At 48.9% G+C, this 250,981-nt stretch overlaps 1 protein-coding gene across 10 annotated transcripts; it reads left to right on the forward strand.

Moving 5' to 3' along the window:
* Nucleotides 1–3,147: 3,147 nt before the first annotated feature.
* On the forward strand, nt 3,148–236,290 carry GRB10 (growth factor receptor bound protein 10). 10 transcript variants are annotated; one of them, XM_055420352.2, is made up of 18 exons: nt 3,148–3,358; nt 38,307–38,462; nt 76,130–76,224; nt 114,902–114,992; nt 155,033–155,234; nt 160,598–160,739; nt 193,959–194,115; nt 200,627–200,742; nt 201,749–201,817; nt 203,937–204,074; nt 205,382–205,492; nt 207,021–207,119; nt 218,634–218,711; nt 220,382–220,498; nt 221,277–221,343; nt 221,550–221,637; nt 232,701–232,794; nt 233,437–236,290. In XM_055420352.2, the coding sequence occupies exons 3-18, from the start codon at nt 76,144–76,146 to the stop codon at nt 233,581–233,583; spliced, it is 1,797 nt and encodes a 598-aa protein (XP_055276327.2). In that variant the 5' UTR covers nt 3,148–3,358; nt 38,307–38,462; nt 76,130–76,143; the 3' UTR covers nt 233,584–236,290. The 10 variants fall into 10 exon arrangements, with proteins under 10 accessions (XP_055276327.2, XP_055276331.2, XP_055276329.2 ...); XM_055420353.2 differs by lacking the exon at nt 3,148–3,358 and adding an exon at nt 4,028–4,237; XM_055420356.2 differs by lacking the exon at nt 76,130–76,224.
* The last annotated feature ends 14,691 nt before the right edge of the window (nt 236,291–250,981 follow it).

Genomic DNA, 250,981 nt, shown 5'->3' on the forward strand with positions numbered 1-250,981 from the left:
CTCGAACGGCCCTAGTGAGCAGCATGTGCTTACTCCTTTGCACGCCCACAGCCAACAGGGGAGACAAGTATTAATCAGTTTATTTCTGATTGTAATTAGAGTCTATCAGTTTCTCTACTTGCAACTAAAGGAGCCTTCTAGCACATCCTGGGATAACTGAATACTTCCCCATCACAAAATCCCATTTTCTGTGCTGACACATAGTTGTAGCCATAGCATTTCCCTTGATGAGGCTCTTGAGCCCAAAGCCACCCTGCCTTGTGCCCAGTAGGCTGGTTCTCTATGGTAATTTACACCCTCGTGGCTGTACTGCATGATGGTGGCATCCATCCTCTTGAACAAATGCCAGTGGGCCTTTGGAATCTGCAGCTGGGGAAGGCACTAAGGTGCAGTCTGCCCACAGGATCGGCTGGTCCGGATCATCACACAGGGGACAGCTGCAGCTTCTGTAGCCACAAGAGTGACAAGTTCATGAACTTGGATCATGCAGTGGTAAGGAGCAGGCCCTGCCCAGAAGGGAGAGGCAGGCAAGGTCTACACAGAGCTGAAACATGTGGGGAATGAGGGCTTGTCCGAGGAATTCTGGGGATCGATGTCACCATGAAAACACTTGAGGACGTTTATTTTCATCCCTTCTCAGTGAAGAGTAGTGTTTGAAAACCCACACATTTTCAGACAGCTAAATATGATACTTGAGTCTTGAGTGGATCTTTTGAGGGAGAGGAAAGAAATACCATAAGGAACATTGTCAGGGCAACTAGCAAAATTGGAATCTGGACCAAGAATAGATGCACATAGTTTATCATTATTAAGCTACAATTTGGTAACTATACTGTGATTATGATAGATAATATCCCTACTCATAGGAAGGACATATCACAATATGCCTGTGCTTGTTCACTAAGTCATGTCTGATTCCTTGTGACACCATGGACTGTACCCCACCAGGCTCCTCTGTCCATGGGATTTCCTATACAAGAATACTGGAGTGGGTAGCCATTCCCTTCTCCAGAGGATCTTCCCAAACAAGGGATCAAATCCCCATCTCCTGCACTGGAAGGATTCTTTACCACTGACAAGCCCATATATAGGGGTAAGGGGTTTTAGTGTATTGAATTTACTTAGAAATGATCCAGGAAAATATGTCTACATATAAGGTGCTTTTCAAACACCTATAAAATCCCTCTGTCTATCAGGCTTTCTGGCTGGTTCACGGTCTCCATGCTGACTGGAACCTTTGGCAAAACTCTTAAGAGTCAAACTTTTATGGCTCTCCACAAGTGGCCCAAGTCTTTTTCCTCTTTAATTTGCTCTGGATCCTTTGTCTATTACAGGAATCTTTGTGTTCAGTTAAGTTCTTCCAGGAACTAAGTTCCTTTGCATTATTCTCTCTAGATGTTTCATCTTAGGGTTTTCTGAACTTGGACCAATGGGGAGATATTTTCAGGATGCTTATTTCAGTTACAAGAAAGGATGAACTTTCATGGATAAATCAGGCCAAAGGTGGGAAACACAAAAGTTATAAAAAGTGCCCTGAAGGGTTTTGGCAGAATCCTTATTCTGCACTTAGGAGCTACTTCAGTTCAGTTCAATTGCTCAGTCGTGTCTGACTCTTTGCGACCCCATGGACTGCAGCATGCTAGGCTTCCCTGTCCATCACCAACTCCCAGAGCTTGCTCAAACCCACGTCCATTGAGTCGGTGATGCCATCCAACCATCTCATCCTCTGTCGTCCCCTTCTCCTCCTGCCTTCAATCTTTCCCAGCATCAGGGTCTTTTCCAATGAGTCAGTTCTTTGCATCAGGTGGCCAAAGTATTGGAGTTTCAGCTTCAGCACTAGTCCTTCCAATGAATATTCAGGACTGATTTCCTTTAGGATGGACTGATTGGATCTCCCTGCAGTCCAAGGAACTCTCAAGAGTTCTCCAACACCACAGTTCAAGCATCAATTCTTCAGTGTTCAGCTTTCTTTATAGTCCAACTCTCACATCCATACATGACTACTGGAAAAAACAAAGCTTTGACTAGACGGACCTGTGTTGGCAAAATAATGTCTCTGACCTTCGGCAAATTATCTAACCTCTGGGAGACTGGGTTTCCTAGTCTGTGCAGTGGGCATCTCCTAGGAACAAGCTCAGAGGGTGAAATCAGAGGATTAATGAAATGTTTGGCACAAAACGCACGCTCAATGAAGGTAAGTTATTACTGCAGCTGCTTTTATAATATCAAATCCCAGAAAAAGACATAATTATTGTTATTATCTTATTTGTATTATAATTTTGATTCGATAGAGACATTAATAATCGTGTTAATGACAATGGTGTCCATGAACACACGGGTTCCTTCTTACCTTTCGCTTTATGTTACAAGTCAACATCTCATTTAACCCTCAGGACATTACTCCTAGACGGGCTTATTAGCCTATAGCAAAGATAAGGACCTTGAGGCCTGTTGGTATAAAGAAAATAAACAGGGCCTCCCACTCCAGGCGCGCTCCACGCGGGTATGCAGATAGGGAAACTGTGGCTACGAGGGTCAAGGCTCCAGATCCCGCCAGCGGCGGGCGGACGCTGAAGCCCAGGTTCCCCGGTCCCAGGCGGGACCGCAGCCCAAGGCACAGCCAGTGCAGCAGCCGCTCCTCAGGCTCCTCCGTCCAGTCTTCCTGCTGCGTCCGGGACGGGGAACGGGGCCGCACAGTTTCAACTTGAGTTTCAAAGAATTCGCTTGCAAATTGCCTTCCAGGAGGGGTCTGATGAGTGTTTCGAGGGCGCTCCAGGCTGGGTGGTCGCGGTTCCACGTCCGGGAGACCAGGGAGCGGGACGAGGGGTCCGGGCGCCCACGCCCAGCTGCCGGCTCCCAGTCCCCTGTGCCAGCCCCCGGCAGCAGCGACCTCCGGGACCGGCCCTGGCCCCGCACCCCGCCAGCGCCCCGAGCTCCCTCTGCGACCCGCCCTGTGCCCAGGCCACCGCCCTGCCCGCGCCGGCGGCCGGGAGCGGTCCGGGCTGCGGTGGCAGCGGCGGCGGCGGCGGGAGGAGGAGCAGGAAAAGCGACCGGGGGAGGAGGCGGAGGCGGCGGCTGCGGCGGCGGGCGGGGCCGGGCGGGTTTAAAGCCCATCGAGGGGGTGGGGAGGCCGGGAGGAGGCAGGAAGGGACGCGAGCGGCGCGCCGTGGCGGGCTGGGCGCTCGGGAGCCGCGGAGCCCCGCGCCGAGCCAAAGTTTGCGCGCTGTCCCCGGCGGCGGCACGCGGGGGCCGGGACCGCCCTGCGCGCCGCCCTCGCCCCGCGGGACCCGCGCCGCCCCGGCCGCGCCGAGGGTCGCGGGCGGCCCGGCGGAGGCGGCCGGGAACGGCGCCGTGGCAGGTACGGAGTCGGGCGGCGAGCGAGGCGCCAAGTTACTTTGTGGCCGGCGGGCGGGCGCGCTGCAGCCCCGGCGTCATTGTCTGCGCGCGGGCCGCCCGGGCCGGGGACGCCGGGCGCCGCGGGGGCGCGGCGGGCGGAAGGGCGTCGCCGCGGGCCGGGGGCTGCGGCGCGCGAGGGCGGGGGCCGGGCGCTGCGCTCGGCGTCGGCGACCCCGGGGAGCCGGGGAGCCCGGGCGGCGCCCTCTGGAGCCCTCCCGTCCGACGCCGGCGGCTCACGGGCCGGGCCGGGGTGGGGGCTGCGCCGCCGGGCGGTCAGGGCCGAGGCCGCGCTCCCGGATCGCCTGGAGGGTGGGCGCCGCGCGCCCCTGCAGCCCCCGGTGCGCCCCCCTTCTGGCGGTGGGGCCGGACCCTCCGGAGCCGGAGCGAGCCCGATCCTGGGATCTTTCCCTTTGGTTCTGCTGGCGACCCGTCTCCCCGCCCCCGGGGCCTAACCCCAAGTCGAGGGTTCGCGGGTTAGCGGCCCGCCAGCCGGGGAAATGTGATAAGAGCCGTGCGGTTCTCCGAAGGCGATTCTGATGCAACTCTCGGCCTCCGGATCGCCTCTCCCCGCGCCTGCCTGAGGACGGCCCTGGAGCATGTGCGTTATGGAAATGAGACAGTCTCTACTTTTTATTGTGTTTTTCTTGTCTTGGGGTTGGAAGAAACGCCAACTTTCTGTCATTTGCCTCGGCGAGGCGGTGGGTCACTTAGGGGAGCCACAGGTGACTTTGCCCGGGCCCGGATCTTTCTGATGCATTTGTTGGAGAGAAAGCTTTCTTGCAAACGTTGTCCCCAGCTTCATTCAAGAGATGCGGAGAAAAGACCCAAACAAGTAGCGCTCGTGAGTAAACACGCGTTATTGCACAACTTGCTCTTTGCTGCTGTTTACAAGGCCTAACCCAGAAGACTTTGTTTCTGAAAATGCTGATTCAGCGGTTCGGAGCCCCCGAGTTTCCGAAGTGGTGCTTTCTCTAATGTTTCGCTCAGTTTTACTAAGAACACATGTTAACACAGCAACAGGCGTTGCCTAGGGTTTACAGCACCAAGTCGGACGGTTTTCATAGGAGTTGACCGGCTGATTCCTTCGTTCTTTCCAGGAGGAAAAATAGATAGGTTCTAGGTTTCTGTAGCAAAAGAAGTTCCGACTTCTGGCGATGGTGGTGTCTTTTAGGTTAGTGTTTTGTTAGGAAAAGAGCTCTGAAACCAGTGTTTCCAGGAATGATTCTAGATGACTAAGTTTTCCAGTTAAGAATCAGAACTCTAGGATTATTGCATATAACATTTGAGTTTTATTGGAAACATTTCAGAGAGAAGGCCACACGGGCCAATCCCCGGATCCCGGGGAGGGAATTTGAGGACAGTCACACAGCCAGCAACTGAGCAGTAAGTGAGAAGTGCAGCAGGGGTACTTGTGTGGCGTTTCACGGTCTATGGGACACGTTCAAAGCCTGATTATGTTTAATCCTCAGCAGCCTCCTGCTCCCCATTTTACAGGTTTGGAAATTGAGGCTTGGGTTTCCAGGTGGCGCTAGTGGTAAAGAACCCACCACCTAATGCAGGAGATGGATGTAAGAGGCTCAGGTTTGGCCCCTGGGTCAGGAAGATCCCCTGGAGTAGGAAATGGCAGCCCAGTCCAGTATTCTTGCCTTGAGAATCCCATGAACCAAGGAGGTGGGCGATAGTCCATGGGGTGGCAGAGAATCAGACACTCACAAACCCAGGCTCAGGAGGTTAATTGGCACTTCCAGTCACATGGCTGGCAAAGGCCAGAGCTATCACCAGATCCTAAGCTTTGGGTTCTTTTTTTTTTTTTTTTTCCAGTCCTCTGTGGTTCCTGCTTCTGTGCATCTAAAAGAGAAATGGCCCTAGGAGCGTCCCTGGGCTGGTCACACACCCAAAGACCCAGCAGGCTCTGTTCCCATTACCGTGGCTCCTGGATACCTGCCCTATCACTAGGCTATTATCAATGTTTTCTTTGGTCCGCTCACTTTTTGTGCTTAGATACACATTTGTTTTGGAAGGAAATTTTGATACCACGAAGTCTTGAGTCTGATATGGTGGTTATGTTTACTGTAATGAGAACTGTGTTTTAATAAAAGCTGTGCCCCGCTAAAGTCATCTACTGGGTATTGCCTGTGGTGTGTACAGCTTTTGGACTGGGCAAAATGCCTTTCATTGTGGACTAGGAACCTGGACCTGGGCAGGTTCATGCCAGGGCTTGTAGCGTGGTAGCCGCCAGGATTGGGACCTGGACAGCCCCGGCCCAGTTACAGTGACCATCTCTGTGGCCACTAACCCTCCAGCGGGAGAGGGGAACAAAGCCAGACTCTCGAACTTTTGATTTGGATGATGAGGCTGTTCTAAGACTTGACAATGTATAGAAACCAAGCTCCTGCATGAACAAAGACATCCACTGTGCCTTTACCTTCCTCTTAACAGCTTTAGAAATTCTAGGTTGGTATAGCTGATAAAACTTTCAAGATGACGTAGTTTAAGGAACTTATTGCCTTGGAATTCTGTCCAACTCTTAACCGCTGGTCAGAAGAGCCATGCATGGTGGTTGGCTGGTCTGCCTGTCAGAACTCTGACACTGACTGTAGGGAGTTCTGTCCTCCTTCGTGGGAGGAAGTGTGTGTGTTTACAGCTTGGGGTGTGATGCCTTTGTCAGTTTCTCATGCTGTCAAACCAACGTGGAATCGTGTGGGTCTATAAAGAGAAAACATTTGTTTTGCTTTTCATGTATGTAGTCAGTCATATGTTCATAATTTCACTAAAAGTGTTTCCGCGTGTTGAGACTTTATTTCACCTGTCTTTATCTTTTGCTTAACTGGGCATTTGGGAGATTAAGGAAGATGTTAGAACAGACAAGTGACTTGGTGGGCGAATAGGTGCTTTGGGGACCTGGGAACCGTCCACAAGGTCTTTGTTCCAACGGGTGTATCACCGATTGCGTCCGCTGGGGCGCTGCCTGGCATTTCCGTGCGTTCCTGCTTCCTGCGCGTTCCTGGGCAGCTGTCTGTTACCCCGCCTTCTCTGTTCGGCGTCCGTGCTCCTGATGATCATGTCCTGTTGACTGTAAGGAGATGAGAGCAGATAATGCGTAAAATCACCGGTCTGCTGTCGTTTCTGTGATAACGAAAGGAAAGATGGGACGACTGTTTTTGAGACCAAAAAAAAGCAATCAAAAATCACCCCAGAGTTAGAAATGAGGGCTCCTGACTTTCTGCTTTGGGGATAAAACAACTGCGAGGAGATACCCATTTTTGCTCCTCTAGCGGGAGAGGTGGGCTTGAGAGTAAGCGGAGCCTGGCCTGCTTGGGTGCTCTTTTGTTCATCTGGGAAAGGGGTGGGTGTTGCGGTAGAAGTAACTCAAGTCGTCGTCTTGCGTTAGAACCCCCACCTAGACGCATAGGACGAAGTTAGTGGGTCAGGACTGGGTCTGCTGGGAAAACTTGAATACTGTTCCTGTTTTTCCACCACTGACTTTACATCTGGCTTGGGGCGCGATTTCCTTGATTGTTCAGACCCCCGATTTGAGGGGTTTCTCATCTAGGCTTCCTCTGCCAGGTTGGACTGTGTGTTTCAGCATCTCCTGTGCCGCCGTGTTGCTCTTTTCTGCTTTTGCCCAGGTGGGTGGACGATACGGATGACTGCACCGGGCACTCTGCCTCAGCTGGACTCCTGCTCTTCTTTAAGCAGCTGGGTGAGCTCATGGAGCTAGCTGTTACTAGCTCACTGGTAAAATGAGAGTCACAGGGGTGCCGACCTACAGGGAGGGTGGGGTGCCTCTGGGGCCGTGTGCACCTTGGCACGTGGTGACAGCTCAGAGATGCTGCGTCTGTGACCCTAAGCCTGCCTGAGAACAGCTTGCACACTGGGTTATGCTGCTTTCTGTTAATTTACCAGGTCTCTCTCTGTTAGAAAGAAGACTACTTTTTTTGTATTTTTGTCTCTGGACCCATTAGCTGTACAAAACCTTGTGTCACTGGCTGAAATCTGCCTTCAGCACCAGTCAGTGTGAGCGAGAAGCCTCTCCTGGCCTCAGAGCAGCCCATGGGTAGGATGCTATGAGCAGAGGTGGACGGTGGCGTGGAGACCTCGCCTGGCCACAGACCACTTGAACCAGACCATGGGGAGGAACAGACGTCAAAAATTGGTTCTTTGTGACCAGGAACAAGACATTTGCAGCTGCTGAGATACACAGGCTCAGACACACTGTGATGCTGGATGCCTGCATGGAGACCGCTGGGCGCAGGTACACGGGCCTGGTGGCCTCTGTCTTTAGGACCCCAGGGTGCTTGGTGTCTGGAGTCTGCAGAGACACCTAGCCCAGCTTTGACTGAAATGCATGTGAACCGCACATCGTGATGGGCTGCCTGTGCCCCTGAGTGGCTCCGGCACTGTGTCTGGGGCCGTGCTCTTGGCGGCCTTGCGTCCCCCAGAAGTCCGACTGGGTCTTGGAGCCAGGTCAGCGGGCCTGGGTACCAACAGCCGCAATCTCGCCTGGTAGCACAAGCTCCAAAAGCACGTGGCCCGGAAAGAGTTGGCTGTGTTTTTGCCCTCTTCACCGTCACTGCAACTGAAATTATGTTGGGTGGCTGGGATCTTCAGCTGTCTTCGCACTGCCCTGGCACTGCCCGGCAGCCTGCCTGTCTGGCCCTGGCTGTGAGCTCACCGTTGTCTCACTCTGCAGGAGAGAACCCAGAAGGTACCTGGAGACCCCCTGTCACGTGGTTGCCAACGGCAAATTTGAGATGCTTGTTGGAGGGGAGAGACCCTGTGAATACTCACTTTTCCCACCTGCTGGGCTTTTGGTTTATTTTTTTGCAAAACTTTCATCCCTGGGAGTGTTTCCTTACAGTCTTTTATGAGTTGGGAACACACTTTAATGTGAAGACTTTAATTATATCCTGTATCAGTAATGATCTTAGGATTTTCTGCTCCAAGAAACTCATCTTGACCAAAAAGCTGCTACAAACTGAGGAGCGTTTACATTCAGGAGTTTGTATGGTAGCATCACGCACACAGGCTTCCTGAGGGGCTCAGTGGTAAAGAACCTGTCTGCCGATGCAGGAGGCACAGGAGACACGTTCCATCCCTGGGTCGGGAAGATCCCTTGGAGGAGGAAATGGCAACCCTCTCCAGTATTTTTGCCTGGAGAATCCCATGGGCGGAGGAGCCTGGCAGGCTACAGTCCATGAGGTCGCAAAGAGTCAGACACGACTGAAGCAACTGAACACATCATGTGCATAGGAGGTCTCTTCAGGCCTGAGGGTGACGCCTGCATGAAATCTGGGACCCTGCTTGGGGAATCTTCCCGTTGGCTGGGAGGTTGAACTGGGTGATGTCCTATATGGACAGCACAGATTGTGGGTATGTTACCTCAAAGCCTCCAGGCTTCTTGTTCCAAAATGCTGTTGGGTTCCTCTGAAGAGTTGTGTAGATCTCATGGAACCCTGCCAGGATGTCTCTGTAGATAAAGGAGTACATGAGACCTCCCAGCATCTCCCCAGTGGAGGAGGGGTAAGTCAGGGTGGCTTCCCGCTCCCTGGTTTGGTCATTACCTAACTGCAGACCTGGCCTGGCCCTTCCCCACCCCGGGGCCTGCAGGGCCGCGGTGGACACCCCTGGCCTGTGTCGTGTCCTTTTCTTCCCAGCTGGGGCCCTGTCTTCCACTCTCCTGGCCTGGCTTTCTCACACAAGTTTTGTCCATTTAAAGGGTCAGCAGCTTTCTAATCCCTCAATACCTTGGGCAGACTTTTGAAGTTTAGTTTTTTTTTTTAATCAGAGCAATAAATGTACATAGTTTGAAGAGTCAGTTCCCCAGAAGTAACCAGGTTTATCTACATTTTCTGTATTCGCCTCCGTATTTCTAAGCAGATATTTATTAATGTATTGCAGTTCCTTACCACCTGTCTTCCTCCCCCACCCACTCAAAGCTCAGCTTCGTGCAGACTCCTTTTACTTCCCTTCTTAGAAGGTGAGGAGTGGACCTTGGTCTCATTCACATCCTGACCTGTCCTTCCTGTCTCCCGTCGTCTCTGGTGAGAGTGGCTGGACCAGCACAGTCTGCGGCTGCTGTGGTGACAGCCCGAAAGGCTGCCCGTGGTCCAGCCATGTGTGCTGGGATCGCCTTCTCTGTCTTCCAGGACGTCTTGTTTTCTTCTGGAGTTGTATTTGCCTTTGCTTGGTAGTTTATGTACTTACCGCTCCCTACCCCAGCCCCCACTCCAAGCCGACACAGGTGTGCAAATATTCTCTTGGACACCTTTAGGTATCCAGCCAGTTGTGTCTCTGGGAAACAGTCTCTCATGTGCCTTTTGTCCCCAGGGGCCGGGCTGCCCTCCAACCTCCCCGTTCAGCTTTGTCCCCGTCTCCCCCTCCGTGGTCCTGGCGGTCCCTTTGCTCTTCTCTTGGCTCTCATGATCCCTGTTTCGTGGTCTCTTCCCACAGTCTGATGGAGAGCATTTCATAATAGCGTCCAAAGAAGAGATGCGTGCAAATTTTTTGAGACCTTGCTTGTCCAAAAATGTCCTTATTGTACCCTTCACTTTTCAGTTTTACCTTTTATTCATTTATTTTTTCCATGTCTGGAAACTTGTAGGATTTTCTCTTTGTGTCTTTATTCAGAAATTCCTTGTACCTATGCCCTGTTGGGCATCTACATCTATCGGGCAGAGCACATCAAGGCTCCTTCAATCTGGTGACTCAGATCCTTGGGGACCATTTTTTACATTAGTTCTTTAATTTCTTTCCCCTCCCCCAATCTTCTCTTCTTTCTTCCTGGAATCACTTTTATTTCATGGTTAGCTGCTGGACTGGTTCTCAAATTATCTTTTATTTCGTTGAGTTCTTCTAAGTTGTAGAGTATATCAACTTGGCTTTTAACTGGATTTAAAATTTTTGTTTTCATTGTTAATTTCTAGGGACCTCTTTATTTCTATTTTGATTATTATTATTTTTAATTTAGACTTTACTTTTTGAACCAGTGTTACAGTTACTGCAAAATTGAGTGAAAATATGGAGATTTACTGTTTACACTCCTGTCTCCACTGCCCCCAAGGCTCCCCACTGTCAACATCCCCCACCAGTGAGTGAGAGTGCTCCATTGTTTCTGACTCTTTGCAACCCCATGGACTGTAGTTCGCCAGGTCCTCTCTCCATGGGGATTCTCCAGGCCAGAATACTGGAGTGGGTAGCCTTTCCCTCCTCCAGGGGATCTTCCCACCCAGGGACGGAACCCGGGCCTCCTGCACTGCAGGCGGACTCTTTCCCAACTGCGTCTCCGGGGAGGTGCGTTACAGTCAGCGGGCCTGCCGTGGAGCGTCACTGCCCTGAATCTCGCCCTGCTTTAATGGCGCAGCACTCCTGTCTCATATACGCACCACTTTTTTACACCTCTTTTGGATATTCCGTTCCGTTCCGTCGCTCAGTCGTGTCCGACTCTATGCGACCCCGTGGACTGTAGCCTACCAGGCTTCTCCGTCCATGGGATTCTCCAGGCAAGAATACTGGAGTGGGTTACCGTTTCCTTCTCCAGGAGATCTTCCCGACCCAGGGATCGAACCCGGGTCTCCCGCATTAGAGGCAGACGCTTTAACCTCTGAGCCACCTTTTTTTTGGGGGGGGGGGCGATTTCTTCCATAGTTTCTCTTCTCTTCAATTTTTACATTATTTTTCTGCACGTTTGGCTTACCCAGAAAGCAGAGTTTATGAGAAGCAAGAACTTATCTGTGGCTCAGAGGGTAAAGAATCTGCAGTGCAGGAGACCCAGGTTTCATTCCCAGGTCAGAAAGATCCCCTGGAGAAGGAAATGGCAACCCACTCCAGTACTCTTGCCTGGAGAATCCCATGGACCAAGGAGCCTGGTGGGCTACAGTCCATAGGGTCTCAAAGAGACGGACACGACTGAGCAACTGCACTTTCTTTCCTTACTGAGGGAGGCTCTGTGAGGGGAGGGAGGATGGGCCCTGAGGCTGGCCACCTGGCCACTGAGAGAAGCTGAGGGTCCACTGTTGTGATCTCCAGACGGTCCTGGGGGCGGTGGGGGAGAGGAAGCGCTGTCGATTGTTACCTGTTCCCTCCGTGGAGCTGTGGGTGCTTGGTGCAGGCCTCATGGCAGTGGTCCTTGGCCTCGGGGGTTGTCTTGCCCGCACCCGCAGTGTTCTCTCCAGCAGTGGCCACTCAGGGGCCCAGGCAGGTGAGGCTGAAGGGTGCTGTCTGACCCACTCTGCGTGACCTTCGTCTTTAGGGCTCAAGGCTTTGCTTCGATGTCTGGGCCCTGCTGTGCCACCTGCATTCAACGATGTCGCTGGGAGGCGGATGGTGGGCCTCGGGGTATGGCCCTTTGGTTGCCCCCATTGTGTGGGGAGACCCTGGGGCCCCTGTATGGGGTCTCTTCTCCTTGGCAGTCAGACTGTCTGAAGAAGCCTCTTCTCCACCGTGACTAGGAGGGCAGTGGGAGTCTGTGGCTGTCAGCTGTTCGGCATCAGCAGCTGTGCTCAGACTGGTACCAGGAGCCCTGTTACTGGTTCAGGAGAGGACCCACCCACCCATAGTGAGAGCGGGGCCTCGAGGGATCAGACTGAGCCCCGCACTTCCCGTGGGCCCCCTCTTGCTTCCTCGTTCCTGATGCTTGGGGTTTGCGGCATGTGGGTCTCCATCTCCTCTCCTGGCTGGGTGTTCTGCTCTTACATTTGTGAGTGAGCCCCCTCCCCCACTCCCAGCTCTATGCCTTTTAAAAAAGATCACCTCTGGAGGCCCTGTGTTTCTGCTCCCGAGGCTGCAGAGCGCCTGTGATCAGGTCCAGGAGCTCGCGTCCAGGGTGAGAGCGGTGGGGCAGGTGGGCCAGCACGCCTAAGCTGCCACCTTGAGGCGCAGCAGACCAGCCTCAGGTCCGGATCCCGAGGAAAGCTGGGTCTCTCCTCCAGGGACTGGCTCTGGCACCGTGGCCAGTTCATCTCTGTGCATGTTGATTTCGTCTGGATTCTTAGGGTGGGATCCTGTGCCTTGGTTCCCTCCGCAGCGTCTCTGCCTCCGAGCTGTGGTGATCGGCCCAGACTGGGAGGAGGGCTCGTGGTCCTGCACTTGAGGTTGGACGCCCTGCTGGTTCTGCTCTCAGAACCAGCCTCCCCAGCTTTCATTGGGTTGACTTTAAGATACTGAAAGAACATCCTCCTGGGGTGAGTTTCTACTTTCTTCACCCCTCCTTTCACTGCTTGTCCCGGGAGCTGCATGCTGGCGACTCCTCTGCATCTGAATATGGCATCCCTGCTCCCCATACCTGTGGATGTGGCACTGCATCCGAGTTTAGTTCTAAGGGCCATGGACAGCTCCCAGCCCTTCTTCCTACCACATGCTCTGCTAGGGAGCACTGTGGCATCCTTACTTGCTTGGACACCTCATGCAAGTCGCTTACTCTGCCTTCGTCACCCTTTGTTCCAGGGCTGTGTCTGCATTTGTGTGTGTATGGTTGCATGTGTGGAATGTATATAAAGTGATTAGCACAGGACCTGCTCACATGTAGTGTGTTATTTTCTTTGTATCTTTTTTTTTTTTTCGCGGTCCTTTGTTTGGCTGTGCCGGGTCTTTCCTAACGGCTCGTGGCATTTTCATTTGTTGTGGCGCTCAGGACCTTCAGTTGCAGCTTGCTAACTTTTAGCTGTAGTATGTGGGAGTTAGTTCCCTGACCAGGGATTGAACCTGGGCCCCTTGCATTGGGGACTTGAAATCTGAGCCACTGGACCACCAGGGAAGTCCCTCCATCATTTTAAAATAGAGCCCTGCTTTTTCCATGACATCCAATAGCTTTACGCTTGTGACTTCAAGAAATAGCCTTTCCCGTCCCTGCTATTCTTGCTCTGACATTTTGAGGGCGGGTATGACCCTGGACTGGAGAAGGTGATGGCATCCCACTACAGTACTCTTGCCTGGAAAATCCCATGGACGGAGGAGCCTGGTAGGCTGCAGTCCATGGGTTCTCCAAGAGTCGTACATGACTGAGGGACTTCACTTTCACTTTTCACTTTCATGCATTGGAGAAGGAAATGGCAACCCACTCCAGTGTCCTTGCCTGGAGAATCCCAGGGATAGGGGAGCCTGGTGGGCTGCTGTCCATGGGGTCGCACAGAGTCGGACACAACTGAAGCGACTTAGCAGCAACAGTGTGACCCTGGAAAACTAGAACTGGCTGGCCTTGGTGGTCACATGGGCCCCAGAGGTGTGAGGAGTGTCGAGGTGCCCAGTCGTGCGTCTGACTCATGGTGCGTCTTGGACTTCCCCACGCGTGGGGCTCTGCAGGGCTTTGACAGTGGGTGAGGAGGACTTTGGCATCTGACAGTGGCCAGTGTGTCCTTGTCCATCAGGGTGGAGGTGGCCTAGAGGGAAGCAGATGGGATAACGGAGGGAGGAAGGGGTTGTTAGGAATAGCCTTGAGAACCAGGGATCCAGGGGATGCAAGGTCTTGAACCATTGCATTGTCATGTGGAGTTTGGTCCTGGATTCTCATGATGCACCTTGACCGGCTGTGCTCTGTAGTTTCCTTAGAAGTGCCCTCCCCCTGAAGCAGAGGAGTGTGCCCAGGACAGCAGCCCAGGGTTCTTCTGTAGGGCCCTGGGCGCACATGTGGAGTGATGGAGTGAGTCCTCTGCAGGGCCCTGGGCGCACATGTGGAGTGATGGAGTGAGTCCTCTGCAGGGCCCTGGGCGCACATGTGGAGTGATGGAGTGAGTCCTCTGCAGGGCCCTGGGCGCACATGTGGAGTGATGGAGTGAGTCCTCTGCAGGGCCCTGGGCGCACATGTGGAGTGATGGAGTGAGTCCTCTCCAGCGCGTTTATGAGGCCGGGTGGTGCCCACTCTCTGGGATGCCTTCCATGCTTCTCCGAGTTGAGCAGATTGGCTGGATCTTGGGGTATCTAGGGGTAAAGAATGCCTGCAATGGGGAAGACCTGGGTTCTATCCCTTGGTTGGGAAGATCCTCTGGCGATAGGCATGGCAACCCCCCCAGTATTCTTGCCTGAAGAATCCCTGTGAACAGAGGAGCCTGGCTGATTACAGTCCGTGGGGGTCTCAAAGAGTTGGACATGACTGAGTGACAAAGCACAGCACAGGGGTGCCAAGGACCCCAGAATCCGGTTTTCTGTTCAGAAGACTCCTGACTCGGTGCGGGTTGCACGCGCCCTGCGTGGACCCTGCGCTGCGCCCTGCCCCGTGGTGCCTGAACCCTGCCTGCCAGCATGCAGTGACCATGCGGTGGCTGTAGCACAGCCTGTAGTGGGCTGACACCAGGATGCGCTGGGGTCCAGCCCACGGTGGTCTCTGCTCTGTTCCATGCCCCAGCTGGGAGGGGCCAGCCCAGGGTCACCTGCCCAGGCCCTGGTGGCCAGCAGCGCACCCTCCTAGCCGTGGCTTTTGGCAGCAGAGGGGCTCCAGGGGTGCGAGTTCTTGGAACCCGGGATCCTGGACTGGTCTCTGGCCATCCTGTCCCCAGAGTCAGGATCCCACGGCCTCTGTGGACGTTAGCTGTGGGGCGGTGGCATTATGTAACCATTTCTAATCTTTGTTGTTTAATGTGTAACAAGTAGTAACTGCGCCCAGATAAGCCCAACCTCTATCTCCGAGCCAAGTGGCAGGCGGTGGGTGTGGGAGCCAGCTGGGGAGGTGAACAGATAGGGGCTTCTGGGGAAATGGGACAGTTTTCTTTGCTGAAAACGGCCTGGCTGGACATCCGTTTAATCTCGGTGGCGTGTAGTCTGGTGTCAGAGCCTCAGGTAAACACATCTGGTCACACTGTGTCTTTGTTCGGGAGCCTCTGCCCTCATTGACAGGACCTCTGGGACCATGAATGATGTAGACGTTGGGGAGATCTCGCGTTCTTGATGGGGTCCAAGTGATGGCTCCAAACACAGATGGGGCCTCCTGCCCGCCGTCTGCAGAGGCTCAGCCAGATCACCTGTTAACACGTGGACTGTCCCTTTGATCAGTTGCCCTTTGTTGGTTGACGGCAGGAGTCCCTGCCAGGGTGTGGGTGGACGTTTCCTTGGAGGCATCGCACACAGGTAGCCATCGTCCTGCCTCTTGTACTGCCAACCGTCTCCCTCCCATCCAAGCAAGCGGGAAGTGGGCGCCTCCCCTCTTTGTTCTCTGTGAGGATGAAAGGCCAGCAGATCGGGGGTTTTGATCACGCCGCAGTGCTGAGCTTCAGGTCCAGTTAGGAGTGGCCCTGGGGACTGTACACCACCTTGACTCAGGTGCATGTCTCTGCTCCTGGACCTTTGGTGGCATTTGTGGGGCTGACCCTCTGCAGTGGGAGCAGGTCACAACCCTTATACTAAGTATACGTGGAGTATAATCTATAAAAATTTTGAACTACTGTGTTTTACATCTGAAAATAATATAGTGTTGTAAATCTAGTATACCTCAGACCTGGAGCTGACTGTGGCTTGGAACACAAGCTCTTTATTGCAAAATTCAGGCTTAAATGGAAGAAAGTAGGGAAAACCACTAGGCCAGGTATGACCTAAATCAAATCCTTTTATGGTTGTACAGTGGAGGTGATGAATAGATTCAAGGGATAGTTCTGGTAGACAGAGTGCCTGAAAAACTGTGGACAGAGGTTTGTAATATTGTACAGGAGGTAGTGACCAAAACTATCCCAAGGAAAAAGAAATGCAGGAAGGCAAATTAGTTTTCTGAGGAGGCTTTACAAATACTGGGGAAAGAAGAAAATCAAAAGGCAAGGGAGAAAGGGAACGATATATCCAACTGAATGCAGAGTTCCAGAGAATAGCAGGGAGAGATAAAAGGCCTTCTTAAATGAACAGTGCAAAGAAATAGGGGAAAACAGTCAAATGGGAAAGACTAGAGATTTTTTCAAGAAAATTGGAGATATCAAGGGAGCATTTCATGCAAAGATCGGCATGATAAGGGACAGAAACAGTAAGGACCTAAGAGAAGCAGAAGAGATTAAGAAGAGGTGGCAAGAATACACAGAACTATACAAAAAAGGTCTTAATGTCCTGGATAGCCATTATGGTGTGATCACTCACCTAGAGCCAGACATCTTGGAGTGTGAGTCAAGTAGGCCTTAGGAAGCATAACTGTGAACAAAACATTCTGGAGATGCCAGAATTCCAGCTGACCTGCTTAAAAATCCTAAAAGATGGTGATGATGCTGTTAAAGTGCTTCACTCAGTATGTCAACAATTTGGAAAATTCAGCATTGGCTACAGGAGTGGAAAAGGTCAGTTTTTATTCCAGTCCCAAAGAAGAGCGATGCAAGAGAATGTTTAAACTACTGGGCAGTTGTGCTCACTTCACATGCTAGCAAGGTAATGTTCAAAATCTTTCAAGCTAGGCTTTAACAGTACATGAACCAAGAACTTCTAGGTGAATAAGCTAGGTTTTTGGAGAGGAACCAGAAAACAAATTGCCAACATTTGTTCAATCATGGAGAAAGCAAGTGAGCTCCAGAAAAACATCTACTCTGCTTCATTGACTATGCTAAAGCTTTTGACTGTGTGGATCACAAGAAACTGTGGAAAATTCTTCAAGAGATGGGAATACCAGACCACTATACCTGCCTCCTAAAAAACCAGGATGCAGGTCAAGAAGCAATAGTTAGAGCCAAACTTGGAATAACAGACTGGTTCAAAATTGGACAAGGAGTACACCAAGGCTGTATATTCTCACCCTGCTTATTTAACTTATGTGCAAAGTATATTATGTGAAATGCCAGGCTGGATGAATCACAAGCCGGAATCAAGATTTCTAGTAGAAATGTCAACAACCTTAGATAACACATTTTGGTTCGGTTCAGTCACTCAGTCGTGTCCAACTCTTTGCGACCCTGTGGACTGCGGCTTGCCAGGCCTCCCTGTCCATCACCAACTCCAGAGCTTGCTCAACTCGTGTCCATCGAGTTGGTGATGCCATCCAACCATCACATCCTCTGTTGTCCCCTTCTCCTCCTGCCTTCAATCTTTTCCAGCATCAGGGTCTTTTCTGATGAGTCCTTTCAGACAGTCAAAGTATTGGAGCTTCAGCTTCAGCATTAGTCCTTTCAGTGAATAGTCAGGACTGATTTCCTTTAGGATTAACTGGTTTGATCTCCTTGCTGTCTAAGGGACGCTCAAGAGTCTTCTCCATCACCACAGTTCAACAGCATCAGTTCTTCATATTCAGATATGCAGATGATACCACTCTAGTGGCAGAAAGCAATCAGTAACTAAGGAGCCTCTTGATAAGGGTGAAAGCAGATAGTGAAAAACCTGGCTTAAAACTCAACATTCAAAAAATTAAGATCGTGGCATACAGTCCCGTTCAGTTCAGTTCAGTTCAGTTGCTCAGTTGTGTCTGACTCTTTGCAACCCCATGAACTGCAGCACGCCAGGCCTCCCTGTCCATCACCAACTCCCATGAATCAAGGCAAATTGAAAGTGGTCAAACAGGAGATGAAAAGAGTGAACGTCAACATTCTAGGAATCAGTGAACTAGAATGGACTAGAATGGATGAATTTAACTCAGATGACCATTATATCTACTACTGTGGGCAAGAATCGCTTAGAAGAAATGGAGTAGCCATCACAGGCAACAAATGCAGTGCTTGGATGCAATCTCAAAAACAACAGAATGATCTCTGTTCGTTTCCAATGCAAACCATTCAATATCACAGTAATCCAAGCCTATGTGCTGACCACTAATGCTGAAGAACATGCAGTTGAATGGTTCTATGAAGACCTACAAGACCTTTTAGAACTAACACCCAAAAAAGATGTCCTTTCCATTATAGGGGACTGAATTGCAAAAGGAGGAAGACAAGAAACACCTGGAGTAACAGACAAATTTGGCCTTGGAGCAGGAAATGAAGCAGGGCAGAGACTCATAGAGTTTTCCCAAGAGAACGTACTGGTCATAGCAAACACCCTCTTCCAACAACACAAGAGAAGACTCTACATATGGACATCACCAGATGGTCAACACCGAAATCAGACTGATTATATTCTTTGCAGCCAGAGATGGAAAAGCTCTATTCAGTCAGCAAAAACAAGACTGGGAGCTGACTGTGACTCAGATCATGAACTCCTTATTGCCAAATGAAGACTTAAATTGAAGAAAGTAGGGAAAACCACTAGACCATTCAGATATGACCTAAATCAAATCCCTTATGATTATACAGTGGAAGTGAGAAATAGATTGAAGTGATTAAATCTGATAGACAGAGTGCCTGATGAACTATGGACGGAGGTTCCTGACATTGTACAGGAGACAGGAACCAAGATCATCCCCAAGGAAAAGAAATGCAAAAAAGCATCAGATATATGATTTGTAACTATTTGTCCGTTTCTATAGGCTGTCTTTTCTTTCTCTTGTCTCACTAATACACAGAAGTTTGTAATTCTGATGAAGTTCAGTTTATGTATTTTATTTTGTTTCCTTTGCTTTTGGTACCACATCCATGAAGTCATCTCTAAATCCAGTGTTACGAAGATATTCCCCGATGTATTCTAAGAGTTCTAGTTTTAGCTCTTGTGTTTAGGTCTTTGATCCATTTTGAGCTAGTTTTTGTTTATGCGGTAAGGTAAAGGGTCACTTCATTTTCCTGCATATGGATATCCAGTTTCCCCAGAATCAGTCATTGAAAGCACTGTCCTTTCCCCACTAATAGTCTCGGCATGGTGTTGAAAATTTACCCACCATATATGTAAGGGTTTCTGGGCCTTCTGTTCTATTACATTAGCCTGTGCCTAGTCCCATGCCAATATTACACTGTCTTGATTACTTTGTAGTAAGTTTTGAAATCAGGAAATGTGAATTTTCCAACTTTGTTATTTTTCAACATTATTTTGGCTATTCGGAGTCCCTTGAGAATTCATACGAATTTGGGGATGGCTATTTTTCTTTCTGTAAAAATGCTAATGGGATTTTGATGGGGATTGCATTGAATCTGTAGATTGTTTTGACATTTGATACTACGTTTTCCAGTCTATGAACTCAAGATGTCTCTTTTTATTTGTGTGTTCTTTATACTCATGTAGAAATGCTTTGTAGTTTTCAGTATACAGGTCTTTTGTCTCTTGGTTTAAATTTACTCTTAATTATTTTATTCTTGATGCTATTGTAAATAAAATTGTTTTCTTAATTTCCTTTTCAGATTGTTCATTGTTAGTGTAGAGAAACACAGCTGGTTTTTGCATGTTGATTTTATATCCTGTAACTTTGATACATTTATTAATTCTTACAGTTTCTTGCATGTGTCTGATTTTTAAGGTATTCTGCATATAAGATTCATGTGCAAACAGAGATTATTTTAGTTCTTCCCAGTTTGTTGTTGTTTAGTCCCTAAGTTGTATCTGACCTTTTTGCGAGCCCACGGACTATAGGCTGCCAGACTCCTCTGTCCGTGGAATTTCCCAGGCAAGAATACCGAGGTGGGTTGCTATTTCCTTCTCCTGAGGATCTTCCCGACCCTGGGATCCAACCTGCGTCTTTTGCTTTGCAGGCGGATTCTCTACCTGAGCTGTTGGGGAAGCCTCCTTTCCCATTGGGGTGCCTTTCGTTTCTTTTTCTTGCCGGATAGCCCTGGTAATGCTGTGTGAAATCGAAGTGTGGAGTGTGGGCATCCTGTCTTTTTCCTGATCTTCAAGGAAAACTTTCAGTCTTTCACCATTGAGTAAGATGGTGGCTGTGGGTTTTCATATTTGGGAAAGCTTTCTCCCTGGCTGAACGTGTGGTCTGTCCTTGAGGATGTTCCGTGTACACTTAAGGAAAACGCGCATTGTCCTGTGGCTGAGGGGGGTGTTCTGTGTGTCTGTGCTGTGTGCTTGGTTTATGGTGGTGTCTGGGTCTTCTGTTTCCTTGCTGGTCTGCTGTCTGCTTGCTCCTCGCGTTCCTGAAACTGGGCTGCCAGCGTCTCCAGCCAGGAGTGCTGCACGTCTGCTTTCTTCAGCCGTGTCAGTGTTTGCTTCATATATTTTGAGGCTCTTTTCTCAACATACAATGCCCTTCTTTGTCTTCTGTAACAGTTCTGACTTACAGTGTATTTTGGCTAATGTTGGTATAGTGGTTCCAGGTCTCTTTTTATTAATATTAGCATGAAAAGTCTTTCCCATCATTTTATTTTCAACCTCATACTGTGTCTTTGGGTTAAAACTGAGTCTTAGCACATTGTTGAATCATGTGTTTTTTTCTTTCCCTCCATTCTGCCAATCATCTGCCTTTTGATTGGAGGGTTTAATCTCTTTACATTTAATTACTGATAAGGCAGAAGTTTACCAATCTGCAGTTTTTGAGGGTGTGTATCTCTTCCAGCTTTTTGTCCTTTATCTCCCTAGAAGCCTTTCTTCTTAGAAAGGCTTCAGACAGACTACTAAGATGCGAACAGTCACAGAGTAAGTGGGTTTTAGGAGAACACCGTATAAAACACGGAACGTTGAGGGGGTTCTTACGAGGCCCTTGATGTCCTAGTCCTGTCCTTGCTGGGTGGGGTGATGGAGCCGTGTCTGTGGGACCCTAGAACTCCTGGGCCGGGATCCTGTGCTGCTCTTTGGAAAGGACTGGGTGAGGGGTGATTCCTTCCTCTGTGAAGCTGAGTTTATAGGAATGCGTGTCATGTGACCCTCAGGACAGCCCTGCTAGTTGGGGAGAGAGGATCTTCCCTCGGTACCTGGGGAAACGGGAGCCCTCAGAGACAGATGCCTTGTTCAGGGTTAAGTGTGTGTTGGTGGAAGGGTTAGAATTGCCCTCTCAGGACCCCAGCTTCATCATCGTTGTGCCCCTGGGTGCCACCAGGGAGGAGGAAGGGGAAACGGGGAGGGGATGTGTCTCTGCACACTCAGACCCTGCCAGGATGTGGATTCTTTGCTCCCAGGTTTTGTGAACCTTAAAGGAAAATGCAGGTCAGTTCCTTGCAAGGTGCCCGACACACAGTAGGTCTTCATTCATTTCCCTTTTCCTGGGGGAATTTTGCAGGAAAGATGATGTGTTTCTGCGAGTCCTGGGACTCTTGGGTTCAGGGTGGTCTCGGGGCTGTGAAGTCCACTGGCAGAGCTGTGTTTCTCCCTGTTTCCCGGCTGGGTGGCCACATTGGAGCTTGGAGTGTCACAGCCAAGGCCTAGGGTTTGAGGCCTTTTGGAGGCAGGACCTGCTCTTGCCCCCATCATGCTCTCAGTTCTCTCCTTTCTCTATTTCTTGAGACCCTGGAGGTCCCTGGGGGTGGTTCCTGCATCGATCTTGTCCTTGTGACAGTCTCACCTAGGCTCTGGTATGTCAGTGCTGGGTTTGGGGGCGATCGGGTGCCATTTGAGTCCACAGGACCTTTTTTAAGCCTGGCAGGGTCACCTGGGGCTTCCCCGAGGTGAGGACGTGCGCGCAGGCACTGGTCCCTCTCGGCTCCCTGGGGAGTAGGAACCTGAGGATAGAGGTGACGGGTATTACGGAGGCCCTTGCCCTATTTAGCAGAGTCAATCTCACGTTCTCGGGTCAGAAATAGATCTTCTTTCCCCTCCTTAAGCACGGGTGCTGCCCCGGAGGTGGTAATCCTATTGAGGAAACCCAAGGAGGCGGGAGACACCAGGGGCCTGCGGCTCCCAGGTCCCAGGAACGCAGCGCGGTCAGGATCGGCACTGATGGGGACACGGCTGCGTTGTCACTGTCTGCCCTCTGTGCCTGGCTCCCCGGGGAGGGGGAGCCCCCACCTCCCAACTGTGTGGCCATTCTGGAAATACTGGACATGTGACATCTTCCCTCTGCTGTGGGCCCCCTTTGGTAGCTTACTTGTTGGGAGCAAAGGAGAAAAGGGGAAGGTGCTGAGTGACTCAGAGCCCTGCGTTTTACCAGGATCAGGGCGGGGACCAGCCAAGGTCTGAGGGGTTGACCTGGGTCCCCTCCTCTGCACCTGGAGTGGCGCCCACGTGGGCTCTGACACGGGACGCTGTTTGCAGGGCCACATCTTGTATGAAGACTGCTGAAGTTCAGCATCATTCCTGAGAAAATCTTCCCTAAGGAAGGAGTCATTGAGGCCAAGTAAGGGGAAGTCGGGGGCTTCCGTCTCTTGGCATTCTCAGACTCCTTGGGTTTAGAATATGGGGGCAGAGTGGAAATGATGATGGCAGGAGCCACATGCCGCAGGGCCGCTGAGGCCACCTGTATTCTAGGCTGGGTCAGAGAGAGTCAGGTCGGGGGCTTGCAGCAGCCTCCGTGGGTGGGGGGAAGCTCTGCAGGATGGTCCAGGCTGCCGTGGGAGGGCGGTTCTGACATCTAGTCTGGCTGCATTGGCTGAGCGCATCCTGTCTGCACGCGGCCTAGTATGGGCTGCCCTGTCCTACGTCATGTTTAAGGTGGGGGGTCTGAAGGGTCTCAGGTGCCTCTAAGAGCACTTTGGAGCTAAGGAGAGTGAATCAGTAGAGAACCAGAAGGCAGAGGAGGTGCTCTGTTTATTGGATGTGGAAAAGCTGAGCTGTGATTGGGGAGCAGAGGGACCTGCCTTCTCTTCCTTCTGCCCCTCTCTCTGCTGATGGATCTGAAGGGCCAGGAAGCATGCAGCCTCCCGAGGGCGCGAAGGGCCCCACTGAGACCACAGAGCCCACAGGGTAGGGGTAGGGGCCTTGACCGGGGCCTGAGCTCTGCGGGAGGACAGACCAGCAGTGGGCAGGATGGTCTTAGCCTCAGGACCTGTTTTTCTCTGTCAGGTTGAGCTGTTTTCACTCACAACACTTCTGGCACCAAATGTAAGGTGTTTCCTCCCAACATCAATTCTCCAGCTCTTCAGGCACCAGCTGAGAGTCCTACTGCTCAGCTCAGCTCTGACACCATCTGCCCGGAGTTAGAACCAGACCCCACAGGTCCTAACACGACCCCTGGGACACAGCTCAGGAGCAGCCAGATCAGAGTGATGCATAAGGTAAGGTGTAGGGGGGTGCCCCTCTCAGCACCACAGAGTGTTCACCAACCAGGAAGCTCCCCAAACCCTGTCCTTCAGGGTATGTGGAGGCTCCATTCCGTATGTATGATTGATTAACTCATTGGCCATTGGGGATTAATTCAGTCTCTAGCCCCTCTCCCCCAACTAGAGGTCATTGGATGAGGCTACAGGTTCCAGCCCTCAAACTGTGCCTCGGCCTTTTGGTGAGCCCCAATTCTGAGGCTGTTTAGGGAACCCCAGTCCCCCAGCCGCCTGTCACCTCATCAACATACAAAAGACACTACGAGTTTCAGGGGCATTGTACCAGGAACTGGCACAAGACCAGATTTTATCTGTTTCCCATCCAGGTAACACAGGCAAGCCTCAAAGCACATCCTTGGGGTCTCGAGAACCACTGAGCTTGGAAAGCGTGAGGACAGGGCAGGGGCTGGGAGGAGTATGTGATGTGTATTTGTGAAGAGGGCTATCTAGTAGCTGAAGCAGGTAGTTTTGGTTACAATGGAAGATTCCTTCTTGGGTCTTGATACTGTCTTTCTTTCTGTGAAGCCCCAGTGTGGAGTGGTGGCTCTTATCTTTCCTGAGCATTTGTCATCATGATCCACAATAACAGAAAACTAACCAATCTGATCACACGAACCACAGCCTTGTCTTACTCCATGAAACTATGAGCCATGCCATGTAGGGCCACCCAAGACGGATGGTCATGGTGGAGAGTTCTGAGAAAATGGGGTCCACTGGAGAAGGGAACGGCAAACCATTTCACTATTCTTGCCTTAAGAACCCCATGAACAGCATGAAAAGGCAAAAGATAGGACACTGAAAGATGAACTACCCAGGTCAGTAGGTGCCCAGTAAGCTCCTGGAGATCAGTGGGGAAATGACTCCAGAAAAATGAAGGGATGGAGCCAAAGCAAAAACAACACCCAGTTGTAAATGGGACTGGTGATAGAAGCAGGGTTCGATCCTGAAAAGAGGAATATTGCATAGGAACCTGGGATGTTAGGTGCATTAATCACGGCAAATTGGAAGTGGTCAAACAGGGGATGGCAAGAGTGAACATCGACATTCTAGGAATCAGTGAACTAAAATGGACTGGAATGGGTGAATTTAACTCAGATGACCATTATATCTACTACTGTGGGCAGAATCCCTTAGAAGAAATGGAGTAGCCATCATGGTCAACAAAAGAGTCCGAAATGCAGTACTTGAATGCAATCTCAAAAACGATAGAATGATCTCTGTTCGTTTCCAAGGCAAACCATTCAGGATCACAGTAATCCAACCTATGTGCCAACCTCGAATGCTGAATAACCTGAAGTTGAATGGTTGTATGAAGACCTACAAGACCTTTTAGAACTAACACCCAAAAAAGATGTCCTTTTCATTATAGGGTATTGGAATGCAAAAGTAGGAAGTCAAGAGATACCTGGAGTAATAGACAAATTTGGCCTTGGAGCACGGAATGAAGCAGGGCAAAGGCTAATAGAATTTTGCCAAGAGAACGCACTGGTCATAGCAAACACCCTCTTCCAACAACACAAGAGAAGACTCTACACATGGACATCACCAGATGGTCAACACCGAAATCAGACTGATTGTATTCTTTGCAGCCAAAGATGGAGAAGCTGTATACAGTTAGCAAAAACAAGACCAGGAGCTGACTGTGGCTCAGATCATGAACTCCTTATGGCCAAATTCAGACTGAAATTGAAGAAAGTGGAGAAAACCACTAGACCATTCAGTTCAGTTCAGTTCAGTTCAGTCGCTCAGTCATGTCCGACTCTTTGTGACCCCATGAATCACAGCACGCCAGGCCTCCCTGTCCATCACCAACTCCCGGAGTTCACTCAAACTCACCTCCATCGAGTTGGTGATGCCATCCAGCCATGTCATTCTCTGTCGTCCCCTTCTCCTCCTGCCCCCAAACCCTCCCAGCATCAGAGTCTTTTCCAGTGAGTCAACTCTTTACATGAGGTGGACAAAGTATTGGAGCTTCAGCTTTAGCATCAGTCCTTCTAATGAACACCCAGGATTGATCTCCTTTAGAATGGACTGGTTGGATCTCCTTGCAGTACAAGGGACTCTCAAGAATCTTCTCCAGCACCACAGTTCAAAAGCATCAATTCTTCGGCTATCAGCTTTCTTTATAGTCCAACTCTCACCTCCATACATGACCACTGTAAAAACCATAGCCTTGACTAGACGGACCTTGGTTGGCAGAGTAGTGTCTCTGCTTTTTAATATACTATCTAGGTTGGTCATAACTTTCCTTCCAAGGAGTAAGTGTGTTTTCATTTCCTGGCTGAGGTCAGCATCCACAGTGATTTTGGAGCCCCCCAAAATAAAGTCTGACACTGTTTCCCCATCTATTTCCCATGAAGTGTTGGGACCAGATGCCATGATCTTTGTTTTCTGAATGTTGAGCTTCAAGCCAACTTTTTCACTCTCCTCTTTCACTTTCATCAAGAAGCTTTTGAGTTCCTCTTCACTTTCTGCCATAAGGGTAGTGTCATCTGCATATCTGAGGTTATTGATATTTCTCCCAGCAATCTTGATTCCAGCTTGTGCTTCTTCCAGCCCAGCGTTCCTCATGATGTACTCTGCATATAAGTTAAAAAAACAGGGTGACAATATACACCCTTGACGTACTCCTTTTCCTATTTGGAACCAGTCTGTTGTTCTAACTGTTGCTTCCTGATCTTTGTACAGATTTCTCAAGAGGCAGGTCAGGTGGTCTGGTATTCCCATCTCCCATTCAGGTATGACCTAAATCAAATCCCTTACGATTATACAGTGGAAGTGAGAAAGATTTATGGGACTAGATCTGATTGAGTGCCTGATGAACTATGGACGGAGGTTTGTGACACTGTACAGGAGACAGGGACCAAGACCATCCCCATGGAAAAGAAATGCAAAAAAGCAAAATGGCTGTCTGAGGAGGCCTTACAGATAGCTGTGAAAAGAAGAGAAGCAAAAAGCAAAGGAGAAAAGGAAAGATATAAGCATCTGAATGCAGAGTTTCAAGGAATAGCAAGGAGAGATAAGAAAGCCTTCTTCAGCGATCAGTGCAAAGAAATAGAGGAAAACAACAGAATAGGAAAGACAAGAGATTTCTTCAAGAAAATTAGAGATACCAAGGGAACATTTCATGCAAAAATGGGCTCGATAAAGGACAGAAATGGTATGGACCTAACAGAAACAGAAGATATCAAGAAGAGGTGGCAAGAATACACAGAACTGTACAAAAAAGATCTTCACGACCCAGATAATCACGATGGTGTGATCACTCACCTAGAGCCGGACATCCTGGAATGTGAAGTCAAGTGGGGCTTAGAAAGCATCACTATGAACAAAGCTGGTGGAGGTGATGGGATTCCAGTTGAGCTATTTCAAGTCCTAAGAGATGATGCTGTGAAAGTGCTGCACTCAATATGCCAGCAAAATTTGGAAAACTCAGCAGTGGCCACAGGACTGGAAAAGGTCAGCTTTCATTCTAATGCCTAAGAAAGGCAATGCCAAATAATGCTCAAACTACTGCACAATTGCACTCATCTCACACACTAGTAAAGTAATGATCAAAATTCTCCAAGCCAGGCTTCAACAATACGTGAACCGTGAACTTCCAGATGTTCAAGCTGGTTTTAGAAAAGGCAGAGGAACCAGAGATCAAATTGCCTACATCTGCTGGATCATCGAAAAAGCGAAAACACCTATTTCTGCTTTATTGACTTTGCCAACACCTTTGACTGTGTGGATCACAACAAACTGTAGGAAATCCTAAAAGAGATGGTACTACCAGACCACCTGACCTGCCTCTTGAGACATCTGTATAAAGGTCAGGAAGCAACAGTTAGATCTGGACATGGAACAACAGACTGGTTCCAAATAGGAAATGGAGTATGTCAAGGTTGTATATTGTCACCCTGCTTATTTAACTTCTATGCAAAGTACATCATGAGAAACCCTGGGCTGGATGAAGCACAAGCTGGAATCAAGATTTCCGGGAGAAATATCAGTAACCTCAGATATGCAGGTGACACCACCCTTATGGCACAAAGTGAAGAGGAACTCAAAAGCCTCTTGATGAAAGTGAAAGAGGAGAGTGAAAAGGTTGGCTTAAAGCTCAATATTCAGAGATCATGGCATCTGGTCCCATCACTTCATGGGAAATAGATGGGGAAACAGTGGAAACAGTGGCTGACTTTATATTTTGGGGCTCCAAACTTACTGTAGATGATGAGTGCAGTCGTAAAATTAAAAGACATTTACTCCTTGGCAGGAAAGTTATGGCCAACCTAGACAGCATATCAAGAAGCAGAGAGATTATTTTACCAACAAAGGTCCATCTTGTCAAAGCTTTGAAGTATTTAAAAGCTGATTACCTTAGAATTGATGCTTTTGAACTGTAGTGTTGGAGAAGATTCTTGAGAGTCCCTTGGACTGCAAGGAGATCCAACCAATCCATCCTAAAGGAGATCAGTCCTGAATATTCATTGGAAGGACTGACGCCGAAGCTGAAATTCCAATACTTTGGCCTCTTGATGTGAAGAGCTGACTCATTTGAAAAGACCCTGATGCTGGGAAAGATTGAGGGCGGGAGCAGAAGGGGACGACAGAGGATGAGATGGTTGGTTGGCATCACCGACTCAATGGACATGAGTTTGAGTGAACTCTGGGAGTTGGTGATGGACAGGGAGGCCTGGCGTGCTGCAGTCCATGTGGTCGCATAGAGTCGGACACGACTGAGCGACTGAACTGAACTGTAATCTTGATGATGGCAGAGAATGAATTCTAGGAAGATGAAAGTGAACTTTAGGCATCTGTATAGGTGACCATTTGAAGTTGGTCTGTTGTGACTGGTTCCATAGCTCAAATCATGGGCAGATTGAGAATGAGATGTTAAGTTTGAATTTTGATGCTGAACTGAAGTGTGAATTAGCTTTGCAGTAAGAGACTCAACCCCGCTGGACACCCTCCACATGAGGGACAGTGAGTCTTCTGAGGGGCACTCACCTAACTCAGGTGGGCTTGAGAGTAATATGCTTGGGACACCAGTCCCCTAAGTGGCCGTCTGACTGGTGAGTGGTCTCCCTGCTTTTCCTTTCCTCTGGTCTAAGGAGTAAACGTCTCCAGACTCGGGAGGACCTGATTTTCTGTCCGTGATGTGTCAGTGACTTGGGTTCCTAGAGAAGTTAGCAGTTATCTAGGGCTGTTACCCGTGGGGATTATCAACAGCTGAGAGTCCCCTGCTGGATTCCTGAGAACAAGTTCATGCAGAAGGTGTTTTAAGCATGTGCAAGCCATCTGTGCAGAATCAACAAAATCAATGATTGGGCACGCGTGCTGCAAGCTGTTTCTCTTCCCGTGTAATCGTTGCAGGGTCTTGACCAAGATTTGGCCAGACACCTGTGTCTTTCATTGAAAACAGGTGTAGGGACCATATTCTGGTGGTTCTGTGATTCCCCGTGGTGGGTTGAGAACAGAGTGAGCGCTCCACGCATATTGGTGGAGTGGATTCAGGAGAAGAATCATGGATTTCAGGGCTCAGATGAGCATGCCAAGAGGTGCTTAAGGAAGGCAGTACCAGCCGTTCAGTGATTGGCTGGGAACTCCTGGGTGGTCGAGAGCCTTAGTGTGACATGCTGCCTTCAGCAGCAGGAACCTTTCAGCTGGTATCTAAAGAACATGCTCTTCTTTCAGGGGAATTGATTCTGGATGACACTTACTTGGGAATCGAGGCAGCAATGTGAGTTCTCCCATTTTCTACACAAAGTGCTAGATCCCCGTAGAAACAGAATTAACTGCCTGAGCCAGTGTTTCCTGCCCCCACATTGGCTTTCCAGACCGTGTGTGGTACCGCGGACTGTTAACCTTAGGAGAAGGGCCCAGTCCACCCTCCACATCTACACTGTCCTACGCAGCAGAGTCGAGTCGAGTCCCTGGGAGCAAATGCTGGGCGAGGATGCGAGCCAGGGGTGTGAGCGATGCCATGGCTGTGTCTGCATTTCTGAAGCCCAGCACTGTTCTATGCAAACCCTTACTCTGCACCCTAATAGAAGATGCCCTCCTTGCACAGAGAAGTAGCCTGAGATCCGGAGTATCCTGGGAATTCTGCTCGCAGACCCACCTCCCGAGGCCCAGCACCCAGAATGGGATCACTGGGACATGGCAAGTGTGCAGACGGGGGATGGGGAGGATGGGAAGATGCGGCGAGTGGTGGAGGGAGCTCTGTCTGGTCACCCGTTGGTCAGAGCTTTAGCCCTGCCCCAGGCACAGCGTGAACAGATTGAATACTTGATGACCTGACGGTGGGCGCAGGGTGACCAGGCCCTGTGTGCTGGGCTCACTGCGGGGTGGGCGTCTGGGGGATGACTTGATATAGAGCCACGTATGAACTGTTCCTGGGCCCCAGTGGATACACTAGAGCCTGAGCCATGCCTGCAGTGTGCCCGAGGGCTGCAGGGTCAGTGGGAGGGGCCCCTTGTCTTGGCTGCCACGCTGTGACATCTGTAGGACTAGGAGACATGGATCCAGAGGACCAGAGCCTGGGGCGCCTGCCAGACCAGAACATTTTGCTTGCTGGAGTGTGGCCCCAGAGCCTGCAGGTCTGAGTGAAGGGCCGTGTGCAGAGGAGAGCCCATCCTCTGAGGGCTGGTGACTCATGGTGCCGGGGCTGGGCTGCGAGTCCTTCATGCTCTGAGCTTAGGGAGCAGCAGAGTCTTCCTGTCTCTCCTGAGCAGCTGTGCTGGGGGCGGCCTCCAGGTGCTCACCCCACCTAGTCTGCGGGGACTGCTGTCACACAATACACGTGCACCTCCCACAGCTCTGGAGGCTGGACAGCCAAGGTCACGGTGCCGGCGGATTCTGTGTCTGATGAGGGCATCTTCCTAATTTGCAGACGTCAGCTTCTCCTTGTCCTCCGGAGGTGGACGCGCAGTACACACTAGCTTTCTGGTCTCTTCTCTTTTGCTTCGTCCCAGTTTTTTTGAGATGTAATTGACGCACCGCACTGAATAGCTGTAAGGTATATAGCATGTTGATCTGATATACCCATCATGAAATGATGGCCACAGTATGTTCGGTGAACACGCATCATCTCATATAGATACAAAGTAAAAGGGAAAAAATTTTCTGTTACAGTGGGAGCTCTCAGGATTCACTCTCTTAACTCTCACATGTAACGTGAGCAGTGGGGATTCTATTCACCGTGCTGTACGTTGCATCCGAGCTCTTCTCCCCAGGGTCCTAACCCCATTATGGAAGCCCCGCCCTCACGACCTCGTCTCACCTACTCACCTCCCACAGGTGCCACCACCTTGGGGGTCTGGGCTTCGACATGTGGATTTGGGGGCACACAGAACTGCAAGCAGTAGCAGCCTTTCAGGGGCCTGCACCGCCCCTTCAGGGGTCAGCTGTGGCTTGTGGATGGCGCGCTGGGAGCAGCTGGGCGGGCTGGTGATGTCTGGCTACTCGAGGGCTGACCGGCCCAGCCAGCAGGGACGTGGCGAGCCACTGATAGGACTGAGCGGGGCAAAGAGGACTGTCACGTGGAGACGAACGTCACGGCAGGTTCATGCTGTTAGATCTCACGAGAGGAGCAGCAGTAGAGGACATGGTTGAGTACTGGGAGTTTCGAGGATGCCTCCGTGCTGGGTCTGTGCTCAGCCCTGCTAGACCCGCCCTCCATGTGTACTGGCGTGTCGCAGAGCTGTGGGCCATCGTGTTCCAAGGGCCTCTGCCTCGGGTAATCCTCCGTGTCTGTCACTCTTCCTCAAATGTTGATTTCTGTCTGAGCTGAGGACAGCCGGTCATACTTTAGAAACCTAGAACCCACAGTCGTGACTCCTGAACGGTCCCGAGGAAGAAAAGATGTGTTTCTCTTTGAAAAATAAAGTGTAAAGCTCCGGGGGTGGTGGCCTTTCGGGTGTGCCCTGTGCACTAGCACATGTTGGTAATGGGCTGTTTGCAGAGTGGCAGTAAAGCACGCGAACACGATCGGCTCCGTTTCCTGTCAGTTTACCTGGCCAGGAGGGGAGAAGCCCTAGGCAGCTGTTGGCCGACCTTCCTTCTGCAGAACGGTTGCTGCCTGAAGAGTAAATTGTGTGCTTTCTCCACCAGGCACAGCGCCTTCACTTACTTCTCCTCACTCTGGTTTGTTTTAACCTCCAAAGAGAAGAAAGTGCAAAAGAAAATAGAGGCAAATCCTTGGCATTTCTAGAAACAGCCTGCACAAAGGAGCCCTGAGATCATTTTCATGTGACCTCCCGGAAGCATTTAATGGCCTCATTGTTGGCGGGAGGGGGCAGCGAATTCTCTGGAATTCCGAGAATGGTCAGAGGCTGCTTGGGCAGAGGGAAGAGATGCCTGGGAGTCACCAGGATGCAGAGTGAGGGGTGGGGAGGGAGGAGGAGGGAGCAGGCAGGACCACTGTTCGGAACCTTGATGACAGTTCTTCCTAGAAAGATAAATGATGTTATTACATAATTGGCTTACTGTGAAAATTCCAGCCCTGAAGTCTGCGGAGTCGAGTCCGCCTTGCTCTGTGCTCCTCCCCGCGGCCTTGGACGGAGCGGGCTGCTCGCTGGGGCTATTAACCCCACTCATTGGGGTTCTCCCCACCGGATCCACCTGCCAGCCTGGAGAGTCTCTGCACTGGAAAACCTGCCCAGGCTCCCATCAGGAAGTGTTTCCACCCTCTCAGCAAAGCCTTGCACCCTCGGCCCGTGCTGAGAGCTGAGGGAGTTGCAGTGTCTGGTAAAGGCCTGGGCCCTGGCTGTGGAGTGGCTCCTTGGTGGGGAAGCAGACACGGCATCAGCAGCAGGAAGGCAGCCGCAGCCCCCCTGGATGGGTCTGCAGGGCCAGTCCTAGAGCGGCAAGTAGGGCCAGAACAGGACAGAGAGGGTGCATGCAGGGTGTCACCAAGCCACACTCGGCTTCTCTCACTGGGGCACGGCAAAACCCATCAGCTGACACAGGTTGTGGTGAAGGAAAGTGCAGTGTTCATTGCAGGTGCTAGACAAGGAGAAGGGGCGCTCATGCTCAAAAGACCCGAAATCCACGACAGCTTTCAGCAGACGGTTGTTAAAGGCAACATTTGGGGTGAGGGGTGCAGTTCCTGGACCTTCCGTTGGCGGTGAGGTGGCAAGGAATCTGAGGCATCAGCCTTCTGGTTCCAGCCAGTCTGGGGTCTCCACGCTTGTAGTCACCACCCTCCACCTGGGGAGCTGGGGTGGCTTAGTTCTGCAGAACAGCTTGAAGATGCGCATCATGTTGTCACACTGATCCCTTAGGGAGGAGCGGGGACCCTGCTTTATTCTCGAGCTATTGCCATTAATTTCCTTGCTGGACAGTACTTTCCTTCCTTCCTCTGTTTCTGCGTTCCCTCTCTGCCCTAGTTAGTAACTGTTTGCGTCTGCTCTTTGGAACTCAGGGAAAGCGTCGGAAACTAAAGCCTTTTTCTACAAAGAAGAAACAGGGATAAGGAGGGGCTTTGGTCCCCAGCGGGCGCCACAGGGTCCGCTTGGTTTCCATCCTCCCTTTCTTTGTCAGTCCTCAATCCTAGGGGACCAGGTGTGGGCCAAGAAAGGGAATAATGTTTCGGATGGAGAGGTTACTCATAAAGCTGGTTTCAAGGAGAGGAGGAGGAAAGAGGGGAGCATCCTGGGCAGAGGACGCAGAGGTCACGGGGTTGGGGGGGGCGGCAGGACTTCGGGGAGGCCAGCAGCCTGGAGGGTGAATCTTGGGCCGGCTGTTTCCCAGGAGCTTGAAGGCAGGCAGGGCTGTTGGTGGGCGTTCTGTGTATCCCAAGGTGTATCCCAAGCCCCCAGCTGGCTTGAGCGGGTGAAGGCGCAGCGTGTGGAGGGAGCTGGGTCCAGGTCAGATGAGAATGATGGCTGATGTTGGCAGCTGATTTCAGTTGCTTCTTCAGCCAAAATTAAGTGGCCTTGTGGGTTGCACGGGCAGGAGGTCAGGGAGGCCACAGGCCGCCCCTGGGTTTCTGTCACGCGTACCTGCTGGGAGCCACTGCTGGGAGCTGAAGGGCGAGGTGGTGTTGAGCAGGAGTATCTGGGTCGCTCCAGCTTTCTTGTGTTCCCGGGAATGGCAGTAAGCGCTCTTTTTGTGTGTGTCTGCACGCTCAGGTGACAATAAGTTACAAGAAGTGAGATTCCCACTCCTAACACTGACGTTTGGGAGATGCTTGGCCGCCCAGAACCTGTCCAGGAGCCCCGCCTATGGCTTAGGAGAACCCCCTTGCTCCAAGGCCATCCCCCACTCTCAGGGGTCATCTCAGTTTTTAAAATGTTCAGCAGTCAGATGTGTCAAAATTTATAGCTCATTCGTTGCCTCTGTAATTTGTGTTTCCATGGTTACTTGGGAAGTTGAGTGTGTTTCATGTGTGTGTTTGACGAATTGTTTGCTTCTGTCCTCTCCCTGTTGTTATACTGGGCTGCTCATCCCGTGTTCTTTTAATAAATGGGAGATTAACTAAGTGCAGATTGCTGCCTGTGTTCATTGTAGCTTCTCTTGAGGCTTTTTGCTTCCCTTTGGACTTAGCACAGATAGTCTTTGGCTGTAGATGAGTTGATTTCTCCTTCCTTGCCTCCTGGTGAAGAACTTGAGTCTGGTATGTATTTTTTTTTAATTTTTATTTTATATTGGATTATAGTTGATTAACAATGTTGTTAGTTTCAGGTATATAGCCAAGTGATTCATTTAACCGTATACATGTATCCATTCTTTTTCAGATTCTTCTCTTCATTTAGTTTGTTACAGAGTATTGAGCAGAAATCCCTGTGCTATACGTAGGTCCTTGTTGACTCTTTCGTGTACAGCAGGGTGTATATGTCAGTCCCAGACTCCTAATTTAGCCCTCCTCCCATGCTTTCCTCCTGGCAACCGTGTTTGTGAGTCTGTGTCTGTTTTGTAAATAAGTGCATTTGTATCATTTTCTTAGGTCGCACATTTAAGTGACAGCGTGTGTCTGCTTCTGTCCTCACTTAGCACGGCCGTCTCTGTCTGGGCTCCTCCGTGTTGCTGCAGGTGGCATTGTTTCACTTTTTGTGGCTGAGTAGCACTGAGTAGCACTGAGTAGCACTGAGTAGCACTCCGTTGTGTGCGTGTACTACGTCTTCTGTACCCATGCCCCTGTCAGTGGACACTTAGGTGGCTTCCATGGCTTGGCTGTTGTGAATCGTGCTGCTGTGGACATCGGGGCGCACTATCCTTAGTGACCACGGTTTTCTCCAGATGGTCTGTATATCTTTTGGTGCCTCTTTTCTTGTGTCGGCCACCTGCCTGCAGGAGGTGTCTGGTAGGTGCCTGTTATAAGGTTAAGAAGGCTCCTTATTTTGTGCCTATCACTGAAATCTTAATTCCTGCAAGCAGGAGGTCCCCCCTCCCCCATCCTCTATTCTTTGAATTTCAGGCTCTTCTTCATGGCTGTTTTCTATTTCTATTTAATTTTAATTTTTAAGTTCATTATTTGAAGACAGTTGAAACCTTTGTGATGGTTAATCTTCCCATTTAGGAACTTAGGTTCCCGGACACCTAGGCTGTTGTCTCTCTCATAGAACGGCGGTGATACTCTGTTTTGCTGGGCTGGTCGTCGTTCTGAACTAGCACAGGCGTGTATGCCTGTCAGCTCTGGAGAGAGGCTCTTTTCTGCCTGTCTTCTAGTCACTTAGCATGTGTGTGTCTGTGTGTGTCCTGCCCCGCCCTGCCCTGAGGACTCTGGATTCGTTTTGGGGAGGAGTCCTGCCTCTTCCAGGGAGGCAGTCCCCTCACCCCGCTGCATTTTCGTCCTGTTTGGCCTTGGACAGGCTTCCTTTGGACAGCCCATCTTCAGACTTGCTTGGTGTCCCCCAGAAGCCCCATGATGAGGATTGGTAGTATCCTTGGTTCCACTTGACCCTGAACTTGAGAACCAGATGGGGTCTGGACCCATTCATAGGTTTTGGGTAAGTTTCCATGATGGTGTCAGTTGGGAACCTCTTTCTGGGATACGAGTGCCCTGTCCTGGGCCATGCTCTCCATCCTGTGGAGCTCGGGGTGTCTGCTGGTGGACGGGCCACCACGGGAAGGCCCTTCCTAGACTGGGCCAGTGTCACTGCTGAGTTGTTACCAGACCTTTCCTCGTGTGTGTGGTTTGAAAGCCTGATGTTGGCCTTTGGACGGGAACGGTCCTGGGTTTGAACTTCCTTGTGTTGCCAGCATCCTTATCCTCACGTTCGAGCATCTCTACCCCGGAAGTAGCTGTAGCATCACTGGAATGCAGGTCCCTCTGGGAGCGCCTGATGGCAGTGAGGGACAGTGAGGATCCTCAGCTTTAACTGTGTTCCCTTTTCAGCCGTCCAGAGGCTCTGGCGATCGCATCCTGAGATTTTTGTGATCACTTGGAAAACGTTGCCTTTTCTTCAATTCCATTTCATTCATGTATTTCTCACTTTGTCTTCTAAGCGCCGCCTAATGCCATGAAAACAGAGTGGCCTCTGAGGTCAGTACGATCCTGAGTTTAATTTTTTTGATGAAAGGTATTTTGTCCCCTCTCGAGAAGCCCCAGCCTTCACTCCAAACTGGCCGGACAGCTTCACCGTGAAGCTGGGGATTTGTTGAGTGTCTAAATAGTCACTGTTATGACTCTAAATATTTAGTGTGAGAAAGCTAGATAGAAGGAAAGCTTGGTATTAACTCAGGAGTTTCTGGAAGGGATCAGAGGCACTCAGCAGAAATCAAGAGGTCCTTTGTTTCTGAAACATTTTGGAAGTAAGTGAAGACATTTCTTTTTCACCCGAGTTTGTGTATTCTTCAAGTTTTTGTCATGTCTGCCTGTGGAGCCACCTGATTGGTGATCAGCACCCACAGAGTTCCGTCTCTTCTGTGGGTCTGGGTGCAGCTGGTCTGGTTCCTGCAGGAAGCCCGTGGGGCTGTGCTTGGTGGGGGTCTGGGTGATGGGGCCCTGGAAATAGCGCCCATATGTTTGTTCCTGAGGAGGGTGCTGTATCTTAGTGCCTCTTTTCAGCTCATCAGGTTCAAAAATCATGTCTTTGTTTTATCTGCTGTAGTTACATATCCACTTTCTTAAAACTAGATGAAAATGCTTAAAGTGATGAACAGCTTGACTGGCACTTTATGTCATTTTTAAAAACTTTTAGTATAAAAAGTAAATTTCCCAAATGTATATTGTCAGCTGAAGGTCACAGGCATGAAAGATGCATTTGGAATTGGTCCTGGGGCTTTTGGATGACGTCTAAGGAAAGATTTTTCCTCTGGAAATGAGGGGAGACCTCTCAGGATGTGAGGGTTAGAGGTGATGATGGACATGTGATATTCTGTTGTCATCTGACCCAGCGCCTTTGCCAACATGCCAGCCAGTTGTTGTTCAAAGACCCTCATGCCTGTGTGACCATTCGCCTTTTTTTTCTTCTTAAGATTTTTAAACTTGCAGTCAACTTAGTTACTGGAATTTAGAGTTGTTCCACTTGAAATAAACATTATAACACTTTTCATGCTTACATACTCTTTGAGGGTGAAAGCAGGCACCTTTCATCAGATGCCTTTGCATGCATGGGTAATATTCAGCTTTGAGCAGTCAGAGAATCCTATATCAGAGGTCTCTCCCCTTTTGATCCTAAAAGTTCAGCATCCCCTCTAAACACCAGCAGCCTTTACAGCTTGCAGGTGGCCGCTGTGTTCAGCATCTGACAGCAGGGGACTTGCCTGCCGAGTCCTGGCTCATAACTAGCATTTGTCTAACATTTACTGTGTGTTGTTCCCTAAGTCTTTACACGCGTTTGCTCACTTCATGCTCATAAAAGCCCTGGAGAGAGATGTTACCTTCATGTTGATTTTGCGGTGGGGGACACTGAGGCTCAGGGAGTGGGGTGATCTGCCCACAAGTCATCCGCTGAGAGGGAGTGGGGTCAGAAGGTGGCGGATGTTGTCCGGCTCCCGCACCAGATTCTTAGCCTGAGCGCCCAGATGAACCTTATGCAGTGATTTTCTAGGTGCTTGACCCTGGCCTCTCCCATGTCAGGTCGTAGGCAGGGCAGGCTTTGTTTCCACCATTGAGTGGTCAGGGTAAGCTAGTTCAACATCCCTGGGTGACGTGTCCTCCTCCCATGTCACAGACACACAGGCACAGCGGTGCTCGGGAATTTTGTTCATGAAACCTTTGCTCTCTGCCAGTCTCCCTAAGTCATCGAGTGAGTGTGTTTCCTCTGGACTTGGGCAGATTCTGTGGCACCCGGTGTCAGGTGCCAGGGTCCTTTGGAGGCGGCTCTCTCTCTCCTCTCCGCCCTGCAGAGGAGTGGAGCACACAGAGCCGTCTTGGTGAGCAGATGCGCCCCTCTGGAAGGGGGAACCTTCGTCTTTGTCCCCCACACCCCCAACTCTGGAGCAGTGTCTTGGCCCTCACAATACAGGTGAGAGCATTGAATCAGAAGAAATAGCCAGGATTCCCAGTCCCCCCGCTCCATGGCACACGCGTGGGCCCTGCACAGGGCCTCTCGGGCACTGGGTACCGTGGGCCAGAAACTGGTCTCAGATGAGGATGGTCCCCAGGGGGTGGGGTGAGGGCTGTAGCCTGGGAGGACCTGGGAAGGATGTGAGCTGTGATCCAGGTGCCAAGGATGCCTTACAGGTATAGACTTGGCCTTGCAAGAGAGCAGAGGCCTGCCCAGTCCTTACCTGCCTGCTTTTTGGGGGGCTGGGGGAAGCACTCAGGCAGTGACCTGGGGCCAGCAGCTTCCCAAGGCTTTTCCAGTGTCTGTGGGCCTTTGTCCCTGTGGTCAGCACCATGGCGACTAGAAACACACTGCTTGTGGACTTCTTTCGAAGAGTCTATCTTTTAAACAGTCGCCTTGAAAAAAAAAGAAAAAAAACACTTCTGTTTGTTTAAAATTTGTTTTACAACTTGTATTCTTGGGTGCAGGGTGTAAAATTCACACTTGTGCAAATTCAGCATGTTCAGTGAAGGCCTCCTTGCCTTTTCAGCTTTGGAGTTGGGCACCATGCTGAGCCTGAAGAGGGGGCTGCAGGGTCAGTGGCCCCGTGACTATGGCCTGTGACCGTGACCAGCCGCTACTTCTCGGTGCCTCGTGCCAGCCGGGTGGCAGCCAGACGCCCAGAGCCCCGGCAAGCCCCTGACAGGTAAGCTCTGTTTGGTTACTTTGCAGGACATGGGTCTGTTCACTGTTGAAGGGGACGTTAGTAAATGCATCTTATTGCAAATCACTAAGTGTGAGCAGAGACGTCCCACTGGGCCCTTCCTTCGAGGGTTTCTGCAGGAAGCCCCCACCTGCTCGGTGGCCTCGCCCCCTCCCCATCTTTGAGCTGAGGTGGGTGGGACAGAGATCACAAGGAGCTTGGTCCAGGCCCTGCAGCCCACCCTTTGTGCTGCCTTCCCTGCTGCTCACCCGCTCCAGTCTCCTTAGTGAGTACTGATCTGCACGTGTGCTCAGCTGTGTCTGGATCTTTCCCCCCGTGGACTGTAAGCTGCCGGGTTCTCTGTCCATGGCAGTTTTCCAGGCAAGAGTACTGGAGAGGGTGGCCATTTCCTTCTCCAGGGGATCTCTCCAACCCAGGGATTGAACCTGTGTCTCCTGCATTGGCAGATAGATTCTTTTCCACTGAGCCACTTGGGAGGGCCTGAGTGCTGATGTGCTCCCAGGTTATTCTGAGATTCCCATGGTGAGCCCTCAAGAGTTGGCAGCTGTTCTTTTTAGAGCTGGGCCAGAACGGAGCCGAGGTGGAGGGCCCTGCCGAGACCCTGTTTCCTCCTCGTCTGGTGGGAGTCTGCCCACCTATAGCACTGCGCCTGGGGGCAGGGGCGCCGTGACGTGATGTGTGCCAGGACGGCCCAGGGCGGGTTCTGGCCCCTTCCACCTCACTGCCTCCTGAGGAGGCTGACGTGGCTGGGGACCTGCTCTCTCACCCGGCCGGCCTCGCTGTGGGTTCTTACCTTGCGGTTGGCGTCTGAGGGGTCTGGCAGAGCACTGAGGCTGGCTGGCCTTCCTGTGCGGGCGCCTGCTGGAGCCTCTGCCCAGGAAGAGCAGCGGGTAGTGGAGACTGTATCGGTCAGCTCAGCCGCTGGAATACAGCCCACAGCCCGGCTGGCGATCGTGGAGGCCAGAAGTGCAAGCTCAAGGTGCGGGCGGGCGGACCGCCGCTGAGGCCTGGCTCTGGGTGTGCAGAAGGCCGTCTTCTCCCTGCGTCCTCACACGCTGTGTTTCTGCGTCCTCTTCTTCGAAGGACACCAGTCGTATATGGGGTGAGGCCTCCAGGAAGTCCTCATGTTACCGTCGTTACGTCTTTAAAGCGCAGTCACGTTCTGCGATCCTGGAGGTTGGGGCTTGACCGTGGCTGTGTGTGAACTCATCCGCTAACAGGCCTAGTGGCTGAAGGGGGCCGGGGGCCCACGGTCCTCTGGGAAGGATGCACTGTCCGCCTTGTGTCCTCCCCCTCCCGCCTCGTCTCTCCACCTCTCCTTGCCGACCTTGCACTCCCCCCCCAGGTCCCCTCCGTGGTCCACGGCGCAAAACGAGGGTCTCCATCTTCGGGCTCACTCAGTAGATGCTTCCCGAGGGTCCTCCTTATCTTGGAGGCTGCCGTGGCACACATTCTGTTCCGAGTTCAGAAGCGCACGTGTGATGTTTTCGTGTTTCCCTCCAGTTAGTGGGCAGGGCGGTTGCTGTTTCCTGGAGAGTGGTGTTCAGTGAGGCTTCTGGAACTTTCCTGAACCTTCGTGGCCCTCGTGGTGGACAGACTGTGTGCCCTCAGACAGACTGCTTTCTGTGACGTGGGACCTTTATCCTCTCCACTCAGCAGAGGTGTGTGACGATCACAGAAGCGCCTTGTCTCCTGGGAGAATAAATTATAGTGAAAATACGCACTTTGTGACTGATGACAGCGCCCCCTCTTTGGTGTCCGAGGCTTCGGGGCACAGGTCCCAGGTGCGGGGGGCTTTGTCTTATCCCTGTGTAGACTGTGTGGGGTGCTGTGGGGCCTGGGCCACATGATGCGCTCAGGTGCGGGGGGCTTTGTCTTGTCCCTGTGTAGACTGTGTGGGGCGCTGTGGGGCCTGGGCCACATGATGCGCTCAGGTGCAGGGGGCTTTGTCTTGTCCCTGTGTAGACTGTGTGGGGTGCTGTGGGGCCAGGGCCACATGATGCGCTCAGGCTGGTCCCCTGCTGCCTCGTCCTGCCTTGCCTTCACTGTGAGCCCTTCCGAGTTGTCCTGAGATGCCTGGAGGATGGGGACTGTGTGTGTTCCTGCTGAGCCTTCATAATGCAGAAGAGACATCTCTGAAAAAGGCAAGAAAATGCCCTCGAGCATCCCTAGCCCCCACTCTTCAGCACACCTGACCAGCCTGCACCTCCCGTCCTCCTTCTGGTCAAACTGTAAGACACAAAAGACTTAAGCCTGTGGGTTCCGACAGCCTGGCCGGGCACCTCTTGGCACAGACACAACATTGAAATGAAGCCTCGTTTCACAGTTCATCCTCCTGTTTGGGCTCGAAATCTCATTATCAATGCAGCTTAGGCAGTGGGTCCACTGGTGTGGAAGGCACAGCATGGGATCCATCCCACTGACCTCCCGAGGGTGGGGAGCTGTGTCTGTGGCCACCTTGCCCTGGTCCCCAGAGGGATCAGCAGGTGCAGTGACTAAAGGGTGGCCCCAGAGAGTGCCCTGTGGGGACTTTCCAAACCTTTTCAGCCCCAGAACACTACCTTGACGGGACTCTTGCTCAGATGCCCTGTCCTGCACCACTGTGGAACACACGGCTGAGACGGGGCCTGGAGCTCCCACTGACCCGGAGGGGCAGGGCTGTGGGAGCCTCTTTTTCTTCCCTGTGTCCCTGTGACTGTTCTCATGATGAGCTTCAGCAGGGATGAGTCAGGGTAGAAAGCCTTTGGTTTTCTAAAGCCGGTATGTGGTATTCTATGGCTGCATACTGCACCCTTAGCCCTGGCCAGACAGTTTCTGAAATGCATGCTGGTGGGATGTGCAGGGAGTGGGGGGGGGGGTGCACAGGTCCATGGACTCCACGCTCAGATCATTCCAGCAGGCTGTGTGAACTGCGCCTGCCCTCCAGGGTGCAGGGTGGGGGTCCTTGGCATCCTTGACGAGCCTCTGAAGTACAGGGAACACCTTTGACCCAAGTTAGCTGACGTGAGCACATTAAACAGCATGCTTGATTGAAACCATCAGTAGATCCGTTCTTACTTTCCTGACTTTGATCTCCTTATTCTGTAAGTTTCTCGTGAGCAGCCTTGTGACACCAGGTCTGTGCTGGGTGCTGGGGGTACCTTGTCTGCAGGCATGAAATGCTTGAGTAGCATGGTTCTGTTAAGCACTCTTGTTCTATTGGACCTGTGAGTTGGGTGGAACCCAACCCCCTGGAGTTCCAGAAAGATGTTGTATCACGAAATAAAAGGGTCCGAGGGGGCCCAGTGGGAGGGCAGTTAGGGAAATGGTTATTGTCACCTCAGGTTTCTTTATATAGTGGCTCCTGCCAGGGCACCCAACCTAGACCTAGGTGAACCCAGTGTGGGAATCACGGATTCATGGGTGGTAAAGTGGAGTGGGATGGATTGGATGGCAGCAGAGTTTCTCGATCTCAGGAGACCTGTTTGATTTGGGGTCATGGTGATGAGAGAGATAACAGTGCAAATGATTTTTATCATCTGATTTCTGTCTTCCCACTGTAGGTCCCAAAGAGGCCTCTGAGTGCTTCCCTCCGCCTCGCCATCCTCAGTCCCCATGTTTTGGCTGGTTGTTTTGTTGTCACTGGATAGCTTTTAACTCACTTGGGTCAGAGCATTGCGTCCCCGGGCTCAATGTCCCTGCAGTGGCCTCACTGATGGCCCAGCCTCTGGCGATCGCCCTCCCACCATGGCCCATAGAGACAGTCCTGCTCCTGCAGGGTGGCTGGTGGGAGGGCGCCTCTCTCGCTGGCTTGTTTGCCCTTGAGGTGCAGGCAGAGGAGAGCTCGTTATTGCTGTTGCAGTTATTTTAACTTACATAGCAAGACGGGGCTTGGCTAAGGGTAGAGACCACTTCTCTGAGCAGTTGCACGGATCAGTCATTCCTTCCCATTTACAGTATCATTGGAATCAAAGTGTCCTCAGAATCTCACTAAAGACGGAACGGCTTCTGCCTTCCTCTCTTTGAGGGCAGAAGATCACAGCATGCACCCAGCTGTTTGGTCCTTGCATCTGCTCGTTGTGGACAGGGCTTCCAAAGTATGCTTTGACGCATGCTTTCTTTCCTTCCTTTCTGGACACTCTGTTGTCTCTCGGTTTCTGGACCAACATGCTCCCCTGACTTTCCTGTGTCTGCTCGCTTTCCTCTCCCTCACTCCCCCTGTTCACTGTGTCTGCTGTCATCCCTGCACGGAGGGCGTCCTCAGATTGTTCCGGCTGACTGCACCCTCCTGCAGAGCTCCCATATGGTTTTATTTCTGCCTCGTTTTGGGTACTTTGCCCCTCCTGCCCTGAGCTGGTGATGTTGCCTGTGCCTGTCATTCAGTTCAGTCGCTCAGTCGTGTCCGACTCTTTGCGACCCCATGAATCACAGCACGCCAGGCCTCCCTGTCCATCACCAACTCCCAGAGTTCACCCAGACTCATGTCCATCCAGTCGGTGATGCCATCCAGCCATCTCATTCTCTGTCGTCCCCTTCTCCTCCTGCCCCCAATCCCTCCCAGCATCAGAGTCTTTTCCAGTGAGTCAACTCGTCGCATGAGGTGGCCAAAGTATTGGAGTTTCAGCTTCAGCATCAGCTCTTCCAGCGAATACTTAGGACTGGTCTCCTTTAGGATGGACTGGTTGGATCTCCTTGCAGTCCAAGGGACCCTCAAGAGTCTTCCAGCACCACAGTTCAAAAGCATCAATTCTTCAGCGATCAGCTTTCTTCACAGTCCAACTCTCACATCCATACATGACCACGGGAAAAACCATAGCCTTAACTAGACGGACCTTGGTTGGCAAAGTAATGTCTCTGCTTTTTAATATACTGTCTAGGCTAGTCATAACTTTCCTTCCGAGGAGTGAGCGTCTTTTCGTTTCACGGCTGCAGTCACAGCGCCTGTCACTATCTCTGGGTGAAACCCAGAAGCAAGGTGAGCAGCCCTGAGCAGCCCAGTGGCCTCATGCGTGGCAGGATCTCGGTAAATGTCTCATCAGCTCTGCTGGGCCCAGATATGTTGGCGCTGTATCTCAGCAAATTATTCTCCAGTGAAAGAACCTAAAAGTCACTAAGATTGAAGGAAGAGAAGTGCCTAGAGGCTGTCATGCAGAGTGAAGCAAGTCAGACAGAGAAAAACAGATAATGTATATTAGCACACGTATGTGGAATTTAGAAAAATGGTGCAGATGAAGCTGTTTGCAAAGCACAAGAAGAGACTCAGGTGTAAATGAACAAACATATGGACACCAAGGGGGACAACGGGCTGCACTGGCAGACTGGATTGACGTATATACACTATTGTATATGAAATAGGTAACTAATGAGACCCTATTGAACAGCATAGGGAACTCAACTCAGTGCTTTGTGGTGACCTAAATGGAAAGGAAATCCAAAAACGAGGAGATATATGTGTATGCCTGGCTGGTTCACTTTGCTGTACAGCTGAAACCAGCACAACATTATAGAGCAACTCTATTCCAATAAGAATTAAAAAAAAAAAAGGAAGAGAAATAATCAGTGTTTCCCTGCTTAGGAGTCACTGGGAGTTGTCGCTTTCCGGCTTGCATCTGTTTGAGAGGGTTTGCAGTTCTTGCGGAAGCGTGTTTATGGCTGCTGCTCTGCGGCCCTGGACACGGGTCTTCCAGGGCTGCCTCTGTCAGCTGTCCTTGCTCAGTCCAGTACATCATCCTGGTTCTTGGGACACAGGTAGGTTTCAGCGGCGTTTTGGACATCTTGCGTTTGTGTCGGGGGACTCTGGATCCTGATTTAATCTTCTTGGCAGGGAGTTTCACTGTTGAAGTGTAGACGTGGGCCTTGTGGGGTGGATGTCGGTGGCCTTGGGGTCTGTGATTCTGCTGGGTTCACCACGCCGCTCACTATGGTCGGCATGGATGAGTGTAGCTCCTCTCCAATCTCTCATGCCTTCCTGGAGCACTGCCTCCCCTGGGCCCCTGAGAGCAGGTACAGGAGCTCAGCTTTCTCCCTGCGGAGTGGGATGAATCTCCCACTGGACCCTGCTGGACTGGGATGTGGGGGAGGGGGCAAGATGCCAGTTCATCCCTCCTCTCATCTCCTGATCCCCTCCTGACGCCATCAGCCTGGAGGCCAAGCCGCCCTGCCCTTGCAGGTGGGAGGAAGAAGACCAGCTCTTCTTGGCGGCCAGCACAGTGTTAGCGCCTCTGAGCCTGAGCACCAGCTACCCACAGGCCAGGGCCCAAGGGGGTGGGAAGTTAGGTGAAACTTGACACCTGGGTGCGTGGGAACATTTCACCACTGGCCTTTGTTGGGATAGGGTGGGGGTCACTGGGCAGGCTCTGGCTCTTTTGGGTAGGGTGGGGGTCACTGGGCAGGCTCTGGCTCTTTTGGGTAGGGTGGGGGTCACTGGGAAGGCTCTGGCTCTGTTGGGGTACTGTGGGGGTCACTGGGAAGGCTCTGGCTCTTTTGGGTAGGGTAGGGGTCACTGGGAAGGCTCTGGCTCTGTTGGGGTAGGATGGGGGTCACTGGGAAGGCTCTGGCTCTTTTGGGTAGGGTGGGGGTCACTGGGCAGGCTGTGGCTCTGTTGGGTAGGGTGAGAATCACTGGAAAGGCTCTGGCTGTTTTCTTGGCTCTTTGCTAGTAGGAAGAGACACTCTTGGAGCTTTTCTTTTCTTTAATGTATATAAGCATATTATTTTTCATGTCCTTTTTCACTATAGTTTATTCCAGGAGATTGAATATAGTTCCCTATCTAGACAGTAGGACCCTATTATTGCTCCATCCTGTAGATAAGCAAGAGGGAATGGGGGTGACAGAGGATGAGATGGCTGGATGGCATCACTGACTCAACGGACACGAGTTTTAGCAAACTCTGGGAGATGGTGAAGGACAGGGAAGCCTGGTGTGCCAGTTCTTGGGGTCACAAAGAGTCGGACATGACTGAACAACAGCGATAGGTAAGTTTGCGTCTGTTAATCCCAAACTCCCAGTCCTTCCCCCCGCCCCCCGCACCTTGGCCACCGCAGGTCTGTTAGCGCTCTGTGTCCATGGATTTGTTTCTGCTTCATAAGTGCATTCGTTTGTGTCATAGTTTGGATTCCATGTATAAGTGATATCGTGAGATGCTCGTCTTCTGACTTCATTCTTTCAGCGTGAGGGTCTCCAGGTCCCTTCATGTGCCTGCACACGGCAGTAGTTCATTTTCTTTTAAGACTGAATAGGCGTTCTTTCTTTTTTTGTTCTTTCAAATTTTAACATTTTATTGATGTACAGTTGATGTACAATGTTATAGGTTGCAAGTATGCAACCTAGTGATTCAGTTTTTAAAGGTTACACTCTATTTATAGTTGTTAGAAAGTATTGACTGTGTTCCCCATACTGTACCATGTATCCTTGTAGCTTATTTGTTTTTTAAGTTTTATTGGAGTGTAGTTGCTTTACACTGTTCTGTCACTTTCTGCTGCACAACCAAGTGAGCCAGCTGTCCATACACCCCCTCTTGTTTTCTTCAGGCTCCGTGCTTGTAAGCAGTGACAGTCAATGTCAAAGTTAACTTTGGACAAAGTGCACTGCACACGTGCCGTTGGCATGTTACTTAAGTCATAGGATGTGAGCCCAGCATTCTCAGCTCAGATGCGTCCCCTCTGTGACGCCCCAGTGTCACGGGACGTGGGGAAGGGACGCCTGGCTCGGTCTGCACTGTCTAGGATTGGGGCCTGCAGGCAGTGGATGGCCGTGTGGAGCCCGTGCTCTGTGGAGGCAGGGGGTACAGAGACAAATAGCGGTGACACCCCGAACAGTGACTGTAGTAAGTGCGTTGTGTGCGTGTGCGCTGGGGCCTCTAGGAAGTGGTTCTGTGGATTAAATTATCGGATCTTCACAGCAGTCCTCTGAAGTGAATACAAACTCTCCCCATTTTACAGAGAGGGCACCAAGGCACCAGTAAGTTAGATACAGCTCATTCCCTTTATCCACTGATCCCGTATCACTAACGTTTATTTGTGGATCTTCAGCGATGGTCCAGTGGTTAATCCTCTGTGCTTCCAACGCCAGGGTGTAGGTTTGATTCCCAGCTGGGGAACTAAGATCGCACATGCCGCATGGTGCGGCAAAAACAAACAAATAAATAAATGAAAAGTTAATGTTGCCCTTGATGAAAACAAAGCAATAATTATAAAAAAGCTTATTTGTAACCACAAACCAATACAGTTGATGAGTTTGCATTTTCTAGAGCGTCAGATAGAGCTGCCTGATTTATTTTGTCTGGCCTCTTGCCCTTGGCATCATTATTTTGAGATGCGTCTGTGTTGTAGCAAGAACTTGTTCCTTTTTTATGCTGAGTAGCATTCCTTTGTGCGGATCCATTGCAGCAAGTTTATCCATCCACCTGTGGGTAGTCATTTGGGCTGTTTCCAGGTTTTTGTGATTTCGATACAGCTGGCATTCTTTACTGCCTGGGTTCCTCTTTCGAGGAGTGCCCTGCCCTTCTGCCACCGTCCTTTCTGGACCTCATCTTCTCCTGCCCAAATCTGCAGTTTCTGGTTTGGGGTGTGGCTGCGGGTCTGCCAGTCAGCTCATTTGTTCTGGTCTCGGAGAGAGCAAGGGTAGGGCTAGTCAGGAAGATGATTTTCAAGGCCAGCCAAGGCAGGGAACAAGGCCCCAAGATGAAGAGTTCTGGACACACGTGGACCCCACCTCGCTGATTCTCTCTGAGTCAGATCGTAGTGTCAGGGACCAGACCACTGTGGATGCTGTGGATCTGCCCTTACTTTGCTGCTTTTCCTTATGTTGGGAATGGTTAGAGATGATTCCTAGGGCCATAGCGAGCTCATTGTAGCTTTCTCCTCAGATAGCTCAGACTGTGTTCTGGGAGGTCCCATCCTGGTTAGCAGTGAGTTATCACCAGACCCAGAGGTCCGTGCGGGTTGAATCTGCATTCTCGGGAGGTCCATCATCTAAGGTGTTTGCTGTTTTTGTCCTCCTAGGATGCTGGTCAGCAAATTTAGACTGGGAACTTGTGGATCTTTGTGATATAAACACTTGCCCTTCTTGCCTTGCCAATGGGATGGACTTGGCTTCACATGTTGGGTAGTGGGCAGACCCTAAGCCTGAAAACTGCCTGTGTATTTCTTTTTTGTTAAAATATATATAATTTATTATTTATTTGGCTGCGTCATGCCTTAGTTGTGGTACACAGGATCTTGGCTGTGTCTGGTGGGATCTTCACTGCAGGGCATGCGCTCTATAGTTGAGTGGCAAGAGCCACAGAGTGTGGGCTCGGTCATTGCAGCACTCAGGCTTAGTTGCTACATCGTCTGTGGTATCTTCGTTCCCTGGCCGGGGCTTGAACCCACGTCCCCTGCATTGCCAGGTGGATTCTCATCCCCTGGACCACCGGGGAAGTCACTGTGTATGGACTTCTGCATGCGGTTGGTTGTTTGAAATTAAGGGTGGCTACCCTGACACGGCTCATGTGAGCATGGAAGCGTCCGTTGGACAGGGCTGCCCCACAGTGGAGACACAGGAAGCATGAGGATGGGAGCCTTTGTGCACCTGCTCAGGTAGAAACAGGAAGAGATGTGGTGCGGAAAGCCATTTTCCTTAGTCTTTGGTCTCTATCCAGTGCATTCAGCTTTCCAGACAGGCCTGATGAATGGTTAGAGCTGCATCTCCTGTTGTTGCTGTTCAGTCGCTGAGGCATGTCTGACTCTTTGCATCGCCGTGGACTGCAGCACGCCAGGCCTCCCTGTCCATCACCGTCTCCCCGAGTTTGCTCAAACGCATGTCCATTGAGTGGATGATGCCATCCAACCATCTCATCCTCTGTCGCCCCCTTCTCCTCCTGCCTTCAATCTTTCCCAGCATCAGGGTCTTTTTCAATGAGTCAGTTCTTTGCATCAGGTGGCCAAAGTACTGGAGCTTCAGCATCAGTCCTTCTACTGAATGTTTGGGGTTGGTTTCCTTTAGGATTGATTGGTTTGATCTCCTTGCTCTAAGGGCCTCTCAACAGTCTCTCCAGCACCACAGTTTGAAGCCATCAATTCTTTGGCATTTAGCCTTCTTTATGGTCCAACTCACGTATGGATCTGTACATGACTACTGGAGAAACCATAGCTTTGACTATACGGACCTCTGCCAGAAAATTGATGTCTCTGCTTTTTAATACACTGTGTAGGTTTGTCATAGCTTTCCTTCCAAGGAGCAAGTGTCTTTTGATTTCATGGCTATAGTCACCATCAGCAGTGATTTTGGAGCCCAAGAGAATAAAATCTGCCACTGTTTCCATTTTTTCCCTATTTGCCATGAAGTAATTAAAAGACGCTTTTGGGCTTCCCTGTTGGCTCAGAGGTTAAAGCGTCTGCCCGCATCTGCCTGCAATGCGGGAGACCTGGGTTCCATCCCTGGGTCGGGAAGATCCCCTGGAGAAGGAAAAGGCAACCCACTCCAGTACTCTTGCTTGGAGAATCCCAAGGAAGGTGGAGCCTGGTGGGCTACAGTCCACGGGGTCGCAAAGAGTCGGACACAACTGAGTGACTGAACAATACTCCTTGGAAGGAAAGTTATGACCAACCTAGATAGTATATTAAAAAGCAGAGACGTTACTTTGCCAACCAAGGTCTGTCTAGTCAAGGCTATGGTTTTTCCAGTGGTCATGTGTGGATGTGAGAGTTGGACTGTGAAGAAAGCTGATAGCTGAAGAATTGATGCTTTTGAACTGTGGTGTTGGAGAAGACTCTTGAGAGTCCCTTGGACAGCAAGGAGGTCCAACCAGTCCATTCTAAAGGAGATCAATCCTGGGTGCTCATTGGAAGGACTGATGCTAAAGCTGAAGCTCCAATACTTTGGCCACCTCATGCGACGAGTTGACTCACTGGAAAAGACTCTGATGCTGGGAGGGATTGCGGGCAGGAGGAGAAGGGGACGACAGAGAATGAGATGGCTGGATGGCATCACCGACTCTGTGGACATGAGTTTGAGTGTACTCCAGGAGTTGGTGATGGACAGGGAGGCCTGGCGTGCTGTGATTCATGGGGTCGCGAAGAGTCGGACACGACTGAGTGACTGAACTGAACTGAATGGGACCAGATGCCATGATCTTAGCTTTTTGTATGTTGAGTTTCAGGCCAACTTTTTCACTCTCCTCTTTCACCTTCATCAAGATGCTCTTTAGTTTCTTTTCGCTTTCTGCCATTAGTGTGCTGTCATCTGCATGTCTAAGGTCGATACTTCTCCCTGCAGTCTTGATTTCAGCTTGTGGTTCATCCAGCCTCTCACTTCGCGTAATCCATCTCCTGAGATGTTACCTATGGCCAACTTTGTAATTGCCCAATGGACTTCCTGCCTAGGTACCTCCCAGGGGATCTTGGCTCCTGGGATAGCAGAGGGGGCTCTTTCTAAGGTCTTCCTCATGGAGGGCTGCTACGGGCTTCCATGTGGTCTGCAGGCCAGACATTTCAACTGCCGTCAAGAAACAGATTTTCCTTTTCTCTTCCTGTGAGTGAGGACAACCAGCGGAGCGTCCCTGGATCCACAGGCCTTAACAGTCCAGTCTTGGTTGAAAGGAGGGTTTGCTTCTTTTTAAGTTAGAGTCCAAAGGAAGATGGAAGGATGTAATAGCATGCAATGAGATTTATGATAAGTACAGACTGATGAAAGAGCTCTATTTGAAAGTGTTGCATGCTTTCAGAAGTAACAGCACTTGGCCCCAACATGGCATGGAGGAGGGAAAAGGGTAACATTTCAAAGGTGCTGTTTCTTTGTACTGTCAAGGAGTATTTTGACAAATTACTCCCTAGACACGCGAGTTGGTGTGTGAGGTCCAGCAGGTGTGTGATGGATGTGGTTGACTTCATCAGGAGATTATTACTTTCTTAGTTATTGAAGTTCTTGGAACCATGGGGGAAAAAGCTGCCTTGAAAATGACAGATCCTGTGAGTTATGCAAACTCCAGAAGAAAAACTCCTTGTGGCTATTTTTAGTGACTCTGATAATGTGGAAGTGTTGTGACCAAGTAGATACAACATCTTTTTTAATTTTTTTGGAAATAAAGCAATTTAAAACTAATAGTTTAAAATTTCATAGTTATGAAAAAAAGAACTTTCTAATGCAAAGCCAAATTTCATGCATAACAGATGAATATGTTCATAAATACCTAGATATGTGGAGTTTAAGAATTTTCAGCATCATCTAGATTGTAAAACGTGGACCCATTCAACCTATTTTAAGTGAGAAGAGAAGATGTTTTAAAAATTTTAATTTTGTAGTCTTAAAGCAGAAATTGTGATTTTTTTCCCAGGATTTTTTTAATTACTTCAGTTCAGTTCAGTTCAGTCGCTCAGTCGTGTCCGACTCTCCGCGACCCCATGAATCACAGCACGCCAGGCCTCCCTGTCCATCACCAACTCCCGGAGTACACTCAAACTCATGTCCACAGAGTCGGTGATGCCATCCAGCCATCTCATTCTCCGTCGTCCCCTTCTCCTCCCGCCCCCAACCTTTCCCAGCATCAGAGTCTTTTCCAGTGAGTCAACTCGTCGCATGAGGTGGCCAAAGTATTGCAGTTTCAGCTTTAGCATCAGTCCCTCCAATGAACATCCAGGATTGATCTCCTTTAGAATGGACTGGTTGGATCTCCTTGCAGTATAAGGGACTCTCAAGAGTCTTCTCCAACACCACAGTTCAAAAGCATCGATTCTTCGGCGATCAGCCTTCTTCACAGTCCAACTCTCACAACCATACATGACCACGGGAAAAACCATTGCCTTGACTAGACGGACCTTGGTTGGCAAAGTAATGTCTCTGCTTTTTAATATACTATCAAGGTTGGTCATAACTTTCCTTCCAAGGAGCAAGCGTCTTTTAATTTCATGGCTGCAATCAGCATCTGCAGTGATTTTGGAGCCCAAAAAAACAAAGTCTGACACTGTTTCCACTGTTTTTCCATCTATTTCCCATGAAGTGATGGGACCAGATGCCATGATCTTTGTTTTCTGAATGTTGAGCTTCAAACCAACCTTTTCACTCTCCTCTTTCACTTTCATCAAGAGGCTTTTGAGTTCCTCTTCACTTTCTGCCATAAGGGTAGTGTCATCTGCATATCTGAGGTTATTGATATTTCTCCCAGCAATCTTGACTCCAGCTTGTGCTTCTTCCAGCCCAGCGTTCCTCATGATGTACTCTGCATATAAGTTAAATAAGCAAGGTGACAATATACAACCTTGACGTACACCTTTTCCTATTTGGAACCAGTCTGTTGTTCCATGTCCAGTTCTAACTGTTGCTTCCTGACCTGCATACAGGTTTCTCAAGAGGCAGGTCAGGTGGTCTGGTATCCCCATCTCTTTCAGAATGTTCCACAGTTTATTGTGATCCACACAGTCAAAGGCTTTGGCATAGTCAATGAAGCAGAAATAGATGTTTTTCTGAAACTCTCTTGCTTTCTCCATGATCCAGCGGATGTTGGCAATTTGATCTCTGGTGCCTCTGCCTTTTCTAAAACCTGCTTGAACATCTGGGAGTTCACGGTTTACATATTGCTGAAGCCTGGCTTGGAGAATTTTGAGCATGACTTTGCTAGCGTGTGAGATGAGGGCAATTGTCCGGTAGTTTGAGCATTCTTTGGCATTGCCTTTCTTTGGGATTGGAATGAAGACTGACCTCTTCCAGTCCTGTGGCCACTGCTGAGTTTTCCAAATCTGCTGGCATATTGAGTGCAGCACTTTCACAGCATCATCTTTCAAGACTTGTAATAGCTCAACTGGAATTCCATCACCTCCACTAGCTTTGTTAGTAGTGATGCTTTCTAAGGCCCACTTGACTTCACATTCCAAGATGTCTGGCTCTAGGTCAGTGATCACGTTATCGTGACTATCTTGGTCGGGAAGATCTTTTTTGTACAGTTCTTCTGTGTATTCTTGCCACCTCTTCTTAATATCTTCTGCTTCTGTTAGGTCCATACCATTTCTGTCCTTTATCGAGCCCATCTTTGCATGAAATGTTCCCTTGGAATCTCTAATTTTCTTGAAGAGGTCTCTTGTTTTTCCTGTTTTGTTGTTTTCCTCTATTTCTTTGCATTAATCACTGAGGAAGTCTTTCTTATAATTTATTTTAATTGGAGCTTGGTTACTTTACAATATTGTGGTAGTTTTTGCCATGTGTCAGCATGAGTCGGCCACAGGCACACTTGTCCAGGGTGTTTTTGAAAGAAATGCTGCCATAGCTTTCCCCCTTTCGCCTTGTTCATGAAAGCGGAGTTGTTTGATATTAGAATCTCTGGCCAGAATGAATGCCATTGTGTTTTCCCTGGACCAGCATCAGCCATGTGGGCTCCATCCGTACTCCCTCATCTCTGGAGTTGGTTCCCCTGCCCCTACCAGCTGGGCCCACCTCTGTCTCATTTCTTTCACTTTGCCGTGCTCAGCCTGCACTCCCGCCAGGCAGGCTAGCCTGCCCACCCAGCATGGCCCTTGTCCATGTCCACTGATACCGCGCAGCCCATTTGTGGGGTGATTGCAGGTCAGAGTGCACTGTCCAGTGTCACCCCACTCCTGGGGGTGCCTGGGGCTGAGGTGCCAGGAAGTGTGTGATGTCCAGACTGCGATGTCAGCTGTGTCCTCACCTCCCTGCGAGGCCAGGCTGTGCTCAGGTGTTCTACTGTGTGAGTGGTGGCAGGGGGCTAGGTGGGCATTCTGGACCCGTTGGGTACCCCTCCTGGATGTGTATCCCCCTCCCCACCAGACTCTGCTCCAGATAGCCCCTTCCTGCCCGCCCACACCGCACCTGCCAGGGGAGGCAGAGTGGATGGTCATTTCTGCCCAGGGCCTTGTTGATTAATCCAGATCCCTGGGGCCCTGAAGGTGGGAGGGCGGTGTGTTTAATGCAGGTCTGCTTTCCGCATCCCCGCCCCGCCCCGCCCCCCCCACCGCCCCCGACCCCAGGCAGGAGTTTATCGACATCTGCTCACCGAGGCCAGAGGACCTTCCCTGGGTCCTGGTTTCTGTAAGTTGTGTACATACTGGAAGGACTGATGCTGAAGCTTAGGCTCCAATACTTTGGCCACCTGATGCGAAGAGCCGACTCATTGGAAAAAAACCCTGATGCTGGAAAGATCGAAGGCAGAAGGAGAAGGGGACGACAGAGGATGAGATGGTTAGGTAACATTACCAACTCAATGGACGTGAGTTTGAGCAAATTCTGGGTGATAGTGAAGGACAGGAAAGCCTGATGTCCTGCAGTTTGTGGGTTTGCAGTCGGACAGGACTGAGCGACTGAACAACAACATCTCTTACAGATTAAACCTTTCAGATAACTTTTCCTGTGACATTTGGGGCTAGTTTATATCTAAACTGGGAGGACTTTAACTGGGGTAAATATAGGCTTTATTTTTAAACAGCTGGAAATGGTCTAAGGAGGCAGTGCGTGATCTGGTCTTTCAGGGGTTTGCAGCGCATGGCAGTGGTGGGCAGAGCCCCACCTTACAGCAGGCAGCCGTGTCCTTGAGCCAAGTGGTTACTCCCAAGGGTAGCCCCATGGAGAGTGGGACCCAGAGTCTCCTCCAGGTCATGGCGGCGGGCATAGTCTGCACTGGCCTTGCTCTGCTCAGTTTCCCTTCCTTTTAATGGGGTTGGAGGAGGGAGGAGGCAGGATCCTGGCTCCTCATTTTCCTTCACTGTGAAAAGACCTCACAGTGAAACCCATGCATTTTATGTGAAGCTGGGTGATTTTCTTTTCCTCCTGTGCCTCTCTGGGCCTTTGAGCAGAACGGCTTTCTTGAGCCGAAGGGGGATGGGGCTCTTTTCGGACCTGGCCTGACCTCCTCTGTGGTCCTCTGGTCAGCCTCTGCCCCTGCCCTGCCCCCTCCCCCGTGTCCCGTCCCCCCCGCCCCCCACCAACTTCCCCGTTAGAGGCTGGCGGGATGCAGAGCCTATTTTGTGATGTGGCTTTCACTCTGAGAGGGATGGGGGTCCCTGGAGGCATGTGAGGGGCCGAGCAGCACCGTGGGGCCTTGGGTTTGAGAGGGTGGGCTGGCTTCTCTGTTGGGGAAGCTGCAGTCTAGAAACCTGGCAGCAGAGTCCTGTGCTTGGACCAGGCCCAGTCGGCGAGACACAGTTGGTGCCTGGATCCCTTGTGGGCTGTGTCGGGGAGAGGGTGGAGTCAAGTGGCATTGTGGTCTTCTGACCGAGCCAGTGGACAGGGTGTTTCTGCTGAGACACAGAAGTGGTGACCTCCGGAGGACCAGGACTTTGGATGGCTGGGTTTGGGAGGCCAGGGGACAGCGGAGTGAAGCATGCAGGGCGGCTGTGTATGCATCCTTAGAATTCGCTGCGAGGTTCGAGGGCGCCCGTGGTTTCTGGTACGTTTAGACAGTGAGGGTGGGTGAGCCCGTGGGGAGAGAGGGAGATCTGAGAAGTGGGTGCTGGGACCCTCACTGTTCAGGGGACTTGAAGTCGGGGGCCACTGCTAAGGGGACTGGGGATGGGTGGGTGTGGGAGCAGGGCAGGAGGGGCACGGCCTCGGGGGCTCCCGGGAGGGGACAGGCGAGGTGGGGGGGACCTGGAGCTGACCTGTGCCCATGGCCTGAGGCGGGGGTTCAGGAGGGAGTTGGGGAGCAGAAGCCCAGCGGCAGACTGTGGATCAATAAGGAGATGTTTGCAGGGTAGAAAATACGACCGGCCTTGAGAGTTAGGTATCGTCCCACAGAGTAGAAACTTGCAAGCATCACCCTGTGGGTGGCGGCCACCCTGGTGTGACGACTCACAGCCCGGCGCCCCCGTGACGTGCACGTTGTGTGTGGGGTCTGTGTGTATACGCACACGCTAACCTGTATACAGGTCCCCAGGGCCAGGCATTTAGGTTATTTCCAGCCACACTGGAATTAAAAGGTACTTGTGTGCCCATTTAAGGCTCCTGGATTAAGGACACTCTGGTGAAGCGCGAGGGCAGGTGACGGGAGATCTCCGGGCTGCGGCAGTTTGCAGCTGAGTCTGCCGCCTCTCTGTGTGGCCTCCCCATGCAGCCACACCTGCACTGTTCTTTAGGTAAAGGCTCTGTGCCCAACTCCAACCTCAGTCGGATGGACTGCGATGTGGGGCTTGCAGTAGGGTTTGGAAACACCTCATGGCTCAGTGCTAAAGAATCTGCCCGCAATTCAGGAGACCCGGGTTCGATCCCTGGGTCGGGAGGATCCCCTAGAGAAGGAAATGGCAACCCACTCCAGTATTCTTGCCTGGAGAATGCCATGGACAGAGGAGCCTGGTGGGATACAGTCTGTGGAGTTGCAAAGAGTCGGACACAACTGAGTGACTAACATTTCATTTTTGTTTCCGGGGGTTCTAGTGTGAGACCAGAGCTAAGAACTGGGATTCTGTGGGGATGATTGTGGGGTACTGAGAAATGGCCAGCACAGGCAGAAGGAGGGAGGGAATGGGGCGGTCTGCTTAGTTGGGGGGGCAGGGCTGGGGAGGCACCTGCTGACTCATTAACCAGAGTGGGGACCGCAGGTGGAGCGGGTCTACGGGGCATCACTCAGCTTTTGAGGGCTGGAGAACTGTGTGGAGAACTGTGTGGGAGCTGCGAGCAGGTGCTCTGCCGAGGGCAGGGCTGGGAGATGATGTGTCCACAAGGAGCTATAAGCCAGGGTGGGTGGTGGGAGGGGCAGTGAGATCACTTGGAAATGCACCTCCAGTATGATGGTGTCAGAGAGCCTCTGTGACCTGCAGGAAGAACCACTGTGAGGTCAAACCCAGAGAGGAGAGTCATTTGGCAGGTTTTGGAGGGCTGTTGAGACAGTTTCGGTGGTGAGGCAGCGCGTTGGTTTGGGGGATCCAGGCTGTGGGTTTAGAAGCTACTGTATCAGCATTCGCGGATGGATGCAGGGAGACAGCAAAGCCGAGACTGCTGATTGAGGGAGTGCCCCTCCTTCCTTGCCTCCCGTCTCTCCCCTTCCTCCCTCCAGTCATGCTAATATGGGAGAGGAAGAGGCACATTCCTTGGCCTGGGGAGGGAGCAGTGTGGCAGCGGGTCGGAAGAGCTCTGAGACCTAGGGGCAGGAGGGCCTGGAGCTGGGAGTGAGCAGAGGGCTGGCCGTCCAGGCTGCCCTGCAGGGGTTAGACTCTCTGCAGGGGGCGGCAGCAGGGTGCCTGGAGGGAGGTTCACAGAGATGGAAACTGGTCAGTGTTGCTGCAGCAGAGAAAGTGACGGCCCAGGCTGAAAGACAAATCCCGATTCAGGGAGGCCCTCGAGTCCTGCCGTGTTGGCTGATGGTACCTTTTTGCTGCCTGGGAAAAGGCCTCTGAGCAGCACCCTGTGACGTGGTCTCAGTTCTCTTGACTCTTCCCTTCCTCCACTGGAATCTAGGTGCCCTGAATGTTTCACTGTAGCTTGTGGCTTCTTCCTCAGAGGGAGCGATCAAGTCACACCTGGAACAAAACGTTGTTATTCTTTATCAGCAAAGAGTTTAGTCTTTAATTAAAACTGATGTATTTAAAGTGAATCAGTCTGGATTATTTTGAAGCTGTGGACACTTCCTGTGGCTAAACTGGATCTAATCAGTCCAGTCTTATGCCCTGGGACCCTTAAGACAGGAACGCAACAGGGAAACCCATCGTGATGAAGCTTAAAATTCCAGGGCTGCTGTGTTGGAATCCAGCTTGGGGCAGCCAGACCCTAGGAATTACAGGGTCTCCTAGTCTCGTGACATTCAGTTAACCTAAACGGTGGTCCCCGTGCACTTGTTTGGTCTTGTAACCTGGTCACCGCTCACCTCGTGCCCCTGCCCAAGAATCACGTGAGGAGGTTTGCAGTCCTGGCTGTGTGTTCATCGTGAGCACTGTGGGCAGAAGTTGACCGGAAGCCTCAGCCCTGGACTCAGGGAAGGGACGCACAGGGAAGCAAATCCTCTGTGCTAGCCCCCCCTGCTTCATCGCTGTTAGATGGATGCCTGTCCATTCCTGCAGGAACAAGAGCATACACCTAACTCCACCCTGGAGAGAGACTTAGGAAGTGTGAATCCTGTGTTTGGTGGATCGCATGTAGGGGACTCGGGGTGGGGGAGTGATACAACTCAGAAGCAGAAGCTCCGTGTGAGGGTCCCTTAGGGTCTCCAGGCTAAGCTGTGACTGAGAACTCCCCCAGACATTTCTAGGCTGAGGTGACAAGCTTAGAAGGGCTTCACATGTCAGGGCTTTTTGCTAAGTGTGACTCCATGAAACACTGAATTAATAGATTTAAAAATAAGATTGTCTGTGTGCCCCCAGATAGTTAAGGTGGTGGACAAAGCAGTGCTTGGGAATAGGGTTAGACCTCAGAATCACACACTTTCTACTGCCTGATGCAGTGAAAGGGCCGTGAAGTTTAAGAGTAAGTTCAACGTCTACTGGTCAGAACTGACAGAAACAGGCAAACACAGGACACACTGTTGGAGGGCATCTTTACAGCTGGCCTGCCCAGGGCCACTCGAGGTGACTGAACGCCAGGCCCCTCTCGGAAACGCTCTTCAGATCCTGAGCTCTGCACCTCGCCGCTCTGTGGACTGAGCAGAAGCAAGACTTGCTGTTCTGACCCACAGTGGATATGAATCTGATACTAGGAGAGCCAAAAAGAATGATGTACCTTACCGAGTTCACCACAAACCATAGCAGAGTTTCAGGAGCTTGAGCTGCATCAGTTCTTTTCAGAATTTAAACACAGAGATTGTGTTCATTTATTTTGAGGGGTAGGTGGTTCAGATACTCACACAACGTTTTACAGGTCCAAAGGGTCTTCCATGGAAAGTTAAGCCTCCACCCCCCGACCCGAGTTTCCGGCCCCCAAGAACAGCCCCGCTGCGGCTCTCAGTACACTGCTGAGAGGTCTCCTCCCCCAGTGGCAGGACTGCTGCCACCTTTGTTTTCTCCGCTCCTCATCACCCTGGTACCTTAGAGCACCACCCTAGAGAAATGCTTTGTTGATTTGCTAATTCACTTAATATGCTTAAATCGACTCATCCGAAAAGACCCTGATGCTGGGAAAGATTGAAGGCAGGAGGAGAAGGGGATGACAGAGAATGATATGGTTGGATGGCATCACCGACTTGATGGACATGAGTTTGAGCAAGCTCTGGGAGTTGGTGATGGACAGGGAAGCCTGGCGTGCTCCAGTTCATGGGGTTGCAAAGAGTCGGACACGACTGAGCGGCTGAACTGAGTTGAGTATAGTTGATCAACAGTGTTGTATTAGTTTCTGGTATACAGCAGAATGATTTAGTTATCCATATTCTTTTTCATATTCTTTTTTATTCCAGCCTGTTTCAAGTTATGAATATAACTCCCTGTGCTGTATAGTAGGGAGGTCCTTGTTTTTTGTCCATTTTATATATATATATATATATATATGTATATATAGTAATGTGTATCAGTTAATCCCAAGCTCCTAATTTATCTCTCTCCCCTTTTCCCCATTGATAACCATAATTTTTCTATGGGGGTGAGTTTATTTCTATTTTATAAATAAGTTCATTTGTCCTTTTCGTTTATATTCCACATATAAGCAACATATAATGTCTTTCTCTATCTCAATATGACTGTCTCTAGATCTATCCATGTTACTGCGAATGGCATTATTTTGTTCTTTTTTTTGGCTGAGTAATATTTCATTGTATATACACCACATGTTCTTTATCCATTCCTCATTTGATGGGAGCTGAAGCGCCTCTTGATGAGGGTGAAAGAAGAGAGTGAAAAAGCTGGCTTGAAACTCAACCTTAAAGAAACTAAGATCATGGCACCCTGTCCCATCACTTCATGGCAAATAGATGGGGAAAAAATGGAAGCAGTGACAGATTTTATTTTCCTGGGGTCCAAAATCACTGCAGATGGTGACTGCAGACTTGAAATTAAAAGACACTTGCTGCTTGGAAGGAAGGCTATGACCTCGATAGCGTATTGAAAAGCAGAAACATCACTTTGTCAACAAAGGTCTCATAGAGTCAAAGCTATTTCCAGTAGTCATGTCCAGGTGTGAGAGTTGGATCGTAAAGTAGGCTGAGTACTGAAGAATTGATCCTTTTGAAGTGTGGCGCTGCAGACTACTGAGAGTCCCTTGGACAGCAAGGAGATCCAACCAGTCAGTCCTAAGGGAAATCAACCCTGGACAGTCCTTGAAAGGGCTGACGCTGAAGCTGGCGAGAGGGAACCTCAGGCCTTTACGAGAGTCATTGAAAGGAGGAAACTAAGAGGATCTCAGGCTATCACCTGCCGTATTGTGTATTTTTACCAGAAACCTGAGACCAGAATCTGGAAAATGTGATTTAGGTATGACTTCTTGGGGCTTTCTTTTCAAGTTTCTTTACAAGAAAAGAAGTCTCTTGTCAGTGATCTAAGTTTTATTATAGGGACAAGTGCTTTCCTCTTAGATGTTGATTGGAAGGATTTTGGCGTCTCTGTATTTTATAAAGTATTTAAATCAAGGGCTGTTTTGTAGCGTAGCCTTAGTTTTTCTGATGATTGTGCTGCTGGGGTGGCAGGGGGTGTGGCTCGTAATGTGGGTGGCGTCATGGTCATTTTCCCTTTTTGACTTCATTGGTTTAGTCTCTTAATTTCTGTGTCTTTTTTATAGTTTTAATGTGCAAAGAACTATCCCTTGGAAGGTACCAAGAGGCAGTTAGTTTATAGTGATTCATAAAACTCAAGGATCAGGATGATGCCAATAGTGAAAATAAAATTTTAATTTATATATATATATATATATATATATGAAAGTAAGTTACTGGTTCCAAATAGGAAAAGGAGTATGTCCAGGTTGTATATTGTCACCCTGCTTATTTAACTTAAATGCAAAGTACATCGTGAGGAACGCTGGGTTGGAAGAAGCACAAGCTGGAATCAAGTTTGCCAGGAGAAATATCAATAACTTCAGATATGCAGATGACACCACCCTTATGGCAGAAAGTGAAGAGGAACTCAAAAACCTCTTGATGAAAGTGAAAGAGGAGAGTGAAAAGGTTGGCTTGAAGCTCAACATTCAGAAAACAAAGATCATGGCATCTGGTCCCATCACTTTGTGGGAAATAGATGGGGAAACAGTGGAAACAGTGTCAGAGTTTATGTTTTTGGGCTCCAAAATCACTGTGGATGCTGATTGCAGCCATGAAATTAAAAGACACTTACTCCTTGGAAGGAAGGTTATGACCAACCTAGATAGTATATTAAAAAGCAGAGACATTACTTTGCTAACCAAGGTCCATCTAGTCAAGGCTATGGTTTTTCCTGTGGTCATGTATGAATGTGAGAGTTGGACTGTGAAGAAGGCTGATTGCCGAAGAATTGATGCTTTTTAACTGTGGTGCTGGAGAAGACTCTTGAAGATTCTTGAGAGTCTGCAAGGAGATCCAACCAGTCCATTCTAAAGGAGATCAATCCTGGGTGTTCATTGGAAGGACTTATGCTAAAGCTGAAACTCCAATACTTTGCCCACCTCATGCGACGAGTTGACTCACTGGAAAAGACTCTGATGCTGGGAGGGATTGGGGGCGGGAGGAGAAGGGGACAACAGAGAATGAGATGACTGGATGGCATCACCGACTTGATGGACATGAGCTTGAGTGAATTCTGGGAGTTGGTGATGGACAGGGAGGCCTGGCGTGCTGTGATTCATGGGGTCGCAAAGAGTCAGACACGACTGAGCGACTGAACTGAACTGAAGTTATTTTCAAAGGGCCCCAGTTTTAGATCTGTATGTAATTAATCCTCATTTTCAATTTCAAATTATAATGGCTTTCCTTCTCGCCCCATCCTGCCCTCTCCAGGGTCCCCCAGTCACCAATGGGCAGGGTGTCCTGATGTGGGGGAACCCTGTCCTTCTTTTGCTCTGACTCTGGAGGCCTGCGGAGGTTTCCTTCCATGAGCTCTCATGTCCCTCTGTGGCCCTGGGCAGGTCGCCTAGCATCTGAGAACTGGTGTCCCTGTCAGGGTCGTTAGGATGAACACGTTCGCAGGGCTTGTGTTGTATGGGGCTCACTGCCCTATGTGGGTGTTGCCTGTCCTCTGCGGACTTACCCAGGGCAGGTGGCTTTGTCCATGGACGTGGACGTGAGCAGGACATTATGTGGTGTTCATGTAGGTCCCTGTTGGTGTCCAGTGCTGCCCCCGGGCCCACGCTGGTGATGAGGTTGCAGGGCCCATGTCCTGTGCCCCTGGGCCCGTGCTGGTGATGAAGTTGCAGGGCCTGTGTCCTGTGCCCCTGGGCCCGCGCTGGTGATGAGGTTGCGGGGCCTCTGTCCAGTGCTCCCCCCGGGCCTGCGCTGGTGAAGAAGTTGCGGGGCCTCTGTCCAGTGCTGCCCTCGGGCCCATGCTGGTGAAGAAGTTGCGTGGCCTCTGTCCAGTGCTGCCCCCAGGCCCACGCTGGTGATGAAGTTGCAGGGCCCGTGTCCTGTGCCCCCGGGCCTGCGCTGGTGATGAGGTTGCATGCCCCTGGGCCCGCGCTGGTGATGAGGTTGCGGGGCCTCTGTCCAGTGCTGCCCCAGGAGCCGCACTGGTGATGAAATTGCAGGGCCTGTGTCCTGTGCCCCCGGGCCTGCGCTGGTGATGAGGTTGCATGCCCCTGGGCCTGCGCTGGTGATGAGGTTGCAGGGCCTCTGTCCATTGCTGCCCCCGGGCCCGCGCTGGTGAAGAGGCTGCGGGCCCGTGCCCTGTGCCCCCGGGTACCTGCTGGTGATGAGGCTGCGGGCCTTGCCCTGTGCCCACGGGGCCATGCTGGTGACGAGGCTGCGGGCCGTGCCCTGCGCCCCCTGCCTGCACTGGTAACGAGGCTGCGGCTGGGCCCTGTGCCCCCTGCCCGCGCTGGTGACGAGGCTGCGGCCGGGCCCTGCGCCCCCTGCCCGCGCTGGTGACGAGGCTGCGGGCGGGCCCTGCGCCCCCTGCCCGCGCTGGTGACGAGGCTGCGGGCGGGCCCTGCGCCCCCATCCAGCCCTATACTGTCTTCCTCCCTTCATCTCCTGACCGTCCAGTGATGCCACCTTGTCATTCAGGTCCTGCCTTCCTTACTGGATCATTGGGGAGTTGACACATGACCTCCAGGTCCACCTGCTCCCACTGTGGGGGAGGAATGGGGTGGAGGAGAGGGTCCCCAAGCCCAGTGCCAGGGTGAGGGCGGCACAAGGGTCGGGCGTCTCACGTTGGCCCCTCCAGGCCGCATGCCCGAGTCCCATTCCTGGGGAGTGTGCATCTCGGCCCTGATCCCTGGGTTTGGGCAGAGCCAGGCTGGTGAGGTGGCTGTGCAGTGACCAGCGCGGTGATCACTTTCCGTCTCCAGGTCCGTTGGGTTGGGACAGTAATAGTGTCCTGATAGGGATGTAGAAAGGATTCAGTGCTTCACACAGGTAAATGCAGACAGGGGAGTGGTCACATCAAGCTGGATGCAGTGGGGCTGCGTGTTCTTACCGTGTGTCACCCTCGTGGCTCACAGTCATGTGTTCATCTGGAAACCCCACTGACTGTCTGTCAGGATGCTGAGCAGCCCACCTAGGTGTGAAGTACTTGGGACTCAAATAGCCTGTTTTTCTTTGTTAATTGAAGGGCAGTGGCTGTGCAGTAGGATATATGTTACGGGTGTACAGTAGAGTGAGTCACGATTTTTAAAGGTTGTGCTCTGTTTAGGGTTCTAATGAAATATTTTCTGTATTCCTCTGTTGTACAGTGTATCCTTGTAGATTACTTTATATATAATAGCCCATACCTGTTAATCCCTTGCTCCTGTATTGGCCCTCCCCGACACGCCTTGGTAACCGTTAGTTTGTTCCGTGAATCTGAGTCTGCTTCTTTATTGTCATAGTAGATGGTTGTTGTCTTACTCAGTCGTCTCCGACTCTGCAGCACTTCCAGCTTCCCTGTCTTTCACTGCCTCCCGAAGCTTGCTCAAACTCGTGTCCACTGAGTTGACGTTGCTTTCAGCCGGCTCATCCTCTCGTCCCCTTGTCCTTCTGCCCTCAGTCTTTCCCAGCATCAGGGTCTTTTCCGATGAGTCAGCTTTTCACATCAGGCGGCCAACGTATTGGAGCTTCGCAGCTTCAGCATCAGTCCTTCCAATGAATATTTAGGGTTGATTTCCTTTAGGATTGACTGGCTTGATCTCCTTGCCGTCCAAGAGACTTTCAGGTTGCTGGTTTGTTGTAATTTTTAGATTCTTCATATAACTCATATCATACACTTCAAGTAGCATATTTCAGACAAGTCTCTTAAAGTACGGAAAATGTGAAGTCCTAGGACCTGGTCACACACATGGGGTCAGATTTAGACCTTTGTCTTTCAGGACACACAATTTTAAATGATGGAGTCATTCTCTGCTGCAGGTGGTTCTGACGGCTATTTAACTTGTGTCCTGCCCTGCTTCCACAGATGCCTGGTGGAAAAAGGCTAAAATTGGCATTCTAAGAGGAATTCTTTATGTTTGCATAGGATAAAATAATAGATGTTTAAAAGGCAAAAACGTCCAAGGCACAAGCTTCCAGTTGGGAATCTAGCCCTCAGAATTCAGGTATGGCATCTCCAAATCAGCATAGTGTATGTTTCACTTCAGAGCCGTCAGTTCCCCTTCCCCAGCCCCTACAGACGTGTAATTCTTCAAAGCTTTCTTGCAGTTTTCTTCCATTTTTTCCCCCTTGTAGACATTATTTAAAAAGGAATAATAATTGTAAAAGAAAGAGATGAGGGTGGTGGTTCTCAATATCAGGGATACTCTGGCAGCTTAAAGCAGTGCCCCTGCCCTGCTGAGAAGGCGTGCTTTCTCTGGTCGGGGGTGCAGCCCAGTCCTGGGGTTTTCGGGGCTCCCTGAATGGGCCTGCTGCACGGCCCAGTGGTGGGGCCAGGTCGGGCCGTGTGCAGCTCCTGCCAGTCCTGAAGCACGTGTGGTCCTGCAGGCCCCAGCCCCTCAGCCTCTGATTCAGCTGGTCCAGGTCTTGGCTAAACTTTGGTTTTTAACGAGTTCCCAAGTGGTGCCTCATAATCGAAAACCACGGGACTATCGGGTTCTCGTTAAGAAAGTAGGCTTCTGGACCAGACTGTCTTACTCCCTGCAGGTCTTCCCATCGCTTGGCTGGGACCCTGACCATCGTGCTGCATTTCCTCGGGTAGACAATGGTAGTCATACACACATACATTCATAGCCATGCTTAGCCCAGTGCCTGGTCTAAACACGTTCATGGCACTGTTTATATTGGAAAAACACATGTGGAAGGAGGGTGGGTTTTATGTAATTGTATCTATGATGTTTTCTATCTTCATTTCAGTTCAGCAGCTCAGTTGTGTCCAACTCTTTGCGACCCCATGAACCACAGCACACCAGGCCTCCCTGTCCATCACCAACTCCCAGAGTCCACCCAAACCCATGTCCATTGAGTCGGTGATGGCATCCAGCCATCTAATTAATCCTCTGTCGTCCCCTTCTCCTCCTGCCCTCAGTCTTTCCCAACATCAGGGTCTTTTCAGATGAGTCAGCTTTTGGCATCAGGTGGCCAAAGTATTGGAGTTTCAGCTTCAGCATCAGTCCTTCCAGTGAACACCCAGGACTGATCTTTAGGATTGACTGACTCGATCTCCTTGCAGTCCAAGGGACTCTCAAGAGTCTTCTCCAGCACCACAGTTCTAAAGCATCAATTCTTCTGTGCTCAGCTTTCTTCACAGTCCAACTCTCACATCCATACATGACCACGGGAAAAACCATAGCCTTGACTAGACGGACCTTCTGTCTTACGGTTTGTTTTTAGTTTACTCTGATTTGGTGTGTGCTTTACCCTGTGGTTTCATTGATGTTACCAGATTCCTTTCTTTGCGTGCATGGGTACATGCTCACTCGTGTCTGACTCTCTGCGACTCAGTGAATGGCAGCCCAGCAGGCTCCGCTGTTCATGGGATTCTCCAGGCAAGAACACTGGAGTGGGTTGCCATTTCCTTCTCCAGGAGACTTTCCCAACCCAGGGATCAAACCTGTGCCTTGTATCTCCTGCGCTGGCAGGTGGGTTCTTTCCCATTGTGCCACCAGATATCTTTACTAGTGTCCATAGAATTACTGTATGATTAAAAGAAATCGTCACAGTCCTTTTTTTTCCAATTAAAATTTTATTTTAATTTTGAATTTTAAAATTTTATTTTAATTTTTGCTGGGTTTTAAAGTTCTTCAAAGATTTGTCTTTTATTATCTTTCCTGGGTAAATAAATACTTGGATTTTCATAAATTTTATCATGTTTTTCTCTTTTTTTTTTGACCACGTTTCCTTCCTTCTGCTTCAAGACTGGACTCACATTTTTCGTTTAATTTCTTTTTCTTTTGTGGATGGTTGAGAGTGGTGGGCTTTCTCCTCCAGTTGTTTCTCCCGCTTCCTGTTACCTCTCTCCGTGATGGATGGGGTTCACTGACCTAATTGTCCAGAGACTGTTCTTATGTTAATTTCCTCCTCGACTAGCTCTCCAGGCCAGGGATTGTTTTTAACTTTCGAGTGGCTGAGTTGTTGCTTTTTCACGCGTACTTTTAAGTTTCTAGTTGTGTTGTGTTTGGCTCTAGCTCAGGGCGGGTTGGCATGGTGGTTGGCTTTCCCTGCATCCGCCCTGGGACAAGTAAAGTCTGTGCCTTTATGTGGCTGGGGGGAAGGAGTGCAGCACAGGTGTCCCTTAGCTCAGAGACCTTGACATGTTAGCAAAATGCACTGATATTTTTGTGGCAGTATTTTTAAAAATTCATGGGTATTTGTAAATATTTGCAGATGCCCACTTTTCATACATATTCATGAATTCTCTTTCATGATGCAGTGCTGTGTATTCTTTTTATCCCAGTTTGATTCCTTCTTTTGCCTGAAGGGATGAGCACAAGTGTCCAACCTCTAACACTTTTTCTCCATTTCTTCTTGTAGGTGTCAGAGTTTGGTTGGTTTGTTGGCTTTTAACGTAAACTTTTTACTGAAGCATAACATCCATTTTTATAATTTGAGGTTCATTTTTGTGTGGATTTGTTATTTAGAGCGTAGAGCCCCAACGCTGCTTTTGCTCATCGCTTACTGTGCTTTTACCTGTGGGGATGGGCGTCTCTTGCTCTGATTACGCTTCTCTGTCATCGCCGTCGCCGTTGTTCTGGAGTGTGTGTTTTGTTCTTGTATCTTTGCCTGCTCTGTCTCTCCCTTTTCTAGCTCTCTTTTTAAAGCTTTTCAATTTCCATTTGCCCTGGGTATTTCTTTCTTACGTCGGAATACTTTTGTTTGAAAAGGAGGGAATTGGACAGTTGACGTTTACCTCTCGGTGTCCTCCATCTTCTGAACCCGTTGTTTTTGGTTTGAATGCTTCTTCATCTGCCCATTTTCTATTTTCCCTTTGATGTTGCAAGTATTATTAGTTTTCTTTTATCCTCTTATTATGATGTAAAATGCAAATATTCCCCTTTCAGTTCTGCAAGTGATTATCTTAATATATCATGAACATTGCTCAGTTACATTGTTTTCCCAGTAAGGAGCAGGCTTTTATGTGAGCTACAGATTTCTTTTTAACAAAACCTGCAGTGATTTATTTTAGGATTTGAAGCTTCTCTTTTCAATTTTTTAAAAATAATGTATCTTTTCCAGTTCTATTGAGATATAATTGACATATAAAACCATCTAAGTTTCTTGTACTGTATAATTATTTGACTTGTTTATTATGAAATGATGGCTACAATTATACTATTTAGTTTTATGCTATTATATATATCATATCATGATGCTGTTTAACCTTCTAATAGCCAACTAATGGAGTTCCCTGGTAAAGAATCCACCTGCAGTGTGGGAGACCTGGGTTTCATCCCTGGGTTGGGAAGATCTCCTGGAGAAGGGAACAGCTACCCACTCCAGTATTCTGGCCTAGAGAATTCCATGGACTGTATAATCCATGGGGTCTCAAAGAGTTGGATATAACTGAGCAACTTTCACTTTCACTTTTTTTCACTTAGCCAACTAATAGTTGACAAATCCTTCTTGAAGCCCTACTATGTGCTATCTGGGTGTGGCAGAATTCAAGGTTGAATTCTTGAATGAGGAGGGGTTTAATAACGCCCCACAAGGACTTTTGGGTAAATGTCCAGTGCCGGCTGTCGCTGTGGCCAAAGATAACAGGGCAGTAAACTTGGACCGTGTGCCGCGGGGTCGGCAGAGGCAGGCACACTGACTCTGAGGGTCCTGCAAGAAGGATAGTGTTTGGAGAGAGAAGAGAATGTATGAATCAGGTGCTCTGGAGAGCATGAACATTTCCTGTGGACATGTAGCAGAGTTTCCCCACAGTGTTAAATGCACATCTTGAATGTGTGGTTGCCTAAACAGAGAAAGGGACCATTTACACAATTGGGATTCAGGGGTTCTGGGAGTAGCCGGTTGCCTTAAGTGAAGGCGTCCTGGTATTTTTCTAGGAGTGGGTCTGAGCGGGAAGTAGACATGGTGAACATTTCTGGAGCTGCTGCCTGGAAGGAGAGGCATTGGGGTGGGGGGATGGAGCGGTCAGAGGGCATCTGCCTCCAAGCTGCATGAGGACAGCCCATGGACGCTGGAGGTGGGCGTTGGCCACAGGCCCCGACCTGACCCGTTTTCACGTTCTGGGTTGCAACCCATTGTTGTGCCTGAAATCAAGTCAAGATGAAAAGCGTGTTTAATGAGGGAAATAGAGCAGAAGATGAAGAATCGGGGTGGACTGCATGGAGGCTCCACACTGACTGAGCTATGGTGTCTGGTGGCTGCAGGAACAATCCAGCATCTCCCACTTTCGACCTTCTCCTGTCAACGTCACCCTCACGGCAGGGGAGCACAGAACACCTTCCCTCTACCGTAAGCATCACATGTAGTTGGTTGTGTCCTGAAAAGCATGAATAATCACTTCATCCGCATCTGCTGGAGTCTCCAGAGTTTGTGGTGGGAATGCCCCATGTACTTTTCAGATAACGTATTATTGAGTGCAGCATTTTTCAAGTTTATGACAATTGTATCATTTTAATTTAGTACACATTGCCCTAAAGTGGAAAAAAAATAAACATGAAATGCAAAGAACAAAGCCATGTTCAAGTTCAGCTGCTGGGTCCATCCAGAAGTGTAAATATTTACAGTATTAAGAAAAATGTTGACTCTGGAATCAGCAAACTTTTGACTTTGCCTGAACTGTTTTTCTGAGCTACAGTCCAATAAAGAAAAAGTGCAAGTTTTATGAAGAAGAGTATTTGAATTTTTATCACAAGTTCAAAACTCAGTCAAAATGTGGCATACATTATTTACATTGGAATTCATGCAAAAGAGGACTTAACTTTAAGAATTAAAGGGTTGTATGGAACTGTGACAGTGAGCAAAACTTGCCAATGAACCCCTTGAATCGAAAGAATGAGACAATAGTTTCGTACAGTTTCTTAGTCATTTCTCACCTGTTAATGAGAATGCCTTTTATCATCATAGATACACAGTTGCAATATCAACCTGCTTCGGAAATTGTTCCTGCTTATCTGTATAAGCACACTGTTTTTGTTAAATCCACCGATGATTTAAAATTTTAATTCTTTAATGTAGCACAGTCTATCAGAACTTCTGTGCTGTTGTAGTACATTTAGAAAAAACGTTTTGTCAAACTCCCAGGCATAGAGAATAGACTTGTGGTTGGCAATGCGGAGGGATGGATTGGAAGTTTGGGGTTAGCAGAAGCAAACTATTATATACAGGATGGATAAACAACATCTTACTGTATAGCACAGGGAACTATGTTCAATATCCTGTGATAACCATAATGGAAAAGAATATGAAAAAGAATGTAAATAAATATGTATAATGGGATCACTTTTCTGTACAGCAGAAATCAACACAATATGCAAAATCAACAATACTTTAAAACAAAAAAAAAGATTGAGGTTGCCTGTCCAGAGATGGTACGAGTTTTCCAGTCTCCATGAGAATAGGATAATATTAGAACTTTTAGTCTTTGTCATGTGTGGGTGGTAAGATAAGTTTTATGCAGGATTTGCTGGATGGATTCCATTCACCTCCCAGACAGCTGAGTTACACAGACTCACAGAACTGAGAAAGTGTATTGTTGGTCGAGACACATGGAAATGTAAAAACTTGACTAAAGAAAGAAGTATTTGGAATCACTACTTTATACAGCCCCAAACTTTAGCATCCTAAGAAATTCTGCCAACTCTATTGATTATACTAAAAAAAAAAAAATTAGTGAAAGTTGTTAATTTTATTAAAGGAGGCTCACTGAATAATCAACTTTTCAGTAATTTTTTGCAACATGGGGATAAAACATAAAAGACAAAATTTGCCATTTCAGCTGTTTTTAAGTGTGCAACTCAATGGAATCAAGTACATTTGTAATCTTATGTAAACATGACTGCTATTTCCAGAACCATTTCATTATCCCAGATGGAAATTCTGTGCCTTTTAAACAAACCCTCCACCTACTATACCCTGATATTTTCTATTTTTTGTCTTTAAACTAGGTGTTAGCTTATATAAGTAAGATCATACAGTATCTGTGCTTTGTGATTGGCTTATTTCACTTACCATAATGTCTTTAGGTTTCATCCATGTGATAGCATGTATGAAAATATCTTTTTCAAGGCTGAATAATAGCTCATGATTTGTTTATAGTAATTTTGCTTAGCCATTCATCTGTCAGTGGACATTTGCTTTAGTCCCATCTTTTGACTATTGTAAATAGTGCTACTTTGAACATGGATATGCAGGTACTTCTGATTCTTTTGGGTGTATGCCTAGAGACAGAATTGCTAGAACTTATGCTAACTCTATGTTTAATTCTTTGAGGAATAGACATACCATTTATTATGGAGGCTGTACCATTCTACATTTTTACTAGCAATGCAGAAGGGTTCCAATTTTTCCACATCCTTGCCAAGTTTATTATTTTTATGGTGTCTAATTGTGGTTTGATTTGCCTTTGGAGAAGGGGACAACAGAGAATGATATAGCTGGATGGTATCACTGACTCGATGGACCTGAGTTTGAGTAAACTCCGGGAGTTGGTGATGGACAGGGAGGCCTGGCGTGCTGTGATTCATGGGGTCGCAAAGAGTTGGTCATGACTGAGCGACTGAACTGAACTGAACTGAACTGAATGACTAATGACGTTGAGCATCTTTTCATGCTTACTGATCATTTGTATCTTTGGAGAAGTGTCATGTCCTTGGCCCTTTTTGAATTGTGGTTGTATTATTTTGGATATTAAGCCCTTATCAAATATATCATTTGTAACTATGTTTTTGCCTTTCTGTGGGTCTTTTCACTCTCTTGAGAATGTCCTTGGCACAAAAGTTTTTGATTTTGATGAAGTCCAGTTTCTGTGATTTTCCTTTTTTTGCATACGCCTTTGGAGTCATGTCCTGGAAATCATTGTCAAATCCAATATCATAAAAAATGTTCCTTATGTTTCTTTCCAAGAGTTTTATAGTTTTAAGCCCTTGATCCATTTTTAGTTAATTTTTGCTTGTATGGTAAGGTAAGAGTCCAACTTTATTCTTTTGCGTGCGGATATCTAGTTTCCCAGAACCAGTTTTCGAAAAGACTGTCCTGTTCCCCATTAAACGGTCTTGGGACCTTTATTGAAAATCAGTCCAACATGTGTGTGAGTGTTTATTTCTGTTCTGTCTGTTCTGTTCCATTAGTCTGTGTCTGACCTTACACCAGTATTACACTGTCTTAATTACCACAGTTTTGTAGTGAATTCTGAAATTAGGAAATGTGAATCCTCCAACTATGTTCTTCTTTTTCAAGATGTTTTCAGTTACTTGGGGTCCCATGAGAATCCTTAGAAATTGTAGAAAGATATTGGTCTCTGCAAAACTGCCAGTGAGATTTTGGTAAGGATTACATTGAATCTGTACATTGCTTTGGATAGTTTTTTCATCTTAGCAATATTAAATGTTTCAACCCATGAATACATAATGTTTTCCTTACAGCATCTTTATATTCTTATAGCAACATTTGGTAACTGTTGATAATTGGTACAGAAGTCTTTTGCCTCCTAGGTTAAATTTATTCTTAATTATTACTGCTGCTATTTTGAATGGAGTTGTTTTCTTGATCTCCTTTTCATTGTTGCTGTTTAGAAACTCATGTGATTTTTGCATGTTGATTTTTGTATCCTATAACCTTGATGAATTTATTCATTAGCTCTAGAGAGGGGTGTGTGTGTTTGTAAGTGTAACTGTTAGGGTTTTCTGCAGATAAGATCATGTCCTCAGTGAACAGAGATAACTTTAGTTCTTCTTTTCCTGTTTTCCTTTTTTGCTCGATGGCTCTGGCTAGAATTTCCTATCCTTGGCTCAATAGAAGTGATGAAAGGATCATGCGTACCTCATTTGTGATGTTAGAGGGGAAAGCTTTCCATCTTTTCATCACTGAATTTGATGTTTGCTTTGGGTTTGATACATCTTATCGGAGGCCAGTTAATCCAAACCTTTTGCTGTGTCTAACTATGGTTTTCTTTTCCCTAAGAACCTACTCGACAGAGCTTATGGAATATATATTTTTCTGGCTGAGAAGCAATTCCATCTGGGAAAGTCTTTCAAAGGTGACATTTAGGTAATAAAACTGACATATTTAAAATTTTCAGCATTCTTAACACCCACTAAATTTGAAACTTAAGGGGAAAGTCATATGTTTCTGTTTGCTGAAAACATCCAGGAGTTCCTGAAGGCCTTCACAGCAGGGCAGGCAAGACATACCGAGTGAGCTGGGCAGAGAGTGCAGTGCCAGCACAAGAAGGCAGGGGCCACGGGACAGCCTGATGGCAGAGGGGTGCCGGGAGGGTCCAGGAGAACACTGACCCCTCCCCTAGGCCACCGGGAGTGGGTGAGGGGAGAGAAACGGAGCCCAGGAGAGTGAGCCTGCAGTCAGGGCGGAAGGCGGGAGCAGTGTTGGGGAAGGGCCGTGAGGTGGGCAGGCCATGCAGGCAGGCTGAATTGTGGCCGATGGAGCTGTCAGACCCATGTGGCCGTGTGTTTGTCGTGGGGAGTCCCGAAGAGGCATCATGGTACGGTCCTGGGATCCTGCTACAAGTGCTTGGGGTGAAGAGGTCACTGCTGTCCAGTGAAACTGACCATGTATGTGTGTCATGGTCACAAGGAGATTGAAGGAACTGGCTTCACTGATAGTTTGGCAAGTCTGAGATCCGTGGGGCAGGAGTTTGCTGCAGCCTTGAGGCCAGATTCTTTCTTCTCCAGGAAACCTGCAGTCTTTGCTCCTTTACAGTCTTTGCCCTCAAGGCCTCTGGCACAGGGGATGAGGGCCACCCCGCTGTTTTCGGGAATTCGGGCCAAGTGACTGCAGATGTTACCATGTCTCCAGAATGCCTTCAGAACAAACCCACCTTGGAGTCTGATCAAAGGGCTGTGTGGTAGAGCCTGGACAGAAGGCACATGAGACTGACTACCACGGGGCAGGTTGACCCACGGAGCTGGGGGAGGCTGGCGGCCTGGGGGCTGCGGGCTCCTGCGGGCAGGCCGCCGGCCTCACCCGTCTCGCTCTGGGGACGAGCTCCTCCCCCTGCCCCACCCCTGCCATCTTGTCATCACCAGGTCGCTCCAGCCCAGCGGCCTCTCATGGGTCATTCTTGGCGTTTCTGTGCTGATTTAAAGAATCCCAGAGACCTTGTGGAAAACATAAGTGACTGGTGGTGAATGTTACAGGTTTAGGCCGCTTCTGTTCCTCTTAGCTATGATGACAGTTTGGTGGTGTTTCAAGAATTTTGGGTCTGTAATCGTTTTCTAGAACCAGAGACGCGGTGCCTTAAACAGCAGGAGTTTGTTTCCTCATGGTTGGAAGTGGGGAGCCTGAGGTCACGGTGTGGGCAGGGCTGCTCCCCGAGGCCTCTCCCGCGTGTCCGGGGCCATCTTCTCCCGTCCTCACGGGGTCCTCCGTCCATGTGCATCTGTATCCTCATCTCCTTTCTTGGATTCGGGTCCACGGTAATGCCTCATTTTACCTTCGTTACCTTTTTAAAGACCTTTCCTCCAAATACAGCAACATTCTGAGGATCCTGGATGTTAAGGGCGTCAGCATATGAGTTTGGGGCAGGGGACACAGTTCGGCCCGTAACTGGATCTTACCTTGGTATTGCTATTTTGATTGGTGGCAGTAATATCCCTAGGCCTTCCCTGATGGCTCAGTGGTGAAGAATCCAACTGCAATGCAGGTGATGTGGGTTTGATCCCTGAGTCGAGGGGAAGGGATTGACTACCCATCTCAGTGGTCTTACCTGGAGAATCCCACGGACAGGGGAGCCTGGCGGGCCACAGTCCATGGGGTTGCAAAGAGTTGGATGTGACTGAGCAACTAAACAACAATAAATTAATATCCCTAATTTTACACCCTACCTAAGTTGTTCAGTTTTCCTCTGAGAACCTTCTGTGAGTCTTTCAAGTCTGAATTCTAGAAAATTGAGCCTGTGAGTTGAAGGAGAAACATGAAACGTGAAGAGCTCTGTCCTGGGTCTTTCTGGGGTCTCTGGTCTTTCCCAGTCTGTTCTCTGTGTCCTGCATCCTTCCTGTCACTTTGTGCCCCTGTGCTTGGCTCGCCCTCTCTGAGGGCTGTTCACGGTGCTTCTGGAATTTCTTTTCCATGAGTTTTGTTTGCTACGTGCCAGTTCTGATGTGAAGGCTCCAAGTATCTGTCTGTCTGTCTTGGGGAGATCTTTGAAGGCTCCCAGCATCTGTCTGTCTGTCTTGGGGAGATCTTTGCCTGCAGTATTTCTTCCAGTCCCCTTTTTTTCCTTATTTTCTAACTTTTCATTAAGATAAGTGAGCCGCTTTCTAAAGTTTTCTTATTTCTCTCAAAGTAAAGCCGCGTCTGAGAAATAAGTCCTTCCAGGCCCCAGAGGATTAGATCAGAAAATGGTTTCTCAGCTCTAGGTTCCTGGTTTGCTCATCACTGAGGCTCTGGCCGCCGTTCACTGAAACGCAGCCCGAGTTGAGCCATCTACTTGAAGGGGACGCTGGGCACCCGCCTGTGCCCTCAGGAAGCCTGTGGGGAGAAGGGTCCCTCCAGGTGGCCCAGGACAAGGTGGGTGGGTGCCGGAACGGTCTGGCTTTGCCTCATCCGATGGGGTGATGCTGATGACCCAAGAACCCCTTTGGGCATCCTGTCTGTGTAGATGTAGCTGCAGAAAGCCTGTCGGGGACTCAAGTCCTGCACAGCCAGACAGTGTCTCTTCGCTGGCACTTCCTGAGAGTTTGCACAGAGCAAGCCTGTGTCACTAGTAAGCACACGGTTATGGTTCCTTTGTGGGGCGTGAGACCAAGCAGGGGCATTTACAGCTCTGCGTGGCAGACGGAAAGAGGGCTGTGAGCCCAGCATAAGGCCCAGGAGCCCAGAGTGGACACTGACTGAACCACTGTGGGCGGTGGTGATTGGTGAGGGACAGTCCAAGGAGGGCTTCCTGGAGGAGGTGACCCCTGAGCTCAGTCCTATAGGGCCGTAACACTTATAGCAGCTGACAGAGCTCAGAACAACACTGTGGATGCAGAGGCCAGAGAGAGCCTCACGTGGTCAGGAGTTATGAATTGTTCGGGGTCCTTAGGCCGCAGGGGGAGCTGAGGAGGGTCTGAGTGGCTCTGAGGTGGGTTATAACAGAGAATGCTGATGGCTGTTGCCACTGTTCCTGAAAATATTCTCACTTCTGATGATTTCTGAGAAGAATGGTGTGAGGGATCTTTCTGACCCTGGCACTGGTTCCTCTCTCCTCCTACTGTGGTCCAGAGTGTGACTTGTAACAGTCTTCTGTCTTCATGGAAATGAAACTCTGATTTCTGCTCATCTGTGGAAGATAAGGTGTGTGCTGCAGAAGTCTGTGTGGTATATGGTCTCTGGTCTGTGAGTGTCGGGTGGTGGGTCCCCAGTGCAGAACAAGCTCTGTGCCGCCTGCCCCCACCCCCACCCCGCACAGTCCTCTGCATTGCTTGGGGGGTGGGTTTTGTCGGGGTCAGTTCTGGAACTCTCACAGATCATCCTGTATGGATCGAGCGTATGGCTTGTGCCACAGGAGATTAAAGAGAAAGATGGGATCTTACTTCCCTGCCTGTCTGGGGCTCCTTGTTGGAGCCAAGTGTGCACTTTCATGGAGCTGAAGTCGCTCTGGCATTCCTAGGAGGCGGCACATCTCACCTCCGTTCCAGAGGCTGCGGCTGTGAGTGTTGTTCTCCAAGGCGTTCCCTGCAGGGAGCATGTTGGATCTGTGTCTGGTGGTTTGATATCTGCTGAGAGGGCACCTCCCAGGGTTAAGGTTCGGGTTCTAGGCTGTGGCTGGTCAAGGCAGCATTTACGTGGGTGGTGCTCAGAGGGCCCCAGCAACACCCGCCCCACCTCCCCGCAGGCCAAGCCTGTGTTGCCCACAGTGTGAGCAGGTCTTCAGGCTGTTGCATGACTGTGAGCGGAAGAAGAGTCAGGTGACTCATGGGGCTTGCTGAGCGGCTGGCATTCAGTTCTCTGGTGGCTCACCCCTCTGAGCGTCTCTGCCCACAAGGCCCTGTGGCCACCGGTCAAGGTTCTGGAGTTGGTGCCAGTCCCCTGACTCGCCCAGAAGGCAGGTGGTGTCCGGGCCAGCCCCCGGCCCCTGAGCCCCTGGAGAGCAGTGGGCCCTCCCTCTGTCCAGGTTTCTCACAGTCTGTCTCTGTTCCAGGTCCCGTGCAGTCCATGTGGCTTGAAGACCGCAGGAAGGAACCCATGGCTTTAGCAGGAGGCCCAGATTCCTTCCTGCACCATCCGTACTGCCAGGTAGGGGAGGGGCGCGGACGGCGGACTCTGGCAGGGGCGCTGGCCGGGGGCCGGGGCGCAGGCAGAGCACATGACCTGCCTGCCATCACTCGCAGATGAGTGAGGAGGGGCTGGGTGGCGCTGTGGACACATCCTGCGCGTCTGCATGGCCTTGCTTCCTTGCTCTGGGAGAGTTCATCTCTGTGGCCACAGCAACCTTTTCAGCGGGGTTTTCATTGAGGTGCAAACTTGCCAGGAGTGATGCAGGCCCTGTGCTGTTCCCTGCTGGGCCCTTAAAACTCCAGATGGCGAGTGGGAATGGTGGCAGGCATTGGGCTGCTGAAGGAGAGACGGGAGCATACAGGGCGGGAAGTGGGACAGAGGAGCTTCTTGGCCTGGCGGTGACCTGCCTGTCACAGGTGGGGCCCTTCTCACCCTGACAGCGTCAGGCAGCCTGCGTAGGGGAGCGGGTGTCCCCCTAGCCCCTGCAGAGGGGCTGTCAGTTTCCTGTATGTATGTCATCTGTCAGTTTCCTGTATGTATGTCATCTGTCAGTTTCCTGTATGTATCTCCTGAGGCAGGTTTCTGCTGCTGGAACTTTGCTCTATGGTGTAGATGGGCACGTTGGATCCTTAGATCTTTGGACTGGATGAGGAAATTTGCATTTCTCCTGATGAGTCTTGCAGCACATAGAGCACTTGAATCACCTCTTGGTCTGCATGTCCCAGCAGGGTCTTAAGTTTGGAGGTCCCTTGGTCCGATGCTTGCACTTCTCTGAGCTGGTCTCTTTCCCTTTGTCTGTGGCATCCTGTTTAGCTGTGGTGACGATGATTTGCATACAGCAGCATGGCTGCAGAGAGGTGTCTTTTTGATCTTTGTGTGTGTGTGTCATAGAGAATCAGATCTTGGAAGAGAGACCGGAGACTAGGAATAGACTGGGAATAGGATCCACTCTAATCACTGAATTTGAGACAAAGCCACCATCAGTTTCAAGTGAGAAAAGAGGGCTCAAGCCTCAGTAGAGCCGTGAAGCTTGCTGGTGACCCTGGGCGTGTTCAGTGGGTGAGCTTTTCCAGGCCCTGTCCTCTGCCTCCTGTGGGACTGTTTTCTTGGTCTTAAAAAGGCCTGGTTGCCTCACCCTGTTGATTGACACTCCGAGCTGCCTCCACGGGTTATGGTTTCAACCCTCACGTGGCCACTTAGCTTTGGCCGGTTGTCACCCAGCCTTCTGCCTTACACTTGGCACCAGTGCTCCCAGGAAAACGGGATCTTCAGGGGCAGCCTTCCCCCGGGAAATAGGCCTGTAAGTTAGCTGAGTGCTCTCTCCACTAGTCACCGAGCAGACCATAATGGCTCAACAAGGCACAGGGAAGGAGCCGCCTGAGGCCCGCTTAGCTCATCGCCTTGGCATCTCAGACTTCCTTTGGTCCAGGCAGAGACGGCAGGATTGCCAGCTGCAGCCAGTGCCCAGCTTCTCAGACTTGTGAGGTGTTTGTAGTTGGCGTCCCAGTTGCCCGCGGCTCTCTGCAGGAGCCAGAAGGAGGCGGACGCACCGTGGGCCTGCCAGCAGACCCTGTCGCCCCGGGGAGAAGTGCTCGGTCATGCTGTTGAGTGGCTTCCGCAGGTGCTGTCGTGGTCCTGTGAGTCCAGCAGGCCGACTTGGCGGCTCTTATCCTGTGTTCCTGGAAAATCAGCTGACAGTTCCAGAATTTCTCAGAACATGGGATGATTTACAGTGCGTTCAGTCTTGAGTAATATGTCGTTACAGCAAAGAGATAAATCTCCAAGTTTTTATAGAGAGGAATTTCTTTGTACGATCTTCAGCAAAGAAATCATGTTCTCATTCTAGCTGCTCAGCCATCGCTGTGGCTTTTGGATTAGGTGTGGGTTCAGTCAGTGAGCCGCTGCTCAGTTTTCTCTGGACGCAGAAGCACCAGAAGGATTTTGTGTATTTAATCACCCTGCTTCCTGCTTCAAAGACATTGGCAGCAGGTTGGTGGGGGCTGGCGGGGGGACCTGGTGGAGGGGAGGTGAACGGCTTCTCTCTGCAAGGCTTTGGTTCTTCTTTGAACTGTGGTATTATAGTTCTGTGGCCTCGGGGGAGTGATGGGCTGCTTCAGGGGCCCTGCTGGTGAAAAAGGGTGAGTGACGTCAGGGTGCTGTGGGACTAGAGGGAGGGTGTGGGAAATACCCAGTAAGGGGCCAGCCCCGTCTTGGGTGCCCACCCAGGGTTGTTAGCAGAATTCCTCGGTGTTGACTGAGCACCAGCCGGGTGCCATGTCAGTGCTGGGTGCCAGCTCCCCTCCAGCAGGTTCATTCCTGAGGCTGCTGACTCCTGGTGAGGGGGACAGTCCTGGGGAAACTGGTGTATGAGATGCTTGTGAGGAATGATGGTGATTCTTAAGCAAGTAAAACAGGACAGTGGTGGAAAGATGCCAGGAGGTCAGGGAGGCCCCCTGCCAGGATGTGCCTGGAGCTGGGGGTGGTGCTCCGGCCTGGTAGTGGCAGAGCCCCTTTGGGACCAGAGACGCACACCTGGCCTGCAGAGCCAGGCACGGGTCTGGATATCTGTCACTTAGGAACAAGAAGTCTTTGGCGTTGGTGATTTAGTTGCTAAGTCGTGTCCGACTCTTTGTGACCCCATGGACTGCAGCCCACCAGGCTCCTCTGTCCATGGGATTTCCCAGGCAAGAATACTGGAGCGGCTTGCCATTTCCTTCTCCAGGGGACCTTCCCGACCCGGGGGTGGAACCCAAGTCTCCTGCAGGGCAGGCGGGTTCTTTACCGACTGAGCCACCAGGGAAGCCTGAGAGGTCTCTGAGGCTCTTTAAATAGAGGCCTACAGCCCACTGTCTGCAGCTCTAAAATCGCCAAACCTCTGAACCAAGGAGTTTCTTTGCCTCTCATGTCTCAGAGAATCCAGCCCGGTAAGTCAGGACTAGGTCCCTTAGGCACGTGAAGGGGCTTGGTAACAGGGCCACCCTGGACCCTGTGTCATCTTTCGCAAGTGCAGACCATTCTTAATTTCAGCTGTTTCCTCCTGGTTTTTGATATAGGGATTATGCACCTATTATGAGATGTATTTTATTTATTTTTTATGCATAAGACAACATTTGCTGTGCTTCAAAACAGACACACACACAACTGCTAGAAAACAGAATGAGTAGAATAGAATGTTGAGCTGTTATGTAGAAACAAGATTCTTAAATGCAAATTTGAGAGAAGTTGTTAAGGTTATTGGCACATCTCCAGATATTTAATCCAAATATTTATTTCTACTTTTATAACTTTTTTCCTGATTTTTGATTTGAAAACACATCCACCTGTATTAGAAGTAAAATGTTGTAGAAGCTGTCCTTGTGATCTTGCTCTCCAAAGACTGTTTGCTAGTTGATGTTTAATCGCTAAGTCATGTCTGACTCTTTGTGATCCTGTGGGTTGTAGCCCACAAGGCCCCTCTGTCCATGGGATTCTCCAGGCAAGAATACTGGAGAGGGTTGCCATTTCCTCCTCCAGGGGATCTTTCCGACCCAGGGATCAAAGCTCTGTCTCCTGTGTTAGCAGGCGGATTCTTTACCTCTGAGCCACCAGGGAAGCCCCTGTTTGTCAGCAGAGAGTAGAAAAGCAGCCTTCTGTGATGGCCTCTCTTCCCCCGCGTCTCTGTAGGGTAATTTCACAAATTCTGTCCCAGCCCCATGTCTCTGCGGATTGCTTCCTTGGCCCCATTCCAGTTGCACATTCCTGAGCCTTCTGACGAGGTGCCTGCCTCTGCAGGGCAGAGGTTGGCAGACCACAGCCTATGGGTCGTATCTAGCCCCTGCCTGCTTTTGTAAATAAAGTTTTATTGGAAAATGGCTACATTCACTTACTTCCATCTTGTCTTTGGCTGCTTTGGGGCCTCACCAGCAGAGCTGAGCAGAGCCTGGCCAACCCAAGCGGCTTCTGTTTTCAGACGTTGATTAGTGATATGAGTTCTGGGCAGACAGAGCCCATAGTGGGCCCCCTTATGCCTGCCTGTGGCCCCTTCACTGTGGGGGCAGCAGGAGCAACGCGCAGCCTGGCCATCAGCCCTCGCTCACCAGTCGCACAGCTTTGAGGCTTTGGTTGTGTTCACATCCGGTTCTTGCCTCTCTCTGGAGAAGCTGGCCGGTCTCGTCGCTTATGCTCTGGATTTGGGGTCGTTCTCTGAAATTAATTCTGTTCCCAGGGTTGCTCAGTGTCACTATTTTTTTTAGCCAGAGTCATCCTGTGGCTTCTTTGTGTTTTACCTTGCACGTATATTGGCAAAGAGATTGTTTCATTGGACTATATGTTCTTTAAGAAATTTGTGGACAATTCCTTCCACTTGCCGTGGTGGGAGAGATGGATGCAAGGATGACTTGAGACCTCACTTCTTTTTATTTTATGAGACTCTCCCAGTAGATAGGACCTTCATCTAAAGTGGTTTTTGTAAATCTTTGGAGATTATTTCTGGATTTAGTTACAACGACAGGGAGGCCTGGCGTGCTGCGGTTCATGGGGTGGCAGAGTCAGACACGACTGAGCGAGTGAACTGACTGAACTGAGCTGTTTAACAGAGATGTTTTTGTGAGGTGAAGCTGGCGACTGGTGAATGTGACGAGGATACACTCTGAGTGCCTGGACCTGTGGGGAGCCTGCATCGTCTCTTCAGGGAACCTGGCCCTCAGCATTCAGTGGAGGCGGGTAATGGGGAAAGGACTCAGGACTTCTGTTGACTTGTCTTGGGTTCTCTTCTTTTACCTTCCACCAACCACTGGAGACACAACCTTCATACCTTCAGGATACCCATTTTACAGATGAGAAAACCAACGCACTCACTGGGCAATGGTTGTCAAACCAAGGACTTGACTTGGATTTTTCGAAGTGGGAGTCTTGCCACAACTCTGTGAGGTGAGTCATTCATGTTCTGCCCTTTTCAGATGAGGACTGTGAGGCAGGGAAGGCCATTACCCACCCAGGTGGGTGATAGGTTTGTTTTCTCAACACTCCTATCGATGGGGGCTGTGAGTGTTCACGTTGTGGGGAGCACCCGTGTCCCAGTCTCTGCAGAGCCTTGCAGGGATGCGAGTGTTTTGTGTCCTGGGACTCTGCACCCACTGAGCTTCCGTGATCCTAAAGTGCCGGGAGATAAAGGCCCAATTTAAAACATTGTTTATTTACGTGGCTGTGCCAGGTCCCAGTTGTGGCGTGTGAGGTCTAGTTCCCTGACCGGGGGTTGAATCCAGGCCCCCTGCATCGGGAGCTTGGAGTCTTAGCCGCTGGACCGCCAGGGAAGTCCCTAAAGGGTCAGTTTTAATGACAACTTTTCATTCAAAGTAAAGATTATCACATATCGTCCTTAAATATGGATTGGTTGGAAAATGTTTGAATTTCGAAATCTTAAAATTGGAGGAGTGTCTTAGAATCAGTTAAATACTACAAATAAGTACATAATAAATAAAAATTAAGAAAACATTTTTTATTAGGGAGGGACAGACTCTCTCTGTTCTGAATGTTTTGTTTGCTTTACCTAAACCTTCTTTTCTGGAGGAGGGTTGGCTTCAGGTCTTTTGTTCCTTCTGAAGGGTTCACGGAGCTGTATTTGTTGAATACCTTCTCTGTTCCTTCTGTTCTCTGTCTGGCACTATGGCAAGCATGGCGCATGGGTTAGGTTTTGTTTAGCGGACCGGGGCTTAAGGATGCTGGTAGCTCCCAGCTCATGTAGCTGGTGCCTGGTAGGTTGGGGTGGCGTCTGTGGGTCAGGGTCTCCCTGCTCTGTTGCTTTGCTTCTCCTGGGCACCTGTGCTTGGCTGGACAGGTGTGTGATGCCTGCCTGTAGGCCGATCAATTGACTGAGGGACTGAAGTTAATTAATACTCTGTCAAATGAGATTTCATAGTCCAACAGAAAGGCTGCAGGGCCAGCACAATGATAAGGTGGCAGGGAGAGGGCAGGATTGCTTGGGGAATGATATGCTGGGGCCCTGGGCTCCTCGCGGGCTGCTCAGTGTTGGGGTGGCCTGGTTTCTGATGTCAGCCCCTCACCCGCCTGCTCCCCTGACACGTGGTTGCTGCTGTCACAGGACAGAGCCTGCCCTTTCTGGTATCAGCTGGATTGTGAGCATCATCTGCATCATTCTGTGGGGCCTGGGCGGTCCTGCTTGGTGTGGCCACCACCGCCCCACCTGGCTTGTCTGCTCCTGGCCTTGGTCACCTTCCTGCCACCTGCCACCCACTGGCTGTCAAGGCACCCCACTTCTTCACGTGTCCCCGTGGATGGACCTGGCCCCCGGCGAGCACGCCTTCTTCCTCACACATCCCTCTGGTCTCAGGTTAACGCGCCATCTCTGCAGGAAAGGGGACTAGACCTCCCCAGGGAGGTGGACAGGGGTCACAGTTTGTCCATCACAGACCTGAGCACCACACGCTGCTTTGCCTTGGTCCACACCATCGCATTCTGCCCCCGTGACCTCCACGTCCAGCCCTGCGTTGGTCTCACCTGTGCCCAGGTCCGTGTGGAGCCTCAGGCCTGTTTCGCCGGAGCAGGGTGGCTGGCTCCAGGCTTGCCCACGCAGTTGGTTTCCAGTTTGAAAGCAGGCTCCGGCCGCTGCAGGGAGACCGCGGTTCTTGTGTCCTCCCAGAGGCCTCCTCCCCGGGGCTGCAGGTCAGCAGCTCTGCTTGCCTCCTGCGGTTTGGTGAAAGGGGGCTTGTGGGGCACTGAGGCTGCAGGCAACTTCTGTGACTGACAAGCCTGAAGACAGGACCGTGGGTGGGGTCCTGACACTGTGTTGTAGTATCTGATTCCGGCCCATTGTACACACAGTGGTCCTGTTAACTGCTGGTTATTCTTAGGAGATGAAGCGGGATGCGTCTCTCTGTCCAGTCTCACAGGTGATGGGGTGACGTGGCACTTTCCCTGGCTGGGTTCTGGGTGCTGAAGAACTTCTGTTTGCTTGACTGTGAAGGGAGGAATAAGTTGGTTACTTTTACAGGTGCATCAGACCGGCAGCCAGAAAACATGGGTAGGTTGTGAGCACGCAGACTGTGCTTTGATGGATGGAAATTTTGAAAGTTGCAACTGTTTATTAAAAACGGTGCCTTTGGGGAGTAGGAGGAATCTTAACATTACTTTTATTAAAGCATATGGAGTAATTTTAACACAATTTCCTGTTTAAGTGTTTGGTCTTTAAAGTGGAGCCCTGCCAGCCTGCCCTGTCCATGGGATTTCCCAGGCAAGAATATTGGAGCAGATTGCCATTTCCTCCTCCAGGGGATCTTCCCAACCCAAGGACTGAACCCATATCTCGTGCCTCCTGCATTGGCAGGCAAGTTTTTTACCACTGTGCCACCTGGGAAGCCAGAGTGGTAGCTAGTTTAAATTATATTCTTATGCCCTGTGGGATATTCATCTTGTAACGAGCCTCATGGTGGCCTGCATGGGTGCTTGTCTTGTTCCTGGTTATTTCTTCCTCTTTGGAAAAGTGTCCTCCACTCCCTGGGCCTGCTCCCGTCGCCACCAGTCATTAACCCGGCAGCGATCCTCACAGACACTGAACATGCACTTTGTCAATTTCCCCAGCATATGCAAGATACTTTGCATGTTTTGAAGGAGACTCTAGGAACGTGGCAATTGGCCTCTTAAAAATTATTATTATTATTATCGTATTATTAACCAGGGAGAAACGAAAAGTGTTTGAGGCTACTCTAAGTAAGATTAGCATTATCAACACCTACAAGATTTTCCTGTGATTGATGTTTAAGGAAAGATCTTACTGAATTTTCCATCACTTTGCTTTAGTTTTTCTGGAAAGGCGATAGGGAATTTCATGTTTCTTTTTCTGGCTTTCAGCTTTTGGGGAGTTCTCGTGGGCTTGCTGACACAGAGGGAAGTTCTATGAAGGTTTTCGTGCCCCAGCCACTGGGGCCGGAAGGGAGCAGACTGTCTCCACCAGTTGCTTCCAGGGCACTGGGAGCCTGCTTAGGGGAAAGAGACTGGGCTTAAAAAATAAGTTAAAAGAAAAAAAAAACTGTAAAAGGAGCATAAGCTCATAGCAAAAAGACAGCATTATTCTTGGTAGAAACTTGTAAAATAGCATAAAATGTAAGAAGCTGCATCTGAAGTTTATCTCACAGGAAACCAGCCTTCCGTGCAGGTGTTAAGGTTGGTCACCATCAGGATGAAGATACTGAATGCACTTTGCCCAGGCTGCCGCCTGGCCCTGGTCCTTGGGCTTTGTCGCCCTCGAAACCTGTGCCTTCTGCCCTGCAGTCTTTGTTCAGGGCCCCTTTCTAGAAAGTGATGTTTTCCCTCCAGTTTTATTTAAATTGCAGCTTCCTCCCCTACTTAGGGACTTCCCTGGTGGCTCAGACGGTAAAGAATCTGCCTGCAGTGCAGGAGACCTGGGCTTGATCCCTGAGTCGGGAAGATCCCCTGGAGAAGGAAATCGCGAACCACTGCAGTATTTTTGCCTGGAGAATCCCATGGACAGAGGAGCCTGGTTGGCTACAGTCCTTTGGGTTGCGAAGAGTCGGACAACACAGCTGAGCGACTAACTCACACATACACACACTCCGCTACTTAAGCTGCTCTAGGTTTTTCTTTTATTATTCCATGGCACCACCCTCTTCAGTAGTGAATGCTTATTGCTTACTTTTCTCCTGTCCTCAGAGGACAGGATCTTTGCTTTAGGTGCTGACACGCTGGCCTTATAATAGAAGCTTAAGGAGTATTTGTGGATTGGTTGAGTCTCTTTGAAGATGGACTGTGTTTCTCTGACCCTCAGGTGACCAGGTGGTTAGACACCCTCATCTCTGAAGCACTGTGACTTCTGCCCTATCATCCCCATGAACTTAAAGACATCGGTCACTCATCACAGACTTCTTTTCTTTGGTTCATCAAGCTTTCTCGTACCTGTGAGCTGTGAAGGGCGGTTTCCAGGGCTGATCCTCAGAGTGGGTGTGGTATGTTTTGGGTTCCAGTGAACTGGGTGCTGATGTGTTTACAAAACCTGTTTCTCAAGGAGCAAGTTCTCAGACTGAACCGGGGCGCAGAGTGAGGATGGGGTCTCTGGATTCATCCTCTTTCTGCCTCCTGGTGTGTGACTCGTGCGCGGCGCTCACATCTCAGCTTCCCCTCCAGTCTCGGTTCCCGGCAGGACGTGGTGCGACCTGGCCTCGGGGTGCTGCGTGGCCACAGGGACAGCCTGGGTGGACGCTGAATGGGGGCTGGGTTGCCGGGCTCGGGGTCATTTCCAGCGTGGATTAGACAGTGTCTGAGACCCCCTCTCGTGTCTGGCTTAGGCCCCGAGCTGATGGACTGCCGAGTGGCCTTCACTGAATCGTGTCTGGGGCCAGCATTTCAAAATAAAGATGTTTCAAATCTGACTCATCTTCCTGTTAACCAAACTGGCCTCTGCTCCCTGTCCTGCGTCAGCCCATCCCCCGGCCCCGGCCCCCAGAAGGCCTGTGCCCCTCCTGTGTCCTCCCCTGCATCAATTCCTTTTCTTTGCGTGTGACCCTGGCTCTGGTTGGGGAAGCCCCGTGCTGCCTGGTGGCCTGGCACTGGGCCTGCCAGGCTCCCTGGAGATCCCAGACTCCCCTGGGGGGCTGGTGAGGGTGGGAGGGTGCCCTGGGTGCTCTGGGCTGGGTGGCTCTGCTCCCCACAGGGTCATCCTGGCCATCTGCAGTCAGCCTGTGTGGTGCGTGGTCATGGCCTGTGCCTGCTTCTTTTGAGTCCTGCCAGGAGCTGTCGCCGCAGCATCTATTAGCCCAGGACTTGGTTTTAGAGGAGGAGACCTCAGGCAGTGGTGTCGAAACACGGCTTTATCAGAAGCTGGGGTGAGGTTTGCTGACGCCAGAGGACCAGCCCTGCAGGCCTGCTAACAGGGAACGGGACTTGGGACTTGAGGAGGGGTTGGGGTGAGGAGCATTTTATAACCTTGTGTTGGGTAAGCAGGGCTCTTGCGGGGTCTGCAGCTTCTCTCTGCCCGGTGCATTTTAAATTTGTGATGCTGCGTTTCCACGTGTGGTGCCATTAATACACACACACACACACACGTCTGTCTTCTCTCATGGGTGCGACTCCCTCGGTGACAGGACTGGGAGTCACAGTCTGGCTGGCTGATGTCCTTGCAGTCAGTCAAGCAGTGCTCCTGGGGGCTCATCATGTACAGCTGCCTTTCCAGGGTGACTCTGGGCATGTGCGGCTCTGAGAGAGCGGGGGGCCCCTCCATGCATCCCACACCCATGCACATGAGGCTTTGTTTTGTGCCAGGGCTTTTTGTGCCTCATCTCACAGGGTCTCCCCAGCAAACCCTCTGAAATGAGTTTCACTGTCCCGATGACACCACAGCTCGGGGATGTCCGGGGACGTAACAGCTCAGACCCAGCAGCTGGAGCGTGCCGGGTGTGGGTCCACCCTCCGCTCTCCCTGTCCCGAAGCCGCGTCCTCCCCCTCCGCCCACCTTGGGCATATTGAGGGGAGGGGTGTGATCACAGCCTTCCTCTGTCTCCTCTGTGCTTGATTTTCGAGCGTTTCCATGTGCTTTGTCTGCATGGGGGCTCCACTACCCCAGATCACTCCAGCCCTCTGTGGGAGGGAGCTTCCCGGTGTGTCCTCGAAGGTCGCACATTGGGGTGGAGGGAGAGGGGGACGGGGTCCAGCGTCTTGTCTGCAGTTGACCCCATCAGTGCCTCTTTCACCTCCAGAGATCAGACTTGGTGTTTGTGTGCCTTTGATTTTCTTCCCTTACCAGGTCACGCTTTCCTTTCCCTTCCTGAGCACATGGACTGTATTTCCCCCCAGTTGTTTCCATACACCTGTCTTCTCATGCTGTTGTCTCTGACACTTCAAGGTCTGTTTCTCTTGGTTGATTCCTCTTATCATGGTAGATCTGATTTTCTTTTCATACCTGGGCCCTTTGGATTGGATGCCAGGCATTGTGAATTTTACATGCTTGAGGGCTGACTTTTTTTTTCTTTCTAGGGGGTATTCCTTTAAATGGGGCTTCCCAGGTGGCTCTAGACATAACACACACTATTTCAATCCCTGTGTCGGGAAGATCCCCTGGAGGAGGGCATGGCAACCCACTCCAGTATTCTTACCTGGAGAATCCCATGGACAGAAGAGCCTGGCAGGCTGCAGTCCTTGGGGTCTCAGAGTTGGACACGACTGAAGTGACTTAGCAGCAGCAGCATTCCTTTAAATATTTGGGGGATATTTTGCAGGAACAGTTAGGCTTCTTGAAAACAGTTTGATCCTTTTGAACCTTGCTTTTAAACCGTGTTAGCTGGCCCTAGAATTGCTTTAGGTCAAGGGTGTTCATTGGAAGGACTGATGCTAAAGCTGAAACTCCAATACTTTGGCCACCTCATGCAAAGAGTTGTCTCATGGAAAAGACTCTGATGCTGGGAGGGACTGGGGGCAGGAGGAGAAGGGGAAGACAGAGAATGAGATGGCTGGATGACATCACCGACTCGATGGACATGAGTTTGAGTGAACTCCGGGAGTTGGTGATGGACAGGGAGGCCTGGCGTGCTGTGATTCATGAGGTCGCAAAGAGTTGGACACGACTGAATGACTGAACTGAACTGAACTGACGCTTAATTTGCCCTCACTGTTAAGGCAAGACTCTTCCGAAGACATGATTTACTGTCTCATGTATAAGGAGATTTCCCACCTGACTGGCACGAATGCAGACTTTTCCCTGCCCTGTGTGAGCTCTGGGACTTGTTCTGTCCGCTTCTTTCTTTTTTTTAAATGGAGGATAATTGCTTTATTCTCTTGAACAAGGAGATCAAACCAGTCAATCCTAAAGACAATCAGTCCTGAATATTCATTGGAAGGACTGATGCTGAAGCTGAAGCTCCAGTACTTTGGCCACCTGATGCGAAGAGCTGACTCACTGGAAAAAACCCTGATGCTGGGAAAGATTGAAGGCAGGAGGAGAAGGTGGGGGCGACAGAGGACAAGGTGGTGGGATGGCATCATTGACTCAATGTATATGAGTTTGAGCAAACTCCTAGAGATGGTGGACGGCAGAAGAGCCTGGCCTGCTGCATCCGTGGGGTTGCAGAGTCAGACAGGACCAAGTGAAAGACAAGTGCGTTACAGGGTTGTGTGGGTTTCTGCCTTGCAGCGCGGCGGATCAGCCGTGATTACATGTGCGTCTCCTCCTTCCCCCGCGTCACACACAGTAATAGGTCGTTACTCAGTTCAGTTCAGTTCAGTCGCTCAGTCGTGTCCAACTCTCCGCGACCCCATGAACCACAGCACGCCAGGCCTCCCTGTCCATCACCAACTCCTGGAGTTCACTCAAACTCATGTCCATCCAGTCGGTGATGCCATCCAGCCATCTCATTCTCTGTCGTCCCCTTCTCCTCCCGCCCCCAACCTTTCCCAGCATCAGACTCTTTTCCAGTGAGTCAACTCTTTGCATGAGGTGGCCAAAGTATTGGAGTTTCAGCTTTAGCATCCGTCCTTCCAATGAACACCCAGGATTGATCTCCTCTAGAATGCACTGGTTGGATCTCTTTGCAGTCCAAGGGACTCTCAAGAGTCTTCTCCAGCACCAGGTTGTTAGTAGAGAAATGCAAATCAAAATTGCAATGAAGTATCAACTCATACCGGTCAGAATGAGGTGACCATCATCAAAAAAATGTACAAACAAATGTTGGAGAGGGTGTGGAGAAAAGGGAACCCTGTTGCTCTGTTGGTGGGAATATAAATTGATACAGCCACTATGGAAAACAGTTGGGAAGTTCCTTTATAAATTAGGAATAAAATTACCGTAAGACCCAGCAATCCCGCTGCTGGGCCTATACCCTGAGGAAACCACAATTTAGACACACGTATACCAGCGTTCATTGCCTGCTTCTTTCTGGTGGGTCTTTCCCAGGCGTGCTTGCTCTCAGACCCCCTCTGCATATCTCCAGGACCCTCCTCCGTGCTGTCCCGTCCTCTCTGCCCGCCTCCCTGAGCTCTGAATTCATTCTCCCTAGAGGAACCCCCAGGCGTGGTCTGCGACCCCTTCCTTGCACATGACTGGACACTGGAGCCCACCTGGGGAGTCCTAGGTGGGATCCCCGCGTCTGCTTCCCTCCCTGGAGCTGCTGTCCTGTGCTGCCTGTGTCCAGGGTAAGAAACAGGCAGCCTGTCTTTGGTTCCAGTTGTTGGTTATTTCAGAAGAGAGGGTGTACATAATCCTTGTTGTCCATCTTGGCTGGAAGCAGAGAAGTCTCCATAATCTATTCTAACCATAGTTCTAGGAACAGATCAGGCTCGGTACATTTGTATGTGATACACGGAATCGGCTTTGGAGCTGAAAAGGAGTAGAGGCACCACGTGGTCCAGAGGCGTCACGTGGTCAGTGCGGAACCGGGCTCAGTCCATGCAGTTACCTGTTCAGGACCAGAGAGTTGGTCAGAGCAGCGATTCACAAGCGTTTGGCTAGCACCACAATGAGACGTTTCCCTGTGCTTCTCCTGGCCGGTGCTGAGGCTGGGACCCCGTGACCCTGCCTGCTGCAGGGCGGGCCAGGTCCTGTCCCGCAGAGGCGGGGCGCCTTTGCACTGAGAAGCGAGTGTGCTGTGCCGGGGACCTTTGCTGCTCCTTCATTTCTGTCCTGGCCCCTTTCTTGGCACGGAGCTCCAAGGAAGCTGTGCTTCAGGAGAACATCACCTGACCTGTCAGCTGGACCCTTCTCCGTGCTTCCGGAAGCTTTGTTTTGCCCCCAAGCCCCCACCTGCCCTCTGGGGAGCTATCACACATGACCCAGGTGCAGCGTGGGAATGCAGGTTGGACGCCATGGGGACCCAGCTTCCCTCGTTCAGCCACCAGATCCTCAGCCAGGGGCTGCCCTTCACCCGCGGCATCCTGCCCTCCAGAGGGACATGGAGATGGAGAAGAACCATCTCGGGGATTGTATCATGTTCAGCCCTGGGGCCTTTTCCTGGTCTCCCAGGGCAGTGAGAATCCTTTCCAAGTTCTGAGACTGTTGTTGAGAAAGCTCAAGGAAGAGGTCTGTGCTCACCCTGCTGATCGGGGGTGGGAAGTGGGGGGCCAGTGCTCTGCTGAGCGGGGGTCCTGCCTGGCTGATCCTGGCAGTGCCCGGTGGTGAGGGGCAGGTGCTGGCACCGGACTTTGCGTGTGGATGTGGGGTGCCCGGGAGAATGCGCAGAGCTTTGCTCGAGTACCCGGGCCATCCTGATATGATGCCCTGTGCACCCCACCAGGGGGACCTCAGAACTGGGTCCCCACGTTAGACTTGGAAGCTGGGGCTCGCGGTGTAAGGGGTGCACCCGCATCTTCAACTAGTCTCCCGGACCTTAGAGCCGGGCTCTCATCACCCAGCTTCATTACCCAGCCCTTGCCATCTGAGGTCCTTGTGTGGGTGAGTGACCTGACTGCCTCTTCCTCCTGAAGGGATTCAGCCCGTGGGTGACACCTGGCTTGGTCCTTGATGCTCCCTGAAGCGCGGCGCTGGCAGACTCAGAACACAGGTCGCCTCCCTTTGAAACTGCTGTTTGTCACGTGGCTGGCTGAATTAGCAGGGCCATGTCCTCTTGTTGCTCAGACCAGCGGCTCTCGAGCCGCAGGCGGCCCCAGGTGCTGTTTGCTGACCCTCCTGACAGGTGTGTGTGGGGTTAGTCCTCATGGATGTTTGGGCATGACTCATCTCCCTTTTCTCCAGGGAGGAGGATCCCAGGGAGCAAACCGAGTGGGTGGCAGTGTGCAGGCCCTCTCGTCCTGCGTCTGCTGTCCACACGCTTGTCAAGGCCCCAGCATCCCCTCCCGCAGCAGTCTTGTAAATGGGACGTGATGGGACTTCGTGCCTCCCCAGGCCAGGCGGGGTCGGCGGCAGGAGGCCGGGGGCGGGGCCCTCTGTGCTCCACGGGCCAGGTCACGCCTGCAGCTGTGCTCCGTCTGGAGTGAACCCCTGCTCTGACGTTGCAAGGGCTGAGTGACCGGGTCATCAGGAGAGTGCGGCTGACTCTGACTCACTGGCCCCTCCCTGGAGGGGAAGGAGGAAGACCAGGTGCCCGGACGCCTGACCCAGGCCAACAGCCTGGTATGGCTGAGAACCAGCAACCCAGCCGGGGGTCCTCTTCCAGGAAAGCCAGGTGGCCTCCCACTCATCACCTTCATCGGGAGAGCTCTGTGGGCCCTAGTGGACAGCCAGGACACTCATGGCCGAGTTTATGACAGGAGTCCACCTCTTGCACTTACAATCAATAAGTTAGTGACTTGGAAAACCTCCCACCGCATTGGAAGGCAGGGACAGAAGTGAAGTGAACGGCGGGGAGCCCCGTGCTGTCCTTCGTTCGGGGGCCGTCTGTGACGTCACGTTTCTGGTTAGTTACTGTTGCACCGACCTGAGGTCTTTGGCTGTCTTCCTGAGCCACAGTGAGTGTTTTGGCAGGAATTCCTCACCTTTCCCTAGATCCCGAGACACAGAACCCTTGTAAGAGTGTACAGTTGGGAGGCTGTTGGTATTTGCCAACCGCCGACCTTCATGTCCATTTCCGAGGGACGACTGCCCCTTCTCTGCAGCAAAATCTGGTCTTTGCTGTTAGTCACCCAGCCCTGAGTTTTAGTTCCTATGTTACCTCTCCTGGTGTTATTTACATGTTAACGTCTATCTGTAATTAAGAGCTTGGATATAGTTAGGAGCCCTCAAACAGTGCAAGAGTTGATTTTTCCTTGGGGTGCCAGAGAGGAGATGGGCGCTGTCCTGGATCGTGGAATAGGTGACGTGAGGAAGGAGTTTGCTGGGGTGGCATCTTCCTATTTTGGAGAGTTTTTTTGTGCCTGTCTTGATCAGAGATGGTCTAGGAATTTGCCTGTCAGAGTCTGTACCTGTGTTCACAGTCTTTACTGAGTTTGTTACAGTGTTGCGTCTGTGTTACGTTTTGGCTTTTTGGCCACACAGCTCACAGATCTCAGTTCCCCAACCAGGGATCAAACCCACACTTCCTGCACTGGCAGGCAGAGTCTCAACCACTGGAGCACTGAGGAAGTCCCCTGCTTTCCCTTTTCTTGGTGAAATACAGTTTACGTTTTACGGCAAGACAAGGAAGCTTCAAGTTCTTCTTTGCTCATTTGGACCTCCTTCCCCTTCTTTAGTGTGGGTTACGCCTCTCCATGAACCAGACCTCCTTAGGAGCTAACTCCCTCTTGATCTCATCAAGGGTCACTACTCCCTAGGAGATAATCCTTCATAATCTTGTGAGGGGCCGTGATGACGCATGACTCACTTCGTACGTGGCGATCTGGCGTGTGTAAACTGTCAGTAGCTCTTCATTTGATGTATAAAGCTTTGTCTCACAAACTTGCACAACCTTGCTTTGACTTCTAACAGATGGAACAGTCTTTGGAGCTTTCTGAAGGACTGTCTGCCGGGTTCTAATCCTCAGGTTGGCTCGAATTAGATTTTTTGTGTCTTTCTTAGATAGGCTATTGACCAGCTTTTTGTGGACGCTCTCATCACAGGTTCTTGGACCTTCAGTTCAGTTCAGTTCAGTTCAGTCGCTCAATCATGTCCGACTCTTTGTGACCCCATGAATCACAGCACGCCAGGCCTCCCTGTCCATCACCAACTCCCAGAGTTCACTCAAACTCATATGCATCAAGTCGGTGATGCCATCCAGCCATCTCATTCTCTGTCGTCCCCTTCTCCTCCTGCCCCCAATCCCTCCCAGCATCAGAGTCTTTTCCAGTGAGCCAACTCGTCGCATGAGGTGGCCAAAGTATTAGAGTTTCAGCTTTAGCATCAGTCCTTCCAATGAACACCTAGGACTGATCCCCTTTAGGATGGACTGGTTGGATCTCCTTGCAGTCCAAGGGACTCTCAAGAGTCTTCTCCAACCTAGATATAGCCAAATGTGTGATTTGGTTTTAGGGTCAGTTTGATGTCCACCTCTTGTTCTCTGTGCTCTTGCATGGAATAAACAGTCAGACTGACCCTAGGTCATTGATTATGAGTGTATTTCCGTTAGTGTGCCTGTGTGTGCTCGGTCGCATCTGACTCTTTGCAACCCTTTGGCCTGTAGCCTGCCAGGCTCCTCTGTCCATGGAGGGTAGGGGCTAATGTGGAGTGCTACTCTTTAATCACATTCTCTGATATTTTAGGCCTTGGCATGGTTGCTTAGTGGAGTGGCAGCTTGTGTATACAGCTCAGTACTGGCAAGAATGAGTTCTTCTGTCAGACTCTGTGTGGCCCACAAGGTATTAGCTGTGTTACTGGGGCCTGTCCCCTTCCTCCTCATCTGTAAGAATGGGGACAAGACAGTACCTGTTAAAGAAAGGAGAGAGATGAGAATGCATGGCATCGTCTAGAAATTGATGATTTCTAGGAATGCACAAATCGTGCTAGAACCCTTCCATTTCTGAATTTCTCTTTTTTAACGCCTTTGTTGACCTCCTCCATCTATTTCTCCCAGCCCTCATCCCCTGTTTGTAGCAGTCACCAATCTGTCCTCTGTATCGGTATGGTTTTATTGATTTTGATTCCACCTATATGAGAGACTAAAAGATCATATAGTATTCATCTTTCTCTGTGTGATCTGTGTTACTGAGCATAATGCTCTTGAGGTCACCCTTGTTGTCACAAATGGCAGGATTTTGCCCCTTTTAGGTGTGGGTGATGCTCCATTACGTTTATATGGTTCATCTTCTTTATCCATTCTCCCTCAGTGGGCGTGTAGGCTGTTTCCATGGCTTGGCTGCTGTGAATGATGCTGCAGTGAACAGGGCGTTCAGGTATCATTCCAAATTAGTGTTTTGCTTTCTTCTGATGCTAGCAAATAGAATTGCTGGATTTGTCTTTTTTTCCGTCGGAGCACATTTTTCAAATGTTAAGCCATTGAAAACATTAGTGAATATTCCTACTGTTATTCTTGAGCCTTCATGATTACTGCATTTAAGTCTGTTTTTCATACTCTGAGGAGCCTCTAACCTGGTTTCCATAGTGGCCGCATGCACCATTTTATATTTTAGTCACTCCGCGATGCCAAAGGGTTTCTTCTCTCCTCATCCTCTCTAACTCTTGTTATTTCTTGTCTTTTTGATAAAAGTCACTCTGACGGGTATGAGGTGATATCTCATTGTTTTGATTTGCATTTCCCTGATAATTAGTGGTGTTAAGTATCTTTTCATGTATGTGTTGGCCATATGTATATCTACTTTGAGAAAATATCTATTCAGATTTTCTTCTCATTTTTAAAAAAAATTAAATTTTATCGAAGGATAATTGCTTTACAGAATTTTGTTTTCTGTCAAACCTCAACATGAATCAGCCACAGGTACACATATATCCCCTCCCTTTTGAACCTCCCTCCCATCTGCCTCCCCATCCCACGCCTCTAGGCTGATACAGAGTCCCTGTTGAGTTTGCTGAGCCACACAGCACATTCCCGATGGCTGTCTAGTTTACATGTGGTGATGTGAGCGTCCATGGTACTCTCGCCATACCTCGCACCCTCTCCTCCCCTCTCCACATGTCCGTAAGTCTGTTCTCTAATCTGTTTCTCCAGTGCTGCCCTGCAAATAGATTCTTCAGTACCATTTTTCCAGATTCCATATATATGTGTTAGAATACGATATTTATCTTTCTGACTCCCTTCACTCTGTACAATAGATTCTGGGTTCATCCTCCGCATCAGAACTGACTCTGCTCTGTACCTTGTTATGGCTGAGAAATCTTCCACTGCGTGTATGGACCACAGCTTCTTTATCCATTCATCTGTCGGTGGACATCGAGGTTGCTTCCTTGTTCTAGCTGTTGTAGATAGTGCTGCAGTGAACAGTGGGATGCATGTGTCTTTTCAATTTTGGTTTCCTCAGTGTGTATGCCTAGGAGTGGGATTGCTGGGTCATATGGTGGTTTTACTCCTAGTTTTTAAGAAATCTCCACATCGTCTTCCATAGTGGCTATATCAATGTACATTCCCACCAACAGTGCAATATCGTTCCCTTTTCTCCACATCCTCTCCAGCATTTATTGTTCGTAGACTTTTTGATGATGGCCATTCTGACCTGTGTGAGGTGATATCTCATTGTAGTTTTGATATGTATTTCTCTAATAATGAGTGATGTTGAGCATCTTTTCATGTGTTTGTTAGCCATCTATATGTCTTTGGAGAAATGTCTGTTTAGGTCTTTTCCCCACTTTTAGATTGGGTTGTTTGTTTTTCTGGCATTGAGTTCTAAGAGCTGCTTGTATATTTTGGAAGTTAATCCTTTGTCACTTGTTTCATTTGCTATTATTTTCTCCCATTCTGAGGGTTGTCTTTTTTCACCTTGCTTAGAGGTTCCTTTGCTGTGGAAAAGCTTCTAAGTTTAATCAGGTCCCACTTGTTTACTTTCGTTTTTGTTTCTGTTACTCTAGGAGGTGGGTCATAGAGGATCTTGCTTTGATCTGTGTCATCGAGTGTTCTTTCTGTTTTCCTCTATAAGTTTTATACTTTCTGATCTTACATTTAGGTATTTAATCCATTTTGAGTTTATCTTTTTGTATGGTGGTACGAAGTGTTCTCATTTCATTCTTTCACATGTAGCTGTCCAGTTTTCCCAGCACCATTTATTGAAGAGGCTGTCTTTGCCCCATTGCATAGTCTTGCCTCCTTTGTCAAAAATAAAATTCCCATAGGTGTGTGGGTTTACTTCTGGGCTTCCTATCTTGTTCCGTTGGTCTGTATTTCGGTTTTTATGCCAGTGGCGTACGGTCTTGATGACTGTAGCTTTGTAGTATAACCTGAAGTCAGGAAGGCTGATTCCTCCAGCTCCATTCTTCTTTCTGAAGACTACGTTTTTTATTTGGCGTCTTTTGTGTTTCCATATGAATTGTGAAATTTTCTTGTTCTAGTTCTGTGAAAAATGCCTTTGGTAATTTGATAGGGATCGCATTGAATCTGTAGATTATGTTTGGTAGAATAGTCATTTTCACAATATTAATTCTTCCTACCCAGGAAGGTTGAATATCTCTCCACTGGTTTAAGTCATCTTTGATTAATTTCATTAGTGTCTTATAATTTTTTGTGTACAGTTCTTTTGCCTCCTTAGGTAAGTTTATTCCTAGATATTTAATTCTTTTTGTTGCAATGGTGAATGGGGTTGATTCTATAATTTCTCTTTCTGATTTTTCATTGTTAGTATATATAAATGCAAGTGATTTCTGTGTATTGATTTTGTATCCTGCAACTTTGTTAAATTCACTGATTAGCTCTAGTAATTTTCAGATACTGTCTTTAGGGTTTTCTATGTACAGTATCATGTCATCTGCAAAGAGTGACAGCTTTACTGATCTGGATTCCTTTTATTTATTATCTTCTCTGATTGCTGTAGCTAGGACTTTTAGAATTACATAATAGCGGTGAAAGTGGACACCCTTGTCTTGTTCCTGCTCTTAAGGGGAATGCTTTCAGTTTTCACCACTGAGAATAATGTTTGCTGTATGCTTATCATATATGGCCTTTACTATGTTGAGGTAGGTCCCTTCTATGCCCATTTTTGAAGAGTTTTAATCATAAATGGGTGCTGAATTTTGTCAAAGGCTTTTTCTGCATCTATAGAGATGATCATATGCTTTTTATCTTTCAATTTGTTAATATGGAGTATCACATTGATTGATTTGCATATGTTGAAGAATCCTTGCATTCCTGGAATAAATCCATCTTGATCATGGTGTATGAGCTTTTTGCTGTGTTCTTGAATTCTGTTTGCTGAAATTTTGTTGAGGATGTTTGCATCTGTGTTGGCCTGTAGTTTTCTTTTTTGTGTGCTGTCTTTGTCTGGTTTTGGTGTCAGGGTGATTGTGGCCTCATAGAATGAATTCAGAAGTGCTCCTTCCTCTGCAGTTTTTTGAAAGAGTTTTAGAAGGATAGGCATTAGCGCCTCTCTAAATGTCTGATAGAATTCTCCTGTGGAGCCATCTGGTCCTGGGCTTTTGGTTTTTGGGAGATTTTTGATAACAGCTTCAATTTCAGTACTTGTAGTCGGGTTGTTCGTAATTTCTACTTCTTCCTGGTTCAGTCTTGGAAGTTGGAACTTTATTAAGAATCTCTCCATTCCTCCAGGTTATCCATTTTATTGCCATACAGCTATTTATAATAGTCTCTCATGCTGCTGCTGCTGCTAAGTCACTTCAGTCATGTCCGACTCTGTGCGACCCCATAGACGGCAGCCCACCAGGCTCCCCGTCGCTGGGATTCTCCAGGCAAGAACACTGGAGTGGGTTGCCATTTCCTTCTCCAATGCATGCAAGTGAAAAGTGAAAGTGAATTCACTCAGTCTCCTAGCAACTCCATGGACTGCAGCCTTCCAGGCTCTTCTGTCCATGGTATTTTCTAGGCAAGAGTACTGGAGTGGCTTGCCATTGCCTTCTCCGATAGTCTCTCATAATCCTTTGTATTTCTGCGTTATCTCTTGTAACCTCTCCTTTTCCATTTCTTTGTTGATTTGATTCTTCTTTCTTTTTTCCTTGACAAGTTTGGCTAAAGGTTTGTCGATTTTGTTTATCTTCTCAAAGAACCAGCTTTTAGTTTTATTAATCTTTACTATTGTTTCTTTCATTTCTTTTTCATTTATTTCTGCTTGGATCTTTATGATTTCTTTCCTTCTATTAATTTTGGGGTGTTCTTCTTTTTCCAGTTGTTTTAGGTGTAAATTTAGCCTGTCTATTTGATGTTTTTCTTGTTTTTTGAGGTAGGATCATTTTGCTATAAACTTCCCTCTTAGAACTGCTTTTGCTGCATCCCTTAGGTGTTGAGTTGTGTTTTCATTGTCATTTGTTTCTAGACATTTTTTGATTTCCCTTTTGATTTCTCCAGTAACCTGTTGGTTATTTAGAAACGTGTTGTTTAATCTCCTTGTGTTTGTGTTTTTTTACACTTTTTTCTTGTAATTGGTATCTAGGCTCATAGTGTTGTGGTTGGAGAAGAGGCTTGATACGATTTCAATTTTCTTAAATTTACTGAGGTTTGATTTGTGACCCAGGATGTGGCCTATCCTGGAGAATGTTCCGTGTGCACTTGAGAAGAGGGTGTATTCTTCTGCATCTGGATGGACTGTCCTGACGATATCAGTGAGGTCCATCTCATCCAGTGTATCATTTAAAACGTGTGTTTCCTTGTTAACTTTCTGTTGATGACCTGTCCCCTGGTGAGAGTGGGGTGTCATCTACTGTGATTGTGTCACTGTCACTTTCTCCTTGTATGTCTGTCAGTGTTTGTCTATGTATTGAGGTGCTCCTGTGTTGGGTGCATAGATATTCACAGTTGTTATGTCTTCCTCTTGGATTGATCCCTTGATCATTAGGTAGTGTCCTTCCTTATCTCTTATACTCTTCTTTAGTTTAAGGTCTGTTTTGTCTGATATGAGGATTGCTCCTCCAGCTTTCTTTTGCTTCCCATTTGCATGGAGTGTGTTTTTCCATCCTCTCACTTTCACTCTATATGTGTCTTGAGGTCTGAAGTGGGTTTCTTGTAGACAGCATGTATATGGGGCTTGTTTTTGTATCCACTCAGCCAGTCTGTGTCTTTTGGCTGGAGCATTTAATCCATTTACATTTAAAGCAGTTGTTGATATATATGATCCTATTGCCATTTTCTTAATTGTTTGGGGTTGATTTTGTAGCTCTTTTACTTCTCTTGTATTTCTTGACCATATAAGTCCCTTTAACATTTGTTGTAAAGCTAATTTGGTGGTACTGAATTCTCTTAACTTTTGCTTGTCTGAAAAGCTTTTTATTTCTCCATCAAGTTTGAATGAGATCCTTGCCAGGTACGGAATCTTGATTGTAGATTTTTCCCTTTCAGTACTTTAAATATATCCTGCCATTCCCTTCTGGCCTTCAGAGTTTCTACTGAAAGATAGCTGTTAAGTGTATGGGGTTTCCCTTGTATGTTACTTGTTGCTTTTCCCTTGCTGTTTTTAATATTCTTTCTTTGTGTTTAATCTTTGTTAGTTGATTACTATTGCCTAGAAAATCCCATGGATGGAGGAGCCTGGTGGGCTGCAGTCCGTGGAGTTGCTAAGGGTCGGACACGACTGAGCGACTTCAGTTTTCACTTTCACACATTGGAGAAGGAAATGGCAACCCACTCCAGTGTTCTTCCCTGGAGAATCCCAGGGACGGGGGAGCCTGGTGGGCTTCCGTCTGCGGGGTCACACAGAGTCGGACACAACTGAAGTGACTTAGCAGCAGCAGCAGCAGCAGCAGCAGTTTGATTAGTATGTGTCTTGGTGTGTTTCTCCTTGGGGTTATCCTGTATGGGACTCTTTGCACCTCTGGACTTGATTGACTATTTCCTTTTCCATGTTGGGGAAATTTTCAACTATAGTCTCTTCAAAAATTTTCTCATACCCTTTCTTTTTCTCTTCTTCTTCTGGGACTCCTATCATTCGAATGTTGGAGTGTTTGATATTGTCCCAGAGGTCTCTGAGACTGTCCTCAGTTTTTTTTACTCTTTTTACTTTATTCTGTTCTTCATTAATTATTTCCACCATTTTGTCTTCCATTTCACTGATTCTTTCTGCTGTTTCAGATATTCTGCTATTGTTTCCTTCTAGAGTATTTTTAATTTCAGTAATTGTGTTGTTTGTCTCTGTATGTTTATTCTTTAATTCTTCTAGATCTTTGTTAACTGATTCTTGCATTTTCTCCAGTTTGTTTTCAAGGTTTTTTATCATCTTTGCTATCATTATTCTGAATTCTTTTTCAGGTAGTTTGCCTATTTCCTCTTCATTTGTTTGGACTTCTGTGTTTCTAGTTTGTTCGTTCATTTGTGTAGTATTTCTCCGCCTTCTCATTATTTTTTTTTTTTTAACTTATTGTCTTTGCGGTCTTCTTTTCCCAGACTTCAAGGTTGCATTCTTTCTTTCTTTCGGTTTCTGCCCTCCTATGGTTGGTCCAGTGGTTTGTGTAAATTTCGTATAGGGTGAGATTTGTGCTGAGTTTTTTTCCCCCCGCTAATGGGCAAGACTGAGTGAGGTGGTAGTCCTGTCTGCTGACGATTGGTTTTATATTTTTGCTTTGTTTTTGTTCAGAGGAGGCATTCTGCACAGGGTGCTACTGGTGGTTAGGTGATGCCAGGTCTTGTATTCAAGTGGTTTCCTTTGTGTGAGTTCTCACTAGTTGATACTCCCTAAGGTTAGTCTAGTAGTCCAGGGTCTTGGAGTCAGTGCTCCTACTTCAAAGGCTCAGGGCGGATCTCTTTTTGAGATGGGTCAGTTCCTCCTTCAGCAGCTGCTGGTGACCTCCACTAGCAAGAGTTTCTTTCTCTTGAATTCCTGGATGTGTCGGACATAAACCGCCAGGAATTGTGAAATGTTTTTCACATATTCACAGCCTTAGTGTCCATCTAGAAGCAGGAAGTCACTGTTCATCACACCCTGCCTCTCAAGTCACACACCTGATGAGACACAGGGACAGGTTTCGAGGCTGTTACTGTGGAAACTTCTGGCCACCATTCTCCTCTCTTCTCATTTATTTTAATGGGTTTTTTTTTTCTTTTTGCTACTGAGCTGCATAAGTTCTTAAGATATTCGGAGTATTCACTTCAGTTGCTCAGTCGTGTCCGACTCTTTGCGACCCCATGAATAACAGCACGCCAGGCCTCCCTGTCCATCACCAACTCCCGGAGTTCACTCAAACTCATGTCCATCGAGTCGGTGATGCCATCCAGCCATCTCATTCTCTGCCGTCCCCGTCTCCTCCCACCCCCAATTCTTCCTAGCATCAGACTCTTTTCCAGTGAGTCAACTCAACGCATGAGGTGGCCAAAGTATTGGAGTTTCAGCTTCAGCATCAGTCCTTCCAATGAACACACAAGACTGATCTCCTTTAGAATGTATTAGCATATATCAAATAAACAATTTGGAAACGTTTTCTCCCACTCAGTAGAGTAACTTTTTATTTTGTTGGCAGTTTCCTTTGCTATGCAAAAGCTTTTTAGATGATATAGCGCTATTTATTTACTTTTACTTTTGGTGTCAGATTAAAAAAAAGTCATCACCAAAACATCCTTGATATAGGTCAAGGGGCTCACTGTGCTTAGTTGCTAAGTCATGTCCGACTCTTTGTGATTCTGTGGATTGTAACCTGCCAGGCTCCTCTGTTCATGGGGTTCTCCAGGCAAGAATACTGGAGTGGGTAGTCATTCCCTTCTCCAGGGGACCATCCTGACAGGGGGATAAAACCCATATCTCCTGCATTGCACGCAGGTTCTTTACCATCTGAGTCACTTGGGAAGCCCCCAAGTGGCTTGCTACCTATGTTTGTTCCTAGGAGTTTTATGATTTTAAGTCTTATGTTCAAGTCTTTAGTCCATTTAGAGTTAGTTTTTTGGTGTGGTTTAACATTGGGAAATAGATGGAGAAACAGTGGAAACAGGGTCAGACTTTATTTTGGGGGGGTCCCAAAATCACTGTGGATGCTGACTGCAGCCATGAAATTAAAAGACACTTACTCCTTGGAAGGAAAGTTATGACCAACTTAGATAGCATATTAAAAAGCAGAGACATTACTTTGCCAACAAAGGTCCGTCTAGTCAAGGCTATGGTTTTTCTAATAGTCATGTATGGATGTGAGAGTTGGACTGTGAAGAAAGTTTATCACTGAAGAATTGATGCTTTTGGACTGTGGTGTTGAAGAAGACTCTTGAGAGTCCCTTGGACTGCAAGGAGATCCAAACAGTCCATTCTAAAGGAGATCAGTTCTGGGTGTTCATTGGAAGGACTGATGCTAAAGCTGAAACTCCAATACTTTGGCCACCTCATGCGAAGAGTTGACTCACTAGAAAAGAGTCTGATGCTGGGAGGGATTGGGGGTGGGAGGAGAAGGGGACGAAGGAGAATGAGATGGCTGGATGGCATCACCTTCTCAATGGACATGGGTTTGGGTGGACTCTGGTAGTTGGTGATGGACAGGGAGGCCTGGCATGCTGCAGTCCATGGGGTTGCAAAGAGTTGGACACAAATGAGTGACTGAACTGAACTGAAGTGATGTTTTTTTGATGGAGACCATAGAGTATTCTATATATACCTTCATGGCTTCTGCAAACAGTGAGTTTCACTTTTTACTTTCCAGTTTGAATGCATTTTGTTTTCTTTTCTTGCCTCATTGCTGTGGCTAGTGCTTCTAATACTGTGTTGAATAAAAGTGGCAAGAGTGGACATCCTTGTCTTGTCCTGATATTAGAGGAAAGGTTTTCAGCTTTTCACCTTTGAATGTGATGTTTACTGTAGGAATATCATATATGGCCTTTATTATGGTGAGGTACATTCCCCCTGGACCCAGTTTGTTGAAAGTTTTTATCAAAAATAATGATTAATTTTGTCAAATGCTTTTTCCTGTGTCTGTTGAGATGATCATATGATCATTTTCTTGGTTTAACACATTGATTGATTTGCATATGATGAACCGTCCTTGCATCCCTAGAATCAATCCCAACTGGTCATGGTGATTAATCTTTTCAGTTTATTGTTGAATGTGGTTTGCTAACGTTTTGATGAGGATTTTTGTATCTAAGTTCATCAGAAATATTAGCTTATAATTTTCTTTTCTTGTTGCATCTTTGGTTTTGGTTTCAGGGTAATTCTGTCTTTATCAAATTTGGAAGCATTGCCTCCTCTTCTGGTTTTGAAAGAATTTGAGAAGGATTGGTATTGCTGCTTCTTGGAAAGTTTGATAGAATCACCAGTGAACTCATCTAGTCCTGGACATTTGTTTGTTGGAAGTATTTTTATTACTGATAAATTTCCTTAGTAGTAATGAGTTTCTTCCAGTTTTCTATCTCATCGTGACTAAGTCTTAGTAGGTAGTGTGTTTCTAGATACGTGTCCGTTTCTTCTTGGCTGTCCATTTTGTTGCTGCATAGCTGTCCGTGGTGGGTTCTTGTGTCCCTCTGTTTCTGCGACGTCAGTTGTGAAACCCCTTTCATCGCTGAGTCTGTTTTCTTTTTATGTGCTGCTGAGTCTAGCCAAAGGCCTGTCAGTTTTATTTGTTCAGCGAATGGGATCATAGTTTCATTCATTGTCTCTATCATCTTTTTAGTCTCTATTTCATTTATTTCTCGTCTAAGTTTTATTTCTTCGCTTATACTGTATTTTTTCGTCTAGTTCCTTGAGGTGTAAAGCTAGATTGTTTATTTGAGACCTTTCTTGTTTCATAAAGTAGGCCTGTATCATTGTGAATTTTTCTCTCAGAACTGCTTTTGCTGTGTCCCACAACTTTTGGTTTGCCATATTTCCATTTTCATTTGTCTCAGGATATTTTTCATTTCTTCACTGAACCATTGGCAGTTCAGTAGCATGTTGTTTAATCTCCACTTATTTGCAATTTTTTGAGACTTGTGTTATGGACTAACATAAGGTCTCGTTTGGGAAATGTTCAATGTGTACTTGAGAAGATTGTGTATTCTGCTACCTTTGGATGGACTGTTTCATATGTATATCTATTATATATGTATATTTCTATTCTGAATGCATTCTAATGTATCTTTTAAGGCTAATGTTTCCTTATTGATTTTCTGTCTGGATGGTCTTTCCATTGGTGTAAATAGATTTGTATTAAAGTCCCTGCTATTACTGTATTGCTGTCTATTTCTCCTTTTAGGTCTGGTGGTATTTAGTTTATATTGTTCGGCACCCCTGTGTTGAGTGCGCAGATATTTACAGACGTTACATCCTCTTATTGGATCTGACCCTTTCACCATTATGCTCTTCTTTGTCTCATTCCCAAGTCTGTTTTTCTGATATGGCTCCTGTAGCTCTCTTTTGGTTCCCATTTGTGTGAAGTGTCCTTTTTTTCCATCCCTTCGCTTTCAGGCAGTGTGTATCTTTATATCTGAATTAAGCCTGTCGTGGGCAGCCAACAGATTGGCCTTATGTTTTTATCCATTCAGCTACCCTGTGTCTTCTGATCAGAGACTTTAATCCATTTATACTTAATTATTGGTAGGTATGAATTTACTGCCGTTTTGTAATTTTTTCCCCTGGCTGTTTCTGCAGCTTCTGTTTGTCGCCTCTCCTTCTCTTCCTTTATGATTTGATGACTTTCTTTTGTGCTTACATGGAGCTTTTATTCCTTTTGCTTTTATGTATTTTCTGTATAGGTTTTTGCTTTCTGGTTACCATGAGGCTTACATATATTACTTTGTATCTATAACAGTGTATTTTAAGTTGATAAAAACTTAAGTTTGATCCCATTCTAAATAAAGCTCAACGTTTCTACTCTCCCCCGCCACCATATCTTGTGTTTTTGATGCTGTATTTTATATCTTTGTATCTTGTTATACCTCAACTAATTATTGCTTTACTATGTATTTACTTTTCAGTGAGATTTATTATTTCATACATTTTCTTGTCAACCCTGCCCCAGCTCGTGGTCATCTCTCAAACCTGTGTGCTTCTCCCAGGAACCCCTTGTATTTTTGATGTCTCCTAGTCGTTAATGACCCACCAGGACCTGTCACTGTCTTTCAGGGGAGGATCTCAGCACCTGCATACAGGCTGTTCGGAAGCCAGACCTTCAGACAGCAGCTTTTAAAAGTGTAGAAGTGTATACATTCCTATGAGACCCCAGACATAAGTCTCCTTGGACAGGCAATTTGGTGGTGTCCCCTGGGTGGCAGTCGCAAGTGTCAAGATTCCATCTGCCCTCAGCACTGTGCCCTTGGGTGGCCTCTTTGCAGGAACCATCTCTCCTATTGCCAGAGCCTTGTGAATGCCAGGAGTGCAGGCATACGACTGCCAGAGTCAGGGGATCAGGAGGTATCCACTGGGAAGCAACTGCAGAAACCAGGGCACCAGACCAGGAAACAGAGTACCTATAGTCTGTAAACCTCCCCTCCAGAGATGCAGGTGCTCTGGAGCCGGCAGGGGGAGGCTGTGAAGGTGGTAGCCACCTCTGAGCTGGGTGCTGGGCGGGTGGCTCCCTTCATTCTGTTTTCAATGTTGTTCTTTGTTTATCTTAGCAGAGTAATTAAGGGCACCTTCTGTGTCTTTGTTTAGGTCCTTGAGAGATTGTACACAGGCAGGTCTGAGGACACAGCCTTGGTATGCCCACTGGAGAGATCTTGTTCACAGTATTCTTATCCTTGTTGCTTTCTGAACACTGTAGGCCTGGTAGCCTTGTCAGGGAGAGACACTTCGTTTACATCATTGTAGTTTAACCATCCCAGCTGGCCTGTGAAGCAGGCCATTCTGCCCCAAGGAAGCACAGCGATGCAGGAAGTTGCCAGATGTCACAGACTAATCAACATGTGGAAAACTGGCCTCAGCTGTATGTTCCCATTTATTATCCAGCAGATTCTGTGCTGACTGTTACACTCCAGTCTCATCAGATTTCCCTAGCAGCCTTCCGAGTCACGTGGGGTCCCGAAACCACTTGTCTGCCCAGTAAGCGTGTTCCTGGTCCCTGGAGCAGTGTTATTCTTGGGCATCTTGTTCTGTTTCACAGCAACTCAGGCAAGGATTTGTGAGACGCAGGTGCTGGCTGACGGCAGGCAGACACCTGCCTCTTGTCTTTCATGCACCCAGGCTGCATTGTGATGCTTTTCCTTGAAGCACAGCTTGTTCTGCTGGCCTGCAGCAGGGAGTGCTGTGTCCCGAGACAGCATTCCAGGGACTTCCTTCCGTCCCAGGCTCTCCACCTGCATGCACCTCCTCCCTGAGAAACAGGCATCCCTGCCCCAGGTTGGGGGGTGGGGCTGGGCTTGGGCTGGGGTCGTGAGGAGGAGACAGCGTGGGCATTACTTTCTGAGAGGAGGGGCGCACCCTTTTTACTTCTCACTCTGTCTGAGGCCAGGTAGCGGGGAGAGGGGAAAGCAACCACTTTCCTCTGGGCTGTCGCAGAAAACTCCAGAAGGAGGTGCCTTTTGGGCTGGACCTGGAGGATATGCGGGTGGTATACATGGAGGGCAAAGAATATTCCAGACAATGAGGACTTCATGCAGAGCCGGAGGGTGAGGCACAAGTGCTGTGGCCCCTGGAATGTTCCAGTGAGTAGATTACCTCCCGCCCCACCCCCACAGTCAGGACGGAGCAGAGCCCACGAGCCTGAGTCAGTATTTGTCTCCTGTTCCTCCAGGTGTGACCGACCTGCTGCTCTAGGGAAAGACTGCACTTTAATACCCCCTGTCCTGATAGGCAGCTGCCTGAACCCTGTTGCCAGGCCCAGCAGAGTCCTGACCTCGACTTGTGTCACTTTTTGTATGTAATCTTTAAACCTGCAGATTCCCCTGTAGCGCCTCCATGGGCAGAGGCCTTAGCAGTGGGCAGTGGGCACTCCTGGTGGGTGGGGGACACGGGTCCAGAGGAGCTGGCCAGGCTGGTACCCTAGCCTGGGGCCAGCAAGAGACCTGGAGGAGCAAGGCTGGGGGCATCCATGTGACCCCAGCAGTGGAGCTCGCTAAGCAGCTTTCTAGAGGAGCACACGCCTGAGCCCCATCACACCCTGTGGCTCACCCCCCACCACTCTGAGGCCTCAGTGACCTTTGAATGCGATCACTTAGCATGAGGTCACTTGCAGGAGTAAGGTTTCTGGGCCTTGCTTGCTTCTGACTTTGGGAAAGTGTTTCTAAAGCACGTGGGTTGGGGTCCAGCACCAAATAGTGAAGTCGCCTGTGCGGCTTTACTGAAGGGGTTCCCAGCCTTCTGCCTGTCCGAGGGGAATCAGCGCCATGACCAAGGCTCTGATTTAGAGAAGAATGCTCACCCTCAGCTAGCAGCCACCTTCAGAGAAGGACCCTTGCTTCCTCTGCATCCCCTGGGCCTTCGGCAGATGAGGAGGCTGTGTCCTTCAGAAGGATCCTCGCCTTCCTCTGCGTCCCCTGGGCCTTCTGCAGATGAGGAGGCTGTGTCTTTCAGAGAAGGATCCACACCTTCTTCTGCGTCCCCCGGGCCTTCTGCAGATGAGGAGGCTGTATCCTGCAGAGAAGGATCCGTGCCTTCCTCTGCATCCCCTGGCTCTTCTGCAGATGAGGAGCCTGTGTCCTGCGGAGAAGGATCCGCACCTTCCTCTTCATCCCCCGGGCCTTCTGCAGATAAGGAGGCTGTGTCCTGCTGGCCTCCGGCCATGGCCTGGCCGCCTTGCTCTCCTGACTCCTAAGGGAAGCCCACCAACCTGGGATGGCTCAACCAGCCCTGGAAGAGGCCGGGCCAGCCCAGCGAGAAGCCTAAGCTCATCCCAGCCTCCATCAGTATTGCTCTGTGTCTCTTCTGTACCTGACCTTTCAGCCACGTGGGGAGTTTCTGTTCTTTACAGCCGTGACACGCTTCTCCTGGCTGCCTTCATGCTCTGCCTTTAGTTTACAAACACCGTCATTTTCCACACTATTACACTTTTCTTGGCTTTGCAAGATAACGGAATGCTTTTCTGAAGCTTCTCTATGTTGACTTCTGCTCTGTCGATCTGGCAGTTTTACATATGAACAAACAAGGCATTTGTCAAGATTCTGTTCTTACTGCTATAATTTGTCATGCAAACCTGCCAGATTTCCAATGGTACTTTAGGTATAAAGTTGCCAGGTAAAGTATAGCATGCCCAGTTAAATTCAGATAAACCACAAACTTTTTTTTTTTTTAATAAGCCCCATGTAATATTTGTGACATACTTACACCAAAAAAGCTACTAGTTGTTTGTCTGATATTCAGGTTTCACTGAACATCCTGTATTTTTAGAAGCTAAATCTGATCACACTATTTAGACAAGTTTCCCTTTAACTTAGGTTGGAAGGTGACTTGTCTTAGGAGCAAGGTCTCAGTGGGGTCTGGTGTGCTTGTCACTAGAAAGGGGTGTTTCCAGGAGGGCAGCGTGTCAGCGTGTGGCTGGACTGGATCTCAGACCGGCGTGTCCACAGACCAGTGTGTCCATAGGAAACTCCCAGGTGCTTGTGTGCTCAGTGAGTCACACCAGCCCCCGGGATGCCTGGAGTGGGGGGGTGGGGCTCAACTTCCTGGTTTATGCTCTATGCTTGTGTGGTCTGATTTTAATTGGATGGCCCACCCCCAACCTTCATACGACTCTGTGGACATGAGTTTGAGTGAACTCCGGGAGTTGGTGATGGACAGGGAGGCCTGGCGTGCTGTGATTCATGGGGTCGCGGAGAGTCGGACACGACTGAGCGACTGAACTGAACTGAATAATGACTTAAATTAAATGTAAGGAAATATTCCGGACAAGAAGTTTTAATAGTTTAAGTAAACTTTTGTTATCAAATGCAAGTTCGTCTGCCGGATGCACAGGGAGGCCTAACAATATTGAAACATCAGAGTTTTGGGAGCAGCAAAAGGTTTATTGCAGGCCTATGCAAGCTGGCGGAGAAGGCAATGGCAAGCCACTCCAGTACTCTTGCCTAGAAAATCCCATGGACGGAGGAGCCTGGTAGGCTGCAGTCTGTGGGGTCATTCAGGGTCGGACACGACTGAGCGACTTCACTTTCTCTTTTCACTTTCACGCATTGGAGAAGGAAATGGCAACCCACTCCAGTGTTCTTGCCTGGAGAATCCCAGGGACGGCGGAGCCTGGTCGGCTGCTGTCTATGGGGTCACACAGAGTCGGACACGACTGAAGTGACTTAGCAGCTTAGCATGCAAGCTGGAATCAAGATTGCCGGGAGAAATATCAGTAACCTCAGATATGCAGATGACACCACCCTTATGGCAGAAAATGAAGAGGAACTCAAAAGCCTCTTGATGAAAGTGAAAGAGGAGAGTGGAAAAGTTGACTTAAAGCTCAACATTCAGAAAACAAAGATCATGGCATCTGATCCCATCACTTCATGGGAAATAGATGGGGAAACAGTGGAAACAGTGTCAGACTTTATTTTTTTGGGCTCCAAAATCACTGCAGGTGGTGATTGCAACCATGAAATGAAAAGACGCTTACTCTTTGGAAGGAAAGTTATAACCAACCTAGATAGCATATTAAAAAGCCAGAGACATTACTTTGCCAACAAAGGTCCATCTAGTCAAGGCTATGGTTTTTCTAGTAGTCATGTATGGATGTGAGAGTTGGACTGTGAAGAAAGCTAAGTGCTGAAGAATTGATGCTTTTGAACTGTGTTGTTGGAGAAGATTCTTGAGAGTCCCTTGGAGTGCAGGGAGGTCCAAGTCCATCCTAAAGGAGATCAGTCCTGGGTGTGCATTGGAAGGACTGATGCTGAGGCTGAAACTACAATACTTTGGCCTCCTGATGTGAAGAGTTGACTCATTGGAAAAGACCCTGACGCTGGGAGGGATTGGGGGCAGGAGGAGAAGGGGACGACAGAGGATGAGATGGCTGGATGGCATCACCGACTCGATGGACATGAGTTTGAGTGAACTCCAGGAGTTGGTGATGGATAGGGAGGCCTGGCGTGCTGTGATTCATGGGGTCGCAAAGAGTCAGACACAACTGAGTGACTGAACTGAACTGAACTGATGCAAGATGAGTGGTTCATGCCTCTCAAAACCCCGAACTCCCCGAAGGGTTTCAGCAAAGGGTTTTTAAAGGCCAGATGAGGGAGGGGAGTGGTTGGCTGTTGCAGAGTTTTTGGTGTCAGACTACTTTGCTCTTGCAGCCGTCGACATAGGTCAGGTCATGATGTTCCTGTAAACCTCCAGCAAGACAAATGTTATTCTCCTGCAATTTTTTGTCTCTGTATTAATGGAAGAGTGTTATTCCCTTAAGTCTGAGCCTTGAGAATGGGCTGTCCTGTGTATTTCAGATTATAAGCAACGTTCTTAACTGGAGGCAAAAGCAATAGAATACAGAAGTAAAAGAAGTAGGTCTAATATGGGGTCAAATTTGTTCTTTTCTGTGACACTTTTTAACTTCATTTTTATTTATTTATTATTTTAGAAAAATGCTTTGGGGGCATAGTTGCTTTACAGCACTATGTTCCTGCTGTACAATGAAATGAATCAGCTACGTGCACACATGTCCCCACTCTCTTTCGGGTTTCCTTCCCATCCAGCTCTCCACAGCACTGAATAGAGTTCCCTGTGCTGTACAGTCTGTTCTCATCAGGTATCTGTTTTATATGTAGAAGTGTGTTTTTGTCAGTCCCAGTCTCCCCGTTCGTCCCTCTGCCCCCACCTTTCCTCTCTTGATGGCCATATTTTTATTGTGTACGTCTGTGTCTCTGTTTCAGCTTTGCAAATATGTTCATTTGTACCATTTTTCTAGATTTCCACATATGTATGTTAATATGCAATGTTTGCTTTTCTCTTTCTGACTTACTTCACTTGGTATGACAGCCTCTAGATCCACCTACATCTCTCTAAAGGGCAAAATTCCTTTACTTTTTATGGCTGAGTAATATTCCATTGTATATCCGCATCATGTCTTCTTTATCCAGTCGTCTGCCGATGGACATCTAGGTTGCTTCTGTGTCTTGACTGTTGTAAATAGGGCTGCAGTGAATATTGGGGTGCATGTGTCTTTGGAATTATGGTTGTCTATGGGTCTCTGCCCAGGAGTGGGATTGCTGGGTCATAGGGTAGTTCTGATTTTAGTTTTTTATTGATACTCCCTACTTAGAAGAAAACAGCTGAGGAGTTCCTGTCAAAGCAGCAAAAGGGGAAGCATGCTGATGATGAACATGCCAGGCAGCTGTGAGTGTGGAAACCTGGGTGCTCACCCAGAAAGAGGCAGGTCTGTGTCTCTGAGAGGATGCCGGACCCCTGTCTGCATAGATTGGAATGTGTGATGAGAGTGAATTTCCAGGCCAGACACAGGGGAAGATTGGGTGATAAATGGGCCTGCATGGACTGGTCAGTTTATGGCCTCATCTTTTCGTGCCCTGCCATACAAATGGCAGAGAAATGAAAGCGAATGCTTCCAGTTGGAGAAGAAACCAGGGCAACAATAAAGGATGTTATTTATTTTTCTTTATAATGAGTGAAAGCAGTGCTCAAGCTGAAAATAATAAGCCTAAAAGCAAAGTTCAGGAAACTTGGCTGCATTGAGTTAAACTCTGAGAATCAAAAATATGAGTCAATTTCAAACAAGGTGGTAAAATCACTTGCTACAAAGGGGATCAAGCTTTGTTTCTTATTATTTTAAAGAGCTTACGTTGGAAGCTTTAAGAAGCAGACTGATGTTTCCGGTGGGCCGGGACCTCCCCGGCATCCTGCAGGGGTCGTGCAGCCCATCTTACAAATTTGCCACCTGACCCAGCAGGTCCGGACACTGGCCCTAAACCCTCAGCAGGGTGATGGGGTGAGGCTCCTTCATGGAGGGCTAGACTGGGAAAACTTGCACTGCTCCAGCTGGCCTGTCAAAGGATAATCCAGAAGGAGAAAGACAAAGGGCTGATACATGTATGAAAAAATGTTCAACTTCATTATTTAAGAGCTTCTTGTGAAAACCACTGCCTGCCTCTGGGATTGGCAAGAAAAAGTTCCAAAATTGTTACCTTCCACCTGCCGGTACCTGGAAACTGGGAAGGCGGCCGTTCTCTTATTTCTGGTGGAGAAGAGCTTGACAGTGTGTATCCAGACTCAAAACAGAAAGCACATAACTTTTGACCCACTCCTACTTTGGGGATTCTAAGAACGATCTGAAATGTGGACAAGTTTTATGCACAAAGGTGTTTGTTTGATTGTGTTTATATTACCTGAAATTTGCGAATGACTGAAAGTGTTTCCAAGAGTAGTTTAGAATCTGGAAAAATGATACTTACCAATTTTTAAAAATAGAACCTTTTGTGATGTAAATTGGGGGAAAATTTACATTTTTTCAGAACAGAAAATCGTTTACACCCTATGATTGCTGCAGTGTCCAGCTGTGCGTAGTCACGGTTGCTGCTCAGCCACTCAGTCATGTCTGACTCTTTTCAACCCCAAGGACAGCAACATGCCAGGCTCCCATCCTCCACTATCTCCTGGAGTTTGTTCATATTCCATGTCCATAGGATTTAGGCTAATTTTTATTTCTACTTTGTATTTTCAAATACTTATATGGGTAGTTTTAAAATTTGGGAAAAAAGGAAATACATTTCTGTCAGATGGTAAAGGCTGATTGAATGGATAAGATTGGGCTGTGGAGTTGTAGAAGGTGGGTGGGGTGACCTTAGATGGGGAGACTGCTGAATCTGGGGGGTGGGGAGGGACCACTTGGTTCTCTAACCTTGGCAATCTAGCTGTATCCTCAGCACCTCAGGGTGGGTCTTTGGCTCCCAGACACCATGTCCTCCAAACCAATTTCTCACCTCTTTCCTAATCAAAAACTTAAGTTTCTTAACAAATTGTGTGTTCGCCAGTAGGGTATTAATGAAAGAAATCGTGTTACATGGCTACTTAATGTGGTATGCTAGAATTTTGAAAGGGCTATTGGGGAATGTTTGTTGCCATGGAAATTTTGGAAAAGATGCATTAAAATACAGCTGTAGGTGTCATGATGGTGATTCCGTTCTTTATTAGGATCATTTGTAACCCCCATGTGATTCAAATATAACATAGATGCTGTCCCTAAATAATTCAAACATTGCATCCGCACATACTCTGTGTGTGCATTTCTTTTCCTCTGAAAGAACAGACCGAAGACTGATTGGATAACATCCATGGGTGAGAGAAAGAGGCTCATTTTACTTTTTATCTTTGTCCTTTTCTTCAGCATCTGTGTGTGCTCAGTCACTCAGTCCAGTCCGAATGCGACCCCATGGACTGAAGCCCACCAGGCTCCTCTGTCCATTGGATTCTCCAGGCAAGAATACTGCCATTTCCTCCTCCAGGGGGTCTTCCCAACCCAGGGATTGAACCTGTGTCTCTTACATCTCCTTCACTGGCAGGTGGATTCTTTACCACTGGCACCACCTGGGAAGTCCCTTAGCATCTAGATTTTTCTAACAGGCAAGCATTACATCTGTGATTTTAAAAACCGAAAGAGAGCTAGCTTTTCCTTTCGAAGGGAGAGAACAGAAAGACAGAGAAGCAAGTGAAAGTCACTCTTCCTCAGAGGTCTTCTGGAGGGAGGTGTGAAGGTGACTGTGCCTTCCCGGGGAGCAAGCATCTTCTGTCCCTCCTGGACTCTGTGCAGTGCTCCCCATGGTGGCCCCCAGCAGAGTGTGGACCAGACCCACCCTGTGGACAGAGAGTGGAGTTACCACCATCCCCTCTCACTCAGGGAGACAAAGGCTCTGGGTGCAGAAGCCACTGACTAGGGGGCATTCAGGCCCTGAAGCATCTGTCAGAATAATGTGCTTTTTTGGAGTTTCTTGGGCAGCATGGGAGGGAAGGCATGCGTGCTCTGAAGCCTGGCTGCCTGGGCTCCATCCCAGAGCTGCCTCTAGTCATGGGGTGGTACTGGGTGGCTGTGCCTTCTGTGTCCAGCTGGAAGAGTAAGCTCCGCAGGAGCTGACGCTCCTGGATCAGGGGGACTTTCCCGAGCAGAGCTTTGCAGTACCAGGAAGGGTGAGGTTGCTGAAGGTGCCTACTTGTGTTCATGTTAATTCTCATTAATAGATTTTTCCATGAAGATCTTATATTTTCCGACACAGTTCTAAAGCCTAATTACAGAGGTAAAACGTGCATTATAATAATTCCCAAGGTTTCTTTAATCTGCCAGAGAAATTTGCTATCTCTTCACCCCAGGTTAATCACTGCTAATATTTTCCTTTCGGCATGTAAAGAGTTTACAGGCCCATTTTCCACATCTTATTATGTCTTTCATTGGATTGATTATAATCCCATGAAGAAGTTTTCTGAGTTGGTTTTAAGTTGCTGTTTTTAACTTTTACTGAGAATTTTTATCCTTACCTGAGGTTTAAAAAGTGCCACTGAATATTTACACTATTATGTATAAAATAAGCGACCAACCAGTACCTACTGTGTGGCTCAGGGAACTCTACTCATTATTCTGTAATAACCTGTAAGGGAAAAGAATCTGAAACAGAATGAAGATCTGTGTAACTGTGTCCCTTGTCCATGAACCCAAAACGAACACAGCACTGAAAATCTACTGAATACAAACCAAAGACAATAGAAAGGGTCAAAAAAGCTAAAAGTTTTCCTCTGGAAATATCAATAAAGTGTTTATCTCACTAATCAATGAAATGAATCAAGAAAATTCCCATCAACAACTAATAACAGCAAAATTATAGTGACATCACTTCAGATAATAAAATCAGAGGATGTTATGACAATAAATTTGAAATATTAGATGAAAATAGGCAAACTCCTATAAAAATATAACTTATTAAAGCTGGTGTAAGAAAAAGTTTTAGTCTGAAAAACCTATAATAGTAGAAAAATAAAAAATGCCTCTGTGCTCCTGATGCTTTGTGGAGGGTCCGATTATGAAACAGTCACTGGGTGTTTGCAACCCAGGTGACAGACCGCCCAGGGCTTGATCACCGGTAATTGTTACAGAAAATCCTGTGCTCCACGGAATGCTAATTCTCTATATTCATGGCTTAAATCCTGCAGTTGACAATAATTCTTTTTGAATTGCTATTCAGGGAAAGCAATTTAAGCCAGAAAACAAGAGTAACTTTTCTTCCAACTCCCTTGCCAAGCAGGCTGTCCGTTTTTGTGGTTAATTTTTCTTTTACAGTGTGTTTTAAACAATTGTCATTTAAAGTGAAAAGAAGTAGAAATTGGAAGGAAGGAAGAACTGGGAAAGAAAAGCAGTGCTGGGGGCGGTGGGTGTGATGGGTGTGAAGTAAGGGTGGTGGGAGTGCTGCTTCTGACCAGAGCCTTTCCATACCCATCTCTGCAGGATCAGGCGGAGCAGACACCTCCTCACCGCCCTGGGGGTCTGGCGGGACCCGGCTTCCCAACGCCGCCCGACCGGCTGGCGGGTCACCAAGGTAAGGATGGAACCGAGCGCCCCCCTGACTCAGGCTGTGTGTGGCTCCTATTATGTTGTGCAGCAGTGCTCGGCATCATAGTCTTAAAAATCCTTTCCTGGCACTGACGTAAGAAGATGCTGGCCTCAGCTCGACTTTACCACTTTAAGGAAAACACATTCTGTAAAAGAGAGATACTTGGTTATATCTTCATAGAGTTTCTTTCAATGAGCTGACTTCAGTGATTGAAACTTCAAAATCGATTTCATGTGAGTTTTCCCAGGATTCAACTTAAGGATAAACTTAAAGGCATAATAAGGGCTACTCCATGGGGTGATCCTCTTAGTTTTTGGCATTTTTATTGGCGGTAAAACCATTGTGATGGCCAAAAAATTCATTTGGTTATTGAATTCATTGTTCAATACGGTTCTCAGTGAAAATGAAAAATGTGTCCTTTAGTTAAGACTGAATGAATTTTTTGGCCAATCTGATAGTCTTGCTTGTATGTACTTGGCGGCTGTTTACCTAATCAGGTAGAGATGCCTTTTATTCCTTCTGGTTAATTTCTGATGGGCTCACCATGGAGAAGGAGGGAATGTCTTAAAGAGATACAGTTCAGTTCAGTTCAGTGGCTTAGTCGTGTCCGAATCTTTGCGACCCCATGAATCACAGCATGCCAGGCCACCCTGTCCACCATCAACTCCCGGAGTTCACTCAAACTCATGTCCATCGAGGCAGTGATGCCATCCAGCCATCTCATCCTCTGTTGTCCCCTTCTCTTCCTGCCCCCAATCCTTCCCAGCATCAGAGTCTTTTCCAGTGAGTCAACTCTTCCCATGAGGTGGTCAAAGTATTGATGTTTCAGTTTTAGCATCAGTCCTTCCAATGAACACCCAGGATTCATCTCCTTTAGAATGGCCTGTTTGGATCTCCTTGCAGTCTAAGGGACTCTCAAGAGTCTTCTCCAACACCACAGTTCAAAAGCATCAGTTCTTCAGTGATCAACTTTCTTCACAGTCCAACTCTCAAATCCATACATGACCACTGGAAAAACCATAGCCTTAACTATACGGACCTTGGTTGGCAAAATAACGTCTTGCTTTTTAATATGCTATCTAGGTTGGTCATAACTTTCCTTCCAAGGAGTAAGCATCTTTTAATTTCATGACTGCAATCAGCATCCACAGTGATTTTGGAGCCCCAAAAAATAAAGTCTGACACTGTTTCCCCATCTTATTTCCTATGAAGTGATGGGACCAGATGCCATGATCTTTGTTTTCTGAATGTTGAGCTTTAAGCCAACGTTTTCACTCTCCTCTTTCACTTTCTTCAAGAGGCTTTTGAGTTCCTCTTCAGTTTCTGCCATAAGGGTGGTGTCATCTGCGTATTTGAGGTTATTGATATTTCTCCCGGCAATCTTGATTCTAGCTTGTGCTTCTTACAGCCCAACATTTCTCGTGATGTACTCTGCATATAAGTTAAAAAAGCCGGGTGACAATATATAGCCTTGAAGTACTCGTTTTCCTATTTGGAACCAGTCTGTTGTTCCATGTCCAGTTCTAACTGTTGCTTCCTGACCTGTATACAGGTTTCTCAAGAGGCAGGTCAGGTGGTCTGGTATTCCATCTGGTATTTATCTCTGGTAAAGAGATACATACCATTTCTGTCCTTTATTGAGCCCATCTCTGAAAGAGATGGGAATTCCAGACCACCTGACCTGCCTCTTGAGAAACCTGTATGCAGGTCAGGAAGCAACAGTCAGAACTAGACATGGAACAACAGACTGGTTCCAGATAGCAAAAGGAGTACATCAAGGTTGTATGTTGTCACCCTGCTTATTTAACTTATATGCAGAGTACATCATGAGAAATGCTGGGCTGGAAGAAGCACAAGCTGGAATCAAGAATGCTGGGAGAAATATCAATAACCTCAGATATGCAGATGACACCACCCTTATGGCAGAAAGTGAAGAGGAACTCAAAAGCCTCTTGATGAAAGTGAAAGAGGAGAGTGAAAAGGTTGGCTTGAAGCTCAACATTCAGAAAACGAAGATCATGGCATCTGGTCCCATCACTTCTTGGGAAATAGATGGGGAAACAGTGGAAAGAGTGTCAGACTTTATTTTTTTGGGCTCCAAAATCACTGCAGGTGGTGATTGCAACCATGAAATGAAAAGACGCTTACTCCTTGGAAGGAAAGTTATGACCAACCTAGATAGCATATTAAAAAGCAGAGACATTATATTGCCAACCAAGGTCCGTCTAGTCAAGGCTATGGTTTTTCCCGTGGTCATGTATGGATGTGAGAGTTGGACTGTGAAGAAGGCTGATTGCCGAAGAATTGATGCTTTTGAACTGAGGTGCTGGAGAAGACTCTTGAGAGTCCCTTGGACTGCAAGGAGATCCAACCAGTCCATTCTAAAGGAGATCAGTCCTGGGTGTTCATTGGAAGGACTGATGCTAAAGCTGAAACTCCAATACTTTGGCCGCCTCATGCGAAGAGTTGACTCACTGGAAAAGACTCTGATGCTGGGAGGGATTGGGGGCAGGAGGAGAAGGGGACGACAGAGAGTGAGATGGCTGGATGGCATCACCAACTCGATGGACATGAGTTGGAGTGAACTCTGGGAGTTGGTGATGGACAGGGAGGCCTGGCGTGCTGTGATTCATGGGGTCGCAGAGAGTCGCACACGACTGAGCGACTGAACTGACTGAACTGAAAGAGATACAAGGACTTCGTGAAGTAGGTCTTGTGAGCTGGAGCTTTAATGTAGTCCAGGATTTAGGAAGAGAATTGGTCTGATCATGAGATGGGACAGGAAAAGCACACAGGCTGGCACTTTGGACGACTGGAGTGCTGTTTTGTGGCTGCGCTGGGTCTGCATTGCTGCACGTGCATTTCTCTGGTTGCGGTGAGCGGGTCTGCTCTCTAGTCCCAGTGTGTGGGCTTCTTGTTGGGGTGGCTGCTCTTGTTGCAGCTCACGGGCTCTAGCCGTGCAGGCGTCTGTAGTTGTGGCTCATGGGCCCTGGACTGTGGGATTCAGCAGCTAAGGCGCACAAGCTCAGTTGCCCCACAGCAGGTGGTACCTTCCAGGACCAGGAATTGAACCACGATATAGTGTGTCCCCTGCATTGCCAGGGAGATCCTTAACCACTGGACCACCAGGGAAGTCCCTGTTGGAGAGTTTAAGTTACAGAAATTGTAGGGTTTAGAGCTGGTAGGGGTTACAATACTTAGGTTTTCTTAATTACCTAAGGAGAAAGGGAATGAAATTTAGCAATAATAAAGTCTGGGAGGTGACCGTGAAGTCAAAAGGATGTTTTCTCAAGTATTAGAAGATTTGTAAATGCAGTCAGGATTCCTATGTCCAGCATAATTATAGGGTCCGCTTTCAGAAAACCATTGCACTTGGTGACGCAAGGGTAGGAGTACCAATTTGATCATGTTGGCTTTGAAACTTAGGTAAGATTTAATTTATTCCATTTCACTGCTAACAGTGAGTGAGTGAGTGAGCTGGGATCTGCCCTGACTCAGTAACTGCAGCCAGGCATGGGGAAGTGAGCAGACGTGACTCCATGGTAAACTCAGCTTCCCAGAGAGGTCAGGCCCGTCGTGACACTGACCACCTTTCCCTCCCGTCCTCATTCAGTCTGCAGACACAGCCCACAAAACAGGAAAGCCAAAGGGATTCCGCCTGGCTCACATGAGATGGAGCTTCTGCAGAGCAGTGAGTGACGCTGACACCATGCCCAGCGGGCTGCAGGCTCCAAAGGCACCACTGATGGTGTGCAGTTCAGGCCCCAGGGAATAGCAGGGACCAAACTCTTACAACTTTCTGGGAGCTAGGGCAGGGTATCCCCCAACCTGCTCCTGAAAGACCCTGGAAAATGGTCCTGGCAGAGACCCACAGCACCTCAGACTCCCCTAAGGAGCACCCCTGAGTACCCCAAGCCCTAAGCACATGGGAGGATGGGCAGGGAACACACAAGCCCGGTGCAGCCTAGATGCCCCTGCAAGGCAGCATTCCCAGCATGGGCAGCAGTCTACTAGCAGGCACTGCAGCTGCTGGGACGGTGAGACTGCCACTTCACACACACAGATAAGCGTGTCTGTGATGCCCTGGAGATGAATGCAAGAATAACATCCACCAAGGAGGACAAGGAGCTCTGAAATGTGGTGGGAAGGAATGAAACAAGAAGATGGGAGTGAGAGAGGGAGCCCCTGAGAAGTTTGGGAAATGAGATGAATAGCCATTGCCGTTTCCGGAATGCTGGATTTGGTCTGAAGAGAATGGGCGAGCTTGAGTCACCTCCCTCCAGCACTGGACACAGTCTCTGGCGCCCGTGGGGACAGGAGAGTGGAAGGTGGGGTGGGATTTGAAGGGATGCTGGAGCAGAGTGGGCCAGAACTGAGAGGGCAGAACCCCAGCTGCACTCAGAAGACTAAGAGGAGAAATGGAGGTGCATCCACGTTCAAGAGCGGTTTGCGTTCTTCCAGAAAATGGAAGACAAAGAGAAAACATGAAGGGAAGCAACAGATTTCCAAGCCTGGGAACGGCCGAGGGACGGATGGCTGACGCGGGCTCAGTAGAAGCCAGAGAACAGTGCTGGAGTTTCTCAAGCCATGGAGGGAAAGCGATCGCCCCGTCTGAAATTTTGTACCACCGTCTTGTGAAAGCAAGACAACGCTTGATGAAGACTGAGGCAGTTTGCTAGTGGCAGTCCTCACTAAAAGAGTGAATAGAAGTTGTACTTCCAGGAGAAGAAGGTGAGGAGGGCCCGGAGCGTGAGGACAGCAGCGGGCTGAGACAGGGGTTCTGTGTCTCAGGTTGGGTTCCATGTGGATTGTTCCAAGAAGGAAAAACTAAAACTTCGGGTATTTAGCCAGCGGGATTGTGTGTTTAAATGTGTGGTCAAATCACAAGAAGACTTTAGTTAGGATAAGAGGATTGTAAAGTAATTGAGACTACATGAGAAAAAAAATAGTTATGTGTTTCAAAATAGTGGTGTTGTCGTTCAGTCACTAAGTCATGTCTGACTCTTTGTGACCCCATGGAATGCAGCAGACCAGGCTCCTCTGTCCTTCACTATCTCCTTGAATTTGCCCAAACTTATGTCCATTGAGTTGGTGTTGCCATCGAACCGTTTCATCCCCTGTTGCCCTCTTCTCCGGCTCTCAGTCTTTCCCAACATCAGGGTCTTTTCCAGTGATCGGCTCTTCACATCAGGTGGCTAAAGTATTGGAGCTTCAGCTTCATTATCGGTCCCTCCAATGAATGTTCAGGGTTGATTTCCTTTAGGATTGACTGCCTTAACCTCCTTGCTGTCTCATCAGTCTTCTCTAGCACCACAATTTGAAAGCATCAACTCTTCAGCACTCAGCCTCCTTTATGGTCCAACTCGCACATCCGTACATGACTGCTGGGAAAACCATAGCTTTAACTATATGGACCTTGGTTGACAAAGTGATGTCTGCTTTTTAATATGTTATCTAGGTTTCTCAATATTAGATGCAACTGAAGTATTGATTAAGAATATGTGTATAATCTAGTTTCTGACCTAGCAGGAAAAAAATATAAGGGAATCTATATTTTATTTAAATAAAACAAGCAACATCAAGCAAAAAATGAATAAAAACAAGATATGAAGTAAAAAGGATGTCAAACAAGGTATGAAAGATGAGGTGTAATTCCTAGGATACCTCTAACGGTGTTGACAGGTTCGAATTAGTACAAATACGCAGAACCCTGCACCTAAGAGACAGACTGATTCTTCTCTAAAATCTGTGTAACTGTAAAACGTTGACCATATATGGGAAGTTGAACTAGATTTTAAGCAATCCATTTCGTGCCTGCCGTGGTCTTTGACCCAGCATGATTAACCCTGAAGTCAAGAGAAAACGTTTGAAACAAGATGTGTAAGCATATTTGTGTACACATAGCTTTGCAACATGTGGATGAAGGGCAAATCACTGAAAATACCAGTTGCTTAGAACTGAATGAAAAGGACGTCAGTTATAGACTGAAAAGTTATATAGTGCTGCCAAAATGGTGTTTAAATCTAAATTTCTCATCTTTGAAAGGAGGAAAAAATTGAAATTAGAAGAATGAAAGCTGAATAACTCTAAGGAATGTAGAAGGAAGTCACTACAAAAATTAAGATCAGGAATTACCAAAATGATGAAGAGAATATCAGTAGACAGGAACAGAACCAAAGCCAGTGTTTCCTAAAATCTACCAAAATCACAAATGCTCCGGGGGAAGAAGGACATATAGGAGAATCATATGAAGAGCAGGTCAGAGATTAACAAAATAAAATAAGAAAACCATGCATGACTTTATGCCAGTAAATGTGAAATTATGCAGGAAATAGATAATTAATATATTGCAAAGATATACAAACAAAATTGCAACACCAAATGCTGGAGAGGATATAGAGCAATAGGAACACTCTTCATTGCTGGTGGGGATGAAGAATGGCACAGCCACTCTGGAGGATGGTTTGAAAGTTTCTTACAAACGAACCATCCTCCTACCATATGAGACAGCCAGTCGTGTTCCCTGGTATTTGCTCAAGGGAGCTGAAAATTTTTATCCACATGAGAATTTGCACACAGATATTTATAGCAGCTTTATTCATAATTGCCAGAACTTGGAAGCAACCAAGATGTCCTTCAGTAGGTAAATGGAAAAATAAAACATGGTACACCCAGACAATGCAAATATTATTTAGGACTGAAGAGAAGTGACCTATGAAGCCATGAAAAGACTCAGAAAATCTTAACTGCATATTACTAAGTAAAAGAACCAGTCTGAAAAAGGCTACATGCAGTGCAAATCCAACTATATGATATTTTGGAAAAGGTAAAACTATGGAGATGGTTTAAAAGAAAAAAAAAATCAGTGGTAGCCAAAGGCAGCTGTGGGGAAAGAAGAATAGGCAGAACAGAGAGGATTTTTAGGGCAGTGAAAATAGTCTGTGTGGTGTAACTCTGGACATCATCACTTCCCTGGTAGCTTAGCTGATAAAGAATCTGTATGCAGTGCAGGAGACCCCGGTTCAATTCCTAGGGCAGGAAGATCCCTGAAGAAGAGATAGGCTACCCACCCCAGTATTCTTGGGCTTCCCTGGTGGCTCAGACAGTAAAGAATCTGCCTGCAATGCGGGAGACCTGGGTTCAATCACTGGCTTGTGAAGATCCCCTGGAGGAGGGCATGGCAACCCATTCCAGTGTTCTTGCCTGGAGAAGTCCATGGACAGAGGAGCCTGGTGGGCTGCAGTCCATGGAGTTGCAAAGACTCAGACACGACTGAGTGACTAAGCACAGCACGTCACAATGGACACATTAATGCAGAACCATAGAGTGCACCAAAATTCACCAAGAGTGACCCGAAGGTCAGCTCTAGACTTGCGTGCCTATGAGGTGTCAGTGTTGGTTTATCCTTGGTGAAAAAGGTACCATTCTGGTGAGAGATGGGGATCCTGGAGGGGTGGCTGTGCATGTATGGGGATCAGAGATAAGTGGGAAATCCATGTACCTCCCTCTCAATTTTGATGTAAACCTGAAACTTCTCTAGAGAAAAGTCTTTAAAAAGACAACAAAACTGGTTGCATATGAAAGAAGAAATAGCTTAGAGATTCCCTTTGAAAACCGAGCATTCTTCTGTGCCATGTGAATTATTATTATTTTTTTAATTTTTATTTTATTTTTTTCCTTTTTTTTTATTGGAAGCTAATTACTTTACAATATTATATTGGTTGGTTTTGCCATACATTGACATGAATCTGCCCCGAGTGTACATGTGTTCCCCATCTTGAACTCCTCTCCCACCTCCCTCCCATCCCTCTGGTCCATCCCAGTGCACCAGCCCCGAGCATCCTGTATCATGCGTCGAACCTGGACTGGTGATTAGTTTCACATATGATAATATACATGTTTCAATGCCATTCTCCCAAATCATCCCACCCTCGCCTCTCCCACAGAGTCCAAAAGACTGTTCTATACATCTGTGTCTCTTTTGCTGTCTCGTATACAGGGTTATCGTCACCATCTTTCTAAATTCCATATATATGTGTTAGTATACTGTATTGGTGTTTTTCTTTGTGGCTTACTTCACTATGTATAATAGGCTCCAGTTTCATCCACCTCATTAGAACTGATGCAAATGTATTCTTTTTAATGGCTGAATAATACTCATTGTGTATATGTACCAAAGCTTTCTTATCCATTCGTCTGCACATGGACATCTAGGTTGCTTCCATGTCCTGGCTATTGTAAACAGTGCTGCAATGAACATTGGAGTACATGTGTCTCTTCAGTTCTGGTTTCCTCGGTGTGTACGCCCAGGAGTGCGATTGCTGGATCATATGGCAGTTCTATTTCCAGTTTTTTAAGGAATCTCCACACTGTTCTCCATAGTGGCTGTACTAGTTTGCATTCCCACCAACTGTGCCATGTGAATTAAACATTATTGGCCTGATGGGAAATACAGCTTTGTGTAGACAGCACTCAGACGTTTTAGGTGGAGAATCCTGGAAATAGTGAAGAGAGCTGAAAAAGAAGAAACATAGTTGACTCTTGGAGAAACACAAAATTTATTAAAGAGAGAACCCTGACAGGGGGAGTCTGTTAGAACTGCCACCTCCTCAGAAACGCTCAGGGAGTTCTGCAGATGAGTGTAACGAAGCCTTCAAAGAAAATATCCTGTCTCTATTTGTGCCAGTGGCTGAAGAGAGAGGCCACGTGCTTTTCTGCCCATTTTATAATGTTCTGTAATTTTGCAAGAGATAGTCCAAGAAATTCAAGTACAGACCTATTTCGCATGTTAACTAACAACCAGAAAGTCTGCATACCATTGATGAATTGAGTTTAGCAGTTTATCTTAAATAAAACAGAAATAAATGTTATGACCAGGTTGGGTTTATCATAATAATGTAAGGATGCTTTCCATCATTAGACTGAACACATTTAACATTCAAAAAGATTAAAGGAAAAGAAAATGATCATCTCACTGGAAACAAAAAGGTTAACAAAGTTCACCACTCATATAATGAGAAACAGACAATAACCACCACACACTTGCTGTTGTTATAATAAACCAGGGCAGATCTTCCTCCACTTACATATCCCTGTAAACTGATTGCAAGTTGACAACGTCATTGTCAGAAATGCCTTTAATGTACCTAACTCACCAGAGCTTAGCCTCGTCCACGTTAAAGGTTTTCAGAAGAGTGACATTACAGTTGGACAAAGTCTAACACAAACCAATTTCATAATGAAGTGTTAACTGTCTCACCTAATTTATCGAGTGCTTAGAAGTGAGTGGCAGAATGGTTCTCAGTCCAGGCGGTTTTAAGTGTATCAGTGGTTTCCCTTGTAACTGTAGGGGCTGCCTGGGCGCTGAGGCCCCCTGCCCTGCATCACAAGAGAGGGCTAGACGGCATGTCACTAGCCTGGGACAGGTCAGAGCTCGGGACTCAGTGCAGGTTCCACTGAGCGCTCATCACTCTCACCACGGAGAAGTCGAAAACCGCTACGTTGAAGTACATTAAGTCAGGGGCTGTCTGTACGAAAAGCAACCTCTGTGACCTGTTGTTTTTTTTTTAATATCTATTCATTTATTTGACCTGGGAAACCAATCAATCCTAAAGGAAATCTGTCCTGAATATTCATTGGAAGGACTGATGCTGAAGCTGAAACTCCAGTACTTTGGCCACCTGATACAAAGAACTGACTCGTTGGAAAAGACCCTGATGCTGGGAAAGATTGAAAGCAGGAGGAGAAGGGGACAACAGAGGAGGAGATGGTTGGATGGCATCACCAATTTGATGGACATGAGTTTGAGCAAGCTCCAACAGTTGGTGGTAGACAGGGAAGCCTGGCATGCTGCAGTCCATGGGGTCCCAAAGAGTCAGACGCGACTGAGCAACTAAACTGGACTGATTTATTTGGCTTTCCTGGGTCTTAGTTGAGGCATGTGGGATCTTTCAGTTGTAGCATGTAGAATCTACTTCCCTGACAAGGGAGCAAACCTGGGCCCCCTGCACTGGAAGAGCAGAGTCTTAACCAGTGTACCACTCAGGAAATTCAAAAACCTCTGCAAGCTGTTTAAAGTCTGCTGAAGATGTATACAACCAGCATCCATGATGGAGAAATAGAGTATGTCCCTGAAAATCAGGAATGACACAGGAAGGACTGCTGTCACAAGAGGTCTTTGCCAGTGTCATAAACAAAACGAGAAATGCAAACACTGAAAGGAAGAAAGGAAATCAGTGCCTTTCTGCAAATGATACTATTACCCATGTAGAACACCCATTTAAACCAAAAGAGTTCTTCAAGCTGGTAGATAAGTGGGATCAACAGATAAAATTTAATAATACCTTGTGCAACAGCTTCCCTGGTGGCTCAGTTGTTAAAGAATCTGCCAGTATAGGAGACCCGGATTTGATCCCTGGGTGGGGAAGATCCCTTGGTGAAGGAAATGGCAACCCACTCCAATATTCTCGCCTGGTTAAATCCCGTGGAGAGAGGAGCCTGGCGGGCTATGGTCCATGAGGTCACAAGAGTTGGACACGACTGAACGACTAAACCACCAACAATGCAAATAGAAATCCCACTTTACATAATTATGAAAATTTAAGTTATCTAGAAATAAATTCAACTAGATTACTTGACATTGCTGCTGCTGCTGCTGCTGCTAAGTCACTTCAGTCATGTCCGACTCTGTGTGACCCCATAGACGGAAGCCCACCAGGCTCCCCTGTCCCTGGGATTCTCCAGGCAAGAACACTGGAGTGGGTTGCCATTTGCTAAAGGACATTAAAAAAGGACCTGTGTAAGTAGAGAGTAATCATATATTCGTAAATCATAAGACAAATCATAAGAGTGTTACATCTTCCCAAGTTTAAATTTAATGCAGCTGAAACCAAGTTTTGAATCGTTTTGGTGTGACTTGACAGATGGTTCTTTCCTCTAATATGGACGAGTGAAAGCCAGTAACAGCAGAGACAGATTAGAAGATGAGCAAAGCACATGGAGACAGAAACGGGTGATTCGCACCACCAGGTAGCAAGGCTGCTTATGAGGCATTGCCGTTAGCAAATCATGTTGTTGTGTCAAGGGTGCAGAAATAGACATCCCCTAAAGAGACCCACCGGAGAAGGCAATGGCAAGCCACTCCAGTACTCTTGCCTAGAAAATCCCATGGATGGAGGAGCCTGGTAGGCTGCAGTCCGTGGGGTCGCTAAGGGTCGGACACGACTGAGCGACTTCACTTTCACTTTTCACTTTCCACTTTCACACATTGGAGAAGGAAATGGCAACCCACTCCAGTGTTCTTGCCTGGAGAATCCCAGGGACGGGGGAGCCTGGTGGGCTTCCGTCTATGGGGTCACACAGAGTCGGACACGACTGAAGTGACTCAGCAACAGCAGCAGCAAAGAGACCCACACAGTTCCAGAAGCAGAACCCCACAGAGGAATCGTGGCAGATCCTGAGGATGGGGGGCCTGAGACTCCTCCAGAGTTGAGCAAGGACAGGAGTTGGGGGATCCTGGGTCCCTGCCGTCCATGATCCACAATCATCAGTTTCAGGTCAGTGACTCTTTAAAAGTAAAAACAATACTTTTGCATCTTTTCTAATAGGAAGAACTAATGAGAAGTGAGCATCTTTATACCGTCAGGCTGAGAAGGAAGTTTCTAAATAAGACTTTGCTGTTGTTTAGTTGCTAAGTTGTGTTCAGCTCTTTGTGACCTCATGGACTGCAGCACGCCAGACTTTGCTGTCCTTCACTATCTCCTGGGGTTCGCTCAAACTCATGTGCATTGAGTCAGTGATGCCATCCGGCCATCTCATCCTCTGCTGCCCTCTTCTCCTCCTGCTCTCAATCTTTCCCCAAATCAAGGTCTTTTCCAATGAGTAGACTCTGCATCAGGTGGCCAAAGTAGTAGAACTTCAGCATCAGTCCTTCCAGTGAATATTCAGGGTTGATTTCCTTTAGGACTGACTGATTTGACCTCCTTGCTGTCCGAGGGACTCTTAAGAATCTTTTCCAGCACCGCAATTTGAAAGCATCAAGTCTTTGGTGCTCAGTCTTCTTTATGGTCCAACCCTCACTTCTGTGCACGACTACTGGAAAAGCCATAGGTTTGAGTATACAGACCTTTGTCAGCAAAGTTATGTCTCTGCTTTTTATTATGCTGTCTAGATTTGTCATAGCTTTCTATCAAAGAGCAAGCATCTTTTAATTTCATGGCTGCAGTTACAATCCACAGTGTTTTTTGAGCCCAAGAAAATAAAATCTGTCACTGCTTCCACTTTTTTCCCTTCTGTTTGCCAGGAAGGGATGGGACCAAGAGGCCATGATCTTAGTTTTTGTAATGTTTAGTTTCAAGCAAGCTTTTTCACTTTCCTCTTTTACCCTCATCAAAGGGCTCTTTAATCCCTCGTCACTTTCTGCCGTTAAAGTGGTATCATCTTCATATCAGAGGGTGCTGATATTTCTCCTGGCAAACTTGATTCCAGCTTGTGATTCATCCAGCCCAGCATAGTGCGTGATGTATGCTGTGTAAAAATTAAATAAGCAGGGTGACAATATACAGAGTTGTTGTACTCATTTCCCAATGTTGAACCAGTTAGTTGTTCCATGTCTGGTTCTATGTTGCTTCTTGACCTGCACACAGGCTTCTCAGGAGGCAGGTAAAGAACTCTGGTATTTCCGTCTCTTTAAGAATTTCTCACAGTCAATGAAGAAGTAGATGTTTTCCTGGAACTCCCTTGCTTTCTCCATAATCCAATGATTGTTGGCAGTTTGATCTCTGGTTTCTCTGCCTTTTCTAAATCCAGCTTGTACATCTGGAATTTCTCAGTTCACTTACTGTTGAAGACTAGTTTGAAGGATTTTGAGCATAACCTTGCTTGCATGTGAAACGAGTACAATTGTACATTAGTTGAAACATTCTCTGGCATTGCTGTTCTTTGGGATTTGAATGAAAACTGACCTTTTTCAGTCCTGTGGCCACTGCTGAGTTTTCCAAATTTGCTGGCATATTGAGTGCAGCACTTTAACAGCATCATCTTTTAAGATTTGAAATAGCTCAGCTGGAATTCCATCACTTCCACTAGCTTCATCACAGTAATGCTTCTTAAGGCCCGCTTCACACTCCAGGATGTCTGGCTCTAGGTGAGTGATTACACCGTCTTGGTTATCTGAGTTATTAATACTTCTTTTGTACAGTTCTTCTGTATATTCTTTCCAGCTCTTCTTCATCTCTTCTGCTTCTGGTAGGTCCATACCATTTCTGTCCTTTATTGTGCCAACCCTGGCATGAGATTTTTCCCTTGATATCTCCAGGTTTCTTGAAGAGATCTCTAGTCTTTCCCACTGTATTGTTTTCCTCTTGTTTCTTTGCATTGTTCACTGAAGAAGGCTTTTTTATCTCTCTTTGCTATTCTTTGGAACTCTGCATTCAGTTAGCTGTGTTTTTCCGTTTCTCCCTTGCCTGTTCTTTTCTCGGCCATTTATAAAACTTTCTCAGACAACCACTTGCCTTCTTGCATTTCTTTTTCTTTGGACTGGTTTTGGTCACCCCCTTCTATACAGTGTTACAAACCTCTGTCCATAGTTCTTCAGGTACTCTGTCTACCAGATTTATCCCTTAAATCTACTTCTTAAGGGAAATCTATAATCATAAGGGATTTGATTTAAGTCATACCTGAATGGCCTGGTGGTTTTCCCTACTTTCTTCAGTTTAAGCCTGAGTTTTGCAATGAGGAACTGATGATCTGAGCCACAGTCAGCTCTCGGTCATGTTTTTGCTGACTGTATAGAGCTTCTCCTTCTTCGGCTACAAAGGATATAATCAGTCTGATTTCACGATTGACCATCTGGTGATGTCCATGTGTAGAGTCTTCTCTTGCGTTGTTGGAAGAGGGTGTTTGCTATGACCAGTTCATTCTCTTGGCAGAACTCTGTTCGCCGTTGCCCTGCTTCTCTCTGTACTCCTCAGCCAAACGTGCCTGTTCTCTAGGTATCTCTTAACTTCCTCCTTTTCCATGCCAGGCCCCTGTGATGAAGTTCAGTCAGTTCAGTTGCTCAGTCATGTCTGACTCTTTGCAACCCCATGGACTGCAGCACTCCAGGCTTCCCTGTCCATCACCAACTCCTGGAGTCCACCCAAACTCATGTCCATTGAGTCACTGATGCCATCCAACCATCTCATGCTCTGTCATCCGCTTCTCCTGCCTTCAATCTTTCCCAGCATCAGGGTCTTTTCAAATGAGTCAGTTTTTCACATCAGGTGGCCAAAGTATTGGATTTTCAGCTTCAACATCAGTCCTTCCAATGAACACTCAGGACTGATCTTCTTTCAGGTGGACTGGTTGGATCTCACTGCAGTCCAAGGGACTCTCAAGAGTCTTCTCCAACACCACAGTTCAAAAGCATCAATTCTTCAGCGCTGAGCTTTCTTTATAGTCCAACACTCACATCCATATGTGACCACTGGAAAAACTATAGCCTTGACTAGACGGACCTTTGTTGGCAAAATAATGTCTCTTTTTTAATATTGCGGTCTAGGTTGGCCATAACTTTCCTTCCAGGGAGTAAACATCTTTTAATTTCATGGCTGCAGTCAGCATCTGCAGTGATTTTGGAGCCCCAAAAAATAAAGTCTGCCACTGTTTCCCCTGTTTCCCCATCTATTTGCCATGAATTGATGGGGCCGGATGCCATGATCTTAGTTTTCTGAGAACTAAGATGTCCTATGATGAAAAGAGCATCTTTTTTTGGTGTTAGCTCTAGAAGGTCTTATAGGTCTTCAGCTTCTTTGTCCTTATGGTTGGGGCATAGACTTGAATTACTGTGTTGAATGGTTTGCTTTGGAAATGAACTGAACTCATTCTGTTGATTTTGAGATTGCACCCAGGTATTGCGTTTGGACTCTTTTGTCGACTATGAGGGATGCTCCATTTCTTCTAAGTGATTCTTGCCCACAGAAGAAGATATGACGGTCATCCGAATTGAATCGCCCATTCCCTTCCATTTTAGTTCATGTCAGTGTTCACTCATTGCCATCTCCTGCTTGATTACGTCCAATTTTCCTTGATTCACGGATGTAACATTCCAGGTTCCTGTGCAGTACTGTTCTTCACAGCACTGGACTTTACTTTCACCACCAGACACATCCACAGCTGAGCGTCGTTTCTGCTTTGGCCTAGCCGCTTCACTCTCCCTGGAGCTGTAAGTGATTGCCCTCCACGCTGCCCTAGAGGCATATTGGACACCTTCCAACCTGGGGCTCGCCTCTCAGCGTCTCACCTTGCCCTCCGCACTTGTCACAGAGCCCTCACAGTGAGAATACTGCAGTGGTTTGCCATTCGCTTCCTCAGTGGCCCCATGGCTACTGCAAAAACGAGAAAGAAAGGGAAGTCCTGTGTGTGAGAGAGACGGTCAGAGAGAGAAAGTGCCACAAAGCAAGAGCAGTTTGCAGAAAAGGCCATCATGCTGCGTATCTGATGCTGGACTCTCATTTCACGTGGAAGCCTGGAGGCTGGCTTGGCAGGGCTGGAGGGACCTGTTCTCCAGGTCTGTGATGTGGAGTAGGGCAGGGCTTCCTGGTGCCTTAGAAGGCAAAGAATCTGCCTGCAGTGCAGGAGACCCAGGTTCAATCCCTGGGTTGGGAAGATCCCCTGGAGAAGTAAATGGCAACCCACTCCACTGTTCTTGCCTGGAGAATCCCATGGACAGAGGAGCCTGGCAGGCTACAGTCCATGGGGTCTCAAAGAGTTGGACATGACTTAGCGACTAACACTTTCTTTCTTTTTCTCTCTCTCAAGTGCATCCAAGTGCCACATGCTCAGCATTTGTCTAGCGCCCCAGCAGCCCTGTATGTCTGTGTCCATGTGCTCTGTGTGTGTGTGTGTGTGTGTGTGTGTGTGTGTGTGTGTGTGTAGGGGGGAGGGCTTGGGTTTGCAGCCATCACGCAGTGCAGCACAGAAGTGGGGGCCCTCCTAGATGGGGTGGTTCTGCAGCCTTCCCTGTGGGGAACCCCCTCCTGCATCCCTTAGCCTTCCCTCCTTCCCTTAGTACCTCTGCTCTGCAAATTCTTCCTAACAAGACGCCTCGGGGCATAGGACAGCACTTGACAGAGACATAGTGCTGTTCTCTGCTGCTTCCTTAATCCTCAAGCATCCAGATGCTGTGACTCTGAGCCTCAGGTGTCTGTGATGTGTTTGATCTGGTCCCTTGCAAGGGACTTGATGTTTAGAGTAAAAGATTTGCTGTGACTTTCCTTGACCTGTTCCTTCCCTCTGGTAAAGAGGATTTACGCCCTGGTTTCTCTTAGCTCATTCCTAACATAAGCAGCTTATTTTTGTGTGAGGGTTGCTAAACATGCTGCGGCCGTTTCCCAGCAGCAGGCTACAGAAGGGATGCTCTTCCTTGGACAGTGGGTGGTTTTGCAATAGCTGGAATTACTGTCTGGACAGTATTTTAAAAATATGTTTTTATTAGGGTAAACTATCCACGACATAACACTTACCGTCTTAACCATTTATAAGTGTATGTTTTAGTGGCATTCATTGCATTCATAGTGCTGTGCAGTTTTCACCACTGTCTATTTGAAAAGTCCTATATCATCCCGAATAGAAACTCTGTGCCCGTTAAGTGAGAATCCCCTCAGCTCCTGGTAACTTCTGTGTTACCCCGTGTTTGCCTTTTCTAGGCACTTCATGTGAGTGGACTCACGTGTCCTTTTGTGTCTGGCTTGCATTACTTGGTATGATGTTTCCAGGGTTCATCTTGGTTGTGGCATGTATGAGAACTTCCCTCTTCTCGCTGAATCATGTTTTGTTGTCGATGTAGACGATCTGTGTTTACCATTCCATCTGTCAGCCTCCCCCTGGTTGGCCTCCGCCTTTTGGCTGCTGTGAATATGCTGTGAGGAACATGGGTGTGCAGATAGCTGTTTCAGTCTCTGCTCTCAGTTCCTCTGGGTACATACTTTGGAGTGGAATTTCTTAATACTATGGGAATTCTATGATTAGCTTTTTCTTGACAATATTTTTGAGATGTGAGATTTCAGAAAATTGTGCGTTTTGGAAGTTTGGCCTTTTCTCGTTTTAAACAGTTGTGACTGAGCAAGAATACTTGCTCAGCCCTGAAGCTGAGTGGTCCAGCCATGTCCTGCTCCACTTGGAAGATGACAACTGAGCGGAAATGCCCCGAGGAGCAGCGAGGTTTGAAATCCACCTGCACATGCACTGTGGCTGCGTTCTCTTTGGGGATGGGGCCATGTGTGCACACGGCCAAGCCTCCCGAGATGTAATCAAAACATCACCCATGATCCCTGGAGTCTTGAACCTCAAAAACAGAATCAGTTTGCTGACTCGGAAGGAGACTCTGAAATCCAGCCTTCGTCTCCCTGAATCAGGGACGCCTTCTGGACTCTGGCTTCCGATGGTCCTGTCACCCTGCTCCAGCTCTTTTCTGCTTTGGTAACTCCTCTGGGCTTTCTTTAGACCAGAAGTCTTATTATGAGGGTGCAGTTTTAACGTGCACAGTTATATTTGGTGGGGTGCTTTCTTCTGGGTCGGTGTAAGTGTAGAGGAAAGATGTGGAGTGGGGCCATTTCAGAAGCCCCGGTGTTTCACGGAGGAGTCTGCTGAGTAGGAAAGACCAAACTTAGAAAAGACTGTCGGTTACTAGAGCTGGTAACACAGATCCATAAAGGTCATCTTGTTTCGGGCGTTCCCCTTCAGGAACCACTCTGATGTCCCCAGATGCTGGGCACGGCCAGGCGTGAGGCAGTTACCCTGCCTCTCGGTTGATCTTGGCCTGTGACAGTGGGCAAGTTAGTAAGCACCTTCAGAATAGATTATTCATTTGCATGCACCCATCTTGCATAATTATTGTGAAAATTAATAATAGTGATGATGATGATGGTAACTTGCAGTCCTGTGCGTGTTCCATTTTGTCATCTAGCCATCAAAGGCACCAAGGGGAAACCAAGGTCAGCACGCATTCACAAATGACAGAGAAGTCACATGCCAGTGAAACTGGAGCCAACAACAAGTCTCTCCCCCTTTACATTTTGAGATAACGGAGGGGACAGATAATACACACCTGTACAGAAAAGCCACCTTCTAAGTGTTAGTTCGTTTATCATAGTTTTCCCCTTTCTCCTGAGATGATGCATGTCTTAAGGGTAGGAATCATGTCTTACTGATTTCAAAGGTTCTGCTGAAGTGCCTTGTCCATAGTTGGACTTTGTAGATATTGGTTTAAAGGATTTCTGAAGGCACCTGTGCGTCGCAGAAAGATCCTGCATTCCCACGTGGATCTTCCACACGGGGAGTTGTGTTGATCCCAGGTGTGCAGCAACAAAGCCCAGTTAGCACGGCCCCTCCCTCTCGTGCCACTGACGAAGCGTCAGGAGCCTTTGTGTGAGAGGCTGTTATCTGCGCATTTTCTCCCTGATCGTCCGTCTGGCTCTGCTGTGTGGCTGCTGGGCTTCTCTCTGGCCCTTTTGGACCCTGGTGTGGCTACAGAATGAATGGCCAGCTGCTGCTGCTGCAGCGTTCAGGGCCTGCCCGGTGAGGCCTGCTCTCCCTTCTGCCCACACGGCGCCTGCACACACGTGCCCTGGGTGCCAGCCGCACAGACATGCCGTCCTGGCCTCTCCCTTCGCCTGCGCGCCCTCACCCCACCCCACTGGGAACACTGGCGGTTCTCCTCCACGCTGACGCCCTACTTCTTCCTGCAGTCCTGACTCAGGCGCCGGGACCACCGTCCAGGACACCTGCCTCTTAAATAAGCTGCTTCCTCTTGGGTTTTCTCCTGTGGCTTTTTACTTCCCAAACTTATCACACTTTGTTTTATGGCATGCCAAATACCTGTGTGTCTTTCTTTCTTTCTTGGTTCCTTGAGATTGGGGAACTTTTGTTTTTGTTTTTAATCTTTGGGGAGAGTCCCTTGTACTGCAAGGAGATCCAACCAGTCCATTCTAAAGGAGATCAGTCCTGGGTGTTCGTTGGAAGAACTGATGCTGAAGCTGAAACTCCAATACTTTGGCCACCTCATGCGACGAGTTGACTCACTGGAAAAGACTCTGATGCTGGGACGGATTGGGGGCGGGAGGAGAAGGGGACGACAGAGAATGAGATGGCTGGATGGCATCACCGACTCTGTGGACATGAGTTTGAGTGAACTGCGGGAGTTGGTGATGGACAGGGAGGCCTGGCGTGCTGTGATTCATGGGGTCGCGGAGAGTCGGACACTACTGAGCGACTGAACTGAAGAGACTGTTGGTTCCTTAGCCAAACTGAAGTAAAAGTCAAGACTCGGCTAATAGCTGTGTGAGGTTGTGTGTGTGTGTTAACCTCCCTGGGCCTTGGCTGTCTAACACTGATATGGGTGAGATAGCTCAGGGGTATTGTACAGGGGTGACCTGAGATGCCACAGTACGTCTCCTGCAGTGACTCCCCCCATTCTTTCTGAAAATCACTCTGCTGACCTCTGTGCGGTGTGTTGGTCATAGCAGACAGAGAATTTGTTGTTGTTAAGTCTCTCAGTTGTGTCCGACTCCCTGCAATGCCATGGACTGCAACATGCCAGGCTTCCCTGTCCTTCACAATCTTCCAGAGTTTGCTCAAACTCATGTCCATTGAGTCAGTGATGCCATCCAGTTATCTTATCCTCTGTTGCCCCCTTCTCATTCTGCCCTCAATCTTTCCTAGAATCAGGGTCTTTTCCAATGAGTCGGCTCTTCACATCAGATGTCCAAAGTTATTGGAGCTTCAGATCAGTCCTTCCAAGGAATATTCAGAGTTGATTTCCTTTAGGATTGACTAGTTTGATCTCCTTGCAGTCCAGGAGACTCTCAAGAGTCTTCTCCAACACCACAGTTCAAAAGCATCAATTCTTTGGCGCTCAGCCTTCTTTATGGTCCAGCTCTCACATCCATACATGACCACTGGGAAAACCATAGCTTTGAGCTTCCCTGGTGGCTCAGACAGTAGAGATGGAGAAAGTGAAGTGAAAGTGAAAGTCGCTCAATTGTGTCCGACTCTTTATGACCCCATGGACGGGACAGTCCATGGAATTCTCCAGGCCGGAATACTGGAGTGGGTAGCCTTTCTCTTCTTGAGGGGATCTTCCCAACCCCGGGATCGAACCCAGGTCTCCTGCATTGCAGGTGGATTCTTTACCAGCTGAGCCACAAGAGAAACCCAAGAATACTGGAGTGGGTAGCCTATCCCTTCTCCAGTGGCTCTTCCCAACCCAGGAGTTGAACTGGGGTCCCTTGCATCGCAGGCAGATTCTTTACCAACTGAACTATCAGGGAAGCCCAGAGACAGAGAATAGTTATTAAATAAAACACTGAATTTATATTTTGGGGCTCCAAAATCACTGCTGATGGTGACTGCAGCCATGAAATTAAAAGACGCTTACTCCTTGGAAGGAAAGTTATGACCAACCTAGATAGTATATTAAAAAGCAGAGACATTACTTTGCCAACAAAGGTCCGTCTAGTCAAGGCTATGGTTTTTCCCGTGGTCATGTATGGATGTGAGAGTTGGACTATAAAGAAAGCTGATCGCTGAAGAATTGATGCTTTTGAACTGTGGTGTTGGAGAAGACTCTTGAGAGTCGCTTGGACTGCACAGAGATCCAGCCAGTCCATCCTAAAGGAAATCAGTCCCGAATATTCATTGGAAAGACTGATGCTGAAGTGGAAACTTCAGTATTTTGGCCACCTGATGTGAAGAACTAACTCATTTGAAAAGACCCTGATGCTGGGAAAGATTGAAGGCGGGAGGAGAAGGGGACAATAGAGGATGAGGTCTTTGGTTGGCATCACTGACTCAATGGACATGAGTTTGAATAAACTCTAGGAGTTGGTGATGGACAGGGAGGCCTGGCATGCTGCAGTCCATAGGGTCGCAAGGAGTTGGACACACCTGAGTGACTGAACTGAACTGAAAACGCTGAATTAGGTTCTGCCACGTGGGAACTTGGAGCTAGGAGCGGTGAGTTCAGGACATATAAAGCCTTCCCTTTTTTCCACTTTCCATCTGTAAGTGGAATCCTGCCCAAGGCAGCACCCAGCATCCCACCAAATGCCAGCTGCTTGTGTTTGAGCGTGATCTGCGGGCACAGCTTGGGACTACAGGCAGTGGTTTAAGGAGAGATTGATTGTACATCGTGAGGCTCCTGGTGCCCAGAAGGACCCATACTTCGCTTACATGGTGCTGGAGCAAAGAGGCAGTGATGGGAAGCGAGCCTTCTGCCCAGGGCAGGGCATCTGTGCCAGGAAGAACGTGCCCACCAAGAGGGAGGTGCCCACCAGGGGCACATGGCAGCGGCTGCACGTCCTGAACTGAGACAGAGTCGGATCCTTCTATGGTTCCTGCGACTTTGTGGAAGGCCAGGCAGGCCTGATGTGGTCAGGGAGGCTCACACGGACAGTTGAGGCCTGGCCTGACTGGTGTTGCTTCCTGCAGGAAGCATCCCTAATGGAATTGGAGCCTCTGCCTTTTATTCACCTGGTGGCCTGTGTGTGACCTGTCTAGTAGGCCTTTTTCCAAGGAATGAAGGGACTGGGGACTCAGCAAACCCCAGAGAGTTTGGGAATTCTGCCTGTCTGACCTGTAAAGTTCTATAGCATGATTTACGGAGACTCAGTAACTCCACTGTCCACATACTCAGCTGTCATTTGCTGACCACCTCCTGTGTGCCAGCTATGAAGTTAGGTAGGGAGCCCACGGAGAAAAAACATGCGAGTCCAGCCTCTGGAAACTCAAGGGTAGTGACAAAGGATGAGGTCACTAGGAAATAAAACAGGAAATATAGCTAAAACTAAAGTTTAATGGGAAAACAGCTGAAGACAGTTAAAATTACAGTGTACCAGGAAAGTGGTCTGTCCACCCTTGAACCCGGGTTTAACCTCCTTGTCCATCCCTGGTGGCTCAGACAGTAACTAGCCTGCAATGCGGGAGACCTGGGTTCGATCCCTGAGTCAGGAAGATCCCCTGGAGAAGGGACAGGCAGCCTACTCTAGTATTCTTCCTGATTAAAGCTATGAACAGACAGAGGAGCCTGCCAGGAGTCACAAAAGAGTCAGACGCAACTGAGCAACATACACTAACTCCACCTTGGGAGCTGAGTGACCCTACACCTCAGCTGCTGCTTCTGAAATCTTCAATACGCCTATTTGGCTGTTTTGCTAGAAAGATTGGAAATTGCTTGAGCTATGAGCTGTGCCTGGCATAAAACCTGGGGCTTTGTAGGTAGTCAAAGCACGCTAGCTCTTATGTGTCATCATTAATAAGTGCAATGGTATGTGTGCAGAAAGTAAAAATCAAAACCCTCTCTCATGGGTCCAGTACACACAACCTCTCTCTGGGATTGCTTCTCCAGAATTCATATCCATCGAGCCCAAATTCCAAAACAGACCATCATGAGTTTTCCTTCTCCTGGGACATTATTCAGAAGGTGCCACTTATACATGTGCTGTTGTTTTTCTTACCACAAGACTCATATGCCCTCACTTAGGAACTTTCTGATCCCACTCCAGAGATTTGGATTCAGAATGAATCGAGGCGAGTCCCAGGAACTTGTTCTCACAAGCGAGCCTCCCTGGGGGTGTGCTCATCAGACAGAATCCAGAGGGGAGGATCTCCGCAGCCCCACCTGCCCCATCCTGAATGTCCTATCCTTCCACTTAAGCCCCGTTTCCATCACTTCCTGGGAGGACAGCTCCTCTCTCCTGGGCATTGCAGTTCTGGGAGATGTGCCCTTTCTTGGAATCGCTTAGTACGTTCTCCTGAAAGGACTTTCCCCATCCCCGAGAAATTGGCCTCTTCGTGAAGCTGAGTGCCCTCCTCTTCACTGTCTTGTCTTACATAACTGGGATTTCGTTGTAAAATCCTCTCTGCCAAGTAGTGAGCACAGCCGTCCTGGGAGAGCAGCTGGCCTGGGATCCTTCTCTGGTTTAGGTAGTTCATTAACTCTACCAAGGCTGTTTCCACCCAAGGATGCAGACTGCCCTCCTTGCCACGTCAGCTGCCCCCGTGTCCCTAAGCCCTCTTGTAAGATGCTCTGTTGGGACTGAGGTCACCCCTCCCTGAGGAGCCCAGCCTTCAGGATGTATCCGTCCCCTCATCCCCTACCCTGGAGCTTGTTTTAACTTCTTCACAGAGGGAATTATTTTTCCAGAGGCGATGAAAGAAGTTTCATCTCTTCCCTTGCAACTTTGTATTTTGTACCGTCATTCTTTTCCAGAGTGTGTTGCCTCGGACTACATTGTGTTCAGGTGGCAGAATTCTTGTCTGTTTTGTTAGCGTTTGTATTTCTAGTTGCTGGAACAGTGTCAGAGTGAGTGCTCACAGAATATTTGTTGAATGAAGAAAAACATGGGTTACAACTTGAAGGAAGTTTGCATTTATGGAGATAAATTCTCAGAGTCATAGAGAGTTAATGTTGAGTGGGATCAGGATATCCAGGTGTCTAATTTATCCTTAAAGCTTTGCTTGGTTTGTGAGTACAGTGCCAGTGACAGACTTTTGGACTGGGACCTAGATTTTCCCTGTTCAATTCCAGTGTTCTCGGATTAACATTTTTAGGATTAATGGGGAATGGGAGCCTTGCAGAATGACAAGTTATTGCATCATTTCTTGCACCCAGGCTTCTGCCTGATTTATGATATAATAGAAGAATTGGGAATCAAAACCAGAAGGCTCAGAAGAAACAAATCATTGAGGCAGACTTGAGAAAGACACAATCAATCATTTGCCCTTTTTGTGTAATATTTTGTGCTTCTGTTCTCCGCCCCCACCCCCCCCAGTTGTCCTCTTAGGAAAAATAGAGATTGCACAGTGAAATCTGTACTTTTTTCCTGCAAGCCTGAGGCTTTGGTCCTTGCTTGGCAGGTGTAACTTTTTGGTGCAGAGCACAGACAGTCTTAAGAGACCTGAAAGAAGCTTATGTGATGTCCAGGCCCTTCCTGGCAACAGTGTAGCAGGATAAAAGCTCAAGAAAAGAAGGAAACTTACACTCTTTTCAGGGAAAATCAGAGGCAAGCTCTTGAATGTCAGTGAATGGGAACACTGAGTGGAATGCATAGCTTTCCTTGTTTTCTTGATTTATATTTTGGATAGAATCATTCTGCAGTTCTCTAAGACATTGAACAAGTGCATCTCACAGGAGTCAGAGTCCAGAATAATTAATCACTCATCACTTTTTTGCTCGTCTGCTCTGGTGGTAGAGCCAACGTGTCTGGCTGCCAGGAGGTCTATATTTGACTTTCTGTCTGCCCCGGAGACTGTGACACACCTTGCCCTCCGCGTGTCACAGCCTCCTGAGTGTAACACCCCGATGGGGAGACACAGCCTGGCCTTCTCCCTGAGAGTCACTGCAGTCAGCATCCAGGCCCCTTCCAAGCTGCTCCAGTGAGATGGGTGAGGCCTGGCTGTGTGGGAGGATGCAGACTGGCTGTGTTTCTGTAGGTCTGTCAGTTCAGCCTCTGTTGATGCTGGGCTCTGCATGAGCCCCTCATAACAGCAGCACCTTCTTGGAGGCTGTGCACGGATGCGGTTGAACACGTCCCTGTCACAGTCCACGGCGTTACTGGAGAAGTGTACACGCATGTACTGAGGCTTAGTGTTAACTAGAGAGAGGAGTTCATGTAACTTAGGAAATGAATGTACCTTCATGAGCTAGTCTCCCTGACTGGTCACCCAGGAAGCTCGCCCCAGGGGCCCCCACATGGCCCTCAGCCTCCATGGCCTGGGCACATCCCAAATCTTATTTTACCTCCTGGCTAGGTCCTCCATCTTTTAGATGAAAATCTCTCTCCTGAGATGGACCCTGGACTCTTCTCCGCACTAAACTCCTGGCCCCACTGGTCACCCTGGGCCACCTCACTGGCCTCCAGAGCCCACCCCTGTGATGGCTGTGTCTTTCTGCTGGTGGAGGAAGTCACACACATGCAGACAGGGAGCTGTAGGGGAGTGGCTTTCTGCTGGGGAGAAGTGAGGACCTCAGGTATGCAGAATGGAGGCCAGGGACATCTGTCCCCGGGGGCAAGGCTGGAGGCTTTGGGCCAGCAGGGTGTCCCTTGGAATGGGCTGTGTCTTGCAGGGTGCAATCCACAACACCTTGTCTGTGAGGTCCAAGTACGTGGCATTGGTTCCATGCAGGCAGGTTTAGGGTCAAGGACTTCTTAAAGGCGCCCAAGTAGATTAGCCAGAAAAAGACCTTAAGTGACCATATTGTAGTTTAGTCAGTAAAGAATCCACCTGCAATGCAGGAGACCCAGGTTTAATTCCTGGGTCCGGAAGATGCCCTGGAGAAGGAAATGGCAACCCACTCCAGTATTCTTGCCTGGAAAATCCCATGGACCTCTAGAGGTCCAACGGTCTACAGTCCATGGGGTCACACGAGTTGGACAGGACTTAGCGACTAAACCAGCACCATTTGTGAATATTAAACATTTCCAATTTTTAAAAATGCTTTTACTATCATTTTTATATTTATATTATTATTATATTTTTTGTATTAAAACATGCCTAACATAAAATCACCATCTTATCCATTTTTCAATATGCAGCTCAGGATTTTCAGTAAATTCACCCAGTGCAGCTATCACCACTGTCCATGCACAGCAGTCTTGTCACTTACAGAACTGGGATTCTACCCCAGGAAATAATTGCTGCTATTCCCCGCCCCACCTCAGTCACTGGCTCCCGCCAGTCTGCTTCCTGTCTCCGTGAATTGGACTGTTTGGGTTTCCTCACACAGGATCGATCACGAGCACGTGTGTTTGTCCGCTGTGCTCACTGGCTTGTCTCACTCGGCGCGGTGCCCTCAGGGCTCACCCGTGTGGTGGCGGATGTCAGTTTCCTTCTGCCTTAGGCATGGCAATCTCGTCCTGTGGCTCAGCCACATGAGTTTGGTGCATCTGCTCATCAAGGGACTCGAGGCCTTTCTCACCCCTCGGCTCCTGTGCGTCCTGCTGCTCTGAACAGGGATGTGTGAATATCCGTGGAGTCTCGCTTTCCATTTTTGGGGAGGTGTGTACCTGCTTTTACTTTTTGAAAACAGCTCATAGAAGAAAAACAGGTTCTGTCTAAATGCTTTGATCTAATTATTGAAACTTCTGAATGAATATTAATAACCCCAGGTTTTTCATTGCAAGATGAGCACTGAGGTACACTTGTTTGTGTTTCTCATCCTCCCCTTTTTAAGATTTTTTTAATGTGGCCCATTTTCAGTCTTTCTTGAATTTGTTGCAGTATTGCTTCTGTTTTATGCTCTGATTTTTTGGCCATGAGGCATGTGGGATCTTAGCCTCTTGACCAGGGATTGAACCCACATCCCTGTCATTGAAACCAAAGTCTTCGCTGCAGGACCACCGAGGAAGTGCGCCCTCCCTGAGACTGATCAGTGAGGGCTGCACACAAACCAAAACCGCTCTCTGCATTGAGCTCTAATCCCAGGTCCTTTGGCCACCCAGCCTCAGAGGCAGGTATATTTTCAAGTGTGAATGCCCATTTCTGACTTAAAGTAAGGCTTGTTCATGAGAAAGTTTTCAACTGGAGAAAGCGAGTTATAGAAGAGGACAGTAACCCCAGATGCTTTAAAACCGCTGCCCAGCGTGGTGCCACTGCGTGTGCTCAATTTTGCATCAGGAAGTGCCCGCTGGTGGAGTTCGTGGCACCGGGTGAGGTGCTGTTTCACTGAGCACCAGCTGATGGATCCAGGCGGTGTCCGAACAACATCTCGACAGCCCGCCTGGGGCCGGGGGCAGTGTTCAGCGTTCCTTCAGCTACAGTCACCCCCGTGTTCTCACCCCGGGATTCTGCCCTCCCCTCCCTGTCCAGGACTGGCTTCTCATGGGGCTGAGGTGTTGGGAAGGGACGCGTAGGGCATAGAGAGTCAAGGGGCTCTGGGAACAGCTGGCAGTTCTCCCCAGAAATGCCCAGACTGACGGGCTGACTGGGACCAGCCTGCCCCTCTGCCCGCATCCAGTGAGTTCCAGGTGTGGGGACCAGGGCCATATCTGTTGGAGTAGGTCACCAGATTCTGTCCATTTTCGTCTAAATCTTTGCTAACATCTATCTCCCCTGGGCTCTGGGACCAAATGGGACTTAACTCTACTCATGTCCCCTCAGGAAGGAGGGAGACGGCGTGTCTGCCATCCGTCTCCTTTGGTCAAGTGTGAAAATGGATTTGAGGGACTAATGAGAAAGCAGTGATCCCACGTAGGCTCAATGCCGTCCTAACAAACGGACAGTTCCCACTTCGGTTTTATTTTTCTATTTCCAGAAAAAGTTGTTGTACATCATCAAAAGTTAATGTATATATTACTTTGTGTCTGCAGTTGTTTTGTAGAAGCTGCTATCTTGACATGGTTTATCTGAGTTTGCAGGTCCCTTGGTTAATTTCACTTGCTGCTGTTCTCATTGGGTTTCCACTTTTCCCATTTACACCAAAGAAATACAGTCAGAGCATTAGTCCGTGTTTTAGAGGAAGTTCTAAAAGTCCTGAATTTTGGGGAAAAATGATGCTTGTTGAGACTTGCCAGCTGGGCAGAGGAGCCGTGCTCAGGTGCCAAGCTCTCAGCTAAGAACGCTGCTTGTGGGGTTCGGCTGGGCTGAGTTTCCGGGGCCTGGCCTTCCAGGGGTGTCACAGAGTGGCTGCTGCGTAATTGGAGTTTGACGTTTTTAAGAGAAGAGATCGGAGTTCCGCTGCGGGCATTGTCTCCTGCAGCCAGGGGACCTTCACTCCCCTGAGCAGCAGATTATTTGCCTCACTGCTAAAGAGCTGTTATTATCCCTAGTGTTTGGAGGATTAAACAAGCCAGCGATGTGAGATGTGAGGGCACGTGGCCAGCGCCAGTTCGCTAGCTAACTCAAGACGGCACTGCCCTCTGTCGGGGCGGGAGGAAGAGGCGATGCAGGAGGCTTCCCTGGGGCGCTCCCACCACTGTGCTGATAAGCGGGGTGCAGCGTGCTGGGAAACAGTTTCACGGAGCCAACAGGAACCCACGTGAAATGTGTCCAGGGTCTGCTGTCACGTGTTGCAAGAACTTCCTTAACTTGACTCTGTCCTGCCGCCCAGATGGGGCTGTAATCCTTGAGGGTAGGCTGTGCGCCAGCGGAGAGGAACCAGTACACCTGGGGTGCTGCTGGTGACTTAGGAGTTTTGGGTTTCGGGTTTCTGGGATTGCTGGAATCCTCACCTTCCCTGCGGGGGGTCTGATTTTAGCCACTGATCCCTGGAATTCTGATTTTTCTCCATCCATGGTTAACCCTGGTGCATTGAGGGAGCCTAAGATGGAGGCATTTGGTCCCATCACTTCATGGCAAATAGATAGGGAAACAGTGGCTGATTTTATTTTTCTGGACTCCAAAATCACTGCAGATGGTGACTGCAGCCATGAAATTAAAAGACATTTACTCCTTGGGAGAAAAGTTATGACCAAACTAGACAGCTTATTAAAAAGCAGAGACATTACTTTGCCAACAAAGGTCTGTCTAGTCAAGGCAACGGTTTTTCCAGTAGTCATGTATGGATGTGAGAATTGGACTATAACGAAAACTGAGCACTGAGGAATTGATGCTTTTGAACTGTGGTGTTGGAGAAGACTCTTGAGAGTCCCTTGGACTGCACAGAGATCCAAGCAGTCCATCCTAAAGGAGATCAGTCCTGAATATTCATTGGAAGGACTGCTGCTGAAACTGAAACTTCAATACTTTGGCCACCTGATGCAAAGAACTGACTCATTTGAAAAGACCCTGATGCTGGGAAAAATTGAAGGCAGGAGGAGAAGGGGACAACAGAGGATTAGGTGGTTGGATGGCATCACTGACTCAATGGACGTGAGTTTGAATAAACTCCAGGAGTTGCTGAGGGACAAGAGGCCTGGCGTGCTGCAGTCCATGGGGTCACAAAGAGTTGGACACGACTGAGCAACTGGACTGAATTGAACTGAAGATGGAGATTTGTGCAGCCTCGGTCTTCTACAGTGTCTCCCCAGGGGTCAGAGCAAGGAGAGCCTGAACATGTAGCACAAGGCAGAGATGGAGCCCAGGGTCCCTGAGGAGCCCATGGCTCTCAGGACTGGCCAGTTCCCTTCATCCTTCTGCCTCTGCTCCCAACAGTCACTAACCCGTGAGCAGTGCCCACAGACTTTTTCATCTGTGTTACTGTTACTGTGTGTGCTCAGCCATGTCTGACTCTTTGCAACCCTATGGATTGTAACCCACCAGGCTCCTCTGTCCATGGGATTCTCCAGAAAAGAATACTGAAGTAGGTTGCCATTTCTTCCTCTAGGGGATCTTCCCAACCCAAGGATCCAGCCTGCATCTCCTGCATTGCAGGCAGATTCTTTACCTGCTGAGCCATTGGGAAAACCCATCACTTGTTGATGGTACTGAATCTGAGTTACCGCTGTAGACACTTAAGCAATCCTAAGGGGTGGTGCTTCTTTAGACGAATGCATGCGTGTGTGCTAAGTCGCTTCAGTCGTGTCTGACTCTTTGTGACCCTATGCACTGTAGCCCACCAGGCTCCCCTGTCCATGGGATTCTCTAGGCAAGAATAGTGAAGTGTGTTGCCATATCCTCCTCCAGGAGATTTTCTTGATGCAGGGATTGAACCGGCATCTCGTATGTCTCCTGCATTGGCGGGTGGGTTCTTTACCACTACTGCCACCGGGAAGCCCCTTGGATGGAATGTGAAGGTGAAAGTCGCTCAGTTGTGTCTGACTCTTTGCGACTCCATGGACTGTAGTCTGCCAGGCTCCTCTGTCCATGGGGTTCTCCAGGCGAGAGTACTGGAGTAGTCATTCCCTTCTCCAGGGGATCCTCCTGACCCAGGGATCGAACCAGGGTCTCCTACATTGCAGGCGGATTTTTTTACCAGCTGAGTTACCAGGGAAGCCCTTAGATGGAATATGTAGACCTAAACGTAGCTTTGAGAAAAACTGGTTACAGATCGCATGAAAGCAGAGGATCACTGGTCTGTGTACTTTGCATTATTTACAGAGCTGCCTGGTGGATGCTGGCTGTGTCACTTGCTGTGGGGTGCTCTACGGAGGGTTCTGGGTGCAGTTCTTAATAACAAAAGAAAGTGCCAGAGCTCTCAAGGAATCAGGCACACGACTAAATATGTTGCCTCCTTCCTGAACACACAGTCCTGCATCTGGCTTAGGAGAAGGAAAGACTTTCCAGGAAAAGTCATCAGGCTCCCAGCGATCAATATAAAGCAAGACACAGATTCCCCAGCATCAGCAGATTGGAAGGGGGGCTACCACGGTCATCCCGTCTAACTGGACTGGTCCCAGGATGTGTGTCTGTGTGTGTTTATTTGTCCAGTTTCATGTCACCAGCTGACCCTGACTATGCTCTGAATGATGGTTCCAACCACGTGGCCTGTGGGTTCTGGAAGAGGGGGACTTCTGAGCCCCACAGCTACCCCGGAAGTGCAAGCAGCACTGTTTAGAATATATCTGATCCTAATGAAGAAATACCATGCAAGTGCTTATAGTTTATTAATCAATTTGTTGACCTGTATTTCTCAATTAATACACATTGAATTTGGCAATTACTATTGTCTGCAGGGGTTGAGAGGAAAAAGAAGCTATTTTGTCCCAGATGTTGTGAAAATGTTTCTCTTCTTAACAGAGAGAACATGAGGAGTTACGGATCACTCCAATGCTGTGTTTATATTTATTTCCATGTGTGTGTGGGACAGACTAATTCTAAGGGTTTTTATTTCCTGCCTATCCATACTAACACTGAAATAAAACATTGTTTTGTTTTGTTTTAATATAAATTTATTTATTTTAATTGGAGGCTAATTACTTTACAATATTGTGCTGGTTTTACCATACATTGACATGAATCCGCCGCGGGTGTACATGTGTTCCCCATCTTGAACCCCCCTCCCACCTCCCTCCCCATCCCATCCCTCTGGGTCATCCCAGTGCACAAGCCCCGAGCATCCTGTCTTATGCATCGAACATGGACTGGTGATCCATTTCACATATGATTTAATACATGTTTCAATGCCATTCTCCCAAATCATCCCACCCTCGCCCTCTTCCACAGGGTCCAAAAGACTGTTCTATACATCTGTGTCTCTTTTGCTGTCTCGTATACAGGGTTATCGTTACCATCTTTCTAAATTCCATATATATGTGTTAGTATACTGTATTGGTGTTTTTCTTTCTGGTTTACTTCACTATGTATAATAGGCTCCAGTTTCATCCACCTCATTAGAACTGATTCAAATGGATTCTTTTTAACTGCTGAGTACATGTACCAAAGCTTTCTTATCCATTCGCCTGCAGATGGACATCTCACTTGCTTCCATGTCCTGGCTATTATAAACAGTGCTGCAATGAACATTGGGGTACCGTGTCTCTCTCAATTCTGGTTTCCTTGGTGTGTATGCCCAGCAGTGGGATTGCTGGGTCGTATGGCAGTTCTAGTTCCAGTTTTTTAAGGAATCTCCCACTGTTCTCCATAGTGGCTGTACTAGTTTGCATTCCCACCAACAGTGTAAGAGGGTTCCCTTTTCTCCACACCCTCTCCAGCACTGCTTGTAGACTTTTGGATAGCAGCCATTCTGACTGGCATGAAATGGTACCTCATTGTGGTTTTGATTTGCATTTCTCTGATAATGAGTGATGTTGAGCATCTTTTCATGTGTTTGTTAGCCATCTGGATGTCTTCTTTGGAGAAATGTCTGTTTTGTTCTTTGGCCCATTTTTTGATTGGGTCATTTATTTTTCTGGAATTGAGCTGCAGGAGTTGCTTATATATTTTGGAGATCAATCCTTTATCAGTTGCTTCATTTGCTATTATTTTCTCCCATTCTGAAGGCTCTCTTTTCACCTTGCTTATAGTTTCCTTTGTTATGCAGAAGCTTTTGATTTTAATTAGGTCCCATTTGTTTAGTTTTGCTTTTATTTCCAATATTCTGGGAGGTGGGTCATGGAGGATCCTGCTGTGATTTATGTCAGAGAGTGTTTTGCCTACGTTCTCCTCTAGGAGTTTTATAGTTTCTGGTCTTACGTTTAGATCTTTAATCCATTTTGAGTTTATTTTTGTGTATGGTTTTAGGGAATGTTCTAGTTTCATTCTTTTACAAGTGGCTGACCACTTTTCCCAGCACCACTTGTTAAAGAGACTGTCTTTTCTCCATTGAATATTCTTGCCTCCTTTGTCAAAGATAAGGTGTCCATAGGTGTGTGGATTTATCTCTGGGCTTTCTATTTTGTTCCATTGATCTATATTTCTGTCTTTATGCCAGTACCATACTGTCTTGATGACTGTGGCTTTGTAGTAGAGCCTGAAATCTGGCAGGTTGATTCCTCCATTTCTATTCTTCTTTCTCAAGATTGCTTTGGCTATTTGAGGTTTTTTAAATTTCCATACAAATTGTGAGATTATTTGTTCTAGCTCTGTGAAAAATACCGTTGGTAACTTGATAGGGATTGCATTGAATCTATCAATTGCTTTGGGTAGTATACTCATTTTCACTATATTGATTCTTCTGATCCATTAACATGGTATATTTCTCCATCTATTTGTGTCCTCTTTGATTTCTTTCACCAGTGTTTTGTAGTTTTCTATATATAGGTCTTTTGTTTCTTTAGGTAGATATATTCCTAAGTATTTTATTCTTTTCATTGCAATGGTGAATGGAATTGTTTCCTTAATTTCTCTTTCTATTTTCTCATTGTTAGTGTATAGGAATGCAAGGGATTTCTGTGTGTTGATTTTATATCCTGCAACTTTACTATATTCATTGATTAGCTCTAGTAATTTTCTGGTGGCATCTTTAGGGTTTTCTATGTAGAGAATCATGTCATCTGCAAAGAATGAGAATTTTACTTCTTCTTTTCCTTTTATTTCTTTTTCTTCTCTGATTGCTGTGACCAAAACTTCCAAAACTATGTTGAATAGTAGTGGTGAGAATGGGCACCCTTGTCTTGTTCCTGACTTTAGGGGAAATGCTTTCAATTTTTCACCATTGAGGATAATGTTTGCTGTGGGTTTGTCATATATAGCTTTTATTATGTTGAGGTATGTTCCTTCTATTCCTGCTTTCTGGAGGGTTTTTATCATAAATGGATGTTGAATTTTGTCAAAGGCTTTCTCTGCATCTATTGAGATAATCATATGGTTTTTATTTTTCAATTTGTTAAGGTGGTGTATTACATTGATTTGTGGATATTGAAGAATCCTTGCATCCCTTGGATAAAGCCCACTTGATCATGATGTATGATCTTTTTAATATGTTGTTGGATTCTGTTTGCTAGAATTTTGTTCAGGATTTTTGCATCTATGTTCATCAGTGATATTGGCCTGTAGTTCTCTTTTTTTGTGGTATCTTTGTCAGGTTTAGGGATTAGGGTGATGGTGGCCTCATAGAATGAGTTTGGAGGTTCACCTTCCTCTGCAATTTTCTGGACGAGTTTGAGTAGGATAGGTGTTAGCTCTTCTCTAAATTTTTGGTAGAGTTCTGCTGTGAAGCTGTCTGATCCTGGGCTTTTGTTGGAAGATTTCTGATTATAGTTTCAATTTCCGTGCTTGTGATGGGTCTGTTAAGATTTTCTGTTTCTTTGTGGTTTTGGAAAGTTGTACTTTTCTAAGAATTTGTCCATTTCTTCCACGTTGTCCATTTTGTTGGAATATAGTTGCTGATAGTAGTCTCTTATGACCCTTTGTATTTCTGTGTTGTCTGTTGTGATCTCTCCATTTTCATTTCTAATTTTATTGATTTGATTTTTCTCCCTTTGTTTCTTGTTGAGTCTGGCTAATGGTTTGTCAATTTTATTTTTTGTTTTTTAAGTGATAAGATTTGGGAGTTCCCCTTTTATTTTTGTTTGGAGTTGTGGTTAGGTGATTTGTTTCTATATTTGCTAAATATCTTTAAATATCATGATCAGAACAGAAAAGAATGCTCAAGACAGCTCTAATGGTGGAATACTAGATTTTCTTATTCTGCTTACTTATGTCCAATCAATTCTACATACTAAAAATTAAATACATATGACTGGAATTACGTGAGAATTGAAGATGAATTGGTGTGAAAAAAAGGTATTTCAGCAGCCTGTTGAGTTATATTTGTACTAGATTTTAATTGCTTAGAGATCAACAGAAGTAATTCCTGGGGAACATGGTTTAAGTTGAAAGTGCTCTTCAAGCCAGACCTTTAGTTCTTGTCCAAGTAGAAATGGATTAGAACTTTGGCCTTTGCACATGCACTGGGGAATTTTCAAGTACAGTGCTGTCAAGAGAATTCTCCTTTTCTTCTGTTGCTGAATATCTTGTTCTCAGAATTACTCCAAGTGAATCTCCCACCCGATTTACTGCAGCAGCCTACTGTCATGAAGATAGTGTCCTCACTAGTTATAAAGCTCAGGAATGGCCAGGCGAAGAGGTGTGAGGGCAAGATACCTGGGGAGGGGGTGGAGCTTCCTGCTCTCTGGTCACCCTCTCAGTACCCCAGCTGCCCCCTGACCTGGAAGCTTCTCAGCTTCCAGTCCTGTAAGTTTTTTGTAGAGGCTCAGCACACAGGCATGATCGGTGAAATCATTGGCTATTTGTGTAACCGCTATCCCTTCTCCCTTCCCTGGAGGACACGGGTGGCGCTGAAAGTCCCAGCTCTCTAATCACACATCTGGCTCATCTGACAGCCAGTCTCCATCAGGTGGCTGGGGGCTTGCCAGAAGTCAGCTCGTTCACATAACTCAGGTCTAGTCGAAAGGAGCTTGTTATGGTTAACAGAAAACACATTTCACCTTTAATAGTAGCTCGGGAGCTATTTCAAGAGCAACAGCAACAGAAGACCAGATAAAGAATAGATGCTCCTCCCCTTACTCTTATCACTTAGGAAATAACAGGGATTTTAGGAGCTACATGCCAGGAGCCAGGAACCAGGGAGGAAGACCTGGAAGGATGCATCTTGTACTCAAGGTGCAAATAGCATTTCTTCAAGGTGGTGAAATGGCTTTGTTAAGTGGATCCAGTGTCATGTTAACTATCTAATTAAAGAAGCCACCAGAGGGTGCTGTGAACCAAGCAGGGGGCAGTGAAGCTGGTGCGGGAGCCAGGAGGAGGTTGAGGAATACCAGTCAGGTCCTCACATGACTCGCTCCCCACTCTGCCTGCATCGTGGCCTCTTCCTAGCTTGGTTTTGGAAGACATTCCCCCTGAATAATTTATTAATCTGAACATGAATTTGTTTCACTGAATTTGTACTCATTTTAGACCTCATTGTGCCTCCATTTGCTAATGACAGTGAGACCAGATGTATCTGTGCGTTTATAATCATATGATCAACTCAGACACGTGGAACAAAAGTCAGTGCCCAGCTAAGGACTGGGCTATTTAAGGAAGGAAAATAGCTATTAATAGCTTGATTTAAACCGTATTGTTTGACCTACATCTTTCCAGTAGATATACCCTCAGAAATCGGCATGGAGTGAAATTTCACGTATAAAATTGCTTTTCATCCTCCTTGCGGGATTTCTTTCAGAGGTCCTGGCTCACAGATGGTATTTCGGCCTCAAGTTAGCAGTGATAACGGTCCTTTACAGAAGCATCTACTTTGTTGATGTCCTGGTGTTTGATTCTGCCACTTGCCTGACCTGTAGGAAGGCTTCCTCACATGGCTGAGTGCTGACCCCCAGGGATGTGTGCAGACGGCAACACGTGTGGGAGACATGGATGACGTCCCTTCATAATGGACTGCGTCATGAGAGGTTCGAAAGGACTGAATGTTAATCCAGAAAAATCTCAGTGTTGTTATTATTTTAAAAGTACCATGGCATATGGCTGTGTCCTCTTTAGAACCAATCCTTTAAAACTCCTGTTTGGAAGATTTAATTGTTAGTCTTTGTTAGAGTTGGGTAAAGTTTGCGTAAAATCAGACAACCCAAAGTGACTTTATTATCTTACCAGACAAAATGCTGTTCATAAATGACCCTGGAGGGAATTTTGAAGTCTGTCCTAGATTAGGATATTTTATTAGATTTTTTTTTTTTTTTTACTATAGTTGCTTTATACGATGTTGTGTTCCTTTCTGCTGTACGATGAAGTGAATCACCCATGGGCTCACATATATCCGCTCCTTTTGATCCTGCCTCCCCGCCCCCGCCTCACCCCTCTGATTTCTCATGGAGCATCAGACCAAGCCCCATGTGCGACACAGCATCTCCCCGCTGTCTGTTTTACACATGGCAGCCAGAGAGCCTGTGTCAGTGCTACTCTCCCGATGCGTCCCGCCCTCTGCTCCCCGCACTGTGTCCACAAGTCCGGTCTCTACATCTGCAGCTCTGCCCCTGCCCTGTGGACAGGTTCAGCAGTGCTGTTTCTAGGTTCCATGGATGAGTGTTAAAGAAACGATGCTTCTCGTTCTCTTTCTGACTTATTTCACTCTGTTTGACAGACTCTGGGTCCATCCACCTCACTACAAATGACCCAATTTTGTCCCTTTTTCTAGCTGAGTAATATTCCACTGACTATGGGTACCACGTGTTCTTTATCCTTTCATCTGGGCCATAGAAAATAGGCAAGTTTGAAATATGCCAGTGTAGAGTCTATTCATGAAACTTGTAACCCACTAAGCGTATTGTTGAATGATTGGCCTGGCTGTAATAGATCCGCAGTTGAATGTGTTCTGTTAAAGTAGAAAGCAATTTTATCAATACCCGACCTCAGAGGAGAGATGAAGCACTTGAAGGACATTCATTGCACATACACCTTTTACCTTTGTGTTTACCATTTTACCTTTATATTTACTTTAATGTCAGAATCACTGTGTGTTCCTGAGATCACAGCACCCTGAGTGCATGGAGGGCGTGCCCAGGAAGGGCCTGACTGGTGGGGGAAGGAGTAGAAAGGGAAGGACAGGACCCTCGGAGGACTGCCTTTGGTGGACACAGCCAGGGAGTTTCAGAAATATATTGTTGTTCAGTCACTCAGTCGTTTCGGAAACATACAAGGAAGATAACTTGAAGGGAAATCTACTTAAGGGGAGATTTTCTTGGCAGACATCTGTCAGAGAGTGAGAACACTATTCCTGTTTGATGTCTGGAGCAGGATGGAAGCCAGGAAAACAGTGACCTTTGTGTTCTGGTGGATTTCCTCCCCGTGGTAATCAGGGAGGCTGCCCCGCTGGTGATGAAGTGCCCTCAGATCCCCGGTGTGCTCCCATGCTGCCCATCCACGCCAGGGCCACCCGTCCATGGCAGAGGCCACTGCCCACAGCGAAGGCTGATTCTGTGATTCCAGTGGGCTTGGCATGTCATCCTATTGATTCTGAAATGGTTCGTTAAGCTGGAAATCCTGAGTTATTAATATAGGTGAGGGTGGCACGTAGACTTAATGTTTTATAGAGTTTGAGATGAGCCATGGTTACAGATCAGTTGCATGTCAGTGAAGGAGATGAGTGGCCTCCCTGATGGACACATTCTAGAACTTTCCAGAAGTTCCAATCTGAGAACAGCGTACACTTTTCTTTGTCAGATGTCTAGTCAAGGGCTCCAGAAGCAGCGGTAGAGGTCTCCTGATAGAGCTGGCTCTGTTTAGGCAGCCGTTGTCCAGTTGCCAAATGCTGCTTCCCACTTTACGCATGAGGACCTAAGCCTGCTGGCCATGCAGGGGCCCCCTGCAGGGATTTTTCTGATTCGTCCGGGTCCTTACCCACCTGCAGCAGCCTCCTGCCCCCCAAGCTCTGTGCAAAAGCCCTGCCTGCTGACTCCCACGTTCTCCCTTGTGATGGATTAATTTTGATTTCACGGTTATTATTAATTACTGATACAGCATACTGTCTCTTTAATGTCTGTCAATATTTAATATTTGACAGTGCACTCCCCCCAAGCACCCTCCTTCTCCCCCAGTGCTGCTCCATTCATCCTGCCTGGGCCACTGTCCTTGGCTGCAGCAGGACCGCATGCCCATCACAGCTCTTTCAGCAGTCTCCTGCCCGTCTTTCCCTCCGTCTGTGTGTCTGTGTGTCCTCCCTGGGGCCCTACCTGCTGCCTGTAGCATCTCGTCTGGTCCAGGCCCTCCCCAGACTCCTCTTCTGGGCACCGCTGCCTGCGGGGTGAAGGAGCCTTGGGAGGAGGCTGTTCTGTGGTCTTCCCACCTCTGCCTGGGTCTCCCCATGCCTGCACTGCATCCCCCAACCCAGCCTCCTCCAGCCTGTGCCACCCCCACCCCTGCCCGCGTGCCCTGCAGCTTCCACGGCTTCTAGAAGGGCTTTTGTTGTTCCATTTGGTTTGTTTCTGTCTCCTTGTGCCCTCCTGCCCCGTGAGACAGTGAGGCTGCATGAAGGAGGGAACAGGGAGGCAGGGGAGGTCAGTGTTCTGAAAAGATCTGTGAGTTCAGTGACCAGGTGCGCACCTGGTGAGGTCACCTTGGCAGTTGCAAACTTGTTTTCAGGTTCCCTCCTGGTGTGATCTGGGGCGAGTTACTTGCCTGCCCAGCCCCACCCTCTCCCCCACCCCGACCCGGACCAACCTCCTTGGCTGTTAAACCAGGTTAATAGTCACCTGGTTAATAGTCACTCACCACCCTATTGTTTTGTGAGGAATAAGTGACACGGAGCAAATAAATAGCATTGACTGAGTGTTTACCCTGCTCCCGGCTCTGTTGCAGAGTGGGTAATAACTCACTGACCTCATGCCCACCTGCGCGCCAGGTACCCCTGTGAGCTCCAGTCAGAGGTGCAGGCATGGGAGCTGGAGACCTGAGACCGAGGCCTGGCCCTGAGCCACGTGGGCGGGGCAGGGCCGGGGCAGACCCCCTGACTCTCCGGGCCCTGAGCTCTGGTCTGTTCCCGGGTGACCCGGGTTGTTGGGAGCATGTGGACTGTGAATTGGGTGATATGTAACCTACTGCACCAGAGGCGGCCCCAGTCGTGTTGGCCGCATTGTTAAGCAGTGACAGGTCTCCGGAAACTGAGCCCACAGGATGTGCCTTTGAGGCATGTGGGGTGCTTGTTGTGGGGAGTTGGGCTTCCTGGATGGTGTTAGTGGTAAGGAATCCGCCTGCAATGCAGGAGACTTAAGAGACGCAGGTTCAGTCCCTGAGTAGGGAAGATCCTCTGGAGGAGGAAATGGCAACCCTCTCCAGTATTCTCGCCTGTGAAACCCCATGGACAGAGGAGCCCGGTGGGCTGCAGCCCATGGGGTCACAGGCTTGGACGTGATTGAAGGACTGAGGAGCTGGCATGTACAGCCGTGGAGGCTGTGTCCGTTTCTGTGGGGGTCCTCGGTCTTATCTCCACTCACACGATGGGGGGCTGTCTGCTTTCCCCAGAGCCCTCAAAGTCCCATGTCACTGTCATCCAAAAACAGCTTCACAGAAGCATCCAGGATGATGGTGGAGCAGTGTCAGCCTCGCTGAGGCATAGCATCACTTGTTGGAGTCCCTCTGTGCTCATCTCTTTCTGGCGTTCTCTGTGGCCCTCTCTCGTCATCGGCCTCAGGTCTTGTATTCGGACAGCCTTCCTCTGGTTTTCAGGCACCCAGAGCCCTGCAGGTACCCACCCTCGGAACCCGTCTGCCTTGGGTGCAACCCTGCTGGTCTCACAAGGCCAGACTGCGGTCAGGGTCGGGTGCTCCCCGTTCCTGTCTCTCTGCTTCTTGTCTGGAGTTTCGGGGAAGGGAGCAGCCCTGACTGGCCTTATTAGGGCTCTGTGTGCCCCTGGGACCCACCAGCTGGGGTTGGGGCAAAGGGTCCAGGCTGTGTGGGCTCCCTGACCCCGGGGGGCATGTGAGCTGAGCAGATGCCCTGAGAGGGTCCTCTGTACAGACAGGGAGTGCGGCTGGGCTGTCATTATGGGCTTGCGTCTGGCGGATCAGCAGGTAGTACATGTAACACCTGGGTCTTTGCAGAAACCTGTGCTTGTCTCGGCGTCCTCTGTCTGCCCCTCACATCTTAAAGTGTCGTGAGTTTTGTAGCCCGGTCACTGGGCCGCCCGCCTGGCCGTGGCCGCCCACTGCTGCTGACGCTTATCTTTCGCTCTCCATGCGCAGAGGACGACGTGGACCTGGAGGCGCTGGTGAACGACATGGACGCGTCCCTGGAGAGCCTGTGCGCAGCCTCGGAGACGGCGCCCCTCCTGCACAACGGCCAGCACAGCCGCAGCCCGGCCCCCGGAGCCAGGGTCCTGCAGCCACAGGCGGCCCCGAGGCAGCGGGTGCAGCGGTCCCAGCCCGTACGCATCCTCGCAGTCAGGTGGGCACCCGCCTCCCCTCAGGGGTCAAAGGGTGGGTGGTGGGGTCACTGTACCACCCACCTCCCCTTGGGGGTCAAAGGGTGGGTGGTGGGGGTCACTGCACCACCCACCTCCCCTCGGGGGTCAGAGGGTGGCTGGTGGGGTCACTGCACCACCCAGCCTCCCCTCGGGGGTCAAAGGGTGGGTGGTGGGGTCACTGTACCACCCACCTCCCCTCGAGGACCAGAGGGTGCATGGTAGGGCCACGGTGCCAGGCTCTGCTTGGCAGACCCCTTCTTTCCCTCCGTCCAGCAAGGCCACTGGGGGTTGGACCTGGTACCCAGTTCAGTTCAGATCAGTTCTACGTGCACCTGCTCTGTGCCAGGCCGGTGGGGTGTGCAGAAACACTGTCCAAGGGCATTATCGTGTTAGTCACTCAGTCGTACCCGACTCTTTGCCACCCGTCAGGCTCCTCTGTCCATGACATTCTCCAGGTAAGAATACTGGAACAGGTTGCCATTTCTTTCTCCAGGGGATCTTCCCCACCCAGAACTTGAACTCAGGTCTGCATTGCAGGCAGATTCTTTTCCAACCGAGTCACTAGGGAAGCCAAAAATGCATAAACAGCCAAGCAGCCCCTGGAGGGCTCTCAGACCTCACTGCCCAGCACAGGGCCTGGGTGGCAGAGACGTGCAGCCTGGTCACACTTCCCAGGGGCTGATGCGGAGAGGCCCAGGCTTCACGGAAAGGACTCTGGGGAGTGGAGGAGGCCTCCCTGGAGGAGGCTGTTTTTCTGAAAGGTTTCACTTTCATCTCAGGTTCAAAGGATTTGTTAACAAAATAAGCTACTTGTTATATATATAAATAATACCAGTATTTATTAAAGAATCATCTAGCTTACTTTCAATACACTAACATTAAAGGAGAGACAGAGCAGAGAATACATCACCAAATTGGGTTTTGACCAATATCCAGATTTAAACAGCGCTGAGAAATCCCAGGTCACAGCACATCTGGAGTCCCAACTGGGAAAAGGTCCCAGGCAGCACGTCTGCTTCCTGGGTGAGACTTCAAAGGTTGCAGTTTGGGGTTCCCACTTATAACCCTCTGGTGTACTCAAACTGATATCATCATCAATCTGGGAGCAAATTGCAGCTCTGGTTTCATGTCAGTGCTGTTTGTTTTGTTGCGTAAAACTTGGAATGCTCCTAAGCCTGGGGCTTGGTTGGCCAGGCCCCCTCCAGGGGCTCAACAATCTCAAGATTCCTCTCCCTTCTTATCCATGGTGCTGCAAGTCTCACCCTCCCAGCAGGCCGTCACTCCCAGTCAGGACAGTGTCCAGGCAGGCGAGACGCAAGGTTAGAGGCCTGCTCTGCTGTGTCTCTGAAGCCTAAACAAGACTGTTTATCTAATTTCCCTAACAGAGACAGTCTTCTGACCTGGGTGTTGAAGGGGAAGTAGGAACTGAGGGATGGAGGTAGAGACTTCCTGAGCAAGAGAGATGACCCCTGGTGTCTAAAGTGGCCCGGCCCCTCCTTTTGTGACTGAGTAATGTTCCATCTCATGTGTATGCCACGATTACTGTGGCTGCTCCTCCATCACTGGACAGCAGGGACAGTGTGCTCAGTAAATAGGACCCACAAAGAGGAACAGTTACTCTGTGATTCCACTTCTGTGAGAAACCCGAAAGCCTCAGGAGCGAGGACGCAGGTAGTGGAGAGGGCTGCCAGAGGCTGGGGTGGAGACGGGAGGTGCTGGTGGGGTCCAGAGGGGCAGTCTGACCGGTGGACGAGGCCCGCATTCGTGCTGTGTAGAGCCACCTGAGTTAGCAGCAAGGGGTTCGGGTCCTGTGTGACGTGTCCGCATTACACACATGCAGACGAGGTGATGATAATAAGCAAGTGAAGAGGGTGGGCGTGAACGTCCGGAGGTGGTGGCCAGACCATGGCGACGGGTCACGGCGAGTTCTCTCTAAACTCATCTAGTTGTACACATTGAATACACGCGGCTTCGAGAGTCCGTCAGACCTCAGGGGTGGATTAGAAAAGAGGTCCCGACAGGTGGGGTGCGATCCGGAGAAAGTGGGGAAAGGCAAGTGAGGCTGGACTTGGGTTAGTTGGCAGGTCATCGCGGCAGCCTCAGTTCATGGGGGGGATTCAGAAGCCGTTTCAGTGACCAGCCGGAGTGGTGCTATCCTGACTGGGGATGGTGGAGGACGTGGAAGAGATCTGTCAGCTCCCAGATTTGGAGCACTTTAGCTGTTTCTGCCTGGGAGGGGGGACACGTCGGGGCCAGCAGTTGTGAGGTGGGGGTGATGGAAGACCTTCTGGGCGGAGACTTCTGTGAAGCCCAGCAAACAAGCTCTCTGTGACCCCCACCCAGGCCCCTGCCAGCTCTGGTGGGTTTTCAGGTGGGGGTAGGTAAGGGGGTGACACCTACTGTCTCTCTGGGTTTCTGGGGGAAGGTGTGCAGTGTGCTGTGTCTTAGGCATCTGTTGGCTGGAGCATCTTCTGGGTCTCCTTTCCTTTCCTTTTGGGGAGGGAACTTTCCCTATGCTTCTAGAAACTTCTGTGAGCCTTCTTTCCAGCCCAACATCCTAAGTCTTCTGCAGCCAGATGACTCTTTGGCCCAAGGTGGCCAAGTCTGTCTGGAGAAGAAGACCAGAGCAAATACAGAGCTGTCTGCAGTGGGTCGTGGCAGCCTGGGTGGCCTAGGGTCGCTTTCTCTCTTCTCGGCTCCCTGCGCTTCATCACATCCGTCCTTCCAGCGGATGGACCGCTTTGCTTCCTCCGCCAGCACCCGCGTGTTCTGAGCTCCTGGTGAGTTCAGTCTGGGGGGAGACAGTCTTTTCTCCTCTGAGCTTCTCTGGGTCTGGAGGGTGTCAGCTGCCCACATGTGGTGGCCTCGGGGAGGCCCAGCAGGATGGAACAGCAGCCGTGGTGACAGTGCCTGAGGCCGGACTGGGCAGAGGGCAGACGCGGTACAGGAAGGCCTGCTTTCCTGCCAGCTAGCTGCCCAGGACCCTTGCCTGCGATCCTGGCTGTGCTTGTCCCTCTGCCCGGGGGTTGCAGTTCTGAGTCCATGGGATGGATGGGCTCAGGGTAGGAGGCATGCCCGCTGCTGGAGAGTAGACCCTGGCTCCAGGCCAACCTCTCAAGTGATACTTCTCTTACTTTCAGTCCTATCGTTTCTAACCGTCAGGTGCCTTGTTAAAGATCAGGTGGCCAGTATAGGACGCCCAGAGGCTCGTTTTGTGAACGGGTCTGCTGAGGACTTCCTGTGCTCACAGGCAAACCCCTCCTGTGTATGAGCAGCTCTTGGAGCAGCCACTGCAGCCTCACCAAGGGGGTGGTGTGGCAGCTTCTCATTCCTAGGTAAGGAAACCGAGGCGCCGGGGGCAGTGACTTGGCCCACACCTGGTGAGTGGACGCAGACCCAGGTGAGGGCTTGAGGAAAAGTCCGCCAGCTCCTGGATTTGGAGGAGTGGGGGCCAGAGCGTTGGGGGCACCTCAGCTCCGTCTCTGCCTGGGGAGGGGAGAAGTCGGGGGCGGCGGTTGTGAGGTGGGGGTGATGAGATTGTCACACTGCTGAGAGGGCTCAGAGGGAGACGGGCTGAGCAGAAGCTGGAGACAGTGCAGGGGTGACGGTTGGAGGAGGAGGAGGGACTGCAGTGAGGGGAAGGGCCGGGGGCGTGTTCTCGCCTGGACAGGTGGATTCAGGTGAGGTCCCACCCTTCCCCCAGCCCAGACCTCGCCCCTGCATCTCAGCTTCACCAAGGCAGCTAATCATCAAGGGGTGGATCCCGTGACCACAGGCCTCTTGAATGGGAATCTTTTCAGTTATGTCTGATGTCACTTAGTTTTTTGCTTTGAGTGATACTATAAAGGAAACACGGGACTTCTTAAAAAAATTATTAAGGTAAAGTGCATGCAGCGTAGACTGAATCACCGCATAGTGCATGTTCGGCGGCAGTTAGGACACCCCCAAGACTGTGCACCATGCCCACCCCAGTCTAATTCCCAAGCATCTCCCTCCAAGACCCTCCAGCCCGCCGAGCAGGGTTCACGCCTCCCCCCGGCCCCCCACAGCCCTTGGCAACTGTCCATCTGCCTTCCATGCTGTGGACTGATCTATTCTGGATATTTTTTCACAAACAGAATTGTAAAATATGTGACCTTCTGTGTTTGACCTCTTTCAATTAGCATCGTTTTCCTAATGAAGATTTCATTTTTAAGAGTAGTTTTAGGTTCCTAGCAAGGTTTGAGAGGCAGATGCAGAGACTTCCCACATTCCCCATCTTCCCTCCCAGCATACACGCAGCTCCCCAGCATGCATCCACACCAGGCAGTGCCTTTGCTGGTACCAGAAACTCTCAGCAGCATCCATCACCCAGAGCCCCTGCTTCCGCCAGGGCCAGCTCACGGTGATGTGGATTCTATGCTTTGTGAACAAATGTGTGGCGACATAGGTCCACTTTTAGAGTACTGCATGGAGTCATTTCACCACCCTAAAAAGCAAAACTTTAAAAATGCGTAAACAACCTCATCAAGAGAGAAGCTTTGTGAACAACTAGGATATCAACTAGGTTGGAGAAGGAAATGGCAACCCACTCCAGTGTTCTTGCCTGGAGAATCCCAGGGACGGGGGAGCCTGGTGGGCTTCCGTCTATGGGGTCACACAGAGTCGGACGCGACTGAAGTGACTTAGCAGCAGCAGGATATCAGAAAGCCAGCCTCTTGTATGATTATTCAAAGCAAAGTCAGACATTCTTTGGTGAGTCCCTAGTTTGGAAACTGGGGGCTGGGAGGTCCCGAAGGTGACCTTGCCTGCCCGCCCCCCTGCACTTTTGCTCTGCGGGTGCTCTGCCACCATGCGGCTGCTCCAGAGGACTGGGGTCTGTTAACGGTTAGCCTAAGCTCCCTGGCACATGGCCCTGGGATCATAGGAAGGGTGTTCATCTACTCCATCTATCTGCTTTTTCATCTTGCAAATCTGAAACCCTGTCCCCATTAGAGACTGACTCCCCATCCCCCTGTCCCCAGCCCCCACCCTCCACCCCCTTTCTGAGTGTGCTCGTTTCAGGCGGTTCATTGCAGTGCGGGCCTGCAGGGTCAGTCTTTTGCTCCAGGCTTACTCAGCATGGTGTCCCCACGGGTCGCCGGGAGGGAGCCTGTGTCAGAATCCCCTTCCCATGGTGGCTGTGTGACAGCCTCTCGCGGTGACTCCCACCTGCGGGTGGTGGCGAGCTGTGTGGGGTGGGGTGTGGGTTCAGGTGTCCAGACACCCTTCTGAGTCCCTCCCGCGGGTTTCTGGGCAGATCCCCCACTGTGGGCTGCAGGGTCCCGACACGGCAGCTTCTGATGGGCGTCATCTCTCCCCGCAGGCGCCTGCAGGAGGAAGACCCCCACTTGAGGACCTCGTCGCTGCCAGCCATCCCCAACCCCTTCCCTGAGCTCTGCGGCCCCGGGAGCCCCCCTGCGCTCACACCTGGCTCCTTACCTCCTGGCCCGGCTGCCGCGAAGCAGGTGAGCCCAGCCTTGGTTGGAGCACCAGGCCGCTCGTGGGTGGAGTGAGGATGCACGAGCTGGCCCGTGGCCTAGGGAGGAAGGGAGGGACCCTGTGGGATCTTCGTTCTTCTCCTGGTGCTCCCACACTTGTTTCCTGGCAAGGCTTTTTAATCTGTCATCCAAGATGCTGCTTAGATCTGGGAGTTGTTTAGAAACCACATTTAGGACATTTTAGGTGTTTATATATTATACAAAGACTCCCATAAAAATGATAAATAATACTAATCATCTGGTGTGGAAAGATGAATTTCATTCTCTGAAAAAAACATCACCACTGTCGTCTTTTCGTCTGGATAAATGAGACGTTAAACCTGGGCTCTCCCAGGTACCTGGGCTGGACGGTAGTTGAAGAATTTGTGACATTCCTGACTTTGAGTAGGATCTGCTCAGGACAGAGGGATTTCAACGTGACCCGGAAGGTGACAGCCACCTTTTAAACCAGCAGTTTCTGCCGTAAAGTGAGACTGGGAGGTGCCTATTTTATAGACATCATCCCCAAGGGAGGACGCAGGCTGAGCTTCAGTAAGTCAAGGTCAAATCACCGTCATCACCTTGTCAGAGGGATGGGCTGCAGCTCCACCCCTCCCGGTTGGCAGGGCCTGGGCCCGTGTGGCTGGCAGGCTTGGGAGGGAGACGAGCGATGCTCTCCCATGGCGTATGCAGTGTGCGTGCTCAGTCGTGTCCACCTCTTTGTGAGTCCACAGACTGCAGCCCACCAGGCACGTCTGTCTGTGGGATTTGCCCGTCAAGAATACTTGAGCGGGGTGCCGCTTCCTCCTCTAGGGGTTCTTCCTGCCCCAGGGATCGAGCCTAGAGCTCTAGTGCCCCTGCATTGGCAGGTGACTTCTTTATCACTGAGCCACCTGGGAAGCCCCGTGATGCTCTACTGTGCGGCGTAATGATAATAGTGACAATAACAACAATAATAATGACAACAGCAAAGATGGCGGCAACACCTAACGTTCACTGAAGGTCTCTGTACCAAGCACTGTTCTCAGTGGTTTATATGTTGATGTGCAATAAATACTTTTACTCCTCAGAACAAGCCTAAGAACTAGGTGCAAATGGCAGCTGTGTACTGCATCTGGGGAACTGAGGCCACGCTGTGGGGTGGAGCTGGGGGGGCAGTGTTGGTGGGGAGCTGTGGGGACCCCAGTGTGGATGGGGAGCTGTGGGGACCCCAGTGTGTGTGGGGAGCTGAGGAGCAGTGTTGGTGGGGAGCTGGGGGACCGCAGTGTGGATGGGGAGCTGTGGGGACCCCAGTGTGGGTGGGGAGCTGGGGGGACCCCAGTGTGGGTGGGGAGCTGATGGGCAGTGTGGGTGGGGAGCTGGGGGCCCCCACTGTGGATGGGGAGCTGAAGTGGCCCAGGATGGGTGGGGAGCTGGGGGACCCCAGTGTGGGTGGGGAGCTGAGAGGCAGTGTGGGTGGGGAGCTGGGGGACCCCACTGTGGATGGGGAGCTGAGGCGGCCCAGGGTGGGTGGGGAGCTGAGGCCCCCAGTGTGCGTGGTGGAGCTGGGCAGCACTTGACCCAGGACCTGGTGCCTCTGATTTGAGCCACTGCGCTCGGTGTCCCTGGGCCTTCGGTGTTCTCTGCAGCAGCATATTCGGAAGCTTCTTTGCCTTTTCCACCGGAACGCTCTCTGCCCTGTCCTCAGGCATCATGTACCACACGTCCTCTCTCTCTGCGAACTTAGCCCTGGGCCACAAGGGCTCTGCACTCGGGAGGGAGGGGCTTCTCCGGGGCTCTCCCAAGCTCTGCTGCCTGCTGACCTCACGCCTCGTGAGCGCCCCCCCTGCCCCGCACCCCACGACAGCACTCAGAGGCGAGGTCAGCGTCCCCATCCGCGGCCGTGCTGGCTGGGCCGCAGCCCTCATCACATGCCTGCAGTCCATCAGGGACGTCTGTCTCCCTGGTGACCTTCTGCTTCACATCAGGGTCTAGACAAGCTGTCTGTGGATTGGGCATGGAGGTTGTTTACAACATTACCCATCCTAAAATAAGACCATGAAAATATTCTCTGGCTCTCCCAGTGGCTGGCAAGGAAACAGGCCTCCACCCCGTGGACTGTCCAACTCTGTAAGCAGAATCAGGTCACCCAGGGGCTTTGCCTGCTGTTTTTCTTGGGATCAGAGCTAGTTTCCCCAGGAGAACTTGGCATCAGTGCCTCTGTTTCTGTTTCCGAGCTAGCGCCCCCCTTTGGGACCAGCAACCAGGAAGGATGCACCACACTTAGCCCTACTTGTAGAGACTTGGTGTTCTTCCTTGTTGTCTGACTGGCTCAAAGGGATGTCTCTTTGCCCCAGTGGGTCCTGACTTTTGATCTCCTGAAGCATGTGTTTTGTTGGTACCACTGGTGTTGATGCCTTGCCGTCTCAAGCACCCTCACCAGCTCAGTGTCAGGCTATGACGGGAGTGGGGAGCCTCCTTTGTCACCTACCTGAGGGCAGGAAAAACCTGCCCTGTCCTCTCTTCCTGCCGAGTCGGAGGAAACGGGGATCAGCCACCAGTCAGAGCTCTGAAGTGATTTAAAAATGGATGCAGCGCCCTGGATGCAGGAGACTCACCTAACGCCACCCCATTCACTGGAAGAAGGAGGTCAGGAGGGAAAGAGGAAGCTGTCTGGAAGGAGCTGGGTGCAGGGGGCGTAGGACGCCTCTTTCTGGTCACTAGACAAAGGGGGTGGAAGGAGTGACACAGCCGAGCTGCCACTTGAAAGGAAGACCCCTTCTAGCCCAAGTCACTGCGGCCAGAGGACCTGGAACATGGTACCAGCCCCCAGGTGGCAGGACCAGAGGTGGGGAAGATAGGAGTGGGGGAAGGGGTCCAGGGCCCACAGGACGGGCTACCAGCCGCATGCGCAGGCCTGTGTTTGCCCTTGTCGGGAGTGGGCAGCCGCAGAGTCCCAGCAGCCCTGCCTCTCTAGGCTGTGTGGGCGCAGCTCTTCCCATCGGCCTGAGACAGACCAGCCCTTGTCTTTCACCCTGGGGTGAGGATGGCAGGTGCCGTTTCAAGGAAGCACTTCCTGAAAGTGCGTAACTGCAGTGTGCTGAGTCAGGATGTGTGCGGACCCTGAGGGGGGCCCGTGGAGTGGCAGAGGCTGAATCAGATCCTCTGTAGCGGGCTCGCTGGAAACCGTGAGAATCCCTCCCCTCTGTCTGAGACAGCTGAGCGAGGCCGCCAGTCAACCAAGTGATACTGACAGGTGGTCCCATGTAGGTCCTGCAGTCCCACCCAGAAGGTCGGGATTTTTTGCATCTGTTTTATGGCGGTTGCTGCACATTTAATTGTCACAGCACTGCTCCACACGGCAAGGGGGAGACTGTTTCCACAGTGGGTAACCCCAGCCCACCAGCTGCAGTAGCATAGCCAGACACGGTGGCAGGATGTGAACTTGGCTTGGATGAGTCTGTCGCCCTTGGGGTCCTCTCTGCCCCTTGCAGGCCCTGGCGCTGCACCCTCTGGGCTTGGAGGAGACCCCCACTGTCGGGCCTCTTGCAAAATCTCAACCACTAGTGTTTCTCTGGATTATAAATATCTTTTTAAATACTAATTCTTTCAATTTGAGATCGTTTATGACAGCACTGAACATCTCTTGGTATCTGTAGCTGTCAGAAGTACTGGAGCAGTGGACATTATCTGTGTCTTTCATTGGGAAAAATGCCCGCACTTTTACTGGAAAACTAAGTGTGTGCCTTGACCAGTGTGGATGTTTGTGATTGGGTCCTGCTGCAGAATGAGGGGCCAGGAGAGCAGAGCAAACAGCTGCCAGGGTCTGCACATAGACAGGCTTAGAAAGGGTGGCCTGTTTTGCTGGATCAAGAAGTGAGTTCCCTTGGCAAACAAATCTGCTGATTCTTGCTGTTGCTGTGACTTGCAGTTTCTTTAGAAAAAAAAGGTAAAGAATCATAAAATGAACTTTTGGCCTGATTACCCTCCCTGATGGCTCTGTCATAAATGCATGTGATTAAACACCCTCACAGTTCATCCTGGGCAGAAGCTGCCACATGCATGGAGCGTGAACACCTGTGCTTTTTGTAAAAGCCTGTGGACATTCACGGAGGGGACTTTGGTTCCATTCTGTGGTCTGTAAATGTGGTCTTTTTTTGCAGTTTAGAATGTTTATGAAGTCACAAGGTTGAAAAGTATCTATCAGAGTTTTTGGTCTTGGTTGAAGCGGTTCCATGCTTTGGCAAAATCTCCTCCACCTGCTGGGGCAGGACCGGGTCCGTGCCTTTCCGTGACTGTGAAAGGCACTCAGCCGAGCCTTCCATGCTCATGTCCCCCTGCTGGCTGTGGCCCTTCTTCTCTGCGTCTCTCCTGGCCGGTCTGCCCATGCCTTGGCCTGGTGGGCACCCCTTCCTGTGCAGCCTGGTGCCTGCCTGCAGTCTGCTCTTCTCCTTCCCCCCGTAGGCGTTTCATCCCTTTCTTGGGCTCTCCTTTCCTTCTCTCTCTTTTTTTTTTTAACGAAAATCAAGTCACCTTTATTGCTGTCATCACTTAGGAAATTCCAAGGGTTTTAGGAGCTTGGTGTTAGAAATGAGAGGAAGATGAGAGGAAATAGTTCTTATTGTAAATCACAATACTACAATGTACCTATTAAAAAGTGTAAAATTACTTATGTAGGTCACATTATTTTTCTTTTCTTTTTTTTTAATTTTTGTTTTTATTGGAGGCTAATTATTTTACAATATTATATTGGTTGGTTTTGCCATACATTGACATGAATCCGCCCCGGGTGTACCTGAGTTCCCCCTCCCACCTCCCTCCTCCCCTTATCCTCCCTCTGGGTCATCCCCGCATACCAGCCCCGAGTATCCTGTAACATACATCGACCCTGAACTGGCGATTCGTTTTACATATGATAATATACATGTTTCATGCCATTCTCCCAAACCATCCCACCCTCACCCTCTCCCACAGAGTCCCAAAGACTGTTCTATATATCTGTGTCTCTTTTGCTGTCTCGTGTACAGGGTTATCATTTGCATCTTTCTAAATTCCATATATATGCGTTAGTATACTGTATTGGTGTTTTTCTTTCTGGCTTACTTCGCTCTGTATAATAGGCTCTAGTTTCATCCACCTCATTAGAACTGGTTCAAATGCATTCTTTTTAATGGCTGAGTAATACTGATGCTAAAGCTGAAACTGCAATACTTTGGCCACCTCATGCGACGAGTTGACTCACTGGAAAAGACTCTGATGCTGGGAAGGGTTGGGGGCGGGAGGAGAAGGGGACGACCGAGAATGAGATGGCTGTATGGCATCACCGACTCTGTAGACATGAGTTTGAGTGAACTCCGGGAGTTCGTGATGGACAGGGAGGCCTGGCATGCTGTAATTCGTGGGGTCGTGAAGAGTCGGACACGACTGAGCGACTGAACTGAATACTCCATTGTGTATATGTACCAAAGCTTTCTTATCCATTCGTCTCCAGATGGACATCTAGGTTGCTTCCATGTCCTGGCTATTATAAACAGTGCTGCAATGAACGTTGGAGTACATGTGACTCTTTCAATTCTGGTTTCCTCGGTGTGTATGCCCAGGAATGCGATTGCTGGATCATAAGGCAGTTCTATTTCCAGTTTTTTGAGGAATCTCCACACTGTTCTCCATAGTGGCTGTACTAGTTTGCATTCCCACCAACAGTATAAGAGGGTTCCCTTCTCTCCACACCCTCTCCAGCATTTATTGCATGAGGACTTTTGGATAGCAGCCATTCTGACTGGTGTGAAATGGTATCTCATTGTGGTTTTGATTTGCATTTCTCTGATAATGAGTGATGTTGAGCGTCTTTTCATGTGTTTGTTAGCCATCTGGATGTCTTCTTTGGAGAAATGTCTGTTTAGTTCTTTGGCCCATTTTTTGATTAGGTCATTTATTTTTCTGGAATTGAGCTGCAGGGGCTGCTTGTATATTTTGGAGATTAATCCTTTATCAGTTGCTTCATTTGCTATTATTTTCTCCCATTCTGAAGGCTGTCGTTTCACCTTGCTTATAGTTTCCTTTGCTGTGCAGAAGCTTTTGATTTTAATTAGGTCCCATTTGTTTAGTTTTGCTTTTATTTCCAATATTCTGGGAGGTGGGTCTTGGAGGATCCTGCTGTGATTTATGTCAGAGAATGTTTTGCCTACGTTCTCCTCTAGGAGTTTTATAGTTTCTGGTCTTACATTTAGCTCTCTAATCCATTTTGAGTTTATTTTTGTGTATGGTGTTAGGAAGTGATCTAGTTTCATTCTTTTACAAGTGGCTGACCAGTTTTCCTAGAACCACTTGTTAAAGAAACTGTCTTTTCTCCATTTTATATTCTTGCCTCCTTTGTCAAAGATAAGGTGTCCATAGGTGCGTGGATTTATCTCTGGGCTTTCTATTTTGTTCCATTGATCTATATTTCTGTCTTTATGCCAGTACCATACTGTCTTGATGACTGTGGCTTTGTAGTAGAGCCTGAAGTCCGGCAGGTTGATTCCCCCAGTTCCATTTTTCTTCCTCAAGATTGCTTTGGGTATTCAAGGTTTTTTGTATTTCTATACAAATTGTGAGATTATTTCTTCTAGTTCTGTGAAAAATATCGTTGGTAGCTTGATAGGGATTGCATTGAATGTATAAATTACTTTGGGTAGTATACTCCTTTTTACAATATTTATTCTTCCAATCCACAAACACGGTATATTTCTCCATCTATTAGTGTCCTCTTTGATTACTTTCAATAGTGTTTTATAGTTTTCTATGTACAAGTCTTTTGTTTCCTTAGGTAGATATATTCTTAAGTATTTAATTCTTTTCGTTGCAACAGTGAATGGAATAGTTTCCTTAATTTCTCTTTCTATTTTCTCATTATTAGTGTATAGGAATGCAAGGGATTTCTGTGTGTTGATTTTATATCCTGCAACTTTACTGTATTCATTGATTAGCTCTAATAGTTTTCTGGTAGAGTCTTCAGGGTTTTCTGTGTAGAGGATCATGTCATCAGCGAACAGTGAAAGTTTTACTTCTTCTTTTCCAATTTGTATCCCTTTTATGTCTTTTTCTGCTCTGCTTGCTGTAGCCAAAACTTCCAGAACTATGTTGAATACTAGTGGTAAGAGTGGCCACCCTTGTCTTGTTCCTGACTTTAGGGGAAATGCTTTCAGTTTTTCACCATTGAGGATAATGTTTGCTGTGGGTTTGTCATATATAGCTTTTATGATGTTGAGATACGTCCCTTCTATTCCCACTTTCTGGAGGGTTTTTATCATAAATGGATGTTGAATTTTGTCGAAGGCTTTCTCTGCATCTATTGAGATAATCATATGATTTTTATTTTTCAGTTTGTTAATGTGGTGTATTACGTTGATTGATTTGCAGATATTGAAGAATCCTTGCATTCCTGGGATAAAGCCCACTTGGTCATGATGTACGATCTTCTTAATGTGTTGTTGGATTCTGATTGCTAGAATTTTGTTCAGGATTTTTGCATCTATGTTCATCAGTGATAGTGGCCTGTAGTTTTCTTTTTTTGTGGGCTCTTTACCAGGTTTTGGGATTAGGGTGATGGTGGCCTCATAGAATGAGTTTGGAAATTTCCTTTCCTCAGCAATTTTCTGGAACATTTGAGTAGAATAGGTGTTAGCTCTTCTCTAAATTTTTGGTAGAATTCAGCTGTGAAGCCATCTGGACCTGGGCTTTTATTTGCTGGAAGATTTCTGATTACATCTTCTAGTTCCGTGCTTGTGATGGGTCTGTTCAGATTTTCTATTTCTTCATGGTTCAGTTTTGGAAAGTTGTACTTTTCTAGGAATTTGTCCATTTCTTCCAGGTTATTCATTTTATTGCCATATAATTGCTGATAGTATTCTCTAATAATCCTTTGTATCTGTGTTGTTGGTTGTGATCTCTCCATTTTCATTTCCAATTTTATTGATTTGGTTCTTCTCCCTTTGTTTCTTGATGAGTCTGGCTAGTGGTTTGTCAATTTTATTTACTATCTCAAAGAACCAGCTTTTGGCTTTGTTGATTTTTGCTGTGGTCTCTTTTGTTTCTTTTGCATTTATCTCTGCCCTAATTTTTACGATTTCTTTCTACTAACCCTGGGGTTCTTCATTTCTTCTTTTCTAGTTTCTTTAGATGTAGAGTTAGGTTATTTAGTTGACTTTTTTCTTGTTTCTTGAGGTGTACCTGTATTGCTATGAACTTCCCCCTTAGCACTGCTTTTACAGTGTCCCAGAGGTTTTGGGTTGTTGTGTTTTCATTTTCATTCATTTCTATGCATATTTTGATTTCTCTTTTGATTTCTTCTATGATTAGTTCATTATTCAGCAGCGTGTTGTTCAGCCTCCATATGTTGGCATTTTTAATAGTTTTTCTCCTGTAATTGAGATCTAATCTTACTGCATTGTGGTCAGAAAAGATGCTTGGAATGATTTCAATTTTTTTGAATTTACCAAGGCTAGATTTATGGCCCAGGATGTGATCTATCCTGGAAAAGGTTCCATGTGCGCTTGAGAAAAAGGTGAATTCATTGTTTTGGGGTGAAATGCCCTATAGATATCTATTAGGTCTAACTGGTCTATTGTATCATTTAAAGTTTGTGTTTCCTTGTTAATTTTCTGTTTAGCTGATCTATCCATAGATGTAAGTGAGGTATTAAAATCTCCCACTATTATTGCATTGTTGTTAATTTCCCCTTTCATACTTGTTAGTAATTGTCTTACATATTGCGGTGCTCCTATGGTGGGTGCATAAATATTTATAATTGTTATATCTTCTTCTTGGATTGATCCTTTGACCATTATGTAGTTTCCTTCTTTGTCTCTTTTCACAGCCTTTGTTTTAAAGTCTATTTTATCTGATTTGAGTATTGCTACCCATGCTTTCTTTTGGTCTCTATTTGCATGGAATATCTTTCTCCAGCCCTTCACTTTCAGTCTCTATGTGTCCCTCGTTTTGAGGTGGGTCTCTTGTAGACAACATATATGGGGGTCTTGTTTTTGTATCCATTCAGCCAGCCTTTGTCTTTTGGTTGGGGCATTCAACCCATTTACGTTTAAGGTAATTATTGATAAGTATGATTCCCATTGCCATTTTCTTTACTGCTTTGGATTTGAGTTTATACACCCTTTCTGTGTTTCCTGTCTAGAGAAGATCCTTTAGCATTTGTTGGAGAGCTGGTTTGGTGATGCTGAATTCTCTCAGCTTTTGCTTGTCTGTAAAGCTTTTGATTTCTCCTTCATATTTGAATGAGATCCTTGCTGGGTACAGTAATCTGGGCTGTAGGTTATTTTCTTTCATCACTTTAAGTATGTCTTGCCATTCCCTCCTGGCCTGAAGAGTTTCTGTTGAAAGATCAGCTGTTATCCTTATGGGAATGTCCTTGTGTGTTATTTGCTGCTTTTCCCTTGCTGCTTTTAATATTTGTTCTTTGTGTTTGATCTTTGTTAATTTGATTAATATGTGTCTTGGAGTATTTCACCTTGGGTTTATCCTGTTGGGGACTCTCTGGGTTTCTTGGACTTGGGTGATTATTTCTTTCCACATTTTAGGGAAGTTTTCAACTATTATCTCCTCAAGTATTCTCTCATGGTCTTTCTTTTTGTCTTCTTCTTCTGGGACTCCTATGATTCGAATGTTGGAGCGTTTAACATTGTCCCAGAGGTCTGTAATGTTTTCCTCGTTTCTTTTAATTCGTTTTTTTTTTCTCTCTGTTTCATTTATTTCTACAATTCTATCTTCTAGCTCGCTTATCCTGTCTTCTGCCTCTGTTATTCTACTGTTTGTTCCCTCCAGAGTGTTTCTGATCTCATCTATTGCATTATTCATTGTATATTGACTCCTTTTTATTTCCTCTAAGTCCTTATTAAACCTTTCTTGCATCTTCTCAATCCTTTTCTCCAGGTTATTTATCTGTAACTCCATTTTGCTTTCAAGATTTTGAATCATTTTCACCACCAAAATTTGAAATTCTTTATCAGGTAGATTCCCTATATCTTCCTCTTTTGTTTGTGTTGGTGGGCATTTATCTTGTTCCTTTACTTGCTGGGTATTTCTCTGCCTCTTCATCTTGCTTATATTGCTTTGCTTGGGGTGACCTTTTCGTCTTCTTGCAGTTTGTGGAGTTCTCTTTATTATGTAGTTTGCTCGCTGTGTGTGGGGTTGGACGGGTGACTTGTCAAGGTTCCCTGGTTAGGGAAGCTTGTGTCGGTGTTCTGGTGGGTGGAGCTGGATTTCTTCTCTCTGGAGTGCAATGAAGTGTCCAGTAATGAGTTATGAGATGTCAGTGGGTTTGGAGTGACTTTGGGCAGCCTGTATGTTGAAGCTCAGGGCTATTTTCCTGTGTTGCTGGAGAATTTGCGTGGTATGTCTTGCTCTGGAACTTGTTGACCCTTGGGTGTTTCTTGGTTTTAGTGTAGGTATGGAGGCGTTTGATGAGCTCCTATCGATTAATGTTCCCTGGAGTCAGGAGTTCTCTGTTGTTCTCAGGATTCAGGCTTAAGCCTCTTGCTTCTGGTTTTTGGTCTTATTCTTGGAGTAGTCTCTAGACTTCTCCATCTGTCTTTTCCAAGGTGTTCCCTCTGTTTTAGCTTCTGTTTGCTGGTCTCTTCAGTGTCTAATTTCCGCCCTGATACTAGGGGGCGGGTGGATACTTTTTAAGGCTCAATTGTTCACTCCTGTTCTGGGAAGAGAGGAACGCTGCAGACAAATATCTCTGGCGTCTGTGGGGAGTGCTCGCAGCGTCTCAGCCACACTGGGTTTGCCCCAGCTCACAGCACATGTGTTGTCCCAGTCTACACTGCACAGGCTCTAGGTTTCTCTACCGGGAACTGTCCAAGGCCAGCGCTGGGTTGTATGCACTTCCCAGGTCTGAGTGGCTCAAGTTCAGTTTCTCGGGTACTCCACAAAGGTGCAGACTTGGTTGGGCCTGCGTTTTGTGCCTTCCCCGGTCCGAGCAGCTCAGGTGACCAGATGTTTGGTGAGAATGGTCTGTGACTTATCGCCTCCCCAGTCCCTGCCACTCGGTTTTCTGGGTGTACAACCGGCGCACCTTCTCAGGTGGATATCAACCAGCCCGAGCCCAAGAGGTCTTGATTAGCAACGAAGCCTGCCTGCAGTTTGGTATCGGATGCCTTTCTGGGGCCACGGTTGCCCCCTCCGGCTCTGGCTGACCTCCCTGCCTGTCTCGGCGGGGGGATGGGGGATGGGCCGACCGCAGCCGGCTTGCTCTGCTCAGTCCTTTGTTCTGTGAGCGTGGCTGGCAGAGTCTTAGGTTAGAGCTTTCCACCTTTTCGTGGGGAAGCTATCCCAGTGTGCTTTGCTATCCCCAGTTCGTTCTCTCAGATTGTTCTCGTGGCATTCAAGCCCAGTCCTCTCTCTAAGCAGTTCAGCCGGCTCCTCCCTGCCCAGCCCCAGCTTGCTAATGGCGGATGCAGGCATCTGCACTGCTTCTCCGCTGGGAGTTAACCGTTTGGCGGGTAATCTGTGGGTTTTAATTATTTCTTTCTTTTTCCTCCCGGTTATGTGGCCCTCTGAGGTTCCAAGGCTTACCACAGACTCGCCAGTGAGAGTGTTTCCTGGTGTTTGGAAACTTCTCTCTTTTTAAAGCCTTCCTTCCCGGGACGGAGCTCCGTCCTTACCTCTTTTGTCTCTCTTTTTATCTTTTATGTTTTTTCCTACCTCCTTTCGAAGACAATGGGCTGCTTTTCTGGGTGCCTGATGTCCTCTGCCAGCATTCAGAAGTTGTTTTGTGGACTTTACTCCGTGTTCAAATGTTCTTTTGATGAATTTGTGGGGGAGAGAGTGGTCTCGCTGTCCTATTCCTCCGCCATCTTGTTCCTCCCCCTCGTTTCCTTCTCTTAACAAGCATGAAGGAAAAGCAATTTGAGTAATAAAAAACTGTTTTTTGAAAAATTACAAGAATCACTGAAGGAACCCAAGTGAAGGCGTCTTGAGTGTCTCCAGAGAGAGTTCAGTAAACATCCGCCCACACCCCTCCTTTCACTACTGTGCAGCCAAGTCTGCATTTCTAGGAAAAAAGAAGACGGATGTGCCCTCATTGGGAAAGACTCTTAGAGGACAGCCTCCGCCTGTGGACTTTGTTCTAGAGCCAGGCACTAATGATGAAGGCGGTTTATTCTCCCTTGATCCAGCGCCGCTTCCTCGTTGTAATGCCACACGGTGCTGCTTGGGAGTCAAAGCGGCAGTGTCTCACCACCCTGATTCTAGAGCCCTGCATTCTCGGGGTTCATTTGTATCAGGAAACGCTGCACAGGTCCAGATGTCAGTGTCACAGGAAGGGCGGTTGGAGACAGCTGGCCCGCGCAGGGGACGTTGTCCCCTCCAGACGGCGGCAGCGCTGTTGACTGGACCTCAGTGTTAGGACCGCTGGCTTCGTGCAGACTGTGGTCAGTGACAGTGGCAGACGGCACCATCTGCACTCTGGCCCCTGTATTTTATCTGGTTCTAGACAAAGCAGATCTAATTGTATTTATGTTTATATTTGTTCAGACTTCCCTTGTGGCTCAGATGGTAAAGAATCTGCCTGTGATGCAGGAGACCCAGGTTTGATCCCTGAGTCAGGAAGATCCCCTGGAGGGTGGAATGGCAACGCACTCCAGTATTCTTGCCTGGAGAATTCCGCAGACAGAGGAGCCTTGCAGGCTACAGTCCAGTCCACGGGGTCGCAAAGAGTCAGACACGACTGAACAAACTACACTGCCACTTTCACTTTATATTTACTATCCCGCAACTGTTTTGTGTGTCTCTTTGGTGATCTCTGCAAAACGCACTTTTAATAGCTGAAAGTTGTTAAGGAGTATGTTTGGGGGCTGCACTCAGACCCTGGGCAGGGCCTGGATATTTGCGTGGTTTCCAGTTAGTTGGCTGTCCTGTGGGTGGTGCTTCCCTGAGTGATGTGATGTGGCATTTGTCGCATTTTGATTCTTCCCCGGAAGCCAGGTTTCTAGCCCGAGTCTGTGGTGTTCTGCGGCTCCAGCCGCGTGTTGCTGCATGTTCCGATCAGGGTAGGGTGAGTTTCATAATTTCTCAGCCCTGACTCCACACCGGGTTATTGCTGGTGTTCTGTCTGCGAGTGTGACCTGGGGGCCCCTGGGGCAGCACATGGTATCTTTGGAGACCTGGTCCGCCACCTGGGTGGTCTCCCTGCCCAGGTGGGCAGCTGCTGGCTGCAGGGACTGTAGGGCCTGGACTGTGGTGGGGACACAGCAGGAGCCAGCTGGTCCCGCCTGCCCCATCCCTGTGGTTGAACACACCATCTCTTGGGTCTTCAGACCCCACGGCTGCCCTAGCGAGGCTCTGGCTGTTCTGAGGCTCTTTCGAGGCATATAGCGGTGTGTGGCCCTGCAGCACGCACAGCGCAGAGGTGGAGGAGGAGGTTTTGGCCCATTTGATGTAAGGAACGTTCCATGTGTGGTTCAGTGGGGGACCGTGGCATGGGTGTAGGTGTGGAGAGCAGGGTCCAGTGGTCACATCCTGACTCGGGCCCAGGCTCAGGCTGCCCAGCCCCACAAACCTCCCCCCCCCGTGGTCTCCAGTCTGTGTGATGACCAGGAGGGAGCACCCTGGTGACACTGACCAATAGGGCCTTGAGAATGCATCCCCAAAGGGCACCCCTGGAAACTGACTGCTCCCTGCCCTCATCTGGCATGGGTTCAACCAGGAAATCCAGCCTCCACTGCTGCTTCCATCTCAAGGACCCACTCCCCAGGGTGATTTGGGAGGCTTCCTCACACCTGGGCACTGCCACAGCCCTGCCCTCAGGAGCCCAGGAACTGCTGTGAGAGACAAGGGCCCACAGTCACCAGCAGGTAGACATGGGACTTTCCAGCTTCAGGAAACACACCAGCCAGCGAAGCAGCTGGGACTGGAGGAAAAGGAAACGGTAGCTGGGTTGGAGGCACAGAATGTTCCAGAAAGAGGGAGGGAAGGCGATCAGGAGGGACTCGGGGTGGGGTTGGGGGGCCTGGACGTCTGGCAGGGATCCATCTCTGCAGAGCAAACTGTACCGAGTGTCTCAGAGATGCAAGGCAGACTTTTTTTTCAATTGAAGTGTAACTGACTCACAAAGTTGTGTTATCGTCTGCTGAACAGCGAAGTGATTCAGTTACACACTGAATGTACACTCTTTTGCATATTCTTTTCCATGACGGTGTATCACAGGAAGCTGAATATAGTTCCTGAGCTGGACGGCAGGACTTTGGGGTTAGCAGATCGTGTTGTTCATCCATGGTATCTGTATTGGGTTGGCCAGAAAGTTTGTCCAGATTTTTTTACAGAAAACCCCAAATGACCATTTTGACCATCCCAGTACTAGTTTGCATCTGCTAACCCCAACCCCACTGCGTCCTGTCCCCAGTCCCCTTCCCCTTGGAAAAGTCCGCGTGTTGCATTTTATGCACAGGATGGCAGATGTGGGGACAGCCAGACAGGATGAGGGCACAGCAGGAGCTGGGGTCGGGGGACTGGATGGATTTGTGCAGAGCAACAGCGCATGGTGACTTCTTGCCTTTCTGTAGCTTTCTTGTCTCTATGAAAACTTGCAGCTCTGCTTCACTCCTTTAAAGATGTGTTCAACCCTGTCTTTGGGTGTTAGCACCTAAATTCCATTCTCTACTTAGCAGGCAGGGCCGCACAGGAGATGCTTGATGGATGCAGGGGGTCCTCTCATGGGGACCCAAGAGCTTCTCGAAGGGCAAAAGCAAGGGAGTAACTCGGCTGTGGAGAGGGCAGCAGGTGCCACCTTACCTACCAAGAGTTCCCAGGTGACGTCACCAGGAATGGCCAGAGGGAGCATCCTGAGAAAGATTCCATTTCTGTGGGGCCAGAGACTCGAACCAGGACCCAGGAACTTCCAGCAAATTCCAGGCTCCTCAATGGTGTTGAGGTCCTAGAAGACCCCGGGCAATGAAAGGTCAGGGACAAGCAAATCTGAGGAGACGTCCAGCTGATGGAGACCAAGGAGACGCCAGGCAGCTGAAGGAGGCCAGTGGGCCCAGAGGGGATCCTAAATTCAAAGATTGCCTTTTGGGGACTTCCCTGGTGGTCCAGTAGCTAAGACTGTGTGATCGCGATGCAGGGGGCCAAGTTTTGATTCCTGGTCAGGGAACTGGATGCCATGTGCTACAACTGACGAGTTCACACGCCACAACTGAAAGGGTCTACGTGCCCCAAAAGAGACCAAAGACCTCACAGGCTGCAGCGACGGACACACACACACACACACACGCACGCACGTGCACACGCACACATACACACACGCTTCAGAGTTGCCTTTTCTAAAAAGGACACTACTCGGACACTGGCTAAACTTGACTGAGGTATGCAGACAGCTGATGGTTATGTATTGATGTGATTTCCTGATTTCAGTCCTTAAACAGTGGTTAGAGTCGCTGTTTTTAGGAAATACATATCAGGTTTTCCCGGGCTGAAGGGCCAGCTGTCTGCAGCTCACTGTCCTAGGCAGGCAGGGACCGAGGGCGAGAAGACGATAAAGCCGGCGGGACTGCTGGGGAGCCTGCTGCTGCCGCTGTTTAATCACTGAGTTGTAACTGACTCTTTAAGACCCCATGGGCTGTAGCCTGCCAGGCTCCTCTGTCCGTGGGGTTTCCCAGGCAGGAATGCTGGAGTGGGTTGCCATTTGCTCCTCCAGGGGATCTTCCTGACCCAGGGATCGAACCCACGTCTCCTGCACTGGAAGGCAGGTTCTTTACCATTGAGCCACCTGGGAAACACGTAAACCCAGATGGGAAATATGTAGAAAATTCATTGTACTAGGTTTCACACATTTTCTGTTAGCCTGAAATGTTCTCAAGATAAAATGCTGAACAGAGAAAAGCAATGTGAAAAACCCAAATATGCCTCTTCTGTGCACAGATTTATGCAGGGTGCTTTTCCCCAAGAGGAGCAGCATCCTAGAAAACATGACAGGAGTCCATCACATTCATCCTCCAAAAGGCCACAGTCAGTGCAAGTCCAGGGGAGACAAATGCACAGATCCTCCAGCCCTCCTGCCCCAACCAGCAACCCCGAGGGCTGAGGAGGCTGCCCCCGGCTGGTTCTCTGCAACGTCCGAATCAGAGCGCTCAAACTGGTGCTGCCGGCAGAGGGAGACATGGCCCTGTCCTGGGAGAGCGTCAGCGAGAACACACTGGTCCCTCTTTCCCTTCCTTTCACAGGGAACGGGGTATCCACAGTCCTGTTGGCATCGCAGGATGTGCTGAGTGGGTCTGTCTCTACCACGCTCAGCCTCGATGCCAATTCATATAAACTGCAACCAAGGGAAAGGAATTCCTGCAGCGTTAGTGTCGGAGCCTCAAACTGTGAAGAGTCCTCAAGTAACGAAAACGTGCAGGACCATGAGTCAAACACCACGTCTCCTCCAGGGCGCACCAGCCCCGGCGGGGTGCCGCTGGCTAGTTTCCTTGGGACTCTGTACCAGGATGTCCAGAACCCACAGGAAGAAGGTCTTCTCACCAAATCTGTGCCGCTCGGAGCCTGACTTCAGAGGCCCCCTTTGGGCCTGTGTAATTAGTCTGGGCAGGCTCTTTGTGCAGGTGTTTGGGGGTTTGATAAGCGGGCTCTGTAAACAGTAGTAGCACCTTTTCCTGACTTATTGCTGCTCCAGCTGGCAGTCCTGTGGTCTCCAGTGTTTTTTCTTTTTCTTTTGGGGGGTGTTGGGCCAGGGTGTGGACTTCAGAGAGCAAAGAGCACCCTTCCTGCTCAGGGCTTTTCTACCTGGAAACCCGTAAGCAGCCATGTAAAGCTGAAGCTGTTGTCGGGAGGATATTCCTTCTTTTATAAAAGAGAAGTTTTGTGTCTGAAATCTCAGCAGGTTCTGAGGGGACCTGGTTTGCATACCACAGGATGTTCGTTGGTGCCCGTGTGGCCCTCGCAGACATGGTTCAGGTCAGCAGAGAGGTGATGCTGGCCCGCAGCCGTGTGGTACGGGCTCCGACCTCCTCCTGTGGCACCTCTCCAGTCCTGCCCAAGTCTCCCCTGGAGGCACACACTGGTGCCCAGGGCATGGCTGGCGAGGAGGGCGAGCCACGGCAGCGCCAGCCTGCTGCCACTGCCCGGAAGGACGCTGCCCGGGAGCCGGCCTGGCCTCCCAGCCGGCCTGGCCCAGGGGCGCTGCCGGAAGAGAGGTTAAAGAGGACCCGTGATCTGTGCTCAGCAGATACTTACCATTAGTAACCGGGTACCAAGCAGGGAAAACAAATCCTCACTTTATTCCACACACACTATTGTATGTGCTGAGAATGTCCTGAGCCTGTGGTGTGTGAGATGGTGGAACTGAACTGTGTTAGTGAAGGAAGGGACGCGGGCCCTATAGGAGTCAAAGGAGCAGCTAGTGCTGATAATCCCAAGCCATACACTGACTCAGGTGTCCTAAGCCAGAGTAAGAAGCAAAGACGGTGTCGGGGATGCATAAGAAAAACCATTCCGGTAGAAAGGCCTGCAGAGTGTAAACACGGCCTGTTTGCTGTCAGGTTTCACTGGTACCGAGCTGTGATGACGTCTGGCTATTCTGAGGGTGGTTTTGGTCAGAAGCAGTGGAATTCTCCAAATCCATCTCACCCTGCTGGGGGGTTCTTGGGGCTCTGGTGAGCATGGCTTTCTCTGGAGACCCAGGAGCTGCTTGTACCTGCTCTTTTAGGAGCTTGTTCCTGTTCTTTTGGGGTCTGTGACCCCAACCCCCTGAAGGTCCTTCATTTCTTGTTCTCTGTATACGTCTTCTCTGGAGTAATTTGCAATTCCCCTCACAAAGACAAGCAGCTTGTATGACACTGAGGTGGTCACGGCAGGTGGACTGTCACAGAGACCAGGTCAGACGCCCTCCTGCTGTGGCAGAGGCCCTGGTGGCCTCGTGGGCACCTGCTGCCCAGCGGGCCAGGTCTCAGGGACCCTGAGGATGTCTGCAGAACTCCCAGCTCAGTGCTGCTGCTTTCTCTTTATCCTGGATACTTACTTTTATATATATCCTGGTCCACTAACTCTATAGGTGGGGTGCTTGTTTTAATTTAGTTTTCTATTGTCTTAGTCACTGAATCAACGCAATATGCAACCAGGAGCACACATCAGATTCACAAACTTGAAATCCAAGCTCCTACCTAAAGATTCCAGAATAGGCAGGATCCCTTCCCCAGGGAGACTCATGCAGACCCCCGAGGTGACACAGTCGGAGTAAGCACAGCCTTGGGGCCTGGGGTCTTGGGCGACGAGGGGCTGTCACTGGGTTCCAGGCTGCTGAAAGGTTGAATTTTATGGGAACCCAAAAGAGGCCAACCGGATTTCACCTCTGAGCATGACAGGTTCCCCCTTCAGAAGAGTGGTTTTTTCCTTGTAAAGCTGCTGTCGAAAACCATGTGGTTCTGGTTTAAAAGCAGAGACTTGTGTGCTCTGGAGCAGGCACCCGGATAAGGAGCCAGCCATTCCAAGCATCAGAATATCATGGACGAGGCCTCATGATTTAGTTTACTGTGCTCCAGCAGTTACCAGCTCTTTGGAGGAAGCGCTGCATTAGGGTCCTATCCTTTATTGCATGTTACTGTGAACTGTATGGCTCCTCCCTCCCCAGTTCAGAGGTGAAGTCCTGAAACCCCTGAGACCTTCGACCGTGACTCTGGGAATAGAGTAGTCGCAGATGTTAGTCGTTAAGCTAAGATGTGCTCTTGCTGGAGTAGGTGGGCCGACCCAGCAGGACTGGTGTCCTTATAAAGAAGGGACATTTGGACGCACACAGAGGGGAAAGCCCTGAGAATGCAGGCAGTGATCAGGGTGATGCTTATATGCCAGCGACGGCCAGAAGATGCCCAGGAGTTGGAAGAGAAGCGTAGAACAGAACCCTACTCATACTGCTCAGAGGGGCCCGCCTTGTCTCTGCTGTCCAGTGTCCAGAGCTGTAGGACAGCACTGCTGGGTGAGCCACCCCATTTGTGGGCGCATGTGTGTGCTGAGTCGCTTCAGTCACGTCCGACTCTGTGACCCCATGGGCTGTAGCCTGCCAGGCTCCTCTGTCCGTGGGATTCTCCAGGCTAGAATACTGGAGTGAGTTTCTGTGCCCTCTTCCAGGGGATCTTCCTGACCCAGGGATAGAACTCACAGCTTCTGCATGGCAGGCAGATTCTTCACTGCTGAACCACTGAGGAAGCCCGTGTATGTCCATAGACTGAAATAAATTCTAGGTGGCATAAACGTAATAAAAGTTCAGCTCCTGGTGGAAGCTCCCTGTGCTTGAGACCCAGGATTGGACTTTGGGTCTTTATTCCAGCTGATCCTAGAGCTAGCCCCTCCGTGGAAGAAAAGTCCTGCATTGAAGTGAGACCACCGGAGGTTGACTCCCCTCCCCCAAAAGTCTTCACAAAGAAGCAGTCTTTCTCCCTGGTCTGCATCCTTCCAGAGAAGCTAGTCTGTTCAGATAGACCACACAGTTTGGCAAATGGTGGCACTGAACACAGGTAAGATTAGGGACTACACTGGCCTGACTTACTACCAAGTAACCTGTGCTCAACCAGGGACCAAAGTAACAAACAAAAAGAGAATTGTTTTAAATTATAAAAGTAACACATGCTCACAGTAAGATCAAAGAGTGAAACTTAAATAGTACAAGGCAGTCTACAGTAAAAAGTGAGGTTCCCTTTCTCCTCATTTCCCAGCTCTCGCCTCACTCTTCAGGCGTGAGCACTGTGGATGGATGTTGTCTATCTCGTCCAGAATTTACCCGTGTTATCACATGTCCACTGAAACCCTCCTGGTGCTCCGCTGAGTGGGGATCGTACTTGGTGTAACCGGACACTGGGTCATTGTTTGCAGTTCTTTCTTACTGTAAACAAAGCTGAAGCGAATGCTCTTGCATATGGGTCTTTGGTCACTTAATGGTGGAGAGCTGGGTGGTTCGATAGATGATGGGTAGGTGGGTAGGTAGATAAATAGATATACTGGTAAACTTAGATAGATTCTCAGCACAGCAGTTGCTGGTTAAAGGCTGCATGTGTCTATGACTGTGTGTGTGTGCGTATGAAGCTCGTTTTTATGATTGTCATCAGAGGGCTGTGTACCGTGTATAGTACAACGAGAAGGCCCTGGAGCCTGGCTGACCCCTGTTTAAGGAGCAGAGGAACCCGGTACGGGTGCCTTGTGTCTCATTTCACTGGCCCCCGAGCGGCAGCTAAGTCACTCCCCCGTGATGAAGCTGACTGCAAGCAATCCGTCGTTTCATTGGCTGTTTCCGAAGCTTCAAGAAACTCTAGAAGGTATTTACTGAGCCCGTCTGGAAGCAAAGAGACAGACCCAAAGGGAGGTTTGCAGCAGGGACGTTTGCTCACACGTCGCCCTGGAAGCCTCTGAGTTGGAGACCCCAGTGGCCGGAGGGCGGGGTAAGGTGCGCGCTGTCACTTTCAGGTACTTAACTCTTTTTGGCGTTGCATCTTCTGAGTCCGTATTGCGTAGAGCCTTGTGCTTTCCTGGTTGTTGAGGAGTTGGTCCCGCTGGCGTTTGGCTTACGTTTCTCCCCTGCGGATCCCTGGTCTAAGGTGAGGAGAACTGACCAGCCCTGCGGGTCATACAGATGGACGGTGCTGCAGCCCAGGGATCCAGCCTCAGCCCTCAGCAAAGGGTTTCCCTTCTGTGGCCTGAAATGCAGCAAACACGGATGCCTACTGATACCAATGAACATGTTCTGCTTTTTAAGGGACTTCTCAGTAATTACTGTCACTAACTCTTGATCTTTAGCAGTATTCATGTAACTATATAATCTCTCTGTAATGGTAGATAAGTTGACTTTCCCAAAAAGAAAGTGTTATTGGTGGTACAAAGATTATTAGTATAAGGTCGTTCCTAGCAGGTATGTTTTGGAGGGGAGTTGGGATTTTGAGAGTGAAAATTGTATCTACAGATGCGTGTTCTTCACTCTTAGTAAAAAGGTAGCCCCGCACGGCAGCCACGTGGCCGCGATCTAGACTGTGGGGCTCACTGTCTGCATGGTCTGGACCCAAGGTAGGTCCAGAGGTTGTGGTCCTTTTGTAACCTAGCCACTCATGTCTCTCTCTCTCAGCTTCTCGGATTTCACTTTTTTCTAAACTTCAGTAAACCCGTCAGTCTTCAGGTGTATTGTGTTCTTTGCATCCAGCTGTGTGTCCTCCCCTTGCCCGCGCTCCCACCTACAACAATGTCAGCACAATAGTGGGGCAGCGGCTAGGGCGCTTGTGCTGGCCCAGCAGGCGTGAGCCAAGGTCTGCATAGAATCTGGTATCCCGCCCTCATTGAGGGGGTGGCGGGGATGCTGCTTGTGGCGTAGCTGGAGGCCCCCTCATCCCTAAAGATCCGTAAGACCTGCCCTGCCTCTCAGGCCAGACGGTCGCTGAAACTGGATGCTGGTAAATGCACTGCACAGCTTGAGATAAAGATAGCACGTTGACCTGCCCTGCCATCACGGAACAGAGGGACAGGCGGTGGCGAGGGGGCCACGGCTCTGTCCGCCGGGCTCTCGGCGTGGCTGTGCAGGCGTGGACGGGCTTTCCGAGGGCAGGTGCGGCCGCACACCTGTGTGAACCGGGGCGCCATCTGTGCGTCCTGCAGTATTCCTGACCCCGGCCAGGGCTGAACTGCCTGGTGCCCGCGGCTTTGGGGTCTTAACCCTCCTGACAGTGAAGACAGACGCTCGGTGGGGAAGGGGGAGGAGCCTCCTGGTGCAGAGCCTTGTGTTTGTGACCCTGGCCCCTGTCGCTGATGGCACCCGCGAGACGCTGATTGAAGAGGGACCTGCGTGCCATTATTGTCACACGACGTGTTTTTTAAACTTGTTCTCTGAAATAGAGCAGCTGCAGTGATGACACAAAGGTCTCCTGTAGGTCCTGGCTCAGATTCCCTACTCACTCACACGCTGCCCCATCTAAACCCTTGCCCTTGCTCCTGTACACTCCTGCCAATGTGTATAAATGTGTGTATAACAGGGCGCACTGCAGCACACAGCAGTCACCAAAGTCAGGGTGTTCGCGTTAATAAGTGCGGGGGTCTAAACCTTAGTCAGAGTCTCTAATTGTCCTTTAAAATAAAACAACTTTATTGGAACATAGTTGCTTTACAGTGTTGTGTTAGTTTCTGCCGTACAGCAAAGTGAATCAACTATACATATACCCCCTCTTTTTTGGATTGCTTTCCCATTCAGGTCACCACGGAGCACTGCGTAGACTTCCCTGTGCTGTACAGTCGGTTCTCATTAGTCACCTATTTTATATGTAGTGTCAATAGTGCATGTGTGTCAGTCTGGCCTCCCAGTTCATCTCACCTGCCCGCCTTCGCCTCCGGGGTCCACGCGTCCTCCCAGTGTCCTGTGTGGCTTCTTTTTTTTCTGGTTCGTGAACCCATCCGGGACCCACCTCTGCACTGGTTTCAGTGTCTCTAATCTCCTTGCAAGTGGGGCCCAATCTGACCACTCCCTGTGCTCCGTCACGTAAGCGGTTACCGGAGCCCCGTCTTTGCTTTGTGGGAGGTTTCCTGCGGCCCCTTCAGGCTGTGCGTGGTGGGCAGACCGCAGGCAGCTGCCTCCTTCCCGGGGCAGGAGCTCAGGACGCGGTGATGCTGGTTTGTCTCGTCACTGATGTTGGTATTTATTAGTCTTGTCAGCTAGGTTTCTGCACTGCGACGTGGCATCCCTCCCCGTAACTAGACAGCAGCTGAAAGGAAGAGCACCTGGAACCCTGTTGCCCGCTTCCTCCTCCGACCTCCTCTGGCTGGTCTTGTCAGATGTTGCCGGTTCCCGAGTGGTGACTCCTGCCCGTCATTCCGCGTTAATCAGTCGGCCTTCAGCTGTGAGGACGAGCAGCACCTCTCCCAGCTGTGTGTCTGTGTGTGTTCATTGTCAGTGAGAACAGGTGAAGTGTTATCGGATTCTGTGACTCACTGCCACTGTGGTCCTCGTTTGGTTGACCTCACGTTGTTTCAGTGACGTGGGGCTGTCCCGGGCCCTGGATTATGTTCAGCAGCAATCGTGCCTTGCCTCCAGAGGATGGTAGTCCCCCCCGACACACACCACTTGTGACAAGCAGAAATATCTCACATGTGGCCACATGTGCCTCGGTGGGGGTGTTGGGGGGAGTGTCCAGCCCCCGCCAGGAACCACTCAGCACGGGAAAGGGTACTGCTCTCTCAACTACATTTTAAGATTCGTAAGAGAAAACATGGGTTCAGTTCTTCAAATAGATTAGCCAGGAGAAGTCTTCAAATTTGCTTTATTTCTCCTAGTGGCTTTCTTTATCCTTCTTTTTCTATGAAGAGTAGAACCTGTACAAAAGTAGAGTAGTGTGGTGAATCCCACATGCCCCCCACCCAGACCCCACAACTGTCAAACCACACCCCCTTATATATTATATTATTTTGACCCGATTCCAGCCATCATATTGTTTATCTATAAATCTTCTGGTCTATTTCTATAAAAGATCCAGATTGTTTTCTTAATAATACTATTAATACCATTGTGACACCTAATTCCTTAATCTCACTTTTTAAAAACTTTCTCCTCAAGTAGGAATTGCATTTACACTGCATGTCTGCAACCCTAGTGCCATGAATTCCCTTACAAGACACTGCCACCCCAGGGAAGGGCTTCGTGGGAGTTTGCTCCCCCAGGGGCTCTGATCCACAATGAAAAACCCAGTCCCAGGCCACCTTGCAAGTTTCAGCACCACATTCATGCCGCAGGGCTGCCTGCACCCAGCAGAGCTACAGAGAGAACTCAGTCAGCAGACCCCTTACAGGTCATCTGGTCGACCCCCTGCTCTGGGCACAGCACAACCTTCAGCCCCCCAGGATGGATGGACCATGATAGGGGCCTCTTTTCTCAAGGACCGTCACTGCCTCTCATCGTGGGCTTCAGCTGCTTGAAATACAAAGCAAGCTTTGAATTCTTGGATTTTCAACTACTTAGACCAGGAACAGTTGAAAGCCCCACAGAAGTCTCTGAGCTTAGCAGAAGCCCAGGGTGAGCTTCCTGCCAAATTCTCTCTCTTCCCGAGCTGATGCTGTGGACAATCTTTGTCCTGCAGCTCATGGGGAGGGGGTCTTTAGGCACATGATGCCCCAGGAGGAGGAGTCGAGAGGAATGTGTCTGGAATGATCGTATATGGAGCATTTGCTGTGTCTGGGCTGTGTAGTTGCATGCGTTTCTGGGAGTGACACTCACCGTCAGCCTGTGTAACATCCCTCTGTTTGGGGTTGAGGATATCGAAGGTCTGGGGTGGGATGGCTCGTGCAGAGAGTGAACAGCAGGAGCTTGAATCCCATGCTGGCAGCTTCTAGTCTCCGTAATGATGCACTTAGACAGCATGGGGTTGGGGTTGGGGAGCAGGGTGCCTTGGACATCCAGGAGAGGGGGCCCAGCACTGAGCATGTGCTTGATGAGTGCTTGCTAAATGTGGAGGTGGAGGTTCAGAGATGCCTAGAGGAGGCCTGTGCTTTAAGGAATAGTACGCATTCTGCCAAACACATGTCATCTCCTTTCTTGGAAATATTTCCCCTATTAGAGGTGGTACTCTGGGAAAATTGACATCCGGCCATTTATCCTGAGAAAATAATTCATGCCACACTCCAAGACTCATGTAAAGATGTGCCAGGGCACTCTGTGAGAAGGGTCACTGAGAAGCCACTGAGTGGGCGGCCCTGGGGCAGCACCGCCTTCCCCACCGCCGTGAGCAGAAATGCCCCCAGCACCAACACACCAGAGAGACACGGCAACCTGGGGACAGCGTGGCGTTGCCGGTGTAACGTGAAGCCTCACACCGCGATTGCAAAACCTCAGGCGCCGTCTGAGCCCGGTGGTGTCCGTGCATGTGTTTATAAACAGCTGTGCAGGAGGGACACACTCGAGCACCGTAACTGAATCTGGGAGTTGTTAGAGATGGTCACGTTCTTTCCTTCGTCCTGTGTACATTTTCCAAACATGTTACAGTGAAAACCTGTAAGAAAAGATGGATATATCTGTGTTCCCTTGCATGACTTGGGTTTGAACATGGGTATTTTTCAGTGCAAACAGGACAGAGCTACTGTCGCTGGCGTAGGGTTGGTTGGCCAACTAAAAGTTACACTCAGATCATTCCCTCTGTTGGCCAAGGGTCAACTGTATATGGATGTGTGTCGGCATGTGTGTTTGTGTGTGTACATCTGTGTGTATATTTATACATATATGTGAAGGACAGGGAAGCCTGGCGTGCTGCAGTCCATGCAGTTACAAAGAATCAGGCATGCCTTAGCAATTGAACAACAACAAAAATGTCTGTGTATGTGTCAGGAATGTCCCATCAATGTGATCTCGTCTGCTCCTGACTTGGCATATCCTGGAGGCCGCCACCCTTGTCCTTACACAGAGCTCAGAGCGTGGGAACACCCCTGCCGCCTGTACCCTGAATGAAGTCCTCTCCTTTACATCATAAAGTAGCCACCCTCCACAGCTGTCAGGGCCGTGGGCGGGCAGGCAGGACGGGGCATCTCTCCGCAGAGACTCGCACACCCCCTGCACGACCTGGAGCCCAGCCGTGGTGCCTAGTCCTGGTAGCTCGTGGGAAGGGGAGGCTTGTAGATGAGAATGGCCTGGTGCAGGGCTGCAGAGTCACAGCAGATCACTGCGCTGACGTGGAAGCCTCAGCTGCGCTCTGGGGCCCAGGAAGAAGGGAGGCAGGTATGGCAGGAAGGGGGTAGCGCCTCCCCGGGTGAACAGGCAGTCAGAGCAGCGAGCCTGGCCAGGCCCCAGGCACTCTACAGAGAAAGAGATGTGAACAGACACTCCCAGGACAGCTCAGCACCCTGCGATTGGGGGTCAGGGGGCCCCCCAGAGCAGCCCTGTGCATGCAAGGACTCTGACACTCAGAGAAGCACTGAGAATCTTCTCTCTGCTCCATGGAAGTAGGGCCTCTTGGTTCCTCTCTACCTCAACAAAGGAGAATAGGATTTGGGGGAAGAGGGGCAGAGGTGATCCATTTTTGGAGGCTTTATTGAATTTGTTATAATATTGCTTCTGTTGTTTATGTTTTGATTTTTTGCTTTGAGGCATGTGAGATTTTAACTCCCTTCTCTGGAAGGTGAAGCCTTAACCACGGGAACGCCAGGGAAGTCCCTGGGATGTTTTTAAAACAACTGTTATTTTTATTTCTTGTAAGATACCACTCTGTACAAACTGCTTTTGTCAAAGTAATAGGTTATATGTATCTATTCTAGAAAACTTGAAAAGAAATATAGGTGAGGCAGTCAAAATTGTTTCTTCCAGGTAGTGACTCTGAGGTGCCAGCAGGCAGCCTTGGGCCCTGAATCTTGCCCCTGGGCACCAGGCAACAAGGGTGTCCGTGGGGGCTCCAGATCTGTGCTTGACTTCCAGGAACTACCCTGTGAGTTGCTTTTAGAACTTTAACTCCTTTAGAAGGGATTGTGAGGACTTAAAATATTTTTAATTGTCTCTGAGACCCTGAAATCAATAGATTATAATACAGACCCTGGTTTTTCCTAAAGTCCCTTTGGGTCCATGTTGTTGAACAGAATGATGCTAATGTTACAGCATATGGTGGGCCTCTGTGATCGTCTGTAGCAGCTTCAGTTATCACTCCTGTGACTCAAAAGAACATCAGTTTAGAACAGAACTGAAAACAGAAGTCAGTAGAATTACATTCTTTTCACTAAAACAAACCCAGCCCAGCCCTGGCCCTGCCCTCATCTGAAGTACATCTGATTTCATCCACACTTGCTAGGCCTGCCCCATGTGGGCGCTCTGAGGGTGCCCGGGGTCAACAGCTTCGTGTAGCTCCCGGGAGCTTCTTGCTGACAGAAAGGCAGACAGCAGAGGCCCTGCTTCAGACCTGGGCCCCCATGGACCCGTCTCCTCCCTCTGGGAGAGCGGTCCTCCCGTCTTGGGGCTTCCACCCTGTGTCTGGTTGGGAGAGAGGGATGCTGACCTTGGAGGGAGTTCGCGTGGGGCCCTGCTGTGGCCTCTGCAGTTCTGAGGAGTGTCCCTGCCGCTGCCCAGGCACCACTGGCTTTGCTGTTTTCCCTCCTCACAAGCCTGGCCAGACCAGGCTTTCCTCCACACCTCCCAACCCCATCACCCAGTCTTCCCTCCCTTTTGATATTTTTTAATTGAAATATAGTTAGTTCACAATATGTTGATTTCATTTATACAACAAACTGATTCAGTTCTGTGTGTGTGTGTGTGTGTGTGTGTGTGTGTATGGATATATGTGTATATATGGGCTTCCCAGATGGCACTAGTGGTGAAGAAACCCCTCCCAACACCGGAGACCCAAGGTCGGGAAGATCCCCTGGAGGAAGGCGTGGCAGGAATACTCTAGTATGCTTGCCTGGAGAATCCCATGGACAGAGGAGCCTGGCAGGTTACCGTCCCTAGGGTCTCAAGGAGATGAAGCAGCCTGGCACACAGAAAGCGCGTGTATATGTGTCTCCTTGTTCAGAGTCTTTTCCATATAGTTTATTACAAGATACTGGATGTAGTTCCCTGTGCTATAGAGTAGGACCTTGTAGTTTATCTGTTTCATATGTAATACTTTATATCCCTAACCCCAAACTTCTAATTAATCCACCCCTCCCTTTTACCTTTGGTAACCAAAAGTTTTCTTTGTCTCTGAACCTGTTTCCGTTTTGTAGACGAGTTCACTTGTATCATTTTTTAGATTCCGCACATAAGTTATGTCATATGATATTTCTCTTTCTCTAACTTACTTCACTCAGCAATCTTTCAGTCCCTCCACATTGCTACAAATGGCATTATTTCGCACTTTTTCGTGGCTGAGTAGAATCCCATTGTATATATGTACTGTGTCTGCTTTATCCATTCCTCTGTCGATGGACACCTAGGTTGTTTCATGTGAACAGTACTGCTGCGAACAGGTGCACGTGTCTTTTCCATCTTTCCTGAGTACATGCCCAGGGGTGGGATTGCGGGATCACGTGTCAGCTCTTCTTTTAGATACTTTTAGGGACTTCCGTTCTGTTCCCCACAGTGGCTGTACCAGTTTACCGTCCCACGCACGGTAGAGCAGGGTTTCTTCTCTCCGCACCCTCTCCATTGTTAGTTGTCTGCAGACTTTCTGAGGTTGGCCATTCTGACCCATGTGAGGTTTTGATTCACATTTCTGTAATCAGGAGCGATGCTGAGCATCTTCTAATGTGACCTCCCTTTTGATATTGATCTTCCCGCCTGGATGCCCCCTGGTGGCCCTTGAATACAGCCTGACTTCTCCTTAAGGGTTTACCCACAGGATTTACAGGAGGCTTCGAGAGTTAGTGAGAAGCCCAGCTTACATCCTCACTTTGAAAATGTATTTAAGCAGGACCCAGAGAGCTTTTGAACTGAGAAGAAAGTTGGATGATAAAGAACTGAGACAAGTGCTCAGCTCAGACCCTGCAGGCTCTCTGGGTCCTGTGCCGAGGACGGCCTATCTACTCAGTTCGGCCCCAGCACTGAGAGGCCGCCGACCCCCCAGGGATGCCCAGCCTTGGCCGACCCTGGGACAAAGCACTGAGAGGCCTCTGTTTGCCGTTTTCACGGGTTGGCCTCTGCCAGTGTCAAGTCTGCAGGATTCGGACAAGACTCCAACCTGCAAGGCCCCAGCAGGAAATGTCTGGTCCCCAAAGCAGCAATAAGGGTGGCAGGAGGGAGGTGACCCACCGTCTGCCTGCCTTTTGGAGGCCGTGGACGTGATGTGTCTTCAACCGCAGCGCTTCTTGAACTCCTCCTGCACGTTTGCACAGGTCCATGCTCTCGCTCCCCTCTCTGTACAGTGGATGCAGCAAAGGCGTCAACAGAGCTGCAGGTGAGATGGGACCTCTGTTAGCACGCCAAGGCTTTCAGGACGGGCTGCAGCACCGAGCCAGGTAGACGACTGCATACGGTAGCACCTCCTCCCCCCACTAACCCTGAGATGGAAGAGTGACGTAATTATCCCTCTCTAATATAATTTTTTTAATTCAAAGTTTATTTATTTTTATCATTTATACAGCAAGAAAGCAATGCAGTCCAGGAATTTATTACAAATTTCAGAATCGGAATTCCGCCATGCGGATGGCACATGTTCTCAGGTTTTCTAAGTATATAAGGTGTTACATTGAACATGATTTGGTCTTTTTTTAGTTTTTTGGTATTTAAAACTTGTTTTACTTTAGGTCGTTTATTTACTAGGATATTGTTGACTTACAGGGTTGTGTTCGTTGCAAGTATACAACACAATGATGCAGTTAATACAAATGCATAGATCTATTCTAGGCTTCCCTGGTGGCTTAGGTGGTAAAGAGTCTACCTGCAATGTGGGAGATCTGGGTTTGATCCCTGTGTTGGGAAGATCCCCTGGAGAAGGAAATGGCAACCCACTCCAGTATTCTGGCCTGGAGAATCCCATGGACAGAGGAACTTGGCGGGCTACAGTCCATGGGGTCACAGAGAGTCAAACATGACTAAGCAACTAACACTTTCATTTTCATATCTAGTCTTTTCTCAGATTCTTTTCCCATATAAATTATTCTGTAATAAATGGTAGTTTTGTCTTTAAAAGTAATTAGCTACTTAATTTCCTTTGCAGTGCAAAAACAGAAAATTCAGCAGTTGACTTTTCCGAGTGAATTGTTCCCACTGAATCTCAGCAATCATGAGGTCTGCTGTCTTAATTGCAAACCGGAGTCAGTCATGGCTGTCCGGGTCTAGTCCCCCACCCCTTGCCTGTGTCTCAGGCCCTCAGCGAGCTCCTGCCTTATCCCCAGCTCCTCAGCGCATCTTAGGGCACCCCGGGGGTAGGCAAAGGGGGCCGGGAGCTTTTCAGAAGAGGCAACCGTTAACCCCAGCCAGGCTGACCCCGTGAGGCTGCTGCCTCTGCCAGATCCCCGCTTTACAGGCACAGAGAGGCTGGGCCCAGCCAAGTCCCCGTGGCTAGTTGCTGATAAGGCCGGATTGCAGTGGGTCTGATTCTCTCCAGAAACCCCACCTTGGCCAGGGGGGTCATGAATGATGCTTCCCCTCCCATCACTGGGGTCACAGAGCCGGGGAGTGGCCGGGCCAGACTGGCACTGCTGGTCTGTGCTCCAAGTCCTGACACCGCCACCACCTCGGAGGACCCAGATCCGTGTGTTCCCCAGACAGGTTTACCCTGGAGCCCCGTGTGCCCTCGGGGTCGATCTCATCCCGGCTGAACTGTGAGTTACTGGAGCTGAGGCCTTGGAGCAGAGGCCTTGGCTGGCTGACAGGGAAGAAGCTCCTGTATCCTGCCCTCGCAGGACCATGAGCATCTCACTTGGGAGCTTAGCCTGCTCCCCAGCATCCCTCAGCCCAGGCCTGCTGCACCAAAGGCTGAGATGGAAGACCCTCGCTTGTTTCCAGAATGAGCCCAGCCCTGCCCAGTTGCTGACTGCAGGGGTGGTGGGCACAGGGCAAGGTGCCCCTTCTGGAGCTACTGGCTTTAGAGGCTGGCAGTGCCAACAGCATCTTCCTTTGTGCATTTGTCTTGGTTACACTCTCCTCTCGAGCTTGTCTTGCTCCCTTGGTGAGACTGTGGGTGTGTATGTTGGCTTCCTTGGCTTTCTGCCTTGGGGCCTGTTTAATCTGGTCAGCAGGCCCTGTTGACTTTGGAGAGATAACTGGACGGCGCTGTGTCAGGAGCGGAGCTGACGGTACAGGATCTGAGGTCCTGTCCTGGCAGCCTGTGACCCTTGTGTCTGTCTGTGCCACAGGCTGCAGCCCGCCTGCCCCAGCCCCAGCCGGTCCCTGGCTCTGGGGATCTGAAAGCTGGGGACATGGCCATATGACAAAGCACATCTTAGATTGTAATACTAGGTCTATATTTAGGCCTCTGGGGGCGTGCTCTTGGAGCAAAGGAAAGTGAAGAAAGAGTTTAAAGGAAAGTGCAGTAGGACTGAAAGGAAGATTTAAAACTACTGCTGTAGCTGATTTGGACAGGAAAAGACTTGGAGAGAGAGAGGAAGCACACTTCAGCCCTCTTTAAACTTCCTAGGGAAGGTAATATTCGTTGTAGTCACAGAGAAGTTCACTTAGAAACTTAGGAAAGAAGGAAAATTAGGAACATGCTGATTTGGGTATTTGTATGTATGCACTGCTGTGGAAGGTTTATATATTTATAATTTACATATTTATGATTTTATATGTAATTAGCCGGAGAAGGCAATGGCTACCCACCCCAGTACTCTTGCCTGGAGAATCCCAGGGACGGGGGAGCCTGCTGGGCTGCCGTCTATGGGGTCACACAGAGTCAGACAGGACTGAAGCGACTTAGCAGCAGCAGCAACAGCATATGTAATTAGCATATATATCAGTTGTATGAATTATTTTCCTAGGTTTGTTTTTCTTTTGTATTAATGTATCTGTTCTTACAGAGTTTTTACCTATACACCAGAGACATGTTTTCTTTGTTAAAATTCCATTTTGTTGTCATAAACTCAGTCATGTTATCTGTATTTGAATATTTAATTGGTTTTGGAGAAATAGAACTGTCATTCAGTGAAACGTCAGTTCCAGAAAAGACATGGAGTGGGTTTCATCTAAGATGAATGTGAGTTATAAGCAGGCTTCTGGGTCCTGATCTCCCCCCGCCAACCAGGTTGGAGGGCTGGTGGAGAGGTGGTGGAAACAGTGACCCTGCCCCACTGACAGCTCAGTCCCCGGGGTGGTCCTGTCTGCCCTCTGGCTCTGAGAACTCTAAGTCTGCTGTGGACAGTCCTCGGGGAAATGCACCCTCCCTGTGGACTTCATCTCAGCAACTCACCGTCTCCTGCGAGACTCCTTGCAGTGGAGAGAAATGTTCAAAGTCTGCACTTAATCAAAACTCGAGAAAAAGGACTTGGAGCGGGAGGGAGGGAGTGAAGCCAGCTCCTCAGGACCAGCTGACACTCAGGCCGCAGAAAGCTCCAGCTCCAAACTTGCAAGTGATAGCATGCCTTGCAGGGCTCAAGGTTGCTGAGAGGTTTGGCAGCCGGGCCTGAGTTCAGAGAACACACGTGCTCAGGCCAAGCATCCTGCCTGGGAGCTCGCTGCCGTAGGGAGGAGTGAGCAGGGGTTTTGCTGGAGCACTGGTCTGAGCCTCGAGTTGTTGTCCCGTTGTCATCACCTCCACCTTGGGCGGGAGCGCTGAGTAGGGGAGTGATTGCATCAGGCCCAGACAAGGCCCTGATTGGTCTGCCCCGCGTGGCTTGATTCACGGGCTAGAGGACCGAGCCCAAGGCAGCCTTCTAGCAGCTGCCCTGCTGCCCAGAGATAGCCTGCCCACCAGGCCTCTGTCGGTGGTTCAGCGCCCGGAGTGGGTGTCCTGCCTGCCTGGGATGGTGGGAGAGGCTGGGACACACTCCCTTTCAAGACACAGTCTCGATTTAAAATGCCGTCTTGTTCCTCTGACTGCTTTTTCCATGCTGCTGAGGTAAGATTTTTTTAAGCGTCTCCTGTTTCCTCTCAAGGCTACACCCCTATTGATTTTGCAGCTGGGGCAGAGAAAATGTTTGATCCTCTGGGTTTCTGCTTGGCTGTCCCCCTGTCTGGGAGCTGCTCATAGGTCATGGCTTTGAACAGCACTGGGAAAACGAAGCTGGCTTGGAATTTTGTAGCAGGGAGGGGCCAAAGAGTTTTGGGACTGCCCTTTTTAGTCGTTTAAATTTCGGCATGTTCATATTACTGTTTCTCGTCTTCTTCCTAAGCTGCAGTGAGCATGAGGTGGGTAGGGGATGATAGGAGGAGGCAGCGGGATGGGCTCTGCCGCTGCACTGGGGACCCTTGAAAGGAGAACAGCTGGAATCACCCAAAGTTAGGAATTACTGCGGGGCATCTGTTGCTTTCACAGTTGGTTCAGCTGTAAACTGTCCAACCCCAACACCACCACCAGCAGCACTTGAAAGGAGTTCTGTCACTTCCCGAGACAGATCATGGAAAAGCAGCTCTTCCACTGGTTTGGCCATATGTCCCCGAGGTCTCCTGGGTGTTTTCAGAGCCTGTGTTGGAATCCTGTGTGCCCTGTGCATCTGCAGGGGGCTGAGAGGGGAGTGTTGATGGGTGCAGCCTGTGGTCACCTGCTGCTTGGAAAACCAATGATACATGTTGGAGCGCTGTCATCTATACTTTTCCCGCTGTGTGTTGTATCAGTGTGTATTTCTGAAGACCCGAAGTTGTTCATCTGCAGATGTCACCTTCTTGTGTTGCAGGATGTCAGAGTCTTCAGTGAAGACGGGACGAGCAAAGTGGTGGAGGTTCTGGCGGACATGACGGCCAGGGACCTGTGCCAGTTGCTGGCTTACAGAAGTCACTGTGTGGACGACAACAGCTGGGCGCTGGTGGAGCACCACCCACACCTGGGATTAGGTGGGGAACAGGTCTGGGCGGGGGGCAGCTCCGGGTGTGGAGCAGGTTTGGGCGGGGGCAACTCCAGGTGGGGAGCAGCTCTGGGTGGGGAGCAGCTCCAGGAGGGGGAGCAGGTCTGGGTGGGGGGCAGCTCCAGGTGGGGGGCAGCTCCAGTTATGGAGCAGGTTTGGGCAGGGACAACTCCGGGTGGGAAGCAGCTCTGGCTGGGGAGCAGGTCTGGGTGGGGGGCAGCTCCAGGAGGGGGAGCAGCTCCGGGTGGGGAGCAGGTCCTGGTGGGGAGCAGGTTTGGGCGGGGGCAGCTCCGGGTGGGGAGCAGCAGTGGGCTACTCAGGGTGATGTCAGGTGAAGACCACCACCACCAGATGCCAGACTCCCTGCAGTGTCCCCTGCCAGTGGAACAGGCGGTCTGTCCGTGCTCCTGCTGCTTCTCCTTCTGAACTCTCGCCTTCCTTGCTCACGGCCCTCTCCCCTCTGGTGCTTTCAGAATCTCACTCTTGGATGTTTGGAGCAGTAATCCTCAAGGTCTCAGAGATAGTAGGAAGGAGGGTCCCTCTGGTTCAGCAGGAGGACTGGCTGTGAGAGGCCTGGTGCTTGCTGCACACCTGTGCTCTGGGGAGTCAGCCAGAGGTGCCCTGGAAGATTCTGGCATCACTTTGCAGAGCCGTTCCCACACCCGATGGGGTCGGGGAGCCATGGTGACAGCCTGCAAGAGGGCACAGGGAGGCCCCCAGGAGTCGAGGTGGTAATGTCATCTAAGTTTGAGTTTCCCACGGTGTCTCTGGTTATTTGAGAGAGCAAGAGATTATTTTGAAATGTGTACTATTTACAGAACTTATTAAAGTTTGGGGTTTGTTTGTTTGGTGGCTTATTTCAGGTAAAGAAGCTTTTCAGACTTTCATTTAATTTTTTACTGAATAATGTATGGTGCTTCCAAAATCATAGGCAAGTATTTAAAACCAGAATTTTCTGTAGGTCTACAGCTGTATTTTCTTTCCATGTCTTGAAGGAGAGAAAAACTGCACAGCTTGCAAACTTCTTCCCGTAGCTGAAAATCTTTCTTATAACCTTTTAGAACAATTAGTAAATTGAAATTAAACCTAGGTCTGGAATATTCCTTTCACTAAGTGGCATTTGTGCAACTCATATTATACAATCTAAGCCTACGTAATACGAGGTACATTTGAGTTGGCATTGCTTGAAGTCACATGTTCTGGCTCCCCTGTGCTGTCAGACAGACAGTGTGTGGTTTAAAGTAAGCGCTAAGAACCTCTGACTCCTTTCCTGTCACTCTGGATGTGCAGTGCACTTGTGTGTCATCTGAGGCTTTTTTCTTTGTCCCCAGCAACCTTCTACCAGGTACATTCAGTGGTGCTCAGCAGAGCAACTGACTGGAAGCTCTGGTGTGAGACATGAGTGAGTGCGCCCTAGTCTGGGCCCTTGTGTTGGGTCCGATAGGGCCACCCAAGGCATCTGCTGACACACAAGGAATTTGGAAACCAGATGGTGTCAGAACCCTGCAGTCTGTGTGTATACACCCGTGCTCACGCATGTATAGACGGATATATATACAGATGCATGTGCACACGTGTGCATCCATATCCGTATACTTGTGTGCAGACATGCATAGAGGTTTATTTTTTTTAATTAATTAATTTATTTTTTATTGGAGGCAAATTATTCTACAATATTATATTGGTTCAATTTTAAAGATGTGTCTGCATAATCAGATCCAAATATAATGAATATTGTTGGAAGACTATTCAAGAGTCTGACCACTTTTAATTTACAGGGAACTATGAAAGCATCTGCAGCAGATATTCTAATACATGACTGTCGCTGTACACAGATAGAGGATATATGCAGTGGAGGCAGACACACAGAACGGTGTCACATACCAGGACTGCTTGAGAAATGTTTATTCAAGAGTTCCTTTTCGTAGCGCCTGGATTCTATGACATCATAGAGTAGAGACATGATATGTGTTGAAACTCGGGAAATGATTCATCACATGAAGAAAATTCATTCTGCGGGAATAAGAAATGAAACGCACATACACGGTAGTCTCTGGGATGTGATACTCATAAGTTGTATTCTTTATTCTTTCTCTTATTCACAGATGGATTGACATACTCCCATGTAGGGAACAACAGCTCAATAGAACCAAGGAAAAAGGGGGGACAAAGAAGGAGAGGAGCAAGTAAAATCATAAAAATGACAAAAGAATATTTGGATCCTGTTTGACAAAAAGAAGTCAGTGAGCTGAATTACAGACACAAAAAGTCTCCTCAAAAGGCTCCTCCTCACTTTCTCCCATTGGCTCCTTTCTCGTGAGCAGTGAGTGGGCCTGTTGTCCTAGAGCCTAGGTTCTGTAGGCGGTTCTGCAGGCTTCGATACACCAAGTCCTGCAGCGTCCGGGGAGACCTCCCACTGTCTGCAAAGAGCTTATCTATTCCCGCCCCTGTGTCTGCCCTGACTGTTCTCTTTGAGATCTAAGCCTATCATTTTCTTTCTGATCTGTTGTTCTTCAGGTGAAAGTCCTATTCTTTCCATTTATCCACCAGCCTTTAATGGTCAGACGCCCAATAGTGGGAAGAGGAAGGTCCGGCACCCTGTTTCAAGCTTTCCATGGGGCAGGGCTGTGGGAGCGCCTTTCAGAGCAGCCTGGGTGTTTCGCCGTAACTCCCCTTGCGTGGGGTGTTCTCTGTGCTAGATGGTGTTTTGTCATGTTCCCAGGACCCCCGGCACATGCGTCTGTCACCTCTTCCCCGACCATTCTCAGGGCAGAGCCACCAGCCCCATCTCCCCGGTCACTGACTCTCCCTTCACAAGGTCACACTCTTGTCAAGTATATGTCGGGAATGCTCCTGGAACCTGCGTGTGTGCAAGGCTGGTGGCTCAGGCCAAAGGGAGATGATGCGTGCAGATCCCTAAGGCGAGTGGTTGAGTCAGTGTGTAGCCTCAGAATTTGAGGATTTCCAACTGCAATTACTGTGCCAGTCTTTGCAGTTAAGCTATGACAACCTTAACAGTACTAAACTTTTTCACACTCAGAAACGAGTACTGATTTAGGAGATGTGGGACAGTTCCCAGGACAGCCACTCGAAGTACTTCCTTTTCATTAGTCAGAGAACGCGTGTATGTGTTGCGTCTCCAGCCTCTGAGGGTACCCTCAGAAGAGCATCATGCTCACAGAGGCACAGGAACAGGGGCAGCTGCCGGCGTGAGTGGGCAGCATCTCTGGCTGGTGGGACCCTCCCTGCCCGCCCCCTGAACTGGACTTGTTGCCACAGCCAGGTGCGATGCCCCTCCTGGCGCTCCTACAGTCCTGGTCCTGTGCGCTTTGGCTTAGAAGTTGGGGCAGAGCCCTGAGTGGCCCGTGGTCTTAGAGACTGTGCCACGTGTTTCCTGATTTGGGTTTTTCCTGGTCAGGTGAGAAGGCTGTGGCAGCCGCCCTTTGGAGGGCCCAGCGCATCCGGACCCCGACATCTGCACATGCAGAGGGCGGGCGTGGCGGGAGCAGCTGCCCGCCTTCAGCCCTGGGGCTCACAGGTGCCTCTGCAGGCCGACCCTTGTCCCTGTCTGTCTGTTACATCTCAAAGGCACCAAAGGACAGCGTCTCCCCACTAAAGGATACACCTAGCAGGAAGCTGCTTGTGGGGCAGATCTAGACATCAGGATGTTTTCTGGGGGTATGTTTTGCTTCTCGTAATTCCGCTTAGCGAGGCAACGCCCTGGGCAACTGTTCAGTGCTCTGATCTGTGCCGTGTGGGCTGTGCTCAAGTTGAGGGGCTGCGGGGCTCAGCGAAGGGGGAGGCTGACACCTCCTAGTGCTGTTGGCTGGGCACTGGGGCTGCCCGGGTTTCTGCAGAGGAGTCCTGTGTCCGCTGCATGGCCACAGAAGCAAAATAGGCTTTTTTTAAAAAAATTGAAGTTTAGTTGATTTACAGTATTGCATTAATTTGTGCTGTACAGCAAAGTGACTCAGTTCTACACACACATATATATTCTTTTTTGTGTTCTTTTCCATTCTGGTTTGTCGCAGGCCCTGTGCTGTACAGTAGGACCTTGTTCACCCATCCTGTATGTAGCAGTTTGCATCTGCTAATCCCAACCGCCCAGTCCTTCCCTCCCCCACCCCTCCCCCGGGCAGCCACAAGTCTGTGCTCTGTGTCTCTGAGCCTGTCTCTGTGTCGTAATGCTCATTTGTGTCACGTTTTAGATTCCACATAGATGTGGTGTCGTATGGTACTTGTGTTTCTCTTTCTGACCTACTTCACTTGATACGGTTATCTCTGGGTCCATCCATGTTGCTGCAAGTGACATTATTTCATTCTTTTTTGTGGCTGAGTAGTATTCCGTTGTATATATGTGCCACATCTTCTTTGCCCGTTCCTCTGTCAACGGGCATTTAGGTTGCCTCCGTGTCTGGGCCTTGGGGAGTCAGCAGTGACCCTGGGCAGAGAAGCATCTGCCATTGGGACCCTTGACAGTCTGCTTATGCTGTTGCGTGCGGCTCTCCCGGGGTTGCTGGGCCGGGAGGAGGGGAGCCTGCCTGGGACGTGGCGTCTGGGTGCCCCATGCAGCTGGTAGCTCCTGTCCGGAGGACCAGGTCATTGCCACCTGCTCTTTATTTCTCCTTATTCTACCTGTTGTGTGTGTGTGTTAGTCACTCAGTCATGTCCAACTGTTTGCAACCCCATGGACTCCTCTGTCCATGGAATTCTCCAGGCAAGAATACTAAAATGGGTTGCCATTTCCTTCTCCATATTTTACCTGGTGACAAAACCTTAATTCTATAAACCAGCCATCATCAGGCTATTGGGCTGTAGTTGTTCTCCCCCCATAACTACAGAAATATTTTCCTCTGAATTAAAATCTTCAGGAAAGTCATGAGTTTGTTTTAAATGGAAAACGTGCTAATCCCTATTTTGTTGTTGGTATCTATTTTTATTTCGTTCTGTTTACTGACCCCTGTCTTGGAGGCAGACAGAGCTGTTTTAAGCATGCTCGGGCTGCCCCTGGTTCTTCTCTGCTGCCCTGGGGAGACCTCGGGCAGTGCATGTGGTTCCTGAATTGCTGGCCAGTTCCCCTCACATCCGGGGCCTGTCGGTGGGTCATTGGCAGTGCCGGGGTCTGGCCCATACTGAGGTGCCCGAGCTTCCTGTCCATCAGGGGGAGGAAATTCAGGTTTTGAGTATGTCTCTACCAAGGAATCCTGCCCTGATATCAAACCAAGGCTGAGTGTGCTCTGCATGCCATCACAGCCTGGCTCAGACCAGCGCCCTGGTGACCGTGTCCTTCATGGACAGGAATTCTCCCACGTTCTGAGATGCCTTTGGTTTAGGAATGCTGTGTCCCTCCACTTCATCCTCCTTGAAGATGAGACTTTCTGGGGCTTTCGGCTGGTAATGTAAAAGGAGGTGGGGGCTGGGAAGGGCTGACACGGCCCTTCTGTGGCGATTTCATAGCCTCTGCTTCTCTACCATTTTGGCCTCGGTTCACACTGGAAGCTGCCCTGGGTTCCCTCTGGTCATTTATCACGTTAGGGAATGAGGGTCGTTCCCACCGCCCCGTCAACAGGCTGTGTGTGGACACGTGGTGGGTGCCAGGCAGGGCGCAGAGTGGCTCCTTGTGCTCGCCGTGGAGCCGCAGTCTTCAGGCTGTGCTGGAGAGCCTGCCCCAGGGTGACGGCGCGGCCAAGTCCTGCGCCGAAGCGTGTGTGCGCGCATGCCCGCACGACGGCCGTGCGCTGTGCGTGTCCTTCCCAGCAGCGCGGCCCAGCTGTGAGAGCGGCTGCAGGCTGCGTGTGCTTAGCGTGTGCTGTGGCGCTAGCCAGCTCTGGGGACAGGCTGCCTGCCAGTCGCTCCCCTGCCCCATGTTCAGCCCAGGCGGCTGAGTCTCACGCAGTCAGAGCCGCACCCTGCCTGCCGGCCCTCTGCCCTCACACCCGTGCATCCTCCACGCTCAGCGCTCTCCCGCCCTGTCTTTGGGTGTTTTGCCATTGTTAGAGTCCCTATTCTTTGCAAGAGTTGACATTTCTTAATTTAAAGGCAAGATCATTTACAAAGGGTCCTTTTTAAAGACAGTTTTTATTTGGCTGTGCCAGGTCTGAGTTGTGGCGCATGGGTCTCAGTTGCCCCAGACATGTGGGATCTTAGTTCCCTGACTAGGGATCGAACCCACATCCCCTGCATTGTAAAGCAGGATCTCAACCTCTGGACCACTAGGGAAATCCTTTGAAGAGTCTTTATTGAGTCTCTCCTTAAGCTTTGTTGATGCCAAATTGAAAAGAAGCATGCAAAAGCAAAGACTGACCTGAGTTCCTCATACTCCCAGTCCTAAGACCTCTTAAGCGCTTGATAACGCATTAAAGTGAGATTTCAATTTACTTTGGCTCTCGATCTCATCTTCGCCAGGATGTGTAAAGAATGGAAAAGTCGGGTTTTGTATTTGGTTGAGGCTGCCTGGAAGGCTCTGCCTGTCTCATCTCCCACAATACTTCCTCCTGCAGAGCGGTGCTTGGAAGACCATGAGCTGGTGGTCCAGGTGGAGAGCACCATGGCAAGTGAAAGTAAATTTTTATTCAGGAAGAATTACGCAAAATACGAGTTTTTCAAAAATCCCATGGTGAGTTTTATCCCTTTGGATTTGGGGTTGGAACTCTGGAAATATTGCAAGTATAAACTACTTAAGTTTCATTGTAGCTGGTCACAAAATAACTGACAGATACAGTGGGAGGCAGATGGTTTGAGAATCAGTGTTGCCAGTTAACCTAGCAATACTGGCTCAAAACTCTCTCTGATGGGCAATTGAATGCCTTTGTTCTGACCAAGGTAACCATCGCCTTGTCCCAAAAGTAACAGTGGGTGAGGAGGTCAGTCTCTAAATGGAGAGAGAGAGCTGGGGTGGGCTTCTTCAGTTATTCTGGAAGTTCTTAGTTCAGCTGGAGCAACTTGGTCAAATATTCAGTCAAATAAAAACTCTAATTACTCTCAGCAAGTAGCAAATATTGCTCTGGGATTATTTGGGGAAGAATCAGTAGAGAAATCAACATCCAGGTATATTGAGCTAGTTTCTTGGAGTTTTCTATTTGGGGGGCTGGGGCCCGTGCCTTGTGGGGTGTCAGGGTGGGGAGCCTCATACCTGCCGTGGCATGAGCCCAATCCCGAGTCACAGCGGTGTAGCTGGGGGGAGTCCCAGTGCCTATTTCGGGGCCTGGTAGCTTAGCTGCTGTTTTATTGAAATGCAGAGATTTGGTAACTGTGTTTGGATGGTGCACAGAAAAGGCTTCTTCGCGTCCCCGTGCTCATCTCCTGGTTTCCAGAGTTCTTTGTCTCATGCACCCGCCCATGTCCTTGAGTTAGGGGGCGGGGCAGCCCTGTTCCCGGGCGCCCTGTGAGGCGTGGGTCAGGGAGGGCATCACAGACTTCAGGCTTGATCCTGCATTTAACAGAAGATGCAGCCTTTTGAAGTCATTGTTTCCACTGTGTGATAAATTAAAAGGACCGTCATTTTAAATGCAGACTGTCCATAATCGTGCCTGTAGGGATGTTTTTAGTACTGGCATATCTGTGAGTTATGCTTTCCCCACTTGGAAGCTAACCTTTACCGTCTTTGCTTTTCTGCATCCTAGAATTTCTTCCCAGAAAGGATGGTTGCGTGGTGCCAGCAGTCCAATGGCAGTCACACCCAGCTGTTGCAGGTACTGGGCGGGGAGAGGCTTCTGCTGGGGCTTCTGCATGGATGCTCGCGGGCTGTCCCAGGGGCCCGGTAGAAACTGGGATCCGTTGAGCTCGTCCTCACAAATATGAGCCTTGGCTCCTGTGGGAATTGAGAGTATCCAGGAATAAATGTTTACTTGGGAAAGCTGTGTGTAGCCAGGCTTCCCAGGTGGCGCTACTGGTCAAGAACCCACTTGCCAATGCAGGAGACATAAGAGACTCAGGTTTGATCCCTGGGTGGGGAAGATCCCTAGAGGAGGGCATGGCAACCCACTCCAGTATTCTTGCTGGAGAATCCAATGGGCAGAGGAGCCTGGCAGGCTACAGTCCATGAGGTCGCAGAGTTGGACACAACTGCACTGACTTAGCACTCACGCACCCAGGCTCCCTCAAAACAAGCACTTAGAAACAGGATAAACTGACAGAGGCCATCAGCGCAGGAGAGTGGGGTAGAAAAGCTGTAGCTCCTGTGTTCCCTGCGAGTACCACCCCCCATATCCAAGCACAAGGCCCTGGAAATCGCTGCAGAAAGACTGAGTCCGTCTCATAGTAAAAACTGATTCATGCATGTGTACTAAGTCGCTCAGTCATGTCCAGATCTTTGCGACCCCATGGAATGTAGCCCACCAGGCTCCTCTGTTCGTGAGATTGTCCAGGCAGAATACTGGAGTGGGTTGCCATGCCCTCCTCCAGGGCATCTTCCTGACCCAGGGATCGAACTTGCATCTCTTAAGTCTCCTGCTTTGGCAGGTGTGTTCTTTATCTCTGGCACCACTTGGGAAGCCCCCAAAACTGATTGCTGCTGCTGCTAAGTCGCTTCAGTCGTGTCCGACTCTGTGCAACCCCATAGACGACAGCCTACCAGGCTCCACTGTCCCTGGGATTCTCCAGGCCCAAAACTGATTGGGTTGCTCTAAAATCTTTAAAAAGTTACTTGTTATACTCTAAAAAAACCAACACACGTATCTTCATTGTCTCCAAGTTAAACTTGGCCTTTCCCTCCCCCACCAATGGAGGTGGCCACCGGCTACCTCTCTACACTTACTGCTGACTCATGCTCTTCTAGAATATTCCTCTGCACCCCTAAAAATGTATCTCTTAACAGCACGTTCAGTGAAGAAATAAACAATTCACTAATGCAACCAGTACTCTCTAGGTGGCACCAAATATTAGAGAAAGTACTAGAATATAGTTCCTGTAGAATTCTTCCCTGAACCTTCCCTTTCCTGCTTTATTTCTTCTGCCTCTGGAAGCTGAGAGCCTCCGTGTTCTGTCCTGGGCCCTCCGACCAGAGCATCTGTCTGCTCTGGGCTAGAGTTGTCAATACTTAGTTACCCTGGTTTATGCACAGTGAGGGGCAAATGATTTCCTGCATCTTAGTTGCCTACTTTGAGATGATTTGGTGCTTGGTGAGTGGGTGCAGTGATCTCTGGAGACCCCAGAAGCATTGCCTGGGGGCACTAGGACCTGCCCAGCTGGCCTGACCCACCTGCAGGAGGAGAAATATCTGTGTCAGTCAGTGGAGGGGACCCACAAGGGTCACCCCAGACCTGGCTCCTGCCCTCTCTTTCCCAAAGAAAGAGGTGCTGCCCGTGGGCAGAGTTAACGGGGACAGTGGGCTGTCACCAGGGTGTTTGTTTCAGGAGACGGACAGACACAGGATACACAGCTTTCACCAGAGGACATGAGGTCCAAGTGACAGCCAGATGATTCCTCCCAGCCCACAAGCTCCTGATCAGTGCTTCTGGCACTTCTGTTGCCCCAACTCTGAGGATCAGACTGGGATTTTTAAGGAAAAATAGAATAAAGGGCAGGATGCTTAAACATATGGTCCTATTAGGAGATTTATGACTTCTGTTTTTCAGTGTTAAAAAGATCTGTTTGCTTGTGTGTGTTTAAACATGAGTTATATTTTAGGCACCACCACTTTAGATGGGAATTTTAAGACTTTTGAAAGGAAAAATATGTGAACGCACTCAGTTTACCACACAAAGAGTACTTCGGTAATTCAAAAAACGTTCCAGCGTCAGTGATGCTCATAGTATGTCCTCATAATTTCACGTCAGTATTGTCTGACTTTTAACATTTGCTCTTCAACAGAATTTTTTAAACTCCAGTAGTTGTCCTGAGATTCAAGGGTTTTTGCACGTGAAGGAGCTGGGAAGGAAATCATGGAAGAAGCTGTATGTGTGTTTGCGGAGATCTGGCCTCTATTGCTCCACAAAGGGAGCTTCGAAGGTGAGTTTTAAAGCCACAACTGCCAGTCATACCGGCTGGGAGGATTCCAAGGTGCACACCGTAGCCTCCCACAGCTCTTAACTTATTAAGCTGAGTGTGCAGCAGATAAACTCAGAGTTCCTGGTACACAGGTCTCCCTGGGAAACCGGGTGATGACAGACCTGGGGACCCGGGGGCTGTGTATCCCGGGCCAGCCTGGGCTCCCTCTGTGGGCTGGCAGCAGAGCCTCACGGCTGCCTGAGTCCCTTGGAAGATGCTGACTTAGTATCTGTAATTTGGACGTTGGTGTCTAGGATAGCCGTAAGGGTATTCAATAGATGATTGTCACCCTGATGCCAATCTAATATGTGTTACTGTAGATATTTTATGGAATAAGTTGCAGTTTTGTGTATACCCCCAGTGGGAAGAGGAGGTGAGGGATTGAAAATGGCTGCAGGCCTCTGAAGAGAATTGGGGTGTTGTGGGCTGGCCTTGCTGGGGTCTCTTGGTGTCTTTGCATTTCTGACCTATTTTCCTACTACATCCAAGGACACCTGCCATGGGAGCATACCAAGCTGACCTTGGCCGTGCTTATACCATCCAAGGGCTGCAGTCTCTTCTGTTCCTGCAGAGGAGAGAGGGGAGGAGCTGGGGATGCCAAGGGAGGGTGCTGGCCCAGCATCAGGCCCTGGGAAGTCAGGAGAGAAGGGGCATGGCCACCAGGGAAAAGGGGAGTGAGCTGGAGGGAAGGAGCGTGGCCACCAGGGAAAAGGGGCGTGAGCTGGAGGGAAGGGGCATGGCCACCAGGGAAAGGGGGCGTGAGCTGGAGGGAAGGAGCGTGGCCACCAGGGAAAAGGGGAGTGAGCTGGAGGGAAGGAGCGTGGCCACCAGGGAAAGGGGGCGTGAGCTAGAGGGAAGGAGCGTGGCCACCAGGGAACTAGTTTTTTGCGGGCACAGTTGGCCGCTGATCACTCAGCATAACAAAGGTGCGGGGGCGGTGGGGGGGGGGTCTTGCATTTGACTGTATGCTCCTAACCTTCACCATGGTTTGCAAATGTTCTGGTTTCCACTTTGAATGTTACCTTGTGAAGCGGAATATCAGATACATTGTATCCAGCTGTCTGAATATTGGGAGGTTTTTAGCGGGCGCCGGGGGCTATGCTTTTAACTTGGCACTTACGTGACCCAATGATTATAACCTGTAGACTGTCAAAGGTGTGAAGTGTTGAGAGTGCGCGTAGACTGCCCTCTGCTGACGAGGACAGGAAACACTGGCTTTTAGCTGTGCTGAGAAGTTCCCCCCTATAAACCTGACCACCTTCCTGCAGGAGCCCAGACACCTGCAGCTGCTGGCCGACCTGGAGGACAGCAGCATCTTCTTCCTGATTGCCGGCAGGAAGCAGTACGGCGCCCCCACAGACTATGGCTTCTGCATAAAGGTACTGCCCACCCCAAGACTCACAGACCTCATCCCACTGTGAACTTTGAAATTCAACCAGCGACCTCCTCTCTTGGTTGTTGCTTTTTTAAAATAGCAAACAGTTTCACGTTGGATTTATGCCTTGGTATAAAAATATTACATGTGTGCTTTCAGTGTGTCAGTTCTTGAGTAGCTCAGATGCTTAGAGAAAAGCAGAATCCCTGATGGACACTGCCCCATGGCTTAGGGACTGCCCCCACCAGCCTGTCACCTGAGTGGCCTCCAGGGTACTGAGTGAGCTGATCCCTTCTGTGTGGGCTTCCAGTAACCAGGACATTAGACTAAGGGTGACCACGACTCTGCTGCTCACTGTGCAGGTGTGTGTGTGTGCCTGCACACACCTGTGTGAACAGGCACAGCGCACATGCAGACATGTGTGGGCATGCTGAGTGTGTGATGTCAGTCATCATAACAGTAGATATTCACTGAATCACCCACTGTGCACGAGACCCTCTGCTGAGGTTTCTACCTGCATCATCTTACTGGGTCTCCCAGCTGCTCACGGGGTGGGCACTGCCCAGCCCCGCTGCCCACATCAGGTTGCCGGTGAGCGAGCCCATAGTCCCCCAGCTGGGCTACCTTCTAAGCTGGAGGAGACAGGGCACAGGGAGCCTATTCCATCCAGAAATACCATTTTTCTGCTTCACTTCGTGAAGCTTCTTGGTTACAAGTGGTAAGAACCAACCTCAAGCCCGCTGAAGGCCGCAGTGCACAGGCGTGGTGGAAAGCGGCTTGTGGGGGGCTGGAGCCGTCCGGGCCCGGGCATTGCCCACCCCTTCCCCCTGGCCCATATGCCGGCCCACAGCCCTGCAGCCTCTGCGTCTCCCACTGTATCCACCACATGCAGGGCTGTCCTTCAACCCTCCTCTGCATCCAGGTTCCCGAAGCAGAGAGCTGGGCTAGTCTGACCCCGCAGGGCCCCTTGGGTCTGGGCTCAGAGGGCCCAACCCAGCCTGTGCCTGCAGGCCTTATTCCATCACAACTGGCCCCTGCCCCTGGGCGGGCACGTTGGTCTCCTTCTCTGGGCCTTTCCATAGCGTCTGTCCTTGGCCTCTACAGCCCTGAGTCTTGGAGACTCCTGCCTGCCTCAGCTTACCCTGCAGGCCCTTCCCACAGCTGCCTCTTCCTTGGAGGTGACAGAAGGCACCTCCTTCCAAAACCCAGGAGTACCTGTCCTTCCAGGAACCCACCTTCCCTGCAGGAGCTAGACTCCCCCCTACCCCCACCACCTTGATGGTTTGCTTTCCTGTTTATCTCCCCCAGCACCCACCATGGAAGGATGGCCAATCACTCAGCCAGGTACTAAGTAACCAACTAGCAGGCCCGGCCTGTGCCCCACAGAGCCATGAGTGGTGCCCAGTGCCCAGGCACACACAGCTGCCCGTGCTCCCGTCTCTGCCACCTGGTGGGTTGGGAGCTCAGCTCTGCCCTGAGAGGAGGGCCGGTCCTGACTCACTGTCACACTCACAGGTCTTTTTCTCCTTTAGCCTAACAGAGTCAGGAGCGAGGCTAAGGAGCTGCGCCTGCTCTGTGCCGAGGATGAGCAGAGCCGGACGTGCTGGGTGACAGCCTGCAGGCTCCTCAAGGTGGGTCCCCGTGGTCGCGGGGTGTGTCTCCCCATGGCCACTGCATGTATGTCATCCTGAGGTCACTGTGTGGATCATCCCCTGGTTGCTGTGTGTGTCACCCCACAGTCACTGTGTGCGTCACCCCACAGTCACTGTGTGCGTGTCAGCCCTGAGGTCCCTGTGTGTGTGTATCATCCCCCGGTCACTGTGTGTGTGTGTGTGTGTGCCCCTGAGGTCCCTCTGTGGCTGTATCATCCCCAGTGACTGTGTGCGTGTCAGCCCTGAGGTCCCTGTGTGTGTGTATCATCCCCCGGTCACTGTGTGTGTGTGTGTGCGCCCCTGAGGTCCCTGTTTGACGGTATCATCCCCATTCACTGTGTGTGTGTGTGTCTCCGAGGTCCCTCTGTGTCTGTATCATCCCCGGTCACTGTGTGTGTGTGTCAGCGGTCACTGTGTGTGTGTGTGTGGCTGTATCATCCCCGGTCACTGTGTGTGTGTGTGTGTGTGTGTGTGTGTGTATGTGCCCCCAAGGTCCCTGTGTAACTGTATCATCCCCGGTCACTGTGTGTGTGTGTGGCTGTATCATCCCCGGTCACTGTGTGTGTGTGTGTGTGTGCCCCCAAGGTCCCTGTGTGACTGTATCATCCCCGGTCACTGTGTGTGCGTGTCAGCGGTCACTGTGTGTGTGTGTGTGTGGCTGTATCATCCCCGGTCACTGTGTGTGTGTGTGCCCCTGAGGTCCCTGTGTGACTGCATCATCCCCGGTCACTGTGTGTGTGTGTCAGCGGTCACTGTGTGTGGGTGTGTGGCTGTATCATCCCCGGTCACTGTGTGTGTGTGTGTGTGTGTGTGTGCCCCCAAGGTCCCTGTGTGACTGTATCATCCCCGGTCATTGTGTGTGCGTGTCAGCGATCATTGTGTGTGTGTGTCTGGCTGTATCATCCCCAGTCACTGTGTGCGTGTCAGCCCTGAGGTCCCTGTGTGTGTGTGTATCATCCCCTAGTCACTGTGTGTGTGTGTGTGTGTGCGCGTGTGCCCCCGAGGTCCCTGTGTGACTGTATCATCCCCAGTCACTGTGTGTGTGTGTGTGTGTGTGTGTGTCCCTGAGGTCCCTCTGTGGCTATATCATCCCCGGTCACTATGTGTACGTGTCAGTGGTCACTGTGTGTGTGTGTGTCTATATCATCCCCGGTCACTGTGTGTACATGTCGGCGGTCACTGTGTGTGTGTGTATATCATCCCCCAGTCACTGTGTGTGTGTGTGTCCCCGAGGTCCCTCTGTGGCTGTATCATCCCCAGTCACTGTGTGCGTGTCAGCCCTGAGGTCCCTGTGTGTGTGTATCATCCCCCAGTCACTGTGTGTGTGTGTGTGCGTGCTCCCCCGAGGTCCCTGTGTACTGTATCATCCCCAGTCACTGTGTGTGTGTGTGTGTCCCCGAGGTCCCTCTGTGGCTGTATCATCCCCAGTCACTATGTGTACGTGTCAGTGGTCACTGTGTGTGTGTGTGTCTATATCATCCCCGGTCACTGTGTGTGCATGTCGGCGGTCACTGTGTGTGTGTGTGGCTGTATCATCCCAGGTCACTGTGTGTGCGTGTCGGCGGTCACTGTGTGTGTGTGTGTGTGTGTGGCTGTATCGTGTGTGTGTGACTGTATCATCCCTGTCCCTGTGTGTGTGTGTCGGCGGTCACTGTGTGTGTGGCTGTATCATCCCTGGTCACTGTGTGTGTGTGTCGATGGTCACTGTGTGTGTGGCTGTATCATCCCTGTCCCTGTGTGTGTGTGTGTGGCTGTATCATCCCTGGTCACTGTGTGTGTGTGTCGATGGTCACTGTGTGTGTGGCTGTATCATCCCTGGTCACTGTGTGTGTGTGTCGATGGTCACTGTGTGTGTGGCTGTATCATCCCCGGTCACTGTGTGTGTGTGTGTGTGTGTGACTGTATCATGTTTGTGTGTGACTGTATCATCCCTGGTTGCTGTGTGTGCGTGTCGGCGGTCACTGTGTGAGGCCCCAAGGTCCCAGCATGTGACGCTGTGCACCTCTCCATGGATGAGGCCTCTTACCCTACACATCCCGTCACTGGGCTGTAGGAGTCGAGGGTGCTCACATGTTTTTTCAGTCTCAGAAGCTCCTGCAGAGCCATTAAATCAGCGGATCCGGAGCCAGTTTCCAACCTAATGCTGGTGGCATTTAGGGTGGGAGCAGGCTGTGCTGTGCTTTGCAGGACATTTAGCAGCCCTGCCTCATCTCTCCCATGAGATGCTAGCAGCACCCCAAGCAGCTGAGACAGCCCCAAGTGTCCCCTGGGTGTGGGATGGGTTGAGAGCCACTGCCTTAGAGAAATGGGGAGCAAAAGGTCGGGACCAAGGAGTCGGCAGATGGCGGTGGGGTGAGCGCACATGGGCCACCAGGAGGTTGATGGTTTTCCTGACAGCATCACACTCTGGAATTCCCAAAGTGCCAGGGCCTTGCGGGAAACATGATGGGCTGTCTGGCTCCTCACAGGGTCTCAAGGGAAGCAGTGTCTCCCGACAGTAATTAGAAAGGAAATGTCTTGCTCGGACTATCTCGTGGGATCGCACCCCACAGCGATTTCACAGAAACGGCCCAGGTGACCTCACATGCCCTGTAGTAGAAGCGCAGGGCAGTGCACCACCCTGTAATATGGCATGGAGTGTTCCTCTGCACACACACCACGTGCTGGAAATTCCTTAGTATAGAAGGTCCTCGCAAGTTACAGGTTAGCGGATAAAACAGACTCGGCCCAAGTCAGGGGCTGGAAGGGAGGCGTGTTTGCTTAGCTGCAGCTGCCACGTGCAGCCACATGTCTCTTAGAGAAGTCCCCAGCCTTCCTTGAAGCTACCAGCTACTCTGAGACTCTGGGTGGTGTCCCTTGGAGACACACGGGGGAGGCTGAGCTCTGAGACTCCTGAGAGGTGCTGCAGGCTTCCGGGGGAGGCGGCCAGTGTTCTGTCCCAGAACCTTACTCTGTTTGATTTTGTGTCACTGAGGAAACAGAGAAGGGTTAAAATAGAAATGTTACTGTTCTGTAATAGAAGAGGAGGTGCTGTGTTGGTGTAAGACGTTGTGTCACAGGCTGCTCCTTGACGCTGTGCTGTGCTCAGTCGCATCTTTGGAACCCTACGGACTGTAGCCCGCCACGCTCCTCTGTCCATGGGATTCTCCAGGCAAGAGTACTGGAGTGGGTTGCCATGTCGTCCTCCAGGGGATCTTCCCAACCCACGGTTTAAATGCTTGTCTCTTAGGTCTCCTGCATGGGCAGGCAGGTTCTTTACCACTCACGCCTCCTGGGAAGCACCCTGCTCCCTGACAATCAGTCAGGTCAGTCACTCAGTCGTGTCCGACTCTCTGTGACCCCATGAACCGCAGCACACCAGGCCTCCCTGTCCATCACCAACTCCTGGAATTTACTCAAACCCATGTGCATCGAATCAGTGATGCCATCCAACCGTCTCATCCTCTGTCATCCCCTTCTCCTCCTGCCTTCAATCTTTCCCAGTATCAGGGTCTTTTCAAATGAGTCAGCTCTTGACATCAGGTGGCCAAAGTATTGGAGTTTCAGCTTCAACATTAGTCCTTCCAATGAACACCCAGGACTGATCTCCTCTAGGATGGACTGGTTGGAACTCCTTGCAGTCCAAGGGACTCTCAAGAGTCTTCTCCAATACTACAGGTCAAAAGCATCAATTCAAAGGCACTCAGCTTTCTTTATAAACCAACTCTCACGTCCATACATGACTACTGGAAAATCATAGCCTTTACTAGACAGACCTTTGTTGACAAAGTAATGTCTCTGCTTTTTAATATGCTGTCTAGGTTGGTCATCACTTTCCTTCCAAGGAGTAAGCGTCTTTTAATTTCATGCTTGCAAACACCATCTGCAGTGATTTTGGAGCCCCCAAAAATAAAGTCAGCCACTGTTTCCACTGTTTCCCCATCTATTTGTCATGAAGTGATGGGACCAGATGCCATGATCTTAGTTTTCTGAATGTTGAGCTTTAAGCCAACTTTTTCACTCTCCTCTTTCACTTTCATCAAGAGGCTTTTTAGTTCTTCACTTTCTGCCGTAAGGGTGATATCACCTGCATATCTGAGGTTATTGATATTTCTCCAGGCAATCTTGATTCCAGCCTGTGCTTCTTCCAGCCAGCGTTTTTCATAATGGACTCTGCATATAAGTTAAGTAAGCAGGGTGACAATATACAGCCCTTAGGTACTCCTTTTCCTATTTGGAACCAGTTTGTTGTTCCATGTCCAATTTTAACTGTTGCTTCCTGACCCTCATACAGACTTCTCAAGAGGCAAGTCAGGTGGTCTGGTATTCCCATCTCTTTCAGAATTTTCCACAGTTTGTTGTGATCACACAGTCAAAGGCTTTGGCATCATCAGTAAAGCAGAAGTAGATGTTTTTTGGAACTTTGTTGCTTTTTTGATGATCCATAGGATGTTGGCAATTTAATCTCTGGTTCCTCTGCTTTTTCTAAAACCAGCTTGAAAGTCTGGAAGTTCACGGTTCATGTATTGTTGAAGCCTGGCTTGGAGAATTTTGAGCATGACTTTACTAGCGTGTGAGATGAGTGCAATTGTGTGGTAGTTTGAGCATTCTTTGGCATTGCCTTTCTTTGGGAGTAGAATGAAAACTGACCTTTTCCAGTCCTGTGGCCACTGCCAAGTTTTCCAAATTTGCTGGCATATTGAGTGCAGCACTTTCAGAGCATCATCTTTTAGGATTTGAAATAGCTCAACTGAAATTCCATCACCTCCACTAGCTTTGTTCGTAGTGATGCTTCCTAAGGCCCACTTGACTTCACATTCTAGGATGTCTGATTCTAGGTGAGTGATCACACCATCATGATTATCTGGGTCATGAAGATCTTTTTTGTACAGTTCTTCCGTGTATTTTTGCAACCTCTTCTTAATATCTTCTGCTTCTGTTAGTTCCATACCATTTCTGTCCTGACAAGCTGGTGTTAAAGCCAAGTGTCCCTCAATAGGGAGCTGGTTCTCTGAGTTAAGGGATTTTAACGCAGAGAGCCTCCCTGCAGCTGGAGAAGGAACAGTCTCCTCTCAGGGTTCTGCAGTGGCGAATGTTCCAGGATGTACTGTTAACAGTCCAACAGCACAGTGCAGAAGGCTGTTTAGCAATCACTGCATTTGTGGGGTGAGGGGTGGAGGTGCGTGTTCACATTTGCTGGTGTGTAAACGAGAGGTGGCAGACGAACATGGAGGCCACTCACCGGAGCCTGGAGGCTGTGGGGCAGGCAGGGCAGATGTTCAGGGAGACCTTCAAGGTTTTGTGTTTGTGTGATTTCATTTATTTTTTTCTCTGCAAAAATATAACCTCTTTCGGAAAAAGCAAAAAGGAGATGCAGAGGAAGTGATACTAAGGCGTCGTGTTCCGTGGGTAACAGGCCGCGATGTGGCCCTGCTTCTGACTCGGTCTCTCATGTGAGGAGGGTGGGCGTCTCTGCGCTGTCGTAACCAGGTGCAGGGAGGGAGCGGCCAAGCTCATAGCAGCTGTAATGCCTGGCTGTTACTAGTGCCAACGACATGTGTTCCGTGTGTGCTGGCACAGTGTGAACATTCCGGAGCAGCCACTGTGGGCCACGCATGACCTCACTCCTGTGACCTCACTGCTCACAGCAGCTCTGTGCATACACGCACAACCATCCTCAGAGCACAGGTGACAGACCTGAAGCCCATGACTTGCCACACATGGCTGCTGGTGTGGGGCTGAGCCAGCAGCAGGACCCCAGCGTGCTGGCTGCGGAACTCCATCCCTGACCAGCACTCTCACTGCCTCCCTGAGAGTCTCCGGGAGTCCGAGATCCGTCCATTCCAGACGTGAGCCTGGTGTCGCAGTAGTCACATTGCCCTGAGGGAACCGCTGACTCCACATCCCACAGCGCCGTCCTGCAGGGAGGCAGGGCCTGGCCCGGGTCACTGCAGCAAGGCAGTGGTGGCTGGAGCCTCTCTCAAATGAGCAGCAGTGGAGTCATATCCTCCCGTCTTGGCTGGCCATGCCCTGGGGCTCCTGCCTCTGCAGAGCCGACGGCATCAGCCCTGGTGTGAGGGATCCGTTACAGACGCCCAGGTCTCCTCCCTGCCTGCCCCCAGCTCCACTCATCTTGCTCAGTGGGGAGAAGCATAACTGGAAGACAGGGTCCTCCTTGATGACCTCACCCTGCACCCCCATGTTGCCTCGAGGACAGGGTGTGTTGTGCTCCAGAGACTGGCGCCCTTCAAGTGCTGGGGGACCTTCTCAGACGCCTCCTGCTCCCTGGCCCTGCTGCGCCACCAGCTTCTTGGACTGTGAGCAGTGGTTCCGTGAGTGGTCAGTCTTGTCTTCTTTACAGGGCAACCAGTCCTCAGGCCGCAGGGACCTGACCTGGAGAGGCTCGAGGCTCCCTTCGCTTTTCCTTGCATCTGCTCTAATGTCCAGGCGCCATCCTGCCTGGCTCCCCCCAGATCCTCAGAGCTGGGATGACCTAGTGCTCAGAGCATAAGAGATGCTCGGAAATGTGCATTGAATGAAAGTGGAAACTGACCCAAATACCTGTGTCTGGCTTTGGGTGATGTTGCAACAACAATTTGGGTGGTATAAAAATCCCAGGGTGTTTTTGAGAGGAAAGCCTTCTTCTGAGTTAACTTAGGACCTTCCTGTTTCTCCTGAGTACCAACCCAGCCCCACCTCCTTTAAAGTGTGTGTGTGTGTGTGTACAGATGCATGCATGGCTCAAGCCACCGGGGAGGAAACCGGCAGTATCTGCTTTTGTGCCTCCAGCTTCCTGCTACAGTGTTTTCTCGGTGATTTCACAGAGACTCCGGGGGCTGTGCAGGGACTGTGAAAACTGTTAGTTACCTGCCATATCCTTCCTGTGACCCTGCACCTCCTAGAAGCTTCTTAAGCTGATACTGCAATTCTTCCCCAGGAGGGAGATCTTGCTTCATCAACACAAGATTCTGGAGGGCAGTGGTCCCCCACCCTTTTTGACACCAGGGACCAGTTTTCTGGAAGATAATTTTTCCATGGACTGAGGCGGGGTGGGGTGGTTTCCAGATGATTCAAGCACATTGCATTTATTGTGTACTTTACTTCCATTATTATTACATTATAATACATGATGAACTCATTCTACAACTGTGCAGTGGGAATCAGTGGGAGCCCTGAGCTTGTTTTCCTGAGCTCAAGCAGTAATGCAAGTGATGGGGAATGGCTGTAAGTACAGAATCAGTGGGAGCCCTGAGCTTGTTTTCCTGAGCTCAAGCAGTAATGCAAGTGATGGGGAACGGCTGTAAGTACAGATGAAGAATCAGTGGGAGCCCTGAGCTTGTTTTCCTGAGCTCAAGCAGTAATGCAAGTGATGGGGAACGGCTGTAAGTACAGATGAAGCTTTGCTCACTCGTCTGCTGCTCACCTGCTGCTGTGCAGCCCACATCCTAACAGATCATGAACCAGCATGTTTGTGGCCCAGGGGTTGGGGGACCCCTACTGTAGAGAATTCCCTGATGGTCCAGTGATTAGGATTCAGTGCTTTCACTGCGAGGGCCCAGATTCAGTTCCTAGTGGAGGACTAAGATCCTGCCAGCCACCCAAACAGGGCTAAGAAATGCACATATCATCTTTTTTTTTTAAGTCTGGAGCTCATAAAGAAGCTTTAAAGCAACAACAACAAAACAAAAAACGCCACAGAATTCTGTGATGAATTACTTGACAGGGAAAAGGCAGTTAAAGTGGATGCTGGGCACAGAGGCAACCAAGGAGCCTCCTACCCGGCACAGGCATCTGGAGCGGAGGGTGCTCACAGCAGCTGGAAGCAGCACGAGTGCAGGAGCTGAGCAGTTGTGTCGGGCAGAGGCAAAGCATCCCAACTCTGGTGATAGCACCGGTGGTTTGCTGCAAGCTCACCATATGCCACGCACCATGAAGCTTGGAGCTCCATGTTACCCCATTTGATCATCATGAGAACCCAGGGGAAAATTCAGCCCTCACAGTACGGTGAGGAGAGAGTGCTGGGAGTGTGGTTGGCCACGACTCCATGTCCCTTGGGGGACTTTCTTAGGAAGCCCAGGTGGGACTTAGAGAATGGCTCAGGTGTGTTCCAGCCTCCATCTGGTAGTGCCACCTGCCAACACACAGCCAAGCTCACTGACTCTTTGGATCCCAGAGTTCAGACCTGTGGTCCCCAAGAGCCAGTCCTCTGACCACTGAGAATCTGGGGAAACATCTCTAGGGCCAGGCTTCCCTGGTGGCTCAGTGGTAAAGAATCTACCTGCCAATGCAGAGACAGGTTTGATCCCTTGTCTGGGAATACCCCCTGGAACAGAAAATGACAACCTCCTCCAGCATTCTTGCCTGGAGAACCCCATGGAGAGAGGAACCTGGTGGGCTATAGTTCATGGGGTCTCAGAATTGGACACAACTTAGTGACTAAACAACAACAACTTCTCTGGGGCACAGCAAAACAAAGCAAATGGGGACAGTGTGGTCAGCTTTCCATGAAGCTGTTAATATTAATAGCTGTGTTCACGGTAATGGCTTTATTCTTTAATCTGAGAGTGTGTAAACGTAACTAATTTAAACTTTATAAAACTCTGATTGATCTACTATTGATCTGCTGATCTGTGGTGGTAGATCAGCAGTTAATTTTTGGTGTGTGTGTGTTTTACTTGGAAAATTAGTTGCCAGGGCTCAAGACAGTCACAGATTTTTTTCCCCAAAAAATCTGATTACTTCATGAAACCTAAAATAATGAAAGTCCCTGATGTACCTTCTTTGCTGCAAGAAGATCTCTCAAGTCTAGTGGTTCCCAATTTTATTTTTATGTATCGGAGCCCATTTCCCCTCCTTAGGCAAAATCTTGCATAATTCCTCAATATGTGGAATAGATAAAAAGACTGAATGGATTACATGGCATATCAGGTTATTGCTAAGTGGCAAATCTCACTAATCTCAGCAGCTATAAGAGCAAAGATCAATCCTGCTTGGACACGGCAGGTGGCGCAGCCCCATCCTGACCCCTGCCAGGGAAGGGAGGCAGAGCCAGGGGTCTCCCATCCACAGAAATGATACACGTCCATCCCACTCACAGTCGAGGGTCCAGACTGCTCTCCTGGTCTCTCCGAGAAGAGCCAGCCCCTTTCTTGACTCAAAAACAGAGCCAGAAACTCTCAGCAGACAGGCCAGAGGTGCAGTTGCGGTTTTTGTTTAGACAAGCCACCATTCATAGCATCTCTGAGCGCATTTCCACCCTGAAGCAGTTTGAAAGCCTGCCTGCCCCATCCCTTCCTGCCTCTTGCCCACCTACTGCACTGCATGGTACGTGAGCAGCCCCCAGTTCATACCTGTGTGAACTATAAACACAGATGTCTTTTCTACGTGAATAGATGGAAACGGGGATTAAAGTACATGGACGGTAGAAAGGAAGGAAGGAATGTAAAACCCAGTCATTTTAAAAATGGGAACAGTGAAGACAGACTTTGCATTTCTACCTACGTTGTACTTTTTAATCAAGATGAAATGGACATTCTTTGCAAAACAGAAAAACCTTACAATTAACTGGAAAACACAGAGGGAGAAATTGAACTCCCATTTTTTTAAAAAATGAGTTCCTTTAAGCTTTGAGAAATATTCAAGCTCTATGCTGTGTAAACTGTAACAGAACCAGGAATAACACTACGCTGAGGTTTTGGTCACCTTCACCCATCAGGGCCCATGCTGTCCTTTCGGATACTAGTCAGATGTGGCCGTAGAGATTGCATTTCGTTTCCTGAATCCACATTATTCTCTCTGGGACCAGAACTTCACTCAGCAGCCATTTGAATATGGGCCTGCTGGCAACATAATCTCTCCATGTTTATTTGGTTTATTTTGACTTTGTTCTCATTATTGCAGGAACTTTTCACAGTTGATCAAGTCCTAGACTAGGGGTTATCTTATCCTGTGCTTCTCCCATCCCGTTGTCTTCTAACTCTCATCATGCAGGTTAAAAAGTTAGCTGTCCTTCTTCTCATTGCTTCTTTGAAAATAGCAAGTCTTTCTCTGGTTACTTTTACATTTTCTCTATTTCTGTTTTGCATGATGTTCCTGGGTGGTTTTATTTGTTCCTTTTGTTTTGCTCTTATCCCACACCTAGATTCTGTAGCTTGGTGTATTTTTATTTGTTTGGAAAATTCTTAGCCATTATCACAAATATACTGCCTTTTTGTAATATTCATGGAGTTCTTGAGACAAGAATACTGATGTGGTTTGCCATTCCTTCCTCTGTGGACCACCTTTTGTCAGAACTCTTCATTATGATCCATCTATCTTGGGTAGCCCTGCACAGCGTGGTTCTTAGCTTCCCTGAGTTACACAGGTCCCTTCTCCACAACAGGACTGTGATCCAAGGAGATCAAACAAGGTAATCCTAAAAGAAATCAACCCTGAATATTCATTGGAAGGACTGGTGCTGAAGCTTCAATTCTTTGGCCACCTGATGCAAAGAATCAACTCATTAGAAAAGACCCTGATGCTGGGAAAGATTGAGGGCAAAAAGAGAAGGGAGTGGCAGAAGATGCAGTGGTTATATAGCATCACCAACTCAGTGGACATGAGTTTGCATGAACTCCAGGAGATAGTGGAGGACGGGAGCCTGCGAGTCTCTAAGTTGGACATGACTTAGTGACTGAACTACATCTCAAACATTTGTTTTGACCTGTTCTCTCTTCCTGTCTCAGTGGGTGCGACTGTATCTATGGTAGACCTTTTCATCACGTTCCAAATGCGTTAGCTTTAGAAGTGAATACAGACTGCAGGTCCTTGAGCTGGAAATGAACTCGCGTCCCTGCAGAACAGTGAGGAGGAAGATGCGGCCACTTGGTTCCTGGCTCCAGTCCTGTTTTCTCTTCTGGTGGTTTGAAGGTGTAACTGAGGAGTGCAGGTTGAGACGTCAGGAGTGTAGGAGGCTTTGCGGGATGCTCAGTGCTTATTGACCGAGGAAATAAAGCCCAAACTGCCGAGCTGTTTGGGCAGGGAGGCTGGTGCTTAGGAAGAACACTGGTTTGGAAGCAGGATTGTGCATTCAGAGCCTGAATCCTTACTTTACCGTGACCTTGAGCAACTTGCTTCCCTCGTTTGTGTTTTGTTGTTTGTGAAATGAGGATAAAGTACATATTTCATAAAATGGAGAGGATTAAATAAAAGAGCAGCATAAAGCACTCAGAGCTTTGCCCATAGCAACATCCAGTAAGGATAATTGTTCCTGCTAGTCATTATTATCTTGTTACTTCTTTGACCACTCCCTGCCCACCCAGCACTCCCAGACAGATAGTGGTGACTGACCGTGAGTGTTGGTGGTGGCAGGCCCCAGAGACAGGGCTCTGTTCGGTGTTTATTCTTAAGTTCACCCAAGTGTCACCCATTGTTCTATATGAGGGTGGGTCTTGAGTGCCAAGGGTTTGCCCTGTGTGGAGCTTTGGGGGCTCTGGATGCCCTGGTGACTGACTCTGGCCCTCCTTACCTCTTCAGTATGGAATGCTCCTTTACCAGAACTATAGAATCCCACAGCAGAGGAAGGCCATGCTGTCCTCCTTCTCGACTCCAGTGGTAAGTCAAGCTGCACCTCTGAAGCCACATTCCTCTCTAGCTGCTGCATCAGCATGGGTTGTGGGCATCTTTTTTCAGATGAGGCTGCCTAGAGGAGCCAGAATATCTCACCAGAGTGCGTTTCTCAGAAGATGGGCTTTGTCGTCTCAGCAGTGTGACTGCTGGGAGCAGATCCCTCTCCACCCTCTCCCCTTTCCCACATCTCCCTGCAGCGTTTCTTTGGTGAATGGCTCCCACTGAGAGCTCTGTTCTAGTGTTCGGAAATGTTGACAGCAGCGCCCACGTCTACTGAGAAGCTGCCTTCACCACCTTCACTTCTGTCCATTCCAGCTGTGGGGTCCATGGTGCTGTTGACCATGATGCTTGAGTCCTTGTGAAAATGGAGATCCTAGTGAGTCTTCCTGTGATCTCAGGGTGGACTTTACGTCCCAGAGGTGCAGAAACACTTCATCCTCCCCAAATATGACCTTAACACAGTATTGACTGTCCCAGAGGTGCAGGAACACTTCATCCTCCCCAAATATGATCTTAACACATTATTGACTGGGCGATGTATTAACACATCTTTTGTTATCCAAATGTGTATTGGCCAGGAGTGTCAATATATTTTTAGAAAGTGATAGAATTAGTATCACTGTGCAAAGCTGTTAGATCTTAAAATTGATCAAAGGTTCATTATACAGTTTATGATTATTGTTATCACTCATGTTTTGCTCCATTAGGGTTTTGTTGCACCCTGTGTATATTATAAATGTGAAATTTTCAAAAATGACACATCAAGAAATTTTGAGTGAAAAATTTTTCGGTGAATTTTATGCAGGTATTTTCTCTGAGTGTCCGAGTGACATATATGTTAGTGTCTCAGAAGATGATAGTTCTTCAGAATACAGTTCTGATTCAGACAATGTGAATATCAGACCAACAAAAAGACAGAAAACCTTAGTGATTGATTCTGATATGGAAAGTGAAAATGAAACTTATGATGGTGGAGGAAACTTTACAGGGTAACTATTGAATGTGATAACCTGAAAAGTGTTAGTGAAACAACAGAATTAATTTTTTGGCCAGCCAAAATAAAGATCCTCACCCACCGCAGGTGTCAGTCTCTGCAGAAGCCCCCAGTTGATAGCGAGCTGACAGCCTCTCGGTGCCCGTGCCTCAGAGGTGCCAGAGTGCCCACAGAAGGGGTGCCCGTGTCTCTGTGAGCTCACTCGCCTGAGGAGGGATTCGGCTGCTGGTGAGGGCTGCTCACCTTTGATGTTACCATTTCTTGGATGAGTTTTTGTGGGTTTTTTTGTAATGGAGGAGAAAGAAAGAATGAGTTTATTACTTTGCCAGGCAAAGGGGGACCACAGCAGGCTAGGTCCTCAAGAACTCTGCCCTCCTTTGATGAGTCTTAATTCACATTAGAGACCCTGTGGACAACCACATGGGCGGACACCAGTGGCCTCACCAGCAGCTTCCGAATATCTTGAGAGAACTGGAAGGTTTCTTTCCTCTTGAGAAGAACCAAAGCCAGTTTTCATCCAAGGGCCCTTCAGACACTGAGTGTTCTGTCCGATCCTTGGCAGCCCCTCCCTGGGTTTGCACAGCTCTCCCACACCGCGCTTCCCACCCACCGCTCCGCTTGCTTCCCTGCATCTTAAGAATCCACGGCCTCTCCTTTGCAGCGCAGCGTCTCTGAGAACTCCCTTGTGGCAATGGATTTCTCTGGGCAAACGGGAAGAGTAATCGAGAATCCAGCTGAGGCCCAGAGCGCAGCCCTGGAAGAAGGCCACGCCTGGAGGGTAAGACTGTGGCCCGGTCCCACCCCTGGTCTGCCCCAGAGAAATGGCTCTGTGCTGGCGGCAGGGGTGCGGTGGGAGGGAGGGCGGGTGGCTGTGAGTTCTCACCTGCAGGATGCTGTGGCTTGCCTGGGCTCCTCCATGCCCCCGGCACCCGGACCCCCACCGTCCGTCCCTGGGCTCCCATGAAAGGAGGGGCAGGAGCAGAGCCCCAAGGCCCCATCAGGGCCTCTGGGGAGGGCGCTGGGCTAGGCGTTCCCATCGTGGCTCAACCGCCAACCAACTTCCCAGCCTTGGACAGTCTCTTTACTCTTGAGACTCAAGTTCCTAATCTCCAGATGGAAGAATTTCACCCAACTTCCAAACTTTTCTGAGCTTTCAAGGCAACTCTGGCTCAGAAAGCCTCCCCATCCTTCAGCTTCACAGTGTTCGGAAAAGGAGAATGTCCCCAAAGCTACAGACCTGAGTTCCCTGTGGAAGCTCATGGTTTTCTCCTAAGATGTATCGAGAACTGCACTGCGTGTCTTCTGTGTGACAGACAAACCCCGGCTTCAGTACTGGGATCGTTAGCAATATGCCGGGGTGGGACGCTTCTGGTTTTGCTTTTAACAGCTGCCTGGTCACATGGGAGGTGCCCTTGTGACCACATGGGACTGAGGCGGCTGTCATCCCGCCATCAAGGGCCTTTCACCCGGCCAGCTTCCTGCCCCGGTGTGTCCCAGGTGGCGCGGGGATCGTGTTCGTGGCTAACTTGGCGCTGACGCGGCAATTTCTTTTGCAGAAACGAAGCACGCGGATGAATATCCTAGGTAGCCAAAGCCCCCTCCACCCTTCCGCCCTCAGTACAGGTAAACAAGGCATGCTGGCTTCATATTGTTGTACATAAATAACATAAAAGCGCTCCCAGCCCTCCGCGAGCCTCCCGGCGGGCCTGGAGTGCAGTGCACGAAAGCTGGGCCCTCAGGAGTCGGGGCTGCACGTGGCCCTGAGCGCGCTTAGCAAGGCAGCTGCCGTGCACGGAGCCCGGCCTACCCTCCTTCTCTGGTCCCCGCAGTGATTCACAGGACGCAGCACTGGTTTCACGGCAGGATCTCCAGGGAGGAGTCGCACCGGATCATTAAACAGCAAGGGCTCGTGGATGGGTAAGGGACGCGGCCCGGGTGGGAGTCTGCTGGGCTTGGCTCCTGAGAGCATCCTGCCGCGTGTGTGTGTGCAGAGGGGGCGAGGGTGGTGCATCAGCCTCGTTTTAAATTGGAGCAGCGTGCTCAGGAGTGTGAGCCTGGTGCAGGGTTTGCGCGGCTCGGTAGTGGACAGAATGGCAGTCCATTTGTCCAGACCCCATGATGCAATTGGAACAGCCAAAGAACACATTCTTAATTAATAGGGTAGCAGGCAAATGGAAAATTGGCTTTTTACCTACACCTTTATGCCTTATATTTTTGACTTTTGCCCCAACCACCCCAAACCTCAGTGGCTCAAAGCAGCGAAGCTGTATCACTGTTCACAGTTGGGGCAGGTCGGCTGGCTAGTCGCACTGGGGCCTGAAGAACTGGGGCCAGGATGGCTGTACTTAGGCATCCAGTGGCCAGTGTTGCTGTGATGGGTGATGAGGCAGCTGGGTGCAGGCCTCTGGCATGCTCGCCTGGGTCCATGCACTTGGCGGCCATCATGGGGACCCTGGGGGTAAGAGGTCAAACACCAGTGCACAAGCTCTTCTCAAGCTGATGCCTGCTTGGACGAGGCCAGCCACGTGGCCAGGCTCAGCATCATGGGAATGCGAGGGATCTGCCTAGAGTGAGGCTACAGCTGTGTGAGGGCCTGGGGGAGCAGTCCCTGCGGAGCTCAGCCAGAGTTGTCTTCACGCCCCAAAAAAGAGGCCCTGAGGAGCTGGTTGGATGCCTTGGTCCAGCCTTGTCAGAGCTGCTTCTCACTGGGTCTACTCAAAAAACTGATTCTTAGAAGCTGCTCCACTCAGAACACTCCTTTGTTGTTTAAATCCTTCATCTTTAAAAAGTTTTATTATGGACATCTGAGAATTCACCTGAGAGAGGAGAGTGTGACAGACCACGCCCGCCTCTTGCACAGCTTCAGAACTTGCTCACCTGAGCTCGTCTCTTCCCCTTCCTACATTTTTATTATTTTTTTTTCCTTCTTCTAACAACTTTTCCGACTTTTCTTCCTCTTCTTCCTTCTTCTGGAGTCTTTTAAAGGAAATCCCAGACACTCAGAATTTGTTCCAGTAGCTGTTGCAGTGAGTGTCTCTGTGTCTTTCGACACAGCCACCGTCTCATCATTGCACTTAAGATAAACAGGAGTTTCTTAGTGTCCTGAGCAGTGCTGTCGTGTTCATGCACAAAGTCCTTTAACGTACTTGGTCTAGATGGGGAGCCGCCCATGGCATCTAGTTGCTGTGTCTAAGTCTCCCTAAATAGAATAGGTCTCCCACCACTGCATTTTCTTTCCTCCTTTTATTTTTTCCACGTCTTCCCATTGTTGAAGAAGGAGGTCATTGACTAATTGTGCGCTTGTGGTTTCTTTGACTGTTGCTCTGTCTCCCTGGCTTCCTGTGGAGTGTGGGCAGAGGCTCCTTCTGGGACAGAGTTGCGGTCACTGTGTGTCTGCATTGCTTGCCCCAGTTGTCCTGCTTCCCGATCCTGGGCTGGGCAGGGGTCTGTACTGTCAGCCCGGCTCCCAACCCCCCCCACCCCCGCCCAGCTTCCAGCCCCCAGGGTCATTGTTGTATTAGAGGTTACAAAATCTTTGTTTTCTAATTCTGTTTTTCCTTCATTGTCCCTTCCTTGAAACCCTTTCCGCTGTCACATATTTGTATTTCTGGGAGAGGTAACTGAGTGCTTGATTTTTTAAAGATGTCTGTTTATTTGTTTTGGCTGTGTGTGTGGTTCTTTGCTGCTAGGCTGGACTTTCTCTAATGGCGAGCCGGGGCTCTCCTCCAGTTGTGTTACGCAGGTTCCTCATCGCGGCAACTTCTCTTCTTGGAGCACAGGCTCTAGGGCACATGGCTCAGTAGTTGCGGCTCTGGCGCACAGGCTCAACAGTTGTGGCACAAGGGCTTGGTTGCTCTGCAGCATGTGGGGTCTTCCCAGACCAGGGACCACAAGGCGGACCTTCAACCACTGGACCACCAGGGAAGCCCTCAGTGCTTGATTTTCTCCTTTTATTTGTCAATTTCTTTTTTTCTTTTGGGGGGTATATAATTGCTTTAGGGTACTGTGTTAGTTTCTGCTGTACAACGATGTGAATAAGCTATTTGTATACATATATCCCTACCCTCTTGGATTTCCTCCCATCCCCATCCCACCCCTCTAGATCATCACAGAGCAGTGTCAGTTTCCAGGATCGTCATTTGGTATCCTACCATCTTCCAAGGCTCGCAAATAAGGTGTTGTGTTTTGTATTTTAACTCTAGTGATGAGCTTGATACTCTGTGTTTGACTTATTTTTATCCACGCTTAATGTTCTTGATTTTCTGGATGCTTTCTTTTGGGCTTGTGGGTGTGCCTCTGTTAAGTTGGTTCCTGAGTTCTTTTGACTTAAAACTAATAAGGTTTGTTTTCTAGCTGTGATACATTCTCTTAGATGCTCTAACTCTTTGGAATGGAAAACGGTGTCTAGAAACCAAATCAGTAGGTCTTTTCCATGGACAAAGCTAGGACTTATGCTTTTTAAACTGAAAAAGATTACAGGTTCACATTGATTTTCTTGTTCAGTCACTCAGTCGTGTCCGACTCTTTGCAACCCCATGGACCGCAGCACACCAGGCCTTCCTGTCCTTCACCATCTCCTGGAGCTTGCTCAAACTCATGTCCATTGAATTGATGATGCCATCCAACCATCTCGCCCTCTGTTGTCCCCTTCTACTCCTGCCTTCAATCTTTCCCAGCATCAGGGTCTTTTCTAAGGAGTCAATTCTTCGCATTAGGTGGCCAAAGTATTGGAGTTTCAGCATCAGTCCTTCCAATGAATGTTCAGAATTTATTTCCTTTAGGATTGACTGATTTGATCTCCTTGCAGTCCAAGCTACTCTCAAGAGTCTTCTCCAACACACAGTTCAAAAGCTTCAATTCTTCAGTGCTCAGCCTTCTTTATGGTCCAACTGTCACAGCCATACATGACTACTGGAAAAACCATAGCTTTGACTGCAGCTGCTGCTGCTAAGTCACTTCAGTCGTGTCCGACTCTGTGTGACCCCATAGACGGCAGCCCACCAGGCTCCCCCGTCCCTGGGATTCTCCAGGCAAGAACACAGGAGTGGGTTGCCATTTCCTTCTCCAATGTGTGAAAGTGAAGTCGCTCAGTCGCATCCGACCCTTAGCGACCCCATGGACTGCAGCCTACCAGGCTGCTCCATCCATGGGATTTTCTAGGCAAGAGGACTGGAGTGGCTTGCTTTGACTACTCAGACCTTTATCAGTAAAGTAATGTCTCTGCTTTTTAGTATGCTGTCTAGGTTGGTCATAGCTTTTCTTCCAAGAAGCAAGTGTTTTTTAATTTCATGGCTGCAGTCACCATCTGCAGTGATGAAGCCTCCAAAATAAAGTCTGTCTCTGTTTCCTTTGTTTCTGTCCTCTATTTGCCGTGAAGTGATGGGACCAGATGCCATGATCTTCGTTTTCTGAATGTTGAGCTTCAAGCCAACTTTTTCACTCTCCTCTTTCACTTTCATCAAGAGGCTCTTTAGTTCCTCTTCACTTTCTGCCACAAGGGTGGTGTCATCTGTGTATCTGAGGTTATTGATATTTCTCCCAGCATTCTTAATTCCAGCTTGTGCTTCATCCAGCCTGGTAATTTGCGTGATGTACTGTGCATATAAGTTAAAAAGGCAGGGTGACAATATACAGCCTTGACATCCTCCTTTCCCAGTTTGGAACCAGTCCATTATTCCATGTCTAGTTCTAACTGTTGCTTCTTGACCTGCATACAGGTTTCTCAGGAGGCAGGTCAGGTGGTCTGGCATTCCCATCTGTTGAAGAATTTTCCAGTTTGTTGTGAGCCACGCACCAAAGACTTTAGCATAAGTCAGTGAAACAGAAGTAGATGTTTTTCTGGAATTCTCTTTTTCAGTTTAAAAAGCTAGGACATAGGCTTTTAAACTGAAAAATAGATTACAGGTCCACATTGATATCCCAGTTCAAATGGAAAGCTACAGGATTTGTGCATCTTAGACTTTATTGTATTTCTGTTTTCTTCCTCTGAAAAATGTAAAGTTGTTAGCTACTTGCTTTACCTCACTCTATGAGCTGTATCCCACATCACATCATAAAAATATTCATAATATTACTTCAGTAAAATTACTAAATTCACACTTCTTTATAGCCCTTTTGTCATTAAGGAACATTCCAGGCAGGATCATGTTAAAATACCAGCCTTAAGGTAATTCTTCTCTGTGGTTCCAACCACCAAACTGCCATGTTTCAGGTTCCTTCCTCATTTTTGATTATTAGTTAAATGGATCTGATTTCTTTTCTCTTCCATTTAATGCTGCTTTTAAAACTATTTGAAACATTGCCTTGATTCCAAAGTCAAAAATCTAAAAGAAGGCACTTTGCCTGGTGACTTGACTGTCCTCCCTAACTCCACGGTTGGTAAACATTTTCGTCAGTGTTTCTTTATCCTTCCGTTGTTTCCTTGTTCAAATATAAGCAAAACACATTGGTGTTTGTAAGCTGCCTCTCCATAACAGGGGTGTGTGCCGTCCATGGAGGAGCAAGCCTGAGCTTAGCTGCGTCCTGAGGAGGCTGGGAAGGAGGGCCGCCTCCTGGCCCCCTTCTGTGTTTGATTTCACACGTTGTCCCAGCTTCATCTTTTTCCAGGCCTCTGTTGTGACATACTGTGCCCCATCTTCCTGTTTCTGCTGGTGAGTTCATAGACATAGGAGTGTTGAGCAGTGAATGTTGTAAAATGCCCAGTTCTCCCCCACCGGGGTTGTCTGAGAGCCACCTGTGGTTCCCTTATCCAGGAGGCTGAGTCCCTTGCTGTATGTGTAAGGACCAGTTTCATTTCTAATCCTTTTTGTGATGCAGAACTGTTGATATATCTGTTGCCTGATTTTTCTCTATCCATTTTTTACAAACATTTTTTTCCAGGTTGTTCTTTGTGTTTTTGACTTAGCTGAGGGGGGTTTTGTTTTGATTTTTGGTTCGGTTATACAGTTTTTCTAAATATGGTCACATTTATCTTTTCTGCCCTTCAGCCCGTATCTTTCTAGATTTTTGAGTCCTAGTCATACAAGTTTTCTCCACTCCTCAATCATAAAGGAGTTTGTTCATGTTATCCTCTAGAACTTGTATTATTGATTACACTCCCTTCCTTTTTTTCATGATTATTTCTTCCATTTCTGGTCATTAATTTTTGTTTGCATGTTTAGATGCCAAGTGCACTTGGAATTTATTTATCCTAGTTCTCTATGTAAAGATGGATCTGATTTTTTTTCCCGTATGGGTGTACAGCTTTCCTGAATTGTCACTTGATCATAGAACAGTCCTTCTACAGCCTTAGAAGGGACCCATCCTGACTACAGACTAGATGCTGCTCCTGTGAACTTTCTGCCCAAGAAAGAAAAGTCTACCCTCCTCTCTTAGTGATGTGTTTTGCATGTAGGTTTGTGTGTTTTCCAGGGGCTTCAAAGATAGGATGCTTACCTGTTACAGCCCTAAACCCCAACCAAACTAAGCCCCCAAATGTCCTCATGGGGCCCTTTTACTGTATCACGTGTGGGGTTGATTTTCAGAAGTCAAGTGGGTTTGCTTGCCAGGTGACATCTTACTGTAACCAAAGTCAGGTTCGGCCACTCGTCACTCATAAACCAGTAATTCAAGAGACAAGTATGAGTAGAAAGGAAAGGCTCCTTAATCAGAAAAGCCAGCAATCTGGGGAGGTGGTGAACTCATGTCCTGAGACCAACTCTGAAGATTCTGCTCAGCAATGACAGTTTTTAAAGGGAAACTGGGCAACAGGGCGGGGGTGGGGGGCAGTGAGGGTTTCAGTGCATCATGAGGGCAGGAGGTTAGATTCGTACCATTCTCCACTGAGTGCAGACTGAATGACTCAAGACGTTATCTTACCCACATGGGCTGCCTGCAGGATCGCTTAGGGAGGCTGTTGTGGGTAGAGAAGTAGCCATTCTTTAACTGCTTAATTCTTCTTTTTATTTTTACTTCTTTTTATTGTATTTAGGGAAAGAATCAGCAGGTTAGACAAGGCATAACTCGTTCAGGAGAGGATAGGTCAGGAGTCAATTTCAGTTGCCTCGTGATCCATCCCTATAATTAGGTCCTTTTAAGGTTAGAGGGGGACAGAAATGGGCCGAGAGGAAAGAGCTGCTCTCCACGGGAGGCATCACTGGGTGCCGTGCGTCCTTCCGGGGGCCAGGGCAGTGACAGTGGCACCCACATCCCTGAGAGGCTGACAGGCCAGCCCACTTTGCTTTAAAAGGAGTGACCCTGGGGTGGAGAAGCCCCAGGGTGAGGAGGGTCAGCATGCTGGGTCCACGGCACTGTGTGTCGGCTCATTTTTTTTTAAAACCCCATTTGTCTTGCAATTCAACTTTTTCTGGAGCCGAGCCCCAGCTGGCAAGGTTGCCTCTGTCCAGCCTTGGTGAGGAGTGTGGACATCTTTCAGCTTTCCTCCCACCCCCACTTGCCTTGTTCCTCTCTGTCCTTCCCGGGTCTGAGTTGCCTCTAAGGTTATATGTTAGATCCGTCAATCCCAGCCTCCAGCTGCTGGCGCTCTAACAAATACAGAAGGCAGGATACGGGGACCCATTCAGGTGCCATCACAGGGATGTACATCGTCCACTTGCTCCCGTGTTTAGGGAGGAAATGTGCTTGGAAAACGAGGTAAATTAAATAATCAATGCCAAATCATTATGAATCCTTGCAGAGGTAATGGAGGAAGCCAATTTAGAGTCTGACAACAAACAACCCTGAAAGGCAGGCCAGGATGACAGCTGTTATAAAACACTGCTGCCAAGACCTTTAGCCTCAATCACCGATGAAGTAGGGGGTGGAAAGAGACAGCAGAGCCTGCAATCTACCCAGAGGGGCCTCTGAAGCCACCTGGATGCAGGCGCCACCCCACCCCACAGGTGGCCTGTGTACGCACGCAAGCCTGAGCCTGTATACCCATGTGTGTGTGCATTTGCACTCACAGCCCAGGCCTGCGGAGCCCAGCACTGCCTGGCTGCCACCTTCCTCCCCATCTTGCCGCCGCAGCCCACGCCAGAGCCCACAATGGAAGGCGCTTTCCCAGGGGTCAGTCCTGCTCTGCAGGCCCCTCTGTGGCTCAGCCCAGGGCTTCTGTCGGGACTTGCAGCATGTAAGGCTCTGTACTGCCCCCGCCTGCCCCCACCATGCTCATACTCCAGCTGCACTGCCCCCTTGCCATGTACAGCCCCGGCCTCTGTGCCTTTTGGGAGCTGGTCCCTCTGTCCACGCTCCAGGTGCCTCCACTGGGCAGAAGGCCATGACTTTGCCAAGACTTGTGTTCTTTGTGGCTCTCCCCCCACAGGCAGAGTGGGGTGCTGTCTCAGGGCAAACACGGCACCCTCAGCAGAGTGTAGGGTCCTCGCCAGCCATGGAGGAGCCCCTGCACACTTGCTCCGGCTGTGCCAAGGCTCCCCCGTGATTGCTGCTGACTGTGTGACCTCAAGGAATTTGCCTCACTTCTCTGGGCCCCCTGGCCTCGCTGTGAAGTGAGGACAATGCCAGTGTCTCCGTGAGTCCTGAGCGTGGCAGTGCGCGCAGTGCCTGGGCTGCTTGCCTGAGTGGCGCTGTCCCCTCATCTCCGTCAGCCCCAGACAAGAGCAGCCCTTTGCTCGTCCCTGAATAGATGCGTGAGCCCCCTGACTTACGCCCTGGTCATTCGCACCTTCGCTCCGTGTCCCATTCTGAGTCCCAAGCAGAGACATCTCTGGGTGTGTCAGCCCCCAGCCAGTCTCTGCAGTGCTCCACCCCCAGCAGAAATCCATGTGCCTGCAGTCTGCTGACGGAGAAGGCAATGGCAAGCACGGATGGAGGAGCCTGGTAAGCTGCAGTCCGTGGGGTCGCTAAGGGTCGGACACGACTGAGCGACTTCACTTTCACTTTTCACTTTCACACATTGGAGAAGGAAATGGCAACCCACTCCAGTGTTCTTGCCTGGAGAATCCCAGGGAAGGGGGAGCCTGGTGGGCTTCCGTCTATGGGGTCACACAGAGTCGGACACGACTGAAGTGACTTAGCAGCAGCAGCAGCCTGCTGATGGCAGTCACCACTGCCTCCAGTGTGCACAGCGTCTGCACACAGCTCCCAGCATGCGCACACTCCTGAAGGAGAGGTCGGGGAAGGTGGCAGATCGCGATCCGATGCTCCCACGTCTGAGATCCAGGAATCTCGCTGACTCCTGGCCCTACCCGCTGCCTCCATGTCGGAAGTCATTTCAGGTAGACAACCATTAGGCACAGGCCGTCGGGGCAGCCTCAGGATCTCCTGGTCACACCCCGAACTGGGCACCAGATGGACGGCATCTGTACCTGCCTTGCTCCGTGGTGCTTGGAAGGAACAGCCAGGGTTCACTGACGGCTCAGCTGAGACTGCCCAGCCCCAGCTTCTCCTCCAGGAAGATCGAGTCCCTGGGCTTCTGCTAGTGAAGCACTTGGAGAAGAGAACACAGCCCGGGAAGGACAGGGGCACAGCCCTGCCTGGGAGAGCAGCTGGCCCTCCTGTCCACCCGGCTCTGCCAGCACCGAGCACTTCACACACACATCTGCGTCATAGCCACTCCCCTCCTGTCCTCCCAGCCCCGCGGTACAGTTCCATCCTGGTTGGCATCTCCAAAGTGTATCCTGCAGAACACGCATCCAGCCCCTAGAGGGGCTGGTATATAATAAAAGATGCTGTGAAGAGTCAGGTAAGATAGGAAACCTCTTGTGGGGGCCCTTAGGGAGTATCTACATTCTAAAGGCTCTAAGATGTCTTGTGGTGAAATAAAAGTTTTTCACCTTTATAACAGGAGTTCCCAGGCTCATTGAACTGCCTTCCATCTGAATTTACAATCTGGACACTGATGGTTTATCTGATTGTCACAGTTTGGTGTCTGATGCCTTTAAAATATGTTTCCTGTCAGGCCATTTCTTCTTTGTCATTGGAATTAGGGCCTTTTCCTTTCTAAAGAACTCTGTCTTAACATCTGATTCCAGATCTGTTCACGTAAAAGTGATGATTTACACTTCTTCCTGCTATCCCAATTTTTCGCTGAAGTATCATTGATTTACAGTACTGTGTTAGTTTCCAGTGTGTGGCGTAGTGATTCAGTATTTTTGCAGGTTTTTCTCCAATACAGGTTACTACGAGATAGTGGATATCATCTTCATGTCACACAGAACATGCTTGTCGCTTGTCTATTTTATACACGGCGGTTTGGATCTGTTAATCCTGTGCCTCTGATTCGTTCTTCCCCGCTTCCCTCTCCCCTTTGGTAACCAGGAGTCTGGTCTCTGTACCTATGAGTCTGTTCCTGTTTTGTTTATGTATCCATTTGTATTATTTTTTAGGTTCCGCATATAAGTGCTATCATCCAGGACTCGTCTCTCTCTGTCTGGTTTATCTCACTGGGCATAATGTTCCCCAGGTCCGTCCATGTTGCTGCGGATGGCAGGACTTCACTCTCATTATGGCAGAGTGGCGTTCCCTCGTGTGTGTATGCCACATCTCCTTAATCCAGTCATCTGTTGACGGGCCCGTGGCCTACCTCCGTGTCTTGGCTATTGTAAATAGTGCTGCTGTGCACACTGAGGTTCATGTATTTTTTCACATTCGTGTTTTCATTTTTTCCATTTATGTATATCCAGTAGTAGAATCACAGGGTCATACGGTAGTTTTAGTTTTTAAGGAACCTCCGTACTGTTCTCTGTAGTGGCTGCACCAGTCTCCATCCCCACCAGCAGTGCTCCCGTCTCTCCACATCCTGGCCATCACGTGTTAATTGCAGACTTCCTGCTGTGATTCCAGATTGTGGAAGACTGCATGACTCACGTAACAGACTCCTGCATGCATGTTACCCAGGCGCCGAGTCATGAGTGTTGCAGCACCTTTTGTCATATTCTGTCTCTCACTTTTTTATCAGAACCATTTAGGAGTGAGTTGTAATTATTTCAATATAAAATATCTAAAAACGTGGACTTCTCTTAGGCAACCACAGGCTCGTTATAAAAATTAGGAAGTTAACACGAATGCGATTCTGTCCCTGGCCATGCCACTTGCCCAGATTTTACCAGGGGTCCGACTTGCATCCTTTGCTGCCGAGGAAAAGAACTTGTTGGCCCCAGCACCACCCTGGGCAGCAGATGCCTTGTCTTCCTTTGTGTCTCGACACTTGCAGGAGCCGTGAGGGCAGAAGTACCGGGTGCAGGCTCATCTGCTCGCTCCCAGGAGGTGATGCTGAGCCATCTTCGGGGCATCCTGTCGGGAGGTGCTGGGGTGGGCTGTCGCATTCCTGTTGGTGGCCACTTGAATATCTGAAGATTGTGTCCACCAGGTTTCTCTGTCGGAAGGTTACTGTTGGTCGCTTTGTCGTAAACGTTAGTGGGTAGGTCTTTGAGACTATGTAGATGCTGTTATTCTTGTCAAACTTTGATGCTGGTTTCGGTGTCCCATGAATGTCTGCTTAATCAATGGTGATATCTGGTGATTGCCAGATAGTGGTTTTCTGATCCGTTTTCTTTCTCTGTTTGTGTAGCTGGCCTTCTGCTCTTAGGAACAGCTTTTTTTTCCTCCTCTGTTATTTATTTGTTCATTTATTTATCACACCAGTGTCAACTCAGGATTCTTGTTCTGTGCTATAGGTCATAATCAATCACCTGTGTTATTCACTTAGATGCCCAGGTGTGGCCACACTGCCTCCTAAGTTAGCTTTCTTTGAGTACCTCCTTACTCTCTGGCACAGAGCGCACCAGTTTCACCCTGTGCCTTTCCTGCCTCAGCCCTAGCGGCAGCCGTGTCCCCAGGGAGCCAGTGCCCTGGTTCCTTTTGATGGGGAGTGAGAGCCAGAGCACAGTGCGAGTGTGGACGGTGGTCTTGCCCCACAGCTCACTCAGCTCCCAAAGCTTCCTGAGACTTCGCCTCCTGAAGCCTGTCTGTTCACGTACGCGTGCAGATAACATGCATATGCAGTCTGGAATTAACAGTCAATTGATTCTTTCCATTCCCAGGCTCTTTCTCCTCCGTGACAGCCAGAGTAATCCAAAGGCATTTGTCCTCACACTGTGTCATCATCAGAAAATTAAAAATTTCCAGATCTTACCTGTAAGTGTTGACGTTTTCACACTCATTCTTACTTTTCTGTGTTCTGGTTTTTTTTCTCATGCAATTTGTGAACTAACCACACTAGAGACCAGTAAGCACCGGACAGTTTCAAGCTCACTAGTGAGATCTTTATAGGCGCTTCCTCTATGCACAGGGTGTGCCGTTTGCATGGACACTCACAGGTTTCCTTAACCACACCCTCCTCTGTGGGGTGGGCCGAGTGCTCACGTGGACACTCACAGGATAACTGATGAGCCTCCTCCGTGGTGAGTGCTGTATGCATGGATACTCTGGTCAACTGGTCAGCCTCACCCTCCTCCACAGGGTGTGCTGAGTGCATGGACACTCACAGGTTGACTAACCAACTTTGCCCTTATGAGCAAGGCGAACTGGGAGGAGCTTGGGACCCTCCTCAGAAATAGGGGAGCAGTTGTGCCCTGAAGCCTTAGGTACTTGTCTGTGCCCCTCCCAACCTGCCTCCACACAAAAATCTCGCTGCGCAACCTCCTGCCCTGTGCTCTAGCTCACCTCACTGGCTCCATGTGTCACCCTGGAACCTCCCCAGGGGTGGGGAGCACTGATTCTGACGGCGGGGCCTGAGCTGTGACCTCTGACTTAGCCGGTCTCGTTGTGTCTCTCCAGTGCGAGGATGACGGGCAGACATTCTTCAGCCTTGACGATGGGAACACCAAATTCTCTGACCTGATCCAGCTTGTTGACTTTTACCAGCTGAACAAAGGGGTTCTGCCTTGCAGACTGAAGCACCACTGCATCCGCGTGGCCTTATGACCTCAGATCTAGCCTGGCTGCAGGCCGGTGGGCGCTGACACTGGAGTGAAGAGGCCTGTGCATCCTTCAGAACACACGTCTGTCTGCACCTCGGGGCTCGGAGCAAGACGGCGCATTTGGTGCCGGCTGACCACAATCGACTCGTCTGTTGGACTTGACGGTGGTTCGCTGCTGCAGATACAGCAGGGCTGCCCCTCTCTCCCTGGCCTTGTCAGGGAGGGCGGAAGAGAGCAGATTCGAGAGTAAACTGGAATGATGGTCTTGGCTGGGCCATGGAGGAACGCAAGCCAGAGAGAAGTGATTGGAAGTGAACTCTTGCCCTGGAATAACCTTGACAATTAAAACTGATACGTTTACTTTTTTGTATGGATCCCTTTTTTGCACTCCTTGTTTTCAATATTGTATTCAGCTTATGGCAGGAGGGGCCGCGGCTTTTCCATGTGTACGAGAGGTAAAGACACTTGAAAAGGGGCAGCCCGCAGAGGTTGACCGCGTCTGCAGAGGGCGGTGCGTGCCCTCTGCACATCACTCCCAGACAGCAGGCACCCCAGCTCCCCCAGTATACTTGAAAGCTTTTTTGAAATAAAAGGTGTTCTTGTGGAGGGCACGTGGTGTGCTCTGTGGCCAGGGAGGCGATCCGTTCTGCCACCCCCGCTCTGTGCCCTCCCCGACTCCTGCTGCCCACCTGCCGTCCACGTGTCGTGTTGTCTTCCCACTGCTGCATGCGTGTTTCTTTGGAAAACTCGCTGTCCCACAACACAGAGGGGCCGAGAGGCTGCCCCTCGTTGGCCACAAGCCAGCCTTCCTAACATAGGGCGAGTGCCCATCGCCCACCTGCAGGGAACGCCAGGCCACCTGCCCCACCTTCCAGCTGGTTCTAGAACCATCATTGCCTTACCCCTCCACGGTGGCGCCAGCCTTCCAGGGCTGCTCTTCCTGCCTTGGGGGCTCCGAGGATCTGAAAGGAGGTGGCACCTGCTTGACCCGCTTCCATGTGTAGCAGGTTCCCATGGTGACAGAGGTGGAGGCCTTGGAGAGGACAGCCCCACAGAGGACGGTCTCGCTTGGTGGCCTCCCTCCTGATGACACCCCTGTGGCCAGGCCCTGCAAGGCAGCAGGTGGTTCCTCCACCGGCCCGGGTCAGGAGGCCCCCACGGCGGGGCTGGCCGTGGGCAGGTTCGCAACGCAGCACTGCGTGCTGCTCCAGGAGCCGAGTCAGATGCTGGCCTGAGATGTCCCCACCCTTCGCCCTGCCCCGTGGCCGAGTCTTCGGCGGGTGGGCAGCCGTTCCTCCGTCTTTGATCCCTGCAGAGCAGAAAGGGCTCCCCGACAGCACGCACGCCGCATGCTGAAGGACGACTTCCATCCCCAGGTCACAGCAGCCATGCCTCCCTGCCCCTCTGGACCGTGCTGGCAGCTAGACCCCTGGACTGCCCACTGCAGCACTTCCCAGGGGAGACATGCGGCTTAGGACACAGTGACGCATACCCGCTGTACCTCAGTTCGTGGTATAGACACTGTATTTTAGTTGACAAGACACACTCTACTTATTTTCCATGGAGTGTCTACCTAGACAAATGAAGAATTTTTAGTAAAACATGTTTTTAACCATGAACATTCAATGGCTTTTGTTTGTTTTTGGGCGGGAGGAGGGGGTTGGTTGTTTTCTAGCCTGTTAATCTTTCCAACTGTTGACAATTAGGTAGTTTTCAAGTCATACCTGGCAGCCTGCTTCCCCTGGAGGGACTGATGCTTTAGTTACACTAGTAGACATTTTTCTCTTTACCAGTTGGAGGTAAAGCCTTTCAAAAACAAAAAAATCCAGCAAAAAAAAGAGCCACCTCTCCAGTTTCTTTTTCTGTTTACATAGACCAGTCTCCACCAGTGAGATGAGACTCACTCAATAGACAGCTAGTATCTGCAGTATTGCGTATTTATAAATACACCTTCTATTTAAAAAGAGAACTAAAGCTTGACTCTGACGCACGGTTCTGTGTGTACCCTCCTGGCCGCAGTGAGCTGTCAGAGCATGACCTCCCAGGGCCCCTAGAACCGGGGGATCCCCCTGCCAACGGGCAGCCCCTCGCAGGAGATGGGTGTCCAGCTGGGCCAGCCAGGGGCTGAAGGACATTCGACTTTTATTTTTGTATTTAAATGACATGAATGTAAACGGAACAGCTCAGGGTCATTTCGGAGCCTGTTGACTTTTTATCTCTTCCTGTGACTTTCTGTTGTGAACAGAAATTCCATGTAGCAACCTGGACTGAATTGAGAAAGAAAACGCCAAATGCTTTGGGGATTAACGCTAAGTAGGAGAGCTTTGTGACCATACGTGTTAGAGTTTCAGAACGTTTTTCTGTTTGCTAACCCTTGAAGAAATACGTGCCTCGTCTAGATGTTTTGTCTTCTCTTTTCTGCACTGAATACCTGAGGGTTTGACCAATCAGTGCACCTCTGCGGGGGTGGGGCTGGCTCCGGGGGCTCTGATGCCGTGGTGTGGTGAGCATGGCATCACCTGATGTGTAGAAGTTTTCAGGGAATGCAGAACGGATTAACCGAAAAGACAAAACCTTTCTTCCATGTGCTTTGCTCCTTTCTGTACATAGCTCCTCAGCTCATGAACCTAACTGTAAACATTCAGGTATTTTTGTACAAATAAGGGACTGATGTTCTGTTTGTCATTAGAAATAAACATTAATACAGTGTTCTTCATTTTGCCTGGGTGTCTGTTTCTCAATTTTAAAAACGTCCAGCTAATCAAGCACTAAACACCTAGGGAGATGATGTGGAATGTTTTACTGATGTGCTTCTTACCTGGCTACATAGCAGTTACAAACGAGTGGGCGTGACGTGCAGAACTGGTGTGACCCTGCTGGGTGGGCTCCGTGCTGACCACAGAGCAGATCCATGGGCCTCTCCCCAACTTCCTCCGCAAGAACAGAGACCCGTGGAAGCTCCAGAGGGAGGCAGAGCTTCCCTCAGCTGTAGCAAACACCTCAAAAAAGCTCACATTTGTGCAGTTCAAATGTGACTAGATTTTGCCGTCACATGAGAAATGGGCAGAAAGAATAAAAGAATGGATGCCCTGCATCTCTGCTTCCACAGGACCTCCCCCTGGGCGCAAGGGGAGCGTTACTTAGCTGTCCTTGGGCCTGACTCACCTCCTCCTATCCCAGCCCCAGCAGAGTGTAAGCCAGCTGTGTCCACCCACCGGAGCACATCTGTGGCATTTTGAACTCTCCCATCGCTTGTTTTCAGAATCTGCGTCCTCGGTTGGAAATCTCATCCCACTAAGGCATGCTGCCATCAGAACAAGAGCAGTAATTCGCAGCACTGTCCTCCTTGTCAGAGATGGGGGCGGGGGTGTGTTTATGATGGGGCTGGTGTGTGAATGTGCGCCAGGTGTGTTGGTGAGGGCTATGGATGTCCATGGGGTGGGAGAGGAGAACCAAGTGTGCTGTGGGGGGAGGGGGCAGGTGAGGGGGGTGAGGAAGGCTCGGTGCAGGCAGGGCATGTGCAGAGGCGTGTGTGCGTCTGTGTGGGGAGTGCGTGCACGCTGGTGGGGCATACAGTGTCCAGAGAGGCATGACATGAGTGAGCTCATGTTTCCATGTCCCCGGAGTCCAGGGGGGTGGGTGGCAAAGTACTGGGCCAGCGTCCCAAATGTAGACCGTGGTGTTCCTGTCAAAGAAGGTGATGCAAGGGGCCACATAGATAAGCCAATATAATTAAAAGAAGACACGACATTAAACTGAATCTCACTGCCTTGTTCATAGTGTTACTGGTTTTTAAAACCCACTTTGAGGGATTCATAAAATTATGAATTCTCTGTGATAAAGACTTCCCCCTGTGAAATGTAAACAGAAAAATATCCTACAATACTGGGTTTTAGAATGGTAATTTCACAGCAACCCTCCTCATCTTGGAAGTTATATAACAGTAAGAGGGAAGGAAACAAGTGAAAAATCCGTCCTAGGCAGAACTGGGAACTAGGGAGAGGGATTGCTCCAGGCCCAGAGATGCTGGCAGGTACTCCATGGTCGCATAGCTCAGCCAGGCCTGCAGAGGGCGCTGGAGGGTGCACGGGCCACCTGGAGGGGCACTACAGGCCCTTTTGGAAAACAGCAGGACAGGCAGGGTTTCATGTGGAATGCTAAGTGTCACTCCCCCTCCCCCGTCCGGGGGTGCCATGCACACTGTCACTCTGTAAATAGATCCAAGTCTTGCTTGATCTCTGGAAGTTTTCTTGAGTGACATCTAAGTCTGGTTTCGTTCCATCACTGCAGGTCTTGCTTTTAAAGACAGCAATATTATGTGTGTTGGGCCTCTCTCACCTGCCTTTCCTAAGATTTACCTTTTCTCAACCTTGCTGACTCCGTTTGGTGTGCACGTCCCATCTGTTCCCCAGGTCACGCAATCTCTGGGTAGGCTGCTCACTCCCTGAGCCACTGCCAGCTGCACCACTACAAAGATGTTTCCTTTTTCCTCCGTTTCTCTTTGGAGTCATGCTGGCTTCTGTTGCATATATTCCTGCATCACTGCTTTAAGCTTTGGTGAACTGATTGCTTTGATTTTTGTTTTGTTTTTATTATATTACATGTTATTAGGCTTGGCTGCCAATTTAATCTCCGTGTCAATGTAGTTCTACTGAATATTCCTTACTACCATTTTTTTCCTACTCTTTTCTCCTTTTCTCTTGGGCATCTTCATGGTTGCTTAAAGAATGTGGGTTCTTCTTGGCCGAGTCATTCATCGAAAGTGTGTGTAGGAAAGAAAGCAGGGATTGTGTCTGATGCTAGCAAGACAAAGTAAATGAATGCTGTTTCAGTTCAGTTCAGTCGCTCAATCGTGTCCGACTCTTTGCGACCCATGAACTGCAGCATGCCAGGCCTCCCTGCCCATCACCAACTCCTGGAGTTCACCCAAACTCATGTCCAGTGGGTCAGTGATGCCATCCAAACATCTCATCCTCTGTCATCCCCTACGCCTCCTGCCCTCAATCTTTCCCAGGGTCTTTTCAAATGAGTCAGCTCTTCGCATCAGGTGGCCAAAGTATGGAGTTTCAGCTTCAGCATCAGTCCTTCCAATGAACACTCAGGACTGATCTCCTTTAGGATGGACTGGTTTGATCTTCTTGCAGTCCAAGGGACTCTCAAGAGTCTTCTCCAAGACCACAGTTCAAGAGCATCAATTCTTCAGCACTCAGCTTTCTTATCAATAAACAAAGGGTCATGGATGTGAATTCCAAGACCTTGACAACAGTAGTCATCAAGATTGATCTTCCAGCCAACTCCTCTCCCTCCCTGGGGTCACACCTGCCTTTTCATTCAGCCTCACACACCTTCCAGACAAATGTCCCCAAATGATTTCATATTATTTTGCAATGCAACAACTTTTCCCCCTTGGTTGTTCTATGGCAAATTATGCAATATCATTTTTTATAATTATGGAGTTTTGTCATTTGAAATAAAAATTATGAAAAAGTCTCTAAAAAATAAAAAAAATTTGTATTGTAATTCTACATTCTTACACAAACTCTTGCACATGAGCATAGATGTCTACAAGGGCTATAGCACAGGATTCATAGGGGAGACCTGGGCCCAGCTGGGGACTCGTCTGGAAGGTGTGTGAAAAATGCAGACAAAGCTGGGTCTGGCACGGGTGGATGGAGAGTGGGCCCTCATCCAGGCATGTGTTGTCCAGTCCAATAGCACTAGGCATGCACAACTATTAATGAAACTGCAAAATAAATAAAACGAAAACTTCAGTTCTTTGGTTGCATCATCCTCATTTCAAGTCGTCAATAGCCATGTGTGGCTATCCATAGTGTCCAGCCATATAACATAGATACTATACTACCCATAGTATCCATATGGTGTCCAGCGGCCGCCATACTGGACGGTGCATTGATAGGATATTGTCGTCACAGGAAATCTTGTTGGACACGGCTGGTCTTATGGGACCCAGAATGAGAGGCTAAATTACAGACGTGGGAATGGGTGGTTGGAAGGAGGGGACACCCTTGAGAATCAGTCTCCCTGTATCTGGGTGATGTTTTGATTAACGAAGCCAGGTCCAAGGCTCAGGGCACCTGCACACACAGGACGTCTCTGCCTCACCCCATGGGTAAGACAATACTAACTTCTCGTTTGCTAGAGCAGGGTGGCACCATCCACTGTCTCCAGTTTGTTTGGGTACACTTTGCTTCCCAATTATAACTGAATGGTTTCACATCAGAGGCATACACTGTATACAAAACAGTGACGTCCACTCAGCATCCCCACCAACGTGACTCCACTGAGAAGAAGCATGCTTCCCAATTTGATATCAACCTATCCAGTGACCAGGTCTCCTGGAGAGAGCCAGAGGCAGAAACTCCACCTTTCGTATTTCCCAACATAATCACCACTACAGTGAGCATCTCCCCAGACTGGAGCTCCAGTGTCTAAATAAGAAGTGCATGCGTTTACACACGGCTCTAATCGTGCGCAGGGCTGCATTGCCGCACATCTGAAAAGACAGCCACGTCTCTGCAGGGTAAGACCAAGCCACATGGGACCTCTCGGGGATGGCTTTGTCCAGGGTGATTACACGGAACACAGGGATCATTCTTGACACTTTGACATTAATTCAAAACCAATCTGGACAAAGTGTTGGACTTTCTGTGGATGAACTAAAGCATAGTGGAGGATTCATCCAGCCAACCGATTCAAAAATATGCGATGCTTGGTGTATTTTTTACTGGAGGAAGGAGACTAACATTTTTTTATTTTGTACAAAAAGTGAAATTATATTAATATTTTATCATTGTAATACTTCTATTGTACATGAAATATGATTTCACGGAACTTCCTGGGAGGACCGAGGTATAGTCTAAGGTCATTCGGAACAACAATGGCTTTCTGCCGCCCTGCTGGGTCGACAGCTGAGCCATGCTTCAAGGGTGGGTCGCACAACTGCTCCAAACCCACATTGCTGACACTTCCTCTCCAGAACGGACACCTTCAATGATGCAGGGCATGTGTATTCCTGGTCTTACTCCCAGGGGTCCTGACTCAGAAGGCTGGGTAGGAGACAGAGCCATGCCTCTGTGCCAGCTCAGCAAGATTCAGTGCAGCTCCCATGGGGAAGAATTCTAGAAGCTGTCCCAAGAGCCAGGCTTGTGTGTTCCACATCCTCAGGCTGCTCTTAAACCTACTGAATTAAAATCTCTGACTTGATGATAAAAGCATTTGGCCAGCACAGGGGGGTGAGACCATCCCCAACTTAAGATGAGCTTCGGGGTTTTAGGGTCCACGCACTCACTGTGTTTTCATCCCTCCCAAGCCACCAGAGTTTTCAGCTCCTAAGATGATGATCTTGGTCGAATGTGATGGGAAAGGCTTAGAATTAAATCCAAAAATGCCTGAAGCTGTCTTGGAGAGCGCCCAGTGAGCACATGGCCGGCATAACTGGAAGGCCAAGGGGGACACAGGCACCTCCAGACTCTCTCCACCCGCTGACAGGCCCCATGTGGTGGAGGCCATGCAGCCCCCATGGGGTCCCCTGCCCACCTCCAAACACCGGCCTGACTGCCGCCCAGGGAGGCTTGTCCGGGCGTACACAGCCAGCCCCAGCGCAGCCCAGGCTGGCCCGCGGCCTCCTGACTCTCTGACCAGGGCTCCTCTGGCCATCCCGCCACTCTCTTCACACTGAGTCACTCACAGAGGCTGGCAACTGCCTGCGTGACATCACACAGAACAGACGGGGCGGGGGCGGGTCTGTGGCCAGGTAACTGGGCAAAATCAAGGCCTTCCGAGGGACGGAGCCGTCCTCTCTCCTGCCTGCCTGGGCACCCAGCAGGAGCCTCTTCTGGCCTTCACCCGCTCCCCACCCTCCTCCTCTGCAGTCGGGCCACTAACACTGCATCTGCCCACCCCCCTCAAACGAGGTGAAAAAGCCAATGCAACAGGGAATTCACTAGTGGTCCAGTGGTTAGGACGTGGTGCTTTCACTTCTGGGGCCCAGGGTTCAATTCCTAGTCAGGGAACTCAGATCCTGTAAGATCTTGCAGGCCATGGCAGTGCAGCCAAAAGAAAAAAGAGTGTGCTGAAACCCAATGGAAAGTATTAGCCTAACTGAGTAGCTGAGCAGCACATAGCTCTGCCTGTGCTCAGCCGAGCCAACCAGCCCCCACCCGGGGCTCCCTCACTGCCCTCAGTTCCTGCTGAGGCCTGGCCCCTCCCAGGCTGAGTCTTGCTCCCTTCCGAACTTGAAATAATACAGGAGATAGAGCCCTGAAATTCCCAGAAGAAAACTACAAATAGCTAAGGAACACATGAACACCACTTTTTGAATGAAATGAACAATAAGTACTGGAGTAGCTGTTTGCCATTAAAGGCTGCCTCCTCCAGCTTTTGTGGTTATTCTTGAATCCTCACTTGCAGATTTTACAAACACAAGCTTCCTTTATTTCTCTAGAGAGAAAATTACCCTCAGTGCCATCTGTCGTCTTTGATCATAACCTATGGTAAGAAACGCTGTCATCGGGTGGCCCGGCGTGCCCACACACAGACTCACATACGTAATTGAAAATAAATTTCAGGGAGTACCATTTCCCTTGTGAGCTGCAAAGCCCCCTCTTTCCTATTCTGTTCTGTTCTATTTGCTTTCCTTTTTAAAAATGCTGGTCATGAAATCTCCAAACTGGTTTCATGATCCAACGATAGGTCAGTTCCCATGAATTGCAAAATACTGAATTGGAGAAGAACCAGGTTGAAGGGCTGACATACCCAACCTCAGACTTCCTCTGAAACTGCAGTAACCAAGGCAGTGTGGACTTGCTGGAAGCAGAGAGAAGTGGATCAACAGAACAGAACAGGGAGCCTGGAAACAGACTCGCACAAAGAGAATCAACTCATCTCTGACACAAGACCGAAGGCAACACAGCAGAGCAGAGATAGTCTTTTCAACAAATAGAGCTAAAACAACTGCCGCCCACAAGCAGAAGATAAATCTAGACACAGACGTCACACCTTCACAAAAACTAACTCCAAATGGATCACAGACCTGGATGCAGGATGCAAAACTACAAAACTCCCAGAATATGACATGAGAGACAACCTAGATGAATAAGGATTTGGCGATGGCATTTGGGCTATAATACCAAAGGCACAATCCACAGAAGTAGAAAGCAAGCTGGACTTCACTAAATTTAAAAACTTCCACTCAGCAGAAAATATGGAATTGACATTGTCAACCACTCCTAAGAAAAGTGACTTGTCCAGGAAATTTTGATTCCTTGGATATTTCTCCTCTGCAGATTCAGTCTCAGGTTTCAGGCTAGGATTAGGACTAGGGCTTAGGGGGTAAGGGTTAGGAGTTAGGGTTTAGGTCTGTTTAGGGTTGGGGTTAGAGTTAGGATTTAGGTTGAAGTGTTTAGGGTTATAGGGTTGGGCTGGGGGTCAGAGTTGGGGTGATAGTCATCATCACTGTGACCCATTGGCTTTCCATCCCCTGCTTCACTGGAGTCTCCAGGGCTCCCTTGCTGGTCTCCACCAAATAGGGATATTGAAGTTCCTACATGTGTTTCGGGCTTCCCAGGTGATGCTAGTGCTAAAGAACGCACCTGCCAATGCAAGAGACATAAGAGACACCCGTTTGATCTCTGGGTCGGGAAATTCCCTGGTGGAGGGCACAGCAACCCACTCCAGTATTTTTTCCTGAAGAATCCAATGGACAGAGGATTGTGGTAGGCTATCAGGAGACAGGGACCAAGACCATCCCCACGGAAAAGAAATGCAAAAAAGCAAAATGGCTGTCTGAGAAGGCCTTACAAATAGCTGTGAAAAGAAGAGAAGCGAAAAGCATAGGAGAAAAGGAAGGATATAAGCATCTGAATGCAGAGTTCCAAAGAATAGCAAGGAGAGATAAGAAAGCCTTCCTCAGCAATTAATGCAAAGAAATAGAGGAAAACAACAGAATAGGAAAAACAAGAGATCTCTTCAAGAAAATTAGAGATACCAAGGGAACATTTCATGCAAAGATGGGCTCGATAAAGGACAGAAATGGTGTGGACCTAACAGAAGCAGAAGATATTAAGAAGTGGTGGCAGGAAAACAGAGAACTGTACAAAAAAGATCTTCATGACCCAGATAATCACGATGGTGTGATCACTCACCTGGAGCCAGACATCTTGGAATGTGAAGTCAAGTGGGCCTTAGAAAGCATCACTATGAACAAAGCTAGTGGAGGTGATGGAAGTCCACTTGAGCTATTTCGAATCCTGAAAGATGATGCTGTGAAAGTGCTGCACTCAATATGTCAGCAAATTTGGAAAACTCAGCAGTGGCCACAGGACTGGAAAAGGTCAGTCTTCATCCAATCCCAAAGAAAGGGAATGCCAAAGAATGCTCAAACTACTGCACAATTGCACTCATCTCACACGCTAGTAAAGTCATGCTCAAAATTCTCCAAGCCAGGCTTCAGCAATATGTGAACCGTGAACTCCCAGATGTTCAAGCAGGTTTTAGAAAAGGCAGAGGAACCAGAGATCAAATTGCCAACATCCACTGGATCATGGAGAAAGCAAGAGAGTTCCAGAAAAACATCTATTTCTGTTTCATTGACTATGCCAAAGCCTTTGACTGTGTGGATCACAATAAACTGTGGAACATTCTGAAGGAGATGGGAATCCCAGACCACCTGACCTGCATCTTGAGAAACCTGTATGCAGGTCAGGAAGCAACAGTTAGAACTGGACATGGAAAAACAGACTGGTTCCAAATAGGAAAAGGAGTACGTCAAGGTTGTATATTGTCACCCTGCTTATTTAACTTATATGCAGAGTACATCATGTGGAACGCTGGGCTGGAAGAAGCACAAGCTGGAATCAAGATTGCCGGGAGAAATATCAATAACCTCAGACATGCAGATGACACCACCCTTATGGCAGAAAGTGAAGAGGAACTCAAAAGCCTCTTGATGAAAGTGAAAGAGGAGAGTGACAAGGTTGGCTTGAAGCTCAACATTCAGAAAACAAAGATCATGACATCTGGTCCCATCACTTCATGGGTAATAGATGGGAAACAATGGAAACAGTGTCAGACTTTAATTTTTTGGGCTCCAAAATCACTGAGATGCTGATTGCAGCCATGAAATTAAAAGACGCTTACTCCTTGGAAGGAAAGTTATGACCAACCTAGATAGCATATTAAAAAGCAGAGACGAGGGAACAAGATGGTGGAGGAATAGGACGGCGAGACCACTTTCTCCCCCACAAATTCATCAATAGAACATTTGAACGTGGTGTAAAGTCCACAAAACAACTTCTGAATGCTGGCAGAGGACCTCAGGCACCCAGAAAAGCAGCCCATTGTCTTCGAAAGGAGGTAGGAAAAAACATAAAAGATAAAAAGAGAGACAAAAGAAGTAAAGATGGAGCTCCGTCCTGGGAAGGGAGGCTTTAAAAAGAGAGAAGTTTCCAAACACCAGGATACACTCTCACTGGCGAGTCTGTGGCGAGCCTTGGAACCTCAAAGGGCCACATAACTGGGAGGAAAAAGAAAGAAATAATTAAAACCCACAGATTACCTGCCAAACAGTAACTCCCAGTGGAGAAGCAGCGCTGACGCCTGCATCCGCCATTAGCAAGCGGGGGCTGGGCAGGGAGGAGTCGGCTGAACTGCTTAGAGAGAGGACTGGGCATGAATGCCACGAGAACAATCTGAGAGAACTAACTGGGGATAGCAAAGCAGACTGGGATAGCTTCCCCCGTGAAAAAGCGGAAAGCCCTAACCTAAGACTCCACCAGCCCTGCTCACAGAACAAAGGACTGAGCAGAGTGAGCCAGCTGTGGTTGGCCCATCCCCCATCCCCTGCCAAGACAGGCAGGGAGGTCAGCCAGAGCCGGAGGGGGCAACTGTGGCCCCAGAAAGGCATCCGATACCAAACTGCAGGCTGACTTTGTTGCTAATCAAGACTTCTTGGACTCGGGCCGGTCAATATCCACCTGAGAAGGTGCGCAGGTTGTACACCCAGAAAACCGAGTGGCAGAGACCGGGGAGGTATTAAGTTGCAATGACCACGCTCGCCAAACACCTGGTCACCTGAGCTGCTCGGACCGGGAAGGCACAAAACGCAGGCCCAACCAAGCCAGGTCCTTTGTGGAGTACCCGAGAAACTGAACTTGAGCTGCTCAGACCCGGGAAGTGCATACAACCCAGCGCCAGCCTCAGACAGTTCCTGGAAGAGCAACCTAGAGCCTGTGCAGTGTAGACTGGGACAACACACGCGCTGTGAGCAGAGACAAACCCATTGTGGCTGAGACGCTGCGAGCACTCCCCACAGATGCCAGAGATATTTGTCTGCAGCGTTCCTCCCTTCCCAGAACAGGACTGAACAACTGACCCTTAAAAAGTGTCCACCACCGCCCCCTAGTGTCAGGGCAGAATTTAGACACTGAAGAGACCAGCAAACAGAAGCTAAAACAGAGGGAACCACCTTGGAAATGACAGATAGAGACGTCTAGAGGATACTCCAAGTATAAGACTGAAAACCAGAGGCAAGAGGCTCAAGCCCGAATCCTGAGAACACCAGAGAACTCCTGACTCCAGGGAACATTAATCGATAGGAGCTCATCAAACGCCTCCATACCTACACTAAAACCAAGAACCACCCAAGGGTCAACAAGTCCCAGAGCAAGACATACCACGCAAATTCTCCAGCAACACAGGAAAATAGCCCTGAGCTTCAGTATATAGACTGCCCAAAGTCACTCCAAACCCACTGACATCTCATAATTCATTACTGGACACTTCGTTACACTCCAGAGAGAAGAAATCCAGCTCCACCCACCAGAACACCGACACAAGCTTCCCTAACCAGGGAACCTTGACAAGTCACCTGTCCAACCCCACACACATGAGGAAACTACATAATAAAGAGAACTCCACAAACGGCCAGAAGAGGGAAAGGCCACCCCAAGCAAAGCAATATAAGCAAGATGAAGAGGCAGAGAAATACCCAGCAAGTAAAGGAACAGGATAAATGTCCACCAACACAAACAAATGAGGAAGATATAGGGAATCTACCTGATAAAGAATTTCGAATTTTGATGGTGAAAATGATTCAAAATCTTGAAAGCAAAATGGAGTTACAGATAAATAACCTGGAGAAAAGGATTGAGAAGATGGAAGAAAGGTTTGATAAGGACTTAGATGAAATAAAAAAGAGTCAATATACAATGAATAATGCAATAGATGAGATCAGAAACACTCTGGAGGGAACAAACAGTAAGATAATGGAGGCAGAAGACAGGATAAGTGAGCTAGAAGATAGAATTGTAGAAATAAATGAAACAGAGAGGAAAAAAGAAAAACGAATTAAAAGAAATGAGGACAATATTAGAGACACTCCAACATTCGAGTCATAGGAGTCCCAGAAGAAGAAGACAAAAAGAAAGACCATGAGAGAATACTTGAGGAGATAATAGTTGAAAACTTCCCTAAAATGGGGAAAGAAATAATCACCCAAGTCCAAGAAACCCAGAGAGTCCCCAACAGGATAAACCCAAGGTGAAATACTCCAAGACACAATTTAATCAAATTAACAAAGATCAAACACAAAGAACAAATATTAAAAGCAGCAAGGGAAAAGCAGCAAATAACACACAAGGGGATTCCCATAAGGATAACAGCTGATCTTTCAACAGAAACTCTTCAGGCCAGGAGGGAATGGCAAGACATACTTAAAGTGATGAAAGAAAATAACCTACAGCCCAGATTACTGTACCCAGCAAGGATCTCATTCAAATATGAAGGAGAAATCAAAAGCTTTACAGACAGACAAAAGCTGAGAGAATTCAGCATCACCAAACCAGCTCTCCAACAAATGCTAAAGGATATTCTCTAGACAGGAAACACAGAAAGGGTGTATAAACTCGAACCCAAAGCAATAAAGAAAATGACAACGGGATCATACTTATCAATAATCACCTGAAACGTAAATGGGTTGAATGCCCCAACCAAAAGACAAAGGCTGGCTGAATGGATACAAAAACAAGACCCCCATATATGTTGTCTACAAGAGACCCACCTCAAAACGAGGGACACATAGAGACTGAAAGTGAAGGGCTGGAAAAAGTTATTCCACGCAATAGAGACCAAAAGAAAGCAGGAGTAGCAATACTCATATCAGATAAAATAGACTTTAAAACAAAGGCTGTGAAAAGAGACAAAGAAGGAAACTACATAATGATCAAAGGATCAATCCAAGATGAAGATATAACAATTATAAATATTTATGCACCCAACATAGGAGCACCGCAATATGTAAGACAATTACTAACAAGTATGAAAGGGGAAATTAACAACAATGCAGTAATAGTGGGAGATTTTAATACCCCACTCACACCTATGGATAGATCAACTAAACAGAAAATTAACAAGGAAACACCAACTTTAAATGATACAATAGACCAGTTAGACCTAATAGATCTCTATAGGACATTTCACCCCAAAACAATGAATTTCAGCTTTTTCTCAAGTGCACACGGTACCTTTTCCAGGGCAGATCACATCCTGGGTCATATATCTAGTCTGGGTAAATTCAAAAAAATTGAAATCATTCCAAACATCTTTTCTGACCACAATGCAGTAAGATTAGATCTCAATTACAGGAGAAAAACTATTAAAAATGCCAACATATGGAGGCTGAACAATATGCTGCTGAATAACGAACAAATCATAGAAGAAATCAAAAGAGAAATCAAAATACGCATATAAATGAATGAAAATGAAAACACAACAACCCAAAACCTCTGGGACACTGTTAAAGCAGTGCTAAGGGGAAGTTTATAGCAATACAGGCACACCTCAAGAAACAAGAAAAAAGTAAACTAAATAACCTAACTCTACACCTAAAGAAACTAGAAAAGGAATAAATGAAGAACCCCAGGGTCAGTAGAAGGAAAGAAATCGTAAAAATTAGGGCAGAAATAAATGCAAAAGAAACAAAAGAGACGATAGCAAAAATCAACAAAACCAAAAGCTGGGTCTTTGAGAGGGTAAATAAAATTGACAAACCACTAGCCAGACTCATCAAGAAACAAAGGGAGAAGAACCAAATCAATAAAATTAGAAATGAAAATGGAGAGATCACAACCGACAACACAGAAATACAAAGGATCATTAGAGAATACTATCAGCAATTATATGGCAATAAAATGGACAACTTGGAAGAAATGGACAAATTCCTAGAAAAGAACAACTTTTCAAAACTGAACCAGGAAGAAATTGAAAATCTGAACAGACCCATCACAAGCACGGAAATAGAAGCTGTAATCAGAAATCTTCCAGCAAACAAAATGTCCAGACGGCTTCACAGCTGAATTCTACCAAAAATTTAGAGAAGAGCTAACACCTATTCTACTCAAACTCTTCCAGAAAATTGTTGAGGAAGGGAAACTTCCAAACTCATTCTATGAGGCCACCATCACCCTAATCCCAAAACCTGGTAAAGATCCCACAAAAAAAGAAAACTACAGGCCAATATCACTGATAAACATAGATGCAAAAATCCTTAACAAAATTCTAGACATCAGAATCCAACAACACATTAAGAAGATAATACATCATGACCAAGTGGGCTTTATCCCAGGGATGCAATGATTCTTCAATATCCGCAAATCAATCAATGTAATACACCACATTAACAAACTGAAAAATAAAAATCATATGATTATCTCAATAGATGCAGAGAAAGCCTTTGACAAAATTCAACATCCATTTATGATAAAAACCCTCCAGAAAGTGGGAATAGAAGGGACATACCTCAACATAATAAAAGCTATATATGACAAACCCACAGCAAACATTATCCTCAATGGTGAACAACTGAAAGCATTTCCCCTCAAGTCAGGAACAAGACAAGGGTGCCCACTCTCACCACTACTATTCCACATAGTTCTGGAAGCTTTGGCCACAGCAATCAGAGCAGAAAAAGAAGAAGTAAAACTTTCACTGTTTGCTGATGACATGATCCTCTACAACAAAAACCCTAAAGAATCTACCAGAAAACTACTAGAGCTAATCAATGAATACAGTAAAGTTGCAGGATATAAAATCAACACACAGAAATCCCTTGCATTCCTATACACTATTAATGAGAAAATAGAAAGAGAAATTAGGGAAACTATTCCATTCACTGTTGCTACGAAAAGAATAAAATACTTAGGAATATATCTACCTAAGGAAACAAAAGACCTGTACATAGAGAACTATAAAACACTAGTGAAAGTAATCAAAGAGGACACTAATAGATGGAGAAATATACCATGTTCGTGGATTGGAAGAATAAATATTGTGAAAATGAGTATACTACCCAAAGTAATTTATACATTCAATGCAATGCCTATCAAGCTACCAACAATATTTTTCACAGAGCTAGAACAAATAATCTCACAATTTGTATGGAAATACAAAAAACCTCGAATAGCCAAAGCAATCTTGAGGAAGAAGAATGGAACTGGGGGAATTAACCTGCCGGACTTCAGGCTCTACTACAAAGCCACAGTCATCAAGACAGTATAGTACTGGTATAAAGACAGAAATATAGATCAATGGAACAAAATAGAAAGCCCAGAGATAAATCTACGCACCTATGGACACCTTATTTGACAAAGGTGCCAAGAATATAAAATGGAGAAAAGACAGTCTCTTTAACAAGTGGTGCTGGGAAAACTGGTCAGTCACTTGATAAAGAATGAAACTAGAACACTTCCTAACACCATACACAAAAATAAACTCAAAATGGATTAAAGATGTAAATGTAAGACCAGAAACTATAAAACTGCTAGAGGAGAACATAGGCAAAACACTCTCTGACATAAATCACAGCAGGATCCTCCATGACCCACCTCCCAGAATATTGGAAATAAAAGCAAAAATAAACAATGGGACCTAGTTAAAATTAAAAGCTTCTGCTCAGCAAAGGAAACTATAAGCAAGGTGAAAAGACAGCCTTCAAAATGGGAGAAAATAATAGCAAATGAAACAACTAACAAAGAATTAATCTCTAAAATGTGCAAGTAACACCTGCAGCTCAATTCCAGAAAAATAAATGACCCAATCAAAAAATGGGCTTAAGAACTAAACAGACATTTCTCCAAAGAAGACATTAAGATGGCTAACAAACACATGAAAAAATGCTCAACATCCCTCATAATCAGAGAAATGCAAATCAAAACCACAATGAGATACCATTTCACACCAGTCAGAATGGCTGCTATCCAAAAGTCTACATGCAATAAATGCTGGAGAGGATGTGGAGAGAAAGGAACCCTCTTACACTGTTGGTGGGAATGCAAACTAGTACAGCCACTATGGAGAACAGTGTGGAGATTCCTTAAAAAACTGGAAAT

This window comes from Moschus berezovskii, chromosome 3 (genome assembly GCF_049115385.1).
Source record: "Moschus berezovskii isolate FMDL1 chromosome 3, NW_MosBer_1.0, whole genome shotgun sequence".
In the NCBI taxonomy this organism is placed as follows: domain Eukaryota; kingdom Metazoa; phylum Chordata; class Mammalia; order Artiodactyla; family Moschidae; genus Moschus; species Moschus berezovskii.

Excerpts from the sequence above, each read along its gene's own strand:
- GRB10 (XM_088833019.1), top strand. The coding sequence starts at position 75,904 with ATGGGGCTTGCTGAGCGGCTGGCATTCAGTTCTCTGGTGGCTCACCCC. Across the intron at positions 201,818-203,936 it reads GTCACACCCAGCTGTTGCAG|AATTTTTTAAACTCCAGTAG; the intron begins GTACTGGGCGGG and ends GCTCTTCAACAG. Across the intron at positions 204,075-205,381 it reads CCACAAAGGGAGCTTCGAAG|GAGCCCAGACACCTGCAGCT; the intron begins GTGAGTTTTAAA and ends ACCTTCCTGCAG.